The 288,358-nt window shown below is 48.8% G+C and overlaps 2 protein-coding genes, 1 long non-coding RNA gene and 1 pseudogene across 4 annotated transcripts; 3 read left to right on the top strand and 1 right to left on the bottom strand.

Moving 5' to 3' along the window:
• Positions 1–14,851: 14,851 nt before the first annotated feature.
• On the top strand, positions 14,852–46,299 carry LOC110557350 (sperm motility kinase X-like). The gene is made up of 5 exons (XM_060383386.1): positions 14,852–15,243; positions 15,496–15,661; positions 15,947–16,141; positions 45,212–46,213; positions 46,291–46,299. The coding sequence occupies exons 1-5, from the start codon at positions 14,852–14,854 to the stop codon at positions 46,297–46,299; spliced, it is 1,764 nt and encodes a 587-aa protein (XP_060239369.1).
• Positions 46,300–63,277: 16,978 nt separating this feature from the next.
• On the top strand, positions 63,278–64,181 carry LOC132653953 (sperm motility kinase-like; annotated as a pseudogene).
• Positions 64,182–80,119: 15,938 nt separating this feature from the next.
• On the top strand, positions 80,120–256,145 carry Antxr1 (ANTXR cell adhesion molecule 1). Of its 2 annotated transcripts, none has more exons than XM_060383696.1 (18): positions 80,120–80,646; positions 100,850–100,921; positions 105,564–105,635; positions 123,640–123,721; positions 124,290–124,323; positions 125,466–125,545; positions 128,213–128,281; positions 129,580–129,660; positions 140,391–140,451; positions 145,771–145,869; positions 160,107–160,176; positions 161,617–161,695; positions 185,493–185,588; positions 197,099–197,140; positions 202,326–202,421; positions 202,879–203,046; positions 211,492–211,572; positions 252,607–256,145. In XM_060383696.1, exons 1-18 carry the CDS (start codon positions 80,459–80,461, stop codon positions 252,865–252,867), a joined length of 1,731 nt encoding a protein of 576 aa, XP_060239679.1. In that variant the 5' UTR covers positions 80,120–80,458; the 3' UTR covers positions 252,868–256,145. The 2 variants fall into 2 exon arrangements, with proteins under 2 accessions (XP_060239679.1, XP_060239678.1); XM_060383695.1 differs by having other exon boundaries at positions 125,463–125,545.
• Positions 256,146–269,723: 13,578 nt separating this feature from the next.
• LOC132654218 (uncharacterized) lies at positions 269,724–281,179 on the bottom strand. Its single transcript, XR_009591869.1, has 4 exons — positions 280,432–281,179; positions 277,679–277,722; positions 277,156–277,337; positions 269,724–271,384 (listed from the first exon to the last, which is right to left on the bottom strand). It is a non-coding gene; the product is annotated as an uncharacterized LOC132654218 (long non-coding RNA).
• Positions 281,180–288,358: the final 7,179 nt, after the last annotated feature.

Below are 288,358 nucleotides of genomic sequence, written 5' to 3'. Positions count from 1 at the left end.
GACAATACCACACCTGGCCAGCCTCAGGATGCTGGCACAGGTCTCCCTCAGGAAGTGACCGAGGACAACACCATAACTAACCAGCCTCAGGACGCTGGCACAGGTCTCCCTCAGCAAGAGTCCGAGGACAACACAACACCTGGCCAGCCTCAGGATGCTGGCACAAGTCTCCCTCAAGAAGAGACCAAGGACAACACCACACCTGGCCAGCCTCAGGATGCTGGCACAGGTCTCCCTCAGCAAGAGACCGAGGACAACACCACACCTGGCCAGCCTCAGGATGCTGGCACAGGTCTCCCTCAGGAAGTGACCGAGGACGACACCACACCTGGCCAACCTCAGGATGCTGGCACAGGTATCCCTCAAGAAGAGACCGAGGATGACACCACACCTGGAGGGCCTCAGGAAGCTGGCACAGCTCTCCCTCAGCAAGAGACCTTGGACAACATCACATCTGGCCAGCCTCAGTAAGCTGGCACAGGTCTCCCTCAGCAAGAGACCGAGGACAACACCACACCTGGCCAGCCTAAGGATGCTGGCACAGGTCTCCCTCAGCAAGAGAAAGAGGACAACACCACACCTGTCCAGCCTCAGGATGCTGGCACAAGTCTCCCTCAGCAAGAGACCGCGGAGGACATCCCACCTGGCCAGCCTCAGGAAGCTGGTACAGGTCTCCCTCAGCAAGAGACCTTGGACGACATCACACCTGGCCAGCCTCAGGACGCTGGCACAGGTCTCCCTCAGCAAGAGACCGAGGACAACACCACACCTGGCCAGCCTCAGGATGCTGGCACAGGTCTCCCTCAGCAAGAGACCGAGGACAACACCAAACCTGGCCAGCCTCAGGATGCTGGCACAGGTCTCCATCAGCAAGAGAACGAGGACAACACCACACCTGGCCAGCCTCAGGAAGCTGGCACAGGTCTCCCTCAGCAAGAGAAAGAGGACAACACCACACCTGTCCTGCCTCAGGATGCTGGCAAAAGTCTCCCTCAGCAAGAGACCGCGGAGGACATCCCACCTGGCCAGCCTCAGGAAGCTGGTACAGGTCTCCCTCAGCAAGAGACCTTGGACGACATCACACCTGGCCAGCCTCAGGACGCTGGCACAGGTCTCCCTCAGCAAGAGACCTAGGACAACACCACACCTGGCCAGCCTCAGGATGCTGGCACAGGTCTCCCTCAGCAAGAGACCGAGGACAACACCAAACCTGGCCAGCCTCAGGATGCTGGCACAGGTCTCCATCAGCAAGAGCACGAGGACAACACCATAACTGGCCAGCCTCAGGACGCTGGCACAGGTCTCCCTCAGCAAGAGACCTTGGACGACATCACACCTGGCCAGCCTCAGGTTGCTTGCACAGGTCTCCCTCAGGAAGTGACCGAGGACAACACCATAACTGGCCAGCCTCAGGACGCTGGCACAGGTCTCCCTCAGCAAGAGACCGAGGACAATACCACACCTGGCCAGCCTCAGGATGCTGGCACATGTCTCCCTCAGCAAGAGACCGAGGACAACACCACACCTGCCCAGCCTCAGGATGCTGGCATAGGTCTCCCTCAGCAAGAGACCTAGGACGTCATCACACATGGCCAGCCTCAGGAAGCTGGCACAGCATGCCCTCAGCAAGACACCGAGGACAACACCATACCTGGCCAGCCTCAGGAAGCTGGCACATGTCTCCCTCAGCAAGAGACGGAGGACGACATCACACCTGGCCAGCTTCAGGAAGCTGGCACAGGTCTCCCTCAGCAAGAGACCGAGGACGACACCATACCTGGCCAGCCTCAGGAAGCTGGCACAGGTCTCCCTCAGCAAGAGACTAAGGACAACATCACACCTGGCCCGCCTCAGGATGCTGGCACAGGTCTCCCTCAGCAAGAGAACGAGGACAACACCACACCTGCCCAGCCTCAGGATGCTGGCACAGGTCTCCCTCAGCAAGAGACCGAGTACGACATCACACCTGGACAGCCTCAGGAAGCTGGCATAGCATGCCCTCAGAAAGAGACCGAGGACAACACCATACCTGGCCAGCCTCAGGAAGCTGGCACAGGTCTCCCTCAGCAAGAGACTAAGGACAACATCACACCTGGCCTGCCTCAGGATGCTGGCACAGGTCTCCCTCAGCAAGAGACCTTGGACAACATCACACCTGGCCAGCCTAAGGACGCTGGCACAGGTCTCCCTCAGGAAGAGACCGAGGACAACACCACACCTGGCCAGCATCAGGACGCTGGCACAGGTCTCCCTCAGGAAGAGACCGAGGACAACACCACACCTGGCCAGCCTCAGGATGCTGGCACAGGTCTCCCTCAGGAAGTGACAGAGGACAGCACCATAACTGGCCAGCCTCAGGACGCTGGCACAGGACTCCCTCAGCAAGAGACCAAGGACAACACCACACCTGGCCAGCCTCAGGATGCTGGCACAGGTCTCCCTCAGCAAGAGAACGAGGACAACACCACACCTGTCCAGCCTCAGGATGCTGGCAGAAGTCTCCCTCAGCAAGAGACCGCGGACGACATCCCACCTGGCCAGCCTCAGGAAGCTGGCACAGGTCTCCCTCAGCAAGAGACCTTGGACGACATCACACCTGGCCAGCCTCAGGACGCTGGCACAGGTCTCTGTCAGCAAGAAACCGAGGACAACACCACACCTGGCCAGCCTCAGGATGCTGGCACAGGTCTCCCTCAGCACGAGACCGAGGACAACACCAAACCTGGCCAGCCTCAGGATGCTGGCACAGGTCTCCCTCAGGAAGTGACCGAGGACAACACCATACCTGGCCAGCCTCAGGACGCTGGCACAGGTCTCCCTCAGCAAGAGACCGAGGACAATACCACACCTGGCCAGCCTCAGGATGCTGGCACAGGTCTCCCTCAGGAAGTGACCGAGGACAACACCATAACTAACCAGCCTCAGGACGCTGGCACAGGTCTCCCTCAGCAAGAGTCCGAGGACAACACAACACCTGACCAGCCTCAGGATGCTGGCACAAGTCTCCCTCAAGAAGAGACCAAGGACAACACCACACCTGGCCAGCCTCAGGATGCTGGCACAGGTCTCCCTCAGCAAGAGAAAGAGGACAACACCACACCTGTCCAGCCTCAGGATGCTGGCACAAGTCTCCCTCAGCAAGAGACCGCGGAGGACATCCCACCTGGCCAGCCTCAGGAAGCTGGTACAGGTCTCCCTCAGCAAGAGACCTTGGACGACATCACACCTGGCCAGCCTCAGGACGCTGGCCCAGGTCTCCCTCAGCAAGAGACCGAGGACAACACCACACCTGGCCAGCCTCAGGATGCTGGCACAGGTCTCCCTCAGCAAGAGTCCCAGGACAACACAAAACCTGGTCAGCCTCAGGATGCTGGCACAAATCTCCCTCAAGAAGAGAACAAGGACAACACCATACGTGGCCAGCCTCAGGAAGGTGGAACAGCTTTCCCTCAGCAAGAGACCGAGGAAGACATCACACCTGGCCAGCCTCAGGAAGCTGGCACAGGTCTCCCTCAGCAAGAGACCTAGGACAAAACCACACCTGGCCAGCCTCAAGATGCTGGCACACGTCTCCCTCAGCAAGAGACCGAGGACGACACCACACATGGCCAGCCTCAGGACGCTGACACAGCTTTCCCCGCAACCGGCTTCAATGCTGGAAGCAGGTGAAGAAGACAATCATGAACGGCCTCAGACATCTGTGCTGCTGCCGCCTGCCTCCTGCTAAGACAAAGGCTGCCTCATGTAAGAACATGACTCCAATGAAAAGGGACCTTGGAGCCACCCTCAGCACCAGGTGAGTGCATTACTTCACTTCACTTTATTCACTTTTCCTTCTGTCCTTTGTAACTAATCTCTCCCTAGTGCTATAGTTTCCAGTCTGCCTGTCCTACCTGCCCCAAGATGGGTTCCCAGGTTGAGATTTGCGGCCTACAAACAGCCTGATGGGAATTTTTTAGAAGGAGCCTCCTGCCATCCTTTTGCAAGAGCCCCGAACCCACACACATGCCAAACCCATCACAGGTTACATTGCTTGAGTCCTCAGACCCAACTCAGAACAAAGCCTGGAAAACTCAGTCTTGGAGTGACTGCAGTGGTAGCTGTGCCCTCTCTTGACACCAATTCTGCCCTAGTTACTCACCTCTTGCATATCTATCCTTGTTCCTTCAAGGCGACCATTCACATTGGATCCCACACTCACGACCACATGCCACACTGTGAGGGTGTGATCGGTGTCCTGACAAGTCTAACTGGAGACTCTTGGAGGAGCAACCCACTGTGTCCCTGTGTCATGGCAGCCTCAAGCCCCTACCTCGTGTATGTACCAGCTGGACAGATCTTAAGGCTGCTTCCATTTCTTCAAGTCTCTGCCCTTTGCATATTCTTACACAGTTAATCATCCCTGCACAGCCTTTGGGGAGAATTCTGGGAAGCCTTATCTTTCCATCCTAGTATCACAGTGGTAAGACTTCATCTCTTGTGTTCTTTCTCCCTAGACTGTGGCAACAAGTATCACATCGTGAGACACACAGATGTCTGTGTGATTGACCGTGTATGGTCCATCCATCCTGGCGCTTCCCTGAACTTGAATGTAGGACAAAGGTCCTTGAAGATAGCCTCGATCTTCAACAGCATGCCCCCATAATGTACTTCCACACCCGAAACACTCTTGAGCAACTCTAAGCCCATAGGATGGACGTATTGAATATGGCAGATGGATATGTTTCATTCTGCAGAAATTGGAAAACAAAGGTATGTACACCGTACCATAGGTGTATACCCAGGGTTTCAACGGGCAACTGCTTTAAGTGCTGAAAAGGCTGATTGTGTAATTACACAGTTATTGGAAATAGTGGAAATTTTGGGGATACCTTCACAAGTTAAGACTGATAATGAACCTACATATATATGTAGTAAGATGAAGCAATTCTTTGCCTATTATACTATAAATCTTTATGCTATAAATGATTTATAAAACTTTATACTACAAATGATTTATAAAATCTTTATACTATAGTATAAAATGATCTTTATGTAACATATACTATTGTAAAGATTTGTAAATCATTTACACTATAGTATAAAGATCATTTAAATGATCTCTATATCCTTCATACTATAAAGCTTTATAAATCATTTATACTATAGTATAAAATAAATGATAGTATAGTATAAATCATAATATAGTATAAGTGATTTATAAATCATTTATACTTTAGTATACTATAAAGGATATATAGCATAAATGGTAGGCTAGTATAAATGATGCTCTATATAGTATAAATGGTATAATTTATATTATACTATCATTTATACTATGCTATCATTTAAATGATAGTGTAGTACAAATGATAGTATCTAGTATAAATGATAGTATGGTATAAATGTTACTATATATAGTATACATGGTATAATTTATACTATACTATCCTTTATGTTATACTATCATTTAAATGACAGTATAGTACAAATGCTACTATATATAGTATAAATGATAGTATAGTATAAATGATGCTATATATAGTGTAAATGATATAATTTATACTATACTATCCTTTATAATATACTATAGTATAAATGATGTATAAATCACTTATACTATACTATGATTTATACTATACTATCATTTATTTTATACTATAGCATAAATGATTTATAAATCTTTATAGTATAAATGATACAGAGATCATTTAAATGATCTTTATACTATAGTGTAAATGATTTATAAATCTTTAGAATAGTATAAGTTATATAAAGATCATTTTATACTATAGTATAAAGATTTTATAAATCATTTATAGTATGAAGTTTTATAAATCATTTATAGGATAAAGATTTTATAAATCATTTATTGTATGAAGTTTTATAAATCATTTATAGTATAAAGATTTATAGTATAATAGGCAAAGAATTGCTTCATCTTACTACATATATATGTAGGTTCATTATCAGTCTTAACTTGTGAAGGTATCCCCAAAATTTCCACTATTTCCAATAACTGTGTAATTACACAATCAGCCTTTTCAGCACTTAAAGCAGTTGCCCGTTGAAACCCTGGGTATACACCTATGGTACGGTGTACATACCTTTGTTTTCCAATTTGTGCAGAATGAAACACATCCATCTGCCATATTTCACTCTTTTGGTATCCCTAGGCTTATTTCCAGCACGCAGTCGAGTGTGGTTATACAGAGGACAAGTGGGACATTTTTTATTATTTCTTTGCTTGTTGCCCAAGTTATAGAAAAAAAATTAACTTTTACTTTTAACATCGTGTCTTTCATGAAATGTTGAGGTGTTGTAATTGATCAGTTTCCTCATTTGCTTGTACCGATGGACCTGGAAGCCGGTATGAGACCGAATCCGCGTGATATATAATGGAGGGTTTCTACTTTTGTTAAGCCTTTTGCAGTTGCATAAATAATAAAGTTAATTCTAAACCATCAGGAATAAAGTCAGCAGTTTCTATATGCCAAACAACTCATTCTACATATGGAGAGCCAGCAATTACAATAAGATTCAGGGAAATCTACTAATACCATAAAGATTACATACAATTCTGATTTTTGAATCGATTTTTGAACTGAACTATATGGTCTTTTGATCACCTGGCTTTTGTGTGTGTGTGTGTGTGTGTGTGTGTCTGTGTGTGTCTGTGTGTGTGGTGTAAGTCTTTAATCTTTCACTTGGGAGACAGAGAAAGGTGGCTGTCTGAGTTTGAGATCAGCCTGGTTTACAGAGTAAACGACAGAACAGCCAGGGCTACACAGAGAAACCCTGTCTTGAAAAACAAAAAACAAAAAACGATGACCATCAAAAAGCCGCAGTTTTCCATCTGTAAAATGGGGACACAGTCATTGTAGGATTCTTGGCAAGAATGCAATCCTTAAGGCTCCAACAGCAACCATGGTGGCCAGCAACCTGGAGGGTTGCAAAGCCATTACAAAGGCTTTGGGATCCATTTTCACTCATCAGGAAAACCAAAGGAGTTCAATAGTCTTACCCTATTGCTCCACAGCCACCATCCTCTGCCTTCGGCTGAACCAGTTTAATCCTGGGATGTTTTCCCAACTAATCTTAGGGCTGTGTTCACAAATCCCACATCCAACAGTGTTCGGTTGGACTTAGCAGAGCATCCGGGTTTTCCTGCCCCTATCCTGAACCCCACAAACCCCAGGGCAAAATGACACTGGCACTAGCTAAGCATGCGTTTTCCTCCCTGATTCCGCTGACACTGTATTATTAGGATTTCACTGCTTATTCTAAAGAACAAGTTAATTTTCCATTTTCGCATCAAATATGGAAAGGAATTACCCACTAACTAAGCTTCACATATTCGCACATAAACTGGGGTCTTACAGGAGGAAGAGGGTCACTGGCACCAAGGGAAAACTGGACAGAACTGACTGGCCCAGTCACACTTCCGTACATGGACACGGGGAACTTTGAATACATTCCCCTGATGACACTGCCTACTGCCCACCCCTTCCAAGCCCCTCACTCTTTCCCTTTGCTGTTCAGCACCTTGCTTCCCAAGTACAAGTACGGGCCAAGTGCCGTGGACTCCTGTCCAGAGGACTGATGGACACACGGGATGGTCTCTGGGCTCTAGCACAGAGGCTCCTCCTAGCTGGTTATCTCAGGATCTACCTGGCAGGTCAAGAGGTATGAGTCCCACAAAGGGGCTAGAGACAAGCGTCAGCTCAGATCTTGTGATGGTGATTGTGGAACAGGGCAGCTGAAAAGGAATTCAGGGATAGAATAAGTATAAGTCTAAAAGGAGCTTGCTCTTTGAGGAAGGATGGGACTTTCCTTGGTGAGACTTGCCATGTCCTGTCCCTCCAGCCTACTTCTGTCCTCCTCTCTGCCTGCATCTGTACGTTCATGGGTTATCTTCTGCCTTAAGGAGGGCGATTATGGCACCAAGCAAGGGTGTTATCAGGCAGCGGAGGGGAGGGCAATAATGATTTTGAAGCAAAGGGTCGAGCCTGTGCTCTTGAGTTCTGCTGGTCCTACAGCTCAAAGAACATATTCAGGAACAAAAACCGCCTAGTGCTGGAATTATCTGCCAAGGACTGCACAGACCCCAAGCCCCAAAATCAGCACCTGTCTTTTTTGGATAAACGGGGGACTTTTCATGGTCAAGGGCAGTCTACCCAAATTTCCAAGTCTAGGCTTGGATAAGACTCCTTCCTCCAACCTTAATCTGTTCATGTTTGGGGAAAGGCAGTGGGTAACAGAACCTTCATGGTCCGACAACAAAGCCCTTCAGGTTCCTTTCTGTTTTGCCAAGGTGTTGGTGATGAGAGGAGGCTCTATGGTCTGTGACTTCCAAAAATCTGATATCTGATTACAGAACTGGCAAGTTGCGCTTTGGTGCCCGTTGCTGAACGGTGCCTGTGTCTCCCTTTCATTGTGTGATGGTTTAGTTAACTAGACTTGCTATCCAGTGCTCAAGTGAGTGATGCACGTTCTCTGAAGAGTGAACATCCTTGTGACCTCCTGTAAACTTCCACCCAGTTTCTCTGGCGTATGTCCCGCAGCTTGGGTGGGTGCTGTGAGGTCCACTTAATGTGAAAAACTGATGACTTTTGGTGGGAGGTGACAGCAGCCTAGCTTCAGGAGCATGGATATGGGTGATCAGCCCTCCACCCTCAAGCGTTGTTGTCACAAGCACTTGTGGCTGGGCCCCGAGTTTAACAGCAACCGTGAACTTTTGAAGCAGTTGGGAACCTAGGTCATACAGAAAACAAAAGCAGTCCTTCCTCATCTTCTCTTTGCTATTGCTTTTGTATTTGGTGAGGCAGGGTCTCCTGTAGCACAGGCTGGCCTCTGCATTCCTGTGTGGCCAAAGAGGACTTAAAATGATCCTCCTGCCTCCACTTTTCTAACTTTGCCAACTGCCAAGTCTTTATCCTTTATGAGACTTTCCTGAATTCACGGCAACCTCTTGTCTAAGGTCCATCAGCTGACCCTTGAAGGACTCTCAGTCAGGGCACAGCTAGTTGTACCATGTCTAAATGTAGAGTGTGTGTGTGTGTGTGTGTGTGTGTGTGTGTGTCCTCCTTAAGGTTTGGGTGTCAAGAGTCCCACAAAGAATCAAGTGTTTGAACAATGTTCTAACCAGGTGGCACCACGTGGAGCAAACTGTAGACCTTGGGCAGTGGGCCCAACAGGAAAAGGTGGGTCTCTGGACATCACTGTGGACAGACACTAGTGTGTAACCAGCTTCCTCAGGCCCCTACTGCCCCACTGCCCTAGACCAGCATTCCTGTCCCTGAGGACAGAATGTGAGGGAACCAAAGGGATGTGCCTAGTGATCACTGGTCCATTCCTTGCTCTGACACCACAAGGAGCCATTGTGACACCTATCCACTTAAGGCTCTGGCTGAGCCTGCTTCCTGTCTTACAGAGCAGAAGCTCTTGGTTGGAGAGCAACTGGACTTCTGTGCCCGTGACAGACTAAACTATACTCGCATTTTAGAAGCTGTTTTGACCACCATATGGTAAGTGCCTTCTGTTCTCTAACCTACAACATTTTATTATGTTTGTTTAATAAACATAAAGTCTCCTTCTAGTCCCTCCCTCACACACTCACACCATTCTCCACTCCTCTTGTCTTACAGAGCAGAAGTTCTTGTTAGAGTGTAACTGGACTTTTGCACCCGTGACAAGACATTCCTAGATTTTTGAAGATTTCAGACCACGGTAGAGTAAGTTTCATAAACATAAACTGTCCTCCTATTCCCTCCCTCACACGCCCTCACACCGTTCCCCACTCACATTCCCCTCAGAGAAAGGGAGGTCCCCCATGGGCACCAGCTCACCCTGGCACATCAAGTTGCCAAAAGGACTGCATGCATCCTCTCCCACTGACACCCAGACAAGGCAGAGCAGCTAGGGCAAAGGGATCCAAAGGCAAACTACAGAGGAAGAGACAGCCCTTATTAGGGCACCCGTTGTTAGGGCACCAATATGAAGGACAATCTGCACCTCTGCTACATATGTGTAGGGGGCCAAGGTCCAGCCCAGGCATGCCCTTTAGGTTGGTGATTCAGTCTCTGTGAGCCGCCATGGACCCGGGTTAGTTGACTCTGTGGGTCTTCTCGTGGTATCCTTGACCCCTCCAGCTCCCTCACTCCTTCCTCCCACTCTTCCACAAGATTCCCCAAACTCCATCTAGTGTTTGGCTGTGGGTCTCTGCATTTGTTTCCATTCACTGCTGGATGAAGCCTCTCAGAAGACAGTTATGCTAGGCTCCCATCTGCAAGCAGAGTACAGTATTATTAGTAGAGTCAAAGGTTGCCTCTCTCTCCCCTAGGGTCGGTCTCAAGTTGGGTTGGTCATTGGTTGCCAGTTCCCTCCATCTGGGCTCCCTGTTTAATCCTGCATTTCCTGTAGGCGGGGCACACTTTGGGTGGAAGGCTTTGTGGGTGGGTGAGTTCCCTCCACTGGCCCCCTTGACTGGAAGTCATGCATGGCTGCAGGAGGGGGCCACATCAGGCTCCATATCCCCTGCTGCTAGGAGTCTCAGGTAGGGTCACCCCATAGACTCCTGAGAGCCACCCTCTCAGTTAATTACTGGTGTACTCATTTTGACAACAGTGATTAGCCACCACAGCATCCTAACCTCAGCCCGAGGCCACTCTCCATTTCTCGTTCACCTGAGTCCAATGAGAAAGGGAATGATGTCCTTGATGAGTGTGTATGTACTAAGCTTTGTATGCAGAGAGCCTCTAGAGTGCCAGGGAGCAGAGGAAAAGGGAAGCATGCTACCTGTGCCCTAAAGAATGGGCATCAGTGTCCACAGCGCACTGGAAGACAAAACTCTGGAGCCTGCTGCTTGAGATGGCAAATGTACCACAAAGAGTCACATGTTTGAACACTGGGCCCCGGCATGTGGCATTGTGTGGGGAAGTGGGGTCTTACAGGAGGAAGAGGGTCACTGGCACCAAGGGAAAACTGGACAGAACTGGCTGGCTGGCTCAGGTCCCTACTCCTTCGGCTACCTGCCTTTCCTGCTACCATGCCTTCCCTGTCCTTGCGGGCAGAAACTGGGGGAATCGGTGTGGTTGGTGCCCAGGCATGGCTAGGTCCTTCCTTGCTCTGACATCACAAAGAGTCCTTGTGAGGAATGGTGGAACCTGGCCACATACAGAACTCACTGGGACTGGGTTTGAGCCCATCAAGTGTGGCAGCCATTGGTTGCTAGATTGAATGGTTTGAGAGTTGGTGAATCACAGCATTGGCCAGCTCCCCTAGGACAACCAGACCAGTTGACCCTCGGCTGATTGAGTTTCCCTCTAACACTGTTGGTTTTGTGGCAATCGCCTCTATTTATTCATTCATTGGTTTCAGGCATGATTATGCTTACCGTTATATTCTTCATCTATCTCACGCTCACTTTGATTGTATCTCGCTATCACAGTATTTATATCAACTACACAACACGAGTGATCGATCGCCCAGTGACACTTCCGTACACGGACATGGGGAACTTTGAATACATTCCCCTGATGACACTGCCTACTGCCCACCCCTTCCAAGCCCCTCACTCTTTCCCTTTGCTGTTCAGCAACTTGCTTCCCAAGTACAAGTACGGGCCAAGTGCCGTGGACTCCTGTCCAGAGGACTGATGGACACACGGGATGTTCTCTGGGTTCTAGCACAAAGGCTCCTCCTAGCTGGTTATCTCAGGATCTACCTGGCAGGTCAAGAGGCATTAGTCCAACAAAGGGGCTAGAGACAAGCGTCAGCTCAGATCTTGTGATGGTGATTGTGGAAGAGGGCAGTTGAAAAGGAATTCAGGGATAGAATAAGTGTAAGTCTAAAAGGAGCTTGTTTTTGAGGAAGGATGGGACTTTCCTAGGTGAGACTTGCCATGCCCTGCCCTCCAGCCTACTTCTGTCCTTCTCTCTGCCTGCAGCTGTACGTTCGTGGGTTATCTTCTATATTGAGGAGGGTGATTATGCCACCAAGCTAGGGTGTTATCAGGCACCGGAGGGATGGCCAATAATGATTTTGAAGCAAAGGGTCGAGTTTGTGCTCTTGAGTTCTGCTGGTCGTACACCTCAAAGAACATATTCAGGAACAAAAACCGCCTAGTGCTGGAATTATCTGCCCAGGACTGCACAGACCCCAATCCCCAAAATAAGCACCTGTCTTTTTGGAGAAACAGGGGATTTTTTATGGTCAAGGGCAGTCTACCCAAATTTCCAAGTCTAGGCTTGGATAAAACTCCTTCCTACAACCTTAATCTGTTCATGTTTGGGGAAAGGCAGTGGGTAACAGAACCTTCATGGTCCAGAAACAAAGCCCTTCAGGTTCCTTTCTGTTTTGCCAAGGTGTTGGTGATGAGCGGAATGTCTATGGTCTGTGACTTCCAAAAATCTGATATCTGATTACAGAACTGGCAAGTTGCGCTTTGGTGCCCGTTGCTGAACGGTACCTGTGTCTCCCGTTCATTGTGTGATGGTTTAGTTAACTAGACTTGCTATCCAGTGCTCAAGTGAGTGTTGCACGTTCTATGAAGAGTGAACATCCTTGTTGACCTCCTGTAAACTTCCACCCAGTTTCTCTGGCGTATGTCCCGCAGCTTGGGTGGGTGCTGTGAGGTCCACTTAATGTGAAAAACTGATGACTTTTGGTGGGAGGTGATAGGAGCCTAGCTTCAGGTGCATGGAAATGGCTGATCAGCCCTCCATCCTCAAGCGTTGTTGTCACAAGCATTTGTGGCTAGGCCCCGAGTGTAACAGCAACCTTGAACTTTTGAAGCAGTTGGGAACCTAGGTCATGCAGAAAACAAAAGCAGTCCTTCCTCATCTTCTCTTTGCTATTGCTTTTGTATTTGGTGAGGCAGGGTCTCCTACAGGGTCTCCTGTAGCACAGGCTGGCCTCAGCATCTCTGTGTGGCCAAAGAGGACTTGAACTGATCCTCCTGCTTCCACTTTTCTAGCTTTGCCAAGTGCCAAGTATTTATCCTTTATGAGACTTTCCTGACTTTCACCGCAACCTCTTGTCTAAGGTCCATCAGCTGACCCATGAAGGACTCTCAGTCAGGATACAGCTAGTTGTACCATGTCTATATGTAGTGTGTGTGTGTGTGTGTGTGTGTGTGTGTGTGTCCTCCTTAAGGTTTGGGTGTCAAGAGTCCCACAAAGAATCAAGTGTTTGAACAATGTTCTAACCAGGTGGCACCACGTGGGGCAAACTGTGGACCTTGGGCAGTGGACCTAGCAGGAAGAGGTGGGTCTCTGGGCATCACTGTGGACAGACAGTGGAGTGTAACCAGCTTCCTCAGGCCCCTACTGCCCCACTGCCCTAGACCAGCTTTTCTGTCCCTGAGGACAGAATGTGAGGGAACCAGGAAGATGTGCCTAGTGATCACTGGTCCATTCCTTGCTCTGACACCACAAGGAGCCATTGTGACACCTATCCACTTAAGGCTCTGGCTGAGCCTGCTTCCTGTCTTACAGAGCAGAAGCTCTTGGTTGGAGAGCAACTGGACTTCTGTACCCGTGACAGACTAAACAAGACTCACATTTTAGTAGCTGTTTTGACCACCCTATAGTAAGTGCCTTCTGTTCTCTAACCTACAATATTTTATTATGTTTGTTTAATAAACATAAAGTCTCCTTCTAGTCCCTCCCTCACACACTCACACCATTCTCCTCTCCTCTTGTCTTACAGAGCAGAAGTTCTTGTTAGAGAGTAATTTGACTTCTGCACCTGTGACAGGACATTCCTGGATTTGTGAAGATTTTGAACCATCATAGTAAGTTCATTCTGTTTTCTATCTGAGAACATTTTATTATGTTTATTTTGTACACAGAAAGTCTCCTCCAATTCATGTAAGGGACCCTCTTTGTTTTAAAGTAAAGATTTTTGGGGATGGGGTAATCTGGAGAGCTGGCCCATCATTTCAAGAGCATGTACTCTTAGAACTAGGTTTGATGTGCTGCTCTTCTGTGGGAGATCATAACTTCCTGTAGCATTATCTAGATAGACATTATCACCATGTAATTGATGTGTAGTAGCAGAGAGTGCACTTGCGTGTGGGCATGTGAACATGTGTATGGATGCCCTCAGAGGCCCGTGGTGTAGGATCTCCTAGAGCTGGGTTTGGAGTAATTGTGAGCCACCTGACCTGGATCCTAAGAACCAAATTTCGGTAGGTCCTTTGCAGAGCTAGTTGTACCTGGACTCAGGGCCTGGCTGCCCAGCACGGACACCGCCGGGCTTGGCAGGTGTCTGTTGTTCTATATACTTCTCTCGCATCTAATTTTATTCGTGCCTGCTCTCTCCCAGTACAGGTGAGCTCAGGGTTAGGGGATGACCGTCCTTTCTTATCAGTGGCTCTTAGTTTCTAGAACCCTTTGGTTGGTTCTTCCAGTTTGCAGTTGATTCCTGTCAAACCAATCTGTCATAGTTTGCTCTACACTGCTTTGGAACATACTTCATTCTTGTCTATCTAAGCATTTAAGTACCCAGTTAGGTGGTCTGAAATGTGTCTGACCTCTTCCTTCCTTCCTTTCCTAGTCTTTTGGATGTAGGAATTCATAGCTCTAAATACTCTCCTAGGCCTGATTTTAAGTCTGTCAACTTTCTCATTGAACTTTTTGTCTCTAGCCATATGAAGGAGGAGGGCCTGACTCTGAAGCAGGACATGGAGGCCTGCTCCTCTGTGGAGGACCCCTTCAACACCGACTATAGAATGATGAGGACTCTGGGACATGGACATTTTTCTGAAGTGAAACTCGCCTTCCATGTTCCCACTGTGACCTGTGTGGCTGTAAAACTCCTTAGAAATAAGAAGAAGTACAACTCGATTTTTAACAGTGAAATAAGCGTTATGAAATCCATGAACCACCCCATTATCATCAAACTTTTTCACGTGATCGAGACGGAAGAGATCACCTACCTGGTGATGGAGCATGCCTCAGAGGGAGAGCTGCTGCGGCGGATCCTGGAACGGGGGTCTCTACCGGAGTGCGAGGCTGAAAGGATATTTACTCAGGTGGTGCATGCAGTGAATTACTGTCATAACAATCAAGTTGTCCATAGAGATATAAAAGCCACCAACATCCTTATGGACTGCAGGGGGAATGCCAAGCTGATTGATTTTAGCCTCGCTGTGAAAGTAACTCCTGGGCAGAAGCTGCGGGGTTTCTGTGGCACTCTGCCCTATTGTGCCCCAGAACTCTTTGCACGGGGGGAATACGATGCGTACCCCATCGACATGTGGTGTTTAGGGATTCTCCTCTTTCTCATGGTGGCTGGGCACTTCCCTTTCCAAGCCAAATCTGTGGCAGGCATGAGGAACGAGGTCACCTCAGGCAACTTCACCATTCCTAAGCATGTTTCTATCGACATTTTCAATGTCATCTTGGAATTACTGATAATCAATCCCGGCAGAAGGCCCACCATCAAGGACATCATGAGGCGCCCCGTGATCAGGGCCAGTGAGGCACGTTCACCACCTACCTCCACCCCTAGCCTCCCAGGCACCCCGAGCCCTAGCATTGTCGGGACCATGAGAGTCATGGGCTATAAGCCTGAAGTAATCATTGAATCCCTGAGAGACCAAAAATACGACGAGGTGATGGCAACTTACCTTATATTGCAGCACCAGTCACCTGCGGGGGACTGTGGCCACAACCAGGTGAATCCTGAGAAACCCAGGCAGCCAGGCACTGTCCTCTCCCTGAAAGAGCCTTACACTTATCCTGGATCCCTAAGGAGAGCTGAACCTGTTCCCTATACCTTTACCTTGCCATCTAAGGGCCAGGAAAAAGAGGAGGAGCATTATTCCAGGAAACTTGCCAGATGCCATAGCATGCCTGCCACCCTATGCTGCCATCCAGACACACACCCTCTCCACCTGGGCTGTCCTATTGCTAAGTCCATCAAGGGCAGCATCCTGGAAATGAATGTTTATTTTTCACAGGTTGGATCACGTGACAGCCACACTGATAGTGACCATCCATCTCTGGGTCTGGAGGAAGAGGACAGCTCAAGCTCCTCCTCTGAGGATTTATCAGAGATGACGACAGTCATAGAGATAGAGTCGAATATAGTCGCAGAGGAAAAGACCCTAACACAGGAAGACATCGATGCTCAAGAAGCAATCATTGCCCTGAGAGTAAACATCATCAAGGAGGACACCATGCCTGAAGTGAGGGAGGAGGAAGAGACCGAGGAGAGAGAGACCCAGGAGGACAACATCACAGCTGGCCAGCCTCAGGACGCTGGTACAGCTCTCCCTCAGCAAGAGACCGAGAACAACATCACACCTGGCCAGCCTCACGAAGCTGGCACAGGTCTCCCTCAGCAAGAGACCGAGGACGATATCACTCCTGCCCAGCCTCAGGATGCTGGCACAGGTCTCCCTCAGCAAGAGACCGAGGACAACACCACACCTGGCCAGCATCAGGAAGCTGGCACAGGTCTCCCTCAGCAAGAGACCGAGGACAACACCACACCTGGCCAGCCTCAGGATGCTGGCACATGTCTCCCTCAGGAAGAGACCGAGGACAACACCATACATGGCCAGCCTCAGGACGCTGGCACAGGTCTCCCTCAGCAAGAGACCGAAGACAACACCATACCCCTCCAGCCTCAGGATGCTGGCATAGCTTCCCCACAGGAAGAGACCAAGGACGACAACATCACACCTGGCCAGCCTCAGGACGCTGGCACAGCACGCCCTCAGGAAGAGAACGAGGACGACACCATACCTGGCCAGCCTCAGGATGCTGGCACAGGTCTCCCTCAGCAAGAGAACGAGGACCACATCACACCTGGCCAACCTCAGGATACTGGCACAGGTCTCCCTCAGCATGAGACCGAGGACACCACCATACCTGGCCAGCCTCAGGATGCTGGCACAGGTCTCCCTCAGGAAGAGACCGAGGACAACACCACACCTGGCCAGCATCAGGACGCTGGCACAGGTCTCCCTCAGGAAGAGACCGAGGACAACACCACACCTAGCCATCCTCAGGATGCTGGCACAGGTCTCCCTCAGGAAGAGTCCGAGGACAACATCACATCTGGCCAGCCTCAGGACGCTGGCACAGGTCTCCCTCAGCAAGAGACCGAGGACAACATCACACCTGGCCATCCTCAGGATGCTGGCACAGCTCTCCCTCAGCAAGATACCGAAGACAACATCACACCTGGCCAGCCTCAGGACGCTGGCACAGCTTCCCCCCGCAACCGGGGTCAACACTGGAAGCGGGTGAAGAAGACAATCATGAATGGCCTCAGACATCTGTGCTGCTGCTGCCTGCCTCCTGCTAAGACAAAGGCCGCCTCATGTAAGAACATGACTCCAATGAAAAGGGACCTTGGAGCCACCCTCAGCACCAGGTGAGTGCATTACTTCACTTCATTTTATTCACTTTTCCTTCTGTCCATTGTAACTAATGATAATTTGCCCACTTGGCACACCTGTGAACTTAACAACCTCTGTCACTTCAGAAAGACCAATACCATAGAAATCACGGTAATGTGACCTCAGGCTTGTTGAGCAAGAAGTAGATTGTATACATGTGCTGATAAAGCAGGAAGAGGAGCAGGTGGGGCATGGCAAAGTCAGCAGAGATTGCTGAGAGACCAGTAGGGCACTTTGGTGCTGCAGGGCAAGCACAGAAAGTTCTGTGTGCTTCAAAGTCAGTAAGAGTCACTTACCTGTGTCTTTTTGCTTTGAAGTCCTAAAGACGACAGGCCCCATCTCCATGGCTTGTGGGCCAAGGGTTGGGGATCAGCCTGGATGAGATGTGGAAAGCCTCTCAGGGAAGCCAGGCCAGATGTCCAGAAGCCCGTGTGGTCACAGGAGCATTCTGCACAGGACCTATCCCAGTGCAGATCTGTCCAGGTAAAATCCCAGGCAGGAGGGGCTGCCTTTCCACTGGGTCTTCCACAGAGGGGATTGGCTGAGGTGCAGAGGTGCCCTAAAGCTTTATGTGGCACACTGATCCCTTGCTCTCTCCTCCAGCCTGCATAAACATCACAGACTGTCCTCTGGGTAGTGATTGTCCTTTATTCCCCGTTTCTTGGCAGGAAATATGATCTTTTCCACATAGTAAAACTTCTCCCCATAGTGATATAGTTTCCAATCTCCCTGTCCCACCTGCCCCAATAAACCATCCTACCACACACCATCACACTAAAATTGACCAGGGAGGACACCATCACACCAGACACCATCGTACCAAACACCATCATACCAGACACCATATGAGAAACCATCACGACAAAGAGATCAAGGAGGACACCATGACTGAAGAGACCAAGGAGGAAGAGAACAAGGGAAACAACATCATACCAGACACCATCATACGAGATACCATCACAACAAAAGAGATCAAGGAGGATACCATCATAACTGAAGAGACCAAGGAGGAAGAGAACGAGGGCGACAACATCAGGCCTGGCCAGCCTCAGGATGCTGGCACAGCTCTCCCTCAGCAAGAGACCGAGGAAGACACCACACCTGGCCAGCCTCAGGACGCTGGCACAGGTCTCCCTCAGCAAGAGACCGAGGACAACACCACACCTGGCCAGCCGCAGGATGCTGGCACAGGACTCCCTCAGCAAGAGAACGAGGACAACACCACACCTGCCCAGCCTCAGGATGCTGGCACAGGTCTCCCTCAGCAAGAGACCTTGGACGACATCACACCTGGCCAGCCTCAGGACGCTGGCACAGGTTTCCCTCAGCAAGAGACTGAGGACAACACCACACCTGGCCAGCCACAGGATGCTGGCAGAGGTCTCCCTCAGCAAGAGAACGAGGACAACACCACACCTGCCCAGCCTCAGGATGCTGGCACAGGTCTCCCTCAGCAAGAGACCTTGGACGACATCACACCTGGCCAGCCTCAGGACGCTGGAACAGGTCTCCCTCAGCAAGAGACCGAGGACAACACCACACCTGGCCAGCCTCAGGATGCTGGCACAGCTCTCCCTCAGCAAGAGACCGAGGACAACATCACATCTGGCCAGCCTCAGGATGCTGGCACAGGTCTCCCTCAGCAAGAGACCGAGGACAACACCACAGCTGGCCAGCCTCAGGATGCTGGCACAGGTCTCCCTCAGCAAGAGACCTTGGACGACATCACACCTGGCCAGCCTCAGGAAGCTGGCACATCATGCCCTCGGCAAGACACCGAGGACAACACCATACCAGGCCAGCCTCAGGAAGCTGGCACAGGTCTCACTCAGCAAGAGACCGAGGACGACATCACACCTGGCCTGCCTCAGGAAGCTCTCACAGGTCTCCCTCCGCAAGAGACCTTGGACGACATCACACCTGGCCAGCCTCAGGACGCTGGGACAGGTCTCCCTCAGCAAGAGACCGAGGACAACACCACACCTGGCCTGCCTCAGGAAGCTGGCACAGGTCTCCCTCCGCAAGAGACCTTGGACGACATCACACCTGGCCAGCCTCAGGACGCTGGCACAGGTCTCCCTCAGCAAGAGACCAAGGACAACACCACACCCGGCCAGCCTGAGGATGCTGGCACAGGTCTCCCTCAGCAAGAGACCGAGGACAACACCACACCTGGCCAGCCTCAGGATGCTGGCACAGGTCTCCCTCAGGAAGTGACCGAGGACAACACCACACCTGGCCATCCTCAGGATGCTGGCACAGGTCTCCCTCAGCAAGAGACCGAGGACAACACCACACCTGGCCAGCCTCAGGATGCTGGCACAGGTCTCCCTCAGCAAGAGACCGAGGACAATACCACACCTGGCCATCCTCAGGATGCTGGCACAGGACTCCCTCACGAAGTGACCGAGGACAACACCATAACTAGCCAGCCTCAAGACGCTGGCACAGGTCTCCCTCAGCAAGAGACCGAGGACAACACCACACCTGGCCAGCCTCAGGAAGCTGGCACAGGTCTCCCTCAGCAAAAGACCGAGGACGACACCACACATGGCCAGCCTCAGGATAATGGACCACGTCTCCCTCAGCAAGAGCCCGAGGACAACACCAAACCTCGCCAGCCTCAGGATGCTGGCACAGGTCTCCCTCAGGAAGTGACCGAGGACAACACCACACCTGGCCATCCTCAGGATGCTGGCACAGGTCTCCCTCAGCAAGAGACCGAGGACAACACCACACCTGGCCAGCCTCAGGATGCTGGCACAGGTCTCCCTCAGCAAGAGACCGAGGACAACACCACACCTGGCCATCCTCAGGATGCTGGCACAGGTCTCCCTCACGAAATGACCGAGGACAACACCATAACTAGCCAGCCTCAAGACGCTGGCACAGGTCTCCCTCAGCAAGAGACCGAGGACAACACCACACCTGGCCAGCCTCAGGAAGCTGGCACAGGTCTCCCTCAGCAAGAGACCGAGGACAACACCACACATGGCCAGCCTCAGAATGCTGGACCACGTCTCCCTCAGCAAGAGCCCGAGGACAACACCAAACCTCGCCAGCCTCAGGATGCTGGCACAGGTCTCCCTCAGGAAGTGACCGAGGACAACACCATAACTGGCCAGCCTCAGGACGCTGGCACAGGTCTCCCTCAGCAAGAGACCGAGGACAATACCACACCTGGCCAGCCTCAGGATGCTGGCACAGGTCTCCCTCAGGAAGTGACCGAGGACAACACCATAACTAGCCAACCTCAGGGCGCTGGCACAGGTCTCCCTCAGCAAGAGTCCGAGGACAACACAAAACCTGGCCAGCCTCAGGATGCTGGCACAAGTCTCCCTCAAGAAGAGACCAAGGACAACACCATACCTGGCCAGCCTCAGGAAGGTGGAACAGCTCTCCCTCAGCAAGAGACCGAGGAAGACATCACACCTGGCCAGCCTCAGGAAGCTGGCACAGGTCTCCCTCAGCAAGAGACCTAGGACAAAACCACACCTGGCCAGCCTCAACATGCTGGCACACGTCTCCCTCAGCAAGAGACCTTGGACGACATCACATCTGGCCAGGCTCAGGATGCTGGCACAGCTCTCCCTCAGCAAGAGACCGAGGACAACACCACACCTGGCCAGCCTCAGGATGCTGGCACAGGTCTCCCTCAGCAAGAGACCGAGGACAATACCACACCTGGCCATCCTCAGGATGCTGGCACAGGACTCCCTCACGAAGTGACCGAGGACAACACCATAACTAGCCAGCCTCAAGACGCTGGCACAGGTCTCCCTCAGCAAGAGACCGAGGACAACACCACACCTGGCCAGCCTCAGGAAGCTGGCACAGGTCTCCCTCAGCAAGAGACCGAGGACGACACCACACATGGCCAGCCTCAGGATGCTGGACCACGTCTCCCTCAGCAAGAGCCCGAGGACAACACCAAACCTCGCCAGCCTCAGGATGCTGGCACAGGTCTCCCTCAGGAAGTGACCGAGGACAACACCACACCTGGCCATCCTCAGGATGCTGGCACAGGTCTCCCTCAGCAAGAGACCGAGGACAACACCACACCTGGCCAGCCTCAGGATGCTGGCACAGGTCTCCCTCAGCAAGAGACCGAGGACAACACCACACCTGGCCATCCTCAGGATGCTGGCACAGGTCTCCCTCACGAAGTGACCGAGGACAACACCATAACTAGCCAGCCTCAAGACGCTGGCACAGGTCTCCCTCAGCAAGAGACCGAGGACAACACCACACCTGGCCAGCCTCAGGAAGCTGGCACAGGTCTCCCTCAGCAAGAGACCGAGGACGACACCACACATGGCCAGCCTCAGGATGCTGGACCACGTCTCCCTCAGCAAGAGCCCGAGGACAACACCAAACCTCGCCAGCCTCAGGATGCTGGCACAGGTCTCCCTCAGGAAGTGACCGAGGACAACACCATAACTGGCCAGCCTCAGGACGCTGGCACAGGTCTCCCTCAGCAAGAGACCGAGGACAATACCACACCTGGCCAGCCTCAGGATGCTGGCACAGGTCTCCCTCAGGAAGTGACCGAGGACAACACCATAACTAGCCAACCTCAGGCCGCTGGCACAGGTCTCCCTCAGCAAGAGTCCGAGGACAACACAAAACCTGGCCAGCCTCAGGATGCTGGCACAAGTCTCCCTCAAGAAGAGACCAAGGACAACACCATACCTGGCCAGCCTCAGGAAGGTGGAACAGCTCTCCCTCAGCAAGAGACCGAGGAAGACATCACACCTGGCCAGCCTCAGGAAGCTGGCACAGGTCTCCCTCAGCAAGAGACCTAGGACAAAACCACACCTGGCCAGCCTCAAGATGCTGGCACACGTCTCACTCAGCAAGAGACCTTGGACGACATCACATCTGGCCAGCCTCAGGATGCTGGCACAGCTCTCCCTCAGCAAGAGACCGAGGACAACACCACACCTGGCCAGCCTCAGGATGCTGGCACAGGTCTCCCTCAGCAAGAGACCGAGGACAACACCACAGCTGGCCAGCCTCAGGATGCTGGCACAGGTCTCCCTCAGCAAGAGACCTTGGACGACATCACACCTGGCCAGCCTCAGGAAGCTGGCACATCATGTCCTCAGCAAGACACCGAGGACAACACCATACCAGGCCAGCCTCAGGAAGCTGGCACAGGTCTCCCTCAGCAAGAGACCGAGGACGACATCACACCTGGCCTGCCTCAGGAAGCTCTCACAGGTCTCCCTCCGCAAGAGACCTTGGACGACATCACACCTGGCCAGCCTCAGGACGCTGGGACAGGTCTCCCTCAGCAAGAGATCAAGGACAACACCACACCTGGCCAGCCTCAGGATGCTGGCACAAGTCTCCCTCAAGAAGAGACCAAGGACAACACCATACCTGGCCAGCCTCAGGAAGCTGGAACAGCTCTCCCTCAGCAAGAGACCGAGGAAGACATCACACCTGGCCAGCCTCAGGATGCTGGCACAGGTCTCCCTCAGCAAGAGAACGAGGACAACACCACACCTGGCCAGCCTCAGGAAGCTGGCACAGGTCTCCCTCAGCAAGAGACTAAGGACAACATCACACCTGGCCCGCCTCAGGATGCTGGCACAGGTCTCCCTCAGCAAGAGAACTTGGACGACATCACACCTGGCCAGCCTCAGGACGCTGGCACAGGTCTCCCTCAGCAAGAGACCGAGGACAACACCACACCTGGCCAACCTCAGGATGCTGGCACAGGTCTCCCTCAAGAAGAGACCGAGGATGACACCACACCTGGAGGGCCTCAGGAAGCTGGCACAGTTCTCCCTCAGCAAGAGACCGAGGACAACATCACACCTGGCAAGCCTCAGTAAGCTGGCACAGGTCTCCCTCAGCAAGAGACCGCGGAGGACATCCCACCTGGCCAGCCTCAGGAAGCTGGTACAGGTCTCCCTCAGCAAGAGTCCTTGGATGACATCCCACCTGGCCAGCCTCAGGAAGCTGGTACAGGTCTCCCTCAGCAAGAGACCTTGGATGACATCCCACCTGGCCAGCCTCAGGACGCTGGCACAGGTCTCCCTCAGGAAGAGACCGAGGACAACACCATACCTGGCCAGCCTCAGGATACTGGCACAGGTCTCCCTCAGCAAGAGACCGAGGACAACACCAAACCTGGCCAGCCTCAGGATGCTGGCACAGGTCTCCATCAGCAAGAGACCGAAGACAACACCACAGCTGGCCAGCCTCAGGATGCTGGCACAGGTCTCCCTCAGGAAGTGAACGAGGACAACACCATAACTGGCCAGCCTCAGGACGCTGGCACAGGTCTCCCTCAGCAAGAGACCGAGGACAACACCACACCTGGCCAGCCTCAGGATGCTGGCACAGGTCTCCCTCAAGAAGAGACCGAGGACAACACCACACCTGGCCAGCCGCAGGATGCTGGCACAGTTCTTTCTCAGCAAGAGAACGAGGACAACACCACACCTGGCCAGCCTCAGGAAGCTGGCACAATTCTTCCTCAGGAAGTGACCGAGGACAACACCATAACTAGCCAGCCTCAAGACGCTGGCACAGGTCTCCCTCAGCAAGAGACCGAGGACAACACAACACCTGGCCAGCCTGAGGATGCAGGCACAAGTCTCCCTCAAGAAGAGACCAAGGACAACATGACACCTGGCCAGCCTCAGGATGCTGGCACAAGTCTCCCTCAAGAAGAGACCAAGGAAAACACAACACCTGGCCAGCCTCAGGATGCTGGCACAGGTCTCCCTCCGCAAGAGACCGAGGACAACACCACACCTGGCCAGCCTCAAGATGCTGGCACAGGTCTCCCTCAGCAAGAGACCTTGGACAACATCACACCTGGCCAGCCTCAGGAAGCTGGCACAGGTCTCCCTCAGCAAGAGACGGAGGAAAACACCACACCTGGCCAGCCTCAGGATGCTGGCACAGTTCTTCCTCAGCAAGGGACCGAGGACAACACCACACCTGGCCAGTCTCAGGATGCTGGCACAGGTCTCCCTCAGCAAGAGACCGAGGACAACACCACACCTGGCCATCCTCAGGATGCTGGCACAGGTCTCCCTCACGAAGTGACCGAGGACAACACCATAACTTGCCAGCCTCAAGACGCTGGCACAGGTCTCCCTCAGCAAGAGCCCGAGGACAATACCACACCTGGCCAGCCTCAGGATGCTGGCACAGGTCTCCCTCAGGAAGTGACCGAGGACAATACCATAACTGGCCAGCCTCAGGACGCTGGCACAGGTCTCCCTCAGCAAGAGACCGAGGACAATACCACACCTGGCCAGCCTCAGGATGCTGGCACAGGTCTCCCTCAGGAAGTGACCGAGGACAACACCATAACTAGCCAGCCTCAGGGCGCTGGCACAAGTCTCCCTCAGCAAGAGTCCGAGGACAACACAAAACCTGGCCAGCCTCAGGATGCTGGCACAAGTCTCCCTCAAGAAGAGACCAAGGACAACACCATACCTGGCCAGCCTCAGGAAGGTGGAACAGCTCTCCCTCAGCAAGAGACCGAGGAAGACATCACACCTGGCCAGCCTCAGGAAGCTGGCACAGGTCTCCCTCAGCAAGAGACCTAGGACAAAACCACACCTGGCCAGCCTCAAGATGCTGGCACACGTCTCCCTCAGCAAGAGACCGAGGACGACATCACATCTGGCCAGCCTCAGGATGCTGGCACAGCTCTCCCTCAGCAAGAGACCGAGGACAACACCACACCTGGCCAGCCTCAGGATGCTGGCACAGGTCTCCCTCAGCAAGAGACCGAGGACAACACCACAGCTGGCCAGCCTCAGGATGCTGGCACAGGTCTCCCTCAGCAAGAGACCTTGGACGACATCACACCTGGCCAGCCTCAGGAAGCTGGCACATCATGCACTCAGCAAGACACCGAGGACAACACCATACCAGGCCAGCCTCAGGAAGCTGGCACAGGTCTCCCTCAGCAAGAGACCGACGACGACATCACACCTGGCCTGCCTCAGGAAGCTCTCACAGGTCTCCCTCCGCAAGAGACCTTGGACGACATCACACCTGGCCAGCCTCAGGACGCTGGGACAGGTCTCCCTCAGCAAGAGATCAAGGACAACACCACACCTGGCCAGCCTCAGGATGCTGGCACAAGTCTCCCTCAAGAAGAGACCAAGGACAACACCATACCTGGCCAACCTCAGGAAGCTGGAACAGCTCTCCCTCAGCAAGAGACCGAGGAAGACATCACACCTGGCCAGCCTCAGGATGCTGGCACAGGTCTCCCTCAGCAAGAGAACGAGGACAACACCACACCTGGCCAGCCTCAGGAAGCTGGCACAGGTGTCCCTCAGCAAGAGACGGAGGAAAACACCACACCTGGCCAGCCTCAGGATGCTGGCACAGTTCTTCCTCAGCAAGGGACCGAGGACAACACCACACCTGGCCAGTCTCAGGATGCTGGCACAGGTCTCCTCCATCAGCAAGGGATCAAGGACAACACCACACCTGGCCAGCCTCAGGATGCTGGCACAAGTCTCCCTCAAGAAGAGACCAAGGACAACACCACACCTGGCCAGCCTCAGGATGCTGGCACAGGTCTCCCTCAGGAAGTGACAGAGGACAACACCATAACTGGCCAGCCCCAGGACGCTGGCACAGGTCTCCCTCAGCTAGAGACCGAGGACGACACCACACCTGGCCAGCCTCAGGAAGCTGGCACAGGTCTCCCTCAGCAAGAGACCGAGGACGACACCACACATGGCCAGCCTCAGGACGCTGACACAGCTTTCCCCACAACCGGCGTCAATGCTGGAAGCAGGTGAAGAAAACAATCATGAACGGCCTCAGACATCTGTGCTGCTGCTGCCTGCCTCCTGCTAAGACAAAGGCTGCCTCATGTAAGAACATGACTCCAATGAAAAGGGACCTTGGAGCCACCCTCAGCACCAGGTGAGTGCATTACTTCACTTCACTTTATTCACTTTTCCTTCTGTCCTTTGTAACTAATCTCTCCCTAGTGCTATAGTTTCCAGTCTGCCTGTCCTACCTGCCCCAAGATGGGTTCCCAGGTTGAGATTTGCGGCCTACAAACAGCCTGATGGGAATTTTTTAGAAGGAGCCTCCTGCCATCCTTTTGCAAGAGCCCCGAACCCACACACATGCCAAACCCATCACAGGTTACATTGCTTGAGTCCTCAGACCCAACTCAGAACAAAGCCTGGAAAACTCAGTCTTGGAGTGACTGCAGTGGTAGCTGTGCCCTCTCTTGACACCAATTCTGCCCTAGTTACTCACCTCTTGCATATCTATCCTTGTTCCTTCAAGGCGACCATTCACATTGGATCCCACACTCACCACCACATGCCACACTGTGAGGGTGTGATAGGTGTCCTGACAAGTCTAACTAGAGACTCTTGGAGGAGCAACCCACTGTGTCCCTGTGTCATGGCAGCCTCAAGCCCCTACCTCGTGTATGTACCAGCTGGACAGATCTTAAGGCTGCTTCCATTTCTTCAAGTCTCTGCCCTTTGCATATTCTTACACAGTTAATCATCCCTGCACAGCCTTTGGGAAGAGTTCTGGGAAGCCTTATCTTTCCATCCTAGTATCACAGTGGTAAGACTTCATCTCTTGTGTTCTTTCTCCCTAGACTGTGGCAACAAGTATCACATCGTGAGACACACAGATGTCTGTGTGATTGACCGTGTATGGTCCATCCATCCTAACGCTTCCCTGAACTTGAATGTAGGACAAAGGTCCTTGAAGATAGCCTCGATCTTCAACAGCATGCCCCCATAATGTACTTCCACACCCGAAACACTCTTGAGCAACTCTAAGCCCATAGGATGGACATTTAATATGGCAGATGGATATGTTTCATTCTGCAGAAATTGGAAAACAAAGGTATGTACACCGTACCATAGGTGTATACCCAGGGTTTCAACGGGCAACTGCTTTAAGTGCTGAAAAGGCTGATTGTGTAATTACACAGTTATTGGAAATAGTGGAAATTTTGGGGATACCTTCACAAATTAAGACTGATAATGAACCTACATATATATGTAGTAAGATGAAGCAATTCTTTGCCTATTATACTATAAATCTTTATGCTATAAATGATTTATAAAACTTTATACTACAAATGATTTAGAAAATCTTTATACTATAGTATAAAATGATCTTTATGTAACATATACTATTGTAAAGATTTGTAAATCATTTACACTATAGTATAAAGATCATTTAAATGATCTCTATATCCTTCATACTATAAAGATTTATAAATCATTTATACTATAGTATAAAATAAATGATAGTATAGTATAAATCATAATATAGTATAAGTGATTTATAAATCATTTATACTTTAGTATACTATAAAGGATATATAGCATAAATGGTAGGCTAGTATAAATGATGCTCTATATAGTATAAATAGTATAATTTATATTATACTATCATTTATACTATGCTATCATTTAAATGATAGTGTAGTACAAATGACAGTATCTAGTATAAATGATAGTATGGTATAAATGTTACTATATATAGTATACAGGGTATAATTTATACTATACTATCCTTTATGTTATACTATCATTTAAATGACAGTATAGTACAAATGCTACTATATATATAGTATAAATGATAGTATAGTATAAATGATGCTATATATAGTATAAATGATATAATTTATACTATACTATCCTTTATAATATACTATAGTATAAATGAAGTATAAATCACTTATACTATACTATGATTTATACTATACTATCATTTATTTTATACTATAGTATAAATGATTTATAAATCTTTATAGTATAAATGATATAGAGATCATTTAAATGATCTTTATACTATAGTGTAAATGATTTATAAATCTTTACAATAGTATAAGTTATATAAAGATCATTTTATACTATAGTATAAAGATTTTATAAATCATTTATAGTATGAAGTTTTATAAATCATTTATAGGATAAAGATTTTATAAATCATTTATTGTATGAAGTTTTATAAATCATTTATAGTATAAAGATTTATAGTATAATAGGCAAAGAATTGCTTCATCTTACTACATATATATGTAGGTTCATTATCAGTCTTAACTTGTGAAGGTATCCCCAAAATTTCCACTATTTCCAATAACTGTGTAATTACACAATCAGCCTTTTCAGCACTTAAAGCAGTTGCCCGTTGAAACCCTGGGTATACACCTATGGTACGGTGTACATACCTTTGTTTTCCAATTTGTGCAGAATGAAACACATCCATCTGCCATATTTCACTCTTTTGGTATCCCTAGGCTTATTTCCAGCACGCAGTCGAGTGTGGTTATACAGAGGACAAGTGGGACATTTTTTATTATTTCTTTGCTTGTTGCCCAAGTTATAGAAAAAAAATTAACTTTTACTTTTAACATCGTGTCTTTCATGAAATGTTGAGGTGTTGTAATTGATCAGTTTCCTCATTTGCTTGTACCGATGGACCTGGAAGCCGGTATGAGACCGAATCCGCGTGATATATAATGGAGGGTTTCTACTTTTGTTAAGCCTTTTGCAGTTGCATAAATAATAAAGTTAATTCTAAACCATCAGGAATAAAGTCAGCAGTTTCTATATGCCAAACAACTCATTCTACATATGGAGAGCCAGCAATTACAATAAGATTCAGGGAAATCTACTAATACCATAAAGATTACATACAATTCTGATTTTTGAATCGATTTTTGAACTGAACTATATGGTCTTTTGATCACCTGGCTTTTGTGTGTGTGTGTGTGTGTGTGTGTGTGTCTGTGTGTGTGGTGTAAGTCTTTAATCTTTCACTTGGGAGACAGAGAAAGGTGGCTGTCTGAGTTTGAGATCAGCCTGGTTTACAGAGTAAACGACAGAACAGCCAGGGCTACACAGAGAAAACTGTCTTGAAAAACAAACAACGATAAACGATGACCATCAAAAAGCCGCAGTTTTCCATCTGTAAAATGGGGACACAGTCATTGTAGGATTCTTAGCAAGAATGCAATCCTTAAGGCTCCAACAGCAACCATGGTGGCCAGCAACCTGGAGGGTTGCAAAGCCATTACAAAGGCTTTGGGATCCATTTTCACTCATCAGGAAAACCAAAGGAGTTCAATAGTCTTACCCTATTGCTCCACAGCCACCATCCTCTGCCTTCAGCTGAACCAGTTTAATCCTGGGATGTTTTCCCAACTAATCTTAGGGCTGTGTTCACAAATCCCACATCCAACAGTGTTCGGTTGGACTTAGCAGAGCATCCGGGTTTTCCTGCCCCTATCCTGAACCCCACAAACCCCAGGGCAAAATGACACTGGCAGTAGCTAAACATGCGTTTTCCTCCCTGATTCCGCTGACACTGTATTATTAGGATTTCACTGCTTATTCTAAAGAACAAGTTAATTTTCCATTTTCGCATCAAATATGGAAAGGAATTACCCACTAACTAAGCTTCACATATTCGCACATAAACTGGGGTCTTACAGGAGGAAGAGGGTCACTGGCACCAAGGGAAAACTGGACAGAACTGACTGGCCCAGTCACACTTCCGTACATGGACACGGGGAACTTTGAATACATTCCCCTGATGACACTGCCTACTGCCCACCCCTTCCAAGCCCCTCACTCTTTCCCTTTGCTGTTCAGCACCTTGCTTCCCAAGTACAAGTACGGGCCAAGTGCCGTGGACTCCTGTCCAGAGGACTGATGGACACACGGGATGGTCTCTGGGCTGTAGCACAGAGGCTCCTCCTAGCTGGTTATCTCAGGATCTACCTGGCAGGTCAAGAGGTATGAGTCCAACAAAGGGGCTAGAGACAAGCGTCAGCTCAGATCTTGTGATGGTGATTGTGGAACAGGGCAGCTGAAAAGGAATTCAGGGATAGAATAAGTATAAGTCTAAAAGGAGCTTGCTCTTTGAGGAAGGATGGGACTTTCCTTGGTGAGACTTGCCATGCCCTGTCCCTCCAGCCTACTTCTGTCCTCCTGTCTGCCTGCATCTGTACGTTCATGGGTTATCTTCTGCCTTAAGGAGGGCGATTATGGCACCAAGCTATGGTGTTATCAGGCAGCGGAAGGGAGGGCAATAATGATTTTGAAGCAAAGGGTCGATCCTGTGCTCTTGAGTTCTGCTGGTCCTACAGCTCAAAGAACATATTCAGGAACAAAAACCGCCTAGTGCTGGAATTATCTGCCAAGGACTGCACAGACCCCAAGCCCCAAAATAAGCACCTGTCTTTTTTGGATAAACGGGGGACTTTTCATGGTCAAGGGCAGTCTACCCAAATTTCCAAGTCTAGGCTTGGATAAGACTCCTTCCTCCAACCTTAATCTGTTCATGTTTGGGGAAAGGCAGTGGGTAACAGAACCTTCATGGTCCGACAACAAAGCCCTTCAGGTTCCTTTCTGTTTTGCCAAGGTGTTGGTGATGAGAGGAGGCTCTATGGTCTGTGACTTCCAAAAATCTGATATCTGATTACAGAACTGGCAAGTTGCGCTTTGGTGCCTGTTGCTGAACGGTGCCTGTGTCTCCCTTTCATTGTGTGATGCTTTAGTTAACTAGACTTGCTATCCAGTGCTCAAGTGAGTGATGCACGTTCTCTGAAGAGTGAACATCCTTGTGACCTCCTGTAAACTTCCACCCAGTTTCTCTGGCGTATGTCCCGCAGCTTGGGTGGGTGCTGTGAGGTCCACTTAATGTGAAAAACTGATGACTTTTGGTGGGAGGTGACAGCAGCCTAGCTTCAGGAGCATGGAAATGGCTGATCAGCCCTCCACCCTCAAGCGTTGTTGTCACAAGCACTTGTGGCTGGGCCCTGAGTTTAACAGCAACCTTGAACTTTTGAAGCAGTTGGGAACCTAGGTCATTCAGAAAACAAAAACAGTCCTTCCTCATCTTCTCTTTGCTATTGCTTTTGTATTTGGTGAGGCAGGGTCTCCTGTAGCACAGGCTGGCCTCAGCATCTTTGTGTGGCCAAAGAGGACATGAACTGATCCTCCTGCTTCCACTTTTCTAGCTTTGCCAACTGCCAAGTATTTATCCTTTATGAGACTTTCCTGACTTTCACGGCAACCTCTTGTCTAAGGTCCATCAGCTGACCCTTGAAGGACTCTCAGTCAGGGCACAGCTAGTTGTACCATGTCTAGATGTAGAGTGTGTGTGTGTGTGTGTGTGTGTGTGTGTGTGTGTCCTCCTTAAGGTTTGGGTGTCAAGAGTCCAACAAAGAATCAAGTGTTTGAACAATGTTCTAACCAGGTGGCACCACGTGGAGCAAACTGTAGACCTTGGGCAGTGGGCCCAACAGGAAGAGGTGGGTCTCTGGGCATCACTGTGGACAGACACTAGTGTGTAACCAGCTTACTCAGGCCCCTACTGCCCCACTGCCCTAGACCAGCATTCCTGTCCCTGAGGACAGAATGTGAGGGAACCAATGGGATGTGCCTAGTGATCACTGGTCCATTCCTTGCTCTGACACCACAAGGAGCCATTGTGACACCTATCCACTTAAGGCTCTGGCTGAGCCTGCTTCCTGTCTTACAGAGCAGAAGCTCTTGGTTGGAGAGCAACTGGACTTCTGTGCCCGTGACAGACTAAACTATACTCGCATTTTCGAAGCTGTTTTGACCACCATATAGTAAGTGCCTTCTGTTCTCTAACCTACAACATTTTATTATGTTTGTTTAATAAACATAAAGTCTCCTTCTAGTCCCTCCCTCACACACTCACACCATTCTCCACTCCTCTTGTCTTACAGAGCAGAAGTTCTTGTTAGAGTGTAACTGGACTTCTGCACCCGTGACAAGACATTCCTAGATTTTTGAAGATTTCAGACCACGGTAGAGTAAGTTTCATAAACATAAACTGTCCTCCTATTCCCTCCCTCACATGCTCTCACACCGTTCCCCACTCCCATTCCCCTCAGAGAGAGGGAGGTCCCCCATGGGCACCAGCTCACCCTGGCACATCAAGTTGCCAAAAGGACTGCATGCATCCTCTCCCACTGACACCCAGACAAGGCAGAGCAGCTAGGGCAAAGGGATCCAAAGGCAAGCTACAGAGGAAGAGACAGCCCTTATTAGGGCACCCGTTGTTAGGGCACCAATATGAAGGACAATCTGCACCTCTGCTACATATGGGTAGGGGGCCAAGGTCCAGCCCAGGCTTGCCCTTTAGGTTGGTGATTCAGTCTCTGTGAGCCACCATGGACCCGGGTTAGTTGACTCTGTGGGTCTTCTCGTGGTATCCTTGACCCCTCCAGCTCCCTCACTCCTTCCTCCCACTCTTCCACAAGATTCCCCAAACTCCATCTAGTGTTTGGCTGTGGGTCTCTGCATTTGTTTCCATTCACTGCTGGATGAAGCCTCTCAGAAGACAGTTATGCTAGGCTCCCATCTGCAAGCAGAGTACAGTATTATTAGTAGAGTCAAAGGTTGCCTCTCTCTCCCCTAGGGTCGGTCTCAAGTTGGGTTGGTCATTGGTTGCCAGTTCCCTCCATCTGGGCTCCCTGTTGAATCCTGCATTTCCTGTAGGCGGGGCACACTTTGGGTGGAAGGCTTTGTGGGTGGGTGAGTTCCCTCCACTGGCCCCCTTGACTGGAAGTCATGCATGGCTGCAGGAGGGGGCCACATCAGGCTCCATATCCCCTGCTGCTAGGAGTCTCAGGTAGGGTCACCCCATAGACTCCTGAGAGCCACCCTCTCAGTTAATTCCTGGTGTACTCATTTTGACAACAGTGATTAGCCAACACAGCATCCTAACCTCAGCCCGAGGCCACTCTCCATTTCTCGTTCACCTGAGTCCAATGAGAAAGGAACAGAGGTCCTTGATGAGTGTGTATGTGCTGAGCTTTGTATGCAGAGAGCCGCTAGAGTGCCAGGGAGCAGGGGGAAAGGGAAGCATGCTACCTGTGCTCTAAAGGATGGGCATCAGTGTCCACAGCGCACCGGAAGACAACCCTCTGGAGCCTGCTCCTTGAGACGGCAAATGTACCACAAAGAGTCACGTGTTTGAACACTGGGCTCCGGCATGTGGCATTGTGTGGGGAAGTGGGGTCTTACAGGAGGAAGAGGGTCACTGGCACCAAGGGAAAACTGGACAGAACTGGCTGGCTGGCTCAGGTCCCTACTCCTTCGGCTACCTGCCTTTCCTGCTACCATGCCTTCCCTGTCCTTGCGGGCAGAAACTGGGGGAATCGGTGTGGTTGGTGCCCAGGCATGGCTAGGTCCTTCCTTGCTCTGACATCACAAAGAGTCCTTGTGAGGAATGGTGGAACCTGGCCACATACAGAACTCAATGGGACAGGGTTTTGGCCCATCAAGTGTGGCAGCCATTGTTTGCTAGATTGAATGGTTTGAGAGTTGGTGAATCACAGCATTGGCCAGCTCCCCTAGGACAACCAGACCAGTTGACCCTCTGCTGATTGAGTTTCCCTCTAACACTGTCGGTTTTGTGGCAATCGCCTCTATTTATTCATTCATTGGTTTCAGGCATGAATATGCTTATTATATTCTTCATCTATCTCACGCTCACTTTGATTGTATCTCGCTATCACAGTATTTATATCAACTACACAACACGAGTGATCGATCGCCCAGTGACAGTTCCGTACATATATATGGGGAAATTTGAATACATTCCCCAATGACACTGCCTACTGCCCACCCCTTCCAAGCCCCTCACTCTTTCCCTTTGCTGTTCAGCACCTTGCTTCCCAAGTACAAGTACGGGCCAAGTGCCGTGAACTCCTGTACGGAGGACTGATGGACACACGGGATGGTCTCTCAAGGAAGGACACCAATGGGTCTCTGGGCTCTAGCTCAGAGGCTCCTCCAGGCTGGTTATCTCAGGATTTTCCTGGCAGGTCAAGAGGCATGAGTCCAACAAAGGGGCTAGAGACAAGCGTCAGCTCAGATCTTGTGATGGTGATTGTGGAAGAGGGCAGCTGAAAAGGAATTCAGGGATAGAATAAGTGTAAGTCTAAAAGGAGCTTGTTCTTTGAGGAAGGATGGGACTTTCCTTGGTGAGACTTGCCATGCCCTGTCCCTCCAGCCTACTTCTGTCCTTCTCTCTGCCTGCAGCTGTACGTTCGTGGGTTATCTTCTATCTTGAGGAGGGCGATTATGGCACCAAGCTAGGGTGTTATCAGGCACCGGAGGGGAGGGCAATAATGATTTTGAAGCAAAAGGTCGAGCCTGTGCTCTTGAGTTCTGCTGGTCCTACAGCTCAAAGAACATATTCAGGAACAAAAACCGCCTAGAGCTGGAATTATCTGCCCAGGACTGCACAGACCCCAAGCCCCAAAATAAGCACCTGTCTTTTTGGAGAAACAGGGGACTTTTTATGGTCAAGGGCAGCCTACCCAAATTTCCAAGTCTAGGCTTTGATAAGACTCCTTCCTCCAACCTTAATCTGTTCATGTTTGGGGAAAGGCAGTGGGTAACAGAACCTTCATGGTCCAGCAACAAAGCCCTTCAGGTTCCTTTCTGTTTTGCCAAGGTGTTGGTGATGAGAGGAATATCTATGGTCTGTGACTTCCAAAAATCTGATATCTGATTACAGAACTGGCAAGTTGCGCTTTGGTGCCCGTTGCTGAACGCTGCCAGTGCTCAAGTGAGTGATGCACGTTCTCTGAAGAGTGAACATCCTTGTGACCTCCTGTAAACTTCCACCCAGTTTCTCTGGCGTATGTCCCGCAGCTTGGGCGGGTGCTGTGAGGTCCACATAATGTGAAAAACTGATGACTTTTGGTGGGAGGTGACAGCAGCCTAGCTTCAGGAGCATGGAAATGGCTAATCAGCTCTCCACCCTCAAGCGTTGTTGTCACAAGCACTTGTGGCTAGGCCCCGCGTGTAACAGCAACCTTGAACTTTTGAAGCAGTTGGGAACCTAGGTCATGCAGAAAACAAAAGCAGTCCTTCCTCATCTTCTCTTTGCTATTGCTTTTGTATTTGGTGAGGCAGGGTCTCCTGTAGCACAGGCTGGCCTCAGCATCCCTGTGTGGCCAAAGAGGACTTAAAATGATCCTCCTGCCTCCACTTTTCTAACTTTGCCAACTGCCAAGTCTTTATCCTTTATGAGACTTTCCTGACTTTCACGGCAACCTCTTGTCTAAGGTCCATCAGCTGATCCTTGAAGGACTCTCAGTCAGGGCACAGCTAGTTGTACCATGTCTAGATGTAGAGTGTGTGTGTGTGTGTGTGTGTGTGTGTGTGTGTGTGTGTGTGTGTCCTCCTTAAGGTTTGGGTGTCAAGAGTCCAACAAAGAATCAAGTGTTTGAACAATGTTCTAACCAGGTGGCACCACGTGGAGCAAACTGTAGACCTTGGGCAGTGGGCCTGACAGGAAGAGGTGGGTCTCTGGGCATCACTGTGGACAGACACTAGTGTGTAACCAGCTTCCTCAGGCCACTACTGCCCCACTGCCCTAGACCAACATTCCTGTCCCTGAGGACAGAATGTGAGGGAACCAATGGGATGTGCCTAGTGATCACTGGTCCATTCCTTGCTCTGACACCACAAGGAGCCATTGTGACACCTATCCACTTAAGGCTCTGGCTGAGCCTGCTTCCTGTCTTACAGAGCAGAAGCTCTTGGTTGGAGAGCAACTGGACTTCTGTGCCCGTGACAGACTAAACTATACTCGCATTTTAGAAGCTGTTTTGACCACCATATAGTAAGTGCCTTCTGTTCTCCAACCAACAACATTTTATTATGTTTGTTTAATAAACATAAAGTCTCCTTCTAGTCCCTCCCTCACACACTCACACCATTCTCCTCTCCTCTTGTCTTACAGAGCAGAAGTTCTTGTTAGAGTGTAACTGGACTTCTGCACCCGTGACAAGACATTCCTAGATTTTTGAAGATTTCAGACCACGGTAGAGTAAGTTTCATAAACATAAACTGTCCTCCTATTCCCTCCCTCACACGCCCTCACACCGTTCCCCACTCCCATTCCCCTCAGAGAAAGGGAGGTCCCCTATGGGCACCAGCTCACCCTGGCACATCAAGTTGCCAAAAGGACTGCATGCATCCTCTCCCACTGACAACAGACAAGGCAGAGCAGCTAGGGCAAAGGGATCCAAAGGCAGGCAACAGAGGAAGAGACAGCCCTTGTTAGGGCACCCGTTGTTAGGGCACCAATATGAAGGACAATCTGCACCTCTGCTACATATGTGTAGGGGGCCAAGGTCCAGCCCAGGCATGCCCCTTTGGTTGGTGATTCAGTCTCTGTGAGCCCCCATGGACCTGGTTTAGTTGATTCTGTGGGTCTTCTCGTGGTATCTTTGACCCCTCCAGCTCCCTCACTCCTTCCTCCCACTCTTCCACATGATTTCCCAAACTACATCTAGTGTTTGGCTGTGGGTCTCTGCATTTGTTTCCATTCACTGCTGGATGAAGCCTCTCAGAAGACAGTTATGCTAGGCTCCCATCTGCAAGCAGAGTACAGTATTATTAGTAGAGTCAAAGGTTGCCTCTCTCTCCCCTAGGGTCGGTCTCAAGTTGGGTTGGTCATTGGTTGCCAGTTCCCTCCATCTGGGCTCCCTGTTGAATCCTGCATTTCCTGTAGGCGGGGCACACTTTGGGTGGAAGGCTTTGTGGGTGGGTGAGTTCCCTCCACTGGCCCCCTTGACTGGAAGTCATGCATGGCTGCAGGAGGGGGCCACATCAGGCTCCATATCCCCTGCTGCTAGGAGTCTCAGGTAGGGTCACCCCATAGACTCCTGAGAGCCACCCTCTCAGTTAATTCCTGGTGTACTCATTTTGACAACAGTGATTAGCCAACACAGCATCCTAACCTCAGCCCGAGGCCACTCTCCATTTCTCGTTCACCTGAGTTGAATGAGAAAGGAACTGAGGTCCTTGATGAATGTGTATGTGCTGAGCTTTGTATGCAGAGAGCCGCTAGAGTGCCAGGGAGCAGGGGGAAAGGGAAGCATGCTACCTGTGCCCTAAAGGATGGGCATCAGTGTCCACAGCGCACCGGAAGACAACCCTCTGGAGCCTGCTCCTTGAGACGGCAAATGTACCACAAAGAGTCACGTGTTTGAACACTGGGCTCCGGCATGTGGCATTGTGTGGGGAAGTGGGGTCTTACAGGAGGAAGAGGGTCACTGGCACCAAGGGAAAACTGGACAGAACTGGCTGGCTGGCTCAGGTCCCTACTCCTTCGGCTACCTGCCTTTCCTGCTACCATGCCTTCCCTGTCCTTGCGGGCAGAAACTGGGGGAATCGGTGTGGTTGGTGCCCAGGCATGGCTAGGTCCTTCCTTGCTCTGACATCACAAAGAGTCCTTGTGAGGAATGGTGGAACCTGGCCACATACAGAACTCAATGGGACAGGGTTTTGGCCCATCAAGTGTGGCAGCCATTGTTTGCTAGATTGAATGGTTTGAGAGTTGGTGAATCACAGCATTGGCCAGCTCCCCTAGGACAACCAGACCAGTTGACCCTCTGCTGATTGAGTTTCCCTCTAACACTGTCGGTTTTGTGGCAATCGCCTCTATTTATTCATTCATTGGTTTCAGGCATGAATATGCTTATTATATTCTTCATCTATCTCACGCTCACTTTGATTGTATCTCGCTATCACAGTATTTATATCAACTACACAACACGAGTGATCGATCGCCCAGTGACAGTTCCGTACATATATATGGGGAAATTTGAATACATTCCCCAATGACACTGCCTACTGCCCACCCCTTCCAAGCCCCTCACTCTTTCCCTTTGCTGTTCAGCACCTTGCTTCCCAAGTACAAGTACGGGCCAAGTGCCGTGAACTCCTGTACGGAGGACTGATGGACACACGGGATGGTCTCTCAAGGAAGGACACCAATGGGTCTCTGGGCTCTAGCTCAGAGGCTCCTCCAGGCTGGTTATCTCAGGATTTTCCTGGCAGGTCAAGAGGCATGAGTCCAACAAAGGGGCTAGAGACAAGCGTCAGCTCAGATCTTGTGATGGTGATTGTGGAAGAGGGCAGCTGAAAAGGAATTCAGGGATAGAATAAGTGTAAGTCTAAAAGGAGCTTGTTCTTTGAGGAAGGATGGGACTTTCCTTGGTGAGACTTGCCATGCCCTGTCCCTCCAGCCTACTTCTGTCCTTCTCTCTGCCTGCAGCTGTACGTTCGTGGGTTATCTTCTATCTTGAGGAGGGCGATTATGGCACCAAGCTAGGGTGTTATCAGGCACCGGAGGGGAGGGCAATAATGATTTTGAAGCAAAAGGTCGAGCCTGTGCTCTTGAGTTCTGCTGGTCCTACAGCTCAAAGAACATATTCAGGAACAAAAACCGCCTAGAGCTGGAATTATCTGCCCAGGACTGCACAGACCCCAAGCCCCAAAATAAGCACCTGTCTTTTTGGAGAAACAGGGGACTTTTTATGGTCAAGGGCAGCCTACCCAAATTTCCAAGTCTAGGCTTTGATAAGACTCCTTCCTCCAACCTTAATCTGTTCATGTTTGGGGAAAGGCAGTGGGTAACAGAACCTTCATGGTCCAGCAACAAAGCCCTTCAGGTTCCTTTCTGTTTTGCCAAGGTGTTGGTGATGAGAGGAATATCTATGGTCTGTGACTTCCAAAAATCTGATATCTGATTACAGAACTGGCAAGTTGCGCTTTGGTGCCCGTTGCTGAACGCTGCCAGTGCTCAAGTGAGTGATGCACGTTCTCTGAAGAGTGAACATCCTTGTGACCTCCTGTAAACTTCCACCCAGTTTCTCTGGCGTATGTCCCGCAGCTTGGGCGGGTGCTGTGAGGTCCACATAATGTGAAAAACTGATGACTTTTGGTGGGAGGTGACAGCAGCCTAGCTTCAGGAGCATGGAAATGGCTAATCAGCTCTCCACCCTCAAGCGTTGTTGTCACAAGCACTTGTGGCTAGGCCCCGCGTGTAACAGCAACCTTGAACTTTTGAAGCAGTTGGGAACCTAGGTCATGCAGAAAACAAAAGCAGTCCTTCCTCATCTTCTCTTTGCTATTGCTTTTGTATTTGGTGAGGCAGGGTCTCCTGTAGCACAGGCTGGCCTCAGCATCCCTGTGTGGCCAAAGAGGACTTAAAATGATCCTCCTGCCTCCACTTTTCTAACTTTGCCAACTGCCAAGTCTTTATCCTTTATGAGACTTTCCTGACTTTCACGGCAACCTCTTGTCTAAGGTCCATCAGCTGATCCTTGAAGGACTCTCAGTCAGGGCACAGCTAGTTGTACCATGTCTAGATGTAGAGTGTGTGTGTGTGTGTGTGTGTGTGTGTGTGTGTGTGTGTCCTCCTTAAGGTTTGGGTGTCAAGAGTCCAACAAAGAATCAAGTGTTTGAACAATGTTCTAACCAGGTGGCACCACGTGGAGCAAACTGTAGACCTTGGGCAGTGGGCCTGACAGGAAGAGGTGGGTCTCTGGGCATCACTGTGGACAGACACTAGTGTGTAACCAGCTTCCTCAGGCCACTACTGCCCCACTGCCCTAGACCAACATTCCTGTCCCTGAGGACAGAATGTGAGGGAACCAATGGGATGTGCCTAGTGATCACTGGTCCATTCCTTGCTCTGACACCACAAGGAGCCATTGTGACACCTATCCACTTAAGGCTCTGGCTGAGCCTGCTTCCTGTCTTACAGAGCAGAAGCTCTTGGTTGGAGAGCAACTGGACTTCTGTGCCCGTGACAGACTAAACTATACTCGCATTTTAGAAGCTGTTTTGACCACCATATAGTAAGTGCCTTCTGTTCTCCAACCAACAACATTTTATTATGTTTGTTTAATAAACATAAAGTCTCCTTCTAGTCCCTCCCTCACACACTCACACCATTCTCCTCTCCTCTTGTCTTACAGAGCAGAAGTTCTTGTTAGAGTGTAACTGGACTTCTGCACCCGTGACAAGACATTCCTAGATTTTTGAAGATTTCAGACCACGGTAGAGTAAGTTTCATAAACATAAACTGTCCTCCTATTCCCTCCCTCACACGCCCTCACACCGTTCCCCACTCCCATTCCCCTCAGAGAAAGGGAGGTCCCCTATGGGCACCAGCTCACCCTGGCACATCAAGTTGCCAAAAGGACTGCATGCATCCTCTCCCACTGACAACAGACAAGGCAGAGCAGCTAGGGCAAAGGGATCCAAAGGCAGGCAACAGAGGAAGAGACAGCCCTTGTTAGGGCACCCGTTGTTAGGGCACCAATATGAAGGACAATCTGCACCTCTGCTACATATGTGTAGGGGGCCAAGGTCCAGCCCAGGCATGCCCCTTTGGTTGGTGATTCAGTCTCTGTGAGCCCCCATGGACCTGGTTTAGTTGATTCTGTGGGTCTTCTCGTGGTATCTTTGACCCCTCCAGCTCCCTCACTCCTTCCTCCCACTCTTCCACATGATTTCCCAAACTACATCTAGTGTTTGGCTGTGGGTCTCTGCATTTGTTTCCATTCACTGCTGGATGAAGCCTCTCAGAAGACAGTTATGCTAGGCTCCCATCTGCAAGCAGAGTACAGTATTATTAGTAGAGTCAAAGGTTGCCTCTCTCTCCCCTAGGGTCGGTCTCAAGTTGGGTTGGTCATTGGTTGCCAGTTCCCTCCATCTGGGCTCCCTGTTGAATCCTGCATTTCCTGTAGGCGGGGCACACTTTGGGTGGAAGGCTTTGTGGGTGGGTGAGTTCCCTCCACTGGCCCCCTTGACTGGAAGTCATGCATGGCTGCAGGAGGGGGCCACATCAGGCTCCATATCCCCTGCTGCTAGGAGTCTCAGGTAGGGTCACCCCATAGACTCCTGAGAGCCACCCTCTCAGTTAATTCCTGGTGTACTCATTTTGACAACAGTGATTAGCCAACACAGCATCCTAACCTCAGCCCGAGGCCACTCTCCATTTCTCGTTCACCTGAGTTGAATGAGAAAGGAACTGAGGTCCTTGATGAATGTGTATGTGCTGAGCTTTGTATGCAGAGAGCCGCTAGAGTGCCAGGGAGCAGGGGGAAAGGGAAGCATGCTACCTGTGCCCTAAAGGATGGGCATCAGTGTCCACAGCGCACCGGAAGACAACCCTCTGGAGCCTGCTCCTTGAGACGGCAAATGTACCACAAAGAGTCACGTGTTTGAACACTGGGCCCCGGCATGTGGCATTGTGTGGGGAAGTGGGGTCTTACAGGAGGAAGAGGGTCACTGGCACCAAGGGAAAACTGGACAGAACTGGCTGGCTGGCTCAGGTCCCTACTCCTTCGGCTACCTGCCTTTCCTGCTACCATGCCTTCCCTGTCCTTGCAGGCAGAAACTGGGGGAATCGATGTGGTTGGTGCCCAGGAATGGCTAGGTCCTTCCTTGCTCTGACTTCACAAAGAGTCCTTGTGAGGAATGGTGGAACCTTGCCACATACAGAACTCAATGGGACTGGGTTTGGGCCCATCAAGTGTGGCAGCCATTGGTTGCTAGATTGAATGGTTTGAGAGTTGGTGAATCACAGCATTGGCCAGCTCCCCTAGGACAACCAGACCAGTTGACCCTCTGCTGATTGAGTTTCCCTCTAACACTGTCGGTTTTGTGGCAATTGCCTCTGTTTATTCATTCATTGGTTTCAGGCATGAATATGCTTATTATATTCTTCATCTATCTCACGCTCACTTTAATTGTATCTCGCTATCACAGTATTTATATCAACTACACAACACGAGTGATCGATCGCCCAGTGACAGTTCCATACATGTATATGGGGAAATTTGAATACATTCCCCAATGACACTGCCTACTGCCCACCCCTTCCAAGCCCCTCACTCTTTCCCTTTGCTGTTCAGCACCTTGCTTCCCAAGTACAAGTACGGGCCAAGTGCCGTGGACTCCTGTCCAGAGGACTGATGGACACACGGGATGTTCTCTGGGCTCTAGCACAAAGGCTCCTCCTAGCTGGTTATCTCAGGATCTACCTGGCAGGTCAAGAGGCATTAGTCCAACAAAGGGGCTAGAGACAAGCGTCATCTCAGATCTTGTGATGGTGAGTGTGGAACAGGGCAGTTGAAAAGGAATTCAGGGATAGAATAAGTGTAAGTCTAAAAGGAGCTTGTTCTTTGAGGAAGGATGGGACTTTCCTTGGTGAGACTTGCCATGCCCTGTCCCTCCAGCCTACTTCTGTCCTTCTCTCTGCCTGCAGCTGTACGTTCGTGGGTTATCTTCTATCTTGAGGTGGGGGATTATGCCACCAAGCTAGGGTGTTATCAGGCACCGGAGGGATGGCCAATAATGATTTTGAAGCAAAGGGTCGAGCCTGTGCTCTTGAGTTCTGCTGGTCGTACAGCTCAAAGAACATATTCAGGAACAAAAACCGCCTAGTGCTGGAATTATCTGCCCAGGACTGCACAGACCCCAAGCCCCAAAATAAGCACCTGTCTTTTTGGAGAAACAGGGGACTTTTTATGGTCTAGGACAGTCTACCCAAATTTCTAAGTCTAGGCTTGGATAAAACTCCTTCCTCCAACCTTAATCTGTTCATGTTTGGGGAAAGGCAGTGGGTAACAGAACCTTCATGGTCCAGCAACAAAGCCCTTCAGGTTCCTTTCTGTTTTGCCAAGGTGTTGGTGATGAGCGGAATGTCTATGGTCTGTGACTTCCAAAAATCTGATATCTGATTACAAAACTGGCAAGTTGCGCTTTGGTGCCCGTTGCTGAACGGTACCTGTGTCTCCCGTTCATTGTGTGATGGTTTAGTTAACTAGACTTGCTATCCAGTGCTCAAGTGAGTGATGCACGTTCTCTGAAGAGTGAACATCCTTGTTGACCTCCTGTAAACTTCCACCCAGTTACTATGGCGTATGTCCCGCAGCTTGGGTGGGTGTTGTGAGGTCCACTTAATGTGAAAAACTGATGACTTTAGGTGGGAGGTGACAGCAGCCTAGCTTCAGGAGCATGGAAATGGCTGATCAGCCCTCCACCCTCCAGCGTTGTTGTCACAAGCACTTGTGGCTAGGCCCCGAGTGTAACAGCAACCTTGAACTTTTGAAGCAGTTGGGAACCTAGGTCATTCAGAAAACAAAAGCAGTCCTTCCTCATCTTCTCTTTGCTATTGCTTTTGTATTTGGTGAGGCAGGGTCTCCTGTAGCACAGGCTGGCCTCAGCATCTCTGTGTGGCCAAAGAGGACTTGAACTGATCCTCCTGCTTCCACTTTTCTAGCTTTGCCAACTGCCAAGTGTTTATCCTTTATGAGACTTTCCTGACTTTCACGGCAACCTCTTGTCTAAGGTCCATCAGCTGACCCTTGAAGGACTCTCAGTCAGGACACAGCTAGTTGTTTCATGTCTAGATGTAGAGTGTCTGTGTGTGTGTGTGTCCTCCTTAAGGTTTGGGTGTCAAGAGTCCCACAAAGAATCAAGTGTTTGAACAATGTTCCAACCAGGTGGCACCACGTGGGGCAAACTGTGGACCTTGGGCAGTTGACCTAGCAGGAAGAGGTGGGTCTCGGGGCATCACTGTGGACAGACACTGGAGTGGAAACAGCTTCCTCAGGCCCCTACTGCCCCACTGCCCTAGATCAGCTTTTCTGTCCCTGAGGACAGAATGTGAGGGAACCAGGGGGATGTGCCTAGGGATCACTGGTCCATTCCTTGCTCTGACACCACAAGGAGCCATTGTGACACCTATCCACTTAAGGCTCTGGCTGAGCCTGCTTCCTGTCTTACAGAGCAGAAGCTCTTGGTTGGAGAGCAACTGGACTTCTGTACCCGTGACAGACTAAACAAGACTCACATTTTAGTAGCTGTTTTGACCACCCTATAGTAAGTGCCTTCTGTTCTCTAACCTACAATATTTTATTATGTTTGTTTAATAAACATAAACTCTCCTTCTAGTCCCTCCCTCACACACTCACACCATTCTCCTCTCCTCTTGTCTTACAGAGCAGAAGTTCTTGTTAGAGAGTAATTTGACTTCTGCACCCGTGACAGGACATTCCTGGATTTGTGAAGATTTTGAACCATCATAGTAAGTTCATTCTGTTTTCTATCTGAGAACATTTTATTATGTTTATTTTGTACACAGAAAGTCTCCTCCAATTCATGTAAGGGACCCTCTTTGTTTTAAAGTAAAGATTTTTGGGGATGGGGTAATCTGGAGAGCTGGCCCATCATTTCAAGAGCATGTACTCTTGGAACTAGGTTTGATGTGCAGCTCTTCTGTGGGAGATCACAACTCCCTGTAGCATTATCTAGATAGACATTATCACCATGTAATTGATGTGTCGTAGCAGAGAGTGCACTTGCGTGTGGGCATGTGAACATGTGTATGGATGCCCTCAGAGGCCCGTGGTGTAGGATCTCCTAGAGCTGGGTTTGGAGTAATTGTGAGCCACCTGACCTGGATCCTAAGAACCAAATTTCGGTAGGTCCTTTGCAGAGCTAGTTGTACCTGGACTCAGGGCCTGGCTGCCCAGCACGGACACCGCCGGGCTTGGCAGGTGTCTGTTGTTCTATATACTTCTCTCGCATCTAATTTTATTCGTGCCTGCTCTCTCCCAGTACAGGTGAGCTCAGGGTTAGGGGATGACCGTCCTTTCTTATCAGTGGCTCTTAGTTTCTAGAATCCTTTGGTTGGTTCTTCCAGTTTGCAGTTGATTCCTGTCCAAACAATCTGTCGTAGTTTGCTCTACACTGCTTTGGAACATACTTCATTCTTGTCTATCTAAGCATTTAAGTACCCAGTTAGGTGGTCTGAAATGTGTCTGACCTCTTCCTTCCTTCCTTTCCTAGTCTTTTGGATGTAGGAATTCATAGCTCTAAATACTCTCCTAGGCCTGATTTTAAGTCTGTCAACTTTCTCATTGAACTTTTTTTCTCTAGCCATATGAAGGAGGAGGGCCTGACTCTGAAGCAGGACATGGAGGCCTGCTCCTCTGTGGAGGACCCCTTCAACACCGACTATAGAATGATGAGGACTCTGGGACATGGACATTTTTCTGAAGTGAAACTCGCCTTCCATGTTCCCACTGTGACCTGTGTGGCTGTAAAACTCCTTAGAAATAAGAAGAAGTACAACTCGATTTTTAACAGTGAAATAAGCGTTATGAAATCCATGAACCACCCCAATATCATCAAACTTTTTCACGTGATCGAGACGGAAGAGATCACCTACCTGGTGATGGAGCATGCCTCAGAGGGAGAGCTGCTGCGGCGGATCCTGGAACGGGGGTCTCTACCGGAGTGCGAGGCTGAAAGGATATTTACTCAGGTGGTGCATGCAGTGAATTACTGTCATAACAATCAAGTTGTCCATAGAGATATAAAAGCCACCAACATCCTTATGGACTGCAGGGGGAATGCCAAGCTGATTGATTTTAGCCTCGCTGTGAAAGTAACTCCTGGGCAGAAGCTGCGGGGTTTCTGTGGCACTCTGCCCTATTGTGCCCCAGAACTCTTTGCACGGGGGGAATACGATGCGTACCCCATCGACATGTGGTGTTTAGGGATTCTCCTCTTTCTCATGGTGGCTGGGCACTTCCCTTTCCAAGCCAAATCTGTGGCAGGCATGAGGAACGAGGTCACCTCAGGCAACTTCACCATTCCTAAGCATGTTTCTATCGACATTTTCAATGTCATCTTGGAATTACTGATAATCAATCCCGGCAGAAGGCCCACCATCAAGGACATCATGAGGCGCCCCGTGATCAGGGCCAGTGAGGCACGTTCACCACCTACCTCCACCCCTAGCCTACCAGGCACCCCGAGCCCTAGCATTGTCGGGACCATGAGAGTCATGGGCTATAAGCCTGAAGTAATCATTGAATCCCTGAGAGACCAAAAATACGACGAGGTGATGGCAACTTACCTTATATTGCAGCACCAGTCACCTGCGGGGGACTGTGGCCACAACCAGGTGAATCTTGAGAAACCCAGGCAGCCAGGCACTGTCCTCTGCCTGACAGAGCCTTACACTTATCCTGGATCCCTAAGGAGAGCTGAACCTGTTCCCTATACCTTTACCTTGCCATCTAAGGGCCAGGAAAAAGAGGAGGAGCATTATTCCAGGAAACTTGCCAGATGCCATAGCATGCCTGCCACCCTATGCTGCCATCCAGACACACACCCTCTCCACCTGGGCTGTCCTATTGCTAAGTCCATCAAGGGCAGCATCCTGGAAATGAATGTTTATTTTTCACAGGTTGGATCACGTGACAGCCACACTGATAGTGACCATCCATCTCTGGGTCTGGAGGAAGAGGACAGCTCAAGCTCCTCCTCTGAGGATTTATCAGAGATGACGACAGTCATAGAGATAGAGTCGACTATAGTCGCAGAGGAAAAGACCCTAACACAGGAAGACATCGATGCTCAAGAAGCAATCATTGCCCTGAGAGTAAACATCATCAAGGAGGACACCATGCCTGAAGTGAGGGAGGAGGAAGAGACCGAGGAGAGAGAGACCCAGGAGGACAACATCACAGCTGGCCAGCCTCAGGACGCTGGTACAGCTCTCCCTCAGCAAGAGACCGAGAACAACATCACACCTGGCCAGCCTCACGAAGCTGGCACAGGTCTCCCTCAGCAAGAGACCGAGGACGATATCACTCCTGCCCAGCCTCAGGATGCTGGCACAGGTCTCCCTCAGCAAGAGACCGAGGACAACACCACACCTGGCCAGCATCAGGAAGCTGGCACAGGTCTCCCTCAGCAAGAGACCGAGGACAACACCACACCTGGCCAGCCTCAGGATGCTGGCACAGGTCTCCCTCAGGAGGAGACCGAGGACAAGACCATACATGGCCAGCCTCAGGACGCTGGCACAGGTCTCCCTCAGCAAGAGACCGAAGACAACACCATACCTGGCCAGCCTCAGGACGCTGGCATAGCTTCCCCACAGGAAGAGACCAAGGACGACAACATCACACCTGGCCAGCCTCAGGACGCTGGCACAGCACGCCCTCAGGAAGAGAACGAGGACGACACCATACCTGGCCAGCCTCAGGATGCTGGCACAGGTCTCCCTCAGCAAGAGACCGAGGACCACATCACACCTGGCCAACCTCAGGATGCTGGCACAGGTCTCCCTCAGCAAGAGACCGAGGACAACACCAAACCTGGCCAGCCTCAGGATGCTGGCACAGGTCTCCCTCAGCAAGAGACCGAGGACAACAGCAAAATTGGCCAGCATCAGGATGCTGGCACAGGTCTCCCTCAGCAAGAGACCGAGGACACGACCCTACCTGGCCAGCCTCAGGATGCTGGCACAGGTCTCCCTCAGGAAGAGACCGAGGACAACACCACACCTGGCCAGCATCAGGACGCTGGCACAGGTCTCCCTCAGGAAGAGACCGAGGACAACACCACACCTAGCCATCCTCAGGATGCTGGCACAGGTCTCCCTCAGGAAGAGTTCGAGGACAACATCACATCTGGCCAGCCTCAGGACGCTGGCACAGGTCTCCCTCAGCAAGAGACCGAGGACAACATCACACCTGGCCAGCCTCAGGATGCTGGCACAGCTCTCCCTCAGCAAGATACCGAAGACAACATCACACCTGGCCAGCCTCAGGACGCTGGCACAGCTTCCCCCCGCAACCGGCGTCAACGCTGGAAGCGGGTGAAGAAGACAATCATGAACGGCCTCAGACATCTGTGCTGCTGCTGCCTGCCTCCTGCTAAGACAAAGGCTGCCTCATGTAAGAACATGACTCCAATGAAAAGGGACTTTGGAGCCACCCTCAGCACCAGGTGAGTGCATTACTTCACTTCATTTTATTCACTTTTCCTTCTGTCCATTGTAACTAATGATAATTTGCCCACTTGGCACACCTGTGATCTTAACAACCTCTGTCACTTCAGAAAGACCAATACCATAGAAATCCCGGTAATGTGAACTCAGGCTTGTTGAGCAAGAAGTAGATTGTATACATGTGCTGATAAAGCAGGAAGAGGAGCAGGTGGGGCATGGCAAAGTCAGCAGAGATTGCTGAGAGACCAGTAGGGCACTTTGGTGCTGCAGGGCAAGCACAGAAAGTTCTGTGTGCTTCAAAGTCAGTAAGAGTCACTTACCTGTGTCTTTTTGCTTTGAAGTCCTAAAGACGACAGGCCCCATCTCCATGACTTGTGGGCCAAAGGTTGGGGATCAGCCTGGATGAGATGTGGAAAGCCTCTCAGGGAAGCCAGGCCAGATGTCCAGAAGCCCGTGTGGTCACAGGAGCATTCTGCACAGGACCTATCCCAGTGCATATCTGTCCAGGTAAAATCCCAGGCAGGAGGGGCTGCCTTTCCACTGGGTCTTCCACAGAGGAGATTGGCTGAGGTGCAGAGGTGCCCTAAAGCTTTATGTGGCACACTGATCCCTTGCTCTCTCCTCCAGCCTGCATAAACATCACAGACTGTCCTCTGGGTAGTGATTGTCCTTTATTCCCCGTTTCTTGGCAGGAAATATGATCTTTTCCACATAGTAAAACTTCTCCCCATAGTGATATAGTTTCCAATCTCCCTGTCCCACCTGCCCCAATAAACCATCCTACCACACACCATCACACTAAAATTGACCAAGGAGGACACCATCACACCAGACACCATCGTACCAAACACCATCATACCAGACACCATATGAGAAACCATCACGACAAAGAGATCAAGGAGGACACCATGACTGAAGAGACCAAGGAGGAAGAGAACAAGGGAAACACCATCATACCAGACACCATCATAAGAGATACCATCACAACAAAAGAGATCAAGGAGGATACCATCATAACTGAAGAGACCAAGGAGGAAGAGAACGAGGGCGACAACATCAGGCCTGGCCAGCCTCAGGATGCTGGCACAGCTCTCCCTCAGCAAGAGACTGAGGACGACACCACACCTGGCCAGCCTCAGGACGCTGGCACAGGTCTCCCTCAGCAAGAGACCGAGGACAACACCACACCTGGCCAGCCTCAGGATGCTGGCACAGGTCTCCCTCAGCAAGAGAACGAGGACAACACCACACCTGGCCAGCCTCAGGATGCTGGCACAGGTCTCCCTCAGCAAGAGACCGAGGACGACATCACACCGGGCCAGCCTCAGGAAGCTGGCACAGCATGCTCTCAGCAAGAGACCGAGGACAACACCATACCTGGCCAGCCTCAGGAAGCTGGCACAGGTCTCCCTCAGCAAGAGACTGAGGACAACATCACACCTGGCCAGACTCAGGATGCTGGCACAGGTCTCCCTCAGCAAGAGACCGAGGACAACACCACACCTGGCCAACCTCAGGATGCTGGCACAGGTCTCCCTCAAGAAGAGACCGAGGATGACACCACACCTGGAGGTCCTCAGGAAGCTGGCACAGCTCTCCCTCAGCAAGAGACCGAGGACAACAACACACCTGGCCAGCCTCAGTAAGCTGGCACAAGTCTCCCTCAGCAAGAGACCGCGGAGGACATCCCACCTGGCCAGCCTCAGGAAGCTGGTACAGGTCTTCCTCAGCAAGAGACCTTGGACGACATCACACCTGGCCAGCTTCAGGACGCTGGCACAGGTCTCCCTCAGCAAGAGACCGAGGACAACACCACACCTGGCCAACCTCAGGATGCTGGCACAGGTCTCCCTCAGCAAGAGACCGAGGACAACACCAAACCTGGCCAGCCTCACGATGCTGGCACAGGTCTCCATCAGCAAGAGACCGAGGACAACACCACAGCTGGCCAGCCTCAGGATGCTCCACAGGTCTCCCTCAGGAAGTGAACGAGGACAACACCATAACTGGCCAGCCTCAGGACGCTGGCAGAGGTCTCCCTCAGCAAGAGACCGAGGACAACACCACACCTGGCCAGCCTCAGCATGCGGGCACAGGTCTCCCTCAAGAAGAGACCGAGGACAACACCACACCTGGCCAGCCGCAGGATGCTGGCACAGTTCTTTCTCAGCAGGAGAACGAGGACAACACCACACCTGGCCAGCCTCAGGAAGCTGGCACAGGTCTCCCTCAGCAAGAGACCGAGGACAACACCATACCTGGCCAGCCGCAGGATGCTGGCACAGGTCTCCCTCAGCAAGAGAACGAGGACAACACCACACCTGCCCAGCCTCAGGATGCTGGCACAGGTCTCCCTCAGCAAGAGACCTAGGATGACATCACACATGGCCAGCCTCAGGAAGCTGGCACAGCATGCCCTCAGCAAGACACCGAGGACAACACCATACCTGGCCAGCCTCAGGAAGCTGGCACAGGTCTCCCTCAGCAAGAGACCGAGGACGACATCACACCTGGCCAGCCTCAGGAAGCTGGCACAGGTCTCCCTCAGCAAGAGACCTTGGACGACATCACACCTGGCCAGCCTCAGGTTGCTGGCACAGGTCTCCCTCAGGAAGTGACCGAGGACAACACCATAACTGGCCAGCCTCAGGACGCTGGCACAGGTCTCCCTCAGCAAGAGACCGAGGACAATACCACACCTGGCCAGCCTCAGGATGCTGGCACAGGTCTCCCAAAGGAAGTGACCGAGGACAACACCATATCTAGCCAGCCTCAGGACGCTGGCACAGGTCTCCCTCAGCAAGAGTCTGAGGACAACACAACACCTGGCCAGCCTCAGGATGTTGGCACAAGTCTCCCTCAAGAAGAGACCAAGGACAACACCATACCTGGCCAGCCTCAGGAAGCTGGAACAACTCTCCCTCAGCAAGAGACCGAGGAAGACATCACACCTGGCCAGCCTCAGGAAGCTGGCAAAGGTCTACCTCAGCAAGAGACCTAGGACAACACCACACCTGACCAGCCTCAGGATGCTGGCACACGTCTCCCTCAGCAAGAGACCGAGGACGACATCACATCTAGCCAGCCTCAGGATGCTGGCACAGCTCTCCCTCAGCAAGAGACCGAGGACGTCACCACACCTGGCCAGCCTCAGGATACTGGCACAGGTCTCCCTCAGCAAGAAACCGAGGACAACACCACACCTGGCCAGCCTCAAGATGCTGGCACAGGTCTCCCTCAGCAAGAGACCGAGGACGACATCACACCTGGCCAGCCTCAGGAAGCTGGCACAGGTCTCCCTCAGCAAGAGACCTTGAACGACATCACACCTGGCCAGCCTCAGGACGCTGGCACAGGTTTCCCTCAGCAAGATACCAAGGACAACACCACACCTGGCCAGCCTCAGGATGCTGGCACAAGTCTCCCTCAGCAAGAGACCGAGGACAACACCACACCTGGCCAGCCTCAGGATGCTGGCACAGGTCTCCCTCAGGAAGTGACCGAAGACAACACCATAACTGGCCAGCCTCAGGATGCTGGCACAGGTCTCCCTCAGCAGAGACCGAGGACAACACAACACCTGGCCAGCCTGAGGATGCTGGCACAAGTCTCCCTCAAGAAGAGACCAAGGACAACACAACACCTGGCCAGCCTCAGGATGCTGGCACAAGTCTCCCTCAGCAAGAGACCAAGGAAAACACAACACCTGGCCAGCCTCAGGATGCTGGCACAGGTCTCCCTCAGCAAGAGACCGAGGACAACACCACACCTGGCCAGCCTCAAGATGCTGGCACAGGTCTCCCTCAGCAAGAGACCTTGGACAACATCACACCTGGCCAGCCTCAGGATGCTGGCACAGGTCTCCCTCAGCAAGAGACGGAGGAAAACACCACACCTGGCCAGCCTCAGGATGCTGGCACAGTTCTCCCTCAACAAGGGACCGAGGACAACACCACACCTGGCCAGTCTCAGGATGCTGGCACAGGTCTCCATCAGCAAGAGACCGAGGAAAACACCACACTTGGCCAGCCTCAGGATGCTGGCACAGGTCTCCCTCAGGAAGTGACCGAGGACAACACCATAACTGGCCAGCCTCAGGACGCTGGCACAGGTCTCCCTCAGCAAGAGACCGAGGACGACACCACACATGGCCAGCCTCAGGAAGCTGGCACAGGTCTCCCTCAGCAAGAGACCGAGGACGACACCACACATGGCCAGCCTCAGGACGCTGACACAGCTTTCCACGCAACCGGCGTCAATGCTGGAAGCAGGTGAAGAAGACAATCATGAACGGCCTCAGACATCTGTGCTGCTGCTGCCTGCCTCCTGCTAAAACAAAGGCTGCCTCATGTAAGAACATGACTCCAATGAAAAGGGACCTTGGAGCCACCCTCAGCACTAGGTGAGTGCATTACTTCACTTCACTTTATTCACTTTTCCTTCTGTCCTTTGTAACTAATCTCTCCCTAGTGCTATAGTTTCCAGTCTGCCTGTCCTACCTGCCCCAAGATGGGTTCCCAGGTTGAGATTTGCGGCCTACAAACAGCCTGATGGGAATTTTTTAGAAGGAGCCTCCGGCCATCCTTTTGCAAGAGCCCCGAACCTACACACATGCCAAACCCATCACAGGTTACATTGCTTGAGTCCTCAGACCCAACTCAGAACAAAGCCTGGAAAACTCAGTCTTGGAGTGACTGCAGTGGTAGCTGTGCCCTCTCTTGACACCAATTCTGCCCTAGTTACTCACCTCTTGCATATCTATCCTTGTTCCTTCAAGGCGACCATTCACATTGGATCCCACACTCACCACCACCTGCCACACTGTGAGGGTGTGATAGGTGTCCTGACAAGTCTAACTAGAGACTCTTGGAGGAGCAACCCACTGTGTCCCTGTGTCATGGCAGCCTCAAGCCCCTACCTCGTGTATGTACCAGCTGGACAGATCTTAAGGCTGCTTCCATTTCTTCAAGTCTCTGCCCTTTGCATATTCTTACACAGTTAATCATCCCTGCACAGCCTTTGGGGAGAGTTCTGGGAAGCCTTATCTTTCCATCCTAGTATCACAGTGGTAAGACTTCATCTCTTGTGTTCTTTCTCCCTAGACTGTGGCAACAAGTATCACATCGTGAGACACACAGATGTCTGTGTGATTGACTGTGTATGGTCCATCCATCCTGGCGCTTCCCTGAACTTGAATGTAGGACAAAGGTCCTTGAAGATAGCCTCGATCTTCAACAGCATGCCCCTATAATGTACTTCCACACCCGAAACACTCTTGAGCAACTCTAAGCCCATAGGATGGACATTGAATATGGCAGATGGATGTGTTTCATTCTGCACAAATTGGAAAACAAAGGTATGTACACCGTACCATAGGTGTATACCCAGGGTTTCAACGGGCAACTGCTTTAAGTGCTGAAAAGGCTGATTGTGTAATTACACAGTTATTGGAAATAGTGGAAATTTTGGGGATACCTTCACAAATTAAGACTGATAATGAACCTACATATATATGTAGTAAGATGAAGCAATTCTTTGCCTATTATACTATAAATCTTTATGCTATAAATGATTTATAAAACTTTATACTACAAATGATTTATAAAAACTTTATACTATAGTATAAAATGATCTTTATGTAACATATACTATTGTAAAGATTTGTAAATCATTTACACTATAGTATAAACATCATTTAAATGATCTCTATATCCTTCATATTATAAAGATTTATAAATCATTTATACTATAGTATAAAATAAATGATAGTATAGTATAAATCATAATATAGTATAAGTGATTTATAAATCATTTATACTTTAGTATACTATAAAGGATAGTATAGCATAAATGGTAGCCTAGTATAAATGATGCTCTATATAGTATAAATGGTATAATTTATATTATACTATCATTTATACTATGCTATCATTTAAATGATAGTGTAGTACAAATGATAGTATCTAGTATAAATGATAGTATGGTATAAATGTTACTATATATAGTATACATGGTATAATTTATACTATACTATCCTTTATGTTATACTATCATTTAAATGACAGTATAGTACAAATGCTACTATATATAGTATAAATGATAGTATAGTATAAATGATGCTATATATAGTATAAATGATATACTTTATACTATACTATCCTTTATAATATACTATAGTATAAATGATGTATAAATCACTTATACTATACTATGATTTATACTATACTATCATTTATTTTATACTATAGTATAAATGATTTATAAATCTTTATAGTATAAATGATATAGAGATCATTTAAATGATCTTTATACTATAGTGTAAATGATTTATAAATCTTTACAATAGTATAAGTTATATAAAGATCATTTTATACTATAGTATAAAGATTTTATAAATCATTTATAGTATGAAGTTTTATAAATCATTTATAGGATAAAGATTTTATAAATCATTTATTGTATGAAGTTTTATAAATCATTTATAGTATAAAGATTTATAGTATAATAGGCAAAGAATTGCTTCATCTTACTACATATATATGTAGGTTCATTATCAGTCTTAACTTGTGAAGGTATCCCCAAAATTTCCACTATTTCCAATAACTGTGTAATTACACAATCAGCCTTTTCAGCACTTAAAGCAGTTGCCCGTTGAAACCCTGGGTATACACCTATGGTACGGTGTACATACCTTTGTTTTCCAATTTGTGCAGAATGAAACACATCCATCTGCCATATTTCACTCTTTTGGTATCCCTAGGCTTATTTCCAGCACGCAGTCGAGTGTGGTTATACAGAGGACAAGTGGGACATTTTTTATTATTTCTTTGCTTGTTGCCCAAGTTATAGAAAAAAAATTAACTTTTACTTTTAACATCGTGTCTTTCATGAAATGTTGAGGTGTTGTAATTGATCAGTTTCCTCATTTGCTTGTACCAATGGACCTGGAAGCCGGTATGAGACCGAATCCGCGTGATATATAATGGAGGGTTTCTACTTTTGTTAAGCCTTTTGCAGTTGCATAAATAATAAAGTTAATTCTAAACCATCAGGAATAAAGTCAGCAGTTTCTATATGCCAAACAACTCATTCTACATATGGAGAGCCAGCAATTACAATAAGATTCAGGGAAATCTACTAATACCATAAAGATTACATACAATTCTGATTTTTGAATCGATTTTTGAACTGAACTATATGGTCTTTTGATCACCTGGCTTTTGTGTGTGTGTGTGTGTCTGTGTGTCTGTGTGTGTGGTGTAAGTCTTTAATCTTTCACTTGGGAGACAGAGAAAGGTGGCTGTCTGAGTTTGAGATCAGCCTGGTTTACAGAGTAAACGACAGAACAGCCAGGGCTACACAGAGAAACCCTGTCTTGAAAAACAAAAAACAAAAAACGATGACCATCAAAAAGCCGCAGTTTTCCATCTGTAAAATGGGGACACAGTCATTGTAGGATTCTTAGCAAGAATGCAATCCTTAAGGCTCCAACAGCAACCATGGTGGCCAGCAACCTGGAGGGTTGCAAAGCCATTACAAAGGCTTTGGGATCCATTTTCACTCATCAGGAAAACCAAAGGAGTTCAATAGTCTTAGCCTATTGCTCCACAGCCACCATCCTCTGCCTTCGGCTGAACCAGTTTAATCCTGGGATGTTTTCCCAACTAATCGTAGGGCTGTGTTCACAAATCCCACATCCAACAGTGTTCGGTTGGACTTAGCAGAGCATCCCGGTTTTCCTGCCCCTATCCTGAACCCCACAAACCCCAGGGCAAAATGACACTGGCAGTAGCTAAGCATGCGTTTTCCTCCCTGATTCCGCTGACACTGTGTTATAAGGATTTTACTGCTTATTCTAAAGAACAAGTTAATTTTCCATTTTCGCATCAAATATGGAAAGGAATTACCCACTCACTAAGCTTCACATATTCGCACATAAACTGGGGTCTTACAGGAGGAAGAGGGTTACTGGCACCAAGGGAAAACTGGACAGAACTGACTGGCCCAGTGACACTTCCGTACATGGACACGGGGAACTTTGAATACATTCCCCTGATGACACTGCCTACTGCCCACCCCTTCCAAGCCCCTCACTCTTTCCCTTTGCTGTTCAGCACCTTGCTTCCCAAGTACAAGTACGGGCCAAGTGCCGTGGACTCCTGTCCAGAGGACTGATGGACACACGGGATGGTCTCTGTGCTCTAGCACAGAGGTTCCTCCTAGCTGGTTATCTCAGGATCTACCTGGCAGGTCAAGAGGTATGAGTCCAACAAAGGGGCTAGAGACAAGCGTCAGCTCAGATCTTGTGATGGTGATTGTGGAACAGGGCAGCTGAAAAGGAATTCAGGGATAGAATAAGTATAAGTCTAAAAGGAGCTTGCTCTTTGAGGAAGGATGGGACTTTCCTTGGTGAGACTTGCCATGCCCTGTCCCTCCAGCCTACTTCTGTCCTCCTGTCTGCCTGCATCTGTACGTTCATGGGTTATCTTCTGCCTTAAGGAGGGCGATTATGGCACCAAGCTATGGTGTTATCAGGCAGCGGAGGGGAGGGCAATAATGATTTTGAAGCAAAGGGTCGAGCCTGTGCTCTTGAGTTCTGCTGGTCCTACAGCTCAAAGAACATATTCAGGAACAAAAACTGCCTAGTGCTGGAATTATCTGCCAAGGACTGCACAGACCCCAAGCCCCAAAATAAGCACCTGTCTTTTTTGGATAAACGGGGGACTTTTCATGGACAAGGGCAGTCTACCCAAATTTCCAAATCTAGGCTTGGATAAGACTCCTTCCTCCAACCTTAATCTGATCATGTTTGGGGAAAGGCAGTGGGTAACAGAACCTTCATGGTCCAACAACAAAGCCCTTCAGGTTCCTTTCTGTTTTGCCAAGGTGTTGGTGATGAGAGGAGGGTCTATGGTCTGTGACTTCCAAAAATCTGATATCTGATTACAGAACTGGCACGTTGCGCTTTGGTGCCCGTTGCTGAACGGTGCCTGTGTCTCCCTTTCATTGTGTGATGGTTTAGTTAACTAGACTTGCTATCCAGTGCTCAAGTGAGTGATGCACGTTCTCTGAAGAGTGAACATCCTTGTGACCTCCTGTAAACTTCCACCCAGTTTCTCTGGCGTATGTCCCGCAGCTTGGGTGGGTGCTGTGAGGTCCACTTAATGTGAAAAACTGATGACTTTTCGTGGGAGGTGACAGCAGCCTAGCTTCAGGAGCATGGAAATGGCTGATCAGCCCTCCACCCTCAAGCGTTGTTGTCACAAGCACTTGTGGCTGGGCCCCTAGTTTAACAGCAACCTTGAACTTTTGAAGCAGTTGGGAACCTAGGTCATGCAGAAAACAAAAGCAGTCCTTCCTCAACTTCTCTTTGCTATTGCTTTTGTATTTGGTGAGGTAGGGTCTCCTGTAGCACAGGCTGGCCTCTGCATCCCTGTGTGGCCAAAGAGGACTTAAAATGATCCTCCTGCCTCCACTTTTCTAACTTTGCCAACTGCCAAGTGTTTATCCTTTATGAGACTTTCCTGACTTTCACCGCAACCTCTTGTCTAAGGTTCATCAGCTGACCCTTGAAGGACTCTCAGTCAGGGCACAGCTAGTTGTACCATGTCTAGATGTAGTGTGTGTGTGTGTGTGTGTGTGTGTGTGTGTGTGTGTGTGTGTCCTCCTTAAGGTTTGGGTGTCAAGAGTCCAAAAAAGAATCAAGTGTTTGAACAATGTTCTAACCAGGTGGCACCAGGTGGAGCAAACTGTAGACCTTGGGCAGTGGGCCTAACAGGAAGAGGTGGGTCTCTGGGCATCACTCTGGACAGACACTAGTGTGTAACCAGCTTCCTCAGGCCCCTACTGCCCCACTGCCCTAGACCAGCATTCCTGTCCCTGAGGACAGAATGTGAGGGAACCAATGGGATGTGCCTAGTGATCATTGGTCCATTCCTTGCTCTGACACCACAAGGAGCCATTGTGACACCTATCCACTTAAGGCTCTGGCTGAGCCTGCTTCCTGTCTTACAGAGCAGAAGCTCTTGGTTGGAGAGCAACTGGACTTCTGTGCCCGTGACAGACTAAACTATACTCGCATTTTAGAAGCTGTTTTGACCACCATATAGTAAGTGCCTTCTGTTCTCTAACCTACAACATTTTATTATGTTTGTTTAATAAACATAAACTCTCCTTCTAGTCCCTCCCTCACACACTCACACCATTCTCCACTCCTCTTGTCTTACAGAGCAGAAGTTCTTGTTAGAGTGTAACTGGACTTCTGCACCCGTGACAAGACATTCCTAGATTTTTGAAGATTTCAGACCACGGTAGAGTAAGTTTCATAAACATAAACTGTCCTCCTATTCCCTCCCTCACACGCCCTCACACCGTTCCCCACTCCCATTCCCCTCAGAGAAAGGGAGGTCCCCCATGGGCACCAGCTCACCCTGGCACATCAAGTTGCCAAAAGGACTGCATGCATCCTCTCCCACTGACACCCAGACAAGGCAGAGCAGCTAGGGCAAAGGGATCCAAAGGCAAGCTACAGAGGAAGAGACAGCCCTTATTAGGGCACCCGTTGTTAGGGCACCAACATGAAGGACAATCTGCACCTCTGCTACATATGGGTAGGGGGCCAAGGTCCAGCCCAGGCATGCCCTTTAGGTTGGTGATTCAGTCTCTGTGAGCCCCCATGGACCCGGGTTAGTTGACTCTGTGGGTCTTCTCGTGGTATCCTTGACCCCTCCAGCTCCCTCACTCCTTCCTCCCACTCTTCCACAAGATTCCCCAAACTCCATCTAGTGTTTGGCTGTGGGTCTGTGCATTTGTTTCCATTCACTGCTGGATGAAGCCTCTCAGAAGACACTTATGCTAGGCTCCCATCTGCAAGCAGAGTACAGTATTATTAGTAGAGTCAAAGGTTGCCTCTCTCTCCCCTAGGGTCGGTCTCAAGTTGAGTTGGTCATTGGTTGCCAGTTCCCTCCATCTGGGCTCCCTGTTTAATCCTGCATTTCCTGTAGCCGGGGCAAACTTTGGGTGGAAGGCTTTGTGGGTGGGTGAGTTCCCTCCACTGGCCGCTTGACTGGAAGTCCTGCATGGCTGCAGGAGGGGGCCACATCAGGCTCCATATCCCCTGCTGCTAGGAGTCTCAGGTAGGGTCACCCCATAGACTCCTGAGAGCCACCCTCTCAGTTAATTCCTGGTGTACTCATTTTGACAACAGTGATTAGCCACCACAGCATCCTAACCTCAGCCCGAGGCCACTCTCCATTTCTCGTTCACCTGAGTCGAATGAGAAAGGAACTGAGGTCCTTGATGAGTGTGTATGTGCTGAGCTTTGTATGCAGAGAGCCGCTAGAGTGCCAGGGAGCAGAGGAAAAGGGAAGCATGCTACCTGTGCCCTAAAGGATGGGCATCAGTGTCCACAGCGCACCGGACTACAACCCTCTGGAGCCTGCTTCTTGAGATGGCAAATGTACCACAAAGAGTCACGTGTTTGAACACTGGGCCCCGGCATGTGGCATTGTGTGGGGAAGTGGGGTCTTACAGGAGGAAGAGGGTCACTGGCACCAAGGGAAAACTGGACAGAACTGGCTGGCTGGCTCAGGTCCCTACTCCTTCAGCTACCTGCCTTTCCTGCTACCATTCCTTCCCTGTCCTTGCGGGCAGAAACTGGGGGAATCGGTGTGGTTGGTGCCCAGGCATGGCTAGGTCCTTCCTTGCTCTGACATCACAAAGAGTCCTTGTGAGGAATGGTGGAACCTGGCCACATACAGAACTCACTGGGACGGGGTTTGGGCCCATCAAGTGTGGCAGCCATTGGTTGCTAGATTGAATGGTTTGAGAGTTGGTGAATCACAGCATTGGCCAGCTCCCCTAGGACAACCAGACCAGTTGACCCTCTGCTGATTGAGTTTCCCTCTAACACTGTCGGTTTTGTGGCAATTGCCTCTATTTATTCATTCATTGGTTTCAGGCATGATTATGCTTACCCTTATATTCTTCATCTATCTCATGCTCACTTTGATTGTATCTCACTATCACAGTATTTATATCAACTACACAACACGAGTGATCGATCGCCCAGTGATACTTCCGTACACGGACATGGGGAACTTTGAATACATTCCCCTGATGACACTGCCTACTGCCCACCCCTTCCAAGCCCCTCACTCTTTCCCTTGCTGTTCAGCACCTTGCTTCCCAAGTACAAGTACGGGCCAAGTGCCGTGGACTCCTCTCCAGAGGACTGATGGACACACGGATGTTCTCTGGGCTCTAGCACAAAGGCTCCTCCTAGCTGGTTATCTCGAGATCTTCCTGGCAGGTCAAGAGGCATGAGTCCAACAAAGGGGCTAGAGACAAGCGTCAGCTCAGATCTTGTGATGGTGATTGTGGAACAGGGCAGCTGAAAAGGAATTCAGGGATAGAATAAGTGTAAGTCTAAAAGGAGCTTGTTCTTTGAGGAAGGATGGGACTTTCCTTGGTGAGACTTGCCATGCCCTGTCCCTCCAGCCTACTTCTGTCCTCCTCTCTGCCTGCAGCTTTACGTTCATGGGTTATCTTCTGCCTTAAGGAGGGCGATTATGGCACCAAGCTAGGGTGTTATCAGGCAGCGGAGGGGAGGGCAATAATGATTTTGAAGCAAAGGGTCGAGCCTGTGCTCTTGAGTTCTGCTGGTCCTACAGCTCAAAGAACATATTCAGGAACAAAAACTGCCTAGTGCTGGAATTATCTGCCCAGGACTGCACAGACCCCAAGCCCCAAAATAAGCACCTGTCTTTTTGGAGAAACAGGGGACTTTTTATGGTCAAGGGCAGTCTACCCAAATTTCCAAGTCTAGGCTTGGATAAAACTCCTTCCTCCAACGTTAATCTGTTCATGTTTGGGAAAAGGCAGTGGGTAACAGAACCTTCATGGTCCAGCAACAAAGCCCTTCAGGTTCCTTGCTGTTTTGCCAAGGTGTTGGTGATGAGAGGAGGGTCTATGGTCTGTGACTTCCAAAAATCTGATATCTGATTACAGAACTGGCACGTTGCGCTTTGATGCCCGTTGCTGAACGGTGCCTGTGTCTCCCTTTCATTGTGTGATGGTTTAGTTAACTAGACTTGCTATCCAGTGCTCAAGTGAGTGATGCACGTTCTCTGAAGAGTGAACATCCTTGTGACCTCCTGTAAACTTCCACCCAGTTTCTCTGGCGTATGTCCCGCAGCTTGGGTGGGTGCTGTGAGGTCCACTTAATGTGAAAAAACTGATGACTTTTCGTGGGAGGTGACAGCAGCCTAGCTTCAGGAGCATGGAAAAGGCTGATCAGCCTTCCACCCTCAAGCGTTGTTGTCACAAGCACTTGTGGCTGAGCCCCGAGTTTAACAGCAACCTTGAACTTTTGAAGCAGTTGGGAACCTAGGTCATGCAGAAAACAAAAGCAGTCCTTCCTCATCTTCTCTTTGCTATTGCTTTTTTTTTGGTGAGGCAGGGTCTCGTGTAGCACAGGCTGGCCTCAGCATCCCTATGTGGCCAAAGAGGACTTAAAATGATGCTCCTGCCTCCACTTTTCTAACTTTGCCAACTGCCAAGTCTTTATCCTTTATGAGACTTTCCTGACTTTCACGGCAACCTCTTGTCTAAGGTCCATCAGCTTACCCCTGAAGGACTCTCAGTCAGGGCACAGCTAGTTGTACCATGTCTAGATGTAGAGTGTATGTGTGTGTGTGTGTGTGTGTGTGTGTGTGTGTGTCCTCCTTAAGGTTTGGGTGTCAAGAGTCCCACAAAGAATCAAGTGTTTCAACAATGTTCCAACCAGGTGGCACCACGTGGGGCAAACTGTGGACCTTGGGCAGTGGACCTAGCAGGAAGAGGTGGGTCTCTGGGCATCACTGTGGACAGACAGTGGAGTGTAACCAGCTTCCTCAGGCCCCTACTGCCCCACTGCCCTAGACCAGCTTTTCTGTCCCTGAGGACAGCATGTGAGGGAACCAGGAAGATGTGCCTAGTGATCACTGGTCCATTCCTTGCTCTGACACCACAAGGAGCCATTGTGACACCTATCCACTTAAGGCTCTGGCTGAGCCTGCTTCCTGTCTTACAGAGCAGAAGCTCTTTTTTGGAGAGCAACTGGACTTCTGTGCCCGTGACAGACTAAACTATACTCGCATTTTAGAAGCTGTTTTGACCACCATATAGTAAGTGCCTTCTGTTCTCTAACCTACAACATTTTATTATGTTTGTTTAATAAACATAAACTCTCCTTCTAGTCCCTCCCTCACACACTCACACCATTCTCCTCTCCTCTTGTCTTACAGAGCAGAAGTTCTTGTTAGAGAGTAGTTTGACTTCTGCACCCGTGACAGGACATTCCTGGATTTGTGAAGATTTTGAACCATCATAGTAAGTTCATTCTCTTTTCTATCTGAAAACATTTTATTATGTTTATTTTGTACACAGAAAATCTCCTCCAATTCATGTAAGGGACCCTCTTTGTTTTAAAGTAAAGATTTTTGTGGATGGGGTAATCTGGAGAGCTGGCCCATCATTTCAAGAGCATGTACTCTTGGAACTAGGTTTGATGTGCAGCTCTTCTGTGGGAGATCACAACTACCTGTAGCATTATCTAGATAGACATTATCACCATGTAATTGATGTGTAGTAGCAGAGAGTGCACTTGCGTGTGGGCATGGGAACATGTGTATGGATGCCATCAGAGGCCCGTGGTGTAGGATCTCCTAGAGCTGGGTTTGGAGTAATTGTGAGCCACCTGACCTGGATCCTAAGAACCAAATTTCGGTAGGTCCTTTGCAGAGCTTGTTGTACCTGGACTCAGGGCCTGGCTGCCCAGCACGGACACCGCCGGGCTTGGCAGGTGTCTGTTGTTCTATATACTTCTCTCGCATCTAATTTTATTCGTGCCTGCTCTCTCCCAGTACAGGTGAGCTCATGGTTAGGGGATGACCGTCCTTTCTTATCAGTGGCTCTTAGTTTCTAGAACCCTTTGGTTGGTTCTTCCAGTTTGCAGTTGATTCCTGTCAAACCAATCTGTCATAGTTTGCTCTACACTGCTTTGGAACATACTTCATTCTTGTCTATCTAAGCATTTAAGTACCCAGTTAGGTGGTCTGAAATGTGTCTGACCTCTTCCTTCCTTCCTTTCCTAGTCTTTTGGATGTAGGAATTCATAGCTCTAAATACTCTCCTAGGCCTGATTTTAAGTCTGTCAACTTTCTCATTGAACTTTTTTTCTCTAGCCATATGAAGGAGGAGGGCCTGACTCTGAAGCAGGACATGGAGGCCTGCTCCTCTGTGGAGGACCCCTTCAACACCGACTATAGAATGATGAGGACTCTGGGACACGGACATTTTTCTGAAGTGAAACTCGCCTTCCATGTTCCCACTGTGACCTGTGTGGCTGTAAAACTCCTTAGAAATAAGAAGAAGTACAACTCGATTTTTAACAGTGAAATAAGCGTTATGAAATCCATGAACCACCCCAATATCATCAAACTTTTTCACGTGATCGAGACGGAAGAGATCACCTACCTGGTGATGGAGCATGCCTCAGAGGGAGAGCTGCTGCGGCGGATCCTGGAACGGGGGTCTCTACCGGAGTGCGAGGCTGAAAGGATATTTACTCAGGTGGTGCATGCAGTGAATTACTGTCATAACAATCAAGTTGTCCATAGAGATATAAAAGCCACCAACATCCTTATGGACTGCAGGGGGAATGCCAAGCTGATTGATTTTAGCCTCGCTGTGAAAGTAACTCCTGGGCAGAAGCTGCGGGGTTTCTGTGGCACTCTGCCCTATTGTGCCCCAGAACTCTTTGCACGGGGGGAATACGATGCGTACCCCATCGACATGTGGTGTTTAGGGATTCTCCTCTTTCTCATGGTGGCTGGGCACTTCCCTTTCCAAGCCAAATCTGTGGCAGGCATGAGGAACGAGGTCACCTCAGGCAACTTCACCATTCCTAAGCATGTTTCTATCGACATTTTCAATGTCATCTTGGAATTACTGATAATCAATCCCGGCAGAAGGCCCACCATCAAGGACATCATGAGGCGCCCCGTGATCAGGGCCAGTGAGGCACGTTCACCACCTACCTCCACCCCTAGCCTCCCAGGCACCCCGAGCCCTAGCATTGTCGGGACCATGAGAGTCATGGGCTATAAGCCTGAAGTAATCATTGAATCCCTGAGAGACCAAAAATACGACGAGGTGATGGCAACTTACCTTATATTGCAGCACCAGTCACCTGCGGGGGACTGTGGCCACAACCAGGTGAATCCTGAGAAACCCAGGCAGCCAGGCACTGTCCTCTCCCTGAAAGAGCCTTACACTTATCCTGGATCCCTAAGGAGAGCTGAACCTGTTCCCTATACCTTTACCTTGCCATCTAAGGGCCAGGAAAAAGAGGAGGAGCATTATTCCAGGAAACTTGCCAGATGCCATAGCATGCCTGCCACCCTATGCTGCCATCCAGACACACACCCTCTCCACCTGGGCTGTCCTATTGCTAAGTCCATCAAGGGCAGCATCCTGGAAATGAATGTTTATTTTTCACAGGTTGGATCACGTGACAGCCACACTGACAGTGACCATCCATCTCTGGGTCTGGAGGAAGAGGACAGCTCAAGCTCCTCCTCTGAGGATTTATCAGAGATGACGACAGTCATAGAGATAGAGTCGACTATAGTCGCAGAGGAAAAGACCCTAACACAGGAAGACATCGATGCTCAAGAAGCAATCATTGCCCTGAGAGTAAACATCATCAAGGAGGACACCATGCCTGAAGTGAGGGAGGAGGAAGAGACCGAGGAGAGAGAGACCCAGGAGGACAACATCACAGCTGGCCAGCCTCAGGACGCTGGCACAGCACGCCCTCAGGAAGAGACCGAGGACGACATCACACCTGGCCAGCCTCAAGAAGCTGGCACAGGTCTCTCTCAGCAAGAGACCGAGGACGATATCACTCCTGCCCAGCCTCAGGATGCTGGCACAGGTCTCCCTCAGCAAGAGACCGAGGACAACACCACACCTGGCCAGCTTCAGGAAGCTGGCACAGGTCTCCCTCAGCAAGAGACCGAGGACAACACCACACCTGGCCAGCCTCTGGATGCTGGCACAGGTGTCCCTCAGGAAGAGACCGAGGACAACACCATACCTGGCCAGCCTCAGGATGCTGGCACAGTTCTCCCTCAGCAAGATACCGAAGACAACACCATACCTGGCCAGCCTCAGGACGCTGGCATAGCTTCCCCACAGGAAGAGACCAAGGACGACAACATCACACCTGGCCAACCTCAGGACGCTGGCACAGCACGCCCTCAGGAAGAGTCCGAGGACGACACCATACCTGGCCAGCCTCAGGATGCTGGCACAGGTCTCCCTCAACAAGAGACCGAGGACAACACCATAACTGGCCAGCCTCAGGATGCTGGCACAGGTCTCGCTCAGCAAGAGACCGAGGACAACACCACACCTGGCCAGCATCAGGACGCTGGCACAGGTCTCCCTCAGGAAGAGACCGAGGACAACACCACACCTAGCCATCCTCAGGATGCTGGCACAGGTCTCCCTCAGGAAGAGTCCGAGGCAAACATCACACCTGGCCAGCCTCAGGACGCTGGCACAGGTCTCCCTCAGCAAGAGACCGAGGACAACATCACACCTGGCCAGCCTCAGGACGCTGGCACAGCTTCCCCCCGCAACCGGCGTCAACGCTGGAAGCGGGTGAAGAAGACAATCATGAACGGCCTCAGACATCTGTGCTGCTGCTGCCTGCCTCCTGCTAAGACAAAGGCCGCCTCATGTAAGAACATGACTCCAATGAAAAGGGACCTTGGAGCCACCCTCAGCACCAGGTGAGTGCATTACTTCACTTCATTTTTTTCACTTTTCCTTCTGTCCATTGTAACTAATGATAATTTTCCACTTGGCACACCTGTGAACTTAACAACCTCTGTCACTTCAGAAAGACCCATACCATAGAAATCCCGGTAATGTGACCTCAGGCTTGTTGAGCAAGAAGTAGATTGTATACATGTGCTGATAAAGCTGGAAGAGGAGCAGGTGGGGCATGGCAAAGTCAGCAGAGATTGCTGAGAGACCAGTAGGGCACTTTGGTGCTGCAGGGCAAGCACAGAAAGTTCTGTGTGCTTCAAAGTCAGTAAGAGTCACTTACCTGTGTCTTTTTGCTTTGAAGTCCTAAAGACGACAGGCCCCATCTCCATGGCTTGTGGGCCAAGGGTTGGGGATCAGCCTGGATGAGATGTGGAAAGCCTCTCAGGGAAGCCAGGCCAGATGTCCAGAAGCCCGTGTGGTCACAGGAGCATTCTGCACAGGACCTATCCCAGTGCAGATCTGTCCAGGTAAAATCCCAGGCAGGAGGGGCTGCCTTTCCACTGGGTCTTCCACAGAGGGGATTGGCTGAGGTGCAGAGGTGCCCTAAAGCTTTATGTGGCACACTGATCGCTTGCTCTCTCCTCCAGCCTGCATAAACATCACAGACTGTCCTCTGGGTAGTGATTGTCCTTTATTCCCCGTTTCTTGGCAGGAAATATGATCTTTTCCACATAGTAAAACTTCTCCCCATAGTGATATAGTTTCCAATCTCCCTGTCCCACCTGCCCCAATAAACCATCCTACCACACACCATCACACTAAAATTGACCAAGGAGGACACCATCACACCAGACACCATCGTACCAAACACCATCATACCAGACACCATATGAGACACCATCACGACAAAGAGATCAAGGAGGACACCATGACTGAAGAGACCAAGGAGGAAGAGAACAAGGGAAACACCATCATACCAGACACCATCATACGAGATACCATCACAACAAAAGAGATCAAGGAGGATACCATCATAACTGAAGAGACCAAGGAGGAAGAGAACGAGGGCGACAACATCAGGCCTGGCCAGCCTCAGGATGCTGGCACAGCTCTCCCTCAGCAAGAGACCGAGGACGACACCACACCTGGCCAGCCTCAGGACGCTGGCACAGGTCTCCCTCAGCAAGAGACCGAGGACAACACCACACCTGGCCAGCCTCAGGATGCTGGCACAGGACTCCCTCAGCAAGAGAACGAGGACAACACCACACCTGCCCAGCCTCAGGATGCTGGCACAGGTCTCCCTCAGCAAGAGACCGAGGACGACATCACACCTGGCCAGCCTCAGGATGCTGGCACAGGTCTCCCTCAGCAAGAGACCTTGGACGACATCACACCTGGCCAGCCTCAGGACGCTGGCACAGGTCTCCCTCAGGAAGTGACCGAGGACAACACCATAACTGGCCAGCCTCAGGACGCTGGCACAGGTTTCCCTCAGCAAGACAGCGAGGACAACACCACACCTGGCCAGCCTCAGGATGCTGGCACAGGTCTCCCTCAAGAAGAGACCGAGGACAACACCACAACTGGCCAGCCTCAGGAAGCTGGCACAGCTCTCCCTCAGCAAGAGACCGAGGACAACACCACACCTGGCCAGCCTCAGGAAGCTGGCACAGGTCTCCCTCAGCAAGAGACCGAGGACATCACCACACCTGGCCAGCCTCAGGATGCTGGCACAGGTCTCCCTCAGCAAGAGAACGAGGACAACACCACACCTGCCCAGCCTCAGGATGCTGGCACAGGTCTCCCTCAGGAAGAGACCGAGGACAACACCACACCTGGCCAGCCTCAGGATGCTGGCACAGGTCTCCCTCAGGAAGTGACCGAGGACCATAACTGGCCAGCCTCAGGACGCTGGCACAGGTCTCCCTCAGCAAGAGACCGAGGACAACACCACACCTGGCCAGCCTCAGGATGCTGGCACAGGTCTCCCTCAAGAAGAGACCGAGGACAACACCACACCTGGCCAGCCTCAGGAAGCTGGCACAGGTCTCTCTCAGTAAGAGACCTTGGACGACATCACACCTGACCAGCCTCAGGAACCTGGCACAGGTCTCCCTCAGCAAGAGACCGAGGACAACACCACACCTGGCCAGCCTCATGAAGCTTGCACAGGTCTCCCTCAGCAAGAGACCGAGGACGACACCACACCTGGCCAGCCTCAGGACGCTGGCACTGGTCTCCCTCAGCAAGAGACCGAGGACGACACCACACCTGGCCAGCCTCAGGACGCTGGCACTGGTCTCCCTCAGCAAGAGACCGAGGACGACATCACACCTGGCCAGCCTCAGGAAGCTGGCACAGCATGCCCTCAGCAAGAGACCGAGGACAACACCATACCTGGCCAGCCTCAGGAAGCTGGCACAGGTCTCCCTCAGCAAGAGACTGAGGACAACATCACACCTGGCCATCCTCAGGATGCTGGCACAGGTCTCCCTCAGCAAGAGACCTTGGACGACATCACACCTGGCCAGCCTCAGGACGCTGGCACAGGTCTCCCTCAGGAAGTGACCTTGGACAACACCAGACCTGGCCAGCCTCAGGATGCTGGCACAGGTCTCCCTCAGCAAGAGACCGAGGACAACACCACACCTGGCCAGCCTAAGGAAGCTGGCACAGGTCTCCCTCAGTAAGAGACCGAGGACAACACCACACCTGGCCTGCCTCAGGATGCTGGCACAGGTCTCCCTCAGCAAGAGACCGAGGACAACACCACACCTGGCCAGCCTCAGGATGCTGGCACAGGTCTCCCTCAGGAAGTGACCGAGGACAACACCATAACTGGTCAGCCTCAGGACGCTTGCACAGGTCTCCCTCAGCAAGAGAACGAGGACAACACCACACCTGGCCAGCCTCAGGATGCTGGCACAGGTCTCCCTCAAGAAGAGACCGAGGACAACACCACACCTGGCCAGCCTCAGGAAGCTGGCACAGGTCTCCCTCAGCAAGAGACCGAGGACAACACCACACCTGGCCAGCCTCAGGATGCTGGCACAGGTCTCCCTCAGCAAGAGACCGAGGGAAACACCACACCTGGCCAGCCTCAGGATGCTGGCACAGGTCTCCCTCAGCAAGAGACCGAGGACGACATCACACCTGGCCAGCCTCAGGAAGCTGGCACAGGTCTCCCTCAGCAAGAGACCAAGGGAAACACCACACCTGGCCAGCCTCAGGATGCTGGCACAGGTCTCCCTCAGCAAGAGACCGAGGACAACACCACACCTGGCCAGCCTCAGGAAGCTGGCACAGGTCTCCCTCAGCAAGAGACCTTGGACAACACCAGACCTGGCCAGCCTCAGGATGCTGGCACAGGTCTCCCTCAGCAAGAGACTGAGGACAACACCACACCTGGCCAGCCTCAGGATGCTGGCACAGGTCTCCCTCAGGAAGTGACCGAGGACAACACCATAACTGGCCAGCCTCAGGACGCTGGCACAGGTCTCACTCAGCAAGAGACCGAGGACAACACCACACCTGGCCAGCCTCAGGATGCTGGCACAGGTCTTCCTCAAGAAGAGACCGAGGACAACACCACACCTGGCCAGCCTCAGGATTCTGGCACAGGTCTCTCTCAGTAAGAGACCTTGGACGACATCACACCTGACCAGCCTCAGGAACCTGGCACAGGTCTCCCTCAGCAAGAGACCGAGGACGACACCACATCTGGCCAGCCTCAGGACGCTGGCACAGGTCTCCCTCAGCAAGAGACCGAGGACAACACCACACCTGGCCAGCCTCAGGAAGCTGGCACAGGTCTCCCTCAGCAAGAGACCGAGGACAACACCACACCTGGCCAGCCTCAGGAAGCTGGCACAGGTCTCCCTCAGCAAGAGACCGAGGACAACACCACACCTGGCCAGCCTCAGGATGCTGGCACAGGTCTCCCTCAGCAAGAGACCGAGGGAAACACCACACCTGGCCAGCCTCAGGATGCTGGCACAGGTCTCCCTCAGGAAGTGACCGAGGACAACACCATAACTGGTCAGCCTCAGGACGCTTGCACAGGTCTCCCTCAGCAAGAGACCGAGGACAACACCACACCTGGCCAGCCTCAGGAAGCTGGCACAGGTCTCCCTCAGCAAGAGACCGAGGACAACACCACACCTGGCCAGCCTCAGGATGCTGGCACAGGTCTCCCTCAGGAAGTGACCGAGGACAACACCATAACTGGCCAGCCTCAGGACGCTGGCACAGGTCTCCCTCAGCAAGAGACCGAGGACAACACCACACCTGGCCAGCCTCAGGATGCTGGCACAGGTCTTCCTCAAAAACAGACCGAGGACAACACCACACCTGGCCAGCCTCAGGAAGCTGGCACAGGTCTCTCTCAGTAAGAGACCTTGGACGACATCACACCTGACCAGCCTCAGGAACCTGGCACAGGTCTCCCTCAGCAAGAGACCGAGGACGACACCACATCTGGCCAGCCTCAGGACGCTGGCACAGGTCTCCCTCAGCAAGAGACCGAGGACAACACCACACCTGGCCAGCCTCAGGAAGCTGGCACAGGTCTCCCTCAGCAAGAGACCGAGGACAACACCACACCTGGCCAGCCTCAGGAAGCTGGCACAGGTCTCCCTCAGCAAGAGATCGAGGACAACACCACACCTGGCCAGCCTCAGGATGCTGGCACAGGTCTCCCTCAGCAAGAGACCGAGGACAACACCACACCTGGCCAGCCTCAGGATGCTGGCACAGGTCTCCCTCAGCAAGAGACCGAGGGAAACACCACACCTGGCCAGCCTCAGGATGCTGGCACAGGTCTCCCTCAGGAAGTGACCGAGGACAACACCATAACTGGCCAGCCTCAGGACGCTGGCACAGGTCTCCCTCAACAAGAGACCGAGGACAACACCACACCTGGCCAGCCTCAGAATGCTGGCACAGGTCTCCCTCAAGAAGAGACCGAGGACAACACCACACCTGGCCAGCCTCAGGAAGCTGGCACAGGTCTCCCTCAGCAAGAGACCGAGGACAACACCACACCTGGCCAGCCTCAGGATGCTGGCACAGGTCTCCCTCAGCAAGAGACCGAGGACAACACCACACCTGGCCAGCCTCAGGAAGCTGGCACAGGTCTCCCTCAGCAAGAGACCGAGGACAACACCATACCTGGCCAGCCTCAGGACGCTGGCACAGCTTCCCCTGCAACCGGCGTCAACGCTGGAAGCAGGTGAAGAAGCCAATCATGAACGCCCTCAGACATCTGTGCTGCTGCTGCCTGCCTCCTGCTAAGACAAAGGCCGCCTCATGTAAGAACATGACTCCAATGAAAAGGGACCTTGGAGCCACCCTCAGCACCAGGTGAGTGCATTACTTCACTTCACTTTATTCACTTTTCCTTCTGTCCTTTGTAACTAATCTCTCCCTAGTGCTATAGTTTCCAGTCTGCCTGTCCTACCTGCCCCAAGATGGGTTCCCAGGTTGAGAATTGCGGCCTACAAACAGCCTGATGGGAATTCTTTACAAGGAGCCTCCTGCCATCCTTTTGCAAGAGCCCCGAACCCACACACATGCCAAACCCATCACAGGTTACATTGCTTGAGTCCTCAGACCCAACTCAGAACAAAGCCTGGAAAACTCAGTCTTGGAGTGACTGCAGTGGTAGCTGTGCCCTCTCTTGACACCAATTCTGCCCTAGTTACTCACCTCTTGCATATCTATCCTTGTTCCTTCAAGGCGACCATTCACATTGGATCCCACACTCACCACCACATGCCACACTGTGAGGGTGTGATAGGTGTCCTGAGAAGTCTAACTAGAGACTCTTGGAGGAGCAACCCACTGTGTCCCTGTGTCATGGCAGCCTCAAGCCCCTACCTCGTGTATGTACCAGCTGGACAGATCTTAAGGCTGCTTCCATTTCTTCAAGTCTCTGCCCTTTGCATATTCTTACACAGTTAATCATCCCTGCACAGCCTTTGGGGAGAGTTCTGGGAAGCCTTATCTTTCCATCCTAGTATCACAGTGGTAAGACTTCATCTCTTGTGTTCTTTCTCCCTAGACTGTGGCAACAAGTATCACATCGTGAGACACACAGATGTCTGTGTGATTGACCGTGTATGGTCCATCCATCCTGGCGCTTCCCTGAACTTGAATGTAGGACAAAGGTCCTTGAAGATAGCCTCGATCTTCAACAGCATGCCCCCATAATGTACTTCCACACCCGAAACACTCTTGAGCAACTCTAAGCCCATAGGATGGACATTGAATATGGCAGATGGATGTGTTTCATTCTGCACAAATTGGAAAACAAAGGTATGTACACCGTACCATAGGTGTATACCCAGGGTTTCAACGGGCAACTGCTTTAAGTGCTGAAAAGGCTGATTGTGTAATTACACAGTTATTGGAAATAGTGGAAATTTTGGGGATACCTTCACAAATTAAGACTGATAATGAACCTACATATATATGTAGTAAGATGAAGCAATTCTTTGCCTATTATACTAGAAATCTTTATACTATAAATGATTTTATAAAACTTTATACTATAAATGATTTATAAAATCTTTATGCTATAAATGATTTATAAAACTTTATACTAAAAATGATTTATAAAATCTTTATACTATAGTATAAAATGATCTTTATATAACTTATACTATTATAAAGATTTGTAAATCATTTACACTATAGTATAAAGATCATTTTAATGATCTCTATATAATTTATACTATAAAGATTTATAAATCATTTATACTATAGTATAAAATAAATGATAGTATAGTATAAATCATAATATAAGTGATTTATAAATCATTTATACTTTATTATTCTATAAAGGATAGTATAGCATAAATGGTAGCCTAGTATAAATGATGCTCTATATAGTTTAAATGGTATAATTTATACTATACTATCATTTATACTATGCTATCCTTTAAATGATAGTGTAGTACAAATGATACTATCTAGTATAAATGATAGTATGGTATAAATATTACTATATATAGTATACATGGTATAATTTATACTATACTATCCTTTATGTTATACTATCATTTAAATGACTGTATAGTACAAATGATACTATATATAGTATAAATGATAGTATAGTATAAATGATGCTATATATAGTATAAATTATATAATTTATGCTATACTATCCTTTATAATATACTATAGTATAAATGATGTATAAATCACTTATACTATACTATGATTTATACTATACTATCATTTATTTTATACTATAGTATAAATGATTTATAAATCTTTATAGTATAAATGATATAGAGATCATTTAAATGATCTTTATACTATAGTGTAAATGATTTATAAATCCTTATAATAGTATAAGTTATATAAAAATCATTTTATACTATAGTATAAAGATTTTATAAATCATTTGTAGTATAAAGTTTTATAAATCATTTATAGGATAAAGATTTTTTAAATCATTTATTGTATGAAGTTTTATAAATCATTTATAGTATAAAGATTTATAGTATAATAGGCAAAGAATTGCTTCATCTTACTACATATATATGTAGGTTCATTATCAGTCTTAACTTGTGAAGGTATCCCCAAAATTTCCACTATTTCCAATAACTGTGTAATTACACAATCAGCCTTTTCAGCACTTAAAGCAGTTGCCCGTTGAAACCCTGGGTATACACCTATGGTACGGTGTACATACCTTTGTTTTCCAATTTGTGCAGAATGAAACACATCCATCTGCCATATTTCACTTTTTTCGTATCCCTAGGCTTACTTCCAGCACGCAGTCGAGTGTGGTTATACAGAGGACATGTGGGACATTTTTTATTGTTTCCTTGCTTGTTGCCCAAATTATAGAACAAAAAATTAACTTTTACTTTTAACATCGTGTCTTTCATGAAATGTTGAGGTGTTGGATCAGTTTCCTCATTTGCTTGTACCATTGGACCTGGAAAGCCTATATGAGACCGAATCCACATGATATACAATGGAGGGTTTCTACTTTTGTTAAGCCTTTTGCAGTTGCATAAATAATAAAGTTAATTCTAAACCATCAGGAATAAAGTCAGCAGTTTCTATATGCCAAACAACTCATTCTACATATTGAGAGCCAGCAATTATATTAAGATTCAGGGAAATCTACTAATACCATAAAGATTACATACAATTCTGATTTTTGAATCAATTTTTGAACTGAACTATATGGTCTTTTGATCGCCTTGCTTTTGTGTGTGTGTGTATGTGTGTGTGTGTGTGTGTGTGTGTGTGTGTGTGTGTGGTGTAAGTCTTTAATCTCTCACTTTGGAGACAGAGAAAGGTGGCTGTCTGAGTTTGAGATCAGCCTGGTGTACAGAGTAAACGACAGAACAGCCAGGGCTACACAGAGAAACCCTGTCTTGAAAAACAAAAAACAAAAAACGGTGACCATCAAAAAGCCGCAGTTTTCCATCTGTAAAATGGGGACACAGTCATTGTAGGATTCTTAGCAAGAATGCAATCCTTAAGGCTCCAACAGCAACCATGGTGGTCAGCACCCTGGAGGGTTGCAAAGCCATTACAAAGCCTTGGGATCCATTTTCTCTCATCAGGAAAACCAAAGGAGTTCAATAGTCTTAGCCTATTGCTCCACAGCCACCATCCTCTGCCTTCGGCTGAACCAGTTTAATCCTGGGATGTTTTCCCAACTAATCTTAGGGCTGTGTTCACAAATCCCACATCCAACAGTGTTCGGTTGGACTTAGCAGAGCATCCGGGTTTTCCTGCCCCTACCCTGAACCCCACAAACCCCAGGGCAAATGTCACTGGCAGTAGCTGAGCATGTGTTTTCCTCCCTGATTCTGCTGAGACTGTGTTATTAGGATTTCACTGCTTATTCTAAAGAACAAGTTAATTTTCCCTTTTTGCATCAAATATGGAAAGGAATTACCCACTCACTGCGCTTCACATATTTCACACATAAATGTCTCCTTACCCCCTCTACCACCAACTCCGTAGCCGTGAACTTGATTACTTCCATCCTTCTCCATCTATCACCTACACCATCTCCATCCCTCCACCAATTCCATCATCCCTGCCACTTCTGATACTGCCATTGACCTCTCTGTTTTCAGCTCCCACATCTTCATGGCCTCCATCACCTTGACTACCTCCACCATCTGCATCAAGCCCATCACCCATACGGTCTCCATCACCTCAATAAAACCCACCAATTCTACCATATATACCCTCTCCATCATCCTAGCCAACTTTACCACCCACCATTTTGTCATCCCCACCATCTCTGTCCCTGACTACCATGTGGTCAGTCCCTACCACTGGTATCAAAACTTGACCAAATACCTCCATCTCCATCTGGAAAAATACAGCCATCTTTATCCTGTATATATCTCCATCATTACCACTTTCTGTCACCTTGACCATTTCGTGCCTCAATTCTGCCACCTCCACCACCTTTATTGCCTGCTCTACCTCTACTGCTTCACCACCACAGGCTCCTTCATCTCTTTTTTTATATGTTGCCTTCCCCTCCTCACTTATTCTGCCACCCACACTGAGGACAAGTCACCCATCCTCACCACGACTTCCACAACTATTCCTACCACCTGTGGCACTGCCACCACCGCCATGGTCTCTTCTTCTGTCTCACTGCTATGTCTTCATTCCCTTCTGGTATCATTTCTACCACCTCCATCTCCTCCACCATCGCCTCCATCACCAGCTGACCACTAAGGCATGGCTCCGTCAAGCCTACCCAGAACTCTTAGTAACAAAATCCAGCCAGACATTTTCTTTGTTTTCTTTTTTCAAATCAATCATGTGTTGATTGTTAGTGTGTGTGGGAGGGAAGGCATACAAACGAGCTATGGTGCACTTGTGGAGGCTGGAAGACAAACTTGTGGAATCTGCCCTATCCTCCTGCCTCTAGGTGGATTTCAGGGATGGAACTCAGATTACCAGGCCTACACAGAAAGCTCTTTCCTCGTGTGGCTGTCCCCAGCCATAAAAAAAATTCTATTCCAGACTCACAAGTATTTCTCCACAAAGGGCTGGAGGTTTAGGAGTTTGATGGTGGCTCCGAGATGGAAAGGTTGTTTGAAAGATTCAAATTCAGTTCTTAACTGTGCAGGAGGGAAACCCCAGGCCCACTCTAGGACAAGCCTATACTCTCACTGGTCCTCCAACAAGTCAGGCCTATTCATGCCTCCAAGCCTACTCAGATTATCTCCTTCACCTCTTGGTTGGTTGACCCCTCTCCCTGGCGGCAGGACTGTGTGTGTAGGTAGACAGAGCTCCCTGAGGGAAAAGGCATCTGTGTGGCCATCAGCAGGCAGTACTGGGGAAATACTGGGCCCAGAACAGTGTGAGTCAAGCCTCCTCAGCGACCAGATGTCCCTTTCCAGCCACCTCCAAGAGGTGACGGCTGATTAGACAGCCATCCGTACTCTGCGTCGGTGGTTCTGGCTTTAGCTTTCCCAGAAGTGTTGGCAGTTGCTCGGGTTCTGAGTCTGATGAGGGCCTGGAAATGCGCATTTCTCACACTCTCCTTGAGTTCTGGTGGTGGAGAGCCTCAGTTGGTCTTCCTCATAGCCAGGGTGCTTTGCTATGGTGTCTGTTTAATTTGTCTTCTGTCCGCAACGACCTCCTCATCTGAGCTCCGTGAGGACAAGAATTTGTAGCCATCTAGATATCCCGTGGTCAGCACAGAGCCTAGCCCAGACTGAATGAACATCCAAATCTGAAAATAAAGGGATAGATGGTCTCTGTCCCTAAGCCTTGTACAGCTCCTTAGGTCTCTTTGATCATAGTCCTGGCCCTTTAAGTGTGCGCAGGGATGCTAGGACCCTTGATCTCTGACAGCACACACACACACACACACACACACACACACACACACACACAAGCCTTCTCAGGAGCAGGAGGAAACATCTAGGAGGGGCAGACGCAAGGCCGGAGCCTGGAGCCCCGAGCTTGAGCAGATCCACCTGACTTATTCTATCTGACTTATAGCCTGTTGTCCCATTTTGTTTGCATCAGTATAGAATGCCACACTTTCTTGCTCTGGGCTCCCATAGTTATATCCCTTAGAGTCCTAGAGCACGCCCCTCTGAGCAACAGGCTGTTACTAGCTGGTAAAGACCATGTCATCTCATCTCAAGCCTCACCACCGTCATTAGCAGGCATATGTTGCACAAAGGTTGATGGGGCCTGTGTAGCCCCAGGCAGTTCCTGTAGTGGTGCACTTGGCTCCAGAGCCCTTTTGGCCTGTATGGCTTCCTGTTCCTCCCCTCTGTCACAGGCAGGTGCTCTGAACACCCTGCCCAGAGAGCAGGGAAGGGGGCAAGATCAGGGAAACCCCCATGTTTAGTTTCCAGACCTGAACACTTTCTTTCTCCCCTTGTCAGCGGCACTATTTGCTTTCCCACACACTTAACCTCTACCCATAAACACTGTTGTACAGTCAACTCTGCAATCTTTCCAAAACAGAATTGAGTGGCATTTCTAGTTTTACTATTTTAACTGCTTTTTTTTCAACCCCCTTCATATCCACTCGTAACTTTTCTACACTTTGTGTAATTGTTCAGTCTTTCTTCCAATCTTTTTTTTTTTTTAAGCAGACTATAGAAAGACAAAGCAAAAACAGAAAATCCCCTCTGGGAACAATGTGGAAGAACCTGTCAGCAGCAGCTGAAGTAAACCTTTTGCTCATATCCTGAGACCCTGCTGTCTCCTCTAAGCCTCTGTGTTGAAAGTTTTTCTCCATCCGCTACACTGTCTCTGTTCACTTCAAACTGCTACATGCCAACACTGAATGCCACACTTTCTCCCTCTGGGCTCCCATATTTATATCCCTCAGAGTCCTAGACCACGCCCCTCTCCATGCCCAAGGCTGTTACCAGCTGGTAAAGGCCACACCCAGAATGAGACAGTTATCAACTGTGGACAAACTATAGCCCAAACTAAAATCCCACACTTGGGATTAAAACAAAAACATATTTACATAACATAACTGAGTTTTCAATGAAACCAAAACTTTCATTCCAAGGAGAAGGAGGCAGGAGAAGAGAAGGAGGGAAGAGGAGGAGGAGGCAGTGTTGGCAGTAGCAGCAGCAAGCTGGAGATGATCCGGGCTGGTCAGTTTGTATCAACAGGCCTCTTTGCAAAATCCTGGAAGAGAGGCAGGGCAGCTGGTACTCTCTAATACCTGAACGACTCCAGCTGCTTCTCTGCCCTCTCTAGGGTCATGTTTGTCCTGGGGAGAGGCACACTCTTCTACCCTCCCCACTTCTCTGTAAACACATTTTGAATGGAATCTCCTCCTCCTCTGAGATCTAAGCCTCCATCATGGTACTTTTGGCTTGACAGAGCTCTGTTGGTGACCCCTGTTCTTTCCCAGGCTGGCCTTCTAGATCACTCTCCCCACAATATTTCAAGGCATTCCTGTGCCACCCAAACTCTTAAATAGTTCAGAGGACCCTGAGGACCTTCAGATGAAATGATCTTAATCCCTGGTTCCTCCTGTCCCTTGCTTCCATACAGAGACATTCTAGTCCTTTTCCCCACCAGTCTCACAAACTCTTACACTGTCAAGTTCCTTCTTACCCTGGACCAGTGTCCCCTGGTTTTCCAGCCTTCATTGGTCCAGCTGGTTTCTGTAGATTTCTCATCCTCCTTATCACAGAGCTTGGTGAGGCCAAGATGGGTTTTCCTCTTTTGAGGCAGGAGAAAGTAAAGAAAAAGCCCACTTAGACCAGTTAGACCAGTTCCCCTAATTCTTTTTCTTTTTCTGAATACAGTCATTCCCAAAATGTGGGTGCCAGAAGGTGTTACCTGAAAATAGCTTCATAGACAAGCAAATCTGGGAAATTGTTGAATCATTTCCATCCTACAGAAATTCTCCAGTGTTTAAAATGATAAGGCATTTGTTAGTTACCATCTATTGTATAACAAACCACCCCTGAAGCCAGCAGCTTAAAACACAGGTAAAAAACTGTCTCCTGCTTTCCATGGGTCGGGATTCAGGGGGGAGCCAGGTAAGGTATCGTATCTCAGACACTGCAGTCACATGAAGACTTGGCAAGGCACTGGAGAATCAGCACCCAAGTTACCAGGGTGTGATGCCTGGGTTTCCCATGGTTGCCACTGGGTGTCCTCAGAGTAAGTGATCCAAGAAGAGGGGGAGCCACAATATCTCATACCCATGTCTCAAAAACCAGACAGCATCAAATCCGCACAGTGAAGTGAAGTCACGTATGCGATACCTAGGTGGGAGATGTGTGAACTGAGTCTGGGCAACTCTGGAGGTCACCTCACAGGGGAGCTAGTGCAATTCGCTGGCAATGTGCTCGTTCAAAAGCACAATCGATGAATAAAACATTCCAAGATACTGGAATTTCATGGTGTATGCTTTGGAAAACTACCAGGATGGTCGGGTGGAGAGTGAAGGTCTCAGAGGCTCGTGAGCGGAGGCAACAGGTGTGCCTATCTAGAAGAGCCTAGAACTGGAGACAGACTTGCAGTGACTTCCAGAGTGAGTGAAGAAGCTAGACCTATGTCCTGTGGGAATTGAGACTCAAACCCTTCCTTCTAGGAAGGCAAGCACATGAGCTGTGGGACTGTACCTGATTTCTTGATCCTTGTTTACTTCCTCAGTGCTTCATCAGAGACAGGGAGGGAAAGGCAAAGTTTACAGGCAGAAACAAAGAGCTGATATCCCAGCCTCCCTAAAACTTGGAGATGAGAAAATCTAGATGCCTGGGCCGGTCCAAGCCCTCAAGAACTCTGTCGAGCGGCATCTTGTGTGAAAATTTCAACCTTTGTGAGTAGCAATAAAACTAAGATCACTTGATGGCTCAGCTCACGAAGGCCTTGCTTTTTTTTTTTTTCCCCTGCTTCATTTGCACAAGGGCTCATGTTTGAAAGGCCTGGCCTGGAGCTGGAGCCAGGTTGCTTGAAGGAAATGAGTTTTCATCTAATGTTTACAGGGACTGTATCCGCAGATGCAGAAGAGGAAAAGAGAACGAAAGCACGGGAAGGCTAGAGGGAATGGAGAGGTGGTCGTGGGAAAGGCAAGAAGCGAGACAAGAAGGGTTAATTAAAGATGAGCAGCTCACCTGAAAACTCAAGGATTTATCCTGTCACCAAAATGTCCCCACCCAGTCCTGCCCCAGCCAAAGTCTAACAGACCCAACACTTTCGCCGCCCTTGGCCACAAGGTGGCACTCTTTAGACTTTCTTCCCCCAAAAAAACTAAGGAGGGGAGAAGGGAGGGAGCAAAGACACCGCACTGCCCCAACCAAGAACAATTTGAAAACCCACCCCATCATGCTTAAAATCTAGGACAAAGAGCCGTCGGACGGAACCGCTTTGACTGCAAATCTTCAAGCACAGCCTGGGAGCGGCCTAGCGGCCCGAGCCCAGGAGCACCACAGAGCACAGCGCCCTGGGGTCCCTGAAACCCGAAACCCCGGCGCAGAACCAGCGGAAACCAGAGTGAAATCCTTGAACTTCTTTGGACAATTGCTTCCGGGCGTTTTCAGGGAGCCTGGGGACCTGAACAGAGCCCAGGCCGCCTATGGCGCGTCCCTGATGTCCCACGGACACAAGAGAGGCCAGCGGTTGGACTGCAGCATGGACCGCGCCGGGTGCCTGGGCGCGGGCCTGCGGGGACTCTGCGTGGCTGCGCTCGTGCTGGTGTGCGCCGGACACGGGGCCCGCCGCGAGGACGGGGGACCAGCTTGCTACGGGGGCTTCGATCTTTATTTCATCCTGGACAAGTAAGTGCCTAGAGGATGCTGCTTTGGGGCGGGCGGTCCCCCAGGGCAAAACACAGCTGGGCTCTGGTCCCCAGCTGAAGGGCATCTAGGCTGCTTAGTCTGTTTTTCTTGATGTCCCTGGTCCCAAGCTTGCGAGTCCCGTCCCCGGAGGATGCAGTTGGCTCTAGCTGTCTGATTACTTCCCACCTTGAGGAGAAGGGATTACAACAAGAGGTAGAACTTTCAGACACTTCCAAAGTTAGAGGCGAGGGCACTCTTAAAAGCCAGCCATCTCCTTTTACAAATGTCCGGCCACAAAATGCAGTCTTTGTTCTCATGGCATGATGCCTGATGACCCTGGGCACTCAGTGGAAGTCCAAGCCACGGAGTCTCTACCTCTGGGGCTCCAGCTGGTCCTTTGTGTGGACTTCGCCGCCCCCCCCCCAACCCCTGTAGGGTGCTGAGCACCGGTCCTGCTCCCTTCCCTATATACCCTATAGACAGATGCCAAATTCACTGCCACTCTTCTGCCTAAGTGTTAGCAACCAAAAATGATTTCAGATACTGGCAAATGCCCCCAGAGCCCTTTGCCTTCAGAACTGAGCTGTAGGTAAGTTTGCGCTGTTGGCTTTTGACTGATGGGCTGCCAGGGAAGCCAGCGTGATTGGCCTCCTTACTAAAATGGACTTAAGGCCAGTTCCATACTTTCCAGATCCCCACAGGGTTGCCAAGTCGCAGTCACTTAAGTACGCTTCACGCGCTCTGCTGAGAAGCAGCTACAACAATAAAAAGTCCCTCAAGATCCAGGCTCCTTAGCTCCGTGCCAGTGCCAAGGAGAGGCAGGCGCTTGCAGTTACAGTGGTGGGGAGATGAATTTCACAGACTGGAAAGTATTTGGGAGTTGGAACAAGAGTCCTGAAAAATAAGCTGGCTGCTGGACACCAAATGTGCTTCGCAGTTGCTGCTGGGGTTGGGTTTTTCCGCAGAAAAACTGTGCTGAGCTCCAGGTTCTTCTGGATAAAAAGTGAGCTCTCTCTCTCTTGCAGATTTACAAGGAGTTGGATACTAGAAGTCAGGCCTGGGCTAAGAAATGGGAACTCGTTTGTTACTTTAGCAGGTGGGACCTGGCACTTCTGAGTCAGGGAGACTCTGGTATCAAAGGGGGTCCCCACTGTACCCTTGGGAGGGGACTCTGTGGCCGGTGCTGCCCCTCAGTTAGCAGGATGCTTGCCTAGAGTGCCTAACCCCGGGGTTTGTTCCCCTGCACCTTAGACCTACTGTGGAGGTGGTGCATGCCTGGAAGCCCTGCAGTTGGGAGGTGGAGGGAAAGGAGCAGGAGTTCAAGGGAATCCTGGGCTCCCGGGCTCCTGGGCTCCTGGGCTACATAGTGAGTTTGAAGCTAATCTGGATTACCAATTAAGACTGCCTCAAAAGACAAACAAACAATAACAACAAAAGCCACAGCCCAACCAGTTCCAAGAGGCCCATGGGGAAACGTGAACAAGCAAAATCACCATGTCCCCATAGGACGGCCCCGGTGCTATGAACATAACCAGGTATCCCACATCTATACCAAATCTATAATTTGAACTGAACTTCTGGTCCAATTTATAAATGAAATTTCTTCAGGTGATGGAAGGGATTCAAAAGAATCATCTCAGTATTATTTCTGAGAGGAGAACAACTAGGTCAAAAGGCATACTTTTTTTTTTCTTTTTGGAAAAGAATAGTGAAGACATAATTTCTCTGCAAATACTGAAATGCACTAGAAGGCAAACTATTGAAAACAGTTTGGTAAGTTCAAAGAGTATGTGGACAAAGTAGAAAAATACATAAGTACCTGTGAGCACTTAAATAAGTGGGTAATGAGGTCATTATTATTATTATTATTTTAATGTTCTTTGGCAAATGGTGAGGGATATCTGTGTAGCCTCAGGCTTGCGTCTTACAGAGAATGACAGGAACACAAAAGCCAGGAAGACTAGAGGGAGCTTTGCCTAGCTGAGCACTGTGCTCTTCAGGGGATGAACACTAGCAAAGGGGAAATGCAGTAAGCTGCAAAAGGTTCTGCAACCTAATTTACTCTCGGAAGACTGATCTTGGTATGGAAAAGCTAGTCAGAATATAGCCTAATATCTTAATTTCCAAAGAAAAAATATATGTGAAAGCTAATACATGAACAATAGCATTCCGAATCGCTAATAATTAAAAAAATGAAAAGGCTCAAACAGGATAGTGTGCATTAGGCTGGCAGAGTTTTTTAAGGCATTAGACTGTCCAGCGCTGGCCACCTGTGTCCTGTCTTGCTAGGGACAGTGTGGACTGGTGGTCTTGTGGACTTGAACTGCATGGTAGAATTCTTTAGAAAGACGGAAGAGCTGAGTTCCTGCTGCCCAGGACAGTAGCTACTTGCCATATGTGTTCCCCATGCAAATGAGGGCGTGAACTTTTAATTTTGTTTAAATTAGATAGTCTCATATGGCCACCATATGAGTAGTGAGGACAAGAAGATGATCAGCAGAAAGCTTCGTGTGCTTTTGCTATAGCTAAAGGTCTTCTTTTCCATCCAATGACTTTTTATCTTAAAAAAAAAAAAAAAAAAAAGCATTCGAAAGGAGCCCCTTCCTGCCTGTGGTAGTGCTGCTGAGAATTACCTGAATGTCCAACAATGGGACTTAAGTAAGACATGAAGCATGCAGAGCGCTGGACACCCATTACACATTGGGCATGTTTGCAAGATATTTTAGGAGAAATATCTAATACTTATACTCTTATGTTTCCAAACATTGTGTGCATTCCACCTTGGTAAGCAGCAAGGCCAGGCTTGATGCCAACACTTGGGAGACCAAGGCCAATCTGAGCGAAGTAACTAGATCCAGTCTCAGAACAGAGCAAAACAAAACTAATAGCTGTGTGTGAGTGTGTGTGTGTGTGTGTGTGTGTGTGTGTGTGTGTATGTTTACACTGTTAGGATAGCATTCTTCTCCAGAAGCTGAGTTTTAACATCCGATTTTCCAAATTTCTCTACAATAAACATACCAGTTTTACATTCAACAAAATGTGACTTTGAATTCTTAAGGATTGTGCAGAGAGGGCCTGTGGTCCATGAACTGCATTCTACCCCTTTCTCATTTAATTCCAAGGCTCTGACTTCCTGTCATTGTCTCTCTACAGTATTTTTGTGCCAAATGAAAAGTGTGCTAGAATTTCTACGTTGTGTGCACACCTCCAGCTTAGTCCCTACCACAGGCAAATCGATGCGACTTCTGAGTCCAGAGCTGGAGGATGGGCCACCAGGCAGGCATGGCAAACAGGCCACAGGGTAGTCCCACAGAGTCCTCTGTCCTGGAAAGGAACTGCCCAGACACTGCTGTGCATCACTGACCGCAGCAAAGTGGGAAGGAAAGAATGCTGACTAGGTTTGTGCTTGGGCCTCTGAACCCTTGGCTGCTGGGGTGCTGGCTACAGGCAGAACAGTGGATCACAGGGAACGAGTCTGTGGCTGCTCTCCCCACTCCTGAAGTGCCCTTCCCTCCTGCAGTCAGTTCGCTTTTCTGTGGCATTAAAGCTCGGCTCATTTTGGCTCCGAGCAGGATGCACCTCTGGGCTGGAGGGAGCCCAGATTATATAGTTAATGGAATGTCGTGTTTTCTCAACCAGGAGCAAAGACTGTATAATGATAACCCTGAACACCACGGTAACACAATAGGACGTTATTAGGGGCTTTGGCAACTGGGCCGCACAGCGCTTTACACTGACGGAATTTCGTGTTTATATAAACATGCTTTTCTGGTTAGAGTTGGGAAGAGTAGTTTGCTGGGAATTCAATCAGGGATTTGAAAAGTCAGACTCAGAAGGCCCCAATCCAGAAAAGAACAGCAGGGAGTCTCTCTCGGGTCTCCCAGGGGTCTTCAGCTCCCACCATAGACATGGGTGTACTTTTCCTTCCTGGCAGGGTCCTTTGACCCTGAACTGTGCATTTACAGGCCATATACTAATCTTCTTATGCAGAGAAAGAAGGCAGGTTTTCCATCTCCAGTCTCAGGGAAGCGCTGACCATGACAAGCAGGCCATAAAGATTTCAAAAACAGAACACTGAGAAGAGAGTAGGTAAAGATGTACTTTTTGTTCAACCAGTATCTCTAGCTCTTCCCTGCCCCAAACCAAGGAAGCCCAGTTTGTCACTTCCTCACATTTCCACTGGGCATTCCAAGGTGGTGCTGGTCTGCAGGGCTGTGAGGGAGTGTGGTACCCCAGTGCCAAGGACACATGTGGAATGGATACAGACAGATGTTTGTCACCCTAGACTGGGACCTAGGTAGGGTGTTGTTTCTCTGGGAAAAGACCTAGGTTCTCAATGACTAACTACTAAAGGAATATTTGAGAGTCCAAACTTAGGTGAGGTGCCCAGACCTCCGTTCTCTTTCACAAGGACCCAAGGCGCCTTGTCTGGGAGGCAGGCAGGATGATTCTTATTTTGTAGATGGGAAGAATTTTTGTTCAGCACCTCCCTCCTGGTTAGAACTGCCCAAAATCAGGACTAGCTCTGTCTGCTCCCGTTTCCAAGCCTGGCCTTTCCTGCTCATCTCTTTCCTGTGCCATCGGTCTGTAATGAGAAGCACATGGCAGTGCAGCCAGCGAGATCCAGTGGGTTCCAGGAATTGAAAATCACTGCACCAGAGCTTCAGTAAATCATGGAACCCACGCAGTTAAGACTGCTCAATTACGGAGTAGCTACTGGACCACTGTTCATCAGCTACTGCTGGTAGGAGATTCTGCATGCTCCTGCCTCCACCCTTCCCACTTCCCAGAGACCTGGGGCTGCTGACTCACACTCCGAGTGTGATCAGTGCCTCTGTTGTGTTCTGCACTTAAAGGGCCAACGAATTAGTGGTTTGTTGAGATTGAACTTGATGGAAAGGGGAAATTCAAGTTTGTACATGTGTCAAGGCACACAGATGTAGCTTGTTTCCTGAAATGCCCCGGAAGGCCGTTTAGAGGAACGAGAATGCAGAGCTAGCACCGAGCGAGGGAAGCAGAGTGCAGCAGAGGATGCTTTGAACAGACGCAATAACAACCTTGAAAGACACCAGGACAAATTTCTCCCAGGCCAGGATTTTATTTTGTTCAAACATTCCAGCAGCTTGGTTCCAGTTTGAAGAGGGCCTATGAGATCAGGTGATACATTGGTGGCAGGACTGCCTGCGACAGTGTGTAGACAGAACCTAAGGATGATGAAAGCGGTTGTTCTGTGTTTCTGGGTGAGTAATTCACCTCTCCTTTTACCGAGTAAATTACCTCTACCTTTCTTAACTCTGGAGACCTGGGAAAATGCAGAGTTATGCTGAGAATAGAGTCTAGGGGGCTGAAAGAAGGCATCTGACCTATAATTATAATCTGTAATTATCTCCCAGCACTCTAGGGACAAGCCCCGGTATTCCCTGAACAGATAGCGTTGACACACAAATGCAGAATAAATTCATTTTATGTTAATATAAGTGGGTGTCCATTTGGCGTGTCAGAACAAAAGAGCAGATTTAGCTGCTTGTACTAATTTAATTATTCTATAACACACCACAAAGGGGATATTTGGACATTTTGACATGTTTTTCAGACATGCCAGGCTCTCATTGAAAAAGTCATTCGATTTCTTCCATTACGCTTGGCTTATTCTTCTCATGTACTTGGCAGAGATGTGTTCTCAATAGTGATCAAAGTGATTGAAGCCCTTGGCCCAGCAGTGAAAACCCAGATAGCACAGTGCCTACAGCAAGCCATGTCCTGTTCAGGGCGGTGCAGAGAAGTCTGAAGCCGGAAGCAGTCTGGACTGGTGGCCTTTTAGACAGAGGACGTTAGACGGACTCTTGGAATCCAAAGCCAAAGACTCCAGTGAGGATTTGGGGCAGGGCAGGCAAAGTCAAGTTTAGATCGGCAGGAAGAATAACAAGTGGCAGTCACAGCCCTGGCTCTCTGCCAGGCACTATGGCATAAACAGTGCCAGTACAGGCCTGTTTAGTCTTTGCAGTCCCCGACACATCTGTACCATCACTATCAACACTTCACTGGTGGGGAAACTTCCAGAGACCTCTTTTAGGGGTAAAGCCAACCTCAAACTCATGTTTTACTTGAAAGGTGCCAAGACTGAGAAGTCAAAAGAACATTAAATCACCAGGGCAAGCTGGGATATGCTGTGCTGAAGAGCAGCCTTCAGGCCTCAGTGACAGGCTACACTCATGACGCTCCTGGGAGATAGGGCTGTTGGCAAGTCCTTTCTCCATCACAGCTGCCGAGGAAATAAATGCCGGAAGAGGGAAGTGACTCTCATCCTTCCACTCACAGCCCACTGGCCCAAACTGGTCATGTCCCCTCACCTTGTGGAAAGGGACTAAAAAAATGTATGCCAGAGGAAAGAAACACCAGAGAATCTGTGGGCATTTGCAGCCTCTACTGCAAACATAATTATATGTTCTGCCAGCCTGAGCGAGCAGGAATAGCAGCTAAGGTAGGAAAAGGAGCCAACAGGTCTGGAAGGGGTCAGTTTGGAGCTAGATTGAGGGCATAGTAATCAATCAGAAGTTACTATCAGCACTTCAGATCTTCCCGGAAGGCAGCGATGCCTCTTCTTTCTTCCCTTCTCCATTTCCTCCACGCTTGAGAGAAAACCTTTAATGCCATGGGTATTAAGAACACAACACCAATCAGAACAAGCTGGGATATGCTGGATGATGAGCAGCCTTTGAGTCTCAGGGACAGGTTACACATGACTGCATGGAAAGGGGAAAGAGATGTCAGAGATGGTTCTCTGCTACCTAAGTATTACATGAACATATTTGAAAGACAAGAATTTCCCCTTGGGGAGTTGGTGGAATCTAAGGGAACTTAACAGGCTAGACAGTGAGTATAGCCCTGGTACACTGAGGCAGCTGAATTAAGAGAATTTTCACACAGACATCAATTCAAAGCTTGACTTCGGGGTGTCTGGCTCCCATCGCTGCTTCTTGATGGAGATACAGTTGTCATATTCAGTGAGACAGCTTTCCATTATAGGGGAGTAAAGGGTACTTAACATTCCTAATCCTTGCTCTCTAAATAGCATGATTCTTCCTGATCATTGTGATAACCAAAAATTAATAGCTGCCTCTACATGTATTTCCAAGAGCCACCTAGGGATGCAGCCACTACGCTGAGAACCCCAGATGAAGGTTGTAGAGCAGAGCAACACATGCGAAGCCTGTTGCTTCCGGGGCTGGAGAGATGGCCCACGGTTAAGAACACTGGCTGCTCTTCCAGCAGATCTGAGTTGTCTTCCAGCCTCCACAGCATGGCTCACAGCCAGTCTCAGGGATGCTCTCTTCTGGCCTCTAAAGGCACTAGGCATGGGGCACAGACATTCATGCAGCAACCCTGCCCCCAACAAAACAAAACAAAACAAAACAAAGAGCTTGTTGATTTCTACTACAAAAGGACACATCCGACCAGGAGGAGCTGTCATCACGGGGAAGAAGTGGTAAGATGACCAGTGAGAAGTGCTGACTGTGCAAGTGAATCTGCTAAAGCAGAGGACCTGTGCCCAGCTTGGTCCAGACTTCACTGGGACAAGCACTTGTGTCTTACAAAAGCTCCCAGGTGACTGAAGTGTGGGTCCCTCACTCTCACAGTAAGCCGTGAGGCTGAGCAGAAAGCCAAGAACAGCTGCTGTGCTCAGCGATGATGGCCTTCCTCCTCACCACAGAACAAACAGTAGCTGAGGCAGTGTGTCCCTCCAAACAGAGCTCTGGGGAGAGTTCTTGGTTGGATGGTGATGAGAGAAGCCAACATGATATGGGGGAGGGAGGCCATATTTTACGTATCAGTGTTGACAAATCTTAATTTGTATACACATACAAGCCATTATACTCAGTTACTAGGACAGACCTTGGCTCCTTTTCCTTCAAGACTCCAGAATGAACTGTTCTTCAGTGCTGCATAGGGATAAACCAAGCCTCAGTCATTATGAATGCCAACTTTGGGATTAGACAACTCCAGTTTCAAGCCTTACCTCAGTCTTTGACCAAGCACTTTGAACTTGGGAAGAGAATTTAAATCAGTGAACTCTCTGAAGCTTAGTCCTTCTTATTAATAAAATAGGCATTAAATTTTATACTCACAGAAATGTTCTAAAGATCAAAATCTTTAACCAGCATTTGGCATTGCTCACCAGATGATGAGTGGTGATAAAGATGGTGATACTGACAGTGATAAGGATGATGGTGGTGAGAGGAATGGTGGCTATGGAGATGGAGATGGGGTGATGGCAGTAACAATAATGGCCAGGATGGTAATGGTGGTAACTGTGACAAGGAGTATGGTGATAAGGACGGCAGTGATGGTGACAGGGATAACAATAATGACAAGAATGATGGTAACAGCTGTAGTGATAGGGTTCATGACAGAGGTGATGGTTATAGAGGTGATGATGATGACAAGGATGATAGTCATGGTGATGATGGTGACAGGAATGATCGTAAGAGTGGTGATGATGAAAGAGATGATGATGATCATGATGCTGACAGTGATGGGGTGCTGATAATAGTGATGATGGTAACAAAGATGGTGGTCATGATAGACATAGCGGTGATGATGATGTCAGTGGTCATGGTGCTGGTGGTGATAACTAACCCTAGGGAAATGTTGTGGTCTAACAAATAATGCCTCTGTATCTTCCAAACAATGAAGACTATCTGGCCAGGGTAAGAAACATATATCTGTTTATTCCTCCTCCTTCTCTTCCTCTTCCCCTCACCCATTCTTTCTCTCTCTTTCTGTATGTGTGTATGTGCATGTGTGTGGTGTGTGTTTTATGACAGGCTCTCACATAACCCAAGCTGGCCCTTCAACTCCTCCTGGCAATCCTACTTCTGTCACTCAGGTGATGGATTACAGGCCTGTGCCATCACACCTGGCTCAGGGATATATCAGATCAATTCAGTATTTAGGAAACAATGCCTTAGGAATGATAGATGCCAGGACATGTCCAGTTCTCAAGGAGCTCGAGGTCAGTGGAAGAGGCAAAACAAGAGAAATGCTAGTGAGGTAATCTGGATTAATAGGAGAGGGATGTTGGCAGGCTTCAAAGAGGAGGTAACTTTGGACCAGGAGCTTGGAAACTGAGTGAGATTATGTCAGACGATAAAGAAGCAATGTAAAGGAAAGCCAAGTGACACATACTCTTGCCATGTGACTGTGATAGGAAAAGACCCTAGGAAGAATTTGGCTTTTATCCCTCCAGCAATAACGTTGAAGATAAGTAATTTCATTTTTTTTAACATTAGGAATTTCTGAGAACAGTGGTGTCCAGTGGATGTCTCTATTGGATATATACCCATGACCTATTTTTGTGGTGGGGATGGAGATTAAAAAAAAAAAAAAAAAAGGTAAAACCAGAAACTTTGTTTTGAAAAGCAAGACTTGAGCAGTTGGCTGAGTGTATGGGAGGGGATGCTGCCCCGGAAGAAGCTGCTTGCAGAGCAGACATGGAGCATCTGAGCATGTAGGCCATTTGAGTAAGCACTCTACCAGAGCCTTAGGGCTGAAAAGAAAGCCTTGAATATTGTTAGCCCAAGGGCAGCAGCTGAAAATGTAGGCAGGGGTAATGATTAATATAAAGATAATAGTATAAGAGTTTTAAACTTTCAGAAAGAGGTGGAGTTTGAAGAGGAAGACGGCCAAGGTCTAGTCCAGAGGACTTGCCAATAGCTGTCCAGGCAAAAGAAGAAACTTCACTCAGCAGGGCAGGGCAGAGCGGTGGAGAGAGGGCCAGTGCGGGACAGTAGCGGTTCATGGGTGGAAGTGGGGGGAGAAGGGAGCCAGGAGAAAGATGCCCCTAAAGCCATCTCCTCCCATGGGTCTGTTCTCAGAGGATGACGCTTCCAGTAAGCCAGGCCTTTCAGCTGAAGACCTGGGAGTAATCCTTCCTTGCTCTGTAACATACTCACCCCTGCCCTGGGTCTGCCCCAGTCTCCACATGGCCATCACTGTGCTCAGGTTTCTACCATTTTTACCAGTTCAGCAAAATTGTGCCCAAATTGATCTCTTTTGGTACCTCATCCATCTTATCTTCTGGAACTCAAGTACCAATCAATCTTTAAAAAAAAAAAAATCTAACCTTGACACCAACTTGTCTCGCCTCTTATATATACTCTGAACACGGTTGGAAGCTCTTTCAGGACCAAGTGCGAATGCTTTGGCAAGACACTAGGGACCTTTATTGCTGTGTTCACCAGGCAGTTCCCAAGCTTCCTCTCTTGCCACATCCCACACCTTTTCAACTTAAAATCACTCTTCTGTGTGGGTTCTAAAACTAAGCCACACCCTTAGCTGCAGTCAGATGTCCCCACTCCATCTCCATCTAAGTGATGCCCTTATCTTTAAGACACGAGCTGTAGGCTACTTATGGCCCCCAAATAATTAAGCACAACCACCTCTTTGCCTTGCATCTTGACTTAAAATCTCTTCTTCAGAATCTCCCAACCTCAAACAACTCTGTCCTCTTACAGCAGTGGGTTGGTCCGGTATTGAGATGGAAAGGAAAAAATGCTCTGTGTTTGTCATGAAACATCGCATCTAGACCTTGCCTTTTCCATTATCCAAGGATGCTCATTCATGTACAGCCCCCATTAGTGTGCAAAGGACCTCTGAGGGTGGCAAAGTTTATAAGGACACCCTAGTCAGTCTGCTATCATCCCTCCTCTTCTGCAAAGCTGTAAAATAAGATGAGAGTGTGATGTCCCAGTTATAGCCATAGCACTCCAGCAGTCCAAAGTGAGATACATGTGGGATGCTATGGATCCTTGTTACCAAGGTGACCAAACATCCTGGCTTGCCCAAGAGAGGCCTAGTATGTTTTTGTTGTCCTGGCGTAGATAATAGCTTCCTCTTTGTCCCTCAAAACTGGCTCCATTTGGATTTTCAATTATAAGGAAGTTGTGGTGATTAGTCGCCATCCATGAGAGAGCAGACTGAAGACAAACCTGCCCTTAGCCTTCTACCCTTTGTTCTGCTACAGTGATCAACAGTCAGCGATTTCAATGCCTCCGTTTTAAGCCTCCCCTGGAAGCCCCGTTTCCACATTCACACATCAATTTATGGAATCCTCTCTCCTCTCAAGTGCCTCACCATGAACTGTAATTGCTTCTTTCCTAACCCCACCATAGGGAGGCAGCATTGCACAGCGGTCCTGAGCTCAGGGTTCAATGCTGAAGTCTTGGGGTTGGCAGCAGAATTGTGGATTGCAAAGCTAGACCAACTGGATCAAATTCCAAATCTACCACTTAATGTCCTCGCACCCCTGGACAGGTTCCTTAGCTCTCTGTGAACCCAGACAGCTCACCTGTGATCAGGGACTTGTACGGACCATGGAGCAGCAGTAGGGGAGACAGCAGAGCTGGCCACACCCAGAGAGCTAACTGCTAGCTAAATGGCAATCAATGCCAAGTTCTCAGCATAGTACCTACTGCGCAGTAAGTGTTCAGTACACAGGAGGTCTTAGTTATTAACCTCTGCCAATTGTGAAGAACGGACTAGGCACGCGTGGCTGGCTGAATGAATGAATGATACTCTATAAGGAGGCTCAAGACGATGAAGACAGAGAAGGTGTTGTAGCATCGTGCCAGGGGAGGATTCAGCGGTGCTCATTGTCTGGCCCGACAACCTGGCAGTCTGAGTTTACTTCTTGGGACTCATGGTGGGATGAAACCAGCTCTTGCAAGCTGTCCACTGACCTCCACTATGGCATGTGTGTCCTCCCTCAAAGAAGTAAATGCAATAGATCTTTAAAATAGAAATGAAGGCATTAATGGCTCTTAGAAGTATTTTTGGGGGCATCGTAAGTGCAAAAACTAAAACTCAATGATCCGAGGAGCTCAGTGAAAGTTGAGAAAGAGAAGACAGTTTATGACTTCAGGAAAGGAAGCTAAACATAGACAGCTTCCTCTCCCCCTCTCACCATCATTTAGATGCACCCCGATCTCTTGACAGAGGTCTTGGGAGGTGACTAAGGGAGCATACATCCCATTCGGGGGATGGTGACACATAGAGCTAGTAGGAAATGAGTGTGAGAATCAAAGCAGATGGGCCGAGTTTGAAAGAGGTCAGCCAAGGTCTACTTTTCAACGTTGTTGCCAAGTTTAAAGGAGAGAGAGAGAGAAATACTTTTAAGGAGTTTCTTGAACAGAACCAAACAAAGCTGGAAATAAATTTGAAGTAAGAAGTAGTAGAACTGGAGCCTGAGTGGGACAAGACTGTCCCTTGAAGCCCAGACACCACTGTGTGGTAGCACTGGACAGAGGAGCCGCACAGGAGAACGGAGGCATGGTCATGCCATGGAGGAAATGGCCTGGGTAACTGCAAGATGGTGACTCTGGCTGGCGTGGACTGCAGGGAAATGGGAGACTTCTGTCCTTGATTATGTGGCTGCGATAGGATCCAGAATGAGGCCAGGTATAGCACGAGAGAATCTCAGGTAGAGATCAAGGAAGCAAGGGTAAACGCAGAAGTGTTGTTAATATGTCCAGAACAAAGCAACCAACCTTGCAAGGATGATGTTCCCTGTGTCAAGGACCAAGGCCAAAGGTCAAGTCCATCCCTAATTCTCCCTAGCCCAACAAAGACTGTTTACGTTAGCCCATGGAGACCAACTGCATGCATTTCCTAGATTAAGTTCTTGGAGGAACTTAAAAGGGTAAGAGGGTGCATGCAAACAGCCAAACTAATGTACAGTCATTGGCTGTGTTTTGGAGTGGAGTTACATTTACATTCACAGATGAAGATGGAGACTAAAGATTCTAACACCTTAAAATAAGTGATTAAATAAAATTGCAGAGGCAAAAGTAAAAGAAAGTTGGCCATCACATGTGGCTTTAGTGAAGTAAATAAAACAAGAATTTGTGAAACAGGAGATAAAATATGAAGTGGAGAGCAAGGGACCCAGGACAATAAAGTATAAAACAATAAAGAGATAATTACAGGCACCCAGGAACTAACAGGGAGCAGAACCGGCCATGTAGAGAGTAAAACTGCAAAGGCGTGCTTGAGGAGTCATAACTCAAAGAGGAAATAGATGTAGTCAGATGAAAGCAATGGGGGGAAGATGATAGCAGACGGACAGCTGGAGCGCTAGGTGTTTCTCATTGCTGAAGGACAGTCTGGAAAAGTCATTTAAAGACTCAATAGAAGACAATGTTTCTACCTAAGAAAGGCCTGAGAATCAAAATTACTTATCTGAAGGGACTAATACCTAGGCATTTTTCTGGTTGGAAATTAGTTTTCAAGACAATGAAGAAAGAAAACACAGGCTACCTGTAAGCTCTCTGAAACATTAAGTGCAAAGAACTGTAATTGCTAAAACTCATCTTTTATAATGGAAAAAATTTATTTTGTTGGTGTCATTTGCAAGCAAAGAAAACAAAGTATTTTCAGATAGATATAGATCTAGAAAGGAACGTGGATGGGTTTTTTTGTTTTTTGTTTTTTTTTTTTAATGAAAATCATCCAAAAGCATGAGTCAAGATTTACAGAAACATTTAAACTGTGATGCTGAAAGTGGGGGTGGGGTCGCCTGTGACTGTAGCTCTCAGAAGGCCATGCCAGGAGGATTGAGAATTCAAGGCCTGTCTGGGCTGTACAACCAGACACAACTAATGAAATAAATAACTACTAGCCATGACCGCTGAAGCCTCCTAAGCAAGCAAGAGTCTTGCTGATGTTTGCAATGTTGAGTTGATAACTGCAGCATCGAACGAGAACAGTTTACCATGAGAAAGAAAAGATAAAGTTTTGGGGTGAAAAACTTACACCATATCTAAATATTAAAATCCCTGGAAATAATGGCCACCTCACTGGGGAGTGCCTAAAGGAGGGTCAGTTCATCTAAAGAGAGTTTGAGCAACTTTTTTAAGAACGGAAAGCATTCAGAGACTAAAATCGTAGGAGAGGAGCTTAGAGTACTGACGGTGAGTGAAGTCTGTCGTGACTGCATGTGTGAGCCTGTGTATCTGACATCGATTTTTAGGGAGAGAGAACATTCATGAAGGACACAACAAGTAAGTAAATAAATATGATAGGAGAAGAGTTCCCTGAGCTAGAGATTGGCATCTTCTGTCTAAATGATTTACCAAGCACTCTGCCGAGTTAATTTTCAAATGGTCCTCAAATTACTTGATCTTAGACAAATTCCTAAAACATGAGTAACTAGAAAAGTCTACAGTCTTCCAAAAAAAAGTATAAATAGATTTCCCTGCTCCCCCCAAAAAGTAAAACTTAAATTGGCGTTTATTTACCTTTTTTTTACTCTATAATATCAATTACTCTAAAAACCTCAGTTATTACAGATCTTGAACGAATGTGGCTTTTAAAGTCCTCAGCTAGCCTCAGACATGCAGATTTCAGACTAGGTGCCATCCCTGGACCCCTGCTGAAAAGAGACCGTAAGAGATTGATATCAAAATGAAAAATATATTTAAGAGGTAAAAAAGAAACAGACGCAGGTAATAGCCCTAACAATGTCACCAATGTGATTATGGAGCACAATTTAATACTTAGTTGATTTTCAAAGGAGAAAGCACATTTTTATGTAAAACAACCAAAATTTATCTTACTGCATTTACTTAAGCTAAAAAAGAAAAATGCTGTTAGCTTCTTGCTCCCATTCTCATCCTCCCATAGGCACCTGCTGGGTTACAGTTGAGCTAAAACACCCCACATGTTGATGATAATCACCCCATGTTATAGATTCCCCCTCTGCGATTCTTTCAGGTGAGAGGGTATACCTTTTGTACTTTGCATTTCCTCGAGGGAGACTTGGGAGGGTGGGGTCCTTTGGTTTGGGCCATACTGGCTCTGACAAAGTTTGTCCATGTCCTCGGGGACTAGGAGATTTCTGTACTAAACTCTCACAGAAGCAGGCAAACATGGAGGTCTCAGTTTGTTTAGGAAGCTATCATGTATCCACTGCAGATAGCAAGGTCATGGACAAAACTGCCTGCCAAATTTTAATAAACACCCTGAATCCTAAATAGAAAATATCAACAAAATAATAGTATAGTAAAATAAGAGGATCCTGAGCCCTGGCAAAAATCATGACTCACGGGACGTTGACTTTTATGTAATGTGCCAAGATGGCGCCCGTCTGCTGTGTGGCTATGGAGACCTTGGCATCAACTATTCTGACTCTGAAAGAGGTCTCTGTATACTTACACGTTCTGGAGACAGAGAGGATATGAATAATAATTAGTGAGGCTGACTTAATGATAAATTTTAAACCCTATACCCCACAGAGAAAAATCTTGCCTTTCAAATGCCCATGAAATATATATTATGTCACAGAGAATGCCCCACGCATCCCAAGGCACAGGGCCTTCCATCCATATTCTCAGTCACAAAGAACAGGAAATGAGCAGCGAAGTTCCCCAGAACCTCAGCTATAAAGAGGACATGTGTGCTTTTTATATCAGCATTACGTGGGGAAGATAGGACAATGCATAAACAAAAATTTAGAAAGAAAGTGGCTGGCTGTCTAGCACAGAAGTTGGCAAACTGTGGCTGGCCCCTGTTTTTCTAAATAAAATTTTGTTGTACCATAATCATGTTTATTAGTTAGGGCTCAATGTTGTTTTTATGCTTTAAAAAAAAAGTTGTTGACATGGAGACCATATGTTATGCCACCTCCCCAAAGGGAGCCCCCAAAATTTCTACTGTCTGGCTCGTCACAGAAAAAGTTGACTGAGCCATGAACTGAGAAAACATCTGAAAGCCATAGGAATGTGCTCAGAGCATCATTATCGAGGCTGGCCTTCTGGGCGTGTGCCTGTACCGTTGGGACCCGTGCCCTCGGTGAGAAGGGCTGGCGTTTGGCCACATGCTCTGCTATGGCCATCTTGAAATCCTTAATAACTTTTCAACAAGGACCTAGCATTCTCCTTCTGCACTAGTCCCAACTGCTAACAAAGGAAATCACAGGAACAATAAGTGTTTCTAAAGATCTGTGGCTTGTGACTAAATACATGAAAACTCTAATGAAATCTTTGGTCCTCGTATGTTCCCTGTCTACCTGACATGGTTCCTCCTTTATAGAATCGGTCCTGGTCCTCCTTTTTTCTGAGGTTCTCAAGGAGCAAAGGGGAGGAGCTCTGTCACACTGCCTCTCTGAGGCTCACATTTCTTGAGCGAGTGATGCAGAGGATCGCTTCCTGTGGCATTGCCAGAAAGAAATGCGCAGCAGAAATCGACAGTGTCTTCTCCACTATGTGTCAAAGAACACCGCACGAAAGTGCTCAACTTATTGGTGCTATAAAAATGAAAAGAAATGGAAACCAGCCAGTGTTCAAAAGGAAGACATCCTACTTCTGTCTGATGCTTCTGGAACATGGAGAAGATGCTGACCTTACAGACGATGTGGGCAATGTTATATGAAAGAAAATGAAAATGTGCTCACAGGTGAAGAAATGAGGGTCCCTGGTCTGAGGCTACATGCTTGAGGGAAAGTCTGGGTGAGGGTCCCTGCAGGGTGAGCAGTGCCTGTTTCTGATGGGGAGGGGATGCAGGGTGAGCAGAGCCCAAGTCTGACTGGGGGTGGGGAATTCGGGGTGAGCAGAGCCTATGTCTGACTGGGGGGGAGATGCAGGGTGAGCAGAGCCCATGTTTGACTTGGGTGTGGAGGGGAGGAGATTTGGGGCCAGCAGAGCCCGAGTCTGACCTGCAGAGGGAAAATGGGCCTCAAGGTCTGTCTCGTTGTCTTCTGTACTATGTTTCTTGGTGAACAGGTTGCTTTGATGATGCTCCATTTTAGAATCCTGTCCTGTGGACCTTCAGTCTATGTCACTTCCACACAAGTGACAATTTTTCATAGTGGCTGCCTTTGGGTGACATTAATTCACCCCTTCTCAGATCTCTGAGGGATGCATTGCAGCTCTCATGGAGTCATCTCTGAACCTGGGAGAACATGAAAAATGAATCCAGGGTCATGAAGTTCAGCCAAGGATGGCGCCTTCTAAGACAATTTAATATTTGCTGTCTTAACAACAAAGTCACCTTTTTTGTTGAATTTGTACCTAAAACTGCCAGTAGTTGATATGCAAAAATTGTGTGTAAGCTTTTCCTGGTTATGTGCATGTATGGGTGTGTTCATGTATGGGTGGGTACATTCCTGTGTGGGTACATGTATGTATGGTATGTGTATGTGTGTGGTATGTGTATGTCAGTGTGTGTGTGTGTGTGTGTGTGTGTGTGTGTGTGTGTGTGTAGGAAAGGCAGAGTGGAGAAAAACAGAATACCTGTCTAGTTAAAAATACCTTTTGACTCATGATTCACAGGAAAAAAAAATGGACTTTATATCTTAATGTGGATCCTGAACAGTACTTGCACAGCCAATCAGAGGTTCTCTAGAACACTGCTTTCTGTTACTTTCAGCAGCACATTCTGGTTTTTCAATCTTATTATGTTTCACTTCTTTGAAAAAAAAAAGAGTATTGGCAACAGCCCAGTAGCTGATTTCCCAACTTTCTAAGTGCATTCTGCAGTGTGAGCGTCATTGTTTTCAAAGCCATCAGTTGGCTTGACGGAGGGAAAGTCATGTGGCGGTAGGGGCTGAAAATCATGGCTGCGCATCGCCACATGGGGCAGGATGGGTGTCCCCAGACAAAGGGCAAAGAAAGGTGCTCAGTGACGTGGTTTGGATGTGAACTGCTGTCTGAAGTTGAAGCAGAAGTAGGAGTCAAAATCCAGGAGGGAAGCTTGGCTGTGGCCACAAGAAAACAGACGATAAAGGACAAAATGAGGCTCCAACTTCTTGGGATGTAGAAAGAGGGAGAGAAAAGAGGATAGGGGAAGAAGCTGGGAGAGTAGTGGCAAGAGAGCTTTTGGGTCCACACAACATCTGTGAAGTTACTGAACATATCTGTACCCACTCAGGAGACCCAAGATGGTCGCTGGCATCAGTGACTTAAGCCAGGTGCAGCCACGGATGAGTGGGGACTTACCATTTTGTAATCTCGGTGTTGGCTACTTTGCCCTTCCCGGGGAAGAGGTTGCCGGTAGGGGGTCCGGCCACACGCCTGCTTCTCCTGTTCATTACACTCTGGCTGCTTGTGTAGCAAATGGGTTTTCCAAGGCCTTTAACCACAGCGGGGGTTAGACACACTCAGAAACAGAAGTGAATGCCGTTTTGTTCAGAAAGCAAACGGATAAGGTCTGGGATTCTGCTTTGGGCCCTGCTCTTCGTGTATTAGGCCCTTGGAGCGAGACTGGACTGTCACCTGAGGGCAATGCCAGATTGTTCCACACAGAATCCCTCAGAGAGTGTGCTGTCAAATGTTTCTTGGCTTTTTTTTTCATACTTCAAATGCTGGAGACTAGAAAAACAAAAATAAGGCACCTTGGAACTGCTGTCAGCAGTGATCATTGGCAGGGACTCATAGTGGAGATGAATGGCTTCTCCCCCCCCCCCCGTGTGTGGTGAGCACTTTTGAAAACCCACCTCAGTAGATACTGGGAGAGGACAGTGACCGTGGCTCTGATTGGATCCCAGGGGTGTTGACTGACTCTTCAAACAGGGAATTCTGTGATTCCGTCCCCAGGCAGGATTCCTGGAAGGCTATTTTAATTCCAAATTATGATGAAATTTGTGCTTGCAGATTAGAGACACAAAATCCCAAGAAGCAGCTTCTTCACTAGCCCCGCGGTGGCTCAGACCCACCAAGTCCAATGGACTGAACATCTTTTGCTGTTGCTTCGATCTGGGTTTAGAAGGAAGTTTTTGTTTCTGTTTTGAAGCTTGGCTAGCAATGACTAGGTTAGTCCAACGCGGCCGGGCTGTAGGTACTCACACTGTTAAATTGATTTGTTCTATTCACTCTACATCCCAATGGTAGCCCCTCCCTCCCTCTTTCTCCTATTCCTTCTCTCCTACCCCTCAACCCACTCCAGCACATCAAGTCACATCAGTACTGAGTCCATTCTCCTCCCTGATGGCCTGGCAAGGCAGTCCTGCCAGGGGGAAGTGAACAAATAGCAGGCAATAGAGTCCTTGTTGGAGACAGCCCCTACTCCCCTTACTAGAGGACCCACATGGTGACCAAACTGCCTATCGGCTACATACATGTAGGGGGCCCAGGTCTAGTCCGTGCCTGATCCTTGGTAGATGCTTCATTCTCATAAACAGACAAATGCAACAGGAGGTATATCATATGAGATTAAAAACACTGCTGGGTGCAGAAAAGCTGAACTTGAATACATGCTGCCATTTTCCCAGCCCACACCTAGCTTCTCAGAATCTGATTCTGAGCTCAGAATGTCAGTTGGCCTCAGGTCTGAGCTACCAAGGGTCAGTTACACTGGGAGTGGCCTATAGGGAAGTTTTTAACTGGAGAATCAGTCCAAAGGCAAAGGGCTGGAGCATAGCAAGACAGTATGTCAGACAAAGGATCTACATCTTCAACTCCTGGAGAGGCAGGGGTCCACCCAGGGTCCCCGTGGGTGTTTTCCATAAGTAAAGAAGGGGAGGGACAGAGTTCTAAGCTGTGATTTGCTGGGTGCTTGGTGAGGTAGGGGATCTCACAGGCAGACCAGCTTCCTAAATGGAGTTTGGGTTTAGCCAGGGTTGTGTTAGGTATGAGGCCCCATTCTTACACAGTGCAGTAAAGAGCTCCTCCTCTCTCCCCTGACTGAGTCTCCTCTCACTGCGGCTAGGCTTCTCACAGTGGTTTGGTGTTAATGTGACACACTGGAAAGATTTCCTGGGGCTCATGGTTTAGTGGTCATCCCCCTTAGGCAGCACCAGAAGTGCCAGGCTACTCAAGCAAGGCCATACCTCCCTAATAGTGCCACTCCCTAGGAGCCTGTGGGACGATAGTCATTCAAACCACCACGGTTCATTTTGCTGATTTTACTCAATGGAATTGGAATAGAACCTCTTCTTAGAGGAGCACAGAAATAATCATGTCATCAAGACCTGGAACCAGCCCTGTTTAAGCCCTGGGTTTTTTCGTTTGCTTGCTTTACTTTTAAGAGTTTGGAGCAGGGGGATGTGTGGAAGATGGAGTTGGAGGAATTCTTCAAAAATCTTAAAACAGCCTTACGGATCGTTTCCAGATTTATACCATTGGTAGTTAATGAATGAAACTTGTTAATGGGCTGGTTCTGCATATGATAGTAGACTGAAAAGATGCTGACAGAGGGCCTCTTTGTCCCGCAGGTCCGGAAGCGTGCTGCATCACTGGAATGAAATCTACTACTTTGTGGAGCAGCTGGCCCACAGATTCATCAGGTGAGTGACTCCACAGTCTCTTCTTTCGTGTCTGACAGTGACTCCAGCCCACCTACGATCCTGATAACTCCCTGACACCGTGGGGAGTGCACGCTGACTGGGCCTGTGGGGAAGGGGTCTCAAAGTGCTAGGCCACTGTGGTGCTCAGGCCAGTTTGCTCACAGGCCTTCTGGTTTTAATTTGAGCACACCGTAGCCCTGAGCAAGTCATGGCTGGTCACATGACCTACAACTCCCCCTATCCCCCCCAACCAATCCTTCCTGTGGGCTCGACCACACCTACACAGGGAGGAAGGAGCATGGTCACTATGAACTGTGGAGGTGCTGCTTAAGGACACCCACTAGTAAAGGAGGTGACATCACCCTCTGTGGGATCACACAGCTTTCATGGATGCACCTGCAGCACAGTGTCAAGGACCTTGGTGCAGCGGGTGTGAGCATTGTGAGCTCTGTATAGCACCCCCACCCCACCCCGGTGGTAGATGGTCTCCATAGAGACCAACATGAGAGCACAGAACTCTTTAGTCCATTTCTATAACGCAGACAAGCCTCTGAGCCCAGGGCAACACCACCCAGTCTCCTCTCATGTTTAGTCATGGAGCAGCATACTCTTACCTCCCTGATGGGAAAGGAAGGTGGCAGGTGTCCTTGAACCTGCAGCAGGAATCACTGAAACCCACTTAGAAAAGCAGGTGCTGAGAGTTTTCCTCTCGGAGAACTAGTACAGACAAGCAGAGAAACTGTGTTGTTGCCCTGGATTTTTTTTTTTTTTTAACAAACCTACTTTATTTAGATTAGGTTTCTGAGGAGACGGGCTGAGACTTATATATGGAGAATTCTTGGGGGATTTCTCTCAGGAACAAACCTGTGGGGGAATGAAGACGGCGAGACTGGGCAGTGATGGAGGTTAAACCAATCGATCAATTGATATATGAAGGGATTTCTTGATGGGTGAAGCTCCTCAGGATTGTCCCGACCAACCAAGCTACTGGGTGCAGACTGCTTCTGCCTCTCTCTCAACCCCGCAATACGTGGTAGGAGGAAAAGAAGTCCCCCGTCCCCACGGGGGACTTTCCCGTTGGGTAGGGTATATCCTGCCAATGTCAGAAATCCAAGCAACCGGCAAATCAGCAAACAGCAAATGCAGCAGCAGGACGACCCAGCAGCGAGCAGGCCTCCTCCAGCAGCTGCGCCTCCTTCCTCTGGGCTGTCATGTTTATAACCCTCAAAGTCCTCAAGTCCAACCAATTCCACCTGGCAAAGACCACGGTCAGCACGAGACATTTAACAGGTGTGGACAAACTAAAATCCCCAACTTGGAATTTTAACAAAAACATGTTTACATATCATAAACCAGAATGTCCACAACAGTGTATGTGTGATGTTAAAAATACTCGGACAAATGGAACTTCAAATTAAAAGGAGCGACTTCCCATTCTAGTCTGAGAGCCATTCAGGAGCCTCAAGTTGAAAAGCTTTGGTGAGAAACCTCCCCGTTTTGGACAATTTCAGTTTAGAGTCTTTTTTGTTACGGAGCCAAATGTCTTCCCCTGCACTGTCACCCACAGACCCTTTCGAGTGACGTACAACACATCTACCTCCAAGTCCTTGACAGCTTCTGCTCTGTCTCTGCTTGCTGTTCTCCTTTCTCCCTCTGAAAAGAGGAGCCCAGCGGAGAAGGATCCAGATGGGCGACATGAATTTGCAGCCAGGCTCCCTGTGTAACGCTAGAGATCGGCTTAACCTTGGCCGAACCCCAGCTTCCGGAAGAGGCTCCGGAAGATGACGTGCGTGTGCGTCCCATCCCCCAGCATCTGCCTGAAAGTGGGTCTCCAGCACTGCCTCTCTGTCCATCAGCGGTTCCACACGCTTCACTATCTTAGCGTCAGAGACAGGGTGGAGCCACTGAGAGAACATTTAGCCCAGGCCCCTGCTTCACAAGTGAAGAAAGAAAAAACTAGGGACATCTCCAATGCCTTGCTCTAGACCTCAAGGTACTTTCCTCTGGCCCTCTCCCTCTAGATTCCTTAGCCATGGGCTGCTGTTAGTCATCCTTTTTCCTGTGACAGACCGCTTGGAAAGCAACCTAGAAGGAGGAAAGTTTATTTTGTCTCATGGTTGCAGAGGTTTCATGTCATCTAACTTCGCTGTTTGTGATGAGGTAGAGTATCCTAGCCCATGGGGTGTAGCAGCACTGCTTGCCTCACTGTGGGCAGGAAGCAGAGACAGCATCAGGCAGGGACTGGACACCTGGCAGGACTTCAAGGGAACACCCGCAGTTAGCCACTTCCTCCACCTAGGTTCCGCCTTGCACAGTTCCACTACCTCTCAGCAGACTTTTCAGGCGTCCATCAGTGGACTGAGCCATCAATAAAGTCCGGCCCTCATGATCCAATGGATTTGCCCAAATCCCCACCTCTAAACAATGCTTGTATCAGCCTCCAAAACATAAACCTTTCAGAGAGATACTTCATATCCAGACCATAATAGACCCTCAGTGTGTGGGGGCAAAACAGCCACTGAGTTTGTTTGTGCAACAGTCCAAAGGCTGTTAGCAGCGTCAAGTACTAGGGAACACTCTTGAATAGTATTGTCAACAAATGGTGCTGGGTAAGTACATGTTGAAGAAAGAAACTAGATCCATTTTTCTCACTCTGAACAAAAAAAAAAAAAAACTCCAAATGGATCAAGGACCTCAACCGAAAACTTGAAATTCTATGAATAGAATTTCATAAGGACTCTCTGCACAGGACTTTAGTTAGTCAAGGGTAAGGTGGATGATTAACAAATTAAAAAGTTTTCCAACAGCAAAGAAACTGTCAATCAAGTGAAGAAGCAACCAATAGAATCGGATAAAGCTTTTGCCAGTTACAGGTCTGAAAGAGGATTAACATCTAAATCATTTAAATAACTCAAAAATTAGCCATCAAGAAAACAACCCAAGGAAAAAAAAATGGGCCATGGAATTGAACAGAGAATTCTCAAGAGAAAAGATACAGAGATTTTAAGCTGTGCTCAACATCTCCAACCATCAGGGAAATGCAAATTAAAACTACTTTGAGACTCCACCTCATCCTAGTTGGAGTGGCCATTACCAAGAAAACAAATGCTGGTGAAGATGTGTGGAGTCCTTAGGTACTGTTATTGCAGTGAAAACTGATGCAGACAGCATGGAAAACAGTGTGGAAGTTTCTCAAAAAGCTGAGTGGATGACTGGATTTATTTTTTAAATGCCGTACTCTGGGGCAGAGGCAACCCATGCAATAATGGTGGCTGATACCAGCACAAATGTCACTGCTGACTGCACAGGGATCCTTCTGAGTTGAAATCCTTTTAGTTCCCTTTATTCTGACCACTCCCACCAGCTTCCCAAATGATTCTCAATCTTCACCCGTTCCTTGAACTCCCAACCCACACCTCACATCTATCGCTCTTGGAAAATAGTCCCATGTTTTAGTCATTGAGAGCCTAGAGGAAAGTAGACAAATGTTCCCTCAGCACACGGTCCTGCTCCTAAGAGTTGTGTGCATGTCCTTCCTCCATCCATCTGTCCCCCTTTAAGCCATTCTCCCTCTTTGGCCATCCCTTGCTGTTGTCTCTAGTCTCGTGGATGCTTTTGTTCCTCTTCTAGCTTCTACTTTCTTGCTGACTCCCTCACCCCTGTCTAATCTCCTTTGCGTCTCAACTCTGCTAAAACAGTGACAGCAAAACCCTGATCAAAGATATGTCAGGCACATGGAAATAATGGAAGGTTCATCCTAAGAGTAGCCAGAGCCACTAGAGCCCTTAAGGCAGTTAAGTGACAACATACCTGATTTCTGTTTCATGAGATATAATTTGGGGAGCAACATGAGAATGCAGCAGAGTCAGGAGTGATGCTAGGAGACAGCTGTGAGGGTCAGGTGACTGAGGAACAGGTCTGAAGCTAAGCCATGAAAAGAGGCCCGTGTGTGCAAGGATCAGAGCCAGATCAGCTCTGGGAGGTCAGTGTCTTGTGAAGACATAGGCTGGTGCTACATTGGTTGACCAGTTGGCCTCCCCATAAGGGCCCCACAGGACAGCAGCCAGTTGCCAATCCCTGTGCATATTTCCTGTGTTTCTTGCCAGATAAAAGTGCCCTGTTACCCAGAGAGTGAATTTTACACGGAACACTTTTGAGTACTGTGTGTAATGTTGATGCTGATTTATTCATTAAAAATGAGTCATGTCTACGCTGAGCAGGAGAGACCCCCTGTGGTCCAGCATCCCTCAGAGGCAGCAGGGAAGGGATTAAGCAAACGGTGACACTTTCTGAGATACCCTTTTTCTTTGAAGATGCTGTCAGAATTTTCTGCCAGGATTCCCTGTTTCATAGACTCCTTCCCCTTCCGGTCCCCTTCTGGTCCCCTTCCGGTCCTGGGTTGGGATGGAGCACATATTTCTTACTGTGATATATCCACTGTGTGACAGGCTCCTATTGGAAGGGAGACACAGACCTTCAAGTTGGCCATTGGCTAAATCCTTGCCACACCCTCTGGGAGCTCCCATTTAGTTCCTCAGCTCTGGGAACTGGGATACAAAGATAAAAACAGGAAGGAGGCAGGGAAGGGGCTGACATACCCCGGGTGTTCTGGCTGGCCTAATGGAGTTTCCTTCCTTTGCAGCCCACAGCTCAGGATGTCCTTCATCGTCTTCTCTACTCGAGGGACAACCTTAATGAAACTGACTGAGGACAGGTAAGGAGACTTCATATCTGCGTCTTTTCAAAGTCTGTCTCTTCCCAAGTAGCCCCAAAACGTGTGCCTTCTGGTGCCTCAGCAGTCAATCACTCTAATCTAACAGCACTCTTAATTTGAGCCTTGACCTTTGCATCTGGGCCCTTCTGCTGGCCCACTCTGCAATGACCTCTGGTGAAATGTTTTAAATGGCTGGACTATGTTGCGAAGAACCTTGCATTGGATGTTAGTTCCATCTGCTGAGTTGGAGCAAATGTTGGCAAACCAGGTTCTCGGGGATTGTGTTTTCTCCCATTTGAACTGGTCTTATTTTGTAAACTAGAGTTCAGAAGCACAGTAAAACTCCACTAGAGAGGTAAGAGCCTGAAACGTGTCCCGAGTGATTATCAAGGCTGGGAACAGTAAAGGGAAGTTGTGGCACCAACTAAATAGGAGGAAATTTTAATCAAGTGTGGGAAAATGTCAGTTAACGAACATTCTCTGGGGTTAACCATATTCCACTCCACAGAAGGAGACATGGTGACAAATATGTGCCATTCGTTCACAGTTATCATGGTACATGGGGGAGAAGGGAGGGTAACTTTCTTGAATTCCTGTCTCTGCATACTTTATAGAAAAATGTGGCATGGCCCACATGAGGGAAGCGTGGTGGGGACATGCCTGGCTGACTTAAAAAAGCCATGTTAGAAAAAAAAATGGAGGAAGGGAAGAACAAGTGTTAGTCCATTTTCTGTTGCTCTGACAAAATGCCGCAGACTTAGTACTTCATAAAGAGAAGAAGTTTATTTAGCTCACATTTCTGGAGAGTCAGGAGTATATGCCAGCATGTATACATCAGATGTGACATATGGCATCACAGTAGGAGAGACCCCAAAGAGAGATGGAGCCGGGAGAGTCAAGGGCTAGGCCCAGTCTTCATTCAGTCAGTTTGGGCAAGAGTCTGAGCCCTGCAAGAGCTCCTTTAATCTCAAGGTCCATCCCCCAGTGACACAGTTACTCCCCCAAGGCCCGACCTTCTAGTGCTGCCTCTCAGTGGCACCGCATTTGAGGACCAAGTGTCCAGTTCACAGCCCTCCAGCTAAACCCTAGCAGCAAGTGTGAGAAGGGCTGGAAGACTTCATTAATACCATCCTCTTATAGAAGTGAGAATAAAATTAACACTCTTTCCAGCTCAGACCAGCAAGTCCAAGCTAGTGCCCACGCCTCTCCACACCTGTTTCCCATCCATGACTCTCCTTTCAGATCCTCTTTCTTTCTCCATGTATGCATGTTGCCGAGATGCCCAGAAACCCCATTTTAAAAGTGGGTATCATTTCCTCTTTACTGAAGGAGTGAAGACCATGTCTCCTTCCCACGGACACCAAGTAGAACCCAGACTAGGCCCAGGCTCCGTTGTTTCCCCATCTCCTCACACAATCTCTCTAAAGAGAGAACCCTGAAGTTCAGGAAGCCTCCTTCAGGATTGACCAAGGACTTTGGGAAGCTTTGAGGAGGGACAAGGCCTGGTGTAAGAGTCATGGTCCTGCTTGGTCCTTATGAACCATCCTTCAGAAGGCCTAGCTTCTGACCAGGGATGGAGAACTAAACAAAAAGCCTGCTGATTCCACCACACCCTTCTCACCCCGCTAGGCCAGGTTTGTCTGAGTGCACACAGCTAGGACACTGAGCTGTGGATGGCTCATACAATCAACCATGGTTTCTTTGGTCACTGGCTCTTCTCCTACACGGGTAAGAAGAAACTCTAAAGCCAATCCATGCCTGTGGGTGCTAACCATCTGTGTGGGGGTGTCTGGATCTTCAGTCCCAAACCAGAACTAGTCTCCCCTGTCCTTCACATCTTGTTGTAACTGTGGTATCCTGGCACTGCTTCATGCCAATTACCCTATGGATGTGTCTGTGTGGCTGGAAGAGGAAGCACATACAGCTTCCTCTGTAGATGTTGTGAGCTACTCCACGGCCTCTGGGCAGCTGGCCAGGGTGGATGAGAGACGAATAAATCAGAATGCCACGCTGACAGCGCTCCTTTTAGTCAGCTTGGAGTCTAATTGTGTGTGCCTTAACTTCATTACCACTAGTTTCTTGTGCCAAAGAAGGTTAAAGCAGAGGTTAGCTGCAAACGGCTTTAATGCTGAAGGCTATGAGTCCCCTGTGGTGACTGCATGGCCCGGCCAAGCGTGGGTCCAACATGCACCCAACCTGACCAAAGAAAGAGGAGACTAGTGATTGCTCTCAGACGCCCTCTGGAGAGTGGCTTCGAGGGTCAGGCTTTTTGGTTGTCTCTGACTTGACTTTTCTTACAGTGAATTGTTGGGCATAGGAACCTCCTCCATCTTTTTCCTCTGAGAGCATTTGCTCTTTACCATATCCCTCCAAGACAGTAAAGGATGCACTGTTATACCCTGTGTGTATTTTAAAGGAAACTCGTTAAAATAAAAGGCCACCAGGCTGGGAAGATGTAAAATGCTTCCACGTTAACAAGTCAGACTGGCTGCCGGCTGCATGTGCCTCTTATCCCAGCCCTGGCTGGCTGGGAGCTGGGAACAGGCAGATATCTGCAAGTTCAGCCCCCAGCTAACAGGACTGCTCGGCAAAGTGATGGGCAGTGACACCCTGCCTCAGGAAGATACCTGAGGGACAATACTCAGGCTGTCCACTGACTTCACAGTGTGTTTCTGCACACACATACATCCACCTAACTCCCCCCCACACTGTTCACCTGCACAGCCACACCTACACCTGAACTCACACCCATGCATACACCTAACTCCCCCCCACACTGTTCACCTGCACAGCCACACCTACACCTGAACTCACACTCACACTTACACCTAACTCCCACACACTCCCACACTAAACAACAGGGCATCGGCCAGGAAAGAGTCTCCTTTTAACAGGAGAAAAAAATAACGTGTTAATCAGAAGACATAATGTCGAAGATGTGTCTGCAATGTCTTCCAACACGCTCTTGGGATCCAAAATGCGTGCAGGAAAGCTATGGGGAGACTGAAGAAATAAGATGGAAAGCACAGAGAGCAGAGGCACAGTACAGAGACCATAGGAGAGAGAGCACATTCCTGTCCACTTTCCAAGGGCAGCTGCGACATTTATGTTCATACTTTGTGGGCAGTTCTGGCCGCGATTCCTTCTAACCACGTTTAAGGTTCCTTCATCCTGACTTCTCAGCAGTTTGGTTATGATGGGGGGGAGGGGCGGCTGTGCAGAGCTTACCGAATCTGTAAATTCTTGTCTTTCACTGAATCTGGCAAGTTAACAACTGCTTCTGTTCAGGGTTTTTTTTTTATTTTTATGAAATAAATGAGCTTTTTTATTATCACATTAAATATTTATGTTGTATCTCGAGGTTTTACAATGTGCACAACACTAGGCCCTTAAGATGTCTCTTTATATAGTACAAAATCTCATAAAGTGTTCGTCTGACGGAAGACTATCCACCTTCCCTTTGTGGCTGGGAGAGAAGTAAGTATGAAGCCATGTGAAATGCTAGCCCTTCTTTCCTCGGGCCCTGTTCCCTCAAATGGTTCACCTTAATGGCCTCCCTCACATATGTCGTCACTGTGCTTTCTTTGATGGATCATGATCTGTAAACACTCACTTTCTCCTCTTTCTGTTGACTCCCACGGTCCTGGTGACGGCTTCTCCACGTTACTCCAGATGGCCCTAAAGTTGGTTCACATCTTTTCCAGTTTTCTCTTCGGTCACCAGTGGGTGATTTCTGCTGCTCCTCGGTCGTCTTCCTTTGGCCATTGAGCACCTCTGCTTACTTCTTTATTACAGATATTTACTTTTTCACTTCTACATCTTCCATTTGGTTCCTCTTGAAACCTTCATGTTTCTGTCAAGTATTTATTTTTGTCTTCATCTTTATTCCAGGGGTTCTCAGTGACCTCACAGGGTGGTTATAATCACTGCTTTCAGGCCTGTCAGGGTTCCAACCTCTCAGGATTGGCATGGCAAGTCGCCTTTCCCCATGTGAGCTGATTACATGCTTTTAGGTGCATTTATTTGTCGAGTAACCTTAGAGTGTAGCTTTATTTTTACATTGCTTAAACCTTGGGGTTTGTTGGATTGTTTCCTTTCTTTGCTTCAGTTAGATGTAACCTGAGGTCAGGCCTCTCCTCTATCTCTAGAGGTTTTAGGGTCCTCTCGGTCAATAAACACGAAACCGGGCTGGTGTGGATCTGCCACTGGGCAGCAAAGAAGTGACCTGGAATCTCCAGCTTTGGACACAGAACTGGGGGCCTCCTTCTGCAGCCACTCCAGAACCACCCCAAGAATCTAGCCAAGAAGGTGGTGTCTGTTGGCATTTTGATCAGATAGACTGCTGAGGGAAAGCCCTCATCCGAGGCAAAGCCAGAGAGGGAGGGGCCCCTCTTTCCAGGATTCCCCAAATGGAGATCGTCTCAGCCTTTTACAAGCCCCTTCAGCCATCACCACAGCATGAATTGTGTCCTCAGGTTAAGACCACGAGAGAAAGAGGGAGTAAAAATCTGCAACTCACTTATGTAGCCACCATTAGGGTTTCAACTCCCTCCCTTATAGCTTTGTTTACTTTCTAGGCCTTCCTGTGGCTGCTGCTATGCTGTGGCAGTCCATGGCAGGCTGCGGGCTTTTCTTCCCTTTCATTAATGAGGACACTGAGGTTCCAGAAGTTCACTGAGGTCCAGTAACAAGCAAATGTAAGAACTGGTTTCTGATCTCTGGATTCTGGGCTTGGTTGAGTCAGAGTCTGTGTCTGATCATGTCCTCCTTCCATGGTTTCTCAGTTTCCTCGTTTAAACAACCCAAGATCTGTGGGCCACTTCATTAGCATTGTAGAGTATATGATGCTCATTGAAGTATTATTATAATACAGCAATTTAGTGGGAACTACTGCAGATGATTTTCTGAAAATTTCAAGTCCTCCTTGAGAAATTATCTGAAAGACTTAAAATGTTTTACTGTTTGGAAATGAGATAGTGTCCGAGGAGTTCAACTGGCTCTTTAATGGAAATCCGGAGAAGTGCCTGTGTGTGTGTGTGTGTGTGTGTGTGTATGTGTGTGTGTGTGTGTGTGTGTGTGTGTTAAGGTGGTCGTTTATATTTTGTTTTTGCATACCATGGAGTGGAATCCATTAAAAAGATCTTAAGACGCTGGCTGATTCTCATATTTCTGGTTATATTTGGTTATGGTATATTCTTTTCATGTGAAAGGGAATTCTGCTTTCTGTATATTATTCAGAAATTTAGCATTCTTATTCATAATTATCCTGTTATTACTACTCTTGCTTATGACAATAGGCATTTTAAAATTTAAGTTCTACTATAACTTATTACCATGTAAGATACTGGGCCAACATTTGACATTTCCCTTCCACTGGGAACCAGTTTTTCCAGTGCTGTTGTGGAGCAACCTTTTAACCGGCCATGTAAAAGGTGGCCTGCGTGGATTTGGGCACTGCTTGGTTTTCTCCTCTGTTCTGTTTCCATTTTGTTTTCCTGCAGTTCTACACTCGGACCACATTGTTTTAATTAGTTTCAACATCTGGAGGACTGGTCTTTCCTCATTTCTAATATTGAGCAAAAATCTCCTTGGTCTTTGGTGGATTTTTCCAACCATGTGCTTTTAGATTTTTATTTAGTGTTCCAAATACCATTGGGGTTTTCATCTGAGTAGTCGAGAGGCGTCGATGAGTCCTGGCACCGACGGCACTGGGTTCTTACTGTGCAGCGTTCCCTCCTGTTTAAGGCTGCTTAGCACTTCGGTTTTGTGCCCACCGGGAAGGGTTTGTTTTTTCCTAAGTTGCATTCAGTGTTGGTTAACTGTGTTCCCACCGTGAGTGGAACATCGCCCGCTACCTCACCTGGGCTGCCATGTCACAGGCATGGTGGGCTTGGTGCCTGGAGCCCGCCAGCTTCTATTCAGAAGCATGAAATGCTCGTAGGAGCGCCCGAGGGTCATCTACATGGATAATCAGTAGTTCAGCCCGCAACTCCAGAAGTAGCTTAAGAAATAATGTTTTAGGGGGAAATTATTGGGTTTACAAAATGTTTTCTTCTATCTCCCCCCTCCTCCTTCTCTTGGGAATTAGGGGTGGAACCCAGGGCTTGGACTTGCTAGCTAAGTGCTCTGCCACTGAGCCACTGAGCCCCAGCCCTGAGAGTTGACCCCCTGCCATCATTTTAATGAAGTATTTTATTAGTTCTAACTTTCTCATTTACCTAACGGTTATGTCTTACACTGGTCAACACTTCCATTTTGTATGTTTTTAAATTTTATGATCCATTATTATACATTACCATTTTGGATTCTTGTTTCTCCTTGTGCCATTCAGTTTCACTATTTTCTGTCATCTTAACATGAAGGAAGGTTTTTGTTTGCTTGTTTGTGTCTTATCTTTTGTTAATAATAAACACTGCTGTTGCTATAAATTGAACTTTAAAACTGTCAGAGCTGACATTCATTCTCACTGAAATGTCTTGTTCTCAGTGCTAACTGCTGACTCATTTGTAGGTAAAACTTTACTCTTGATATATAATGATTTAGAAAGGTGTTTCCCACTTGTTTCTTGTTTACCCTTCCCTCAGTTTTCAGAACCAACTGCTCTTTTCAGATAATGCGATTTGGGTAATTTGGCTTTTGAGTGTTGGTTTCTGGCTTTATTAGTTTTGCTGGTGGACTGCCATGTGAACTGCATGCTGTGTGATCCAGCCCCACAGCCCTTGATTTTCTTTCCTGGAAGCTTTTGGGACTTCTTTCTTTATCTCAAATATTTTAAAATTTATTAATGTAACATTATATATTGCATTAATAATGTCAATTAATTAATAATATAATGTGTAACATGTTAATATATAGCAATAATATATATGTGCTGTCTCATTGACTCTGTAAGTGACTTTGTATAGTATCTAATAGTATCTACCCTATCTGATAGTTAAACTTCTTCAACTTAACACCTTTTGCTTCTTTGGCTTTCTTGTTCCTATTCTGACTTGCTCAAGCTGTCTTTTATGGTCTAAGTACATGTCTGATTTGTCTCATTTTCCACCGTGTGTGTGTGTGTGTGTGTGTGTGTGTGTGTGTGTGTGTGTGTTTATGTGTATGCACTTGAATGTAGAGGTCAGGGAGGGGCACTGGGTGTCTTCCTCCATTGCACTCCAACACTTTTTGGTTTTGCTCTTTGAGATTCTTTATAATTTTTTCGGGGGGAGTGTTGAGGCAGCCACTTTCATTGGATCTGGAGCTGATTGACTCAGCTAGTCTGACTAGCCAAAGAGCCCCAGGCAGCCCCGCCTCTGCCTTCACAGCAGAGGCTACAGGTGCATCGCAGCAGGCCTGGCCTTTTAGTGTGTGTGCTGGGGTTTGAACCCTGGGTCCTCATGTTTACATGGCAGGCACTTTACTCTGGTCCCAGTCTATCGTTTTTATTGAGGTTCTCTGAACACATTTAAGACTGGTTCTATAATCGCCAGCTCATCATTTGCTTACTTACCGTCAGGCAATGAAAACTGTTTGCTCTATCCTGATGGCTTTGCCACGTCTGCGATGGTTTGGAAAAGGCAGTAAGAGTTGGATGTGCACTCTCACAGGACTGCTCTTGACTGGAAATTCCGCCTTTCTTCCAAAGGTTCCAAGATTCAAACACAAGGCCTAACAAAACAGCCGAGGGTCAAAGGATTATCATATCTTCTTCGACCCACTGGCCTCGTCTAATAAGGAAAAGGATTGCCAGAAGGACCTGGTTGTTTGTGCTGCGCTGCACAAGTGCTCAGCGCCAGGTCTTAGTCACAAATTTGGGATTTTTAACTCAGTTATTCTCCCCTACTGCATACAGCCTCTCGCTCTCCCCTCCTCTGTGTGTGCTTCCCTCTGGTCATCTCTGAGGCAGCTCACACGAAGCCACATATGTGGATACATGTGAACAGATGGGGGATGCCTACATAAGGGCTTGCTGTGTACCAGTGAATGGACTATCTTTAGCTATTACAAGAGATACTAATGCTTACCTGCGGGGCTCTCATTAGAATCGCATCCTTCATTCTATCATGTTATAGATGGGGATACCCAGGCAGAGAAGACTGGTGGCCACCCTGCTGTATACCTGAGGGAACCTGGATTGGGGGCCATGAAGCACAGTGCTTGTGTCCTTGTGCTTGGTGACTACACTCAGGAATTTCCCACAATTTCACTCGTATGTACAGTTTTAAATTTAAGAAAACAGGGCCACACGGTTCAGCGCCCAGCTCCCGGGCTGCTTTAGGGAAATAGCTCCCTGAAAGCCCGTGCTTGAGCATTTCCTCATGGCCCTAGGGGCTCAGTGGACCTCAGTGCAGGAAGAGCCACTGAGACACATGGAGGAGCAAGGATAGGCTGAAGGTCTTGCTGTTGCTTCAGCGAGCAGAAAGGACTCCCAGAATGTCCAGCTTGCAGTGTGGATGGAAATCTAGGCTCTGCCTGTGCCCCTTTCAGTGACCTGAGCTGTCTGCAGCACCAAACTTTACCATGCTCTGGAAACAACAGCTCTTGGTTTTGGAACAGAATGATTACAGGTTGCTATTGCTCCTAATTCCTTTCTAATTTTTAAAATAAAAGGGAAGAGGAGTCTCAGACGCTTATAATGCCTTTCTAATTTTTAAAATGAAAGGGGAGAGGAGCCTCACATATTTAGTGTTTGGAGGAATTTGAACACGCCTCCTTTTCTCTATCTAAACTGCTGGGAGGATTCATGATGCAGACATGTCTTTAGTGCTAAGTTAACTGTATTATTACTGGGGTTATTGCTAGGAATTTTGTTCAACAGCTAAGGCTCACTCTAAATCTTCCCTGGTAAACCCCACCTCACTTCATCACAGTGTGATCAACAGTGAATTTATAGTGAGTCCCAGTACTCCCTGGCTTATCCTTTTCTTAAGTGTTGAACATTGGCCGGCCTATCCCTACATAGACGTATATAGGCAGAGAATATTTCTTCGGAATAAGGGAAGATAAAGCCATTGCTTCTTTGCCTAATGGTGTATTCCTGAGAAGAATGCACAGGCTATGTCTCCACAGCACATTTGTCTACAGTCTCTCAGCCCGGATCTCAGTAATACTGAGTGGACTGAGTCTACCTTGGACCCGTGAGTCAGATCCACAGACTTGCTTTGGCAAGCACCGTGGGCCAGTGTCTTCCACTCTCCCTCTGGTGTTTTTCTGTGAATAGGAGAAAGTAAAATCGACCCTCGCAAACCCCAAGTTGTTGATGCAGCAAGACATTTCTCTCAAGAGATTTTCCACCTAAAAATGTAGTATGACAATGCTTGTATTCATATAAACGTTAGAGTGGGTGGTTTCTCAAACATTCGAAAACCACGCTTGTGGGGGGAGGGGAAGGTGGTATGCCCCTGTGCCTTCGGCTGCAATGCTCTGGTATGCACCCAATTTGGGTACTGCAAATTAAATCAGGAGAACGACTGTGCCCAGAGCCTCATCTCTAGGCTCTTAGTGTGGACTTTCCAGAATCTGCTTTTTCCTGTGCCTGCCACAGGAAAAATGCCACAGGAAAAAAAGCTGTGACGATACTGTGAATTAATGTATGGAAAATGCCTATCAGAGATTCTGATAAATTACAGGTACTCAGAAAATGCCATTTGTCCCTCATGTAGTAAATACACTAAGAACGAAAGTGGACAGGAACACTTCTGATGTCTGGCTGGACGCAGGAAGACCTGGTCAGCATGGTCAGAGCAACCTGAGAATGGCTGTCTCCCAACTCTCCCTTAGTCACATGTGTTCTCCATTATGCCACTGGCCCCTGCTGTGGCTGTATTCTCATACCCAGGACAGAAGCTGAGTCACAGAGTTTTGCTGTTCCTACCACCCCGTTTCTACCACCCCACTCCTCCAAAACAATCCTGGTGACATCAGGCAGTGACACTCTGCATGTCATCTGAGGCGCCACTCTTGCTACAGTGAGGGGACCTGCTGAAGCTTGCATTCAGGCTGCCTTCGGCAGGTCCTGAACATGAACCCCAGGTTCTTCTTCTGATGCTCATTCCAGCAACCGTTCAAACTGCTGCATAGAGAAAAGAATCATGATCATGGATTTTGCACCACCAGGCTTGAGAAATGGAATGTCACAAGCAAAGCTTCCTGGGAGACACAATCTCTGTCTCCTTCCATAGAACGAAGTGTCACCTTGAATTTGGAGTTTATCTTCTCCCTGGATGTGTGCATTTTTAGGTCCCTGGAAACAATGCTTTCATATGAACTCCTTAGTTAAGAGCAAATATTGTGTGTGTTTATGGGTAGGTATATGCTGTGTGTGTGTGTGTGTGTGTGTGTGTTGTGTCTTTGTGGGGGTGGCGAGCTGGATGCCCATGTGTATGTATGTAGGTGTGCATACATGTATGTGCACATGTGTGTGGAGGCCAGACATCAGGCTTGCGGAACCTCTCACTGCTATCTGGAACTATAGCTAATGAGCCCCAGGGACCCGTCTCTCCACTTTCCCAACATTTGGGTTACAAGCACTCGCTGCCACACCCTGCTCTTTGCTTGTGTCCTGGGGATCAAATTCAGGTTCCTTTTACCTGCTGTAGCCAGCATTTAATCAACTGAGCCATCTCCACAGCCTCCAAGTTAAACATTATAAAGTATGAGCAGAGTGTATGTATTTTGAGACTTTTCCTGCAGAGACCCAGGTGTCCTGTTTGCTTAGAGTTAATTTTGATGCTTCTGATTCACCATGTCCTGGTGTAAGGTGGGCCACCAAAGCACCCATCTGCCATCTTCTTTGCCCACAGTCCTTTCCTTTCTTTTCCTGTTGTAAGCAGAGCTGCAGTGGGCATCCTTGTGCCTTCCTCCTTGTGAGGGCTGCGCTGGGCAGAAGCAGGGACATTTTTATGCTCTGTGATGGCAGAGGGCGTGAATGGGTAGGTTGCTCAGTCAAGGTGTGTGAATGGCATTACTATTAGATCTCAAAGGCAGTGTGTGGGTTTAACTCCCACTGCGAAGTGAGTTCTCGGTGCCCCACATCCCTTCAACATCTTGGTACTGTCCTTTAACTCTGTCCTTGCAAATCCTTCCTGCCCACATATGCCTTCTGCATTGGATTACCCAGTATAGATCTAGCATACCTCTACCCACTCCCTCAGGCCCAGCATTGCCACAGAATGTGCAATGTGCCCAGAGCCTCATCTCTAGGCTCTTAGTGTGGACTTTCCAGAATCTGCTTTTTCCTGTGCCTGCCACAGGGTGCAGCTATGACGATACTGTGAATTAATGTATGGAAAATGCCTATCAGAGATTCTGATAAATTACAGGTACTCAGAAAATGCCATTTGTCCCTCATGTGTGTGCCTTTCCTTCGCTGCTTTCATCAGCAGTCATCATCAAAATGCCACAACATGCTTACCATTACCCTCAGGCCCCCAGGACGCTGTGACCATCCCGTCACCCTAACAAATCACCACTCTGCTGCTGTGTGGATTCCTGCTAGAGAACAAAGTAGGTCTGGCAGGGAACCATAGCCTTCACTGTTGAATAGAAAATTCTAGAAGTAATTGGCAGGTTTTAAACTTGTTCATTTCTCAGTACTTTGATGAAGTGTGAGATCACCCCTCCGTCATGCCAAGGGCCACTGTTTCCCCATATTTCCCCGCTGTGTGTGCATCACCCACCTAGCTAGTACCTGCCCCAGCCATGAGACGGCTGTAGTGGGAACACCTTGTTTTTGTTAAAATAGTTCCTGTTTTATTTACTGTGCCCCCAATAGACACTGGCTATCTGAATACTCCAAAGAGATCTAAGACAAGAACCAATTCATCAATGAATTATGAGGACAAGAAAAAAAAATGATGCTGGTCTTCTTGTCACACCTTGGACTGTGAAAGCTATGATCTTACAGTGCACTAGCACAGAGAGGATGATGAATTTAAGGGCAGCCAATAGAACTGAAAAGGTGTTTCAAACTTTGCCAGAAAGCTCCAAAGCCAGAGAGCCCCTGGGGCCAGTGCCATCACACCTCACTAAGAGGAAGGGATGGAGTCAGAGAGTCGTGCATAAGACTGGACTGAAACTGTAAACATCACTGCATGGGCTGGGCATGCACGCATAGGAAGTGGCAGTGCCCAGAGGGCTGGGAGCTGTCTGAGCTGTCAGGCATTTCCTGGAGGTTAGGATGCATCTCAGCAGAAGTAAGGAGTCCGATATGTTTCGGAGTTTCATAAATATTAAAATGTACATATGCCACATATTTCATAAATAAATAGTTTCATAAGTATATATGTTATAATAGTAACAAAAGGTTAGATAATGATGAAAAGTATTTTGTTATATGGATAAACGCATAAAATTAATAAAATAAAAACATATCGAAATACAACAGTAAGTTGCAAAAACAAAACAAACAAACAAAAGAGAGATGATGAAGGAAGGAACAACCGATTTTGAAAGGTGAATGGTGTTTGGTGAGAAAGCAGGAGGTACTAGAATAAACAAAAGGATGTAGAAGAAGAGCAGCAACAGAACTGACCATTGCAGATGAATAACAAGACAGCGGACTTCATCCCAACTACGTCAGGGGCTACATTCATCAGAAAGCAAACTGTGCGCTCCAACCACAAGATCGGAATGCCACACCAGAGAAAGAAGCAGGAGCCAGCGAAGCATTACACATGCTGCGTTTCCTGGACCATTAATGCAGCTGCAGTCTAGAAGATGACCTGAGGAATGGCCTCAGTTCAAAAGGTAAATGCATCTCTGTCTCTGTTCCATTGCTGTGATAAAACACTATGACCAAAAGCACCTTGGGGAGGAAACGGTTTATTTCATCAGGTATTTGTATCGCTGTGAGAAGTCACAGCAGGAACGCAAAGAAGAAAGCTGGAGGCAGAAACTGAAGCAAAGACAATGGAAGAAAGCTTCTGACAGCTCACTCCATGGCTCGCTCCACCTGCTCTCAGGACCGTGTGCCCAGAGGTGGCACCGCTCCTAGTGGGCTGGACCTTCCAACAGCAATCATTAATGAAGAAAATGCACTACAAACTTGCCTCCAGGCAGTCTGGAAGAAAGCGTTTTTCTCAACTGAGGCATTGAGGCTACTCTTTCCAAATAACTCTGGGTAGAAACAGGATCTGGGACAGTCTCGGAAGGCTGGGATCACATGCTGTCCTCTAAAGTTGCAACATTTCAAGATGGCAAACCCAAGTCGCAGAGCCCTGGGTAATGGTGTCTGCTGATGTCTTCCAGGATAAAGTGAATCACAGAGCCAAGTGCAAAGCAGTGTGGAAAGGGACACAAAAGCAGGAGTACCAGGAGGTTGGAGGCGTTGTTAGAGCAGCCTTCTACACACAATTTCGTGATTCACAGGAGACGCGCAGCATAAATAAAAGCAATAGGCTAAGGGAAAGAATAGAAAACATGCATTTTACAAGCATTAATTAATCATAAGAATTGAGATGGATATATTAATATTACACAAAATAGAGTCCTAAACTCAGCTTTGCCCAAACTTTGGCAAAGTCCAAAGACCATTATGTCAAAGGCGAGCTACTGATAAAAACAAACAAACAAACAAACAAACAAAAGAGCAAAAGGAAGTTAGCCAGTGTTGCCAAGGGAACCCAATAGATGAAAACCCAGTAGATGGTGTTGCCAGCTGAACCACAGTGAAAAACTCAAGTATCAGCAGTTGTGGGTCAGTGAGTGGGAGGAGAGAGGAAACAGCAAAGGCATCCCCTAGGAAGAGAAGTGCGAAGGACTTAACAGCAGTAACTAGCCTTTCCAGTTCATGAAGCTAAAAAGAAAGCACTCAACGTCAGTAGGAAAAACAAAACAAACAAACAAAAACGAGTAAAAATTCTGAATTGAGAATTTTAGAAGAATGAACTGATACATTTTTGGAAAGATTGGTTTTCAAAAGTGAAGAGAAAATATAACTCACAAGTATTATCAGGAATGAAAAAAAAAGGATCTTGCTGCAGAGATAAGAGAAGACAAAGGACTATTGTCCTTTCTAGAAATAAACTCAGTAATAGACCAGAAAAGCTTTTCTCAAGCAAGCGCCTCATCACTCATTATCTCTGCCAACCCCAGAGAGAAGCCTGAGGAAGCCATGATCTTGTGGGTTATAAGCAAACTGTTACCGTTCATTTTAGAACTTGATGGTACAAGAGTGGACAGCAGACCTGTCTGTTTGTCTTGCTGCAGCCACCGGCCTCCCGGAAATGCTGGGATCTTGGCTGGGTAATGAACAGTCTTGTGTGTTTCCTGTGTAAGCGGAGGCCCCAGAGCCAACAGCTACAAGGCATTTGAGAAAAGTCCGTTTCCACAGACGCTCCTTCACGGGGCCTGCGACACTGACAGTGCAGACCTCATGCTGGGTTATCTGTGGGCGGTGGGGCTCATTTTTCATATAACAACAATAACAAAAAAAAAATGGATGGTATGTAACTCCAAGGAGGATTTCCCGGTGAAGACGTGGGAAGAGCGTCCTGACATCCACGTGTGTGCCTTTCCTTCGCTGCTTTCATCAGCAGTCATCATCAAAATGCCACAACATGCTTACCATTACCCTCAGGCCCCCAGGGCGCTGTGACCATCCCGTCACCCTAACAAATCACCACTCTGCTGCTGCGTGGATTCCTGCTAGAGAACAAAGTAGCAGGGTGTGAATGAATGATGCACGGAAGCTGGACTCATTCAGCTCCTACCGCCCGCACTACACCCGCTAAGTAAGTGTTATGTGTTGCAAAAGGAACACAAGATGTGTGGCCCCAAAATCCCCAGCTTCTGAGTAAGAACACTGGCAGACGGAGAAACCACCAAGGAAAACAGGACATTTTAGTAACAGCCTCTTGTGCAGGATTCCCAGCCGCTCATTTCCCAGGAAGTTGTGCTGTGCTGATAACTGAATTTCCAGAGAAGCCATAACCTTATGAAAGGTGAGGCTCCCTAGTCCTCGGGTTTCTAAGGTGACATAAGGGGGCGGCCCTTAGTACAAGGTGTCCCCAGTGTCAGAACAGACCCACGAGTTCCCGGGCCACCGTCTCTCTTCAGATGTCTGGATGTTTCGGGCACTAAGAGAAGGGGCAGGGACTGGTGAGACAAATGACAAGGCTGGTGTAGCTGGGGAGTTTCTCAAGGGAGGGAGAGAGAGATACTGAGAGCACTCGCTCAAGAAAAGCTTCGTAAAGGAAAAGAAACAGGCCTAGAAGAAAAATACCCCCATTCCCTTATTTTATTTAGCAGAAATAATTTATTTTACCTGCCAAGGACTCTTTTCCACAGAAAAGCTTTTTCAAGCTTTCTTTTTTTTTTTAACCTCGGTGTTAACATAATATTCTGGTTTTAGTGCTACCAAGAATATTCCAGACTTCACTAGTTCATAACCAAATAAAAAGATCATGCTTCCTTTCCTTTCCTTTCCTTTCCTTTCCTTTCCTTTCCTTTCCTTTCCTTTCCTTTCCTTTCCTTTCCTTTCCTTTCCTTCCCTTCCCTTCCCTTCCCTTCCCTTCCCTTCCCTTCCCTTCCCTTCCCTTCCCTTCCCTTCCCTTCCCTTCCCTTCCCTTCCCTTCCCTTCTCCTAGTATTCATTAAGTTTAAAATAATGAGTTTCATCATGACGTTTTCTTACTTGCACGTCACACACCTTAGTCATACATCCGCTCTGTTGTGCTTTCTGAGTCATCCTATTCCCCCTCTACCCTCTTCCACAGCCCTGACAGCCCCCTTAAACGCTAATGTTCAAGTTTTTCTCCTCTGGCTTCCACCTGGGAGTGAACGCGTGAGATCTTCATCTTTTTGAACCTAGCTTATGTCACTTACGTCTACCAATGATCGTGATATCGGTTCTGGGTGTGTTTGCACATATGTACGTCATCTCTTGGTGGACATCTGAACTGGTTCTCTCTGCTGGATGTCATGGATGGTGCAGCCATGACCACGGCTGTGCACATATCCCTGAGGCCCACTGCTGACTGGACTCCGTCAGGTGTTAGCAGTGGCGGAATAGCTTTGTCACTGCAGGTTTTGTTTTCAGTTGTTTGAGGAACTTTGTACTGATTCCCACAGTGGCTTTGTCAGTCCCACTGCAGTGGAGAAGGGCGCCCCTTTCTCCACATCCTCAGTGGCATCCATCATTTTCTTGGTGATAGCCATTCTATCTATAGTGAGGAGAGAGTGCGATGTAATTTCATGGTAGCTGAGGGTGTAGGGCATTTTTTTTTCCACATATGTCTTGGCCTTCTGTATTTCTTCATTTGTGAAGTTCATTTGCCTGTTTGCTGATTAGATTGTTTCTTTGGTGGGTCTTGAGGGGGCTGATTGTTTTTAGCTCTTCCCAGATTCTAGACATTAATCTCCTGTCAGATGACTGGCCAAGATATTCTATTCTTAGGCTATCTCTTTGCTCAGCTGTTTCCTTTGCTGTGAAGAGTTTTAGTTTGCGATAATCCCATTAGCCAGTTCTTATTATTTCCTGAGATGCTGAAGCCCATTTCTAAAGGTCCCTGTCTTATATATGGAAGTGTTTTGAAGGTGAACCAGCACAGTTTGCTGATGAGTCAGGCTACGAGTGGGCTACCAGTTTTCGTGGCTGAGCTCTGATGAGACAACCAGATAACAGTCCGCGCCTTTCCTAAAGTTTGGGTGACATGATACTGAGTAGTCCCCATGAGAGCAGCAACCACAGGGACCTGTGCCAGGCCCTTTCGCTGTGCCATTACAGTGTTCCAACAGCCTGGTGATCCACCCCCTTCAGCCCCATCCAGGCCTCCTCTCACGTCAGTCTTCCTCCAGGATTAATGGTTTTCATTAGAACTTCTACCCACACAATTGCCGAGGTGAATAGGTTTTCATGCACTGGATCATCCATTCAGAAGTAAAAGCTTATCAGCGCAGCTCACAGGAGGAGCTTAGGGTGGAATCTCACCCCTGCCACGGCTAACTGTGAGGCCTTCCACAGGGTCCTTCGGCTTTTTCTGATTCAGTGTCCTTAGCTGTGGCACTGAAGAGCCATCATAAGGCGGGAGTTCTTAGGAGCGTTGTACTGCCTGTACTCAGCAGAGCCTGGATGTGAGAGTTCCCAGCCAGTGTGTGCAGTGGCGACCCAGTCAGCACCTTTGACTTCTGGTCTCTGAGAGCAGAGATTTGCCCTCTTTGAGTTGTTTTATCTCTTTGATGCTGGGAGAAGAGAACCCGCGCTGAGAGGTCATAGAGAGGTGAAGGCGGCTTCGTTGAGCAGGGCTTTCTGTATCACGTTCCCAGGAGTGACAGAGGCTCTTCTGACGGAAGGCTCTTTCTTCCTTGTTTAAGTGTGCATTTCCATCTCCACCATGAAACCGAAGCAGGAGGAAGGCCATCCTGCCCCCTCCCAAAGGCTTGTGGTTTACGTGTGAGGTTGGGGTCTCAGTAAGCCTGCTGCAGAAGCAGAAGCATGAGTGTGGGCATCCGCATCCTACCCTCCAGAGAGCGAAGTCTGCGAGACTCCACGTGGCCCCAGAAGCCACTCCAGCCCTCCCCCGTGTTCGTATGGGAGGTGTGGATTCCATGTGCTTTTCTTTTTTTCTTTCAAAGCTGACTGTGTGGTTCCCTTTGGCGTCATTTGCACGGGTGCCCCCCAGCCACATCTTTGAGGTGGCTTTCCCTGGCTCTCCTGGTTTCTTGGTGCTCATCACTCTCTGGCTCATATAAGCATCTTCACCAGTGTGGTTGTATGTCCCATTAGGAGCAGGGACATTTCAAGGCTCACTTCCAGGGGGGAAAGAAAGCTTTATCCACGTTACCAAAGAGGACAATCAGAAAAGCAAATGGAGGTTTCCCATGGAAGGTTCCTTACATTGTCGAAATCCAACTCATTCTACTCTAGCTGCGGCTGAAGCCAGTGCATGAGGCTTTTCCTCTGCTGCTTCTGGGAGCTATCAGAATAATACAGCATATTCCTGGAAATCAAACTGATGTGTGTAGCTGTTAATAGCAAGGTGAAAATCCTCTCGTGAGACTAACAAGATACTTTTGGGTTTCAGAGAACAGATCCGACAAGGCCTAGAAGAACTCCAGAAAGTTCTGCCAGGAGGAGACACTTACATGCACGAAGGATTTGAAAGGGTAATCTCAAGATGGCTTTAAACTCTCAAGTATAAAGCATCACGTTGGAATACCCATGTGGCTTTAAACTCAAGTATAAAGCATCACGTTGGAATACCCATGTGGAGTGAGGAGACTAATTAGGCCCAGGAATGTGAGAGCACAATTTCCCCACCCATAATCTCACGACAGCTACATTCAAAAGAACTAGGGGAATGGTTTCTCCTCCTCAGCCAGTGCTTAGGTGTCACTCATGAACTCCGCCACACAAGTCCCCTCAGTTCCCAAGGTGACCTCCATGGCTGGCAGCCTCAAAGGCTGAGATGGAGTTTCAGAATCTTTGGCTTTAAAGGAAATCTTTCCAAGACTCCGAGAAGAGCTCCATCCTTGTCAGCAGTTAGTTGACGTAAATGTGAGAGTCCCTTTACCTGGACATCAGCACTGGCGTTTTTAGAGAGACCTGGAGCAGTCACTTTAAGAATCAAGACAGCATATGCACACCAGCTCCCTGGGCGTGCATGCATGCTCCTGGACTGGCAGGCAGCATTGTGTAGCTAATGGTCTAATGGCGTCTTCCTGTGTTTTTCAGGCCAGTGAGCAGATTTACTATGAAAGCAGTCAAGGTAAGAGTGTAGCATAAAGCAGCATGGTGCATTGTCTCATCTGTATCTCTCAGCGTTTGCTTCTGGAAGAGAATTCCTTTACATTTCAAAGTACATGTGTGTCATGGTCCATAAAACCTCCACATTCATTTATCACAAAGAAGGAATAGGAAGGAATCCCTAGAAAGATGGCTCATATCAAGCCAAATTCTACCATCCATGCCAGGAAACGTTTTATAAAAACAATTAAGATTCCATTATGGCTACGGTCTGCAATTCCCATGAATAGCTTTGCATGGCGAATTCATTAAATTAATAAATGTTTGGCCGGGTTAGTAAGCTCGTGGGTTTTTGTGTCAGATGTAATTATCTTGTCTCTCTCTGGGCTCCTGCAGTTGGATCTGATATTTAGATCAATTTGGCTTAAACGTCTCCTTTCACTTAAATATGAACACATAAAGTATGCTTAATGATGTCCTTAGAAAGAGAGACACAATGATCATCATTATTCTGGTTATTATTCGTCTCCCTCATGGAGAGCATTCCAGTATGTCACCCTAGTCTCTCCGATGAGATTCCATATAACTGTGGGGACTTTCCCCCTAATAGCCACTTCCTGTTTGATTGTAACAACTGCAACAAGTAGGCCAAGCCCCAAACTCATTGAGCAAAATCAATTTTGAGTACTGTTACTGGAAGTCTAAATAATATTGGAAGAATTCCAGTAGATTTTTTCCAACAGCTGTAACACTTCTGGTCAACTTGCAAATTCTGATAAATATTATGTTTTTAGCAAGCTGTCTTCCAAGTGTGGCATGTGTGGTCAGCTATGGCATTCAAGAAGGACCAATACAGTCCAAGTGAGGAATTCGCCACAGGCCCGGTGACCGTTGGTCACTGGAGCTGTTTGCAGTGATTGACCAGCTCAGTGATTGTGTGGTCAGGCCAGCCTAGACGCTGAGATGTGGCTGAGAACCCGGAAGTCTGACCCTACAAAGGCATTCTCCACGCTGGAGATGCTTCCACACACAAAAACAAGATTGGTAGTTCTCCCATCTTCATTGTCAGGCACTGAGCTTACGAAGAGATAAAAATCTCAGGGGGGAGTGGGGTGGACCCTGGTGGCTCAGGATGAGTGAGAGGGTCTTTGCTGTTTTAAGCAGGATACAGGACAGCGAGCGTCATCATCGCACTGACGGACGGGGAGCTGCATGAAGACCTCTTCTTCTACTCGGAGAGAGAGGTGAGTAACCACCACCGCATCTCAGTGTGGAGACGGGACCTGGCATGCAGCCCAGAGCTGGGAGTGCCTGGTGTGTGCCTGGCATGTGTGAGGAGACGGGGCCTTTCTCTGGCATGACCCCGCTCTGTATTCAGGCAAAATGATAGTCGTTCTCGGTAAAACATGGAAGTGTTTTGTGTGTAAAAATAATCACAATAATTCATTTTTAAGTCAATGTTCATGTCTCACACATAGCAAACTGTTTCCTACTTTCAAAAAAAATCCACTATGCCTTTGTTGAAGGCACTTTATTACTTTAGCAGCTTAAAAATGCCAGATTCATTTTAAGAAAAAAGTGTTGGTAGCAGTCTTCTTCCTTCCCCCCATATTTTTCCACTAAAGCAATCAAGTAGAAAGAGTTTCTTGCGGTGCATAAGAACTAGTCTGCCAGAGTAACGTTCAGCTCCTCAGCCCAGGAGAGCAAGCTGACCAGAAACTCAGGCAGCATTCTTTGTAGCTCTCCGTATTTCTCCTTCCCTTCCCTTTTCTAAGGTTTTTTTTTTTCTTCCACTGTATTTTAAAAAGATTTTACAAAACTTTATGTTCTGTGTATGAGTATTTTGCCCGCATATATGTGTGTGCACATATTGTCTGTAGAAGTGCAAAGAGGGCGCCAGATGCCCTGGAGCTGGGGTTCTCTGTGGTTGTGAGCCTCCATGTGAGCGAGGGGGCCCTCAGAGGCCAAAGGCATTGAATGCCCTTGGCACTTGAGTCACAGACTGGTGGGGAGTCATCTGATGTGGGTGCTGGGAATCAGCCCCAGGTCCCCTGAAAGAGCACTGCACACTCCAAACTTCTGAGCCATCTCTCCAGCCCTCCTTTCCTTTTCTTTATGCTCTCAAACATTACTGCCCAGGATCCCCAAGGCCTCACCCCCTAGCTCAGAAGCTATTGGCAGCTGATGGCTGGAGAGAGAGAGAGAGAGAGAGAGAGAGAGAGAGAGAGAGAGAGAGTCGTTTTTCTCCAGAGGTGTAGTCACTGGTAGATGACCTGTATCCCAGTGCATGAGCCCACAGATACATTGAAGTCTCATTACAGACACAGGCTCTCTCAGAACCAGGCAGACATTTACACAGAAGGAAAAAGATACGGAGTGGCGGTGGGGCAGATACTGGGAGACATTGATGGCAGCATCACAATTGCCTGGGGCTTTTGACCACTGGTTTAAACTGAGCTCCATCCACAAGTGTGAAGTGGTGTGTTTGTTCATTCTGAGCTTGTACTGGCTCCCCTGTAGAGACACACGAGAGAGCAATGAGCAGTTGCGGGGCACAAAATGCTTCCTTACTTCTCTCTCCCATGAGCACATGCCTGGCATGGGAAACACAAACTAACATGACAGATGCCCTGACCATCTGGGGAGCAGTACGTTTCTGTATTCTAAACTTAAAACTATGTGGTGGAATGCGAAGTGGCTTATTCAGGCACCAAGGAACCGTCAAATTCAGTAAAATTTCCCTAATAAGGAAATAAAGCACATGATGAGTGAGAGCGGTTTAAAGTCAACGTTAGCCGGGAGCAATTTTAGGTATGGCACATGCAGACTTGGAAGGCACTTGGCATGTCGATGCCAACAGAAGGAAGTGTTCCCAGAGAAGACATAAAGAGCACAGATCCTCCCTTTCTCCACGACACCCCCACAAAGCCCAGCTAGAGGACAGGAGTCCCAGAGTGGATGTGGATGAGGCCAGGGCTACACTGGGTCTTAAAAGTTCTTTTCATTCTGAATACAGCAGGAAAGATTCCCAACATCAAGGAGGAAAGACAAGTTCTGTCCCGTCTAGAAGTCACTGCGGGAAAGAAGTGGGTTTGACTTCTAATTGGAAAGAGATAATAGGATCCAAACCAGCATGCACATATTGGCACTTGGTGCTTAGTGTTTATTATTTTGGGGGTGCCTGTTCCGTGTGTTCCTGTTCTCTATCCTGAACACAGGGAACCTGGAAAGGAAGTACCAAAGCAAATCAAACACCTTTAATAAGTCAAATGTCACTCAGCCAAAACCTGGGCATTTTTCAGCATGTTGCCTTCTCAATGATTACTGTAGGGAAACTCCTGGCTACTTATTCAAACATGAACCGAACATTAGACCGCTTTGCTCCGTGGCTGTGAGGAAGGCCTGGTTCATAAATGATGCTGACTATTAAAGCCTCACACTGTCAGTGAGCTCTGCGCAGATGACACAGTTAATTCCCTGGACACTACAGAATGAAGCCAAGCCACTGCTCAGGCACATCTGGAGCCAACAGCCATATCCCTTTCTAAGACTATGTGGCCATCCCAAGCAGAAAAAAATTTTCAATAAAGCCTACTTCAGGAATAGCAATGGTGGGCATTTTTCCTACGTGTGTGCTATGGTTCATCTGCATCCGTCATTCCTCTTCCTCCCTTGTCCTTCCAGAGCTGTCGCTCAAGCCTGCTTCGGCAGGGGTCCCCCTAAACTCACCACTACCTTCTGGTCCACATGCTTTACATAAGCCTCTGATGGAGCACAGGCCCCTTGGAATCTAGATTGCTCCTTTACTGCGTCATCTGCCACACAGTAGGTGCTCAGGGAACACTGCATTGTTGGTGGCAGGCTTGAAATCAGGAAGACTCCCTTTAACACCCTCTGTCTCCTCAACACAGGCCAACAGATCTCGAGACCTTGGTGCAATCGTTTACTGCGTTGGCGTGAAGGATTTCAATGAAACTCAGGTATGAGCCCGGCCCTCCTCCTGCTTGGAACATGCTGAGCTCAGGAGTGATGTGCAGTGAGTGCATTCAGCATCTCGGAGGCATCTGCAGAACACCTACCCCTTAAGTGGGAAGTTTCTCTAGGACAAGAAACAAACTTCTGGCCGTGTGAATAATTCAGCCTCTTCTGCTGAGGTTTTGGGGGACGTAATACAGACCACCAGGGCACATTTCTCTTGTTTAACTTTTGTGGTAATATTAAATCACCAAGGTGTCGACACAGGTTTCTATTAACTTAGAACACTCTCTGAAGATTTTAATTTGACAAGTACAGCTTTCTTTTTCAAGTGATTCCCTTTTGTTTGTTAAAAAATGTAATGCGTTTTCAAAGCAAAAATGTAAGAATAGTTGGAGAAGTGTGCCCGGAAGTAGAAACCTGCTACCATGCTAAATAAGAGCTCTCCGGTGCAGCTCATTGCTGTTTTTGTTCTAGTGGCGCAGTATTCTCTCTAAGTTATTAAGTGAATGACATAGGGTTACAAGGCAGTGGGAACAGTCCTGCCCACCTTTAGGGGAAAACGCACACATATTCGCAGTGAAAAAGTATGACAGTCTATACATACCCAACTGTCAATAAGGATCACCTACAAATACACGGCAGAGGTCCATTATGAAGAGGCCTTGGTTTTAGCTCTCAGTTTTCCTAAATTTTCTTTGTGTGTTACTTTTGCAATCAGTAAAAACAATGAAAAACTATGTTAAAACTGCCACGGCCTCTGCAGCCCCAGAACCATGACTGTTGGGGGTCCCTGGTCAGCTGCTCCTCGTCCCATGTCTCCTGCTTCTTGAAGTGGAAGACACAATAGACCTGTCCCTCATGGGACCTTTCATCAGCTTGGTGCAACGACAAGGCCTGGGTTTAGTTCTCAAGTTGCTCTGAGAGAAGCCCAGTGTGTCTGATTTGGATAAATGTACCAGCAGATATCTGGAGGAGAAACAAGCCAGTGGTCCCCAAATCTACTGCTTCCCCCCAAGTCCTGTGTTCATGCAGCTGGCCAGTCTTACCCCTGCTCCCAAGAAGGAAAAGGTTCAAACAAATGCAGAGCTGGTGTCGCCCCTCACCTGCTCCAGGGGTTCCCTGGTTAGTGCAAGGCCTCTGAGGGCCCGTCAGCGAGGCCCTCAGCCTGGTGAAGGCTCCAGGCTCCTCAGGGTTCAGAACATTGGTCTGGTGTCTCTGCCCCAGATGGCACATAGTAACTCTCCGTAGTCTTCCATGTCTTCCATGCCTGACACGTGTTTGTGTGTCTGTCTGTTCTCAGCTGGCTCGGATCGCAGACAGTAAGGACCACGTGTTTCCTGTGAATGATGGCTTCCAGGCTCTTCAAGGCATCATCCACTCGGTGAGTGCTGGCTTCCTCTGGATGGCTGATCTACGGTTAAGATCTCTCTCTCCCTCCCAGCCCCCTCCTCCGCCCTGCACACTCTGTTGGTTTTCTGCTTGAGAGAGCATTCCTTCACATATCTTTGTGTCTGCCGCGCTCTAGGTCTGCCTTCAGCCTTTCAGCCCTGCTTCTTTTCTTTCTCCTGTGCCAACTCTATTCTACAAGATGAAGAGGCCTCTGCCCTGGCAGCAAGCCAAAACCCCAGTCAGCCTGCGTTCTCAGAGTCTGGGCCTGACTGGCTCCCAGCCCACCCAGCCGTGACTAAACAAGGCTGCCCACGAGCCAAGGCAACACCTGTTTTGTAAAAAGCATCTAACAAGTTACAAAGTAAATCATTATAAAACAAAAAGTCAGGCAGGAGCTACACTTGCAAGGCAAGTCAGCTCTGAGATCATTCCCAAGACACCTCACTGCAGCCAGCCAAGGTGGATCCCGAAACCCACACACCAGGAATGCTTTAGACCACGGATATCTGTAAGCAGATGTTTTCAGAATTATGAAAAACAGTCTTACTTCAGGCTGGAAATTTCTGTCTTAAATGTGTACAGACTGAAAAATGGAAAGAACTGGGAAAATAGAGGGCTATCCCACCCAGTTGTTAGACCACAGGAGAAGAATTTCCTACATTAAAGGATGTTTGGATGGGCGGGCAGGATGGCTCAGTAGGTAGAGGTGGTTGCTGCCAAACATGACTCGCTGAGTTCAATCCCCAGAGAACCCCATGGTGGAAGCAGAACCAGTTCCCTCAAAGCTCCCTCGAAGCTCTGCATACGTGTGTACACCTTTCTGGGGTCACCGTGGCATACTTGGTAATGTGAGAACCAGAACTTAGGCCCCTTGTGAAACAGCAACCTCATACTACAAAATATTAACAGAAGGACTCTGTACTGCTCACGGAGCCTGTAGAAGCTGTGCAGGAGGGTGGGCGCTCTGTGAGAAGGTGGGCTGACCAGATGGCTGAAAGACCCTGAGGGGGGTGGGTGACCCACGGGAGAGGAAGCCTGGTTCCAGCCCCCGCCCCAGGGGCTGGAGAAGAGCAGGGTTTATCCAGGGGAGGGTAGTGGCAGCGCTGACTGTGGGTGGCTTCGGGGTGGTGGAGAATAAGCCAGCACATTGGCCTGGAAGAAATTCGCGAAAGCATTGGAGAGTTTTCGCTGCACCTGCAGGCAGAGGGTGGTGTCGATGAGACGCTTGTTTTAGCTTTAAGTGAACACGCAATAACTGTACATTTGGGGGTCAAATGTAATACGGCCAGCTTTACTTTCTGAGTTCTAACTAAGCACAACCCTTCCAGGATCATAGGAGATCAGATACAGTCAGCATGGTCTAGCTGTAGGCGTGTGATGTTAGGACAGATACACAAGGTCAGGCATGTGATGTCCCAGTACCTATGCATAACGGTAGAGAGTGTGATGTCTCCATAGAAACACACAACAGTAGACAGTGTGATATCACAATACATTTACACACTGATCAAGCCAGGGTAATTAGCACCCTCAGCGCTCTATCAGTTTTCTGTGTTTGGGGAATTTTAGCTCTTCTCTGTGTGTGTACGTAGGAGTGTAGAGGCACCAGAGAGAGCAGCTCAGTCAGAGACCCGCACCAGGGCAGCTTCTGAATGGGGCCACATTCTTTGCCCTGCTGAAGTTCTTGTGAGCCAGATGACCAGGGTCTTTCAAGAGTCAGTTCCTACACAAAAAATCAGCATTTCTATCTGTGAGAATCTGGGTTGTCCTTGACTGTTTCAACATTAATGACCCTCCCAAGCTCAGTGTGAGCCAGGCTGTCTGTAAAACTGCTCCCACCCCCAAAGTGAAATAACTCAAGGATGGGTTACAGGTTCTAGCAGGACAGTCCCCAAAAAGGAAAAAAATAGTAACGATTGCAGACTTTAGTCTCCAGACTTGAGCTGAATGGCGGCATTCTTGGGAGCTTTTATCTGGGAATTATATCGGTTTTGATCCTCCCAGGATTGGAACCCCATGTTTATGGCAGTTGTTAACTGGTTTGCTTGGACAGAGAGAGACAAGTATGGCAGGGCTCATCCTTCGCAAGTCAGACAGTGATAATTATGGCCTAAGAGCTGGCTGGCTGCTTTTAAGAGGTGGGTTCTGTTTCCTTTCCAGTATCAGGAATGAAAGCCATCATTTCCCCCAACACCCGAGGCATGCACTCCTGCTCATTCCCATCACGGTCCTGTGGCTGGATATCTTCTGGTAATAAAATAGGACTGGACTTAATTAGCTAAAATAAGGTTGCAGAGCAGCTTCTGATGACTCAGACAGGTCACAGAGGTCTCTGCATTTCCGAGCCCCCAATAAAGGGCTCGTGCTGATTCACCCATCAGAAGATCACTGGGAGCCTGGGAAGGCGGCTCACAGTCGCTTGCCTGGCATTTGTGAGGCCCTGGGTTCTGTCCCCAGCATTACCCCCACCAAAATAAAGAAAAGAAAATGCTGATTGCAAGCCTCTTGCTATAGATACTCGCCATTCAGTTATGAGTGAAGCAGGAAGTGACCCCGTCCTAGTCAGGCCAAAAGCCTATGGGAGAGACCCATAAAAAGCAAATAATATGAAGTTAAATTGTAACAAACGGCTTAAGGAAGTAACATAGGCCTCAGGTGAATACTAAGGGGACGGTGGTGACCCAGGCTCCTCTTAGAAGAGAACTGGGAAGAAGAAAGGCAGCTGCGGGCTTGGAACTGCAGGGGGTGTGGTCCTGGGATGGGGCCTGGTAGAATGACCAGGCCATGTGTAAGGTAGAGCTTGGCAGGCGAGATGAAGGCTGTGATTTTAGCTCCCGCACAGCCATGTGCGGAGTCTGGGAATAAGCAGCCATCCCCCGAGGCTTAGGGAAAGAAGTCATGGTGGCGTCTTACCCACAATCCCCTGGAAGATGAATAGCTACTCAGAACCAGTAAGGACAAGGTCTGTGCCTGTGAGAGGAAGAGGAAATGTCACTGGGGATGACAGCAGGGAAGACGGGGTTGGGGAGGGCGGGAAACGGGTGACAGCTGCTCTCTGAGGAAGCATCTATTACTCCGCTAGGCCAGGATGGTGGGCCAGGAAACTTGTGCCCAGTGGCATCTCCAGAAGCCCCACCTTTTCTAGCTGGGAAAATAGGGAGTAGATGCTGGATGCCCAGGACTTCTTTTCCAGGGGACAGTCATTCCAGGGTCTTCATCAGCCTCTCTCAGATGCCTGTTTTGACCATTTCAACATCCCTCGAGCCTCCCTATCCTTACAGGAAGTACTTATCTGCCAGAGTTAAAAAAAATCTGTTGTGTTCATCTGTGGGAGATAGAGGCCAGAAGGAAGTGAGCAGTTGGGGTAAACTGACTTTTAACAAATGCCCCTTAACCCTGTTCAATATCATCCCATTTAAAAACCCCATCACTGCCATGCAGTGACTATTTTGTTGCCATTTGCTGGCAAGGAAGGTGGTGCCCAGGTAATATTCCCTGGGTACAGAGCTCCAGGGGGAAGCCCACAGTTCCTCCTCTCCCTGTGTCTTTAAGAAAGAGAAAGAAAGAGAGAAAGAAAGAAAGAAAGAAAGAAAGAAAGAAAGAAAGAAAGAAAGAAAGAAAGAAAAGCAAGCCACTCTGTGCAGCCATTGGGATGAGCAAGCCACTGAAACCACTCAATGATTGGTTGGGTGGTTGGAAAGGTTTGGTAAATTAACCAGGACCATACATTGCAGCAAGCGAGCGGTGATTCAGGAGACATTACCTGCATCCACTCAGGAGAGTGATGCCCAGCTCTGCCGAGTGTCAGCCAGAAACAGCTCCGTTTCAGGGAGGGAGCCTCCGAGGACCAAATAACAGGCGACATCTCAACACAATTCACACCGTCACACAAAGGCACCAAAGTCCAGCCTCCTAGTCTTGGAGCACACCGGCTGGGTGGGGAGTTCTCTGCCTTTACCATTGGGTTAGAAGCACTTCTACAAACACAGCTGGTACTCAGTGGCTCATGGGAAGGGGACAGTTTGTGAATTAGACTCAGACTGCATGGTCCTTTGGGTGGGCATTCCTTCTTCTCTATCATTTCTTCCATCTGAGTTTTAGCCAGCCACAGCTCTGCGTAGCTTCTGAGATCAGGCACATTTGGATGGGATGGCTGAAGATGTAAGCTAGTATGTCTATTCTGTGTGTGTTTAAAATCCCTAAGGGAATAAGACTCCCATAGCCCGAAGACTGCAGACTGCAGAGGGGACCATTCAGGTGAAAAGGAAAGCCTCACACGTGGGCAGGACTTGTTTGCCCCCTCAGGGCCCCGCAGGACTCCTTCTTCAGAATATGGGGATACATTTTAAAGAGCCTGCTCATTTGTCTTCTCTCATTGCGGTTGACTGGGGAGTTTCCACTGACCACCACTTGAATTTACCACCAGCTCTGCAGGGAAACCCGGACTCAGTGATTCAGCCATGTTCCTGGGCCTTTGTTCGCCCTTTCAAAAGGGCTGTGGGCAGTGACGCCAGAAGACGCACGAAAGCTGGATCCAGATAACAGTGAAATGGGTTAGCAGCTCTGATTCTTGACACTTGGCCCAATGACCGTGACGCTTTGTCCCCAGCTGTCCCCACTTACTGCAGCACTGTCTGGGACCAGAAGTTATGGGAAAGGGAGCCCGGCCATTGGCTCCTCGCATCTGCACCTCAGAGGCTTCCCCTCCGATGGATGCTTAAGAGCATGCCTGGATTCCTATTAATTGGAGAGTGAGTCAGCGCATGCAGCCTCTCTGTGTCTGATCAACAGTAAATGAGTGTTAAGCAAATGTTGGCCCAACCTCCTCTTAGGAAATCTGTAGGATCAGCAAACTGGGGACACATCTGCCCCATAAGTATATTTAAATTTGTTTTTATTTTCTTGTGCTGATTTCTCCCTTCTTCTCATAGGAAGGTAGAAGAGATACAACCCCACCCCACCCCAGACTGGCCTGGACCTTAGCAAACTATGACAAAAGGCAGAGTCTGTCTTCTGGGCTGGACTCCTACCCACTCTTGCAACCCCTCACAGGGAACTGCTGGGTTTCTCCCGGTCATGGCCCATGGCGCAGCCCTGCAGTCCCTGCTCCACAGAGCTAAAACCTCTCTCCAGAGCCAGCATTTCAGAAGCGGTAGCCCTTCCCTTAAGCCAGCTCATTTCTCATCTTCAGAACGGCTTCCCTTCTGGGGCCCCATCCAGCTCCTGTCTCTAGACTCCCCAAGGCACTGTTGAGCCTCTTTTGTGGTAGTCCTTCCCCTACCCTCTTCCAATACTGCAGCTCTAAGAGACAAGAGACGGCATTCTCACCTCTGTTCATAGTGGCTGCAACACAAAATAAAAATAGAATCAAACTGCAGTCACTGGAGTAGAGCAGAGAGTCTTTTTATTTTCTTTCTTTCTTTCTTTCTTTCTTTCTTTCTTTCTTAGGAAAACACTTGCCTCAGCAGTCATTAATTACAGCTGAGGCTGTGCAGACTTTGGGGACAGGCATTTCTCCTGCTATTGTCTTATTCTGCTTAGTAAAACTCCCCGAGTCCCACAGCTTCCCACAGCTGCAGAGGCTGCAGGAGCCATCCCAGCAAGTGGCAGCTCCCTCGCTGGCCTCTGCAGCTCCCCCCTCCTCTCTCCAGGAGACAGCAGCCGCGTTTTCAGAGAAAAATGGTTTCTCAGAAGCAAGCTTGCCGTGCTAGCCAGATGCTGCAGTCGGGTTTGGGGGATGGGGGAAAGTGCGGGACAGGTTCTGCCTGCTGAGAAAACTGGGATCGAGTGATGGCACAGCTATCGGGGCTTTGCTACTGAAAACATGGTGGGACCATAGTTGGGTGGGAAAGCAAACAGTGTCCTCAGTTTCCCAAGTTTGTCCTGTCTGTCTTCAGACCAGACCCCCGTTGGACATGCAAATTACAAAGAAATGACATACTTACACAGTCTGGAGAGATGGCCCCAAACACCCATGTGTTTTAAGCGTATGCTTTCTTTATTTGGTATACTGTCTCAAGCACATAAAATCACTGAGTCCCAGGAAGCCACATGTAAAATATTCAGCACTTATTTTAAAGACTGACATGGACCTTGGCCCTTTCCTGCTGCTAACAGATGTGTGGCCATGGGTTTAAAGTGTGCAGTGGAACTTAATTAGGAATGGTGACTGACTTTGTTAATTAGCTAATAAATTACAGATTAAGACATCTGAGCTCATAAGATGCTTTAATGAACATTAATGAAACATTAATGAACCAGTTGCATGGCCCAGGCTGTCTGGCTGTTTCTGGCAAAGGGCTCCAGGCTTATCCAACATGCCTTCAGCCATCAGCTGTGACCCCGTATGGCCCTTCTGGAATCCTATCCTCTCAACCCAGAGCTCTGTGGGTTTCCTAAGCCAAGATGGCGAGGTCTTTTAAAAGCAAGCTACCCAAGATCGAACATCTACGACATCACAGATTATCCATTAATAAGATGGAGATGGCAAAGCAGTCCTCCCAGGAAGGCAGTCCCAGGCTGGGGTGCTCAGGAAGGAAGGGTGCAGACGGTAGCCTTGTATTCGGAAGGCCCAGGAATTGTGCAGACAGTAAAAAGAGAGTGCGTTCATGGGTTGCTGTATTTAGGCCACACAGAAAGTGTTCCTTAAATTCAGTGCTGCCAGGGCCACACCTGCAACCAAGTTAACCCCAGCAGTCTCTAGAGTCCACACTATTAATCACCAGTTTAAACTGCTTTCCACAATTGGGATTCAAAAAGTTCAAAGGATCATCAAGGACCATGGGCCAAGGCCCAACTCTTCATTTAAGATTGTCTAAAGCACATGGTGATCTGGCCTTCGTATCCACTCTGGAGCAATGGATTCCTAACCTCACCTCTGACATCACTCCAGGCCTGTGTGACTCTCTTCCTTTCCATTCAGAATGTTTCCTGTAGTGATTTCTCAAGGTACTACATGAGCAACAGCAGCAATGAAACCGCCAAACTAGACCTCTCCATGGGTGGAAAGAAAGGTTTATTGTAAACACGATAGCTGCATGGCTGTCTCTTAGGTGGTAGAGAGGGCATGGCCAGAGACATCTAGAGGACAGCCTATAGCTGCCATGGCTACCTCTTGGGGACAGAGAGGAGCAGACTGGCGAGGGCTGTGCCCAGTGCTGGGGCTATCTCTTAGAAGCAGAGAAAAACAGGGAAAAGCCACCCCTCGGGGAGGGGGGGCTATAAAAAAAACTGGCTGGAAAGTCTGGAAACTGGAACCACCTTGGAGCTGGCACAGTGGAGGAGTAGGGGAGGTAAGAAGAGCCAGGAAGCTACCTCAGGAGGCCTGTGGTAGGCAGAACAGGTGCACGTTTACAGGGTTCAGAGACCCACCCCACAGGTCCAGATATGAAGAGGCAAGGGTAGGGGTTCCTCTTGTCTCTTCCCTTCTCTTGACTGGTTTCCAAGGAATGCTGCACGTGCACTTTTATCTACCCACCAGCCATCAACCCCGCGTACAGCCTGAGCTGAGCCCAAGGTGGCAGAGAGGCACTGCCATTTTAGGGAATGGCGCCTCTACAGCTACTACTGCCTTGCCGTGTGTGTGTGCACGTGTGCGTGTGTGCGTGTGTGTCCTCACTTTCAGAGTCTCCGATCTCTAAGTTGATCTGCTGTTGGCTGCACTTCAGGCAGGCCTATGATGATGTAGTCTGGGCTGCTGATAACCAAGAGGTTGCCCCCGCCCCCAAGACCCACCTGTACTATTAAGACTTCCATACCTGTTGAGACCAGACATTTCAATCTGGCAGGAGTTACAGTCCCAGACAAATCCTGCCTATCTCCTCACTGATGAATTTTACTCTACTGGAAGCGATGGTCTCCTCCAGATGTTTTAAAATAAGGCTGGGAAAACTTTTTTTTTTTTTTTGCTTGATTGAATCACATCACTTGGCTGACTTTTTTCTGGCCTTTTAACTCCTTAGAGTTATCAGCTAATTGCAGACACTTCAAGCCTGTGGTTATTGTGACAGACCCTGTTAGTGAGCCTGTAGTCAAAGGATCACTGAAATAAATTTCTTTTACCAAATCCTGGTTACACATTAGGATTGGTTCAGAAATGTCGATGGAAACTCGGGAACTCATATGAGTGGACATGTCCTGTACTTGTTTGGGGAAATGGAAAAAAGACAGACCCAATAGCTCAGCTTACTTCTTGTTCTGTTTTGAAATCTCCAGTTGTGGTTGATTAAATGATTGATGAGACTTTCTAGAGGGAATCTGAGAAATTTTTGCAGAACATCAAACCCAGCTCTGTGTTTTCTGATGCCGCTGCTTTCTGAGGCTCCCACTCCCTTTGACTTGAATTAGTTCCATGTCTTTAAATGTGGTTTGTCTGGGGATCTGTCCTGAGAACTCATAAAGTGAGGCATGAGAGCCAACAGGAAGGACATGGTGGGGGAGGGTAGTCATCCTCCCCCTGTAAGTAGGTACCTCGGGAGGACAGTAACTTCTAGGGTAGTACTAAAGGCCCAAGATAAATGGACCGTAGCATGGGGAAGCCTGGAGAAGACAAATGCTGGTTCCCCAGATGTGTCTTTGGGGTTCCCTGATGTCAAGTCAGACTGATGACGAAGGGGAATTAAGGGCATTGAAACAAAGCAGTGCCCAGAGTCAGGTATGTGGGGACTTCTTGCTCCAACAGAGGGAGAGAGAAAGAGAGGGAGAGAGAGAGTTGGGACAGGGTTAGGAGGAGTGAGAGACTGAGGCCACCCCTGTGTGGAGTGGGCAAAGTCTTGGATTAAACTCAGGCTGAGAGGACCACCACCCAAGCGCAGAATCGAGGGGAAGCTAAAAACAGATAGGGTCATGGGAAGACAAGTTACAAACATTCCATAGGGCTGTCCTACAAGAAGGCCCAAAAATGTGCATTTTAAAACTGAGGGGCTGGAAGATGGCTCATTTGGTAAAGTGCTTGCCTTGCAAGTCTGAGAACACAGGGAGGCAGAGACAAGCTGACCCCTGGGGCTGACTGAGTAGGCAGCCTAGATGAGAGACAGAATCTGAGGAACAACAGCCAATGCCCTCTGGCCTCCACAACTCCACAACTCATATGTAATCACATGAGCAGAGAGAGAATGATGAAAGTAATATTGACAAAGAAAGAAATATTGCCTTTCCTAACCCTCAGGTACAGCGTTTCCTAAAAGCCGTGCTTGTAGCTGCTAACACGCCTAAGCAACTTTTGCTGTCTCAGCATCTGCTCTCCAGATAAAGATTTTTTTCTCAAAGCTTGTTTGCTCATTTCCTTTTCACTGCTGCTCTCTGAGGACGCCCAGATTTCTCCGTGGAATGGGTAAATATTGTCTCTTCTGAGAAACTCAGTCACTCAGAAACTGAGAAACTATTAAGATGTTCTTCATGTCCTGCCCTTACTGCTGGAAGGCTTGGAGCCGACTCCACTGCACATCCTTCCTGAACTCACGCCTCGTGCCGCCATCTTTCTTCCATTTACCCTTGAATCCATTCCCTGAGTTGTAACATATTGCCTTTTCCATTTGATCCCACATTGTGGTGGGCGGGTTGTGTGAGTGCAAGCTGGAGCAACAAGTTTCTCTACCTAAGCATCCATGCAGATAAAACAGGCATTTCCCAGGTCTAAGAGACACGTCCCTCTTTTACAAACAGAAGTTTATTAATTACCTCATCCGTTGCTGTAACAAATACCCTTTCATGAGTTCAGAAATGATACCTTTCAGCTCCCTGAGCCATTTCACATTTCAAAGTAAGTAAGCCCCAACCATATTTGTTTCACAGATTAACTCGGCGCCCTCTGTTTTGGCGCCCCCTGTTTGTTTAAACTACTTGGTTGAAATATTAGAGTCAGTACTCAACAAGCTGGTGGAGTGGCTTAAGGTCCCAGACAGACCTTCACAGTCCTGCGGGACTCAGCTAGAGGACGCACTCCCATCTGAACAAGGGCGGGGGTCCACCTGAAGTGCGAGACAAGCATGTAGCCTGCTGAGCATGCCAGGTCAACTTTCCAGACCTTTTCTATCAAAGGAACTCTGAGCTGCGAAACCGCCCTGCCTGGGGAAGGGGGCATTCCACTGTCTCTCCTGCCATATCTGCGCTCGCTCCTCCTCTCTGCTGTCCCCACTGCTCTCCGTTAAAGTCCCATTCGCAGCTGCCTTTTCTAGGGAACGCTCAGCGTAGTATCCCCACAACTGTCTTCCCATAAGCCCTCCAGTTTATCCCCTGCCATCTGTCCCTTTGGCTTTGCTCCCACCTAGGATTGGTCATTGTTTAGCATGTCACATAGAAGTCACATTTTGTTGTAAGTCGCTGTCCTCCAAGCCAAACTGCAGCCACATCACAGCATCAGCTATGGGTCCTTTGAGACCTTCATCATTAGAGGGACCTATGAATTATTGACGTGTTCACATGTCTCCCCAGGGAAAGAATTTTAGAGATAACACTCATAATGCCGTATTGAATCGCTTGGTTCAAAACAAGACTCCTGTATAATAGGCTCAATAAAAACCTCTAATAAATACTAGAGGATCAGGCCAATGAATGTTTCTCATGGCTGTTTGGACAGTCGGCACATCTGCCACAGCCTGGCTCATTGACGTGTGGCACTCTGATACCCTTGAACTTCTCTTTCTTGTACCTGAGAGCACTCCTTAAGTCTCTTCTTCAGTTAAACAAGCTGGTAATTGACTGTTTTATTTCCTCTCCACCTAGATTTTAAAGAAATCCTGCATTGAAATTCTAGCAGCGGAACCGTCCACCATATGCGCAGGAGGTAAATTGAAATTAAGTGCTAATCTCTTTCATTCAGTTGATGGTATTTTGGGTTCAAATCTATATTTTGCTTCGAGGGTAAGGGAGTAAAACCGGAACAAGACACAGGTGTGTTTAAAATAAAATCAGAATTTGTTAATTAAATCTGCTGTGGAGAAGGGAAAAGAAAGGAGAAAATGTCAGTTGCTGGAAAGCCTGAAATTGACTGTCAAAATCCCCTTCTCTCGTGGGACGTGAGGATAGCAGTATAGAAACAGAAATACAGAAAGTATGGAAATATTGGATTCTCACATCAGTGCAAGGCTGATCCCCATGTCACCATGACTGTGAATAGAGTTGTTCTTCCTTATGATGGCCCTACACCCCACACCAGAGGGTCACAGTAAGCCCTGGACCTCCATGAAATGTTGTTAAGTACTCTGTGTATTTGATATATTTGTCTTAATTGTTCAATCTACCAGGCCTTACAAATGTGTGGCATAGAACTCCAGGCATCACTGTGAGGTCATCATAACTTATCATCAATGGAGGAAATCTCTAGAGAGCAGCCTTTTCTTTGAGTCACAAAATCATCTCCGAGTGGTGAAAACTGGGGTTTTGCCTTGCTTTGTACTCTAATGGGCTGCCTACAGCTCCAAGCATGCTCCTGTTATACGTAGGCTTCTGTTAGTCTTGTTTCATTCATTTACTAGTCGTTTTAACCTGCTGCGGGACAGGCACATTGCCAGGTGATGGAGATACAAAGATGGAGTCTGTGGTCCCTGTCCCCGTGGACCTTTTGTCATTCACTATTGTAAGTCCCTGTTGATGCTCCTTTTCTGTATCTATGAACACCAAATGCTGGTCATTAATTGTGAACAGAAAATATGTCCCCCAACCCTGATAAGACGGTAGACGCTGCAGGAAGAGCTTGCTTATTTGACCGGTGTGATCGAGGGGCCTGCTTGCAGGTTTCCTTCTCAATTACTGGTTGCATTTTAGAACAATTGAAAATGGCCAAGGAGGTAGGCCCTAAATCTATGTCAACATCACATTAAATACATACATAAATATATGTTATCAAGACTCAATGCCTAACTCCATACTTATGTGAATGCATATGTGCACACATGAATACACACACACTGGAATACATACACATGTGTGTAAAGGTGTTGGCAAAATACATGGTGACTATTCAGAATACATGTTAATTTCCCAAAGAAAAGCAATTTAAAAAATAAATCTCCTTTATATGTTCAAATAAACTGTTGTTTGGCAACACAGGTGGCAGGGAAATGTGTTCACCACAGGGCCACTCCAGGAGAATGTCTCCAAGGAAAGCCTGGTGTGGTGGCGTGCACATACAAACCCATCACTCAGGAGGCTGAGGCAGGAGGATGGAGAGTTCAAGGCCAACCTGAGCTACATAGTGCGCCTTGTAAGAATGAAGTGGGTGGGCTGGAGAGACAGCTCCGGTGTTAGGAGCATTCACCGCTCTTGCAAAGGACCCAGGTTCCCAGCACCTACATGACGGTTCACAACCATCTGTAACTCCAGTTCCAGGGGATCTGATTCCCTCTTCAGATAAAACTCTAAGAACATCAAGCTTGCATATGGTACACACACATACACACAAACAAAACACACACACACATAAACTGAATAAATCAAAAAACACAAGAGAGGGAAATTTGACAGAAAATATGACCACACGAACTCATGCCAGGGCTTTGTGTAGGGCCTGTGCAGGGCGGAGCCTAAACCGGATTAGACTTGATCGACTTCTAGGTTCAGTCACCCCTGAATTCTGTGAGCTTTTCGTAAGGACTGGGTTATTCATGTGTTGTGTGTGGAAACAATATGTTTTTTATAAAAGTGATTAGAAGGCGAGGAAGGCCCTTGACTGCGCAGTTATCTCATGCGTGAAGAAAAACCAAGCTTTGGCTTTGCAAGCTTGGGTATGTAGCAACCTTGTGAGACATCAAGAAGCCTGCAGGGCCTGAGCAGCTTCTAATTCTCAGAATTCATTAGCTCCTTTGCCTAAGCACCTTCTTCCTCTCCATGCCCCACTGCCTAGCAGAATACCTGGCACTAAATAGGCCTGTCTCTTTCAGAACAGATGTTGAACTGGCTGGGAAAGAGCATTGCAGTTTTTATTTGCATTTCTGTAGTAACTAATGATGGTGAACATATTTTTATTTGTTGGCCAGAAAAAGTGCACGGATTAGACCTGACTGGGATCTAAACACGTGAGCACCTTGATTTTTTTTCTCTTCTGTTCTTACATTCATCTAATGAGCTTACCTGGAGATAAACCCACCTCAGGTTAGACACAGGAAAGCATCCGGAAGAAAGAGAAATGCTAGCTTTTGCTATCAAGAACCTTAAATTATCGTTAGGGATAAAAATCTCAAAAAGGATACTAATGAACTTACATGTCTTGAGGATACATACCTTAAAGGAAAAATGTCACAAAAGATTTTTCAAAGACCACTGGACATAGACAATTGTTCCCTGAAGGCCCACAGTCCATCCCGACACTTCCTGAAGGAGCTGGTGTCCTGGAGACGGTCAGTGTGCACATTTCCTGTAAGCGCTGAGGCGTGTAGGCTGTGAAGGGCAGGTGCAGGGCTCTGAGGATAGGGGCATTAGAGCGGGGTGTCCCAGGTGAGGTTGTCCTGTTCCTCCTTGCTGCAGATTCATTGCACAAAGTTGGATTACATAACTTCTTTGCACAAGGATCTGGCATTCCAGTGAGGCTGCTGGGTAGGATGTTTGAGTTGTTCTGGAAACCAAATGTGCGTGCTGACATGGAAATTGTGCCAGGGAGGGTAGGAGCCCGCCTCTTGCCCCAGCATCTTCTCCCCAGGCCTAAGCGGTTGCATGGTTTGGTTTCTATCATGGGTCCCTGCTGTCTTCCTTCCTCAACTCCCTGAGACTGGGCCAAGCAGACATGTGGGGAGCTTCTTTTATAGAGGGTTCAATAGCTGAACTGGCAGTGCTGGACATGGTGTTAGAGACGAGAGCCTGGCGTGCAGCCTGTTTCCAGCATCTTCTCCCCTTTTGCTGATCCGTGAGGAAACAAGAGGGAGGCCAAAGGCGAGGCAGCAAACATGCAGCCTCAGCAGAAGTGTCAACCAGATGTCTATATGTCTGGCATTCAAACTAGAAACAAGATAGGTTTTCCCAGCTCGTTGAGGAAACAGGATGCAGTAAAAATCTCCCCAACATTGAACCAGCCGATGCACAGAGATGCGCCGGGGTGGAGAGCATCTAAAGTTTTAAATCCACTGTTCGACACTTAGCAATTATGTGCAAGTATCAGCTCGAGACTTCAGTCTTGACAAATCATATTAATTAATCGAGTTCCCCACCAAGGCTCTGACCTGAGGGTGCGAGTTCAGCTTTGCTGGTCTTGGAAAAAGCATCAAAAGGTCAGAATTTTAACTCCCCTGCTCTCCTGGTCCCCATTCCTCTGATTTGTAGTACCAACCCACAGTGCCTCAGCTTCCCCGCAGTTTCTTGTTCCATATGTAGGTCAGCTCCACAAGGCTGACAAATGAGCGCACCTGTCCAAAATTAGGATAAGATGGGCTTTAAAGAAAGCCTAGCCCGACCCCTTAACTACTCCACAGTCAGAGCAGAGCGAGCGCCCGTCTCAGCCAGGCGGTCTTAAGAGGGTAGTGGGTGAGGATTGAGGGGCCCTTGGGGCCTGGCTGCCCTGGACTCCAGATTGGGTTTGAGGGCTTTTATCTGTGTGATCTTGAGAGATTACATAACGTCTCTGAGATCACTCTCTCAGCCACACTCCTTCGGGGAGGTGGAAATTACATCAGATCCATACAGCGCTCGTCACTGCGCTGGCACGGTGAGGGGCCATTAACTAGCCGTTATTGCTTTGGCAAACAAGAGCTCTGAGTTCCATGGGAATGAATGTGACACAAACTCATGGCATTTATTTAACTTTTAAAAGAGCCCCATAGGCTAGCTCTTTAATCCCATTCTTCCTCCAACAAAGTCTCTATTTGAGCAGCTGTTTACCTCAGATCCACTTTCGCAAACGCTGCTGTTTTCTTCCATCTTTTCGTTGTCTCTGTATATTGCCAAAGCACCGTTCCAAACCCCAGTTTTCATTTTATACACGGATGGCCAAGATAAAGGAGAGCGGGAGCGGGGCAGGTGGCTCTGCTGGGAAAGCGTGTGGCCCCAAGTTCAGTCCCCCACATGGGACTCTGAAACTCAGAACTCTTAAGCCATGAGGTGGGCACATACTTGTACTTTCAGCACTGTCGAGGCAAAGGCAGCTGGGCCTTATTGGCATCCAGCCTAGCCCACTTGGTGAGCACGTCAGGGAGAGACCCTGCTGCAAACACCAAGGCAGACGGCTCCTCAGGAGCAACATGCAGGCGCCCAGAAATAAATAAGTAAATAAACAAACAAGGTCAATCGTTTGATATCATCAAATGCGAACAGGTATTCATAAGCATCTTACTAACTGCCTCCCCCCCTTGGTAGGATAATATTATAAAGAGATTTTTAAAAAACACATAACAATGACAGTCACACACACTGATAATTGGACACGCATTCTACCAGTGTGAAATTGATATACAAGCCCATGCGGTCTCTTTCAGTCATAGAGAAATGGCCCTTCACTGAAGGCCCAGTGTCAGTTCAAGTAGGTCGTGCTTGACCTCTGACCCTCCCCCCCCCCCCCCACACACACACACAGAGCTCTGCAGCTGAGTCCAGTGACACCTGCACAAGGCCACATGGAACAGCCGTGCAACCGTGGAGAGAGGAAAGGTGCAGAGCTGACCTAAAGGAAGGCTTTTCTGGGTGGGAGAGAAAGAGACCAAAGGGCACAAGCAGACATTACCCTGAGTGCCCAGCAGTGGTGTAGCGCAGGCTCCGAGTGCCGTGGACTGTAGTTATGAGACATCTGAGCTCTGAAGAAATTCTTTCCGGACATTCCAAAATGTAAATCAGACTCAAGGAGGGATGTTAGAGAGGAAGTGAAGGACCCTTCCCTGGGTCCCCTGTGGCTGTTTTAGAACTGTCTAGACTTAAAAAGTGGCTAAGACTCAAATAGAGGGAGGAAGGCATTGCAGGCAGGAACAAAATTAGGGAGTGGAGCCAGAAGCACTGCGCCTCCCTTGAGAGCATGAGGAGAAAGGCTCAGTGAACGGAATGCAGCCTTCCTGTTGCTCTTGTCCTACCTGACCTGACTCCTGGGATTCTGAAGCTGATTGAAATGGCAGCTAGAGGCTCTGTAGTGGACAGGAAGCAAGTTTACAGGCGCTGGTCAAGTAATGTGTGCTGTTGTTCCTCGTTTCAGAGTCCTTTCAAGTGGTCGTGAGAGGAAATGGCTTCCGACATGCCCGAAATGTGGACAGGGTCCTCTGCAGCTTCAAGATCAATGACTCAGTCACACTCAGTAAGTCCTGGTGACACTGGTCGGGGTCGGGGGCAGGGAGGGCTTGCCAGCACGGCACTTACACAATGCTGATGAGACCTCCAGGGAGGAACAGCTGGTGCCTTGATGCCCTTGGTTCTGACCTGATCTGGACCCCTCTGGGTAGGTGCAGTCTAAGGGTGCCAGGCTGGGGAATCAGGACAAGGCTTGACACTCGGTCAGTGTCCCCGTAACCCCAACACTGAGCCAGCCCTAAGGAGTCAGTGAGTGCCTGCTTCCTACCTGTGCTCACTCCCTGGAGAGCTTGAGGCTTCTCGGCAAAGCACTGGAGACGCTAGAGTAAGAATGAAAACAAGATGGTCTAGATTGATTAATCCCGAATAAAGCAAAAAACCAGAACACTGGGCTCGCATGTGTGGTTTCTGGAACTTTTTTCAATCTGGAAGACTCCTGATTGCAGGGACCAAGAAACTCTCATCATGGTGAGTTCCTTACATGAAATCAGGGATATGGAAGTAAAACTAAGTGCATTTCATGAGGAAAAGGGAACTGTCATAACATTGGAGCCTCTGGGAGACATTTGCAGCAGGCAAGGTCTGAATTTAAAGACGTGTGTGTGACTCAGTGGCTGTCCAGGAGAGAGGGGAGGTCTGGTTGGAGGAAGGCAGATGCTGGGATCCTGGTTATTATTTATATCTGGCGTCCATCACATGCACAATTACTGGCTCCCTGGCTGCAGTGATAAACAGCAGCCCCACTGTGCTGTGTTTTCCATCAGGCTGTGCACGCCCCCACTTCATTTTTTCTGCCCAGCCCAGAGGTTTAGGGGGGAAGGAAGGCAGACCTCACCCACAGGCGGCTCATACCGCCCCCCAACTCTGTGTTTTCTCCTTGTAGCCCCAGAAGACAGGAGGTCTGAACCTGTTTTTAAATTAGGAAAATTGGACACACCTTTTTTTTCTCTCCTCGACACCTTGAAACCCTCTTGATAGTTTAAACATAAGCTGCGGCTTCCTCATAGACATCTGGAATTTCTGGCTTGGGATAATATCAAACATTGAAAGCATTTAGCTGGTTTTATTAAAAATTGGGAATGCTCTCGTATGTCCAAAATGTGTGTGCTGTTTGAAACATTTCTCAATGTTCCTGAGCAGGGACAGTGCGGAAGCTGCTTCTCAGGACTCTGTAAATGAATCCCCACTTACCCACCAGAGACCAATCCCAAGAAAAGGCAGAAGCTAAGGATCTGATGTTCCTCTCAGAACAGGGAGCTTTTAAACTAGCCTTCTGTGAGAGCATGATGAGGGGTGGGGGTGGGAGAAAGACACGCACAGGACAGACCCACCCTCTAGCTGGCACTTGCCAGTTAGTCTGTCAACCCTGGGATCTTGTCCCTTGGTTCCCCTTCCTGTCCTGGTATGCACTCTGCGGCCAGCCCTGCCCTCACTCACAGAGAAACACAGGGCACTGGAGTAGGAAAGCAGTGGCAATGGCACATTCATCCCACTCCCAGCACAGCCTGGAGGCTGCAGAAGACAGAGACCATGGCTCAATCCCAGAGGGAACTTGCTTGTCACAGAGCAAAACTGGTGACACCAAAGGTGTTGAGCTCGCTGTTAACCCAAATTTTAAAAATGACTTAGAAAGTGAAGAGTCAGATAAGACTTCTTTAGCACAGTGACACACACCTCCTTGTGCAGACTTAAAGCTGCACCATTCTAACACAAAATCCCCATGAAAGGTATTCAGTTCAGAGGTGGAAAGGAAAGAGCGAGGTGGCCCATCTGGCTCCCCTGTAATGGCGACCTGATGGTTCTGGCACCACCGCCTTGCAAATGGTGGGAATGTTCTAGAAAGCTGGCCATTGTGACCCCACGTGCCGCCAGTGGCTACTGGTACTTGAAACCCGGCTGCGTGATTGAGAACTTCAATTTTAACTTCGCTGGGTTCTATTTAAGTGTTCGTACTGCCGCATCAGGCAGTGCCGTGACATCATTAACGACAGAGAGCAAACTGATGACAGCATCAGCACCTTCAAATACTTTGGAATGACCTTGCATTCCTAGGAAACTAGAGTTACTAGTTTATTGCTAGATAATAAGGGGGCTAGTGAACTGGATGTTTAAGAACTGGCACCTCACTTACCTTTTTCTAAGTTTCAAATAAATTTTTTAGTTCACATAACTAAAAAAAATTATTTTATTATAATGTTTTTATATGTATTAGTCATTGTCCTCTTCTTGTCTTCACCCCTACCACTATCCCCAGCTATAAACACCTCAACATTTACCAATACCTTTGGTAAATGGTATTAGAAAATATCCCAGGGAGCTGGAGTGATAACTCAGCAGTTAAGGGCACTGCCTGCTTTTCCAGAGGACCTGAGTCTTAGTTCACAAGTCTTAAAAATGTCATGTAATCATCAGATCTAAATATGAGGTAAATAGAGATTTATTCGGGGGAAGGAGAAGAGTCAGAGAAGGAGCAGTGGGAGAGCATAGAAGAGTAAGGGGAGAGGAACCTAAGCAGAGAGAGAGCAAGAGAAGAGAGAGAGAAGTAAGAGGCAGGGGTCCTTTTATCCCAGGCCCCTGGCAGCGACTGATGATGACATCACAGGTGACCTGGGAGTAGTCTAAGCACCAACACTGAGTTCAGTTCCCAGCACCCACATCAGGAGGCTCACAACCATCTGTGACTCCAGCTCCAGGCAATCAAACTCATATCAGAGACACACACATACACATACAACAACAAAAAAAGACAAGTAAATAAAATATTTTTAAATAAAAATATTCCGGGAAAAATGTAACAACAAGCAAAATCTATTGAGAACAATTTGTAAAGACATACAAGAAGACGTATGAGTGACACATAAGACCAAAAAACTCTATTTTTTTGTTCTTATAAATATAGAGAAAGTGAGAAGAACTGTGAGGTCTGGACTCCAGGGATAGGGCAGTGTCTGGAGACAGACAGCAAGAGACAGTCCTGGCTCCCTCACCTCCAGCTGCTACTGTGCCCAGTGTGCAACATTCTGTGCCTTGGTTTCTCTCTGTGAAGCGCTTGTGACAACAGCTTCTAGATCAGGTTGTTAGGAGGCTCAGCGGGACTCACAGGCATGGCCGAGAACAGCTGCCAGTCTTTCTGGTGTTACTTCATTATTAGCAGTGACAGTGTCACTGTCACCAAACACAGAAGCAGCACGACACTGCAAAGAAATTACTTGTTTTAAATTTAACATTTACTTTTAGTACAATCCCAGTAAAAAAAATCTCCGTGAGTTACCAAAATAATTTTAAAAATTATATGGAAGAATAAACTATAAGAGTAGCCAAGCAAAATGCAGAAACCTGCCTGAGTTGACTTCAGAATTAGCAAGATTAAAAAAAAAATCATCCCAACGGTGTGTAACTGGTGTGATTGGCAAACAGCAATGAAACAGAGCCCCAAACAGAACCAAACTCTGCTATGAACTTAGTGTTTTCAGTGACCATTCACATCAGCGGTGCTGGGGCAACTGGCTAACTGCTCAGAGAAACGATTAAGTTTGATTTTTATCTTGCACTTTACAGTTAAACAAATTCCAGACGAACTGAAAACTCTTTAATGTGAACATGAAAATATAAAATTTCTAGAAAAGTAAATGTTTGCACAATTACCCAGTGAATAAAGACGTCAAGCTAAAAGGGACTAAGCTCGAAGAAAAAAAAAATGATGGCGTAAGCATATGTCTTTAAGTTCTCTTCTTACCAGCTCCAACAACAACAAAAAAAATCAAAAGGAAAAAGAAATAAGGAGAAAAATATTTATGATATCTATAATACAGAGTCAAAAGGCTTAGTATAAAGATATCTAGTGAAAGCAGGCATGTTGAAAAAAAGAAAAGAAAAGAAAGAAAGACAAATTCAGAAAAATGGGGCTGATGTGATGGCTCAGCAGATAAAATTGCCAGCTTGGTAAGCCGAGTTCAACCCCTGGATCCCACGGTGGAGACAGAGAGCTGACAACTCAGTTTCCCTCTGACTTCCACACATGAGCATACAAATAATAAGAATTGTTTACAAAAGTAAAAGGAACAGGTGAAATTCCTGAGAAGGAAACTAACAGGAAAAGCAGCACTCAGTGATCATTTGGAGAGTGTCCCGTGCGGCCATGGACGGGCAAGAGGAAACCATCAGCCGGCTTTGATTTTCCTTTGGGTGTGTTCTTGACATAGGTTCCCATGTAGCTCAAGCTGGCCTCCAACACACCATGTAGCTGAGGCTTGAATCTCTCCTCTTTCTGCCTCCCGGCTACAGTGATCAGCAGCACCTGCCACCACATCTGGCACCAATCGCTGATTTTGCTGCAGCAAACCTGAGAAGAGTAACAAAGACTCAGTGCCCAGAACTGGCAAAGGTGCAAATGACATGTTTGTGCATGGTCAGTGAGACACCATCAGACATCTTAGAAGGCAGTTCTTAAAATGAGTCGACTGCTTTTTACATGTTTTTTTAATGAAGCAGAGCTGGGATTTAATAAAGATACTTTCACATAGACACCAGGGGTTAAGAGAAAGAGGGATGCTAGGAAGAAAGAAAGAGGCACCTGTAAGCTTGGGTGTGGGCTTCTCAAAGAAGACTTTCAGAAAGTGAGGCTAAGATCACCAGGACAGATATGTTTACATTAGGACTCATAACAGCGAAATTTCAGGGATGAAGCGGCAACGAAAGTGATCCCGTGGCTGGGGCTCAGTTTAAGACAGCATGAGGAAGTGTATTAAAAGGTCGTGGCTTTAGGAAGGTTGAGAGCCGCTGGTGTCCAGAGACAGGGTGGCATGGCCGCCACTCACACCACTGCTCGTGACAGCAAAGGAAGAAGAGGCGGCAGGGAGCGTTTAAACGACATCACAGTGGACGAGCCACGTGTAAATTACAAGTCAGCCTTTGTAACTAGCTGATATGGTAGGAGAATGATTGCTGCTGTGGGAATGTCGCCTCCTGTGTGGAAACAAAGTTACAAGCCGTCCTAAAAGCTGCGTTTGGGTCTGTTTTGCTTCCCACACGTCCACGTGCAAATTTGAAAGACACACCTCGAAACTAAACGTTCAGCAGCAGCCACCCCTGAATAAGATGACAGTAAATTTATATTTTCTTCTCCCTGTATGTTCGCTAAGATTTGTACAACCACACTCGCCCTGCTATTAGAAAAGGAGCTCATTCAAGTTATTTTTGAGCTCAATTTGAATGTTTTGATAATTACTTAGGCCTAGCATACATATTAAACTTAGCATTTGGTTGGCTTTCCAGTCACCAGGCTGAGGTCCTGAACATACCTTGGAAATACCACAGATGCTATCTGTGTCCTGGCTGCACATTGTGCTGGGCCAGAAGGTCTGCTTCCAATTGGCCTAGAGATGAGAGTGCTCACACAGGGACACTGGCGTACCAGCTGAGAAACGACCCATTTTGCCCACAGCAAATAAGAAATGGACAGTTCACTAGGGCAATGATAAACCCATGCTAGACTGGGCTTGCGCTGACACCTAGAAACAAAGAGCCCGGCTGACTCGTTTCACTTTACAAGGCTTGCTGTATGCTTTCACTGCCATGTTTGGCTTTTTATATACAGTGTTACTTCCTGGCTTGCTTTCTTTTTAACAGGCCTGGCCTGTTTTGCACACTCCCAAAGGATGGGGCTCCATCCTCTTTGAAGACACTTTCCCAAACAGGCAATTTTGAAAGCTCCCCAAAGAGGCCCAGCTTCCCCAAAGAAAGAGAAAGACCTTCATTTGAATGTGGATGGTCCAGGATGTTTGGTTTGTTGTTTTTGTTTTGAAACTTTGTCTTATTATCCAGAAACTATACTTCATCTTAGAAAACATCTGGGAGCCAGGGCTGCTGCGGGCACGCAGAGGTGGTTATCAAAGCATCCATGACAGCAGATGGAGGGGGGAGGCAGAGGAAGAGGAAAACCTTAACCTTCCCAACAAAAGTCTTTGCTGTGAGTTAGAGTATTGCATGTGCTGGTCACAGGCACTGCATGTAATTTGCCTGAGGTCCTGAGGGAGCTGATGTGTAACTCACGAGAATGTCACTGTGTAACTCAGAATAAAGAGATACGGGAGCCCTGAGGTCTTGATTCTTCCCCAGGAAGCTTTGGCTAAGAGGCAGCCACAGCTGACTGCTGAGCACCTAGCTTGTTCCTCTGCTGTCCAGCTGTCCAGCTGTCCTTCTGCACCTGCATCTCTTCCCCATACATTCTCATCTTCATCACTCTGTGTGGGAAGAGTTCTCTGTGCTCTCATGTTTGCTGATGAGGAAACAAACTCAGATTAAATGAAGAGTGCAAGGCCACTAGATGGCTAGGCAACAACTTAAACTTGGGTGCTCTCCCTCCAAGGCTTTGGACCACTCCTCTCCTTTGCCATGAAACATGAATTCCTCAAGATCCCAAAGCCCCAGTGGGACCACAGCAGGCACCTCTCCTTCCTAAGCGAGCCCTGGGATGGATGGAGGCGACAGAGATGTCTGTGCATCTCCAGCGCCCCTGCTTTCAGATGGAGCGAAGGTTTTGCCCTAGTTCTAAGGTAGTTCTTGGAGAGAGTATGTTACTGCATTTTCACGCCCTTCAAAACCAGACAAATAGCAGATAGGTTGAGGTCCACCATGGGAATGTGGGTTTTGAGGTTTGCCACCACGGAGACTTTCACAGAGGCAGGTTGACAGAATTATCAGCAAATGCCTGTGTGCAGCAGGCTTGGTGTGGGGCTACCAAGTGTTGGATGGCCCCAAGAGAAAATGGTAAGCCTTGTGTGGACCCGGGCACAAAACATTCTTCTCTGTACGCAGTGTGGAGACAAATTTGTTTGAGTTCCCCGAAACCTGCCTCCACCCTGCTCTACTTCTGCTCTGCATGGGAAGTTAACACCCTCCTCTGCTTCTGCACCAGCTGGCTGAACCTTCATGGACAGTGCCCAGATGTGTGTAGTGATGGAGAGAGTCTTGGTGAAGCCCTGGTCCTTCGTTGTTTCCATCGGATGATTCAAGAGAAGAAGCTGAGTACAGAAACAGCTAGACTCTGGGAGCCCCAGGCAGGCTGTAATTCTGTTTTGTTTACTTAGTCAACATTCATTTGGAAAGGTTAGGTAGGGTCTGCTGAGGGAAAGGAGTAAAGGGTGCTGGTGGCTCATGCCCTATGCATTTCAATTTCGGCCCCAACCTGCATCCCATGGCAGCACGTGCCGTCCACTGTGGCTGGGGTGTGGACTGGGGACCTCCTCACCTCTGCATTCCTGTGAGGATTTCATCCTCCTCCAGCTTGTTGTGACCTGTGGTCATGGCTTTGGGCTTCTGGGGTAGGTTTGCCTCTTAGTCTCAACTCCAAAAGTAAACCTTGTCCAAATCTAATTGTGCCCAGCCAAGAGAGCTTGTGTGTCACAAGGCACATGGCTTGTGCATGAATCCTGATTTTGTTTTTATGGGGGGAAAAACAAAGTTTTTAAAAGTATATTTATTCTTAGCAAATTACAGCTGTTTGGAGTACAGCAATGATTCTGACCTCGGGATTACAACATTTTAAAAGGCTGGTGCTTTACTTAGAGGACAATTTGTATGTTTTACAAATGTCAAGAATTTTTTTGGTGCAGATTTATAGAGAGGAGAAAATGATTTGCAAGAACATTAGGCCCCGTTACCTTTATTTGGTTTTCTTGCAATACCCAAAGCTGCTCTAATAACTTCAGAAAAACCTGAATGCCAGATCCCACAAAGTTATGTGTAGTATGACCCTAATTCTATAAAAATAATACACAGAGAATGAAATATTATACCCAAAGGCCTCTGTGATGTTTATCAGCTGTGCATGTTAGTGCACCCTTAATAAACTAGCACTCAGGAGGCCTATATGGGAAGGCAAGCCTGGGCTACACCATGACTTTATGGCTAGCCTAAGATATACCGGAAGAGCTTGTCTCGTGTACACACACACACAAAAAGGTTTGTCACTGGAATTAGGATTACCAAATATTTTAAGAGTTTTATCACCTCAGAATTTTTACACTGCACATTACTTTTGTAATACATAGAAATAAAATTTCATGCTGAGAATCAGGAGAGGTGTCCTGACAGTCAGTTTTGAACAGTGACGTGTCCGTAGCTATGGAAATCAGAACTTATGTGTAAGGACAACAGGGACCGTCAGAGGCCAGCAGGGCATCTGGCTCTTCCTGGGGCCCCTGGCTTCTTCTTTCCTGGGGTGGTGGTGTAATCGTGACACACACCCTCTCCTGCTGTAACTGCCCTCAGCCCTGAGCACTGTGTGGTGGGGGTGTATATCAGGTGCCAGGCTCTACAGCTCTCCCACCCTGATCAGGTCACGACTCTGACAGCAGTACAATGCCCACAAGAGCCACGTTTATATGAGGAAGCGGCACCAAGAAGGATAGCACAGATGCTATGCCGTTGGCTGCTAGGAAGGCCTGGGCCCCAGCTTGCCTACGTGAGACACTGAAACACTCTTCCCCTTCTAGCCAGACGTGGTCCCTCTCCCTCTTCTATGCATCATCTCTAACAACTCGGAGCTTTCTGGACATTGCGCTAACAATGCCAGGGCTCCAGACTCTGAAGTGATGCCTGTAGCCTTGCTGCCATGGACTTGCCATGGAACGGTCTTGAGCCACATCAGACGTCTCCAGGCATCAATAGTGCTAATGTTTGGAGCTGGCAATTCTTGTGGGGATGTCCATGCCATTCCTCATCTTGTCTCAGATGCTCCAGTGTCCCCTTAGGGGACAAATACCCAATTCGAGGACCACTGCCTCATGTAGACGTGTTCCAAAACCCTGTTTGGATAAGTGGGTCTCACATATGCAAACATACATGTACACACACAGCCTAGTCCTGACATAACTTGGTGGAAAAGCACCTCAGCTTAGAAGCGCTCTCACCTCCTGTTTCCCAGGTGGTGAACCCTAGCAGCACTCCACCTGATCACCGCAGTAACACGTTCAGTGTTTATCAAATGCTAAGCTTCTAATAACAGTTCCCATTCAGGCTTATAACGCAAAATCTGAGCATCATTGCCGTCTTCTGGACTGAGAAGAACTCTAAGCTGTGAACAGGGCAAAAGGCTCTGCCAGGGCTGGATCCCCGTGAGTGGCAGAGGTGTGATGGATCTCTGCAGCTTCATGTGCTTGTAACTCTATTCTGCTGGCCCTACAGACAGGATGGGGGAGAAGAGGCATACCCTGGAGAGCCATGAGCGAGCTGCAACTACTGAGTTAGTCACGCATTGATCCAGGACACTTACCTCCAACCTGTGACCGAACCCATCGTCTGGCCTCATAGCCACTTGTCTGTTGACGGCTTTCATGAGACCCTTCGGCCCCAGGCCAGGAGGGCGAGGTAGCTCTGTGTCATGTCAAGCAGCAGATTGGCAGCTGGCTCCTGCCCCCTGCCTCCCTGGCTCCTGTTGAGCACAGGGCGATACAGTGAGACACACATCCCAGGTTCTAAAGTCTTGGCCCACGTGCAGTCACTGTCCTCTCTCCACATTAGGTTTTGGCTCCCCTTCCTGCGTCCCGTGACATCACCATTGCTGTTCAGCCTTTTCTAGTAGAAGCCATGGCTTTCACAGTGTCCGCTCTGTGCCATATGGCAGGACTGATGTCTTCTGTTAGAATCCTGAGCTGTTACCCTGTCCCCATCTAGGAAAATCTTCCAACATAGGGTGGCACACTCAACATACCCTGTGTGTGCCTTCCTCTCTCTCCTCAATAGTGGGTCCCACTGAGGACCCATGGAGCTCATAAATAACTCCTCAGGTAGCAGACACTTGGCCACCTCCTTTCAGCCTGTGGCCCTATAAACCAAATGCTTTGAACTGAGCCAGCTCTAGCTTCCCTTATCCTTAATTTGGACCTATGTCGCTAAACCAGGTGATAATTTGGCACTGACCCTTTATGCGTGGCTCTGGGAAGCTATGAAGATGTTCCCTAGGTTCCGGGGCCTCTGAGAGCAGCAGCTGCGCAGCCCAGCTGAGCTTCTCAGTCCTCCTACCTTGTGCAAATGGCACAGCAGGAATGAAAATGCCTTTCATGGCAGGGGTGGGGGGTGAGGGAGTTGGAAGGGGCAGCTTACATCAATTCTTAGAGGGTCAGATGAGACCAGGAGCTATTCCTCTGTTTATTTTTGCCAGAAATACATATTTATATCAAGAAAAGGTTGCCAAGACTTGGGAAATATTTGAATTATTTAATCAGCCTGAAAAAGAACCCACTGGTTGGTGTTTGGATTGGCTAATGAATTTTAATCTTGGTCTTATCCCAGATCCATAGTTAGCAAACTATAGGGAAGAATTCTGGGAACTTCTTGCCCGGCCTGAAGAATGTTCTATTCTTGTGGGACTGGGCTCATTTCAGTGTGGTTCCAGGTTAAAGCAAGGCCTCCAGGGACATCCCAGAAGCCTGCTATGGGGCGGGGCCTCCTGACCCTCTGCCCTGGATGTTGAATTCTAGGTCTGGCCTTTCCAGTAGTGTAGCACTAACTTGATTTACTAGAAGTTGGGATAATGAGCATTTGTGAGCACCAACTGTCGTGCTCACATCTCCCTTCTCTGTGGCTGTGGAAGCATCTTGTAAGACTATGGCTATTCAACATTGAGCAAAATCAGCAAAAATGTGTCTGTGTGTATACAAGGGATGAATGAACCCTTATGTATATTTATCTACACACACGCACACACATGACTTCTCCAAAACTCCTGGTGTCTAAATGATGTTAGATTGGCCGAACGATGTGAATAAGGAATCCGGTACTTTGAAAGTTGTGGCCTTCACATTTGCAGTGTATTTTAAAGGCTTGGGTGCCGTGTAATAAGGTGGAGGGAAGCTTCTTGAGAACCACACTTTGTGCGTTCATTCCTTCCTTCCTATTACCTGGCACACAGAAGCACAACGATGTCATAGTCACCGTTCGCAGATGAACCTGACCCCAGTTACACACTAGTCCGAGCAAAACCTGGGATTTGAACCTGAACCTATCAGGCCAGTGTCTCCTCTGTCCTCTTCACACCTGTACCCAGCTGCCAGGATACCCGCCTCCCAGACTGAGTTCAGTGTAATTACACTCACTGGGTCTCAAATCTTGACTGAAGTCAAACTTTTGTCTGGTTATCAGATTATAGACAAAGGATTTAGGCTAATATGTCCTAGGAGCGTATAGAATTCTGAAATGCATGTATTTGACATTTATCAACAAAAACTTCTGGCCTCCAGCTCCCACCCCTCTCTAATTTTCTCCCTGGTTGCAAACGAGACCGAACAGACGACTCCAAGCTCCTGGTCTCCATTAGCCTTTTCCACTCAGTGCCAGTGAGCAGTGAAGTGAAATGGCCACCCAGTGAGCAGAGAGGCAGGGTCCTCCTTGTCCTCAGAGTGGATTATGGCCCCATAAACAGCACAACACACTGGCATTGGCAGAGGCCGCAGCGGGGCTGGCACAGGCCCCCAAACCAGGCACGGACCCCTCTGTGGCAGAAGAGGAAGTCTCTGTGCCCTGCTTCCCAAGTGGCCATTCCAGGAAGGACTCAGACGATCTGACTTATGGAAACCAAATGGCCCTCTTTTGTTTAGAAGGGGAGGGGAGAAGCCACTCATTTTTGTGGTCAAGTGAAAACAGGCGAAAAACCAAACAGTCCCTCTCAGAGCAGAAAATGCCAGCTCTACAAGTAAGCCCACAGCCTCCCAGCCCAGGTTCAGCCTCGGGGACATCAGAGCTGTGTTCCTTCCTCCTACCATCTCTGCTCTGTCCCCAGAAATATTTGGTCTCCCATACAGGAAAGGAAGATGAAAAGAGGAGGAAAACTGGCAATGCCCTGCTGCCAAGGCCAGGGTCTGCCCCCCACCCCTTGTTAGCTAGGACAGAGAGAGGTGACAGGAGCTCACGTGACTAGTGCATGCGGCCCTGGCAGAGCCCTAACTGCTTCACCGCTGTGGCCACCTCAGCAGCCCCCCCAGCTCTAACCACAGCGTGCAGCCTGGAGTCACCAGGCCTTCTGGGGCCGGCGGGTGGCTGCCCGTGGCGCTGCGGGTGGGGCTGCACCGCAGGTACTGTGTGTGAGAGTCGAGGATAAACCACAGCCACGAGGAAATAAATACAAGTTCTAGTCAGCCATGGCAGGCAGAGTTTGGCTCAGTCCCTCCGGCGGGCGTCCCAGGAGCAGGAAGTCTACAGGGCGCTGTAGAGTCTGGCTCTGAGCCTGGCTTTGCTTCTATCACTATGCAGCTATGGTGGCACCTTGGCTTTCTGAACCTACATTTTTCCATCTGAAAAATGATCCTGGGATGGGAACGTGGCCCCGTTGGTAAAGTGCTCCACAAAAGCACGAGGACCTAAGTTTGAAAGCCTAGCACCCACATGTGAAAAACAAGCAGATAGCTGAGCACAGCAACACGTGCCTGTAATCAGTCCCAGTACTGGAGAGGTAGGGCCGGGAGGAAAGCTATAGCTGGCCACAGAGCCTTACCGAATCAGGAGGACCCAGTTCAGTGAGAAAACCTGCTCAAAAACTAAGATGGAGATACCCAACAGAGGAAGACACCCAATGTTGACCTCTGGTTGCCACACAGAAACTTTCTCTCTCTCTTCCTCCCTCCGTCCCTTCCTCCCTCTCTTTCTACCTTTCTCTCTCTGTCCTTCCCTTTTGCTCTCTCACATACACATACACTTCTCTCACACACACTACTCTCTCTCTCACACACACACTCCCCCCTCACACACATACTCCTCTCTCTTCACACACACACCTCTCACACACACTCCTCTCTCACACACAGTTCTGTCTCTCTTTCACACACACTCCTCCCTCACACACAAACATTCCAACCTCTCACATAGTCAGTCCTCTCTCTTGCTGTCTCTCTTTCACACACACACACACCTCTCTCACACATATACTTCTCTTTCTCACACACACAGTCCTTTCTCTTGCTGTCTAGCACACACACATACCCACTCCTCTCTCTCACACACATACCTCACATACACACACTCCTTTCTCACACACTCAGTGCTCTCTCATACACACACATACAAAAACACACTCACACAGAGAGAGATATCTCTTCTTGCTGTAGTGGCCAACGCTGTCACGAGCAGACTGCTGTCAAAGTGGTAAGGACCTGATTGACTGGGCTTCCAGATTCTGCAGCCATCTGCCTGCATGCTACCCAAGAAGGAAGCCTCACTTCAGCTAGCCCAGCGAGACAGTGGACTCCAGCCACCTGCTGTCTCTGCTTCTTCAGTGCTGGGATTTCAAGGGCCAGCCACCCTGCCTGGCTTTTATACGGATGCTCAGGATCCGACCTTGGGTCCTCATGCTTGCACTAAAGTACTTTATTTATCAACTTGATGTCTCTGCAAAGGCCCTGCTCTGTACTGATGATGAACACAGTGAATAACTGTCTCCTGCAACCTCCATACAATTCGCGCTGACCTACCCTACGGCACACTTGTATCTGCCGAGTCCTTCATGCCAGATCGCACCAGAGCTGCCTCTTCCCAGGTCTCCAATAAAGCACAACTCCTGCCTGGCTTTCCTGAGACCTGACCATATGGTTACGGAAAGGAAGCCACCTGTCTTCTGATACCCAGGGCTACCTGCTGCACCTGCTTGTGTTTGCAGAGCATCTTCTCCATAAAGTCAGCCTTTCTCAAGCCGGGTATAGACTTGATTCTCCTCAGAACCTCTCAAATATGTTGTTGAATAATGTCAGCTAGATGGACATGGAGCCAGGAGGCCAGCATCAGGAAGGAGGCACTGAGTTCCTTCCTAGTGCATGCTACTGCATCTGTTGGGGTGCTGCCATGTGTGAGTGTGGGGAGGGGGCTACCATATATGTCAGCCTTCTGCTGCTCTGACAAATACCAAGGTAAACAAAGAGGGGAGTCAGTCCATCAAGCTGGAAGGGTGTGAAGGAGGAAAGTTCCTCGCCTCATGGCAGCCAGGGAGAGAGAGAGAGAGAACACTACCAAAAGAACAGCAATCTCTAGCCCCCCAGTGACTACTCCAGCCCAGCTAGGCCCCACCTCCCCCAGCATGGCAACTTGGTTTCAACAGTAAACCCTCAGGGGGCATTTTAGATTCCAACCATAACTCAGTGCAAGAGGAGCTTTCATTTCACACGGTTCTCTGTTTTCTTCCTGTCCCTCTGGACTTGGTTGACAACCTCCAAGGATACTGAACTGGAGACCATAACTTGTGACTTTCTTTTTTTCCAGATGAGAAGCCCTTTGCTGTGGAAGATACTTACTTGCTGTGCCCAGCGCCAATCTTAAAAGAAGTTGGCATGTAAGTTTTCCTTAGCCACAGAGTCCTGCAGCCAGGGAGGAGGAGGCAGAGGTGTCAGAGGAACACTGATATCTCTCTTTATTATCATTTCGAGATCTTTCTCTGGAGTCTACCAGTGACAATGGTGCCGAAGCTATGGAGAAGCAGGCGCCAGGCGGGTGACTGAGTATCTCTCATCCTCCGTAGTTCACAGTGACTAAGACACACTTCCATTCAGGCTAAAAGGATTTTAATGACTTGCTCAGGGACACGCAGCAGCCAGTGGAAGAGCTTGAGCCCAAGCCTAGGTCTGCTGACTCAACCACATTTCTAGAAAGTTCTCACATGTATGACGTCACCCTGTCGTCATCCGTGTCCTGGAAAGCGACTGTTACCTGTTCCTTCAAGATGAGGTCACTCAGAAAGAACCCTCCCTCAGCCCTCCACAGAGCCTCAGGTGTTCACCTGTAACCCCTGAACTCACGTGCAGGGACATCTCATGGCACGCATTGAAATAAGTGCTGACAAGATGTCAGTGAAGGCAAGTCAACAGCCTGAGCTAGAACAGGGCTTTGTGGGGCCCAGAGAGCCCAGGTTATTACGGAGGACAGAAAAGAGCCTCCCCAGAACCATGGCTAGCATTCTGGAGATGGCTTCCATGGAAAACATTAAAGTTGTTCATCCAAAGTGTCCTTTCACCATTCAGTCCCACTAAGACCTCTGACTGAGTGTCTGCAATCAGCCTGTGACCCTGGGGTGTGTTACCTGCCCCCCCAGCCCACAATTACATAGCGAGACATGAGTTATTATCTTGGTGAGACCTTCCAGTCTGTCCAAAGCTGAATCTCCATGAGTCTAACGCAGAGTCACAAAACTGCCCCATCAAACCACTGAGTCTACACTAGCAAGAGCTGAGCATGCAGTTTAGAGTTTGTCCAGTTTATCCCTATAACTTGGGTGGCTCGTAAGAATGCTTTCTCTACCAAGGTGTGGTGGTGCACTCCTTTAGTCCCAGCTGAGGCAGAGGCAGGTGGATCTAAGAGGCTAGCCTGCTCTCCCAAGCTGAGTTTCAGGGCCACGAGGGACTACACAGAGAAACCTTGTCTCAAAAAAAAAAAAAAAAAAAAAAAAAAAAAAATATATATATATATATATATATATATATAGGAAGGAAGGAACAAACAAAGAAAGAAAGCTTTATCTTATCATGAAGCATAACAAACGGGTTAAACAACAAGGCTTTGCTTGTCCATCACAATGCAAAGTTAATGCCTTGACATATCAGCTAGGCGCATTCCAGCATCTCTTGGATGTCACAGATCTGTGGTCCTGAAAGGGTGTCCTCTCCATCTGCAAGGAAGAGTCTCAGGCCCCACAGAACACGGCCAGGCTCTCTCTGACTCTCGAGCTGTTGTTCATAGCACACTGTGTTAAGCCCATCTGGTTCTTTGGTCATTGCAGGAAAGCCGCACTGCAAGTCAGCATGAATGACGGCCTGTCCTTCATCTCCAGTTCCGTCATCATCACCACCACACACTGTGTAAGTCGGAACCTTCCGCCCCTTTGCCATTATCTTTTCCAACTGCTCTTCCTAAACCTCAGCCTTCTCCACCATCAGCCATGGACTGTCTTGATTCTTTGTCCTTCCTGTCCGCTGAGCCCTGATGCCAGCCGGGTCAGGGTGTGCTTTTCTGTGAAGGGTATCAGTGATGCTGTGCCAGGTCGTCGGGTTCTCCATTTCTGGTGTTGAGGGAGAGCCCTGGTTGTTCTGTCTTGCCCAGATGATTCAACTGACTACAGTGAGGATGGGACCTGGGCTTAGACACTCTGAGAGGGTAGTCAGGAAGGAACGGGCCAACACAGAAAACATGTTTTTAAAGAGTTTGGGGTCTTGTTTGTTTGTTCTGTTTTTTTAGGAAGCAGGAAATCTGTGCCAGGTAAGGAAGACATAGAGAGCCTGTATGTTATAGAGAAGCTATCACTTAAGAATGGGAAAATGGAAAGTCATGTATGTGGTTGTGGGAATATTCTACGGCAGCAGTTCTCACCCTGTGGGTCACTACCTCTCTGGGGGTCAAACAGCCCTTTCACGGGGGTCACCCAAGACCATCGGAAAACCCAGATATTTACATTGGATTCATAACAGTACCAAAATTTCAGTTATGAAGTAGCAACGAAAATATTGTTATGGTAGTGGGTCACCACAACATGGAGAGCTACATTAAAGAGTCTCAATATTAGGAAGGTCGAGAACCACCCATCTGCAGGAAAACGAAACAAAAAACAAAACTAATGAAGCCAGAGAAAGAGGTTAAAGGGACCTTGCATTAGGGCCACAAAGTAGTCTCTGCCGGCTCTTACAACATGGTTCCCTCCTGTTGGACAATTTTCATTTCTGGCTACCCCTAAAGTTGCCTGAGGAGCTGTTTCTTTCCTTTTCTTTTAATGTGATGCCCAATAAATAAAAAAACACATGTTTAAAAGGGAGGGACTGTGTGTGACAACTGCACCTCAGGCTACCCTGACTGAGTGTGAGCACTGGTGTTGGTGCTCCCAGGGCATTCTGAGGAAATGAGGCAGGGAAGGGAGACGTGACTGGGAACGCACAGGCTTGTGAAGTCCCTTCTGACCTTCACCGTCTCAAAGCTCAGCCTACCTGGGCCTCAGTTCACTCAAGTAAAGAACACATCCCCTAAAAAAAGTGTTTCTGGATGTTTTCTTTCTTTAACCAAGTGTGAATTCTCCATTAGATCTTTCTAGCAATGAAGGGAGTCAGTGAATGTATTCACAAAGGGCTCTCCTGGTTAGCCATTGGAAAAGATGTTACTAGAACTCTTTAGTAATTGGTGTCAAGTCCTTAGCATTGTCACAGGTAGATGATCGATAGCAGTTGTGCCCTGAAGTCAAATGAGGCAAAAATAATTTACCTTGCAAATGACTGTCCTTCTTAACATCTCCTTATAAGAAGACTCCATCCTGTGTGGATAATAAGCCAGTGTCACAGGAACAGATGATGGAAAAGGTTCACTTGACCAAAACTACTAATATTGTCACAGAGATGTATCACTATTTAGAAATGGTCCTGGCTCAGACATTGGGTCCACTCTGGATAGCTGAGCATTACACTACCAAATTTGATGGCTCAGACATTGGGTCCACTCTGGATAGCTGAGCATTACACTACCAAATTTGATGCCTGAGCAGGAGCAGCAAAGTGCCTTCAGGTGTCCCCTACTCTAGTCTTTTAGGAGCTGACTCTTTCAGAACCAGTCAACCTACAGGAAATGATTAATATACACCAACTCTAAGAGCTTGCGCCCAGAGTCCTGCAGCCTCACAGTGCTCCAGCAGCGTGGACCTGTATTTCTTATTTTATCTGACCACACCACAGACAAATAGTTACTGCTCTTGAGTCAGCAAGGGCAAGGGAAGTTGGAAAGTGAACAAAATCTTAGGAGTGACCAAGCTTACGAAAATACAAGACTGCAAATTTAAATTTGAGTCTCTGAAGAAGAAAGGGTAGCCTTAACAATGTGCTGCAAAGCTTAAATGATTCCCAGGAAAGGCCCACTGTATCTCACTCCAACCCCCACTTACACCTCAGATTACCTTTATCTGACTACGTCACCAAGTTTCCTGTTTAACGGATTCTTGATTAAAATCACCCTCCGATATATTCTGAGTAGTTTCCTTTTCACTTGAGATTGTTCTGCTGGTCTATAGGAAAATCATTGTTAGCCTAAGATTTGAGATGCAAGACCATTCGTTCACCTGCTCAACAGAGCCATTGATCACAAGATGTTCCTTCCTGGGCACTTAGAATACATCAGTAGACAGAGGGTAGAGGCCACATGGTGACCGGTAAAACATAATATATGCAATAAGGAAAAAAGACTAAATAAGAGGGTTTGGTACTGCTCCGGCGAGTGGGCTCCAGTGCAGACACAAAAGGGGATGTACTGAGAAGGTGGCGTCCGAGCAGAGCCCTGGATGGTGAGGAAGTTAGCTGTGAGAACACAGGAAGACTGAGGAGGATAGAAGATTCCAAAGCAAGACCCCTAACGTTAGGACCCTGAGGCCAGAGACCCCTGCATGCAAGGCAAAGTAAGAAGGCCAGCAGTGGGTCTCTGCAGGGGATCAGATGAAGACAGTGACAGTCAGGGGGGTGACTGGGGACGAAGCATGTGGGACTTGGTGAGCGTTTGGGCTTTGGAGGAGTGGAACTGCAAGATCCTTGAATTTGAAAGCTCGCCCCGTGGAGATAGGCGGTGGGCAGACTGGCACGTGGCAGCAGCAGCGTGGCTGGTGAAGGGCTCTGCATAGGAAGGGAGCGGAGAGGCTTCCACCTCTCCTGAAGCACTGTATGTGAAACCTGAGAAGAAAAGGACCAGATGTCCCCAAGGGCCAGACATTGAAAGGATGGGGTGGCCACTGGCTGGTGGTTGGCTGGAGGAAAGCTGAGGGGACACAGGGACATCGCTGTGCCGGTTACCCGTTAGGTCGCCATGTCTGGGTTGCTCACCCCTCCCGTACTTCGGTTTCCTAACTCAGGAATGAAAGATGGTAAAGCTTGCACAGCTGACGCTATGCGAGTGTTATAAACAGTCTCTGCACTGTGCAGAGGGCCTGGCAGGCAGTCAGCGTTTTGTGATGGAAGCCTAAACAGAACTTTTGACGTTGCTGGGTGTGGTGGTGCACGCCTGTAAGCCCGGCCCTCTGGAGGTTTAGGCAGGAGGATCTTAACTTGAGAGCCAGCCTAAGTTGCACATCCAGTTTGAACTGAGTCTCTCTAGAGAAATGGGTCCCCTATCCTGGGTCCCATGGTAACAGACCGACTCTTTAGAGACAAGACATGTCTGTGGTGTACACGCTTGTCACTCAACCACACTTAAGTGGTTAGAAGGAAACAAACACGATGACAAAAAAAATTAAAAATAAAAATAAAAACTCCCAGTACAAACATAGAGCTCCATTCCCCTCCAGGACCTGAGCAGAAAGAAACTCAAAACACTCAAATTGCCTGGGCAAAGCAGAGCTTCTGTGGAAGGTGGAAGGCGTGGTCATCCAGAAGTGACGGGAAGTCTCAGGCTCGTGTGTGTCCAGAGGATGTGTTTTTCAGATCAAAAATGATCCCTGGGGCCTAAGCAAAGGGTTAGTCATGCCTGTGCCAATCACAGCCTGCCCAGTCCTGCCCTTGCCAATATAGCCTGCCCAGTCCCGTCACCTGGAAGCAAAACTCATTTTAAAATATGAAGCTAAGACTTTTCTCGTTTTATTTGGTGCCCATTTGGACAAGTGTGTCCCAAGATTCCAAGAGCCATGGTGAATAACTTCTGCCCTGGCCCAAAGTAGAAATTCCACTCAGATTTATAGGATGGAGATTTTTTTTTCCATTTATGCACTAAAGGATTCCTATACTCAGAGTAAAGTTTGCAGAGGTGCCTGGCTATAGGTGTCAACATTCAGCCCCCTTCTCCAACAGTTCCAACACACACCAGCCGAGCTGTTAGCCTGGCACTCTTCCCTCCCCAGACTGTAGCCTGAAGATAAGGAAATCACTGATTTGGCACAGGACCAAGCAGGTCGATTTTAGGACCAGGAGGAGCTTTCCTTGAAGTAAACATTTTCCTTTAAATAAACATTTTACAAGTCTATCACGTTTTTACCAAAAGAAAGCAGAATTCAGGAAAGTGTTCAACCAGCATTTCGTTAGCAGCTACTGTGTATCCAGTATCCCACCAACAATCTGCAGTGGCTGTTGGCAGAAGGAGCCCACCAGGCGTGTGAATGAATAATGGGGAACAGGGGGGCTGGAAGATAGCTCAGCCAGTCAGTGTCTGGGTTTGATCCCCAGGGCTCACCTGGGCTGGTGTGGGAACCCCAGCCCTAGGGAGGCTGGAGCAGCAGGCCTTTCAGGCTCACTCACCGGCCAGCCTGGCCTTCTTAGAGAGTTACAGGTCAACTAGAGGCACTTTCAAAAAGACCAAGGTGGACCTGAGAAACGACACCAGAGGGTGTCTCTGGGCTCTGTACATACCCACATGGAGAGAGCGGGGCTACATGAGTCCAGTGTAAATGCCGTAGGATTTCTGTGTGGAGGGGCCAAAAGGAGGCATGAATGTCAGTGGGGGAGGTAACGCCACAGTGGTGATTTTAAGAACGATGATTGCAGGAGAATGAATGGGCAGAGACTCTGCCTGGGGAAGACAGCCTTTGCAAGTGCTCAGGACCCTGTGGCTTGCGGGTTTCTTCCCCCTTCACTTCTGTTCCCATGCCTGCTGCCTTTTAATTGGGGCCATTTCTGAACTTTGTAGGATCTTGTCATCCAGTAAGTGACAAGGCCAGACTCTCACTGCTGATTAAATGTGAGCTCACTAAGAGGGTTTGTTTTTGCATCTCTTGCCAGTGCTGTAAAAATCACAGTCTTCAAAGAAAGGAAGGAAACAAAGTTATATCTGAGGCTTCAAGGCTAATTAACCACTAGATAAATGAGAATATGCTTCCATGTTCTTCCTCACCTATGTGGGAGAGATCCTAGCTAAAAACAATAACTAATAACTAAAGAAAACCCATGTGGTATTTCTAGTCAGATAATTTTTTTTGAATGAAGATAAAAATTCAATGATCTCCAGCTTGAGGCATCAAAGCAAGAAACCCTGCATGTTGCAGGTATGGCAAGATGTACTGTGATTATCGTGATTATCGTGATTATCGAGTCCTAAGCCCCAGCTCCAAGGTCAGGCATGGTGATGCCTACCTGTCATTCCAGCCCCGGTGAGACTGAGGCAGGAGGACCAGGAGTTCAACACCATTTTCAGCCACATAATGAGTTCAAGGCCATTCTCCACTATATGAGAACGCATTTAAAACAAAACAAACAAACAAAAACAGCCCCACCACTGTGGAGGCTGATTTAGGCAGGTAATTTGCATGGCTGCAATCAGGATAATGGTAACTTGTTTAAGGAGCTGGAGGCCACAGTCCTCTATCATCAAAGAACGATGGCCTTGTTAGTTTATTGTAACATCTCTCTGCCCCTTACAGAATCTGCTGAACAAGCCCTGTGGCGGCTTTTTCTCCCCCTGATACATTCCCTCTTAGGGTATGATAAGCCTGGCTGTTAAGGTTGCTTACAAAATAACTGAGGACAGGAAACCAATAAATCCGATTTACTGATAAGTCAAACAAGGCCGGCTTCCTTCTCTCGTTGCTACTTTGTTGTAAATTTTTCCATTGCTACTTTGTTATAAAAACAAATGTTTCTTTGGTGCAGGAATAAAGTAAGCAATAGCCTTAGGGCAGTAGCCAAGCTGCTGGAGAGGTGCTTCTGCTACGTCTGAAGTCCCTGCCGTGCCTGTGGCATGTGCTTACCCTAGGCCACACAGCACCTGTAGGGTATCATTCCCTTCGTGTGAATATACCTCGGTTTCTAGATTGTTCTCCAAGAATTCTTACTACTAATTTTTCTTTCTTTTTCTTTTTAAAGTTCTTTTTTACAGTCACATTAATGCAGGGAGGAGGGGCACTTGTAGGCTAGAGGCTGATGACTTTTGAGGGATGTTCTCTCCTTCCACTGTGTTGGTGCCAAGATCAGGTTCAGGAGGCCAGGCTTGGCGGCAATTCCTTAACCTGCAGAGGCATCTTGCTGGCACTCCCCAAAAATTCTAATCATTTTATCCTGGATCTAGACTGTTCTTCACAACTGATGGAAATTTTCTATAAATATATGTTTGAGTAAGTGTGTTGTACGTGTATGAATGTGAGTGTGTGTGAGAATTTGTGTGTCAGCATGTGTGTGACTGGGTATGTGACTGTGTGAGAGAGAGAGAGACAGGAGAGAGAGAGAATAACAAAGACTGAGAAAAAGATCTTCAGTGCCTCCTCCCCTATAAAGAACTCTCTGGCACGAAGCGTCCATAGTACAGCAGTTGGAAACTGTTCTAAGAATCAGAATTAGCCCAGGAATCTACATTTTTTAACAAACCAGCCCCATGAATCTCAGCCAGAAAAAACTCTTACCTTCATATCACCTAACTCTTAGTTTGTCATCCAGACTCTTTAAAAACACTAACTAAAATCCATTCAAGAAATAGTTCTTTCTCTTGACTCACTAGCACATTCATGTAAGAGTCTTGCTGCCTTCCAGTCAAAGCCTCTTCTGCTCATTCCTTTTGAACCCTCTTTCTGATATAAACATAGAACTTTGCCTGAGGGAGACAATCTGCCATGCTGAGGCTGATCAGAAAGGGGTGTGCCAGACAGAGGTCACAGTGGCTACACATAGCAGCTGCAGAAAAGGCAGGGACCACCACCCAGCACTGCCTAAAGGGTTCTGTCCAGATCAACCACCCAGACCCACTCCCTATGCCAGTTCAGATCTCTTACCAATAGCTTTAAAGGAACTTGGAGACACACAAAACACAGCTTGGTTTTATGGTCAGACAGCTCTCTAGGTAAACAGATGCCTGGCATGGCCACCATTGCCAAAACTTCTTCAGTTTCACCAGCAGGGTAGGGAGCGAGTCCAGTATCCTGGGCTGAGAGGGAAGCTCGCCTTCCAACGTAATAAAAAAAAAAAAATGCTTGTGCGCCCTTCAGAGTGCAAATCAGGGAGACATTTTTCCCTTCTGTTTTCCAAGGGCCAGTAAGCAGTCCATCCGTCAAAACGTTTATCAAAATCTGCCTTTGTGATGGACGGTCCATCCTGTGGCTAGCGGCACAGGGGCTCCGGGCTCTGCGGCTAGTGGTCCAGGGAAGAGGCCACCATGGCACATGAAACCAGAGATATCACATTAGGACCAGTGTGTGTAAAACCAGTTCTGTGGAGAGGGGGTCAGAGACTCTGGGAACAGGAGCCGGCCCTTGCCCTCCAGAAACTGTGAGACAAAAGCTCTGGTGAACAAGACACTCCAAAGGTAAATACAGTTTGGAGCGCAGTAGGACACGGGGCCTGCGAAATTTCTCCATTAGTCATGAAGGCCAGAAACTTCCACTTCCGTGCATCTTCAGATGAATAAGCACAAACACAGCCCATCTGGGGATCACTTTCCAGCCACTCGGGGCCTTCCTGCAAAGCCACAGCAGACATCTCCTCCCAGAAACCCTGGGAAAACATGTCAGTAGACAGCTCATCTGTGACTGCCTCCCTAAGCCCAGACGAGGCTCCTCACACTCCTGAAGGAGGGAGGCCCTTCTAAGTGCCAAAGAAGGCAAAACCGGCTACAAGCTCCGATCTCCCTATAGTTTCTACACCTCACAACCTCTCACCTCCTGCCCAGTGCCCAGCTCTCTCCCATGCCCACGCTTCTCCTTGAACTTCATGTCATCTGGAAGAGCAGGGGAAGCCTGCACTGGGTGGGTGGAAAGAGGCCTGGAGAGGGACTTTGTGACAGAGTTTGGGCAAGGGGAAGCCATAAAAGCAAGCATAAGGCGTCGTGGCTGAAGCTTACCCTTCCTCTGCATGCTGCCCACGAGTGGACTGCAGCCAGGCGGCCTGCATGTGAAGGCCGCAGCTCTGTGCACCTTGGTCATTCAAGGACAGAGTAAGCCTTCATTCTCTTTTCCATTATTTAGCTGAAATAGCTCAGTGCCAAGAGCGACCAGCCCACAGCCCTGAGGCAAATGGACAGATCCTGGAGCTTTATCCTCAGCCTTGACAAAAGGATGGCCAGTTACATGGTTTTGATTGCCATAATTATAGATGGTGTGTCCTCTAAAGTGTGTGGGCTGAGAAAACAGGGGGAAGGCTTGTTGGAGAGGACAATAAAATTAAGTCAGGCCCTGGATCAGATGAATCTGCTGCCATCCGGTGCTGGCTTTGAGACGTTAGACCTAGATAATATGGGTTCTTGAGCTTGGGCGGTGAGCTCTGTGCATCTGGCCTGGTGATGTGGTTTCTGAAGACACTGTGTCTTTTGGACACAGTAACAAAGTGTGGTTCCTAAAACTAAGGAGGGGATGGGCCCTTGTAACCTCACAAAGGCAAACTCTGCATTTGAGTGAGGTGTTCAGTGTGGAGTGTTCTTTAGAGCGAGCCCAGAGACGCCGGATGTGAGAGAAACATTACAGAGTCAGTTGTGTTGTGTAGAATATGGATCTCAGTCTGGAGACTCGTCAGGCACAGGGCGACAGGTCATTCTAAAGCAGGTGTAGAGACACAAAGACCAGAACAGGATAAGAGGCAGCTGCTGGCTGGCTTATTAAAAGCCTCCGTCATTGCCTGTCTTGGGTGGGAGTGAGTTCTAATTGCCAGTCTCAGGTGGGCGTGAGCTCTCCATCGCAGTTCTGGTCAAGCACAGGTAGCTGGCAGCCTGGCAGAGTTCTGTGAAGGCCGTTTGACATCTGTGACGGGGCTGGCAAAGCCTAGAGACTCCTTCCACAGCTGAGGGCCTGTGATTGTGGACCTCAGCGCACGTGAGCTAAGAAGGGTAAATTCGGCCCTGGGGAGTGCAATGGATGAGCTTGGCTTTTCCGTTTAGGAAATAAACTTGAGAAACCTGTGTTGTTGATGTTGGAGGCCGTTCCCCTGTGAGATGCGGGTCAGCCAACCTAGTAAAAGAGAGGTCATATTTAAGCCAGAGTGTTCTCAGGACACCTCGGTTTCCAGGTATGGCAGGTATAGGCAAGGCAGGGCTTCTGTTTACTCAGCGGCCGCCTCCCCACCCCCACCAGAGCCACACAAAATGGAAAGCTTGGTTTTGTTAAGCAATGTCATGTTTTTTCAAGTTACTTTAACAGTATACCTGTGGTTGGGTACACTGTCAGCAGAGAGGGCAGAGAACCACAGGAACACGAGAGTGCAGAGCTGGGGTCGCAAATACTGCTTACAAACTGAAATAGAAGGAGTGTGCCAGCACCTCTATTTTGATAACCCTCAGATGCATAAAAATATATTTCAAGATGTTTTGGAGGACTCATGCTGGTTTATTTTTCTTGGATATTTGAGTGATTGACTCGTCAGTATTTTATCTCTAAGTATTTTAAAGAATGTTTGCCCTGAGTTTGAAATTTCCTTGTTTTGAGAGTTGATGAAAGACAGAGAGAAAAAAAAGCGGTTTTCTGGAACTATGCTTTGGAAAGAGCTAAGATGCCCACATAGCAAATGGTAGAAATACAAGTTGAATCCAATATCCATAAACAGAGTGGATGGGGTGGACAAACTCAGCCGCTAGGAAACGCAGAATGATGGCGTGCACGGTCAAACCACCCAGCTATCTGCTGTTAACAGACACACAGATAAAACACAAAGATAAACAAAGGCTGAAGTGGAAATGTGAGAAGAGTCGTATTAAGAAAAAAGAAAAAAAAAACTAGTGTAGCTGTTTAATGAAGGGTAGATTAAACTTTATAGTGGAAAGGAAGAAGGAGGAGGCCATGCTGACACGTCTGTCATGAGGACCACGGTGTAGGGAGGAGCGGCTAACCCTGACGTCACCGTGATTCTGATCTACACGTAATGACGCACTCACAGTTCCTAAAAAGCAAACCTGAGGGAATGTCAAAGCGAAGTTTATAAACCCACTATCTTCTGTTCAGAAGAGATTTATATGCATCTCTCCCAGCAATTAGTCGGTCAACCATCAAAATAATTGATAAAACAGAAGTGATTTGAATAATTCAGTAAAATAGATAAACAGCTGCTGACAGATTATGGGCGGAGAACAAAGTCCTTCGGCCTGCATGAGAGGTTCAATATTAGAACTGCATTGGTTTAGTGAGAAACACACACACGGTTTTCCTCATATTTTAACATCTCTGAAATTAAGACATGATTTCGTTGATAAAGCATCATAGCCAGGGGTGCACACCCGTAATCCCGGCACGCAAGGAGGCAGAGCAGGCGGATCTCTGTGAGTTCGAGGCCAGCCTCGTCCACAGGGTGAGCCCAGGATAGCCAGGGATACACAGAGAAACCCTGTTTTGAAAAAAAAAAAAAGCAACATAATTTAATGGACAAGTGTTTTCTTAGTAGCCCATAAAATATGAGACATCCTAGAGTGGGTGAGTGAGGGCTGGTAGCAGATTCTGTATTCATCTGTATTGTAAAAGCAAAAGTTAAAAAAAACAAAATGTGCTTTAAAAAAATTCCTCTCAGTCACTTCCTGTCCACCACCCACCTAAGGATTGACTTCATACAGAACACATTCATATTCTGGAATGAAAAAAAAATTAAATATCAATGTCTAATGAAGTTACCAACCAACTTTTTACATTTTGCATGTTTCAAAATTCAAAGTACACATCGAGGGCAATTCGTGAGCCAATGTGAGTTTAAGAAACACTTGATCATTTCCAGAGACAACCACATGCCAAAATGTAGAGTGCAGCCAAGGTGGCTCTCAGAGGGAAATTCCTAGTCTCAAGTGTCTGCAGAAGACAGTCATCTCAGCATAGAGCTGGAGAGAGCAAACAATAAAAACCTAAAATAATATTTGTTGAGGGTCAGGGCTGGGAAGCTGGCCCAACCCAGAGAGTGCGGAGGACAGAGTTCAGCTCCCTTCACCCCGTCAGGCAGCTCGCAGCTACCTGTAACTCCAGCTCCTGGACATCTGGTGCTCTCTTCTGTCCTGCTTGGGCACCCGGAATCACGAGCACATGCAAACACATGTATGTACACATAAATAAATAACAAAATACGCCTTTAAAAACAAGACAAAAATCCTGAGGCAGGAAGGTGTAGAGAACAGGATGACTAGTAGTTGGGCGTCAGGAGACACAAAAAAAAGGGGGAAACAGACAGTCCTCGGAGCTGTGCTCTTGCTGGAGAGGCCAGAGGGGAGATTAGCAAACCTGGGGGCTGCGGTGAGGACTCCGGACAGAGGAGCAAAGCACACTGGGAACATCCTCCCCTCCCCAGTTTCCTCCTTTCCCACAGGGAATGTTACGAAGTATTGCAGTTACATTTTGCTCTCCCGTTTCCATCCCCAGCTAAAATTTGCCCAATTGCTCCGGCCCCCTGGAGTGGTGAGGCTGTGTAGCCCTGAGGCAGTTCTGACCACCGAGTTTCCTTAGGATCCGCTTGCCTCAGAGTCGGTCAGACGCGGGGGGGGGGGGCCTCCTGGGAGCCCCAGAGCTATGTTGGCTTTACTTCCCCTGGTCGTCTGCTTTCTGGTCACAGCTTTTAGGTGTCCTAGTATCAGATAACCAAGCTGTGTCAACCCAGCCTCTGAATAGCACGTGAGGGGAAGTACGCGGGTCTTAGTGAGGGAAAGGGCACAGGCCTTAATGAATGACCACTGTGTCCATCCACAGCTGCTCCTGGGTGGCCCAGGCTAAGCCAGAGGGTTAAGTCTGAGCTGTGCATTCTGGATTAGTGACCAGCTAAGAAAGACAGTTGATTACGTGGAATGTGCAGTTTACAGAGGCTCCAGGAGCTGAGTCAGTGGAAGAAACATCAAAAGAAGGGAAGGGAGAAGGGGAAAGGGAGAGAGTAACAGTGGGAGGTAAGACAGCAGAGGAGAAAGCCCGAGAGCACCTTCCTCCTGGGTCTCCTAAGCTGACACAAAATCAGCAGGCCAGGCCCTGACAGAATGGGACCGTCCTGGCCTCTCGGGTGAGTTTCTCCTAAGAATCTTAGGAGAGGCTGGCAAAGTGGCTCAGCAGGTGAAGGTGCTTGTCACCACGCCTGACAGTGGAGTCCTTTCCAGAGCCATCACTGTGGAAGGAGAGAACCATCTCCTCCAGGTCGCCCTCAGCCTACACACACACCACACACATACATAACATACACATACACATACACAGACCACACTTATATACACCATACATACACATACCATACATACCACACATACTACACACACACCACACACATACACATACTACATACCACACACACACACACACACACACACCACCACATACACACCACACACACCACATACACACTCACAAATCATATCATTCTAGTCCCCCAAAGCAAGCAAACTCCCCCCTCTCTTGCCCATAGGCTAGCGAGCAGCGTTCACAGGTAAATAAACACCTTCCCGACCAAGGAACACTTGTGTCACCATAGTCACTGGAGCACTAAGGAAACTCGGAAGGTTATTTCTCCCCAGCCCAGAGCCACAGGAGCGGGACACCAACCCACATTCCTTCACCCTCAAGCTGCTAAAGCAGATGTCCATTTACTCAGCGCCCAGGGCACGGAGCTTAATGTTTTCAACATGAAAAAGCACTAGATGACAACCAAAATATTCGAAGGATTCTTTTAAACACAGCCCGACGTCAGAAAAGCAGCTCCTCTCTCAAGCTCAGGAAGCACAAGAGCGCCCTCATTTTACCTCCATCGTCCAAATTCATGGACTTAGAAAAGGAACCCACAACACGTTCTTAAGATCATCACTGAAAGTCCAAACCCAACCTGGCGATATGTCAAATGTGTCTTCAAATAGAAGACCTGGTGGCTCTTAAACCTTTAGAGTGAGTCAGATTTCTCACAGACACTGTGTGTGGGGAGAAAGCTGCCTTCCAGGCTCCCCCATCCTACCCTCACCTTTGATCTTCCTCCTGGAATGCCCTCCCCTCTTTCCACCCACCCAGTTTCACTGTGCCACCAAGGCCAGCCACGGATTGTGTCCTGGCCTTGGCGAAGTGTCTTACTCTCACTGTGCTGTGAGCTCAGGCCCTGTGTGCTCTCTCATCTTCTAGAACTGAGCTGCCTGTAAGCTGTGTTTCTTCCTGAGTCAGACCTGGTCCTCTGCCCTGCCTCCCTAGTGGGGGTAGGATTCATTTCAGGACTGCAGCCTGACTTGACTCATCTTTAAGGGTCTCACAGTGCTAACACGCAGTAGAAACTCAATAGGAAATGGCCTCAGCTTTCTGGTACCCTATCGTGCAAAATTGAAACAATGAAGACATTGTTTTAATGAGTGGTTATCAAAGTCTTAATGAGTCACCACCTCAAACCACCACTCCACATTCAAGAGCTAAAGCAACGGCCCACCGTATAGAGAAAGTGATGTTTGTTTGCCAGTAGTAAGCAATGGCGCCATGACCGACATCTGAGGGACGGTCACTGACACCAGTTGAACATGCCATTAAATGAATGGCTGAATCAAAGGCACTTGGATGACCACAGTGAGTGGAGCAAAATGTGAAAACGAGAAATTGGCCTTAGTGTTCTGGTGTCATCTTTGAAGTGACGAAGCTAGCTTCCCATCACCACCCATCTCATAAGAACTAAGTCTAAGGCTGTCAAAGAACATTGACATTACTGTTTTTGATCACCGTCACCACACTAAGTGGCATGAGGTCTCGTTATGGGGAACCCTGAAGTCAGAGTGTCTGTCCACGAGGAAGAGGTCAGGCCTCAGGAGTATAGGAATGTAGTGGCTGCCTTCGAGTTAGTCACGTGCAAATGATGGCTCCCTAAGCCCTTCTGCCGTCAGAAAGTATCAAAAAGGAAATCCACAACAGCTCGCCATGATGGCCCACATGTAATCCCAATGTCCAGGAAGTTGAGGCAGGAGGATAAGGGCATTCAGGGCCAGCCTCAGCTACAGGACAAGTTTGAGGCCCAGGGCCAGCCTGTACTACATGAGCCCTTGTCTTAAAAAAAAAAAAAAAAAAAAAAAAGATTCACAACAAACCAGAATTGACACATCTGCATGACTTCTGGGTCCTTAGAAAGCCATGGACTTCTAAAATACTGTCACTAAATACTGTCCCTGTACCAACGGTTTCCTATGCTTCTCTTAGAAACTGCTAGAATTTAAAGACATGGTATTTGAGTATCCTCAGTAAGGACAACCGAGATGTCATCGTCATTTCATTTTAAAAACTCCCTGAGTTAGGTTGGTGGAGGGGGCCGGCTTTCAGCCTGAGAACACCTGGGGGAAAGTGTGTGAGGAGAGACAGTGGGTTTCAGAGACTGCAGTAGCCACCTCCTAGAGGGAGTCCCGGCTTCCAAAGCAACCAGCTTGCAGGGCATCGGACTGACTTGCCCAGATGTGGGAGCCACATGCTCCCCACGCGAGCAGCCTGCAGCTCCCAGACCCGTTTGTGAAGGAATGCCACAGGCTGGGATAACTCACACCCAGGCATTTCCTGTGCCGCCCAGCTTCCAGGCTGCGGGATGTAATGTTTTCAGGGCTACCAATCTCATCGTCTCCATGGCCTGTCGGTGGCAAGAACGAGTCTTCATGTTCAGTTGTCACCCTCATTGGTGTTCGGCCAGCCTTGGTGAGGGCTCTTAGGTTTACCAACAGAAAATCCCTAGGGTTGTGTTTTCGTGGGCTAGTGCTTGTTCACATGAATTATATTCATCCTCCTGAGCCACGCCCGGGCACGGCACTGGAAACCCACTAGGGTACAGAATTGAGGGGAGAACAGGAAAGCAAGTCATGGGACTGAAGGACAGCCATGGTGGCACATGAAACTGGGAAAGAGGGGAGGGCATTCCAGGACGAAGATCAAAGGTGAGGGTAGGATGGGGGAGCCTGGAAGACAGGTTGCTCCCCACACACAGTGTCTGTGGGAAATCAGACTCACTCTCAAAGATTAAGGGCCACCAGGTCTTCTATTTGAAGACACATTTGACATATCGCCAGGTTGGGTTTGGACTTTCAGTGATGATCTTAAGAACTTCACGTTTTGTGGATTCCTTTTCTTAAGTCCATGAATTTGGGCGATGGAGGTAAAATGATAGCGCTCTTGTGCTTCCTGAGCTTGAGAGAGGAGCTGCTTTTCTGATGTCGGGCTGTGTTTAAAAGAATCCTTCGAATATTTTGGTTGTCATCTACTCAAGTGCTTTTTCATGTTGAAAACATTAAGCTCAGTGCCCTGGGCGCTGAGTAAATGGACATCTGCTTTAGCAGCTTGGAGGTGAAGGAATGTGGGTTGGTGTCCCGCTGGACTTATCTCGAGTAACCAAGCAGGCCTGGGAAGCAGTGTTTTACGTTTGCAGAGAAAGGAATGTAGAAGGGGCTGGAGGGCAGGCCAAATGCCCCATTTTCATTCCAGGGGAGTGGTATGATGTCATCACGTTCTGAGTTGCAATGTAGCGAGGCTGGAGTAGCTGCTTCCAGCAAGGGTTGTGACAGGGCTGCAGGTGGCTTCAGGAGATGCTGAGGGGCACCAGCCTGCTAAATTCTCATTTCTTCCCACGTGGCCAATAGTTAAGGGACCATTCTGAGCCATTCCTTTGGACAAGCGGTTCCATTTGAAACACTGTGCTATGCCTAAAAGGTAGACATGAGACTAAATCGGGCCTATGCCCTGAGATCATAAAACCAGTGAACGAGGGAAGACAGTGGTAAGAGAATTCCTGTGAGACAATATTTCTCAGCCTGTGGCTGAGACCCCTTTGGGGGTCCCATATCAGATATTTACATTATGATTCACAACAATAGCAAAATTGGAGTTATGAAGTAGCAACAAAATGATTTCATGGTGGGGGGGGGATCACCACAACATGAAGAACTGTATTAAAGGGTCGCAGCTTTAGGAAGGTTTAGAACCTCTGCTGCAAGATACAATTAATACTAAGACAGAATTAAGGTGAGCACAAACACACAGAGTTCAGCAGTGACTACGCCCATCTTCCATGCCATGCACATAGTAGGTGCTCCATAAGTGTTGAGTGTGAAATACACAAGTCTTAGGTAGCCCCGAAAATCATTGCCCAAGCAATGAAGGTTAAAGGGGGTATTTCAGGAAGAAACTGGAGAAAAGCGAAGTGGATACAGCACTGCTTGCTTTGACAAAGCTCAGTCCCACTTGGTTCTGTGTCCACTTCGCTTATGTTTCATACTCTTACAAAACACCTACTATGTAGTTTCCAAAGTCACAAACCATGTATCTGGGTGGGGAAGACAGGGTAGAAGTAACCAGAGCCGTGTGTCTAGAATGTTCTAAGGATTTGATGGATGCCCTGAACTTTTAAGTTAGAAACTTGTGAGCTTGTATGTACATGTAACAGCCCTTTTCTGAAGAAAGGGGTGTGTCCTAATCACTGCATTCTCGAGCATTAGGAATAGGTGTAGGCACTGACAAGTGGCTGATGAGGAACAGGTTAGGTGTTCCCTGCTGAGTAGAGAGCAGAGCACTGAAAACCTGGGGTGGATCCTACACCATTAAGAAAGGGCATTGTCTAAACCTCACCTGGCAGTGGGAGGGAGAAAAAGATAGACAAGGAAAATTCAGTTCACTTCAGGTTTCCAGCCAGGGGTGATGGAGGAAGAGAACAAGCAGGTCTGAGGGGGAAATGCAAGGTCACCCTGGACCACCGTGCTTGAACTGTGAGCGGGAAGCGAAACGGGGGGGGGGGCAATCTAGGTTCGAGACAAAGACCTGCATCCTCCTGTGTCTCAGTGAGAGTTGGAACCAGGAAAGAAAGTGAGTCACTTCTGGAGAGGGCTAGAAAGAAAGCAAAAGACCAAGGATGGGCCTGAGAGCCATACAATGCTACAGCCAGACTTCATACTAACCTAATACCACTTGGGAATTCCTAATACCACTAAGAGAATTCCTGTGAGACAATATTTCTCAGCCTGTCTTCCATGCCATCTTCCATGCCATGCACATAGTAGGTGCTCCATAAGTGTTGAGTGTGAAATACACAAGTCTTAGGTAGCCCCGAAAATCATTGCCCAAGCAATGAAGGTTAAAGGGGGTATTTCAGGAAGAAACTGGAGAAAAGCGAAGACTTGGGGATGGTTAAGCTGATGGTTAGGGAGAGCAAAGATTTCTTAATGGCAGGGAGAGTGGAGAGGGGTGGTTCCACGGGGCATGCTGACATTTCCAAAGCCACATGCCAGCAGAAGCCTGGGAAGGAATGATCAAAGATGGGCGAAGGGGCAGGCCAACAGACACAGGTGCAGGGCGACGGAATTTCAGTGAAGTGAGGGGACAAGCAGGGCAGACGAGCCAGAAATAACACGAGAAGACTCAAGCCCCAGCAGAAAGGATTTGGGTCTCCAGCCTTGCCCATCAGACCTTCTCAGCAGCAATAAAACGACTAAAATTTCATCTTTCAAAATAAAACCTGCCCATGCTCCCCTGGTTCTGCCTGGGCAGGAATCAGGGCTCTGAGCGGCCAGCTAGAAAGGCTCTACATTCCTGTTCAGAGCCCTGGAATGTGACTCTTCCAGGGCACAGCCCAGGTGAGAGGGAGCAGGAGCAGGGTGCAGCCCTCTGCAACCCCTCTACCCAGAGGCCCTCTGCTGGCTCTGCTGGTGACACAGTGATGTGGGTCATGCTCCTCCAGCCAGCCCAGCCCCAGTCAGAACCAGCAGAGTGCTGGGATGCCACTGCTGCATGGCCAGAGCTGCCCTCAGCTGGAGGGTCTCTCCCTTCAGTGAATGTTTCAGAAACAATTGACTTAGCAATAGAGAAGGGGGAGATGATGGGGGAAGAGAAGAGAGGGGCATGTCCTCAGCCTGTCCCTGGGTGCCCTGTGGAGAACCTGGAGCTCAGCTCAGTATCTCTTAACCTGTCAAACACTTTGGGGTCACCAGCAGAGATGGATAAGAATCTTACCTGTTTCAAATGTTGACTGTCTGCCAGACAGCACAGCCCTCTGAAAACATGAGCAGCTGCCATAATTCTGAGCGCTGGCTCTGCCCAACTCAGCAGAGAACTGACCAAGCACGGAACACCTGCAAACCATCACCCCCACACACAGGCTCTTGTTGCCCTGTCTCCTAAAGCACACGCTTCTTAGAACACTACAGCTGCAATCACCAGGACTGATGGTTAAAGACCCTGGGGACCACACAGTAGGGGCAGTCAAGTGTGTCTTCCTCCTGCCTAAACTGTGAGTGAAGCCACATAGGAGAATCTCAGTATTATCCATAGGACTATGGGGAAAGCCTGGCTGAGTGTGGCCAAACATGGCTGGACCTGTGTTGAGCCCACGCTGGGCACGGGCCTGGCCAGAAAAGACGGTAATCAAGGGGGCAGTTACCCACAGCTGTGTAGAATTTGGGGCGTCTTGCTTTCCAAAGCCCTAGGAAGCTTTTTTTTTCCCTCTTATTCTAGAAAGTCACTCTTCAAATCATGGAGGCAAGGGGCCCCACAAACCCTGCTGGAGAAGGGCGGTCAGGGCAATCCACCCTGAGGCCACACACACCCAAGAGACAGGCAGAGCAGATCCAAGCCTGCCCCATGCCCTGACCCTATCTGCTGTGCCAGTAGAGGGGAAGCCCAGACCTGGAGTGGTGTGCATGCGCACACACTACCCAACACGGGAGGAAACCTCAAGAGTAGGGAAGGAACGGCCCCGCCTTAACTGGCACAGTTTTCCAGGCCCTGCAGGAAGACGCTTGCTTGGCTGCACCCCAAACCAAGGGCATCGGGCAGCGTCACAGCGCAAGGCCCAGCTTGAAGACTTGGGTTTCACATTTCTTTGCGTTGAACAACCCCAGACTCCTGCTAATTTCTCCTCCCTTTACTATGGCGACCCCCAAAACAAAACAGAAAAGGGCAGAGGTGTTGGGTTTTGTATCACCCAGAGGCCTCTGCCTCCTACAGAAAACAAGCCCAGACATGAGCCCACACCCCTCATCCCATGCCATGCTGTGTGTGAGAAACCCAAATTCCCTAGGTTCCACCCACCAAGTAAGAGAAGGCTTCATTTGCTATGTTTGCAGATCTTTGCCTTTGGCTGTAATGCCCTCCTGGTCTTAAAGAGAGAGGATGCCCTCATTCTGTGAGCCTGGAGAAGCCTGTTGAATCTGACCGCAAACGCCACCCTACCCACTGTGCTCCTCCAAGGGTTGAGCACCTGTTGCCGTCAGATCTAATGCACCCGCCTGCACGTTCAGTAGCAGCTCCGTATGAGCGTGGGCTGGGGGAAGGCTTCAAACTGCCCACTGAGAAACTCAGTGCTCCCCAGCGGGAAGATACACCCCCACGGACCAGTGGCAGGAGGGGCCTGCTGCTGGCGTCAGCGTGTGATAGCAACAGTGCTGCAGCTGCTAGGGAAGGGCGAAGCCAGCTTCCAGAGCTGGAAATGGAGGTTTAGATCCAGGACCGAGGGGTGAACGAGCCGAGGGGCGGGCAGTGCGTAGACAGTGTCAGTGGGAGGGCACCCAGCTGAAGAGCCAAGCGCAGACGGTCCATCTGTGGTGCGCACAGCAGGCATTGGGTCGTATGTCAGTGTGCGTCACACCATCCAAGTGCTGTGCACCCATCATTTGATGGGGTCCAGACGGAGGAGTCACACCCTCCCCTTGGTCTGACGAGTCTAATAACTTCTTGGGCCTGGTTTCCATGAAACGATTTTAATACATCCATGTGCCCCTACAGCATAATTCATTCCCAATGAGCTTATAGGGTGTCTCCATCCCTGCCCCGGAAGACGTCATGCATCATTCTGTGCTGGGTGGGCCTGCCTGAGAGACGGTGCAGTGTCTGGTCCACACCGGGGCTGCATTCACCCTTCTCCCTCATGATGGAGTCAGAAGATATGTGTAAAATGGAGATTTTTAGGGCAATGAGCAGCCTTTTTAAAAGCACAGTTCTCTGCAATATGTAACAATGTACAGTATGACATAGCCCAACCTAACACAACCAGCCAAGACAGGACAAGGCAGACACAGTTACCTGAGGGCAGTTACTGGTCCAGGTGGCCTCACTGGGCCACAGACTGTGTCCACATAGGCCTGGTGGACAGGCAGGGCAAAGTCCCAGCACACACTAGGCCAGAGTCAGGTTGTGTCCAGCGGCAGCTCCTGAGCCTTCTGGATGCTCACCCAGGGAGACGCCTTCTAGTACAGGTGTCATTTAAAACAAAATAAGCCAGAAACACTGAGGGCTATCGGAGGTCAGATATGAAGGAGGCAAGGCGGTCTGCCCCAGAGCAAGGCCAGGGCACAAGACACTGCACCTTCTAGAGTGCCGGGCCGCAGTGGGCTGTGTACTCTGAAACATTCCAGATAGCTCTTGGCCATAGACAGAGCTGCCCCTTGGCTTGTGGGGAAGAGTGGAGATGTGAGGATCGCCCTCTAAGATGGAGGATGACTGGTTTAGAGTAACTGTGCCTGAAGCCCCCGCCCCATGCCTGCTGAGAATCTAGGAAGCACAGGAACTGGCGGGCCGTGGTCAGTGAGACGAGCGCTAAGTGCTTTCATGAAAAAACAGTGCCTTGGGAGCGGCCTTGAGCAGCATCGCCCATGAAGAGCCTGACAGATTGGGAGCCATAGCCTGCCCTCCGTCTCTGATCCCTAAAATTCCTCCTACACGGCTGAAATTCCAGAAAACTAACCTGACTGCAAGGTCACAGGAGCCCCAAGTTAGAGCTCCCCAGAGTTCCTCTTCCGTGTGGATAGAAGCCGTAGTCCTCCACTTGCCCTGAGTCCCCCATGTGGATCCCCACTCACACCTTCACGAGCGCTGTGCTCGTCTCTGAGCAGGAACGCCAGTCTCTCCTTGCCCCTGCAGATTAGGGTTTCTATTGCTGCGATGAAACAGGACCAAATGGCCAGTCGGGGAGGAAAGGCTTTATTCAGCTTATACTTCCACAGCACTGTTCATCACTGAAGGAAGCCAGGACAGGAACTCAAACCTGAGGGCAAGAGCTGATGCAGAGGCCATGGAGGAGAGCTGCTTACTGGCTTCCTCCCCATGGCTTGCTCAGAACCCAGGACCACCAGCCCAGGAATAGCACCTCCTCTCCCACTGTTCACTAGTTGAGAAAATGCCTTACAGCTGGCTGTCATGGAGACATTTCCTCACCTTCCTCTCTGATGACTCTAGCTTGTGGCAAGTTGACACACAAAACCAGCCAGCACCCTACCCACCCAGGAGTCACCTCCCGTGTGAAGTGCTGGTTCCCAGGCACTGTTCTTTGGCCCAAGGTAGCTTGCTATGAGGGCAAGAGCCTGCCCGTTACACCTGAGAGCCAGATTGCCCTTCTGACTTCTCTAGCTGTCATGAGGCTGAGGCGTGAAAAGTGGAAGTTTAGGTCAGCCTGGGCTACCGAGAGCCTCCGAGACTCCAAGCAAAAAAAAAAAAAAAAAATGCAAACAAAACCCTGGCCTTCTCTATAAGCGTTGCAAGTTTCTCTGGTTCTTCTTGCCTGGCTATATTTAACTATAAGGTGGGGAAATAAAAATAATAATAATAATAAAGTTTAGAGTTCATCACATTATTGATAAGAATGAAATGGGCCAGGCTAGGACACAGAAAGAATAAAGATCATCCCTGCATGTAGGTGCCTGCTAACCATCAGCTAGATTAGTAATAATTCTTGTCACTGTTATTATCACCGTTCTGTCAGAGTGCGAGCGCTTTAAGAAGAGAGCTGTTTTGTTCACAGCTGGTGATGCAGCCAGTGAGTAACCAGTGTCCTCCTGCCCTGGGTTAGCTGCTCAGATCCCCTCCACAGACTGTGAGCACTTGGGGCCTGTCCGGTCGGTCCTGTGTCCTTGACCTCTACCCACCAAGCACAGTAAGAGACAATGAACATTTGCTGTGTGTCCATTCCTCGTGAGCTATTAGTTCCCTACAATTCTAGAAAACAAAGTTCGTACTTTTTTATTTGGTTAGTGACGTTTACGATATGGCATCCGTGGTTAGTGCTTGAGACCCAGGCAGTGGTTTTTCCCAAGGCACAAGAAAATGTTTAAACACTGCACCCTGCACCTTGGCATGTGGGGAGGCTCCTCGCTAAACCTCCTCTCCACTCCACCTAGGTGGAGTTATGACCCCAGGCAGCTATCACTGTCCGCTCTGGATGTCTTCCCCTGCCATGAGCCCGTCCTTCACCCTCGCTGCCCACGGAAACTGCCCGCCTGCCCAGGAATGCAGGGCATGCTGCAGTGTCTCAGCCTGCTCTTCAGTCCCTGCGGCATGAACAATGAGGAGGAGGGTGCCGTCTATAATGTGAACAGCTGGACTCTGCAGTCTTAACGGAAGGCTGCAGTTTTATAGGCCTCTTGGTGACCAAAACACTTATCATTCCAAGTGCAGACAGGTTTACGATCTGAAACATTCACTGTGCTGGTTGCTATGGGGAAAGAGAGGAAAGTTCCAGCCTGGAGTTTGGAGTGATCGCCTGTATGGGGAGGGGGGAAGTTGGCCCTCTCCACTCTGCTCCCGTCCCATGCTTTTCCTGTCATCAGTTGATACAGAGGCAGCAACTTTCTTTCGTCTCTCTCTGTCACTTAGAACACATACTCAGGCTATGAGACTGGCCCTTAATGCACAATTTCTTGCCGACACCACTAAATACATGCTCCGTTCCAGCCTTCTGTATGCATGCCTTGGTCCCCTCCTTCCAGGGCCCTGTCTGCTGTTGGACCCTCACTTTCTCCAGCCCACACCCTGGCTGCCCAGCCCTGCACCTGAGCCTGAGGCCTGGCTCCCTTGAGGGCAATCCCACATTCCCAAGCCTTGGCTTCTTGGCTGGAGCCAAGGGTGTTTAGTTCCCTGGCTTTTTGGTCAAAGACATTCCAGAGAGTTCTAGGGAATGAGAGTCGCCTTTAAAGCTCTTCCAGAGCCCTCCCGAGCTCTCAGAGTGGGAGTGACTCATATCCTGGCTCTGCCATTAGTTTGTGGGGTCACCCTGGACCGGCCACCCAGCCTCCCTCCGGTGTGGCTGTGGGAGGGGGACAGCTCTGAAAGGCTGATGCACTGGGAATGGGCTTCCTTAAAGACCATGGTGGCAGTTCAGCTGGGCTGCAAGGCTCTGTTCTCCTGAGCCCACAGGTTACCTACTGCATAAGCCTCCCTGTGCTCACGCTCTGATGTCCAAAAAGAGGCCCCCGCATGAATATTCTAAAAGAGCCCCTTGCAATACTTCTCATTATGAAAAAAAGTTTAAAGGAGCGAGAAAATACAGATTTTAAAAAGAAGTAAATTGGCCTACCAATGAAGGTACTTTAATATTTCAATACATACCAATAAACTGTTAGTTAAAATGTCCAGGGTGGTGCAGACACCTGTAATTTTGGCACTCTGGAACTTGGGAGGTGGAGATGAAAGGATCAGGAGTTCAAGACCAGCCTTGGCCAAATAGTGAATTAAGCCCACTCTGAGCTACCTGAGGTCCTGTCTCTAAAATAAACTATTGGTGAAAATGTTCCCATTGTGGGGACAGCGCTCAGGGACAAAGGGGGAAGTCCTTGGCCACCTCCGTACCTGCAAGATGGATCATTCAGAATGATCCCAAAATAAAGATCAGGGACTCCCTGAAACATCAAATCCATTTCCCTTGGAAGTCGGCTGAAGAGAGTGTGTCGTGAGGCCTTGACTATGAAGGATCAGAGTCTGACTCACGTGCACAACACGCTGTGCTCTTTACCTCAGCCCCATATCTGCCGTCGTCGGGTGGGGGGTGAAAGGGACGACCCCAGGTGTTCCACCTCACTGACCACCCTCCCTTCACCCCACAGTCAGACGGCTCCATCCTGGCGATCGCCCTTCTGATCCTCTTCCTGCTGCTGGCCCTGGCGCTGCTCTGGTGGTTCTGGCCCCTGTGCTGCACAGTGGTAAGTGGGCCAACCTCAGGCCGCAGGAGGCAAAGGTGACGTGGGGGGGGGGGGGGCTGGGAGACATCCGGAACCGTGACAGTGGGAGATACATCCTGCATTTTTATACAAAGTATTCAAAATCTGCACAAGCCAGGCTTGGTCACTTGGACCTATGAGCTGTGAGCTATGGGCTGGGCCAAGCCTTTGGTACAGGCGTGTAGATGCAGAGGCCAAGATTAAAGTACATGTATTTGGTGTTTGGAAAGAACGCAGACAGTGCTGCGTGTTGCCATTATCCAAAGCACCTTGCTGGCATCGGGAGCCACTGGTGCATTGCACGATGCTGGGTTTATATCTGCGGGAATTGTTTCCCAAAATAAACTTTTCATGACAGGAAGCGGCATCACCCAAGGCAGGGTTGTTTTTGCAATTTTCAAAATAATTTTAAATGAATTTGTCTGGTTTAAGTCCCTGTTGCCTGGGAGGGCAGCTAGCGTGTCTTGATGTGGTCTCGTTTTGTAAATCCGAGGCTTCATGTGCGAGAGCAGATCCTGGAAACAATGTCTCCCGTTTGGGATGCTGTTAGCTGGCCCGCCCCTTGTTCCTGAATGCTGGCCTGCACCCCAGTGTTTCAAGTGCCCTGCAAACTCTGTGCTGACCACTCACTGCAGAGATCCTGACTGGGGCTGGGTGAAGTCGTGTGTTTCCGGAAGGGGAGTATAGCTGTACAGGAAAGAGAAGCCTCTCCACAGAGACCCATTCAGAGGATTCTGGAAAGTTCCTCCACCCCGAGAGACTGCACCCCACAGTCCTGAAACTAACAAAAAGTGTCTTTGTGAACCATGGTCCCCAAACCTCCCTCTGTCACTCTCTCTGACCCTTCTCCAAGTATGGGAACTGTCCCTTGACCCAGTAGCTGAGCTGCATGCCCAAGTTAAGAAAACAGCTAGAGCCATGAAGGACTTACAAGTGTGGGTGCATGAGGTCTCTCTCTCCACTGCAGCACTTTTTCTGGAGCCATATTCACACTGACCGATAACCTTCAAGGTCCCCACCCCAGACAGGCCAACCTTAACCCTTCAATAGCTGCCTACCCAGGGTATGGCCTAAAGTATGACCAGACATCAGGCCCTTAAATTCTCTTTCTGATGACACAAATAACACACCCATCCATAGCTGACCTCCATCCCTGCTGTGTCCCTGGTGGGCAGTGTCTGGTGAATTTTCTATGTCTGCTCCCTGCTCATGGCCTCCCCCTGTACCTCGCTGAATAGGTGCTGTGTTCCCCTGATTTCTGCTGACTCCCCTCCAAAGACTCTGCTCACTTTCTCGTGCCCTGCGCCTCTAGTCTCCAGGCTACTTCCAGCCCTCCTCTCCACACCTTATGCCCAGACAATGTTGCTAAATTCAGTGATTCTCACTGTTTCATGTGATCACCCGTCCCTGGCATGGCTGCAGAGGACCAGGACAGGCCCCTTTACAGGGAACCATTGGGCATCACATTTGCAAGTCCCGCCCTCAGAATGTCCAAACTAAACTCATCACATTATCCCTGGACCCGTTTGTCCCCAGTGACTGTGCCACTGACCTCCAATTGCCCAAACCAAAGCCTGAAGTGGCCTCCTGTGTCCCCCACAGGCTCATGTGCCTGAACATTTGCTCTCCAGCTGGTGGCTCTGGTTTTGAAGGGTTAAGAGGTGGGCCTCGATGGAGGAAGTGGGTCTCGGAATGGGCTTTGAACTTTGGGAACCCCTGACCACACTCTGACCATTGGCTGCAGTGTAAGGAGCAGCCCCACACGCCTGCTGCCATACCTTCCTCACTCTAACAGGCTGTACTCCTTCTTAGAACGTGCACCCAAATAAACACAGGCAGCCAGGTTACTTCCTGGCAGGTATTTGTTCACAGTAATAAGAAAAGCTAAGACTAAAACTAGTAACTAATGCAGCCTATCTCCCTAAAGCACCCAGATCACCGTGGTATCCATCGACACCAAGTTCCTATGGCTCTTCAGTCTCTTCCCCAGGGGGGCATGCATAGGGCCTATCCCACCTAGCCCAGGCTCCTCCAACCTCAACTCTTCACCTTCACCTCCTGGGTTGGTGTTCTGTACCGCAGCTTCCTCATGGAGCCAATAATGCAGGGTTTTTTTGTAGTTGTATTTTTTTATTTGTCTTTGCCTGTTGGAAGCTAAGCGTAGGTACATGCTACCCAGCTAGACCTCAGAGTTCCTGAGCGTCCAAGTGGATGAGGGTCATCTGCGGGCACACCCTAGCCTGAGAACATTTGAATGCGTTGTCTACCCACTGAGTCTGCATGCGTGCCCATGCACACGCAAATGCAGGTACACTCGCATGTGTGTCTATGTGTATGGAGGGTCATCTGCGGGCACACCCTAGCCTGAGAACATTTGAATGCGTTGTCTACCCACTGAGTCTGCCTGTGTGCCCATGCACACGCAAATGCAGGTGCACTCGCATGTTTGTCTATGTGTATGTGGAGGCCAGAGTCAGCCTGTGGCATCATCCTCACTAACTCGCCTCCATTTTGAACTCAAACTCTCGCTAGGTTAGGCTGGCCGGCCAGTGAGCTCCTCCTGCCTTCCCAGCACTGGAAGCACACACCTCACTTTCTTTTTTTTTTTTTTTTTTTTTTTCTAACATGGGTTCCGGGGATTGAACTCAAGTCCTTGTGCTCTCAAGGCAGGCACTGTACAGACTGAGCCATCATCCAGCCTGTGTTCCTCCTCACCACAACCGTCCCGTCTCCTCTTTGCTGGGATTTCCTCTTCTTCGTTTTAGATTTGCTTTCTCTGCTGTCATGGGCTTCTCTGTTTTGAAATCGTAGGTCACTGATGTCCGCTCCATCACAAGCACCGGTGCCTGCTCCCCTCACTGTCTGCAGCACCATCCGCCCCACTCTTCTGTCATCTCAGGGCTGCACTGTCCACCCCACCCGTGTCTCCTCACATGTCTATTTCTCCCACTGACTCCAACCGGGGCAAAGACAAAACCAGCCTCGGAGAGTAACTCCAAACTGGAGAGCACCGCCCAGTACATAATTTGTATATTTTCCCAACTGCGCTATGAAAAGCTGACTCATCTTGTGGGGAGATTAGATACAGAAGGAGCCCACCCACAACACAGAGGAACTGTGGTGGAGGGTGGCTTCCTGAGTGCTCGCATCATCATCGTTCATGACTTAGTATAGTACAGGCAATTTTTATATATACCATATATGATACAACAAAAGATGCATCACTTTCTTTTTTTTTAATTATAGCATGGAGTGTTTTTTAATAATTTTTATTTTTTTATATTAGTCACAGGTTATTTACTTTGTATCCCAGCTGTAGCCCCCTTCCTCATTCCCTCCCAATACCACTCTCCCTCCCTCATCTCCTCCCTGCCCCTTTCCAAATCCACTGATAGGGGAGGTCCTCCCTCCTCCCCTTCCATCTGACCCTAGCTTATCAGGTATCTTCAGGACTGGCTACACAGTCCTCCTCTGTGGCCTAGCAGGGATGCTCCTCCCTCAGGTGAGGAGGGGAGGTCAAAGAGCCAGCCATTGAGTTCATGTCAGAAATAGTCCTTGTTCCCCTTACTAAGGTACCCACTTGGATACTGAGCTACCATGGGCTACATCCAAGCAGGGGTTCTAGGTTATATCCATACATGGTCCTTGGTTGGAGAAACAGTCTCATAGAAGACCCCTGTGCCCAGATATATTTGGTCCTTGTGGAGCTCCTGTCCTCTCCAGGTCATTCTAACTCCCCCTTCTTTCATATGATTCCCTGCACTCTGCCCAAGGTTTGGTTATGAGTCTCAGGATCTGCTTTGATACATTGTTAGGTAGAGTCGTTCAGAGGCCCTCTGTGGTAGGCTCCTGTCCTGCGTAAGTTTCTTTAAACCTAGACCCGATGTTTAATTTATGGGGAGTGTGTTAGCAACTTTCCTGATGCTGTAACAAAATACCTGGCAAGAGGTGGCTTATGGATGAAAAGGTCTGTCAGTTTAACTTGCCTCATAGTTTGAGATTCAGTCCATCATGGCCCATGGCAGCCTGACATGAGGTGGCTGAGAGGGTGCTAGTGCTCAGCTCAACTCCTCCCTTTTCCCAATTTCTTCAGTCTGAGGCCCCGGCCCAGGGGATGGTCCTGCCCACATTCATGCAGATCTCCCCTCCACAGTTAAACTTCTTTGGAAACACGCCCAGAAGCATGTCTCCAGTGTGACCCTAAATCTCCTCAAATGGACAGTGAATAGTAACCACCATGGTGGGTCAATGGTGTGCCAGGAATCTAAGAAAAGAGATCTTGCTATGTTTTGCAAGATAAACTCTGGGTGAGATGGCTCATTTGGTAAAGGTACTTACCACCACCCCTGACTCCCGGGGTTCCATCCCCAAAACCCATGTGGTAGAAGAAGAGTACTTACCCCCACAAGTTGTCCTCTGACCTACACACACACACCCACACACTTTAATTTTTTTAATGAGTTGTACAATGGTGTGAATAAAACATTACTGAACTGTGCTCATAAAAATAGTGCAACAGAGACTCTATGTCTTGTGGTACTTACCATGATTAAAGAGACAAGCAATCCTGCTGTACCATCGCAATCTCTTCTACAGCCCCCTTGATTACACCAGCACACCCTTTAGTCAAAGCAAATCATAATGTTTGAGTCCAGGTAAGAGCAAAGACTGTTGGCTTGTTGGGGCAGGGTTGGCATGTTCATTCATCATGTGCTCTACACAAGATCTGTCTCCTTGGTTTTCAGTCACCTTGTGAGCCGTTTTCAAGTCGTTTTGTAAAAGGTCACATTTGATTCATTGTATTGAATCTCAGGGACAGTCTAGAAAAGAAACTGTTGGACATCTCTAGTGACCAGGTAGAACCTGATGGCCTTAAAGTGACATAAAAACGAGGTCTTCAGATAGTGCTGCCCACACCTCTCACAACACCCACACCAAGCATCGCCAAGAAACTTGCTAGTGGTTTGTGTGGCTAAAGCGTGGTACAAACAGAGAGCAACTCACTCAGCATCCTGGGGTTGGGCAGGTGTGCCTCCTGATTGAACACCAGCCTTCATATCCCCTCTGGACCTTCTCAGCCTGCCACTTAGGAAATGAGTTTTCACTGTGGGGCAGTCTGCTCTCCCCTCTGCATCCCTGTTCTTTTCTGCATTCCTGCCCTCCCCTCTGCGCCCCTGCTCCCCTCTGCGCCCCTGCTCCCCTCTGCGCCCCTGCTCCCCTCTGCATCCCTCCTCCCCTCTGCATCCCTCCTCCTCTCTGCATCCCTCCCCTCCCCTCTGTATCCCTTTCCTCCCCTCAATATCCTTCCCCTCTGCATCTCCCCCTTCTCCTGCCAGCTTCCCTCTACCTGGGCTCACCTCATTGCTTACCTTCCACCCACCCTCCCTGCCCCTCGGTCTGCAGGTACCGTGGAAAGAGGTTGGCTGTCACTGGAGGTGACACACTGTCAAAGCGCCCCCATTCCCCGTCGGCTAAAGGAACGGAAATCCCTTAACTTCAGATCCTGATGTAAAGAACCAGGAACCGGAAACTGTGCTGCCCCTCGCTGTCCTTCTTTCGTTCTTGCCTCCTTTGAGTCCGTCTAGAGACTACCTGGTTTGTGGCTCTCAAATTTGGCTGCATTATTGAGACTAGCTGAGTATTAGGTGATCAGGGACAGCTCTTCCATACTGCATCCACCGGACAGTAATGCTTCTCTCAGGGAAAACAGCACACCTCAAAACGGGAGGTGTTTAGGCAGTAGTTTGAAAGATGTCATTAAACTGTCACTGTGCCAGGCTCCCTCCAGCCCCTTATTAGAATGACCTGTGTGCTGAATGCCAACCGTGGAACTCTTCCTTCTCCCCTTTTGTCACCCTCCCCTCCATGCCTTTGGCCTGCTCACACCAAGGACACTGGCATTCTACCAGTGTATGTATTCTACAGTGTATGTTTCAAAGACATACAGTCGTAGAGAAGGCTGAAGCAACACGCTGTGGCTAGGAGCATGAAGGAGAGACGTCACGGAACATCACTGTTCCATCAGCACTGCCTGAGATGGAAACTCTGCCATCTGTGCGGTTCGAATGAGGCTCAGCATCATGCGAGAGCCATCCTGCTCTCAGCATTGTTCCCCGTTCCACACATGCCTGTGACCCAGATAGAGCAAAGAGGGCTCCGGAGCCCCACTGTCTGTCTTCTCTCTGGAACCCCACTGTCCTCTCGCTGGCTTTCAATGAGGTCTCCATGAAGTCCCATTGGGCTTCTTTGCATCTGAGGCTCTCCCAGCGTCCCGTCTTTCACCTCTGTCCAAGCTTGTTTCCCACATTCTGAAGGTTTCCTTCCTTCATGTAACCAGGACACACCCTATCTCGTGGCTGATGTATACAGTTTCCCCAGAAAGAAAAGAGCGCACACTCAGGACCACAGTCCCTGTTTGACTGCACATGTAAACGGAAGCAGATGAGGATGCGTGCATGTGTGGGACTTGCATTTCCTGTCCATCTCACTACCAGCCGCTCAGCCTTTCCCCCTCAGTGACACTAAGTAGAATGTCACATCTGTCTCTACATCTGTGGTGAACATTCAATGAATTCTGCTACCACTACCACACACAAAACTAAAATAATTGTTATTTTCTCTTTGACCTTTGAAAATCATCTCTTTCACACTACTACAATTTCTCAGTCTTGTGATTTTTTTAACAACTATTATGCCTACCACACGTGAACAAACACACAGGGGATGGACTGTGTTGTAACCACACAGATGGTGTACGCAATGTTTGAGTTGTCCGATCACCGTCCAGGACACCAGTTTGGGACCTGGTCCTGAGAAGCAAAATGCTAACCCACAGTGCTGTGAATGGGCTCAGAAGCTGGAGCTTAGCAGCAGAACGGGCCTGAGCGGTGTCTAGAAAAGTAGCAGTTAGCCCTCGGTCCGGTCCATCCCTGGTACTGTGAGATTTCCCACCATGCATCAGTGAACCAGGCTGCTCTGGTATGAGAGACTTTGAATATCTTAATTACCCCTCCCCCCACCAAAAAAAAATAAGCAGGAGGATTGAGCAGCCAGAAGTGAGTCTTACATCACTAAGTGTTAAGTGTGCACTTGAGAACGGGACAGTTGTGAAGAATAAGAAATGATTCCTGTACCTTCTCCTTCAGAGGAGCACATTTCTTCCTTCCTTTCTTCCTTCCTTCCTTCCTTCCTTCCTTCCTTCCTTCCTTTCTTTCTTTCTTTCTTTCTTTCTTAAGATAGTAATTGAGCAACATGCTCTGAGCTATGAGTCAGAGACAAAAACTAGTCACATGTGCTTGTATCTTCCAGAAGCTCAGAGACCACGAAGGCAAAAAAAGAGCTGTGAATGCAGCCTAGAGTTCACTGCCAATAGTGTGGACTACAAATAATAAATCTGTGCTTGAGTCCCAGGAAGCCTCATAGCTGGGCTTGTCCCAGGCTGCGACAGCTCACTATGCAGATGAGACCAAGAGGAGGCAAAGGCATGCCTTGAAACAGAGCCAAAGGTCTGTGTCCTTATCCCATGATGGTAGAGGCACTCCAGAGACCAGATAGCTGAACAAAGACACTGTCAATTTTAACATCAAGTATTCCAAGGCAGCTGGGTTTGGGTTTAGGTTTATTTATTGTTTGGTTCCTGCCCTGTTAGCTTTAATAGTCAACTTGACACAATCTAGAGTCACCTGAGAGAAAAGCCTCTACTGAGGAATTGTCCAGATCAGAGTGGCCTGACTGTGAGAGACTGTCTTGATTGTTGATTGATGTGGAAGGGCCCAGCCCACTATGGGCGCCACCATTCCCTAGACAGGCGATCCTGGGCTGTGTAAGAATGCTAACTAAACATGGGAGCACAGCCAGCAAACATAGATCCTACAAGTTCTGGCTTGAGTTCCTGCCTCGACTTCCCTCAGCGATGGACCTGAAAGTATAAGCCAAATCAATGCTTTCCTCTAAGTTGCTTTTGGTCAGAGTGTTTTATTACAGCATCAGAAAGGAAACAATAACAGTTGTTTTTTGAGATGGGGTGTTGATGTGTAACACATGCTGGCCCCAAACCTGAGATCCCCTCCTCGTGTCTCACAAGCACTGAAATTACAAACCTGAACCACACAGGACTTAGAGATGCTGTTTCTGTTCAGCCAGAGAAATCCGCAGCACAGCACTGTGGGAATGTCTGGCCTGTCACACAGCACTCCTCTGCCCAGAGCTGATTGGTGCAGACAGACTGGTTAGAAAGAAGCTAATTCATGGTCCCAGAATGTGGTCCACACATTCTCGGGGCTGGCATTGTTTGGGAATCTTCTAGAAATGCAAGTGCCTGGCCCCAGTCTGCTGAGAAGAAAGTGCAACTTTCTGAGCAATTTGGCAACTGCTGAGCTCATTAAAATCAGAGGACGAGTACATAGTTCTGTTTGCAGATTCATCAGCCTCAGCTGTTCCCTCAGGCCTGTGTAGACCACAGAGAGAGGCCCGTGTGTTGGCAAAGCATGAGAGACCAGGTGGGAGACGCAGAGGAGGCTGTGGGCATGCCAGGAGTGTGTAGCTCATATGCAAACAACACGGAGATGTAAATACAGACTGCAGAGAGTGGGGCCAGAAAATTCCTTCTGTTCAGCGCCATGTCTTGTACCAGGAGATAAGCGTCTGCCTCCCGGGAGCCTTTTAGCTAATGTCCAGCTCCTATAATGGAGAGAAGAGGCAGCAGGGAGTGGGGTGTAAGGTCATGAGCCTGGGGAGGTGGCTTGGTGGTTAAGAGCGCTAGCTGCTCTTGCAAAGGGCAGGGGTTCAGTTCCCAGCACCCACGCAAAGGTTCCCAATAAGCCCAGCTCCAGGGGACCAGATACCCTCTCCAGGAACAATAGGTACGTCCGTGGTGCATTTACATACACAAAGACAAAACATTCATACACATCAAAAATAAAAATAAGTGTATAAAGTCATGTGGGGACTGTAGTGGAGACTGTCCCGTGGCTGATAGCCAGGCTGCGGCCTCCTGCCTTCCTGTGCGTGGAGGCCTGACTTCCACCCCGAGCGCCCTGTCCAGTGAGGAAGGACAGCTGATAGGTGGTGCCGTAGACCTGTGGCCAGAGCCCACTCGGTTCCAAAGCGCGGGGTCACAGCAGCTGAGGCAGCACGACCAAGCTCGGCTCCGGGAAATGAGACTTCGCCGGAGCGTTTCTGAGGGAGGGAAAACACCATGCAAAGTAAAGCCGAGGGCGCATCCCCTCACCTCACAGTTGTGAAGTCGCTCTCTGGGGGACCTAACCATTGAACTTAACTATCTGCAGGAGTCAGAGCAGCCCAGGCTTGACACATGTCACATCTGCTCTGCCCTCGCTGTGCCTCCAGCAGGCACCTTGGGTGCTCACAGGGCCTGAACGTGGCTTGAGTGTGAGCCAGGGGCCGAGCACTTACCTGCATGTGTGGTGCCCTGGCTTTGAAGCCCAGCATTCAAGGGCATGCACACATATGCCTATGTGCTTGTGGAGACCAGTTAGATGTCTGCGTCTTCCTCTCTGGCTCTCCACTTTATTTCTGAGACAAACCTGGAGCCCTTGGATTAGTCTAGGTTGGCTGGCCAGCAAGCCCAGGATCACCCTATCTCTGCCTCCCCAGTCCTTGGATCACAGGCACAGAACGCCACGCCTGGCTGTTCCATGGGTGGTTGGGACTGACCTTGCTCCTGGGTTCTGCTGCTCCCACAGCAAGCACTTTGCCAACAGAGCCGTCTCCTCAGCCCTGTCATGTGCTGACTTGCATGAGGCTGCTGACATCCCTGAATCCCATGGGCACTGTCCAGACACCGGGCTCCTGTCTCCCTGTGTTATGGAGCCAGCCATATGGTCACCTGGCTTACGCAGGAGGTTATTAAAGTTCCAGGTGCCTTCCTCTCTGAGCTACCTTCACAGCGCTGGCCCTGCACACGCAATTGCTCAGGCTGACTCAACTCCTACAAGGTTTATGGGCTCACTCTTATTGAACCGATGAGGCTGCAGGAGACCCAGAAGCTTCTGAGATCCTCACCGTTGGGAGAAGGCAGGTCTGGGGTTGACATGTGACAGCTGTGCTAGGCTTCCCTGCCCTGAAGCAGCAGCCTTGAGACTCTTCAGAGATGGGGACATTGTCTTGCCCACTGCATCTGCCTTTTTGCAAACATCCTGCCACCGCCCACCCCCTTCTCCTCCCATTCAAGTCATTGCCCCCACCTCCTCACCCCTTCCTCCAGCTTCCAGCTATTTCCTGTTTTAAAATAATTTGCTGTCTCTGGAATGATGGCAGGCCAGCATCGGGCAGTAACGGTCTTCCCCAGAGATTCCCCTGAGGGAGTCTCAGAAGGGAGCTGAGTGGGTGAGCGGAGTCACGGCTTCCCACAGCAACAGGAAGTGGAAGCAGATCAAACAGTAGTTCTAAACCCCAAGAGGTCTTCATCCCGGCCTCTTCAATTAATGGATACCGTCCTCAGATGCTTGGAGTCCCTCAGTCCCCTGGTTGCTTTTGGTAGGCTGTCTAATCAGTGGAGACAACATTAGAGGGTATGATAGGACACAGACACAGGTGGGACCAGGTCCCCAGTGAGCACTCCATGTTACTAAACTGCAGGGGAATGTGCTTAGCAGGAAGGTGAGGAGACGCCTAAGGGGGTGCCTGGGCAAGAGGCTGAAAGATGCCTGAACACCCACCTGCAAAATGGGTAGCCCTGGCACCGAGACAGTAAAGGTTACAGGGCAAGCTCTGTGTGGGCCAGACGTCACCTAAAGAAAGTGTTCCGTGTGGGGTCCCAAAATTCTAACAGTAAGCATGGGTGATGGTGGCTAATCCCTGAGGAATGCCCAGGATCATGGACAGGACCTGGAGTCCGGTTAACTGCCTGACTTTCCTTTTAAGAGCGGAGTTATCGGGCCAGCCATCGTGTTTCGGGGAAGGACTCCCAGTGACTTACCGGAACTGTCTGTGTGTCTTTCTCCACACAGTGGACAGGGCAGTTGAGCAACACCCTTATGAATATGAAATATGAACTCTCTTTGGCTCTGAATTGCTGTACCTGGAGGAGAGCCCTGGGCAGCCCTCCTCGGCTGCCTTCTCTCACAGGTTGTCCAGCCCGAATCACATCCTCTCTCTACATGGACCCACTGAGGCCAGTGAGGGAGGAGGATCTCCAGCCATCTAAGCCTGGTCCTTACCTAGCCAGTCTCTGTATCACCATCCTTCGTTAATATGTAGATGGTCGGGTGGAGCGGGGAGTGTCATCGCGTGTGAGTGACCCAGAAAATAGCTTTCCCCAGGAGACAAAAGAGCTGTGGCACGTGCTTCTTAGACAGGACTGCAGCACTAAGCAGCACCCAGGTCCTGCTCTCATGGGGCTCCCCTGTCCAGCCAGGTCACAGCCTAGACTAAGGCACCGGCTTCGGGCAGTTCCCACCGGGATTACGCAGACATGTCAGGAGGCAGGAGGCCTGAGACCCCCCCTGACCTGTTCTCCCTTTCATTTACAGATCATTAAGGAGGTTCCCCCACCGCCTGTGGAGGAGAGTGAGGTAAGTGCCCAGAGTGGGGTGCATCTGGGTGGGAAGGTGGCAGAGGAGGGCGGCATTGGCTGAGCATCTGGGTCCCACTGCATGTGAAAGGGAGCCTTTGGGCCTTTCCTAACCAGGGTGAACAAGACCTGAGCACACTGGAGGCCAGAGGCTGCCTGATCTCTTCCCACGAAGGCCCATTTTGTCTGCTGTTTCTGTTTGTTTTCTTCTTAAGGATGTTTGGGAGGTTTTCTGGCAGCTTTGGAGGGGATGGGTTTGGGTTGCTGGCTGTTGGCTGTGCTGGCACCCAGAATTTCACACATGCCACACGGCTCCCCACCTGAGCACTGAGCACACACCCTCCCCCTTTTGGAGACTGGGTCTCATGTGGCACAGGCTGCCCTTAGCTCATGTTGCTCCTACGTCAGCCTGTCCAGTGCTGGGATCTCGGACGTGTCTCCTGCACTCACACTGATTTGGGGCTGTGAGGGTCTGATTTCTCCTCTGACACGTTGTAGGATTCTTGTGCAGCTGCAGATGAGCACTCCACGTGTGTAGGTTATGGCAAATTTGTCATGCTCTGCAGACAATCGCCGCCTCTAAGGCTGATGCCAAGTACCCCATTTTTCTTTAATTTAAAACAGTGCTGTGGAGAATCTGCCAGGTGGTCATGAATCCACACTGGAGCAGAATATGCTAATATCCGGGCCTCGCTCTCAAATCCTCACTGCTACAGACAAACCCTCAGACTCTTCCATGGGCCAGCAAGCCGCTGTGGCGCAGGGCAACTCTACTAAGCTAGCTGAGGCGTTAGCAGCTGGTTCCTGGGGGGGAGGAGTTCCCCACAAACGGCTTTCCTATCCTGAGGTAGCTGGGATCTTGAGACGTAACACCTGCCATGTAGGTGTCCTCCCTCTGAAAACTTAGGGGACCTGACGGGCATGTTGGTGACGTTTCCAGTTCTCAACTGGGTTCCTGAAGTCTCTGTGTGCATCCCAGACACCACTGCTCAGTCCTGTGCCAGCTCAGCCTCCCTGTGCCAGCTCAGCCTCCCTACACAGAAAGAAAGATTAAGTTTAAAACTCGATGAGTCTCTTGTGTGCTGAATGCTGCGTGAGTGCCAAGAGACTTAATAGCAGCGATCAATTAAAGCACATCTTGCAGGAATGTTAACTCTCTGCCCAGAAATCAAGGGAGGAAATTACATTGCTGTGCAGAGAGGAGGGAGGAGAGAGCCCTCTCTCTGTGTCAAGTCTGTCCTTGACATGGAGAGCAGGAATGACGGCTATCCCAAGGTTCCCTCTGACTTTCCCTGTGTTATACGCAGCCATCTCTTAGAACCCCCAAACAAATGGAGAGGGAAGCTCCCTGCCGGGGCTGCTGTCAGCTCTGGGGTAAAAATGTTCCCTCCCTGGACTTTGTTCAGAGTAGCTCCTCCTGGCGCTTGCTCTGCACTAGCCTTTAGAAGGTGATGGCTGGAGATTTTGGTACTGGGGTGCTGTGGGGTCTGATGTGCTCTGCATGTTGCATCTGGCACAAGGGCCCACACACTGTGGATGCACAGACATGGATTGGGTGCAAGGCAGGAGCCCAAACAGAAAAGAACAGACAAAAGCAAGGGAAAGGAAGGAATTGATTTTTTTTTCAGCTCCATTTAATATTTTTATAGAGACTGTACTTTGAAAAAAGCAAACAGAGTTCCTGAAACAGAATGATGATCGTGGACACTTGGGACCTGAAGGCTTGTGGGAGGCTTAAGGCAGCTTCCTACTGCCTCGAAGATTACTTCAGCATGCAGCCCATGGCTCCTTGGGGCTCTAGTCTTCTTCCCAATGTGCCCTGGCAGGAAGAAAAGAGAGAGGAACCCCACAGAAAGGAATAAGGGAACTTAAAACAGATGAAGTATTTTATAGAACCCTCTGAAGCTCACAGTCGGCATCTAGACAGCCTTCCCCAGGCCAGCCATGTATGCAGATCCCACCAAGGCCTGGAGCACAGCTCGTGAGCACGTGAGCACTGACATCACAGAGTGCCTGGGAAGTCCTTCTGTCAGCTGGATGCCTCCTTTCCCCTTCTTGGTCTCTGGCTATTGCCTTAAATCCCCCCTCCACGTCACAGCTTAGGGCTGTTAGACACTCAAGGGTTAGGAACTATCTAGTCAACCTTAGCATAAGCTGGGAGTGATAGTGCATGCTGGTAATCCCAGCCCTGGGGAGGCTGAAGCAGGAAGGCCTCAAGCTTGAGGTCAGCCTGGCTCTGTAGAAAGACCATGGCAACATGGGGTAGGGAACGAGAGAAGGAGAGAAGACAAGCCTGGTGTGTGTGTGTGTGTGTGTGTGTGTGTGTGTGTGTGTGTGTGTACATGAACAAGCTAAGTGTTAACTGACCCTCATCAGCTCTATAACCTGAATCACATCCTGAGGGAGGCTGTCTTAGTTAGGGTCACTGCCACTGTAATGAAACACCATGGCCAAAAGCAGCTTGTGGAGGAAAGTGTTTATTTTGCTCACTGTCCCATGTAGCAGCTCATCATCAAAAGCAGTGAGGGCAGGAACCTGGGGGCAGGAACTGATGCAGAGTGCTGCTTCCTGACTCACTCAGCCTGCTTTCTGGAGATATCCCACAGGTGGCCCCACCCACAAGGGCCTGGGCCCTCCCACATCAGTCACTCATTAAGAAAATGCCCTACAGGCTTGCCACAGCCCAATCTTAGGCAGGCATTTTCTCTCCTGAGCCTCCCTCCCCTCTGATGACTCCAACTTGTGTCAACTCATGCTTATTACCCTGATCACACAAACATGTATGTGTGTGCATGTGTGTGTGTGAGAGAGAGAGAAGAGGAAGAGAAGGAAGAGGAGAGAGAGAAGAGAGAGAGTTCAGTGCTCTGCATTTCAGTATGTTTAAAAAAGAAGAAAGAAAAGAACTCCGAGAAAATATTGTTGATTATGGAAGAACATTTATGATTACTAAAGAACAGAGGGGAGTCACAGTGTTGACTTTCCTCGATGTGTATAGGCAGGTGATCCTGCCATGACATGCTAAGTGCAGTTCAGAGGGGAAATTTGAATCCCTCAGCTCTGGTTTGTATTTACAAGAAGTCTTGCTGAACCGTCGAGGCCTGTGAAACAGATGAGAGGGTCCCCGCAGCTCATCCCGAAGGCCAGACCCTGTGTGGGTTCTGCTTACTTGGTCCTCCAGCCTGGGCACTTCTGCTGCCTCGGTCTTCCTTCATGCCATCCGACTCACAGATCGGGCCCCACCCCCGTAAATGTGAGCAGCTGCCTTCCTCCATCTGCCTCTTACCCTATGCTGCCATGCAGGCTCCACTGCAGAGGCTGGAGAGAGTGAAGGAAGGACACGGCTCTTGCTTGGGGTCACACAGGGTTTATCATATGGTTTCAAGATGTGCTGAGGGTTTGACCGAAGTCAGGGACCGGAGGGCAGTGCTGTGCGGCTATGGATACAGCTGGCTCTCCTCTCCTACTCTGTCACCCCATCCTCTCCTTGCCATCGCCTGCGGGTACCCTCACACATTATGGTGGCTCAACCCACTCTTTTCTGCCCACCCCTGCTGATTTACCACAAGGTCCTGGCTCCGGATGCTTGATGCTATGAAACAGTTTGGCTCAGCCAATCCTTACCTCCAGGAACTATGGACGCCACCAAAGTTTCTTTAAAAAAAAAAAATCTGTGCTTCTGGCCCTCCCTCCTGGATACATCTCTGAAGGTGATTGGAGACACCTTCCAGAAGCCCGTGTTCTTTAACTAGATGTAGGACTCCTCCCTCAGATAGTGTTGGCTGTCACAGGGCATGTGCTGAGCCCTATGAGTTTACTCCATTCACTTTTGGCCAAGGGCAAACACACATCAAAGGTTCTCCTCCCTCCCTGGGATTACGCAACTCTCCAGGCTCTGGGGCGTAACCAGAGTTGTGCTTACTGCAGAGTTGTGCTTGCTCAGACCTAGTGTTGACTTTGGTGGCCATTGTTGGAGTTTGGAGGAGAAGCTCCGGTCAGAGACTAAAGGGAGGCTTGGTGGCCTGCGCATATGTCTAAGCATTTCCTGCTGTGAATCTAAACAGGGGTCAAGGGATGTATCTATCTCTGATGGCCTGTCCTCCTTTGCCAGGGCCCCACACACATGAGAGTGGAGAAGTAGAGAGAGGGGTGCCTGGAGTATGCTAGGAAGCCAAGAAAAGGATAGAGATGGGCCCAGCACCATGGCACACTCCTCCCAGCTCTCAGGGAGGCAGAGGCAGGATCTCTGTGAGTTCAAAACCAGCCTGGTCTATAAAGCAAGTCCAGGACAGCCAAGGCTACACAGAGAAATCCTGTCTCGAAAAAAAAAAAATGGAGATGGATTTTTGTGTGTTATATACAAAAGCATTCAGAGTGTTTCCAAATTTGGAAAAAGGAAAAATAAAAAGATGTGAATCAAGTGCTTATATGAAGGGTTGGGGCCATTCACTAGACAGGATAGCAAGACACCAAATCAGAACTTTACCTCCCCTGCTCTGGACCTGACAGTTATTTATGTATCACAGACAGCTGTGTAGATGGTGTCCAATGTCTGCACTCCTGTAATTAACAAACAAAGACACTCTTAAAGCCATCTCCTCCTAATGCTGACCATCTATAACACAACAGCCCAGGGTGGATGGTTTATAAAGAAAAATAATTTCTTTCAGTTCTGGAGATGTCATTCCGGGAAGTCCAAGGGCAAGGGGTCTGCATTCAATGGGGCCCTCTCATGCATGTATCATCCGTGGCTGAAGAGGAAGAGCAAGAAAGTTTAGCAGAAGAGAGCAACCAAGTCCGGCTCCACTGCCACTGCTCACTCATGACAGGGCCAGTCCTCAACAACTCACTTTGTGAGGACACGGCCCTCAAAGCAGGTCACCTCCCGTCAAGCATGGTTGCATTAAGAAGGATGCTGTTCCCAGGGCACAAAGTTCAGGGGCACATCCAAACAGCACCCTGCTGTGAAGGAAAGACCCTGCTCCCCAGGGCTGTCCGCAGACTGTCTAACCACCACTTCACGGATCAGGATAGTGATGTGTGGAGGCTCCGTGAGCTCCAAAGGCAAGAGCGTGGGGACTCAACTGTGTGGCCTGAGACTGTGTAGTTTACTGTTCCAGCTTGCCCACCGTAGTGGACACACACAGCTTCAGGGGTCTTGATCTTTATGTGTCATAATCTCTCGGCAGGAAGAAGACGATGACGGTCTGCCGAAGAAGAAATGGCCAACGGTAGACGCCTCTTACTATGGTGGCCGTGGTGTTGGAGGCATCAAAAGGATGGAGGTAAGAGCACAGCCATTGTCTTTGTGCCAGCCACCTGGAGCTAGAACCCCAGAGCAAATGCTGGTAGTCCAGGCTTGAGGTGTGGGGAGACGGTGCCCGTGAGATACAAAGGTGGGGAGGTGGAATGGTATGGCCTTTAACTGCAACCTGAGTCTTGCCATCACAGGTCAGGAGAGGCCACTCATCTGCCAACCTCCCCATCCCCGCCAGGGGTTCCTTTCTTCACTAAACTAAAACCCAACTTTCATACCCACCCAAGAGTTCTCCCTCTAATTCTTCCAGCCCATGGCTCCCCGCTTCTTTCACCCCTCCTGCTCTCCAATTTCCCCTTTTCCACACACCTTACTTCTCTGGCTCACGATCCTGAGGGAACAGAGGACCTGATAGCATGCACCTGTCTGTCCTGTCAAGAGGCACACTGCAATAACTCTGTCCTATGGAATTTCACTTACATTAGGTCCGCTGGGGAGAAAAGGGCTCCACAGAAGAAGGGGCTAAGCTGGAAAAGGCAAAGAATGCGAGAGTCAAGATGCCAGAGCAGGAGTATGAGTTCCCCGAACCCCGAAATCTCAATAACAACATGCGTCGGCCTTCTTCACCCCGGAAGTGGTACTCACCCATCAAGGTATGTCTCTACCCAGAATCCCTCCAGTATTCCCTCTCTCCAGCTGTGATCACCCCACTGCTGCCCTTGGCTCCAGGCTCTCATCCACCCTGGGAAGTTAAAGCCATGGGAGGTGATTCCTGCTCCTAAGGGCCACTTGTCACTGTGGGTGCACTTGGCCTTGAACTCCTGTGAGGGGTCAGCACACTTCTCCATGTCCTTGTCCCTCCGCAGTAGGACAGCCATCAGAACCCCACAATCTTATAGCAGAGGACTCTAGACATAATCCACCCCAATTTCCAAAATCTTTTCTCCAAGGTTTGCAACCCAAGGTCCCAACTGGACCCATTCTTGAGCCTCTAGGAAAAGTGTGAGAACCAATCAGTTCCCTTTCCTGCCCACACACATTCATTACCCCTCTTCCGGGAGCTGCATAGGCACTGTTTGTCCTTCTCTGAGCATTTCTTAGCTCTAGAACAACCCTCATACAAATCAAAAGAAATGCCAGGTCCGGGGAGATGGCTGAGTCTCTAAAGCGATTGCTGATGAGTAAACAAAGATCCCTGTGTGCTCTGGGTTCAGAGGGAGACCACATCTCTAAAAGTAAAGCAGAGACCACCTAAGAAGGACACCAATCAACCTCTGAACTCTCCACGTGCATGTGCACGCTTGTAGGTAGAATTAAACTGGAGTGATGGCTGCTGTTTCTCAGCCGAATGAGCTCGGGCTCGGAGAAACTTTGGAGCAGTTTCCCTTCGGGCTTGCTGTGTTTAAAGCTGAGGTTCTTTTTTTAGGATAAGCCTCCCTGAGGCAAAGGGTTGAGGCCTGGGCTGTGGGTAAAGCCCAGCTGGCGGCAGGAATGGCTGCTGCTGCTAATTCTTCTCCAGTGAGGAACGTGCAGTGCCGTGCAGACATGTGCAGACAGGAAGGAGCCAAGAGGATCCTCAGAGATGAGAGAGAGAAAAAAAAAGTGTGTGTGTGTGTGTGTGTGTGTGTGTGTGTGTGTGTGTGTGTAGGGGTTCTATCCTGCTGTTTTCAGGAATCCACCTTGTGACTAATGCCACATCCTTGGTTGTAGCTGAATTTTCATTTCTGGGATCTTCAAGGTTGGAAGGGCATGTTGTTCCTTTCTCAACTGGTGGCTTCGGACTGGGTTTTGCGAGATGAATCAGAATGTGGACAAATACATTTAGGAATCTAAAAACCGGTCCTGGTTTCTGCATCTGCTCAGTCAGTCTCATTCCTACTGTGCCGGGTACAGACACTGAAAGGTGCTACTTCTCGGAGAGGAAGTCAGAATGAGGATCCCAGGCTTGGAAGCCCAACCTCACAAAAGACCCCCAAGATGCCTTCAAGTCTTGCCCATTTCCTCTGCCGGCTCAAAACTCTACTCCACCTGCCAGGCCTTAAGAATGCACACCGGAACTTCCCCTCTGATACCTTTCTGCTGTCCCAGGGACTTCTGGCTGCTGCTGCTCCCTGACCCTTCCCCTTTGAGAAAGAATGTCGATAAGTCTCACAGGATGTCCTGGGACTCATGATTCTTCTGCCTTGACTTCCACGGTGCTAGGATTACAGGCCTGTGCCACCAACTCTAGGATCCTGGCTCTGGAGCCTCCTTGGTCATGGTAATAAACCACACATTCTTGCAGTGTGGTCCCCAAACTAGCAGCACTGGCTTTAGCAGTGATCTTGTTAGAAACATATTGAGGGGTCCCAGCCAAGACTGGCCGTATCAGAACCTCCAGCGTGGGGCCCAGCATCTGGGTTTTAAGAAGCCCAGGAGGCCACAGATAGTATTGCCTGAGGGCAGGGCTGGATCTCAAAGGATAGGAACTGGACACCTGGGTTACTGCAATGAGCAAAGAGCTCAGCTGTGCTGTGTCAGGAGCCTCGGAAGAAAACTCAGCAAAAAACATGGGGCCATTTTACCACCCAGTGCACTGATGTTAAGTGACTTGGAATCCAAGTCTTGGAGATAACTCACAGGACAGATGGAGGAAGCCTGTGAAACTAGTGGCTCTCGCCTGGCCGAGAATCTGGCTGAGGTCATGAGCAAGCCTGTGGGCTCCTTCTGCCTGGTGGAGCAGCTAATGCCAACACACACATGCCCTTAGGTAAGAGATGGGTGGATTGCAATTAAGGAGATTATCTTGGGTTTATGAGACTCCTTGCTGGATTTCACCCCTTGCAGGCACCAATTGTCCTCTGAAGCTCTAGTAAACAGCATGGCGCCTGGCATAGAGCAGGGATTCCACCAGTTCCCACTGAGTTGATGAGGTACGAGGCATGGTCCAGCAGCCACTTCCAAGCCCCAAACCCGTTAGACCACACAGCTCCACTGGCGCGCTCTGACAAAGAAGAGGTCACTTGATGACATGGCGGTTCATGAAGGAGGGCAGAACTGCAGAAGGGACCGACCAGAGAGATCCAGGGGAAGAGCAGATTTCCCACCAGTGGTCCAGCCCTCGTTTGTGTAACAGGCACACTTCATGCTGAGCCTTTTCTAGTTAGGATGCCTGTGGGCTTTAAAGAGACCTTATAAAGGACTAAGTCCCACGTGGTATCCTCTCTTGGTGTTCATCACGGTCCTGTGCTGTCACAGAAGGCACACTGCAATCGTAGGGCTCACAGAAGGTGAGCTGGGCTCAGGGGCCCCCCGGTGAGACCACCAGGAACTAGCAATAAGAGGAATTGCTCACCCCAGGCCTGTGGGGCCCAGTGAGAGGCAGGGTGCAGCCTGCTGTGCCTAAGGGACAGAGATCAGCATCCTTAACCCACCTCACCACCTGTTTCCTCGTGGCCCTTGAGCAGAAGATGGCATTTGCATTTGTTTTATTTTTTGTAATGTTATAAGAGATATTTTGATCATAATTCTTTCCCTTCCCTCTACCCAACTTCATTCTTTCTCTCTCTCTCTTCTCTTTCTCTTAAAAATAAAAAAAAAAACCTATCAGACAAAAAAAAAAAAACCTATAAAAATCAAAACAAAAAGCACACCAAAAACCATGCAGTATGGTTTGTGTTGGCCAGCTACTCCTAGACCTCGGGCCTGCCTTGGAGTGTGGCTGACAGACCCAGAGACACTCCATTGGCCATATTTGATGATTTTGCCTTTCCTAGCTTTTATTAATTACAGATAGCTTCTTGGTTAGGGACAGGACTTTGTGCCCGCCTCTCCTTCTCCATGCTGGGTTTTCTCTGCTTTGAACCTGTGACTCCTGTATGTGCAGTCACAGATGCTGTGAGTTCATGTGTGTCAGTCCTGTCGTGTCTGGCACATACCTGAGCCCACCGAGACTGTGGCTTTGACCTTTCTAACTGGTTATATAAGCTCTTACACACCATCCACAGTTTTGCCTCTTATTGAAGAAACCTCCATTCTTGGCTCTTTGGGTCCTTCTAGGAAGTGTGTATGACCCCACCCTTTAGGAATACAGTCCCCGCAGGGAGACAGGGAAGTGGGAAGGGGACAGAAGAAACAAACACCCCCACTCCCCCTCATCTCTCTCATGTCCTTCCCCCATGAGCCAAGCTACTCTATCTGGTGCAGAGGCAGCATGCACAGTAGGTGAGGACAGGAGGCCCCAGAAAGATGGCCTCTCCATGGTGTGTCCACCCTCCATTCCCACTGTGAACACGGAGAACCCCGCACCTCGCACAGATCCTGGGATTGCATCTTGCTCTCCAGCAAACGTGACTGGACATGGATGACCTTCTTCCTCCACTCCTGAGGGCTGAGAAGCAGGTGGGCATGCTCCATAAGCAGCCCAGCAGGAGCTGAAGCGTAAGGGTGACAATGGGCTCAGCCTCCTGTACTATCTTAAGACACCGACCACATCCTCGTTCCAGGCTCCTGATGAGGGAATTTCCCCTGCTGTTTCACTGCATTTTCCTTTGCTTGGTTTTCTCTTCCTTGATTTACAGCACCCCGTGCTTCTCATTAAACAGAACTGGTCAGTGAGGACAAGTTAAGTCATGCCCGGCTCCACGGCCACCAGCTGGGTTAAAGCGGGGGCCCACTGCAGAGAAGCTACCCATCTGTTTTTCCAGTAGCTTCTCTACACGTCGGGAAGTGAGAGGAATGACAGCTAAACAGCCAAGCCAGAGCTTGCCTTGACAGACAAACAGACAGACGGGCCGCCCCCTGCAAGTGGCAGGTGGTGAGCGACAGGGTTGTGGATTAAACTGCCGTGTGTTTCAAGGTAGAGAAGCTCAGAGTTCTGTTCAGAACAGTGCTGTACAGTGAGCTGTCTTCAAGTTTCCATCTCAGAGCTGAGTCTGCTAGCCGGGACGGACAGCCCCAAAAGAACAAAATGAAAGAAGATGAAAGAAGACATGCAGGGAGTCTCCAGGGGGCTTTGAATGGTGACCCGCCCTGTCTCACCATTGTGCGGGCGAAGCTGCGCAGAACTTCGGTGCCCTCCGTGCGTTTAAGCTATCTCCCGAGGGGGAGAGAGGTATGGAGTGCCAGCCTGGCCCTGGGGAATTTCCCATTTTATAGTCAAGCCGTGTCAACTTCATATGGAAGCAGCTATTTTTAAATGTCAGCAGACACACCCCGGCTGGGGCTCTGGGGTTTGTGGTGGAGTCTTCGTCACAGCTTCACAGAAGCAGCTGGCCTTTAGCCTGGGGAAGGCAGAGCAGAGTCTAAAGTACATGTTGTTACAGGCTGTGACTGATGGACACCCGAGTATGACAGAGACAGTGGCCTCCCCCCGCCCAGGCCTTAGGGAAGGGTCCTCGTGTACGAGCAGACACTGTGGCTTTAACTGGCAGGTTTCTGCCGCGTCCACAAAATCTGGCTGTGAGCTCTGGGCTCTGTCAGGAGCTTAGCTGACTGCAAAGGGTTTTGTTGTTGTTGTTTCATCCTGACTTAATTTTTAAATGTATTATTGAGCATGATGGGGAGAGTGGCTCATGCCACAGCTTACGTGTGGAGGTCGGGACAACTTTGCGACATCAGTCAGCCTCTCTTGCCCAGTTTCTGGGGATCAGACTCCAGTCACCAGCCTGCATGGTGAGCACCATCAGCCGGTGAGACTGCTCCTGAGAGCTGACTTTTGTTCTTAGCCAGCTCTATGACCACCCTCTTCCCGAAGGCTTCCTTCAGGTCTTGCCTTGGAAGCCCCCGGCACAGGTGCTGTGAAGTTATCCCCATTCTTTCTAGCGCCACAAACAAGGGGCTACGGGTTCACACGTGGGACAAGTCATAATTCAGAAGGCTGAAGAGACAGTGGACTCGGATGGCCCCACCTTGCCCAGAGAAGCGAGAGAAAGCAGCTCACCTGGGTGAATGGAGCACGTGACACATGCCAGTCTGGCTTCCAGGCACCACCGAGTGATCCATAACAGGAATAAAAGTAACCGTTGGCCAAGCAGGAAAATTTTACATCAAACCACGCAGAGAAACAGGACGGGGGCCTGATGGGTACGCGTGGGTAAAAGAGAGCATTCGATTCCCCGTGTTTGCTTTTGGCTCCTGTTACACAGCTACATCACTGTTGAAATCTGGAAGGCCATGCCCTGCTCTGGACCTAAATAGGTCATGCCATGAATAGATCCGGACCTCAGGAGAGGCCCTCCATGAAGACAGCAGGCACAAAGCCTAATATCACACGGGAGAGTCAGGCCATGAGGCCAGTGGGGACACGGCACACAGGTCAAGCTAGGCAGAAGGAGGGAGCAAAGAAGCTGAAGAGCAAAGCAGGGAGGCAAGAGGAAGCAGGCCAACCTCACAGAGGCAAGGCCAAGGGAGAGACCCCTGGAAGGAGAGCCCAGGGGAGCTCCAGAATAGGAGGTGTTTGGCCATCAAGATGTTCTGGGTGGCCAAATGAAGAGCCATTCTGAGGGGATCCCTGGGCCAGTGCACAGCTGGAGTGTGGTGAAGAGGGACGTGACCTCAGCCTGGGAAGAACAGAAGTGGAAAGTGTGTGCGTGCCAGTGGATGTCCACGGATCGGATTCACACTGCCTCACTCTCTTCCATCTTCCCACCGCTTCCCAGATTGGTTTTACTTTGATTGCAGATATCGTGTGATGAATAATTTTCCTGAGATGAGATAGCTTCAGTGCTTAATTTTTAATTTAGCGTACAGAGGAGATAGTATTATTAGCACCCCGCTTTAGGCAGAGCAAGCCTCCGGGAGCTGAACAGCTCTGTGCTGGGGCTGTAGGAAAGGCGACTCAGCTACAGCTTCCCGGGTCTCCTTGCGTGATCCGGGTGGTCGCCTGCTCCACCTCCTTCCGGGACTGCATATCTAAGCAGCTCTTGGCTGTGCGTGCAGCTTTCCGTTTCTACTGAGCTAGTTAATTCCTTTCTTCAGTAGGCAAATTTTCTTCCTTAAGCCTCATGCCATTGTTCTCCATTTGTCCAGGAGTGGAGCGACCAGCAGATAAGGCAATATGGTGGGCTGATTTCTGAGCCAGTTATTAAGAGCCCCTCCTAGAAATAAACAGAAGGCATTCACCCACCTCCTATCATGAGCAGTAGGGCCTGTCCCCTAAGAACCTTCAAGGAAACTGAGCTAACACTGAGCATTGCCTCCTGCAGAAAACAGTGCCAAACACAACACCAGTCCCGTCCAGCTAAACCCGCTTCAGAATATTGTCGCAGACTTCTGTAGATTCTTTGTGATAGGAGATGAGAGGCTCAGCGCTCGGCAAGATCACACTTAACCCACAGGAGCTTCAGCAACGGCTGGCCAGGGTTCAAGAGCTTAGTTGTTCAGGTGTGTGCCTAGCCCACCAGAGAGTGACTTCAGAGCGCGGGGCCCTTGGGGGTGATCAGCGCTTCATGCTGAGGCTGGGCTCTGCAAACGTCCCCTGCCTTTCCGTCGCCGTCCTCTAGGACACCGCACACACTCACACAGTCCGGCGTACCCAGCACCATCTGAGCACCCTTCACACGGAGGCCCAAGACGTCTACGCCCACAACCAAAGTACAACCTTTGCAAAATAGTGCTACCCTCAGCGCATGCTCTTCCCCCTACCGTCTGCTATTATAGCCCTCAAAACTTCTAGTCCTAACACACAGAATCAATCCTGTGAGAACCTAAAAGGTTGCGACCCCGCCACCGGTGCTCCGAGGTAATCGCTTCAGCCAGACCTTCGTGAGTAGGCTCTGCAGCTGGGGTGATGGGGCACAAGCTTTGGAGCCAGGCACACGGGCTCTAACCGTGGCTCCAGGTGATAGGGTCTCTGTGTATAGGAAGGTCATTTGGTCACTCTGACTCTCCATTTTCTCCACACTGCTCTGGAGACTGCTGAGAGAATTAAGTGAGGGGATATGATGTGAAAACACCTAGCAGCCGTGGCCACTCAACACCCAGCACCTAACACCAATGGGCACCCAGCACCCAGCACCCAGCACCATGCACTGAGGGACAGGCACACAGAAGTGGACAGAGCATCATCGCACACCATTGCTCTGGTAAAGTTGGTGTTCCAGTGGGCAGAGATACACAGCAAGCTGATGGCCATGGACTATGGCCGTGGGTGATATCACTGTTATCATAAACTGTAGAAACCAAGAGGTTAAACAGCACAGGTTTCTTACAGTTCTGAAGGTCAGAAGGCCACGGCAGGTCTCCCTGGCTAAGATCCTAAGACTCTCTTTGCTTGTCCGGACCCTGGAGGCTGCCTGCACTTCAGAGGCGTGCGCTCCATCCCTCCCGTGGCCAGTGTTCCAGGGTTGAGTCTCTCAGTGAGTCACCGCAGGCACATCTCTGATCCTGGCCTTCGTGTCTCTCAGGAAGGACCCATGTGGCCTCCTCAGGCCTGAGTGGACCAGGGTTTCTCATCTCCATAATTTAGTTTTGTCGACAAAGCCCCCTGTGTCCTATAAAGTAACATAGTCCTGGGTTCTAGAGAGTCCTTTCAGAGGTGCACTTTGTCATAAACTGAACCCCTCTAGCACCTCCATATACGGGCCTTTTACCGCCACCCCCACCCCGGAGAGGACAAGGAATTGTCCTACAGTTGTCATCATTGTGATCTTGTATCTGGGCGCCAAGTGGTCAGAGCACATACCTGCTGGAGGATGGTGAGAGCAAAATTCAAGAGGCTGAACGAGCTTCGCTGTGGCAGGTTTAGAGCTACAGTGACCTTTCCCTCCCCTCAGTGTGTGTGTGCGTGTGTGTGAGTGTGTGCAGAGGTTGACACTGAGGCAGGGTCTCTCACTGAACCCAGATCACTGGCCAGCCAGGCCAGCTGGCCCTCCCGTGCCCTGGGATGGCCCGCCTGCAGGTGGCATCTGCACTCACACCCTCAGGCTTGCCCGGCTGCCAACACCGTGCCCCCTGAGCCAGCTTGCCCGCCTGTTCTCCGCTCACGGAGTGTACCCGTGCCTCAGAGTCCCCGTGTCTGAGTTTCTACCGCCATGGGCGAGACCACAAACTTCCTCACATCCACAGTGGCTGCCCACCAGGCTTCAATATGTAAGCTTCTTGCATTTGTTTTATTTCAGGGAAAACTCGACGCCTTGTGGGTCCTGCTAAGGAAAGGGTATGACCGAGTGTCCGTGATGAGGCCACAGCCGGGAGACACGGTAAGATGCGCCGATGGACACTTCTTCTTTGTCCCCTGTTTTAGTCGTGCCGGAATAACTGCTCGAATACAATCCAGCTATTATTTCCTGTGGTGACAAATCAGATATTGAATTTTTAAAATCCTTGTTGTCATATCTTGTGTTTCGATTTGCTTTTCTGAAAGGAGCTTTGACAAAAATATAATGGGTTTAGCTTCCTAGAACTTGAGATTTTCAGTCTGGAGTGCTGTGAGTGGCAGGTCTAGCTGGGTTCTGCTGCAGGCAGCCTTCTTTTGCGGGGGAAGGTCTGTGGTCCTCATCCACACAGGCCACAGGAGAGACATGGAGAGCACCACAGCAGAGGCCTGATGGCTAAAGGGAGCTGTCCACAGGCGCAGGCCAGCTGGCCGGGACTCTCAGTAAAAGGGGGGGGAGCGTCTATGCTATTGGGTGTTTGACCAAGAATTATCAGGGGCCAGCCTGAGGTATCTCCCAATAGGGGGCATCTAGAAACGGGTATTGCATCTAGAAACTAGGAAGGCACTTTGAAAATGGGGGCAGGAGAAGGTGAATGATGCCCCCGCTTAGGAGAAGGGGTTTCTCATCCATAGATGGGAGAGCCAGGCTCAGAAAGAAATTCTCCCTCAGCTTCCGGCAACCTGCATCTTCCTTGGGAACCCGGCCAAACACAAACACAAAATAAACACAAAGTAAAGGTTTCTCATTTAGGACTCCTTTGAGTCAGGCCAACTTGAACTTGAAGTCACTTTCTTTCTGGCTGGAAAGGCTTCAGGCAACCCCTCCCCCCGGACCTCTGTGTTTCACCTTTGTACATTGGATAACAGTCAGCATGCAGGGGAAGAGCTGGCAGGTGATGGTAACACCTTGTCTTAGAGCTTTTCCCATTGCTGTGATAAAATACCCAAGAAGAGCAACTTAGTGTGGGGACTGGAGAGATGGCGCAGCAGTCACAGCCCGGGCTGCTCTTGCAGGGAATCGGCATGGCTGCTCACAGAACCTTGAACACGGATACCCTCCTCCAGCCTCTATGGGCCCCAGGCACATGTGTGGGGCACATACATACAAGTAGGCCAAACACCCACACGTATTGAAGAGGAGAGGAAGAATGATTCTAACTCACAGTTTGCGGTTAAAGCCCATCAGGGCGGGGGCAGGCACAGCAGCAGGGACGAGACAGAGCACACAGCCAGTGTCTGAGACTAAGACCCTCCACAGGTGTGGAGGCTGAGACACCCCCCGCCCCCCGCACAGGTGTACCCAAGGCTAAGAATCTCCCCCAGGTGTACCTGAGGCCCCCCTACAGGAGTGCCTGGGAGAGCTCTAGGACAGACAGGACCACTGTGGCATGGCCGTGGCCTCCCCTGTTTTGCATAACCTCGGGCACTCAGTACAGACCTGCGGTGATGACTACAGGATTTATGGGGCTGACCACATTTTCCACCAGCTCCAAGTCACTCCAACCAGCCATGTGCCTGTGAACAAGAGTCACAGGTTCTGAATTTCCCTCTAAAGCAAAACAAAAACAAAAGGCACCTAATTACAGTCTCAGCCACACTCTGAGCTGCTATAGAGTGTTGAGCTCATGAAGCCTGGCGGCTCCCCCACCCTCAGCCCCAGCCCCAGGCCCCTGCCTAGTCCTCCTCCTCTGGTCAACACACCTTGAAGGACAGATAGATTTAGGCCTAGTCCACAGTGAAATAGCTATGGAAACTTGAACCCGTCCCTCAGAGCTGACCCCACCCCACTGGACAAACATGGAGGCTGCCCCTCCTGACACCCTCTTTCAACCCTGGGGAGGCTGACAGTTCATGGTTCCTTGACTCCCGTGTTTCCATATGGGAACACCAAGTTCACTAGGCAGGTGTCCCTTCCTTGCCCCAACCCCTGCTTCCGGTAAAAAGCCAGTGGGGAGCCCTTCCTGAAACACAACTTTGAGTGTGTTCTTCTTGACTTCTGTCTTGCAAGAAGTGGGGGGGAGGGGGAACCTATTATCCTGGATTGCCTGAGAAAAGCCTCCCTTTTTATTCCATCAGCTAGTCAGCCCCTTTTTCTGGCAGAGGAGTGCCAGATCTCCTGCAGCTGGAGTCACAGAAACCTGTGAGCCACCCAACACGGTGCTGAGACCTGACCCCAGGTCCCCTGCAAGCGCAAGTATTCTCTGTGAGCCATCTCTTCAGCGCTAGTGATCCACTTTTCTATTGTGTATTTTAGAGTTGACTTTTCCAAAGACACTCTCTTAAGTAAGGATAACTAAGGTTACCATATCAGAACAAAACAAGGTACACGAGCAGAGCCGGGCTTTCCCAGAGCAATCTATGGTTCCCAAACCACTTGGGCTGCACTTTGTGTCACTATGAAAGTTTAACAGGCTGCCGGGCCCCGCCTCAGAGATTCCTGCTCAGTCCCTATGGGCAAGAAGGGGATTAGCATTTCCAAAGTGATTCCAGGTGACACTAACATTAACGCTGTAGAGCTGGGGTCCACATTTAGAGCCAGTGAGAAAACTGAGCTCAGTGCCACCAGAGTCCCCCCCAAACCCTGAGAGCTTCAATTTTAAATATATATGCATATATATGAATACACATATACATATATACATGCATATGTATGTATACATATATATCTGACTGTAAAGTCATTGACTGTGAAGTCATTGCCTCTTGTATTTCCCTGTAACCTATTGGCCCACTTGGAGAATATCTTATCTAGCTAAACAATAATAAGCTCTGATCCACTGCCAACAAGTCTCCCTAGTTGGAGACAGTCCTGTGACTAGACACTAATTTCAAACACATTGTTAGGTGGGAAAGGTTGGGCATGTGTAGATCAGAGGCTCTGGTTCCAGTGATCTCCAGCCTGGCTCCAGGCCGCCAAGACATGGGCCCCGCCCCAGTGATTGTGTTGACTTGCTCTGGCTGAGGTCTGGGCTGCCTGGGTGGTTCTAACCGGCAGCCAGGGCTGAGAACACGGGAACTGGTTCCACACAGGTGTCATCTCTTTTCTTTCTGAGCAATTCTGAACTTTAAGAGCGTCCCGGGTATTCAGGGAGGCATCGGTCCCAGCACCTTTCTTCCCAGGAAGGGGTGGAGCCTAGATTCTAGCTGCTGTTCCTGTTTAGGCAAGGAGGATACCCCCATCTATGTCTCCGTGGATGGATGGCAGCGAATCTTTCCACAGCCTCAGCCCTACCCGCCTCTCTGCCCCAGCGTGAACCCCAGTCCCTCACGTGCTCCTGTGCTCCCGGATGACCCGTGGAGCTAGACCTTTGTTTTGTTTTTAGCTCCTTGGTTGCTCTCAGAGCTGGCACGGGAAACTATGGGGGGGGGGGCTGGTACATTCCATTACTCCCTGCACACAACACACTCTGAGCTTGTTTTGAAGACTAGGAACTCCTTGCAGCCAGGAGAGGAAACGCACATGTAAACGCACGTAAACAGTGCATGCTGCTCATCCAGCCCTGGAGGTTGAGCAATCGGAGCCCATGCCTCAGGGCTGTCTCTGCGGAGCTGTTTGCAACAAGGGAGCAGGGTTGGCCACGTGGGCAGTGTGTGATGTCACAGAGAACAGAGGGACTGGGTAGGTGTCCCCTGGAGGAGTGTCCTCAGCCTGCCTCCTCTAAAGCAGATGCTCTGCCTGTCGTGTGTACTGACATGGGGAAGCCTGCCTACTTCTGTCTCTTGTCTCTTCTCCTTATGGCCTCCATTCCCCGTTTTCCACCTTCCCGCTTTCCTTTTTTTTTTTTTTAATTGTTTCCTTCACTTCCAATTTCTGTTGCTTTTCGTGGCTCTTTTCTCTCAACCAACAGCTGCTGTACTCCCACTAAGAACCCATTTCCCGGATGGGAACGGATAATGCCCTATAGAACAGAACTTCCTTCTGGCGTCTGGAGTTCAGTGTATGTGCAGTGCCCTAACTGCGAATGGTTACAGGAGCACAAAGCCAGTCCTGGTGATGTGGAGACCTGTGACATCCATTCTCAGAGCAGAAGCTAAGGCTCAGCAGGGCTCACCTCTCTGCAGGCTGGAAAGAAGAGGACCTGGAGGGTGAATTTAGGGTGTCTAGGTTTGACCATCCACTCAGGGGCCCTGAGCTCCTGCCTGGCTCAGCAGTTAAGCCCCTTCTGTGAGCTGAGCCCTGGGGTGCTGGGTATTGTATGACACACACTGAGTAGGGAGCAGGGACAAACAGGCAGGTCCCCGAGCACAGCCTGCTGTGAAAGGCTCTGGGAGGTGGCTGGAACTCCCAGGAATGCACTTTGTCCGCAGCGGAGTCAAAAGTGGCTGCTAAAAGTGACATCGGAGGGGCATGAGAGAGATACTCAGGCAAAGAGCTTCGAGTCAGACTTGAAGGAGATGCCAGGTAGAGTGGAAGAGAGTGAGCCATCTAAGTTAACGGTCACAGGCCCCTACCCAGGGACAGCGTCGATTCCCTGCTCACATGAGTTAGGCTCACGATTGTACTGCAGGAAGGGCACACTGCTGTGGTATGAACAAGGTGGCAGAGACGGATGGCAGTAAGGAGGGTTGATCCTGAGTGCAGGAAGGACTGAGACAGTTCCTGGTTTGGGACTCTGTGTGGAAAACAGAGCACCCGTGCCAAGGACTGTAAGTGTTGTCTCAAGTGGCAAAGCTGCCTCTGCCTCCAGTAACAGAAAGAAGAGCGCTGGGAGGGCAGAGGTGGCTGCCGGGGTGGGGGTGGGGATGAAGGAGGGCTGAGACCAGGTGTGAAAAGTTTCTAGTTCAGGAGCTCTCAGAAGTTCAGGGCTGTGCAGGGAGTGACACAGGCATGCCTCACCCCTGCCCCAAGCCATGTGGGAAACGAAGCAGGTTTGAGGGGAAACAGGTTAAGCCTGGAATTCCCAGGGCCAGTGCAAGTCCTTTAAGTGGGGTGGAGAAAGGAACATTTGGAAGGCAGAGGCAGGTGGATCTCTGGGAGTTCAAGGCCAACCCGGTCTACATAGTGGGTCCCAGGACAGCCAGAGCTACAAAGGGAGACTCAGTCTCAAAAGACAGCAACGAAAGCAGAAAAGGATCTTGTTGTCTATGTGAGTTTTCCTTGCACAGCCGGCAGCATGTGTGCGTTGGCTGTGACTAACCAGGCATCCTGAGACTTCCGTGAGTGTCTGACACCAGCTAAGGTCCTGAAAGATCTGAAACAAAAATCCAATTTGCTGGAGGCTGGCTCTTGACTCTTGTGAGAAGTGGGTCACTTTCTTAAGGGAAGAAAAATGCAGATTATGGGAACTGTTCCTGGAGGGCGTGATTTACTCTGGCGTGGGACGTCCTCTGGCTGCTAAATTCCCAGGAGTATTGCTTGGGTTCTCACCCTTGGAAATCTTTCCTTCTGTCTCCCTGGAGGGGTAGACGAGTACTTGGAAGTCTTGGCTTACTTCCCTGAGTTTAGAAAGAACAAGATCAAAACATTCTCTCCCCACAGCAAAATCCAGACTACACACAAAACCTGCAAAGTTAACATTCTCTGGAGAAGTAGAGCCCAACGCTGACCGTAACGTGTTCCATCTCGGCATTCTCTGTGCCGAGGTCCTTCCTTCCACAGTAGCCGGTATCTCTGAATGTGACGGCTACTGCATGCCGAGGGCGCCCTGTTGCCCTGCCTCTTTCTCCTCTTCTAACCCTCTTATTAAGACTCCCCTTTCCCACACTTGTGGGAGCACCTGGATGCTCACACCCCACCTCTTCCTCTTTGTCCTCCTCCCAGCTCCTCTCAGGACTTCAAGCTCTGTACCACCTCATCTCCCCAGCAGCTCCAACAACAGACAGTTCATCTTTAGCTTTGGGTTAAAAACAACCAACAGGGGAGAAACCAGTGCCAGAGAACAAAGGAGATTGAGTCAGAGTTTTCTTCACCCTTCAAATTCTCTGACCTCATTTAGCTTAGTTTTGTTTTTTGGTTTTTGTTTTCCTTCCAGTTCAAACTGTGCTTGAGGGAAATGGGGCTTGACTCTAGGGTCAGAATTTCACCCAACTGCAGAGTTTGATACTCTGTCCAAACATACGTGTGTCTAGCAACTTCGTTCCCATGAACCTATCCTTCAGCTGATGTCATTGTGAAGTCCTGTCTGGGGCGTTGTTGTCCTCTGTGATGGGTCCCAGTGAAGAATCACTGACAGGAAGGGCTGCTCTGGCCTTAAGGTGCTGAGTTGGATCAGAGATGGCAACCTTGACTCAGGAGCTGGACTTCCAGAACACTCTGAGGAACAAGCCAGGCTGTTCCGCCCACACAGCCCATCTTGTCTGTGTCTCCATGACCACCTCACCTCAGCCTGTCCCTCAGTCTCAAGGAGTGGCTGGCTGTCAAACCTCGTAGCCCTTCACTTTGGAGTCAAGAAGTTGAAAGCTAGAAAGGTGGTGGGGGACCCCAGTTACCCAGGTACAGCATCTCACAGAGAAGCCATCACAGCCTTACTCCATCCTCCTGCATATGAGAAGGAGGGGGCTCAGGTAAGCCCCCACACTGAAGGATTAATAATACTTAATAGATTTATATTTTAGTAAAGCAGCGATTACTCCTTAACCAGCTATATACCCAAATAACCACACACAGGACTAGGGTTTATTTAACTAGCCTAGAGCACAAGGCTGTGCAATAATTACTCCATCCTAAACCTCCAAGCTAGCGTAGCTTCCTCCCATTCAGATTTCCCACATTATACTTGCTTTTTAATCATATCCTAAGTCCATTTCATTTCTTCTGATGTTTCCCAGTCCTCTCCTCATGAATCCATCCTGCACTTCCTCTCCATTCTCCTCCCCTCATGGGACCAGGATGTCCCACCTTATTTTCTGTATTGCTCAGTATTGGCTGGTTGGCTTTTATTGGCAATACAGAGAACAAATGGTGGCATGTTTACACACTTGAGACAGGAGATGCTTAGAATAAAACCACATTGCAATGTCAGAGTAAAACCAGATAGTGGGGTAGAGAAATGAGAATATGAATGAACAAGGGAAAACTGTACACAGTCCACAAGGACATTAACACCAACATTACTGGGACTGTTCAAATCACAGAGGGCATTAGTAAAAGTGTCAAAAAATAGAACCCAGCTGTCCTCCACTGCCCAGGAATTCTGGAATCTTCCCCTCAGACTGGGGAAGGAAAAGGGCTTGGAGATCAGTGTTCATATATTGAGAAGTAAAACAACACCTGACAAGTTTTAGAAGATGAAAAGAGTCCTTCTGCGCTCCTTCCTTCTTGCACCTTCTCATTTTTATACCCTGCCTAATGTGCCCATCCTGCTGATGCCCCAGACTTGGACCTGCTCTCATTTTCTGTGCTCCCAGTCTACTCACAGTCCTTTTCTCTACCTGGCCACTTCTCCCAGCCTCTCTTTTTACCACCAACACTGTTTAAAATAGAGCATGTCCATTCATTCAACAAACGACTCTCAGGCCCCTCCCTGTGGGCGGGCACCAGGCCAAGCAAATGGGACAGCTGGAGCCAGGGGAGCCCCTGCCCCGTGCTGTGTACAATAGAACAGTTGGGAAAGTTCACAGAATCACAGTTCCAAGTGGTAAATAGTGTAAGGAGAAGCCTGTGGTTCTCCAAGAGTATAGAATAAAGATGTTTAACCCAAGCCATGGGCACAAGAGTTTGAAAGAGACCAGCCATCTGGCTGAGACTTAAAGGATGAAGTTGAAGGGGATGAAGGGCAGGGATGGTCTTCTGCCCGAAGAGAACAGCATATGTGTGGGCCCAAGTGGGAGAGGGTCAGGAGGAGGTGACACTGAAGAGGAAGGGAGAGCAGCCACACTCTACTGCCCGTGATCCCTTCAGCTTTTTGGATTTCCCATCTCCTGGACACCATGCTGCTCTCTGCTCACGGAGGGCTCTTCCTGCCTCCAAGTACTGCAGGCTTAGGCCACAGTGAAGCCTGTTTAAACAGCACTGACTGTCCCTCCCTGAAAAAGCTAAAAGCTATTTAAAGGAAGAGATCACAACCCATTTTTCCTTTTCACTTAACCCAGACTCCATGTTTCCTGTTCTGAGGAAGGCCCCGTAACACCCCCTTTTCTAATCTCTCCTGTATTTGATAGCAAGCCAAGGGGAGACTCTCACAAGGTCCCCTGGAGCAGCTAGCTCCAAGTGTGAGGTTATTAAAACACCGAATGTTCCTTATAGGAGCTATTGCCTATTTTGTCAGTGCCAGTTATTAATATGACTTCTTTAAAAGTTTGTTCTCACTTTAAATCATGAGAATGAACTTGTAATATTTAGTGCTTTTCCTTTCTTGGCCCATCCTCTCAGAACAAAGTCACATTCAGAGCCCCCCAGTGATGAGAGCTAGCCTTGGGTGTGCTCACCCACTCCTCTAGACTTCAGCACCCACCCAGCTTCTGGGCTGAGCTGCCCCCTGGGTGGTGTGGCTCCTACATCTGTAACAGCCATTGTTTTCAGTACCTGCCTCCGAGCTCCAGCCCGAGCACAGGTTTATGAACGTGATCCTATGTGAGCTTTGTCATATGACCTCCCACAGGACACTCTCAATGTCAGTCTGGAAAGACAGCCTCACCGGACAGATGGAGTGATCCTCTGCAGGACAGACAGCAGTTCTTGATTCTCCTCCCATTTGGGGAGCCGCTCTGGCCAGCCTAGGCTGGGGTTCTCAGGTGCCGGGATGGGGAGAAAATGGGAAGAGCAGCTGCCTCGAGGCTTAGGGGGCCGGCAGTGCGGTACCTAGCATGCCAGCCCAAAGTACCTTCAGAACCGAGGCTGCTTTGTATGCTTTCAAACAGTAAGCACAGCCCCCAAAACCAGCACAAAGAACACAGGCACCCCTTTACCACCACCCCCAGGTGTGGGGGTGCTATGCCTAGGTGGCCTCACCTGATCTGTACTGACCCTCTGCTTGGGGCGGGGCCGTGTTGCAAATGAGTTTGCTAGTGGCTCAAAACAAGGCCCTAGCCAAAACAGGGCCTTACGCATGATTGGTATCACCAGAGCATTGCCTCATTATGTTACCTGTGACTGGCATCAGACCAGCAAGCCACTAGCAAGCAGCATTTGGAGGTTTCCAAAAGAGCCAGACCGCCTGCGTGGTTTCACCAGAAACATGGCTTTATCGTCTCAGATGTCCTAGATACCAATGACTAAGCAAATGCTTTGGCCATCAGCATGTTGCCACCACAGGCTGAGGGCCCGTCCTCGTAAAGCTCCCCGAGTCTGTGTCCAAGAGTAGGCTGCTAATAGATTTATGAGTCAAGGGAGGTCCAGTGTTTTTGGGTTTAATTCCCCAACAATTCCCTTGCTCTCTGCAGCCCATTCTTTTGACAGCATGTTCCGTTCTCATCCATTTCCAAGATCCTATTTCAATGGCTACAGTTTGAATATTGAACTTCTTAACCTTTGTAAACCATTGGCAAGAAGGTTAGAAATGGCTTCTAATAAATCTCTCCAGAAAGACTGAGGCTGCAGGAAGAAAACAGGGTTTGATTTTAAATAAGCTCCCTACCCATCATGTCCTGAAGATAGACACATAGGTAGGTGAGTGCATAGGTTCAGGTTTTAGACATTGCTTGTGTGGCTGGAGCAATGGCTCAGCAGTTAGGAGCGCTTACTGCTCTTGCAGAGGACCAGCGTTCAGTTCCCAGAATCCATGGTAGGATGCTCACAGACACCGGTACCTCCTGCTCTCGGAGACAGGATGCCTTCAGCAGGCACCTGCACACACGTGCACACACAAACATTCATACGTACATAGACACAAAATCAAAGGTTTTTAAATTAAGATTTAAAAAATTACTTGTGATTTCTCTTTCCAGTTCATGAATAGCACCCAGGCAGCACCTACCACTTAAACGTGGCTGTTGGGTTAGATGGAATGTGCTATAGCTGCAAATGTACCCTGGGTTATCAGAGATAACTATATCATGTGGGAGTGTTAGAGTTGGTGCAATATTATTTAAGTGAGCTTTGCCCATTCTCTCTGCTTTACTAATGTAACTGCTACCCACTGGAAGCTGACCCCAGGGCCACGTTCTATCACCATGGATGACATAGGTCCAGGCAGCCAAGGTGACATGACAGGCTTTGAGTCCTGTGTATCCTTTGTGGACACAGGGAGAATTCCAGAAGTTATGGTCTTCCCCTTCCAGACTTCTGCCGGGTCAGCTGTGACCCTGTCCTTAGTCCTGGCCAGACGCCCCCCTACACCATTGTTACAGAAAATGTGTTTGTAGCTTGTTAAAACTGCTCTATGCATTTGTACATTTACTAGAGCTCGTCTTCCCAGAAAGCAAGTATCCCCATCTTACCAAAAGGAAATTCATGTGACTTATCACAAGAGTGGTGTTCTGTCAGGTGCTTGAGCGGTAATTCTCCAACACCTCACTCTTTTCTCTGTGATGCAAGTGTTCTCACCTCCATCTTGCAGGTGAGGAAATGTGCTCTGTAGAGGGTTCCAGGATTTGCACATATGGCTGATCAGAAGAAGGGGTAGCGTTCACTCATTCAACCGCATTTATGATTGTGCTTGGCTTTGAGATCCTTCCGTGAAGACCAACCCCTAGGTTCACAGTGCCCGACTGCTAAGAGCTGCTCTAAGAATTAGAATAATGTAATGGGCAGGAAGAGAGTGGTCGGAGGAGCCCTCACTAAGGAGGGAACAGGAAAGAAGAGCTCCGGGGCTCAGCAGAGAACTGACCATGTCAAGATCAGGACAGCAGCGCAAAGCTTGCAAGGCTGCAAAGAGTGGCTTGTTGGGGCAGTGAATGCAAAGGCAGTGGAGCAAGGTGAGCAGCGGGCAGAGAGAGGAGGGCAGGAGTCAGGGTGGGCAGGGCTCCCACGCCAACGACAGTTATGTGGCTCTTTGTCTGTGGCACACGAGAGCCTCTAGAGTGGAGGGCTAGCAGAAAAGTGATTTAACTCTCGTTCTGCAAAGACATCCATGGATGTTGACAAAGGGGAAAAACAATTTCAAGGAGACTAGAGTAGGAGCCAGGAGTCAAGATACTGGGTAAGAGCTGGGTAAATGTACTCCCCAGCAAAACTGGGCAGGGGTAGAGGGATTCTGGGAGTCTGGGGAGGAGACTGATGGATGGCCAACCCCTCTTGACACCTGAAGGTCTCTTTAGCCCCCTTCTTTTTCTGTGTCTTCCCCCAGACATTCAGTCCTGGGCATCTAATCATCCCATGATAGGAATACCTGAAAAGCAGAAGGGCCCGGGGGCAGGCTGAAGGGGTTTTTTTGTGAGCTCCTTGTCTCGGAGCTGTTGACTTCTTCATCAACTTTGAGGAAGGTGTCTGTAATAAACTCTGATACTCTGGTACCCAAAGTCATCTCCAGAGGGATCAAAACAAGGGGCTCTGTTCTTCTGTCCTCGCTTTTGCAGGCTGGAAGATGGGCTGTTTATACATCTAGTTGCCCTCCTCCTCCTTCCCAGCTCCCATATGAAAACCAAAAATTTGGTGTCATTCAGGCTAGTTATGAGAGACACGGTGCCCCTGTGGCATTATTCCTGAGCAGAGGACACGAAGGGGAACTGCATTGAAGAACCAGGTGTTGTATCATAAAGTGGTTGCTTAGCACTGACAGTAAGATAGGGAGAGGGGGCTGGAGAGACGGCTCAGTGGTTAAGAGCACTCGATGCTCTTGTGTAAAACCCGCTCAGTTCTCAGCACCCACGTGGCGGCTCACAGCATCTGTAACTCCGTTTCTAGAGAATCTGATGCCCTCTTCTGGCCTCCACAGGTACCAGACATGGTGCAAACACTTATGCACATAAAATAAATATTTTTAGAAAGATGAGGGCAGAGCTATCCCACTGGTGGAGGGAGAGCTAAGCTCAGACCAAGGCCTTGCTGTAGGAATCACTGAACGCAGGTGTGGTTCAGGCTGGTCCTGGCAGACATGCGCTCAGGCTTTGGCTAAACAGAGGAAGTAGGGAAGGTCAGCTCAAAAGGCCACCAGGCAGCCAAGCCCGTGTGTGCTACAGAGGCACTTGTAGCCCCTCCCCTGGCCAACTCAAACAATTGCTTGGCATGTACACTGAGCTTCAGTAATACCCACAGGCTAGAGATGAGCTCGTTGTGAAGGAATGAGGACTCGCCCTTCTGCATGTAGCCAACTCAGCCAGTTTCTTCCTGGAACACAGAAGGGATGAGCCGTGGCTGCAGGTGTGAGGCACATCTGTGTCCACTCCACGCCCTCCTTTCTTGGACCCTAGGGAGCCTCTACGCCTCCAATCAGTGAGCTTCATCACTCCCTCTGAGTCTGTCTCTGGCTCCCACTGCCTGCCCACACAAGGTGTTTGAGAAAACACCTGATTTACAGTTGCTCATAGGTGTCAAATAAATTTGAGAAATACTGCACTTAATAGAGTAATCTCTCTCTCTCCTTCAAAATGTTTTATTAAGCTAATGTGTACTGAAATCTTCAAGGAAAATCAGTTATGCAGTGTTTCCTAAGCAGGCACATTTCTGTTCCCATGGAGCATCATTTGGGAGTGATGCTTCATAGCAAGCACTCTGGCAGTTGCTGGACTCCATAGTTGGTCCATCAGCTTGGCTCTGGGGGAGGCTGCCCCTGTGGCCATGCTTCAGCCTACACACCTGTGTACTCCTGGCTCTGCACTCCTGCTCCACTCCTGCTGAAACTCACTGGGGTCCCCTCTTCTCTCAAAAGCTTTGCTGGCCTGGTCCAGGAGCTGGAGATGTTTGTGCCTCAGAACTGGCCTCATGCTGCTTCAGGTCAGATTTGTTTAGGGGTGGCTAAGACTTCTATGCTTTCTGTCTCTGACACCTGGAATATAGCATCATCCAGGAGGATCTTTGTTAGGGCAGAGAAGGAGAAAGATGGGGAAGAAGGAAGGAGGAAGAGGAGAAGAAAATATGCCTGACAAGAGGAAAGGAAGTTGCCAGGGCCTTAGACAACAAACTTCTGCTGATGTTGCCAGGTAGCAGGGCCTGGGGAAACAGGCTCCACTGCTTTGTGAGAGAAAAGGCACGAGTGTCTTCCTCCTCATAGAACCAGCCAGCTCCACTGCTCAGAGCAGAGCTGGCCTCATGCCATGCTCTTCTAATAGGCAGGAGTCATTTGCAGCACACCAGCTCTAAAGGGTGGGTATGCTGAGACCATGATTCTCAACATAATGGGTGTTTTTTAATGAATACATAAATATTTGTACTATTATGAGAATATCCCAGGTATTGATTCTGTGTGGGTTTTGTAAGCAGTATAGTATATAGTCTACAGTGGTACTGAACGTTAAAAGTTAATTACCTGAGGAACACGAAGAAATCAACTGGGAGTTGCTGCTGCTGAAGACTGAAGCCTGGGTCTGCCTTCTCAGAGCTGAGGCCCAAAGCAGTTTGGGCCAGAGTGCGCCTACGTGGCTGCCTGGAGCTCTGCCTCTCAGGGCTGGCTGGGCAGTCTACAGCCTCCTCCTCAGCCAGATGGCCAGCCGCCGGAGATGGAGGCACAAGGAGTGTTCCCACACCAGCTTTATGCTTCCAAGGCACACAAATGGCCACCCCTTTGACAAGCCTGGTTTCCTACAGGGACCAGATTTTTATTCCTGTTCATTTATTTTTTTAAAATGCAAGTAAAATGCATGTTGTCAACAGGACTAAACAGACATTCCTGGAGGACCTCTTCTTTGCACAAGGTCGGCTGACTTCTGTTGCTGAGGTTATCTTCTGCCAGGGTTCCACCCTGGAAAAGATGGTCCTATGGAAGCACAAGCTGGGCGGGTCCCTGACTCCTTTCTCCAGCACTCCGCTAAGTGCCCAGATGTATTTCTCTTATGCATATGCATGAATTCCATTTCAGGGTGTCAGAACACCACCTAAGTCACTCTTCCAAATGTGGTTCATGGAAAGAGCGAGGGCTTGGGTGCCAGAGGGCCTGCCTTCTAATCCATACTCCCTGTAACTTTTACAAGCTGCAATCCAGCGGCCACAGCTCAGGTGCCAGCAGTGGGCGGCAGCACTGAAGGCTGGGGCAGGGCATGAAGAAAGCCCAACTCAATTTCACCTCTCCTTGCTCACCCCTAGAGTAGTCTGAAACCATGTGCACTTAGCCAGGGCCTGGGGAGAGAGCTCAGTGGGTAGAGGTGCTCGCTGTGGAAAGATGAGGGTCCTGAGTCCTCAGCACCCACATACAAAGCCACACCAGCGGTGCGTATCTGTAACCACAGCACTGGAGGAGTAGAGACAGGAGGTTCCACAGAGCCCACTAGCCAACTAGGGTAGCCAAATTGGTGAGCTCTGGCCTCAGTAGAAAAGTGTCTCCAAAAATAAGGTAGAAAGCATAGAGGATCCCTGGTCTTCGTAGGCATGCGTACACACGCGCATTTATACTCATATGCGCGCGCATGCATGAGCGTGCACACACGCACACACGCGCACACACACACACACACACACACACACACCATTAATTTGTGCTACAAACAAAAATATAACCTTAGTTTTGTCTGCACTTTATACACTTAACATGTTTTTCTCGCAGCTATAATCAGATCAGCCCAGGCATTACCTCACCTTGCAGGACCACTGTTGGAAACAGTCTGTATCTGCTTGTTAGGAAAACAAAACTTCCACCCTGACCCAGTGTGAAATCTTCGCTCCTCTGCACCTGAAGGAAGGCAGGTTGTGTCTCCTAGCCTGTCTGTGCTCTTCTGAGTCTAGCCACTGTCTGGTCTGTGAGCCCAGCTCCTGCCTCAGACCGGGCTGGTGTGTAGAAGGTCCTTACCAGCTAGCTGAACAGTAGGCCCCACAGCTAATGCTGCCTCTTCTGTGCTCTTTCAAGCTTTGAGACCCTTCTGCAGTTCCCTCGGTGCAGGCAGACTTCCCCCAGCGTTGCTTGTGACCACTTCCATAGCCTCCAGGTCCAGGAGTTACCACCTGCTCTGGCTCCTGAAGACTCATACCTAATGGCCTCTTGGACAGACCCACCGGGCCCCCTCCTGCATGGGCCCACAAGTGATACTCTAAGAATAAACAGGTCTGTCCCCACTGGCTACCTCACCTTCTCAGATAGAAGAACTCTGTGTCTACCCCTCAGAGGATTCATTTCCAAGTGCTCTGAGTTGCTGGCTAGGGATAGCTGCTCTAGCTCTCCCCGTACCTCTAAAGGATGAACCACATCCCAGCGTTGCTCTCTCTGCAGACACTCCCCCCACAGGCTTTTACAGCCTTACCTGTACACCTAGCGAGGGAGGCCATGAATCATGGGCCAGTTGCCAGTTGCTTGGTTCAGCATCCCATTGGTGCGATGTACGTCCATTTTAACATTCACGACACCCATCTCAGGTTTTAATTAGCCACATCTAAATGTAAGCCTAGTGGGGGCTTGGCTCCAAGCCATTCATTCATTCCACATTCCAGCATAGAGTAGGCATAATCACTAAAATCTTGAATTAACAGTAACTAGAGGAGCCCCCATGTCCTCAACCTACGAGCATTAGATTTAGGAACCAAAACGAGCCCTAACCCCACCTCCAGAGCTGAGAACCAAACCCAAGGCCTTGCATTTGCTAGGCAAGTGCTCTCCCACTGAGCTGAATCCACAACCTCCAAAATGATTTTTTATTTAACATTTGCTGCGCCACTGGAATCTGGTGGAGTGCTGGCCACATTAAGCACTTAAGAAAATGGTTCTGAATAAAATAACAAGCCCAGGCAAGGGGCTACAGTGTGTGTGGGGGGGGGTAATCTCAGGATGGCCTTCTGATCCTCGTCCTTCTGCCTCCAGTGGAAGGGTTAGAGGCAGGTGCCACTCCATCTGTCTTATGAGGTGCCGGAGCTTGAACCTCAGGCTTCGTGCATGCTAAGCAAGCACTCTACAGCTGAGCCACATCTCCAGCCCAGGTCTAGGCCAGATCCAGGACATACTCTCCTGCCCTTCCTCCAAACCTCCCCTGACCACGTTGTTTAAAATGCCAGTAACAGATCCTCTGTGCTACATGAGTCTTTCCTAACAATGTGGACCTCTCCACTGAGGCCGGGGCAGCCCTCAGCCACTGCCCTGGACACAAAAAGGGCTGGAAGGCTGGAATCAAGGGCCTGCACGGTCCAATCCAGGAGGCAGTGGGCACTGTGCGAGGCTGGCAAGGAGGTAAAGAGAAAGGCAAGGAAAGGCCAACGCATCTTAAGAGCTTCCTGCTGGCACCTCGCCCTCCCACGCAACTTTGAAGAACTTTTTGATTTCTAGAGCTAGAAGGAATTGTAAATATTATCAGATTCTGTGGTTTTCAGACAGATCTGAGCCAAAGAGGAAGATGCTTATTTAAATGAACCTTTCCCAGACAGCCAATAAGAAAATCAGAGAAATGCTGTTCATCTGGTTCTGAGTGGACAGTGAACACACACACAGATATGTATAATTACATACATGCAAATACACATATACAACATGCACACAAACACATACATATCACCTATGTAAATGCACACCTACACATATAGATACATGTGTATATACACCACACACATTCACATATGCACACACACAAACACACATACATATATGAAATACTCACACACACACACACACACACATATATATATCGAGAAATATAGACACACAGTTTTCCCACTGGGTCGGTGAGTGCTCATGAAATAGTGTGTCCAGACACCGTGAGTAGAAGGCTCTGAGCACCCTGCACCATCACCATGGTCAAGGGCTATCAGAGGTCAGGAGAAGACGAGCAGTAGAGCAACATCTCCCTTGATCACAGAGTGCTGTCCTCTCCTCAAAGGTCACCCATTCTAGTCTATTAGCATTTGTGGAGACAAAAGAGCCCTTTCATGGGGCCACTGAGTACTTCCCTGTAGCTTTAATGCCACGAACAACTATTTACGAAGCACTCACAGCACAAACGCGCACTGTCGTTTTAATCGGGCAGCGTAGTTCTTTAACCTTCTCAGAGCCATGTAAATGGTAGCTAATTGTGCAGCCCCATTACTGCCCTTCCTTTAAACGTGCTTTGCAGCAGCGCCGAGTGATTTGCTGAGGTGCAGATAAACTCCATCTGTCAGCTAGTCTGGGAGTCCAGTAAGGGTTGCAGAAAAAAATGAGGTCTGGCAGTTTGCTCTCAGCAAACCTTTGCTCAGAGGTGACCACTGCTTCCTGTCTTTGGGACTTAGAAGCCATCTGTTGAGTAACGTGTCTAGGCTCTTGCCAAGGACTCCAGTCAGCAATTCCCACCAAAGTTGCTTAAGGTTTCAGGACCTCCTACCCTTGCTTGCTGGGCAGCGTCCAGATCACAGACATGGCTTCTCCATCTCTGTCCCTCTAGGTTGTATCCCAGGGATGGGCCACTCTCCCACAGAGCGTTCAGTTCCGTGTAATTATTTCAGGCAGAGCTCAGGGCGGCTCAAGAACAGACTTCACAATCAAGCCACCTCCTCACTGCGAGCTGTTACATAATTACCTCTCTGATCCTGAGAGATGAGTTCAGGGGAGAGCTCCGAGGATCCGACACAGTTCAGTACAGGAGGCGCTCCCATGGTGTCTGCATGGCTGTTACTGTAAGAAAGTGGGAAATAGCAGAGCAGGCGTGGGTGGAGGCTCACGTGTGAGGGTGACATTTACGGGTACACAACTGGGTTACATTTCAAGGTCCTGGGTGCATGCAGAAAAGACCCTCTTCGTTCCGAAGCTTGGGTTCTCATAGAAAAGAAATCCTGAGAGGCCGTCTGTGTCCAGGACTGTGAGTCCACAGCCCCAGGTCAGATGCAAGCCTCAGAGGGCAGCCCCTGCTGGTTCCTGGAGGGGCACACCTTTCGTGGTACACATAGGGGGTTCCATGGGCAGAGGCTTCTGGACTGTTCCTAGCCCTGAGGGAACTCACCAGAGGACTTGGCTATTCCCTGAGGTCTCTTGCCTCAGAGGCAGGACCAGGTACAAGGCAAACCCACCACGAACACTGCAAACCCACCACGGAAAAGACAGCGCTTGTGTGAAAAGTCGCAGAAGTGTCGTGCCAGGCCCCTCAGCTGCACTGGGCTTTAGATGCTCTAGGCTAGTTTTTAGAGCCAACTTGTGTCTTGTTTTTTTAGGTTCTTTTAAAGTCTTGAGTGAGGGAATGCCTCGGAGTTCTTTTATTTTTTTCAGTTAAAGAAAAAAACAACAGAGGTTGCGAATCCTTCCGTATTCTCGTGTTATAGCCACGTCAGCAGGGGGATGCCATTGACTGCCCTCTGAAAGGGACCCCTCCAGCGCTGCCATGGCTTCAGCCCATCAGAGAACTACTGCGTTCTCAGCTCTCCTGGCTGAAGGCCAGGCAGTGACCTGGTGGGTGGAGCCAGCTTTCTTTTTCCTTAAGTACCTACTTCTGGCTGGACAGTCTGGGCCTGACCCAGAAAGGCCGCCACTGCCTTCGCTAACCCCGACCAACGTCCAGCAGGAGTCTGGAGTCACACTGAGAATGAAACCCCAACAGCCAGGAAGCCAAGCCCCAGAGGTAAAAGGCACATAAAGCATCTGGCCTCTGCAACTCATGGTGTTAATAAACACTGGCAGAACCCCACAGCCTGTTAGCTGTCCCGTCCCTCCTCCACGAAACTTCTAATTGGGGCGGGGTCCCTCAGGGCAGGGGCAGTGTGATAAATGGTGCCAGAGGGTGGGAGGCCCCAGTCCAGTGAAAACAAGCCAGGAGGCTCAATCGCCACTCTGTTTGCAACAACAAAAAGTGTATGTTTGTGTGTATGTATGTATGTATGTATGTATACATACTGTCAACAGCTCTGACAGCAAAAGACAGAGGAAAGCTGTTCTCGGGTCTGCTCATGCTGTGGTGCCGAGGCTGTGTTCATAAACACGAACACACACTGCGTGCTCTCAAAGCACAGCGAGACCCAATAGCACATCCTCCTCGCCGGCCACGGCAGGCACCGCCCCCACCAGCCTTTGATGGGAAGAAGCCTGATTCTTATCAGGTCCTGATGCTCCTGTCCCTGATTTTTGTTCATCCAGAACATGAATAAACAACGGTGGGCCATGAGCCCTTGTGACTAGATAGACTTCTTTGTGTGCATGTGACTTCCCAGGAGAGAAGCTAGGCCCCGGGACCTAGCTGGCATCCTATTGCCCACCAGAAAGAAAATGGCAAGGGGCTAGAGAGATGGCTCAGGAGTTAAGAGCCCTTGCTGTTCTTGCAGAGGACCCAAGTTCCGTTTCCAACACCTACACACAACTGCCTGTAACTCCAGTTCCGGGGTGCACTGCCCCCTTCTGACTGCTGGTGGTATTGCACACACATGATGCACATACATACATACATACATACATACACACAAACATACACTTTTTGTTGTTGTTGCTGTTTATTTTTCTTTTTGTTTTTCTGAGATGAGGTGTCTCAGTATAGCCTTGGCTGTCCTGGACTCACTTTATAGACCAGGCTGGCCTTGAACTCACAGAGACAGGCCTGCCTCTGCCTCCTTGAGTGCTGGGATTAAAGGTGTGTGCCACCACGCCCAGCTCATAGATACCCTTTTTAAAGACAATAACACACACATGCACACGAGCTCAGTGTGGTGATGGCCTCTTGTCCACAACATTCCTAATTCTAAGGATCAGACTCTCTTGCACACCCTGACCATGGTGCATGTTGGAGCTTTGACATCCGCCTTTAGCAAGCAGTTCAGAGGAGGTCTGTGCCCAGGTGCCTGCTCTGAAAGGCTCTGCAGTTTGTTTAAAGCTCTCTTGGCTGTGGTGCCACCTTGGGGAGGGGCACCGATTCACTGCAGGGGGTCCTGCAAGGGTGCTTGCTGGGTGGGTAGTCACCCCACACAGCTGCTCACAGCGCAGGCCAGAACGGAACGTGGCTTCTCACGCTAGCTTAGGGTACTTCTTCAGCTCACTCTGTGCCAGAGCTGGCCTCTGTTCCTAAACCACTGTTGTGTTAATGAAGCCTCTCAATGCACCCTCTTGCCCTGCTCCCATGTGGCAGGCACTCCAGAGCCAAGTGTCATCCGCATGGGAGTTCAAAGCTCGCCCTGCGGTCCAGCTGAGGCCAGAGCTGCCAAGAGAGGAGTAGCCTCAGCAGACTCCACCGCCAGATTTGTCCACTAGCTTGCGCCCTTCGCTAAGCACCCTGGCATATGCGTGTTTATTTGGGGGCAGGGTACACACGTGCCCCTAAGTGGAGGCCAGAGGGAGGCCTGTGGGAGTTGGTCCTCTCCTTCTACGCTGGGGGTCAAACTCAGGTCACAGCAAGGCACTCTGCAGCGAGTGCCATGACCCACTGAGCGTCTCACCAGCCCAGCCCTGTGTGTGTTTCCGAATCGGCTCTTAGCTGTTGACAGCAAAAGCACTAGAAGGACATTTTTTTGTTGTTGGAAACTAGGGACTGTTTGCGTTTTAGTAAGCCTTGAGGGGGAGCCTTGGTTCCTAGATGTGCCTACTAATGTGCGGTCTCTTTTTGAGACCGTGTATTCTCATTTTGCCTTTTGAACAGCGTCCATATGTAACAGACATTCATATAGGGACTCCCAGCCATGCCGCAGCCTCACAGGACACTCCAGGCTGTGCCTAAATGATCCTCATGGTGGCTCAGCTCAGACACAGAGGGGGGACTTGAGACAAGGCTGTGCCGGACCTCAAGTTTCCTGGGGGAAAACAAGCTGTTTCTCATCACCCGAATGCTACCATCTGCACCTGGAGGAGTGGAAAGTGAACAGGGTGTAGGCAGACGAGGCAGTCACGGGGTCTTCCCACGTGTGGTCGGTGCGATGAAAAGTACTGCTTTGAAATCTCTGGCAGGAGCTAAATGACAGATTACAAACAGAACATAAAAGGCCTCTTGTATTTGTGTGTGTGTGTGTGTGTGTGTGTGTGCACTAATACAGATGCAGTACAGAGCAGCCTGTGGGGTCGGAGGACAAGTTGCAGGAGTTAGCTGTTTCCTTCCACTGCAGAGGTTCTGGGATGGAGTTCTAGTCCTCTGGCTTGGTAACATGCGCCTTCACCCACTGAGACATCACAGAGGCCCAGAGTGGTTTGAATGCTCTATTCCTGACCTCTTTAAACAGATTTTTCAGAACGTGTATTCCATATCTTGGCTTGAGTTAAATGCACACCTTAGAAGGAATGTGCAACACGGGCACTCTCCTGGCGTGTGCTGATGCCAGCCCACTGTTCCATTCTCTTCTGAATGGGGATTGTCGGGAGCCTGGCCCCGCCATGAGACAAAGGAATGGAGCTGCTGACCCCTGATGGTCCGTGTGCCAATGATTCCTCTCCTACATCACACAGGGAGACCTCGGCTTCTAACAACAGTCTGTGGACCGAAGCTTATCAGGTCCCTCTGACCAGAGGACCAGAACTGAGTGAGCATGGTCACTTCCTGTTGAGACGGTTACACCTTTCAGAAGCAGCTGTGCAGCTGTGTGGGCCTGAAATGCAGTCAACCCCACACCTGTGTGACACCTGATTTATTTTTTTATATGTGTAGACCCTTTTTCTGCATGCATGTCTGTGTACCATGTACATGCCTGGCGCCCACAGAGGCTGAAAGAGGGCACCAGATGCCCTGGAACAGTCTAAATACAGTTGTGAGCTACCATTCAGGTGTTGGGAGTCAAACTTGGGTGAGCTGGCAGAGCAGTCAGCTATCTTAACGGGGCCATCCTTCCAGCCCTCACAATTCAACTTTTAATGTAGGAGCAAAAGAAGAATCTACAACCAAAATAAAAGTGAGTCCTTAGTTCTGATTGTGGATCAATTCACCAAAGACAGACAGACATAAGGAGTCAATAAAGTTTTTCCTGGGGGGTGGGGAAGGGAATCCTGATTCCCACTTTACTACCTGGAAATGAGGGGCCCAGAGAAATGTGGGGTAGATGTGGGGTTTCCAAGCATTATCCACGGCTAAGTAACGGACATCAGGCTTGCTTTTCTCTTCTTCCATAAATGTTTTGCTACCCTTAGTTGCTTCTCTTTGGTGAAAGAAGCGGTCATGGAAAGAGAGAAAAGGAGGGAGATAGGGCTTGGAGTTGCGGCTTTAGATCCAGATTGGCTGAGTTAGACCCTGGTGGGTGGGAGGATGTGCCAAGCGATGTGGTCACATGGGGGGGGGGTTGCACAGGCTTCTCTGCAGGGACCGTGCCTGCTTCCACCCTCCATTCTGCAGCTCCGTCTCACAGAGACAATCACACCTCCCCCTTCATTTAGCCCTTCTCTGAGCTCTCTCCAGTCTCCTTGCTGAGAGCCCTTCCAAGAGGGTGGGACTCAGAGGTTTGTGATGAAGCTCGGTCTTCATTTCATTTACAATCTTGCTCTTCACCCAGGGACAGAAATAACATCATGAGGTAATGCTTTTGGCAACGGGGCCATGATTCCATCTTCACTATTCTTCAGTGGTCTTGACTAGATGGTGACGTTTTCCCAGATGCTAACTTCTGTGTGACAGGCCATCACTGTCCCCATGTGTCCCTACTGTAAGGTTCTGGCTTCTTGTTCTCTGAAACAATGGTGACAACTCTCTAGTTACAACCCTCAGGCACATTCTTTCCCCAGAGACTATTTGGGAGGCTATGCTAGGACCAAGCAGAATTTTCAACAGCCAGAGGAGGTGACAATGACCGTGAGCTAACTACAGTGAGGAAATTGTTACAGAGAGTCAGGTCCCGGGTATCAGCCCGATATCAACGCTTCTGAACAGGGCACATGCCCTGCATAGACACAGGGGTCCTGGTCCAGGAGGACAGCGAGCTCTGGGACAGTGGGACTTTGACACTTGTTCATGGGCCAGAACCTTCCATGAGGCTGCATTTTGTTTAATTTAATAATTCATAGTCATTTTTTACACCTGGTTCTAAACTCATGCTCAGACATGAGAGTAAAGGGGGTCCACTTGTGTATTCCAAGGAAGCCTATGTGTCTGACTTTCAAAAAGAGCCCAGCTCTGTTAGCATCTCCATAGCCCAGAGACCCTGTAGAGAATCAAGGAAAGGACTGGCTCTCCAGGCCTGGGACATACTCAGTTGTTAAAGTGCCTGCCTAGTATTCTTGAGGGCCTGATTTCATCTCCAGCACTACATAAACCAAAGTTGCAGCACACACCTTGATCTCAGCACTCAAGAGGTAAAAGAAGGAAGTCTGAGATTCAAGGTCATCCTTGGCTACATAGTGAGTTCGAGGCCAGCTACAGAAGAGCATGTCTGGGAGGGAGAGGGGGATGTGGCCCAGGACATGAGTCACTTCAAGGGCGCAAGGATATCCAGGAAGAATGCTCACAGTCTTATGTGACCAGCAGTGTGGGCATCAACCGACCCAGAGGAAAGAGCAGGCCGTCCTCAGAACTAGCTCCCCTTGTGCAAGGGACATTAGGTTCCTCTGGGGAATGTGCCCCTCCCCTGCCTTCACCCTTCCACCCACCGGCACAACTTCTTTTGTTTGCGAAGTTTTCTTCCAGCAGTGCCGCCTTTTGCCACTTGGCCACTACACAGACAGAGGCCCAGAACGGTGCAGGGGAAAGACACCCCACACAACCCAAGACCGTGTCCCGTAAGGCTGATCCAGAGAGGCGGTCACGGACCAACCGCAGCAAGGGCCGCCGCCTCATGAAACACCACAATGAGCACACGACAAAGAAAAATAGCCTTAAAATTTAAGATTTTTCTAACGTGGAAAATGTTCAACATTTTCATCCCATGCTGCATTCTTAAAACCTGAATGACCAAACTGAAATGTTCAGTAAAAAAAAGAAAGAAAAAAGAAAAAGAAAGAAAGAAAACTCAACAATGTTGCCTAAGAGGAAGGAACTGACAGGGTGTGCCCAGATTCGAAGCTGTTAGCAATGAGCTGTATGCCTCCGTGACCTTAAACCCTGGCATGCGAACAGTGGGTGTCCTCACCTCCACCTTGTCATGTCCAGTCAGTATGGCCGCTGTCCGCTGGGACAGTTCGGCCAGGGTCTCTGTCTCTGCGAGACAATTAAGGAGATGAAGTCAGGCCTCTGTGTCAACAGTCTTCTGTGATGATCTGTGTCCGTAGAGACTCTAGGTTATCTCTGGCATTAACAAGCCAAAATAAGTACAACTAATTAGACTAAAATAAACTGGGATCCCCTCCGAAGGTGCCTTCAATGCCTGCAGTCTTTGGAGATTGTCCCTTTAACCCCATAAAAAATATTACCGTTGGGCTTAGTCACTAAAGTACTTGACATGCAAGGATAAACCCTGAGTCTGGTTTCCAGAACGTGTGTGTGTGTGTGTGTGTGTGTGTGTGTGTGTGTGTGTGTTTACCAAGCATGGCAGTGTACAGCTATAACCCCAGCACTGGGAAACAGGCAGATGCTTGAGGCTATCTGTCCAACCAGCCTTGCTGACTCCAGGTTCAGCGAGAAGCCTTGTCTCAAAAATCAAGGTGGAGAGCAAGTCACTTGAGACCAACCTCTGGCCTGTGCACATATGGATATTGCCCCTGTCAGGAGTCAGGTTGTATCTATTAGAGAGGAAGTACAGTTTATATGACTCTCCCTCCCTGGGAGCTGAACCCTGAAACTGCAAGCCCAGATTGTCCTGCATCCAAGTGTCCACAGCCCCATCATTAGCTGCACAAGTACTCGGGAATGAGGGATGTGCTGGTCAGCTTCAGGCAGATCTCAATGCGTTCCAGTCCCACACAGCTGTTTCTCCATGCCCCAAGCATATGCCTGGAGCTGATGGCACCTCTCAAAACACCACTTTTCCAGGCAGCAAGATGGCTCAGGCCCTGTGCTAAGCACCCAGCCAGCCTTCTGTGCTCTGCACACTACTTCAATCTCTTTGCCTGTCCCACCCCCCGTCTCTTTCTACAGACCTCCACCATCACTAGACTCGACCGTCTTCAAAACCCATGGCATGGCCTCGAAAGGATAGCTAATTACTCTGATAACCCCTCACAGGCCGAGGCCCATACCTGGGGACTTTCCCTTACTAACCTCCTGGCATCTTAAGAACATCCCAGTGAATCTCAAGGAACTAAAGGACCCCTCAGTTCTTAACAATCAAGCCTGGAGGTAGTCTGAACTCATCTGATGTGTAGGGCGGGAAGAGGGTGTCTTGAGACCAGAGACCTGAGGCTCCCCCACACTCACAATTTCATTGTCCTGACAAAATACCTGAGGAAAGTGCCTTAAATGGGGAAGAGCCTGTTCTGGCTTGTTGTTTCACAGGTTTCAGCCTTGATCTGGCTGGCTCCGTTGCCTGGGTAGGATACTGTAGCCTCCGGGGGATGTGACAGAGAAGGCTGTATACCTCATAAACAGCACAGTAGAGGCAGGATGGAAGTGAGAGCTGAGCCGAGTGAAGGTGCAAGAAGGTGACACAAACCCCCCGAGGTCCCTCTGCACTTGTACAGCAAAGGGCTTCAGCTCCCTCCCCTCTGCACTTGCACAGCAGAGGGCTTCAGCTCCCTCCCCTCTGCACTTGCACAGCAGAGGGCTTCAGCTCCCTCTGACAGACTGCTACCGGGACGTGCTTGGTGCTGTTCTAGAAGCTTCTTTAAGACCAGGTACTTACAACAAAGTGCCAAGCTTTAAATACACACACATACACACACTCAGACACACACAGGCACCAGGTAGAAATGGCCCACAAGAAGACAATGTGTCTGGCTTCAGAACCATCATGTCCTTCTCACACTGTCCCTCAGCTGCATTCCTCAGCCTCCTATCCGGCCACATCTGTCAGCCTCAGGAATCTCTTTCTTGATTAAATGGGAGGAGTCAATAACGGAAGCCTCAGAAGGGACAGTGGGCAAAACCACCCCATTCCCAGTGGGTCCCTCCAAGGCTGAGCAGCCTTGGTCTTCCTAAGCATGAGGTCATCTTTCTTCTCCCAGGAGCCTTAGGGTTATTTGGGTTCACTGGCTGGTTTCACTTCAGGCCTGGTCTCTGAGAAGGCCCTGTGCGGCCCAGCTCTATCTCTGTCCCTTGTGAGTCAGAGCCCGGAGAAAGGCCAGTCATTTGGAGAAGGCCATACAATCAGCCATAAAGGCAGGGAGGCCACTTATCCCAAAGTTCTCCTCAGTCCATTGGAAGAGAGGAGTCCAGGAGCCAAAACAGTGACCAGGAAACATGGGAAACGGGAGAATAAGCGGAGTAGCTACAATTTCTACCCTCCTGTAAGGCCCTGTGCAGCTGGGCCTGCAGTGAGCCTGTGTCGTAGCATGGACAAGCCTCATTGCTGTGCTGCAGGAGACACCAGCAGAGTCTGCTTCTGAGTCCAGTCCTTATGGACAAAGAAGGTTCCTTAGGGCTGGACACCTCACTGGACATTAGCAACAACGCTCTGGCCTAGCATGCCTGTGGCCCTAGGCTTCATAAACACCACCCATCCACTCATCCTCCACCACCCAAACTGTTTTTAATTAAGTAGTCATCAAGACTGCTTATTCTCAGGTTTAAAATAACTTATAGTCCGTTACACCCTGCCCCTTTTGTAAAGGGCTTAAGGTAGGTCTTCCTTTTAAAGCTTCTTCCTGTAAGCTGAGAAGGAGCATAATGAGTGATCTCTCCCTGGGTCACAGAGGACATCAGTACAGCCCGGCCTGGGCATCACAGATGCTGACCTGATGAGCTGTCTCTTTTGAACCGCAGCCATGAGGCTGGTTGGTACCAGGGTGCAAGCTCACTGCAAGCCAGGCTTTGCATGGTTTCATAATGAGGAAGGATATTGGAGCCTAGTGGAGGTCTGAAAACAATTTTGAGGTTGGATAATTTAAATTAATGCTCCTAATGAATCCCAGATTCTTGGTGCTATAAATTTTCCATCTCTCTGACCATGCAATTGCAGATGCCATCTGTGAGCCTACAGGGCTCCGGAGACCTGTCTGCCCTTGGTTTCAGTTTAGGCAGGCAGGGTCACAGGCCTCATCTGAGAACAGATGAACCCATGAAGTAGTCAGGGGCCACAGCTGGACAGCCAGTTACCTAGTCAAAACTAGGGGACACCCCTAAAGCTTTGCCTAACCAGGGATGTCAGTGCAAGAGCCTGCCGTAGTCCCAGATGCCTGGTGTACAGCCTCTCCTTTGCAGTAGAACATTTTCTTTAGGATTGTCTTTCTTTAATTACATAATTTTGGATAGAGAATCAGATGATCCAGCAAAAGCTCAAAAATAACAAAACCAAACAGGATGTTCAATACAGTGTCCCCACGTGGGTGCCCAGAGGCTTTTTCTGCCTTATCCCACCAATCCCTCAGGGTGGTCCTTTTCCCAAGAAAGGAAGGAGAGGCCATGCCTCTTACTTTTAAGACACAACCTAGCGCTGTGTGTATCATTTCTGCTCCATCCATATTGCTGCAAAGGAGGTCACACCCAGTCACCAGCATCTAGGTCAGTTCTGTTGGCTTTCTTTACTCCCTCTTGAACCACCTTGCACAAGGCAAGCTGGGGAACACGGTCGCATGCCCAGTGCAACTCAATCTCCGCAGAAGAAGAAGAAGAAGAAGAAGAAGAAGAAGAAGAAGAAGAAGAAGAAGAAGAAGAAGAAGAAGAGAAGCAGTAAACAGTTGTCCAGCTCTGTCCCCATAATCTTTTGTGTCCCTGGAAAGATCAAACCTATCAAGAGGCCACCAACATCAGGCTCGTGGACCAGTTCAGAGATTTGTCATGATGGAAGCACAGGGGATTATGAGGGTGGGGCATCGGGGACAGGAAGGTTTTGACTGAAGGTGCCCAGGGCTCTGATCCAGGAAAAGTAAGGGGGGCACTAAACTTCTCAAGAAAGAACAGTGGCATGACAATCTAGGAGAGAAGGAGGTCCGAGGACAAAAAGGAGGACTCAGGGTGGCTGTGATAGCCCTCCATTCCAATCACAGAGAAAGATGGTAGAATTCAGACAGATCTGGATTTGTTCCCTCAATGTGCTGCTCACTCAGAGGCCCTAGCACATTATTTAGGCATCCAGAGTCTTTTCTGTGCTTTGAATCAGGATAGTAGTCACTTACCAACAGTCAGAGGGACCATGAGAGATGGGTGCCAAGCAGCGAGGACCAAGCCTGGCCCAGTGTCAGGACTTGGTGAATGGAGGGTTCAATGAGATCATGATGTTGTACCTCATAGCAAGCCACTGGCTCCTTGTGAACTGGACAGAAGGCACATGTATGAAGGGCTGAGACCCTAGCCAGTACTTACCCACTGAAGATGCCCACTCATCTGCCCAGTCCACCGTAACAAAATGCTGTGAACTGGGGCCTAAACAGCACGCACTTATTTCTTCCCAGTTCTGGGGGGTGGCAGTCCAAAATTGGGATGCTGGCATGCCCGGGTTCTGGTGAGGGCTTCCCTTCAGGCTGTGATTGCCGTTGGCCTTTAGAGAAAGAATAGGCTATCCAGTGCATCTGCTTATCCAGGCACTGCTCATCCTGAGAGCCCGACCTTCGTGGCCTCATGAACTCTAGTTGACTCCTAGAAACTCCATCTCAAATGACATCCTATTATGGCTTTTGTCCTTCATGTGCAAACTTAAGAGGAACAGACACAGCGTCTATATGGAAGCCATTCACTGGCATCTGTGTGAAAATCACAAATGCAAAAGTGTTCCTTTTCCTTTTAAATCAATATTATCTATCCTTTAGGGAAACACATTTTAAATATCTGCAGACATAGAGAAAGAAGTCATCCCGAAGATGACATTCCTCACCCTGTGAGGAGGAAGGAGAGAGGGAAAGGAGAAGGGAGAAATGAAAAGGGAGAAGAGAAGGAGGAAGAGGAGGAAATCACCACCCTTCAGATGTGAGGCTGCACTTTACAGTGGGAGCAGAGCCAGGTACAATGGCACACCCCTGTAATCCCAGCACTTGGGGAGGCAGCGGCAGGCAGAGCGCAGTGAGTTTGAGGCCAGCCTGGTTTATAAAGTGAGTCTAGAACAGCCAAGGCTACACAGAGAAACCCTGTCTTCAAAAACCAAAAACCAAAACCAAAAAAAAAAAAAAGAGTGGGAGTAGATTTGAGCTGGATGAATCATAATTTGTAATTTTACATATCCGGGCTAAATAATGCCCTTGGCCAAGCAATCTCAGTCTATCTCTGGCACTAACTTTTTTAAGCAAATACCTCAACATAAATAAAATAATAAATAGAAATACTATACTAATGATGGGTTTAAGTGGTTAGAAACCCTTAACTAGACCATGGGGGAAGACAGGAGAAATATCCTAGGCAGGGAAGGACAGGAAACGCGAGAAGGGAGACTGAGCAAACCCGTTTGTCCTGGCTCAGATGTCCACCCAGCACACCGTACCACGATGTTTTCCTCAGTCGTAGAAAAGTGCATTAAAGCAATGGCATTGCTGAGACCTATCCAAAACGACCATTAAAGCCAGGCTCTTTGGCAAAGTAATCCCTATGCAGCTTGGCAGGCCCCGTGGAGTGCACATTGAACCTCACGTCTCCAGTGGAGGCGCGGTGGTCGGTGCCAACTGCTAGGTTTTACAAGAGCAGAGTTAAGCCGTGTTGAGGGGGCACCACGCTGGATCACCATTCCTTACGAGTTCCTTCTTCCAACAAATGTTGCCAACCGAGCCCTCCTCCAGAACTGCCCATGTGCATTGGCCTGAGCTCTTGTCTTTCCGCCCTCAAAGGTCGGAATTTTCAGACCCAGTCGCCTGTCTATTAGGTCTCGCTTCGGTCTCTTGATCATAATTCATCGTTATCTGATCACACTCAGACACACACTTGCCTGCACACTCACACTTTTTCAGAACTAAGAACTATAAACAGGGCTGGAGAGGTGCCTCAGTCAACAGAGTGTTTGCCTTGCAAGCATGAGCACTTGAGTTCAGTTTCCAGCATACACATTAAAAAGAAGAAGAAGAAGAAGAATCTGAGGGGCTAGAGAGATGGCTCATTGATTAAGAACACCGGTTAGTCATCCCAAAACTTATGTGCATGCCTCACATTTGTCTGTAACTCAGTTCCAGGGGAACCAGTTCCCTCTTCTGGCCTCTGCAGCCAACCCACAAGTGGTGCACAGACATACACATAAAATAAGTATTTTTTTCAAATCAGACATGCTAGTACACTCTTGAAGTCTCAGGGCGAGGGCCATAGAGAAGTAGATCACTCACTAGCCAGCCAGACTCCTACTTGAGCTCTGGGCCAGTTCTCACATAAATGAATACATAAAAAGGTGGATGGCTCCCAAGGATGACAGCCAGTGTTGTCCTTTGACTCCACAGCACAAACACATGTTCATGTGCATACACATGGCAGCATGCACAAGTGCGCACATGTGCATACACAGAGAGAAAGGGACAACAGGACATGCCACAGTTTCCTGTACGGATGAGATCTAGAGACGTTTTGAAACCATTGTAGGCTGCCTGATACATTTTCCCTTTCCTGTTTACAATGGTTCTCTGACTGTGTCAGAGTCTTTCTCAGCTTGGTCTTATGAATACGTTTATTTATATGAGAACTGATTCATCGTAACGTAGGCACAGGTCAGACATTGACGTTCAACAGCCTTTCACAGGCCCATGAGACAGCTCACTCGCCCTCTTTGGGGTGCAGATAACTCTGTCTTACCGTGCTTTCCTTTCGGCACAGTATTTACCAAACTGTCTTTAAAGACCTCTTCAGTCAAAGTGGCACTCAGAGCACATGAACATCACATGACTATAGATTTGAGGGAGTGTGATCCTGAGCTGTTGTACCGACGACACGGAAGAAACTGGTTGAGTGCCACAGGCCTAGCTTAGAAGAGTGAACGAACTTCTACTGGCAAACATCATAGCTGCTTTCCCAGCACCCTCTGGGGTCGGTGCTCCCTGTGCCCCAGCAGCCTACTTCAAAATGTTCCCTGCAAGGGTGGCACCAAGTGAACAGGAGGGACTGAACATGGCTACCCCCCAGGTTGGAACTCCCAGTTACGGTCAGGGCTGTACCTTCTGTCTTCTGGATAGTGCCAACGCTGTCAGGGTCACACCTGCGCTCTGTCAATGCTGCATCTTCTGCTTGCTGTCAGGTCTGCAAGCTCTGTTTACTGAGCACTGCGCTCTGTAGTTAGCACTGGGGTTGTATCTCCTGGTTGCCACCAGAGTTCTATTTCCTGGCTCCTGTTGGGATTGTATTTTCTGGTTACCGAAGGGATCATGTCTTCTGGATCCCATCAGGGTTGTATCTTTCTGTCATTTGACAATCTTACCTTCCTCTCGGGGCTCAGGAGTGTAAAGTCCTATCCAGGCAGGCAGCTGCACCTTGAGACATGTTAAGTTCAGGCTCCAGAGGAAAAGAGAAACCAATAATATGGCTGATACCCAGTCTCCCCAAGCAGTGACTACATCTGCCACGCAGAGACGAGTGACTGCCATCCAGATTTGTTCCGTGCTAAACGGTTCTAACAGGTACTACTTAACTGCAGCTTAGTATTTCTTCAAATTCTGTGGTTTGAGCAGGGCCCCATCATTACTAGCATCTGAGATTTCTTCCCACCCACCCCCTTGGGTTGTTTGTTTGTTTGTTTGTTTGTTTGTTTGTTTGTTTTTGAGACAGGGTTTCTCTGTGTAGCCTTGGCTATCCTGGAATCACTTTGTAAACCAGGCTGGCCTCAAACTCATATGGATCCGCCTGCCCCTGCCTCCCCAAGTGATGGGATCACAGGTGTGCACCACCACATCCGCTGTCACCTGAGATTTCTTGCGACACTATGGTCAGATGATGGTTGGGCCTGAAATCCCCAGAGCCACTCAGACTAGGAATCCTACAGGGTTTCTTCACTCACCTCTCTGTGCCCTGGTCTCTCTCACATGGCTCCCTGGAGTAGAATAGCCCTGAGTTTTAGCTCAGGGTGCTAAAACCAAGAAACAGAAACTTCGGGCCTTTAGAGTCAGCCTCAAGGCCAGCAACACCATTTCCATTGTATGCTGTTATTCAGGACTGCCCAAGCCAGCGGGATCTGAGGAACATAGACGCAGGCAGTGTTGGCCTTGAGGGAGTGGCTGGATATAAGAAGGAAAACTAAGAGTAGCATCTTCTCGGACAAGCCATCACCACAGACGGAGAGAAGAATTCTCTGCCCAGTTGGCTTTGAGAAGGGCCCCTCCCTGCTGCTCTCAGTGACCCAGTGACTAGAGAACCAAGTGAAGCTGGAGCAAGCATGAATTGTGTAAAATACTGGGGAGAAGGTCACTGTGCCCACACCACCCTTGGGCTTCAAAAGATCAAGCTGACAAAAGTGAGACGCTTTTACAGCCATTTGCCAGCACCCTTCAAGTAGAGAGTCCACATTATCTTTTAAAATTTATTAAAATTGGCTACAGTATGAGCCACACCAAGAGACTATCTCAGAGTGGGAGGGGATGACACCTGAGGACCAATGCCTAAGTCTGACCAGTAGACTACATACACACACACACACACATACACACACACACACACACGTACATGCACACACACACACACTAAATCAGTGATTAATGGCATGCTTCTACAACTTTTAGTTTACTTAAAAATATGTAGATGATTTTTATTAGAAAAATTATAAAATATATCATATTAGTAGATCAAAATATCAAAAAGGATGATTGCAAGTGAACTCAAAAATATTTTATTAAACTTTTATGTTACTTTTTTAAATCAATTGACTAGAAAATTATTTAATGTGGCTAAAAATACCTGTAAATAGGATTATCTTGTTCTATATGGAAACCTTTGTTTTTAAAGCTGGTCACAGCTCCGGGAAGGGAACATGCCCACACCCAGCCCAGCCTGGCACTACTGCTGTCGAGGGCCCCTAGAATCCTTTCCCTCAGCCCTGCCGGGTTGACGAGGCTCCCGCAGATGGCCCTACGCTCGTGCACGCATGGGCAGCCCTAACTGGACTCAGTTGGTTATTAAAAAGATTTTTTAAGAGAACATCCCAGTAGAGAAGTGAGCAGAGCTCACGAGCCCGCCAGTCGCTAAGGGTGTGGGCAGAAGCCTAACCTCACACGGACTGAAACAGCCATCGTGGAAATGATCCCCCCCCCCGCCTATTACCCCAGAAACTATAACTGAGATCACCGTAGGAGAGCATTGAGGCTACAAGTTGTTACCCATTTTTGCAGAAGAAAAGTTGACAATGTTATCAAAAGCTGTTCTAAGGGGCAGTAACTAACCCAGCGTGACTCTGCCCTGACGGGAAAGTGAAAACACTCCTAATCTTTTAACCACGTCATGGATTGTAGTAGAGGCGGTTGGGTTCCTACAGCCTCACAGTAAGGAGCTTAGTGGCTGCTCTCTGAAGTTGGAAACACCAGGGAGGCACAGAACCTGGGAAGTCAGTGAGAAATCCTAGCATGGAAAAAAAAAAAAAAAAAAGAAAAGAAAAAAAAGAAATCCTAGCATGGGGGTGGGGGCAGGAGGGAGGCAGGGCTCCAGAGCCACACCCACAGCTGAGGAGCTATTGGCATCCAGAAAGGGAGACTGGTCTCTTTTCAGAGGTGACCACTGGTACCCCGTGCACCATGCACCAGGGGGTGACCCACAGCCACGTGCATATGAGCAGCATGAACTGGACTCAGTGGATAAGGGAGGCACCTAGAGCCAGACAGGAGAGACATTGTGGAGAGGGACAGGGGGAGGTAGAGGAAGCGAGAAGGGGCAGATACTTCAAGGTTAGTGGTAGACATGTACAAAAGTTTCACATAATGAGGCAAGAAAATGGCAGGGAAGTAAAGGTCTGGACATGCACTTACCAGGCAGGTCCAAGGTCCCACGTGGAAGAGGCAGAATAAAGGGAGGGATAAAGGTGGCATGTTGGTTAACTTTTACACAGCCGGACTGCTATGAATGCATGCACTCCCTGAGTGTTTGGGCTTTCTAAATGGAAAAGGCACAGAGGTAATTTTGAATCCTGTTACCTACATTACTTCTCCCTTCCTCTTTTTCCTCTCTCCTTCATGTATCTTCCAAGTTTTCGACAAATATAGAACTTTGCAAGCAGATGAGGGGGAGATTTACATTAAATAAATCATATCTCAGTCGTAACTACTGACAAATCATTTGTGTCCTGCTAGAGATGTGCCATCTTATTTCTACTCTTTCCTTCATTTCTCTGGCTTCCTGAGTTTCCAGATATTTCCTCCACGCTTTCCTCTTACCCTTAGTTTTGGCATCGGAAGGCGCGATTACAGAGAGCACGTCAGCTTGTGTGTCAGCAGAATGAATCAAATAACCCAGAGCGTTGACCTTGGATCCTTTTCCCGGACGGCGCATGAAAAGCAGGCTAAGAGAGGAAATATGTGAAAGACAGGCCGAGCCTGGGGTAGAGGGAGGGGGCTGGATGCCTGCTTCGCCCTGACAGGCTACTTTCTCTTGCCCTGGGTTCACGCAATATCTGTTTGTCTCTGTCACGGAACTATGATGTGAGTGTTGTCACAAGAAAAGCCAGAGCGTGCGTGGTGTCTTCTTTGGAAAGGATGGACCGACATTAAGGGAGAGGGTTCAAAGACAGAAAAGAAGGTGAGGCTTCAGAGAAGCTAGCCAACCAGCTTGTGCTAAGAACTCGGATATCCTGTAGGTGGAAGACACTGAAAGGTTTAAGCAGAAAGAACACTGAAAGTGTGTGTACACTCACTGCATGTACATTTTATATTCTTCTACATACATGTATACATACACATGCTTACACACACATATGTATGGAGATTTTCTATGGAAACCAATATTTCAAGGGAAAGGCAGAGCCAACAGACCTGTCTGCTCCCTGACACCCATTTTGGAGGCGCAGTAGTGAGAATGGGGCAAGTCAGAAGGTTTTAATCATCTTTCTTTTCTGCTTCTCTCTGAAACACAGAAGGTGATGCCTCCCACAGCAGTTCTCACTTCCAGGGTTGGTTCTGATACCCAGAAGAGAGAATGTTACTAACCCAACCCACATTAGGTTCCTGTCTCTGGTCCAATCAATGATGGCACCATCCCAGATGGCTGCTTGGGTCCATTGTTTGTGAGTCATTGACTCTGTTTCCACCTCTAGGCTCTATCTTCTTGAGGGTAAGACCCTGAGGCTTGCTCAGTGCTCTCTGAAGGCCCCAGTGATTGATAGATGATGGATGCCGTGACTCAGTGAAGAGAGGCATGTATGGGAAGACGTTTGTTCGGATGTCACCTGTCCCGACGCATCACCAGAGCACCAACTTCCTCTTACGTCCATGGGCATCAGTGAGCCAATGAGTTTTGTGGTCTAGCCTGAGAACCAGACATTCTTTACTGATTTTTTTTCCCCAACCACCATCCCAAACAGCCAAATCCAAACAAACTTTAGAAGATTAAGCCTGTTGTAATTTAAGAAATGCCTACAGCCCTCCCAACAAGACAGTGCATGTGAAAACTAGGCCGGAGGAAAGGTATTTGCAGAGAAAACTTGGCGTGTGCGGTACGCTTTTTCCGTGATTGCTTTAGTATTCTCTCTGTGAAATCCAATTTCCTTGAATGACCTCTGTTCGTAGGAAACTATTTGGTTTAATTTGTGGGAGCCATGGCATATTTTTAACCATCTCTGAAGGCCAGTTCCATCTCTGCTGAGCGTGCCTGATACCCAGATGTTTCCTAACACTCAGCACTCATGAGCTCACCCCTGGCACATTCTTTGCACACAATCACCCCAAAGCTCTCCTCCCATCTCCCCAGCATTTCACAGGCTCAAACTCAGAACTTAGAGGCCAGCTTGAATCCTCAGCAGAGTAACCTAAGAACAGAAGGTGAAGCTTCCAATGCTGAAATTTCCAATTTACTAATATTTCAGAACCTAACGAGCAGCTGGAAGATACGCAATACAAAGCATCAGAGCTAGCCAAACTAAGCAACATAAAAAAGACATGCAAACTGGCTGCCCAAAAGAACCCAATTAAACTGCAGGCAAAGGGTTCCACCGCCACCCAGATCTGATGGCATCACAGAGCTCAGGGCTGAGGGTCTGATGAGCCAGTGCAGAAGATCCAGGAGGCGAGGGCCGCAGATGTGGTAACTCACCCCAGGATTCCCGGCAAGAGTGTGCGAGGGACAAAACCGAGCATGAACCCTGCAGACCACAGCCCCATACTGCCAGTTCCCTGTCCCCAAACTCTACAGTTTGAGGAAAAAGCTGAATGTAGTCAACAAGGCTTGCGCCCCACCCACACCATAATTAGGCAAAGGGATTTGTCAGGGGGACAATTTCCTTTAAAATATCAATTAAGCCTTGAGTTCCATCCCCTGCGTGACATAAAAATCAAGTATGGCTCTGCATGCTTGTAACCCCAGCACCTGGGAGTAGAAACAGAGCCAGCCTTAGCAACAGAGCAAGTTCAAGGCCAGCGTGAGCTACATGCAGCTCTTCTGATAGAGGTGGGGAGATAGGGTCCGGTCTCCCCAAGAGTTGGAAGCATCTGCAGAGCCCGTGGTGAGGTAACTTAATGACATCCCCGTAGCCTTGTTGTTACACCTGAACTTCTGAAAAGCTAACCCTGCGAGGACTGGGTGAGTTTATAGAGAGTCCCCTGCGCAGAGACCCACAGCTACGCAAGGATTATTTGAGATCTTAGTGGGAGCCCTGCCTCAAGGACAGACCCTGAGGCTGCCTGGGAGATATCTGAAAAGAGCACCAAGAACTGGGCTGCTCATCGAAGAACCCTGCAGTGGAGTCTGGACTGAGCAGACAGACTTACATTCTGGAACGATCTCTCACATCTGTGTGGGGCGTTCGTGGATTGTGGCCGAGAGTTACACTGTGTAAAGCTAGCTATTGGTCCTTCAGAATATTTTTGTGCTTATCATTCATCTCCAGGATAATGGTAAAAAATGCTTTCCTGAGCTGTGCAGAGCTAAGCTTTAGTCCCACCCGTGTGGTTTTGAACAAATTATTTAAATAGCTCTGAGCCCTCCCTTTCGTTTCTCTACAATGGAGGTAATGATACCTAGCTCATAGGGTTTTGAAGTGCTCATGGATGCTTCATAGATGAAGCAGTGTGTGTGTGTGTGTGTGTGTGTGTGTGTGTGTGTGTGTGTTTCTGATGACCCTCCCATTGTATTACAAGATATTGCTACAATTTGCCTCTTACACTCTTGTGTGTGCAGTACTGAGGCTTGAACCTAGGATCTCACGCATGCTAGGCAGGTGCTCTACCACTCAGCTATATCCCCAGGTCTTCTTAGAATTCCACCAAAGGGGGCAAAGAGGTGGCTCGGTGGTTAAGAGCACTGGCTGCTCTTGCAGAGGACCCAAGTTCAATTCCTACTCATACGGTAGCTCACAACCATCTGTAACTCCAGTTCTAGGGGATCTAATGACATCTTCTAACCTCCAGGCATACACATGCTGCACAGACGTGAGGAAAAACATCCACACACTCAAATAAAGTCAGAAAAGAAAAGAAAATTCTATCAGAGCGTGTGCTACTACTGTGGGGGGGAGGCATTCTTCTTTGGTTAATAAAGAAGGCAAGGTAAACTAAGGTCAAAACCAGCCTTGGATGTGACTCAAACCACCCAGAAACAGTGCTGCTACGGAGAATTAAACGGAGCTGCAAGGGCCCAGTATCATGAGAGAAAGCTCTGGTCGCCATAGCAACTTTTTTTTTAACCAAACACTGGAGATCTGCTGGCTCCAACACCAGCGGATCTGGCCTGTTATTCCCTCACAAGCAAAACAGCAACAGTGAGACGGAGGAGAAAATGCCCTGTGAACTAATCTTTAGGCCAGTTACACACCCGAGCGTCTCATGTTTGTGCTGGCGCCTCTGGCCCCAGGTTTTTAGAGCTCTTGGGAGCCACACCTCTTTTGAAAAGTGAATTTTACAGTAAATTGCCCCAGGGTGTGCTTGGGCTAAGTCTGAACCTTTTTTTTTTTTTTTCAGCAAGATAAGTGCAGATACATTCTCTGTCAGCTGTGTGTGTGTGTGTGTGTGTGTGTGTGTGTGTGTGTGTGTGTGTGCAAGCACTGTGGGAGGTCCTGTAAGAAATAAGTGACAGCGGCTGTGTTGCAACAGGAAGGCAGGAGGGGCCGCTGAGGCTGCTTCCGTCACCTCCTATGCTTCATTTATTTGGTTTACCGGTTTTATTAGAGAAGCCATGTGCAGCAAGCAACCCACCCAGCAGTAAAGCCAGAGTCAGACCTGATGCTACCTCCAGCTGCATTATCTTTCCCCGTCAGCAGAAGGCAGCACTAAATCCAGCCGTCTCCCAAGTGTGCTGCTCCAGACCCTTCTTCCCCAAGGTTGATTAAAGGGCTTTCACAGAGCCTGTGAGTGCCCGGTATTCTCAAGATCCCCAGTCCACATCACAGGTCTGGACTCCCCACATGTGCTCTGAGCAGACATTGGTGGAGAGCCCGGAGTCCCTGCCCAGCGCACAGGAGAGCCTGTGTGAAACAGAGCACACAGCGAGCGCCTGGCCTTCTGGACCAGCCGGCAGCTCTAAGATCTGAAGCAGTGGAACCTGACCTCAGTCCCGCCGCCAAGAGTCTCCCTTCATCTTTAAGGCACCAAGGCTCCTGAAGCTCCTGGTGAACATCAGGCGTTCAGGAAGGGAGGCAGAGTAGACAGTCCAGTAAATCCAGACTCTGAGTCGTCACTGTGGGAACCTATCACAAACGGCCATGACACGTTAAAGGGAAAGCGCTGTACAGTGTCATCAGAAAATTGAAGCAAGGAGTAGTGGGGCACGCCTTTGATCACAGCACGAGGAGAGGCAGAGGCAGGCGGATCTCTGTGAGTTCAAGGCTACCCTGGCCTACAAAGTGAGTCCAGGACAGCCAAGGCTACTCAGAGAAACTCTGTCTGGAAAAACAAGAAAGAGAAAGAAAGAAAGAAAGAAAGAAAGAAAGAAAGAAAGAAAGAAAGAAAGAAAGAAAGAAAGAAAGAAAGGAAGGAAGGAAGGAAGGAAGGAAGGAAGGAAGGAAGGAAGGAAGGAAGGAAGGAAGGGAAAGAAAGAAAGGAAGGAAGGAAGGAAGGAAGGAAGGAAGGAAGGAAGGAAGGAAGGAAGGGAAAGAAAGAGAGAGAGAGAGAGAGAGAGAGAAAGAAAGAAAGAAAGAAAGAAAGAAAGAAAGAAAGAAAGAAAGAAAGAAAAAAGAGAAGGAAGGAAGGAAGGAAGGAAGGAAGGGAAAGAAAGAAAGAAAAAAGGAAGGAAGGAAGGGAAAAAAGAAAGAAAGAAAAAAGGAAGGAAGGAAGGGAAAGAAAGAAAGAAAAAAGGGAAGGAAGGAAGGAAGGAAGGAAGGGAAAGAAAGAAAGAAAAAAAAGGAAGGAAGGAAGGGAAAGAAAGAAAGAAAGAAAGAAAGAAAGAAAGAAAGAAAGAAAGAAAGAAAGAAAGAAAGGAAGGAAGGAAGGAAGGAAGGAAGGAAGGGAAAAGAAAGTGAGAGAGTGAGGAAAACAAAGAAAGGAAAAGAAAAAAGAAAAGAAAAAATCTTTCTGCCTGGCCAGCAGAGCCTTTACCGCTACAGTGTTCACCCTTAAAGTTGGCCAGCGCTGGGAGCTCTGGGTGGGAAAGTAAGAAGGTGATTGCTGTAGTGGCGCCCCAATAGGGACCATGTAAAGCACACTATCTTGTGACATGTCCGCACAAAGGACTGGGTGCTAGCACCTGAGTGGGACATCATAATTCCTAGACAAGTGCAGTCTGGTAGGTCTGGCCGTTTCTGACCCAGACACTAGCTGCCATGATGTCTTGGGAAGGAATTTTCAGATCACTGTTAATAATCTCAAAGCCGATGCTTTTCCAAAAGGGGCTTCAAACAACTCCATTCTTACTGTGACTCTCCTGGTCTTCCATGCAAGGCATCTGGGGAGGTAGAAAAGCAAAATGTCTCCTCTGTCATGAGAGGCAAAGCATTTACAGATAAAAACAACTGCAATGGGCTGGCTGTGGTGTGTGCTAAAGACGGCAACTAAAGAAGGAGGCAAATAATGAGTGGAGGCCAGAGTTACCCAGGAAGGTGGGTGGGCACATGGGACTCTGGGTATGGCTTGAAGGCTGGGGCACACAGGAGAGGAAGGGTTCTCTCTGCCTCCTTATCTCCCACCTCCCACAAGCATGCAGCTTGTTAATTAATTACAGACTAAGTCTCACGGCTCTCTCTCTCTCTCTCTCTCTCTCTCTCTCTCTCACACACACACACACACACACACTCACCTTGTTCCTTGCCCTCTGCACCCCCTCTGGCCCTTCCCTGGGGTCTGGTGAGGGAGACTGAGGGCTCTCTAGACTTAGAATTACAGGCTGTTCATCAGTGTGTGGAGTCGGCCAGGCAGTGCTGTATCCCAGCAGCAGATAAATGAACAGGAGGAGAAAAAGAAAGGCATCTTCCTTCAGAGGTGACAATGCCCCACATGGCCTTCCTAGGAGGAAAGATGATTCTGTGACACAGGTAGAGACAGCCACACATGCTCCATGGTCCTGGGAAGCCAAGGGAGGCCAGGAGCGCACAGGCTGGCCTGGTTAGGGGCCAGGAAGGAGCTCAGCAGGAAACATGAAGAGAGGTTGCACAGTTGGTGACATTCAGAAGAGGCTGCCACCAGGCGAGTGTGGGCTGGGTACCTGGTAAAAGAACAAAGCGAGGGCACGGCAGGAGATGGGGCTACTTCATGCTGGCTTCGGGCTCTGTGCCCTCCAGAGTCTGTTTGGGGAGAGGGCACAGGGCTCTCTCAGCATCGTTCTGTTAAAGCTCTAAGAAGCCACATGGAAAAAGAGTCAAATTCATTTATACACCTGCTTAGCAATGAGGGATGGGTACAGAGCCACTCCTGGGACCAGACCAAAAGCAGTCTGGGTGTGCGGCCCAGGGAAAGAGACTTGTTTCTCAACCCCAACTTCTTCTCAGGGAAGGGAATGCTGGTCACACCCTACTGAGAGGCTGGTAAGTGTGAAACCCTTCCTGAGGTATGGCCCAGCTGGCATCAGCCCTCTTCCCTCTCTCCAAAAAGGTGAGAGGCTGTAAGGCAGATGTACCGTGACAGTTCTGAAGCCCAGCCAGCCCAGGAAGGGAAATGTGACATCAGGTCCCCAGGTCATCAGCAGCATGTCAGTGTGTCTCTCGTCCCTCACAGATTCTTTCAAGGGCCACCATGCTCAGCACCTGGTCTGTCTTAAGCCTTCAGCTCACTGTCCTTCTATTGTTCTCTTCCAGGGCCGCTGCATCAACTTCACCAGAGTGAAGAACAGTCAGCCAGCCAAATACCCCCTCAACAACACCTACCATCCCAGCTCAGCACCGCCGGCTCCTATCTACACTCCTCCACCCCCTGCTCCCCACTGCCCTCCCCCAGCCCCCAGCACCCCCACTCCTCCCATCCCTTCCCCACCATCCACTCTCCCCCCTCCTCCTCAGGCCCCGCCCCCTAACAGGGCACCACCCCCCTCCCGACCTCCTCCAAGGCCTTCTGTCTAGAACCCAAAGTCTGTGCCCTGGGCTGCCTGAGAAACTCCAGCAGAGCCTCCTCTGCTGACAGAAAGATCTGCCCAGCCCACGTGGTGAGCAGCGGCTGACATTTGCACGATTAAAAAGCAAGTCGTGATAGGCAGAAGAAAATGGGAATTTTGAACTGCCTGAAGACAAACAATGAGACAATGACAGTCACATTTCTAACCTGTGACCCCTCGCCTCCAGAGGAAGGTTCCAGAGACGGCCACATTGCCAATATGTTCTCAGACAGATTATCTCCCATGGAGGAGGCCAGGAAGAAAATGATTGCTGAGCATGGAATGCAGCATTGGATAGGAAATGCCCTGGCTGAGGTTCTGGATGCTGCCTCACCGACCTGACTCTTGACCCTTGGACTGGGAAGCAGGCCATCCTCACTCCTGGGCACTGCCCAGCAACTCTGACAACAGGAGGTGACCCTGGTGTGCATCAAGCAGGTATCCGCTGGGCTCTGCTGGCTGCCTTCTATAAGAACATCTGCTCTATTCTCTTTCCCAACCCTCCCGGCTTCCCGGTGAGGAGGGAGACAGGGTCTGCCGCGGGAAAGGTGTGTTGCCAGGCTGAGAGGTTAGCAAAGTCGGTCCTCAGCGCTGACGGAAAAGTGTGGATGGGAGCATCAGGTGTTACATCTGGAGGTGGCTGGCTTCAGCCAGGCACAGTCCCCAAACCGGAAAGCCTTGGCATTGTCAAAGGCAACCTGCCAACGATTCACCTTCAAACATATCGAGGTTTGGCTTTGGCATAGATCAGAGCTGCTCATGTGGTGCCTTCTGTGTGACACCCACAGGGTCCTTCATCTTCAGTACACGAGAGACTTCTAAATCCCGCTGAGTGGAAGTAGTCCCAGGTGGTTCCCTCAGAAACGGGCCATTGTATGGAAGGAGTATTTCTCCTTGGCTTTTCTACCTGCTCACAAATACTACCAGTTGTTAAATAAGGGAAAATACACCCAGTGTGTAACACAGAAAATCTCTGCCTGAAACCCCCACCCCACTTCTTCCTTGTCGTTCTGAAGCTGCTTGATCAGTGAGCCCTTTAACCTCATGTAAACCCTGGATGCTGTCACCCAAACTCTGAAAACAAAATGATGCTTCCATCCTGTTTCCACACATCCTAAAATTCTGGTCTCTGGCTCCTAGAACTCGAAACTCTTCTCTGGAACAAAAGATATAAAATAAATACAAGCTTTTATGCTTTGGGCTGTGAGCTACGAAAACCCTTGAAGGACTCAAGTTAGCCTGAGTCTCTCAGCTTGTACAGAACAGAGGCATCCAAGCATAGTGCGCTCTGTAGACATCAATTCTCGTTCCCAAGGCAGACATTACTAATCAATCTCAAAACTACTTCTCAAATTAACCCAATGGTATTTTCCCACAATGCTTGAAATCACTCTTCTAAGGACCCATCAATCATCAGTTAGAATTGAGAGAGATAAATGCTATTTGTAATCCCTACCTTAGAAAGAAAAGCAGAGGAATGGAGGAGCCACCAGCATAAAACGTATTGTCTATGGAAAATCGACCTGGAAGAGCACCTAAGTCCAAGACAGTGATGTTCCACCCTTGGTGCCAATACCAAAGTAACACCTTCCCAATGGTACAAAGCATCATTTTGTACCCCAGACCTTGCCCTTCTCCCTGTGGCTGCCATTCCCTGCTTCTCAGGAGTTAGGAAAGCGACCTCCTTCACCCTTACTGTGCCCTGCACTTTCCTCTTGTAGAACATGGCTTCTTTAGTGTAGTTTCTCATTATGCAGGGGCCAGAGTGTCTCAGCCACCTGAGGTGACATTGCTAGGCCCCAGAAAACCATTCCAAGGAGAATGAGCTCCCCGGGCTCAAAGCATGGAAACAATGAGCCCATGGCAACTGTTTTGACTGCTGGCAGTACAAAACAGGCCACCCACACCACTGCTGCACAATTTGTGCAGCCATAAGATAGTCCGAATCAAGATGCTGTTCCACAAGAGTGGGCTCCGGGGAAGGCAGCAAGTGCCCGAGAGCAGGCCTTGCTGGGCCCTGTGCAGTTTTAAAGGAGGCCGTGACGTGTCTGAAGAATAAGTGATGCTGATGTATGGTGGTTCTGAGAAGTATTGACAGGGTTTGGCCTTGGAATTGACCCACGTCTTCCCTGGTCATTCAGAATCATGGTTAGAAGTTTCTAGAAGCTGGCCAAGGTTATGACCTTTCACAGTAGGCTTCCACAGGCAGGAAAAGCCTTTACCTGGTTGAGGTTGACAAAGTCCATAGGTTCTGTGTGATTCCCTGTGAGCCACAAGAGATGGTGGTTGTAATTAGGAAACTGCATGCATTATCTGTTTGACCCCTTGTGATTGTCCTCATGAAGTTTTTTTTTATATAAAAGCCAAATTTTGTTGTATATATTCATGTTCCACGTGACGGAAGGAAGCACGTCCTGTCGGTGTGGATGAGAACAGTTGTAGTAAATTATTAAAGCCAACGATGTTTCATGGCCGGTCACTTTACCAAGCTGTGCTTGTTCAGTTCCTACGACCATCCTGCTTTTACAGTGTACAAATAGTTACTGAACCGACGACACCCTCGTTTACACAACAGCCACGACAGCCTTGCTGGGAACTGCTGTCCCTCTGCTGTGACGGCCAGCCGGCAAACAGGGTCCTGCCTGGAGCTCCACATACTCTCCTGTGAGACAGAAGAGCTGTCTTTCCCCAGCTTTACCCATAAACTAGTGGAAAGTCTTAGCTCTCCAGCCTGGGCCAGGAGTCTCCCTGGAACCCTGAGGAGGAGCAGAAATGATCTTCACAGAATGTGATGGTGGAAAAATCCACCAAAGAATAATTGTGAGATAATGACCATCAGTTCAGGAACAAAAGGAACGGATGCTGTGTAAAACGGGTGGAATTTGTTTGCAAGCTGTACAAAGCTGGCTGGTACTCACCAGGAGGGAGGAAAGGAGCGCTCTGGTCAGGTGGGGTTTGGGGTTTTTTTGTTGTTGTTTTTGTTTTTAGTTATCTGAGCTCAGCTGCGTCACCATGCTTGGAGAACCAGTTTAAAAGAATTAGAGTATGATTTCTGAATACACATACCGCTAAACTCTTCTCTTTTTCTATGATAACTTAGTTATGGTTTCAGCGTCTCTGAGTTATTGTTATAAAAGATCTGTCACCACCATATCACACTGCAGGAGACTGGGCTGAACCTGTACAATGGTATACCCTGGAAGTTGCTTTTTTAAAATAATAATAATAAATAAATACCTAAAACCACCTCTTTTCCTTGTCATTTGTGTGTGTGCTTGTCATAAAAACAAAGAACATGTTTTTCAAGTACTCACCAAGGGTCTTAAGGAAATAGCAGGCTGGTGAGGGGACTCGACCTGCTACCTAGCCTGCCTGCTGCCTGCTGCCGAGCCTGACAACCAGAGTTTGATCCCTGGGACCCACATGGTAGAGGGAGAGAATCCTCTCCTGAAAGCTCTCCTCTGGCCCTCGTGCGCACTGAAGGACCCAAGCACCCACACACATGCACACACAGACACGAAATAAACGGGGAAACCTTTTAACACCAGAAAATACTTTTTTTTTCAAATTATTTTCTTTCCATTAAATTCTGTACTGCCTTCTCTGGCTCTGAGAGTTAAATAATTTTCATTTCTAGTAATAATTTTGAAATTTAAAAATGAATTCTTGGTAAATGAAAAATAAAAAGTGAAGAGAAGGAAATGCAGACAAAAATATAGTGAGACAGAGTCAGGAGGATTATAATTATATAGTTAGCTCCTATCTCAAATAAAATTTAAAAAATACTGTGTTGATGTTATGACTTGAGCCTGGAATAACTCTGCACACAGAAATTTCTGTATTTGAACATTTTGTACTCCAAAATTTTGAGGTGCTCTCAGACCTGCAGGGGGTGGAGCCTGGATGCCAGAGGAGAGTAACTGGGCAGGATTGAGGGTTAAAGCTGTGGGTCCCCGTGTGAGAAGCAGTGGGCACCAAGGATTCACTCGGACACGCCCCCCTTGCCATGACTCTGCTCGCTCTGTGGCTGAGTCGCAGTGCGCCCACTCTCCCTGAAGCTGCTCCTGCCATGTACTTGACCTCACAGGGAAAGCGACCAGGGCAACCTGATTTGGTTGCTGAGATAGAAGAAAAATGGTTTCTTCTCACAGAGCAGCTAGCCAGGAAATGCCTCGGTGATCCCAGGGCTATGACAGAATACGTCACCATTTTTATGGGGTTCCTGCTGGTGGTCCCAGCTGCTGGTCCTCTCCCGGCCCTCCCAGGACAGCTGCTTACAGTAAGGGAAATGGTCACTTCAAAGCTTTGGGTACATATACATTTTTAAATGGCATCCTTAAAATGCAATCTAAGATAATTAACAGTAATTTGAAAGGGGAAAAAAAAGCTGGCACCCTGGTGCTGATGAAATGGCTCAGAGGTTAAGAACACAGGCTGCTCTTCCAGAGGTCCTGAGTTCAATTCCCAGCAATCACACGGTGGCTCATAACCATCTATAAAGGGATCTGATGCCCTCTTCCTGGCATGTAGGTGTACATGCAGACAGAGCACTCCTATATTTAAACATTTTTTAGAAAAGAAAAGCTAGAATTCTATCTTCCTCCTTACATCAGCATTGATTCCACTTGTCTTATACTGGGGAAATGGGGCTGGAGAGATGGTTAAGAGCAGTTAAGATCCTCTACTCTTCCAGAGGATCTGAGTTCAGTTCCCAGCATCCATGTCAGGCAACACACAAGCACCTGCAACTTCAGCTTTAGTGGGATCTGACAACCTCTCCTAGCCTTTGAGAGCACCGCGCTTACATGCTCATACATGCACAGAAATACACACACACACACACACACATAAAGGCAATAAAAATAAATCTTTCTTGAATGGAAAACTGTTTTCTGCATGGTATATAGGATTTAAAATTCTTACATTCTGCTTGCATGGCCTGTCAGCTTTCTCCTGAAGTCACCCCAGGTCCCCTGAGTAGAATCATGATGCACCGAGTTGAGAAAGCAAAAGAATCATCATGACAGGAGTGAGGCTATGGACCGTGAACAAGAGCTGGAGTCCCATTGGTTCTTCCTGCTAACTACCATCTTCCGTCTTCGGTTAAATCTGTCTTAGTTAAGGCTTCGTTCACTGTGATAAAACACCATGACCAAAAGCAAGTTGGGGAGGAAAAGGTTTATCTCCTTTTATACTTCCACATCTGAGGAAGAAGGAACTGAAGCAAAAGCCATGGGGCAGGGGTGGGGTGGGGATGGGGTGGGGGAGGGGGTTGTGCTGCTTACTGGCAGAAGCATGGGGCTGAGGGCGGGGAAGAAGGGGGCGGAGGCTGCCCATTGGTTTGCTGAACGTGCCCTGATCAGGTTTTCTTACGCTTCCCAAGACTGCCTGCCCAGGGTGGCACTGCACTCTGTGTCTGGGCCCTTCCACACCAACCCTTAATCAAGAAAAACTTAGCCAGCACACTGTCTTTCGAAGTATTCATACTCAGGTGTAAAACAATGAGAATACTATAATATACACACTATGATATAAATAATATAAAATAGGTATTACATTATCTATTGCTGTGATAGAACAGCCAGACCAAAAAAAAAGTAACATAGAGAGACGGGGTTGGTTTTGGCTTACAGTTCCAGAGGCCATGTAGTCTATCACGTGGGGAAGGCATGACAGCAGAGAGAGCACACTTCCTCTACACACAGGAAGTAAGCAGAGGGAACCTCAAGTGGGGCCAGGCTACAAAAACTCGAAGCTGGCCCCTAGTGGTGCACTTCCCGCAGCAAGACTCACGTCCCAAAGGTTCCAAAACTCCCCCAGACACCAGCAGCAGCCAGGGACCAAGCGTTCAAACACAAGAGCCCTCAGGGGCCTGTCTCACACCAACCACCACAGGCGATAAACAGGCGGGGCTGGCTACATCAATCACGTGGATTCTGTTTTGACCATTGCTCTGTAATCACGGGTACCACTACAGCTCATCTCAAAAGCATTGGTGCTAACCACGTCTAAGAGGCTGTGTGCTTCCGCCTCATGGGGTCTGACTCCCTCGCTCCCTCAACATTCATATGGCCACAGAATTGGAGGTGCTGTTTTCTCTGCCTGGTGGGACATGTCATTTTAATATTTGGAAGTGACAATTGCAACATTTTCTCATCATTTTTCAAGTGCTACTCCTTGGCGGTCTGGTTAAGCAGTGGCGACAGAACTTGGTCAGTCAGTAAGGAAGCTCTTTTGAAAGATGTCCGATTAACTGTGCAGCCAGGGCTGCCGACACCTGCTGCGTGGGGAATTACCTTTAAACACTGAATTGGGAGGAACTCCTGAAAGCTTCTTCCTTCCTGGGACCATTTGCATTTTTGCTAAAGATTTTTAAAACGTGGCAATTGTTAGCTGTGTGTGTGCCACAGGTGCAGAAAACATGCAAATGATGGCTTCCTGCTCTTCCAGAGGACCAGAGATTTGTTCCCAGCACCCTGTCAGGCAGCCCACAACTGCCTGAAAGTCCATTGCCAGGGGACCCTTCTGGACTCCTTGGGCGCATGCATGTATCACACACACACACACACACACACACACACACACACACACACACACACCTGCCGGCACATGCCAAACAAAGATGTATTAGAAACAAAATCTTTTTTAAAAGAAGGGATGAACCAGAATTAACGATGTCTAGTGTTCCCAGCCATGCTGTCCTGCAGATAGAGATCTCAGGCAAATCCTGAGTGTCCAGATACAGGACCGAGCTCCATTCCGGGAGCCAACCTCTTGGAGACTGGCTTTGGCTTCGACTCCACTGTGCTCCATTCCCCAGGGTCCCAGTGGCCGCAGAGACTGCGTACCTCATCATGCAGCGGGCAAATCGCCTTGCGGAGGATCAGGCTCCAGCCAGAGAGGTTTTCTTTCTCACATCAAACTGGCACCTGTTTGCTACAAACAACCCTTCCTGCACTGTCTTCTTCGCTCCAGACAAGCCTTGGTGCGGGGAGCTTTTCTCAGCCGTGGCTGCTGTCTGTTCCATCTGGTCAGTGCTGTGATTGCACGGGGACTAGTGATAGGGTGGAACCCCATGTCTGCTGTGTAGAAAACCCCAGATGTATTCACGCTGCTGCAAAAGAAGTCTTCTTCTGACTAAGCAATAGCGGTGTCCTTCCGCAAAGCATCCTGTCGGTGCGCAGTCTCATCATCTTTCCAGGCAGGCCGAGCAAGAAGAGGGTACAGGGGAGCTGCCTTGCTTGAGGCTGACGTGAGACTTTAGGGGAGGCTGGGTCTTGCTGTCGCCTGTCCCACGGTTGCAGAGCAGCCCAGTCACCAAACATTCCGCACACGCAGCGCCTGTCCCGCAGTTGCTGCGCAGGGCCAGTTGAGCAGATGAACATAAATGAGAAAGCTCACTTCCAAGCATTTGAGAAAACTAGCAATAGGTATGAAAGCCAAGCCATTCAGAAACTTAGGGCCGCCAGGTGTGGTGGCATTTGCCTTCGGTCTCAGCAGGGCCAGGGGAATCTCAGCAAGTTCCAGACCAGCCTGGACTACACGGTAAGTTCCAGGCTAGCCAGGGCAACATGTGAGATTCTGTCTCAGAACAAACAAACAGCCAGAAAGTACTTGTCTGTCGTGCAAGCACAGAGCCTGAGTTTGGATTCCCAGCACCCTAATGAAATCTGCGCATAGTGTGTGCCTGCAGTCCAGACGGCAGAGAAGTGGCAATGAAAGGCTCACTGGCCTGAGGTACCCACTCAGTGGGTAAACAGACTTGCCACCAACCCAGGAAGTCCCAGGATGATTCCTGGGAACCACAGAGTGAAGGAAAGGAAATGACCCCCCAAAGAAAGCTGTTTTCCAGCATTCACACTAGGCTCTGGCGTGCATGCCTATGTGCCTGTGAAGTGATCATGCAATTTAAAAGACAAGGTGGGGAGTGATCAAGGAAGACACCTATGCTGAACTCTGGCCTCTCCACACAGATTCACAACTGTGAGGGCACAGAAGTGAGGCAGGTGAGGGAAGAGGAGGAGAGGGGAGAGGGAGAGTGGGAGAGTGTACATGCAGGGGCAATGGATAATATCTCAGTTCCCACTTCCTCATTCCCTTCAAGAAAATATCCAGATATTCCCAAGTGTGGCTCTCCCCAGGTCATCCTGAATAGGTCCCACTCACAGTTCATTAACCCTCTCTGGGTCACTTTTCAATGTGTACATACATTCTATGTCAATTGAGGTCAACTTCCTTTCTGCTTTTGGCTTAGGGAAGAAAAATAAAAACAGATGCCAGAGACCCAGGATGGACAGCACCAGAGACGGCCAGCCCTGGCCTTCATTAGAAGAATCCGCTCTATTTTTGCCTCATTTGTTACCAAGCATCCTGTCACGGGACGGGAGCCCTGCTATCCCATAGCTGGTGGAGCAGGCTGCCTGACTGCAGCAGCCATGAGTCCAGCTGCGGTACTGATGAGCACGTTTGTGTGTTCACGTTCTGGTCACCCACACAACCTCACTCTTCTGCCGCCATGAGGTTCCGTCATGTGGCTGCTCACAGGCATTAGTGCTCACTTGTTCTCTGCTTCTCTTTTAACTGGCCAAACTTATTTTTGAGTATTTTCTGATGTACAGAAAATGAAAAAGAGAGAGAGAGAGAGAGAGAGAGAGAGAGAGAGTACTTGCCCCAATTGTCCCTGACATTAGCAGCCTCTGTGAGCCTGGTATGTTTCTCATCCTTTTCTTGGTGTTGATGCCTTGTTATAGATAATGTCCACAGTTCAGAGGTCTCCCTGCTTCCTACAGTTCTGTGGGACACCTGAGTGCTCTGTTATGTACACACATGCCCCAGGAGCCACACAGTGGCAGGTGGAAAAGATGCATCGTCCTCAGGAGCCCCCATAATCCACCTGTTCATCCTTCTTCCTCTCCGAGATCCTCATGCCCTTCTGTGTACTGGCATTCTCCAGAAGGACAGAATCCATATGCATGTGTATGTGAAGCCGTAAAAAGATAAGTCAGGGCTTTATTAAGGACTCGGTCATCGATGATGACTGAGACATCAGCCTGAAGACATTGTAGTAAGACACAGTGGAGGCCTCAGAACCAGGGAAGCCAAAGGTAGAGCTGTGTGTTCAGGGACAAAGAGCCAAGAACCTGGAGAGGCGGTGTCAGTCCTGCGGTCCAAAGACCGGAGAGCCTGTGGGTGCTGCTACCGAGTTCCGGGAGATAGTGGAGCAGGGTCAACACGGGGGACCTCCTGGGATCCACCCCAGCACCCAGAGCTCCAGGCTTCGAGCAAATGGAGGAGAAAGGCCACCCTGGCTTGAGGAACAGGGCGCAGACCCTGCCAGGATAAGGATGTGATCACCCCATCAGGCTGCCCTCTGGACAAGTCAGGGGTGCCGGCTGAGAGTGAGGAGCCAGCAGTCGGTGGGAGGAGCCTGAGCAGCACCAGACAGCACCAGGTATAATGTGTCCGTCCATTGCTCCTCACGTAGGCTCCCGGGAAGTGAGGCCACAGAGATAGAACACTCAGCTGTGAAGCCGTGACACCGGAAGGTGGCTGTGGCAGAGTGGAGGCTCAGGACCCGCTCTGCTCAGGACCCCTCTGCAAAGCCAACCCCATGTTCCCAAGCTGCCGGGAATGTCAGGACTGATGGCTCCTAGCTGGGTCCCTCCCTGCCACAGAGAATTCCTTAGTTACACTCCCTTCCAGCAAGACAGACAGAAACCACAGGCCAGCTGGTAGGCTGCCACAAAGTCCTCCCCCTTGCCTCAGTTTCGGAATGTTCTGAAAAAGTCCCAGCTCCGGAACTCCCCTGCATCAGCCGAGGCCACACCGCACATACACTTCCCTTGCTTGTTTATACCGACAACTTAACTTGAATTACACACCAGCCACATCTGAAACAATGAAAATATAATAAAAATGTTTATTTGAGTCAATATGCCCAAAGCTCTTTCATTTCAGTATATAATCGTTTTTTTTAAATAAATTTAAAAGAGACAGTTCAATTATTTTCTATTAAATCTTCAAAGCCCGCGGGTGTTTTACATTTACAGTGTTTCAGCGCTAGCTACAAGCATTTCCCAGACTCGAGAGCCACATGTGGCCAGCAGCTACCACATTACACAGCACCGCGGTTGGGGATATTCCAAAGAACAGAAGTGCTAGGTCATAAGATACACACTCTCCAACATCAATCAAATGTTGACTGTTTGTTTTTTGTTTTTTTTTTTTTTTTCAGATTTTGTACCAATTTACACTTTGACCAAAGTCTTTGAGAGCCCTGTTATTCCACATGCTGGACAAAACACGGCTTTACTCAGAATGTTTGAGCTGAGTAAGGGTGGAAGGAAAGCAAAGGAAGAAAGACATGGAGAAAATTACCACAGAAGCTAAATGACTGAAATGTGACTGAGAGAGTAAACAACACCAAGACAGTCTGCATTTCAAATGAACTGTAAAAACTTTTCTCATTATTTTGATTGTGTCAAATACTACCTCATGAGTTGTCCTACTTAAGGTTGCTATTTCTGTGCCGAAACACAATGACCAAAGCAACTTGGGGAGGAAAGGGTTTACTCAGCTTACACTTCCACAGCACTGTTCATCCTCGAAGGAAGGCACGACAGGAACTCAAGCAGGGCAGGAAGCTGGAGGCAGGAGCTGATGCACAGGCCATGGAGGGGTGCTGCTTACTGGCTTGCTCCTCGTGCCTTGCTCAGCATGCTTTCTTATAGAACCCAGGACCACCAGCCCAAGGACGCCACCACCCATGATGGTCTGGGCCCTGCAAGCTTGGCTGCAGCCCAGTCCCACGGAGGTGTTTTCTTAACTGAGGTTCCCTCCTCTCAGGTGACATTAACTTGTGTCAAGTTGACGTAAAACTAACCAGCATAAGAATTTATAAACTTATGAACACTGTCCTCGTGTTATATGTGTGTGTGTGTCTGTCATGCTGAGAAAAGCAGCCTGTGATTTCAAACACACAGTAAGGATCATAAGTTCTGTGGTGGGAAAGAGGGCTCTATGATGCTGCAAGGAATATAACTGAGCAACTGGCAAAGCTTAAATGAGGTCTATAGATTCAATAATGGTACTGTATTCATAGTAGTTTTGTGATTTTTACCACTATTGTGCAGTGAAGTGGGAGAATACACCTGTCTGACGGGTCCATGCATGTTCTTAGGGATACAGAGCTGGGTATGGATGCAGCTGTGGCTATAGAGATGCAAGAGGATGCAGATACCAGCAGGATGGGGAAGAGTGGAGCAGCCACTTGAGGTGCTCGCCCAGGGCAGCTGAGGTGAAGAATCGGAATTGAAAGAGCTGAAAGCTTGAGGTGTGGGCCAAGTGAGCAGAGGTGGGGGCCTGAGGCAACAATGAGAAACAGACAGCTGTGCCAACAACGCCTGGTACCCAACACCTACAAAATCACAGAGCCTCGCTGACTACAAGCAACAGACCAGCAGAAGACCCTGGAAGAACAGGCCCATGTAACAGTGCATGGACGGAGCAGGGATCCAGGCTGTACCGTTTACAGTACTCTGTGCTTGGAACAAAGCCATTCTGGCAGCAGACACAGGTATAAAGCCTTCAGCCGTGTGTGTGTGTGTGTGTGTGTGTGTGTGTGTGTGTGTAATTTAAATCTGTAAACTTTAAAATCAGTCCTCAGTCTCACTTGTAGCCAGCCACAGAAAAAGCAAGTGACTTTGCTTCCAGAATAGACAGGAGAAATTTCAATCGTTGATGAAAATTCCACAATTCTGGACATCATGTTTAAAAAGGACATTTAAGTATTGCAACAATTTTCAGGTGTAAATGATGTGTTCCTCAGATGGTCCTTGAAGGCTCAGCTTTATCCAGATAAATCCCAAAGAAATCAAGGTGGCCAAGACCTCCATGCAGCCTGAAGCCAGGTTCCTGGGTTCATGTGGAGCCCTGTTGGAGTTTACTGCAATATTTTAACAGCGATTCAAGCAAGGATGCTGACAGGGGAGATACGCTCAGGAAAAGAATCAGGCACACCAGAGATGAGTGCGAGCTTCTGGTGGAAGACTCACCCAGCTGCTGTGGGGTTTTTGAATGTTTAGTAGAACTGGCCAGTTGATTCGTCAGATCCTTGGGCTTTTATTGATGAAGGTTTTATTATCACTGTTGCCATTTCGTTAGTAGTAGTAGTGTTACTGATTTAATCTCTTCTTTCACAACCATTGGCCTGTTAAGATTTTCTCTTCACATTCCATTTTGATAAGCTACAAGTCAGAAAACTGCCCCTGTCTTTCAGATTGTCCAGTGCATTGGTGTAGAGTTCTCCTTAGTGCCCTTGTGATGTCTGTGGTGTCTGCTTTGATGTTTTGCTCCTGAATATCTATATTCTTGGTTGGTCCAACTAAAGGTTTGTTGACCCTGAAAAAAAAAAAAAAGAAAGAAAGAAAGAATTTAACTGGGTGGTGGTGGCCTTTAATCCCAGCACTTGGAACAGAGAGGCAGGAGGATCTCTGTGAGTTTGAAACCAGCCTGGTCTACATAGTGAGTTCCAGAGCAGCCAAGGCTGCATTGTGACACTATCTCAAAAAGAAGAAAGAGAGAGGGGGGAGGGAGGGAGAGGGAGAGAGAGAGAGAGGAGGGAAAGAGAAAGAGAAAGAAGAAAAAGAGAAACAACCCAAAGGAAGAGGAGGGTGACTGCGGAGAAAGAACAGACCTCACTGCTGTGCTAGAAGCTCAGTGCTGGTGAAGATGGCTGCAAGTTTTTATTTCATAGTCCTTGACTCATGGAAAGTATCAGGCAAAACATGAGAAACAGCCTTTCACAAAACCCAAACATTCCACTTCCTGTCGGGTTCAGTACCAGGAACGCTCTGTCGTTGAGAGGAAAGGAGAGCAGTAAGACGCTTGGGAGTGTTGCAAGCCTTGGCAGATGCCCCGTCTTCTGAAGCCCGTGGAACCTATGTCCAGCTGTGTGTCTTCTGCGGTCCTATGGAACCCAGCACAGCTCTGTGCCCTTCCCCTCCACCCACCCCACCTCTGCACTGTGGAAAACATTGCTCACAGTTGATCCGTTACACAGAATGGTTTGGCAGAAATCATTCCTGACCTAGACAACTTCCAATAATAAAGCCTGTAATATTATCCACGGAAGTAAGGAAATTGACCTAAACATCCACATTCAAAACTAAGAAGCTGGGGCGTTGATTTGTGCAGACAGAGAGAACCATGAGACACTGGGCTTTTCAGAGCCTGTGACCACCTCATGTCAGAGCTGACACAGGCTGATGGCTCAGCACACACTGTGAAAGAGTTAGACTAACTTTGTAACCTGTATGTCTTCTAAAGCCTATAGTTTTGAGTTTTAGGTTCAGGTTAAGCTAAAGCCTCTTAGTACCTTTACAGAGAATGGAAAAATGTGACCCTATCTACGAGGACAGATAGAAAAAAAGGCAAGCAAGCAATGACCTTCACTCAGCAAAAAGAAAAACTCCTGTCTTTGAGATAGCATTTCTTAGCAATGAACCCAGACTTCTTCTGAGTAGCTTTTGACCTGCAGCCAAAAGTCCGCAGCCCCTAATCTTCAAGGATGAGCTAACCACCCCCACCTTAAATTGCAGCTGCATCCACACTTGACAGGACTGGCCAAGCTTGAGCTCCTAAGACTAACCAATTATCTTACTTTATATCTTCCTCATCCAATCCTAAATTGCCAAGACTGCAACTTCAAATCTCCGGCAATTTTTCTTTTAAAAACCTAAAGACCTTTGTCTCCCGGTGCCACTCCTTGCTGACCAGCAGGGGTGACCCCATTGCGCAATGGTTAATAAACCTCTTGCTTTTGCAAGTCTTGGTCTGGGGGAGTTTCTGGGAAGGATGCGATCTTGAACTCCTGAGCTGTGAGACCTCACGTCTTACAAATGAAGATAACGCCACCCACATCATCGCGGTAGAGACCAGAAATAAACAGAGTTTGGTGCTAGTTATTCACTATTTAAAAACAAAAATTACCCTTGTCCTGGTTTTTGTATGTAGTCATATATTTAATAGAAATATACAGACTTGGAGCTGGAAAGATGGCTCAGGCATAAAGTGCTTGCTACCTAAGAATGAGGCCCCAGGTTCAGATGTCCAGTGCTGATGTGAACAGCAGGGTGTGCTGGCACAGGTCTGGAAGCCCAGCACTGCAGGGGTGGGTATGGGCAGGTCCCTAGAACTCACTGCTCCACCAGCCCAACTGAATCAGTAAGCTCGAGTGCAGGGAGAGACGCTCTGTAGCAGAGGCTCTCTCTCGGCTTCCTACTGCTGTGAGCCTTTAATACAGTTCCTCATGTTGTGGTGACCCCCAACCATAAAAGTATTTTCATTGCTACTTCCTACCTGTAATTTTCTACTGTTATGAACTGTAATTTAAATATCTGTGTTTCCCAATGGTCTTAGATGACCGCTCTGAAAGGATTGTTTAAACTCCCAAAGGGATTGCAACGCACAGGTTGAGAACCACAAAGGAACAATCAAGATAGACACCTGACATTGACCTCTGGCCTCCTTGCACATGGGCACACACACAAAAAAACATGTATACACACATACACAATACACATATAAAGAAATGTTGCCACCTACGTGGAAAAATAAATGCCAGCTTTAAATACTGGCAACTCTTCAAGAGAAAAAGACCTCAGGAAAGGCATTCAGAGCCTGTGCTGGATAATTTTATGTCAACTTGACACAAGATGAAGTCATCTGAGAGGAGGGAACCTCAGTTAAAATATGCCTTCAAGCTGGGAGCAGTGGAGCACACCTTTGATCCCAGCACTCAGGGAGGCAGAGGCAGGCTGATCTCTGTGAGTGTGAGGCTAGCCTGGTCTACAAAAAAGAGTCTGAGACAGCCAGGGCTCTGTCACAGAGAAATCCTGTCTCAAAAAACAAACAAAACAAAACAAAAAAATAAGACTATAATTGGGTTGGGTTATAGTCAAGTCTGTAAGGCATTTTCTTAACTGGTGGTTGATGGAGGAGGACCCCCCCATTGTGGGTGATGCCATCCCCAAGCAGGTGGTCCTGAGGTAGTATAAAAAAGCAGGCTGAGTAAGCCAGTAAGCAGCACTCCTCCATGGCCTCTACATCAGATCCTGCCTCCAGGTTCCCGCCCTGATTGGATTCCTTGTCCCGACTTCCTTTAATGATGAACTATGATGTGGAAATGTAGGTCAAACAAACCCATTCTTCCCCAACTTGCTTTTGGTCACAGTGTTCATCACAGTAATAGAAACCCTAACTAAAACAGAACCTCTGCTGTGCATGTTAATATTTCATTCTCCCTTAAGACAATCTGATGCAGAAATGATTGCACATTGGAGTGTTATAAAACTAGTGTGGAGAGTATCAGTTACCATAGTCATTGGATTCTAAGCCAAAACAAGTCAGAAGTGGTAAAGCTGGGTGCTACATCTCAATAAAGAGAACAATTCATCAAAAAAAATACAACAATCATAAGCATACATGCACTGAACCCTGGGGCTCCCTATTTCATAAAACAAATACGAATGAACAAAGATCATGACAGTGGAGCCTTCAATACTCTCATCATAGATAGTTCTTCCAAACTAAAAATCAACAAAGAAACATTAGACTTAGTGCTAAAGAGATGGCCAAGAGCACATGTGGTCAAGAGCACATATCGCTCCTGCAGGGGACCTGAGTGCAATATACAGTATCCATGTCATCAGGCTCACACTAGCCTGTAAGTCAGTGTGCGCCCTCTGCTGGCTTCTGAGGGCACCTGCACTTAGGTGCACATAACCACTCCCAGACACATGCAAATACACACACAATTTAAAATAATGAAAACAAAGCTTTAAGAAAGTAAACTTCAGAGTTAAACTGAACCACACCCCACACAGACTCAACAGACAGCTATAGAATATGACACTGACCAGCTGCAGAACACACATTTTCCAGAACTTTCTCTAAATGGATCATTTGGGACACAAAGCAAGTTTTAACAAATTCAAAAGAAACACATTTCATTCTTGTACCAGATTATAGTGGCATAAAACTAGGAACAAGAGAAACCGTGAAATCTACACAAGTACCAGAGATTACATCACTGTCAGCGATGAATCACGGCTGGAAGCACACTTTTCATAGCTTCTGGGAGACAGCAAAGGAGGTTCAAAGAAAAAAAATTATAGCTGTGAAGTGTTTACATTAAAAGATCAGAGATCTCAAACAAATAACTTAATGATGCATACCAAAGTCTTAAGAAAACAGTAACAATTCCGAAGCAGTCAGTGGAAAGCCATAATTAAAATCAGGGCAACAAATAATTAAAAAGATAATAAAAGGATGATCAGAGTCAAGGAACAAAGATATCAGCCTGGAGCCAAAATAAACAAAAAGAGAAAGACCCAAGTTAATAAAAAGTAGAGATTAGAAAGAGGCCATTACAAAAGAGACCAGTGAGATCCAGAAAGCTGTCAAAGAATAGTTCTAAAATTTCATTACGGAAAAATCCCAGAAAGTCTAAAGGAAAATGGAGTGCTTTCTAGATACCTGTAACTTAACAAAATTAAAGTGACCTAAATAGACCTGTAAAAAAGCAAGAATATTGAAACAGTGATAATCTACTGAAAACAAAAATCCCAAAGAAGTCACTGCTGAATTCTACCAGGTCTTTGAAAAAAGATCTAATGATTCCCACACTCCTCAGACTGCTCCTCAAAGTGGAAGGAGAAGGAACATGACTAATATTCTGTGAAATAAATATTACATGGATACCAAAACCAGATAAAAATATATAATAAAAAGTAATAAAACTGTGGGGCCAGGAGTACTCTTGTACACTTTTATTCTCAGCACAAGCTGGCAGAGTTCTCTGAGTTCCAGGCCAACCAGGGCTACAGTGAGTCCCCATGTAAGAAACAACAAAAGGATAAAGTGAAACAATGAGCCTAAAGACAGATACCAAAATCTGCAATAAATTCTTGCAGATTGAATTCAAGAATACACTAAGAAAAAATCACACACCGTGATCTCATTCCAGGGATGCAGACGGTTCCACACACAGACATTAATAAATGTAACAGCCAATAGGTGGACTCAGACAGAAATCACTGTCTTCTCAGGAATTGCGCAAAAGGCCTTCAACAAGGTTGTGCACCCATTTGATAAAAGTTCTAAAGAAACTAGGAATCCTCGGAATACGCCTAAACATAACAAAGGGCTCTGTACAACAAAACTGTGAATGGTGAGTGTTGTGGACGGGATCTGGTACCAGCCACAGAGCAGACACCCTCTGGGCACATCTGTAAGCCGTTATCTTGGTTGGGTTGACTGAGGTGGGAAGGCCCATCTCAAAGGAGGGCAGGGTGGGTCCCTGGACCCGGGTCCTGGGCTGCATGAAAATGAGAAAGGCGCCACCAGCAGCCATCGCCCCTTTCTTCCTGGCTGTGAGCACAGTGCCACGTGCTATGTCACGCTCCTGCCTCCTCGCTGTCGCTGTCCCTGCGGACACCTTCAAACTGTGAGCCCAAGTGAACGTTCCTTCCTTAAAATGCTTATCACAGCAACAGGAAAAATAACCAAGACGTTGACATCTCGCTAAGCGGCAGGAAAATGCTGGGAGCATGTCCTGTAAAGTTTGGAACAGGACAGGAGCCCCCATTCTCTCCGCTTTTATTCAAACTAGTGTGGGAAGCCTTACCTGCAGCCGTTCTTTAAAGAGCCAGAAGTGAAAGGGATTGTGTTGTATGGTAGCTAATGAAAACCAATAAAAATAAAGTAATAAATAAATCTCTAAAAACAGTTCCCCCAAGGAAGGAGAACTTAGGGTGAGAGATGATTGTATGCGGGTTCTGCTTATTCATTCCTTTTTGGACCACACACACACACACACACACACACACACACACACACACAGAGAGAGAGAGAGAGAGAGCTTCAGTTTTATAATTTCCTTTAGAAGTTATGATTTCTTGAAGAACAATCTCATGAGAAATGGAAGCTGGTGGTTTGGGCAGCTTTTGCAAGAGCACTTTGGAAGCCTAAAGTGCCCACAGATTTGAGGAATGGTAGGACTTCAGCCTTGGGCAGAGTTGGATGGGAAAGGACAGTTGAGAGTCAATGAGTGCAGAGTAACACCTTCAGGGGTGTAGATGCCAACAGGATTGTGGACCTCCATGAAGCCCTGTCGAGGTCCTTGGGGGGTGCTCCAGGACAGTACTCCAGGCTTTTGTAAGGATAAAAAAGTCCTGGGACCCATGTCCATGGCTGCTCTCATCCCAGGCGGGTGCCTCCTCGTGCCGGGATGGCGGGAGCACAAGCATGGCCCAGCAGCCCACTGGTGTTCTTCGAAATACTTCATCTTCCTACACTTCCTAGAAAAATGGACCCAAGTTAGACTTTCTGTTTCTTCTCTTCTTCATTCTTTTTTTGTGTGTTCCCAAGAATCTGCTTCCCCTTTGGCTCCCAGAAGCGGCTCTCACAATGCCAGCTCCAGGTCTCTGGGAAGAGAGAAATGGAAAATGTGAGATTTCAGCCCAAATCCTGACAAATCCTCACTCAGCATAACCCGTGAGAATTGAGCTCCTCAAGAAACCACACGGGGGATGGGGGTGAGGATAGAGTCAGGATCTCAATTCCCCCACACTTGATGGCATCCAGATTTACAGCAAGACCTGGCTTTATGAATCTCAAATATGATGTCCAGCCAGACAAGGCTTCTCCAACTGGACTGAAGAAGTGGGTGTCGGAGCGGGGGCTTTGTGAGGAATCTTGATGAAGACACAAGACCAGATGGCCCCGGAGCCTCAGGGTGGAAAGGCTGAACAAGCTCCAGCCTGCCCAGCCTGCCCAGCCTTCCTGCTCCCAGCTGTAAGAAGTTAAACTGCTTCGCCACCTGGGCCCAGCGGGGCAGCAGCAGGAAGCCATGCCAGCCCAGATCATACACCCAGCCAAGCTTAACTCGTTGCGTTTTGAACCAGGGCATTGGAGTGAGTGCTGTGCTGCGGGAATGAGACCAGGAAGCATCAGGACTGGGGCAATGGCTTGGTGGGTAAATGGACCTGAGTTCAGATCCCCAGCACTCAAGCAAAAATCCAGGATGATAGACATGCCTGGAACTCCAGCTCTGGAGACAGAAGGAGCCCTGGGGCCCAGCGGCCAGTGAGCTCTGGTTCAGTGAGAAAGCCTGTCTCAAAATACAAGGTTAAGGGCCAGGAATGGTAACACCTTCAACCCCAGCACTCAGGAGGCCGAGGGAGGCAGATCTCTTCAGTTCAAGGCTAGCCTGGTCTACATAGTGAATTCTAGACCATTGAGGGCTACACAGTGAGGAAGACATTTGATAGCGACCTCTGAACTCCACCTGCCTACACACACACCCAGAGAGCCAGCATGTTTGTATCATAAGCCAAGCAAACACGTTAAGACCTTACAAGAGAGGACACCCTGAGGAGAGGCAGGCTTCAGCACTGCGCAATACCAAGTAGAGGAAATACAAAGGGAAGCTGGAAAGACGGTTCACTGGGCAAAGTGCTCACCATGCAAGCCCGAAGGCCTGAGTTCCCATCCCAAGAACTCATGCAAAATTGGGCGCAGAGCACACACCAGTAATCCCTGTGTGCCCCTAAGGCAAAGTGGCAGGGTGCTATGGAAGCTGAAGAAACGGCTCAGTGTATGAGTGAGTGCTTGCTGGTGTTGAATGGGACCTAAATTCAGTGCCCAGCACCCACACAGGCCACCCGCTACCACGGATAACTGCAGCTCCAGAGGATCCAATGCCTTCTTCTGGCCTAGGAGGGCGCCTGAATGCAAATGCACATACACACGCAGATAGAGTGAATCTCCAAGTGACCTGTTAGAATCAGTACTTCTAGAAACAGAGAAAAGGAACCTCGCTCCTACAGTGAGTCCTCAGAGCCTCCCTCCTGTCCAGCATGCTCATCACTCTGCTACTGTGACTTTGTGTAAGTGCTTGGAAGAGGGTAGGGCTGATCTCCCACTGCCATAGCAGGAGGGTTTGGTTGCTGCTGTTTTCCTTGAATGTTATGTCCAGTTATGCCATAGTTGTCTTAAGAACTTTTGTTGAAATTGAATAAACTTGACTTGGGAAAAAAAAACTGTTACCTCCTATATTGTCTTTCTCTCCATGATATTTTGTCTCTAGCCAGTGAGAACTGGCTTCGTGCCTTTTAAGAAATTGGCTCTCATGTCCAGAGGCCTAGATCTGATCCCCAGAGCCACACAAGCCAGACATGGTGACAGCATCTGTAATCTCGGTGCATGGGAGGTAGAAGCAGGAGGCCAGAGTTTAAGATCATTCCCATCTATAAGGAGAATTCGGGGCTAGCCTGGGCTATACAGGGCCCTGTCTCTAAAATAAGTAAATCACCTTTCTTTTTCCATAAAAGTCTTACACTCAGGTTTTTTCTTTCTAGAAGTTCATGGCTTTATACTTTGCTGTTGTTATTGTAAACACATTTTAACTGCATTACTGGCCGTCACATCTCCAGCAACACTGAGGAATTCTAGGTCATTTCTGTGGTTTTGCCTGTAGATGTCACATGCCCGTTTTCTCATCACCTCACACAATGGTAACCTTTTCTTCTTTTTAACTGTTATCCTGATTGTTGGCTTGGTGGGATTTCATTTTTGTTTTGTTTTTGAGACTAGGTCTCACTACGTAGTCTTAGCTTACCTGAAATTCACTACGTAAACCAGGGTGGCATCTAACTCATGGAGATCCTCCTGCCTCTGCCTCCTGCCTACTGGAATCAAAGGTGTGCACCGCCCCGCCTGGCAACTTGATCCAATCTATTTTTGTTTTGCTTTTCCAGACGTTGTTATTTCTCTTAAGTAATCCCTGTGCTCTTTCGAGTTGCAGCTCGCTGCCATTTCTTCCAGACTGGTTTTCTGAGCGCATGTTTGTTGCTGTTCCTGCTCAGCCTGTCTACAAACTCCTGGGTTCTCCCGCTGGCTTTTCTGAAAACTCCTCTTCAGCTGAGCCTTTCTCTTCCTGCGGGAATCTCTTTTGACCAGTGATTTTCAGCCAGCATCTACACTTAGATCTTGCATGCTCTCTTTACGTGATGTTAAAGGGTGTCACCCACGGTACACGCTCAGGCTTTGCAATCTCTCAGAAAGGGACCAGAGATGCTCCGCTGGGAAGAGCCTACACCGCTCTTCCCGATGACCCGAGTTCAGTCCCCGGTGCCCATCATAGGTGGCTCAGAACTGCCTGTAACTCCAGCCCCAGGGATCCAATGCCACTGGCACTCGTGTGCATATGCAGACATAATTTAAAATAAAAATAAATTTTAAAAATATCTCTTGGTAGGTAAATTAGGGTTTTAATTTCGGAGAGGAGACCTTTTTTGAAGGCTGGAGAGATGGCTCCACCATTAAGACCACTTGTTGCTCTTGTTCAGGGCCTGGGTTCAGTCTCCAGAACCCACAGAGCAGCTCCCAGCCACCCGGAAGTGCAGCCCCAGGGAACCTATGCCCTCTTCTGGCCTCTGCAGGCACAAGGCATGCAAGCAGTGTGCTTATGTGACATGCAGGGGAAATGCTCATGCACATAAAAAGAAAGCAACCTTTATTGAAAAAAAGACTTTCCCCTTGCAAGGGGAAAGAAAACAAACAACAACAAAAAAATGTTCAAAAATGTTCTTGACATCTTATAAATTCAATTCAATGGGTGATTTGTTTGGTTTGGGTTTTATCCCTGCGTCTTTCACTGAGCACTCAGCCCCCAAACTGCCCAGTGTTTGCTTTCTTGCTCTGGTTCCTGTGTAGAACTGGCCCACGGCCTTAACTGTCATCTGCTTGGTCCCCACACCCACCCTATAACAGCAGGACAGGCACACCCTCATCCCATCGGCTGGGCGCCTTGCTCTCCTCCCAATCCTGCCTGCCTTTCCATCCCGAGGTTCCAGTAACTGATCTGATTTGGTTTCCTTTTTCCTGTATTTCTGCTTTCACATTAGTCTGCTTCTCTTGGGCCCCCCTTTCCTCCATTGAGGCCCTCAACGCTAACCAGATCTCAAAGCCTCTGATGGAAGCCAGGATCTATAGGTCTAGGCAAGCCCTGCCAGCAGAAGCCTCTCCAGCAGCTGGCCAGCATCTTCTGAAGGAGAGAAGACTGGCTCTGTCTGATTGCTGACTGGATAATTTCTGCTTAACAATCACCTTTCTGTGCTTGTGCTGAACTAGACTGGAATGCTTCTTGCTTGCCAAGTTCAAAGGATGAGCTCATCCTCACGGGCCACTGGGGAAGATGCTCAGGCAAGAATCTTTCACAAAAGAAGTACATATGGCCTGAAAGGCTCAAGAAACTCGAGCAGTAGACCCTTGGGAAATCATCCCAACGGAGTGCTTTCAACTGTGGCTATTGTTGAAGCTGCTGCTGTTAATGCTCGTGTCTCTGTCATGGCTGCAGCTGCTGCTAGTGCTGCTGCTGCTGCTGCTGCTGCTGCTGAGGCTGCTGCTGCTGCTGCAGCAGCTGCCATTTGGGAAAGAAAACATCTCAGTTTGTTTGTTTGTTTTGTTATTAATTTGTTTTGTTTTTAAAAAAGCAGCACACACATCCTATGGGTCAACAGGCTTAAGGGTCACACTGAACTCCAGAGTTTAAAGGTGTCTCTCAGTGTGTGATGTCAAGAAAAACAGTAATTCCATGAAGAGGAGGAGCTCAGACTCTGAACTCCCTTCCAAACGGCCTGCGTGTCGGAGTTCTTCTGTATAGACGTACAATGTGGAAAGATCAAGGCACCGGAAAAGCAATCGGCCCAAGGCTGAGTGTGTACCCCATCCCAGATAGATTTGCTGTTTTTGTCTTGTTTGCCTTTTGGAAACGCAAACAAGCTGGTGTGTCCCAGGTCACCTTGTACTCGCTGCCACAGTTAGCTTCAGCTGTCAACTTGACACAAACTTGGCTGCCTGAGAAGAAAGAACCTGGAAAGAACTGCCCAGAGAAGCCTGGCCCATGGCCATGTCTATGAGGATTAAAACAAAACAAAACACCATTAATTGGTGTAGGAAGGCCCAGACCGCTGTGGATGGCATCATCCCTAGGCCAGGGGATCTGGGCTATATGGGAAAGCTAGCTGAGGCCAAGTAAAAAACTCACCAGGCAGCCAAGGATGCCTTTGAACTTCTGAGCCTCTTGCTTTTACCTCCCAATGCTACATTAACAAGCACGTTCCACCAAGTCCTCACATCTTAACCCCTGTAGGCCACGTCATGCACCTTGCTAGTCTTGGACCACCATCCTTTGGGTAACAAGACTGAAAGCTGTGAAGGTGCGTCCCACACACTTGCTAGTGATGAGAGTAGACAGAGGGTGTTGTGTTCTGCATGGCTGACTTCTGTGTGAATTTGAGGGTATAGTTTGGGGGATTCTGGGAGCCCCACAGCCACCCAGAGCACTCGTCCAGATCTGCACTCTGCAGCGCCCAGGCTCCACCCCGCTGCTCTGCCCTTTAATGCAGGGACACAGCCATCCTTTCCAAATGGCAGGGGAGTCAGATGAACCAGTGAGATTCCTTCCCTTTCCCGGGCTGCGCACATCCCCCGGCAGCTGCCCAGGTGTTCCGGAAAGGGTGGAAAAAAGTTTCACGGAGATGCCTGGAAAGTGCTGACCTTGTTGTATCCCCATGTCTAAGGGTAAGGTAGCCAATAAGCAGAGAAGGCCAGTGGGAGAGTAGCTCCGCCCATACCGGGGGCTCTCAACTTTCCTAATGCTGTGGCCACCCACAGCCATAAAACTAGTTCATGTTTACTTCATAACTGTAGTTTTGCTACTGTTGTGAACCGTAAGATAAATGTCTGATATGCAGGGATATCCGATGAATGACCGCAAGGGGTCCCGACCCACAGATTGAGACCCTATGCCACAGCTGCCTGCAGGGACAGGGCTGGGCAGTGTCCGGCCCTCCTCTATAGTGTGGCCTGTCCCAGAAAGCAGCAAACTTACAGTTATTTGGGGACATCCTGCCACAGTCAGACATGATATAAATGGCTTGGAGAACACTGCCTGGTCCAAGAGTCGCTGTCTTGCGCTCACACACAGCCCTGGCAGCTTACAGGCACCGGAGGGCCAAAATCTCAGACCCACGTGGCTTCTGCCCTCCGGTGCCTGTAAGCTGCCAGGGCTGTGTGCGAGCACATCTAAAGTAAGACAGCAATTCTTGGGCCAGGAACAGGGGTCACTTGGTAGAGTGCTTACCAGCATGCACAAAAGCCTGGGCCACACGCTGAGCATGGCAGTGCTCACCTGTAATCCCAGCACACAGGCTCAGAAGCTCAGCCCAGCCTGGTCTACGCCTTGAGCTCAGGGCCACCCTGGGCTGTGTAGATTCTGTGTCAGAGGAAAGCAGCTCTCCCTGAGCAGCTGGAGCCTGCTGGAGGCACGGAGTTGGACCAGAGTGCTCAGGCAGACAGGACCTGGCTCCAAACCTCAGGAATAAAAGAGCAGAGTGGTCAGAAATTCAGGGGAGCTCGGAGAAGAGGAGACTGGGAAGATGGGCAGGCAGAGAGGAGGGGTCTATGGGGCAGGAGGTGGCAAAGAACCAGTGAGACCATGGCAGGATCCCCAAGGAATAGACTCTCCCCACAGATGACGCTGGTGACAGATGGTTCTTCTAAAAATGAGCCCAGGAGAGGTTTGACAACCTTTCCCAAAACAAACCATTGGAAGCAGGAGACCTGGGACAGTGCAGGGCAGGGGAGTCTGAGCTTAGGAAAGAGTATGAAGAGAAAGCCAAACCATCACCTTGTCCCTTAGAGGGTAAACTTACGGGAAAAATGAGTGAGGTTCCCCAATGGTGCATCCGGAGTGAACCTGCCATAGATTTGGATAGATTGTGTGAGGGAAGTTCAGAGAAATAAAAGGAAACCCAAACAGCTATGTCCCAAGCAGGAGTCTGACGAGGATAAGCTGCTGTCCACTGCCGTGAGCAACAGGTCTCCTTGGAAATGCAGGCACTCACGCTCTCTGGGCTCCCAGCTCTGTCCTTCACACCCCTCCCCACCACAGTCCCAGCACCCACCGTCACAGGAAGCCTGGGGAGACACCCTGAGTCCACAGCCTCAGTGACCTCATTGCCAACACCACCCAGAACGTGAGCAAAAAGACAATGCCAGGCATATAACAGTCTGTCCAAGAGAGCCTGGCGAGGGACTCTGGAATTGCAGGCTCACGGTAGGAATTCTGTGGCAACTGTCTCAGAGCTGTCTGTGACTGGGACACAGCAGAACCTGGGCCAGGACAGTTCAGCTAAGGAGGAGAAGAAGCAGGTAGTGCAGGCGCCAGGAAGCAGTGTTGCTGCCTCGGCTGCAAGAAGGCAGGTCGGCTGGAACAGCACTGCAGCCATGCACCGCCAGCAGATCACTCCCCCGGTCAGCAGAGGGTGGACAAGTGGCGCAGCCGACGGGAGGGGGTCGCTTTAGTTAGTCAGGGTTCCACTGCTGTGGCAAAACGCCACCACCAAAAAGCAACTTGGAGGGGAAAGGGTTTATCTCATCTTACAATTTCTAGTCCATCATCCAGTGACGTCAGGGAAGGTGGGCCCTGGAGGCAATGTGCAGCCATAGAGGAACTGCTTGCTTGCTCCTCCTGGCTTGCTCAGACTGCTTTCTTATGCCACCCAGGATACCTGCCCAGGGTTGGCACCACCCACTATGGGATGGACCCTTCCGCATCAACCATCAATCAAGAAAAATGCACTGCAGCCTTTTTCACAGGCCAATCTGGTGGGAAGTTTTCTCAATTGAGGCTCCCTCTTCCAAATGACTCTAGCCTGTGTCAAGCTGCCAGAGAAACTGGCCAGCACTGAGGTCCTAACAGACAATCCCAAGCCCTATTCCTGATTAAACACCATGATAAGGTACTGTGAAATATTCACCCCAGCTTTTGTCATAAAGAACAAATTGTCTTAACTGATAGTCATGAAGTCACTGGGCCATGAAGAGTTTGGTGTAAGATAACAAGCAAACTATATCTCCATCCTGGTGGCTGTGTCTCTTGAGTGTCAGCATGGCCCTGTGTAAAGTAAACATCCTGAAGACAGGTTGTTTTCCAGGTCATGTGACTCACAGCTGCCTGACAACCCAGATTCAGGGTATCTGAAACCATCTGGCTCCATGCTCATAGCATACACCTCTCTCTCTCTCTTTCTCTCTCTCTCTCTCTCTCTCTCTCTCTCTCTCTCTCTCTTTCTTACACACACACACACACACACACACACACACACACTCCCCACAGACAGGACAGATAGACAGGACAGACAGACAGACAGACAGACAGATAGATAGATAGATAGATAGGCAGATAGATAAAAAATACTTTAAAATCACCTTTTAAGAAGGTGGCAATTTCTTAGGGGAATCCCAGTTTTTTCCAAAAATTTTCAGAGTGAGGAAGTGGCAACTGTGACAGCTTCCATGTGAGTGCTCTACGGAACTGTGCAGTAACTACTCCCAAGTTTGGACAGTGAAAATCAGCATTTATCTTTGCCTAGCTCTGTTAGGCTAGCATTGGGGTAGCTAGCTGCGTTCCTGGGGTCTCCAGCGATGCCAGAGTCAGTTTGCAAGCTGGAGCAGTGTGAGAGGAGGGCTCATTTCCAAATTCATCCACATGAGTGAAGAGGATTCCATTATTTACAGGCTTTGAGAGTTTTTTCTGCTTTGCTTTTGGCATCACTGGGGACCCCAGGCCTTGGGACACCAGGCAAGTACCATTCCCAGCCCAGCTTTAAAGGCTTTGGAGCTTCTGCAGGGTACCTTACTGTAGAGCAAGCAACAGGTGACAAGCAAGACAGGGGCCGGAGACTTTCCAGAGGCTTCCTATACAGACATCCTCCAGATGTGGAGAGCCACTCTGGGGCATGAGCCTTCTCCAGTGTGACAGGGAAGGACAGGGCCCAGGAGCTACCACTCCTGTACGAATTGGAGGTGCGATACAGATGGTGTAATGGGAGGCGTTAGTAGAAGGCAAGGCTTGACAAGCCCAGGTGTGGAGAAAGGAAGACAGGTGTGATCAGGGCAGCTGGAGTAAAAGCTTGCTGTGGCGAGGACCTGAGCCCAGAGAGCTTTTGAAACTACATACACTGCATGTCACAGCTCCACGCATGTGTGTCCATAACATAAGCCTACCCCAGAGTCAGATCTGTAAGCCTACCCCAGAGTCAGATCTGTTTTTCCTGGGAAAACTATCTTGCACAGAACAAAGAAGCCACATGGACCCTGACTGTGGGTGCTGTGTGCAGACATGAGCTCTGTCTGATGCTGGAGAGAGGAAGAGGCACCCCTCCCCCATGAAGGTGGTACACTGTGGCCTCAACCTGCAGGGTCAGGGCACAGAGATATATCTGAGCCCATGGCTGCTGTCCCCAGTAATCCCACTGCCAAGAACCCCAGCAGAGGCAGATCTAAACACAGGAGGTGAGGGGGAGAGCCTGGCCCCTCTCTCCATCATCATCACTCACTGAGAAGCAGGCATGTGTCACCCTCATTCCCCACCCCAGAGCTTTAGGGCAGGCAGCCTGCTTACCTCAGAGTCACCAACATTCTTTGTGGGTCCCTAATGGGCTGTGGACTGGGAACTGTCCCAGCCTTCCTGACTTCAGTAGTCTCCTGGTGCCAAAAGGAGTAGAAGCCAACAAGAAAGCTGTATGAGAGCAAAGACTGAGAAAGATGCGTGTAAGAGGCGCACAGTCTTGCCTTCAGCCCCTGATCTCCAAAGCCTTGGGAAGATGCAAAGTTGACTTCAGATGCCCATAGCTGAAGGACACTGCAGCTGACATCCTGGGCTCTCCTTCCAAAGTCAGTCCAAGGAGGCTTCTGAGAAAGAGCAAGCGAGGGTCCACCACAAAGCAGGGAAGAGGGGGTCTGAGCTGGCTGCTGTAGAAGAGTTCCCAACACCTAGGACTTCTGGGGCCAGCTTCAAGCTGCTCCTCTTCTCGCAGGAGGCCAAACCCTCCCGGGGAATGATCGCTTCCTGCTCCAGTTAAGGAGGCAGAGAGAAACCCACAGAGCAGGAACAGAAGAGACTTGGTCCAGGTCCAGTTTCTGCCCGGAGCTGTGTAGAGGTGGCAGGACCTGCAAGCCACTGGGTCTCTGTGCCCAGAGAACTGGGAATTCACTGAGCCAGGGCCAGGGTCTTCAGAGGCCCACCTCGGGTTCCCTGTGGGACACTGTGGAGCCACATGGACCCTGGGTGCAGAACTTGTGGACAGACACAAATGAGTTCCCCCTGATGCTGGGAGGGCCCCCTCCAGGTGGGGTGCTGTGGCCACACGCGTTCCATTCTCTTCCTGTCCCCCATGTCCTACACAGTTATATACATTTAAATGTAGATTCCTCCCATGAAAGAAAGCACCAGACGTTTGTCCTTCTGCAGTCTGGCTTATTTTGCTTAACATGGTGGTCTCCAGGTGCACCTATCCTCCTGAGAGCTTATGTAATAATTTCATTTTTTTTTAAGTTTTTCAGTTTTTATTCTATAAATATTATTGTAAAAGGGGTTTTAAATAACAATTATGTTAGAGAAAACCTTCATACGACAGTACTGGCCATTATTATTAATAATCATTGTAGTCTTTTTATTGAAAAATATATTCTTTTCTCCTACAAGAATTTCATTTTATGTGGGGGCCACGGTGACCGGCAGGAGCGCTGAGGACTGGGACTCTCGGGTTCGGGCGCCCCCTTGCGGCCACACCCTCCTTGCGGCTCTCGTTCCCCGCCTACGTCAGGAACAGAAACGGTGCCAGGATGCCTAGGACCCTCTTAAAGGGCGACTGCAGGGTCCCCGTACAGGTAGAGCAGGCGACAGCAAAGTCGGAGCTGGGGCGGAGCTCGGGAGAGAGAGGCCGCGGGAGCAGGCTGTGTTCTTAGCCGGGTCTGCAGTTCCAGATGCTGGGCAGGGCTCCTTCTAGGCGGATCCGCCTGCCCGGGGTGGTCCAGAGGGCCCGCTTTTCCGGGCCAGGCGGCCCAGATGTTTCAAGGGGAGCTCTCCGCTGAGGTCAGGGGGTGCCGGCCCCCTCCCAGGTTTCCAGAACTGGTGGGGTGCTGCCCCCTGCTGGCCAACCTACCTAGAAAGACGCTCCAAACCATCTCTGTACCGTGCGTGCTGCTCTGGTGGTGGGTACAGGACGGCCCCAAGAACACCAAAAAAATAGCGTTTGTCTGGGCCCTCCCCACCTGGCGAACTGCCAACTGCGGTTACTGAGGCCTCCGGTACAGTCCGACCAGGGTTGCTGGAGCAGGCCCCCCTCTGCCCCTGCCCTCCTTTCCAGAACTCAGGTCTGAGCAACACTGCAGCAGCCTCCACCACCTCAACCGTCTGTCCTGCTTCCTGTAGGTGGCTTCTTCCCTAACGCTCCTCAGACCCTCGGGCACTAACCCACCTGCAAGATTCAGAAAAGTGATCTGTTTTGACTTTTTGTTGTTGTTGTTTTCAAGACAGGGCTCTCTGTGTAGCCTTGGCTGTCCCACACTCTGTAGACTAGGCTGGCCCGCAAACTCCTGACGGCCGCCTGCGTCTGCCTCCCGGTTGCTGGGATTAGAGGCCTGCACCATCGCATCCGGCTGTTTTGACATTTTAAAGCAATGTCCCTTTGGCTATTACTGATAACGTGTTGACTGAACATAAGCGACTAAGACTGAGCTGTGACGTGGTATCCCAGCCCTGGTCTTCCCCAGAAGTTTCCTCTGTGGAGAATTCCGTGCCTGAGCTTGGAAATGGGCCCTCGCGGCTCCCCACTGGCCTAGACCCTGGGAAGACCCTGGGAGAGCGGTGGCCGATTGAGAGATGAGGGCTTTCTAGGCGAAATGCAAGTGAAAGTTTCAACTCCAGCTGCTGACATTTCTGGCAGCTGTTAGGTCCCAGGTCAAGGATGCCCCAAAGCACTTCCCTCAGAACCTAAATTTCCAAAACTTGTGCTGAAGTGTGTAGCTTACCAGCAGGGCACCGACCTACCCAACATTAACGAGGCTTTGATCCCCAGAAATGGGACAAGAGAACTGTCCTTTAAGAGACCGCAGCTGGGGTGGTAACAGTTGGGTCGGCGAGAATCTGGGGCTCTGGATGCACGGCGCCTAAGGAGGATCTTCCTCTGCCCTCTCCAGCTACGCAATCCAGAAATAAACCCTTTTCAGTTACAAGAACCGATCTCAAAACTCCTCTTCCGTTCAGTGGTAAGTAGAGTACTAAGATAACGTACTGGCCACACTGGCACTTTAAGATTTCACAGACAACCGGACAGGGCTTAAGACTGGGAGGGGGTGAACCTCTAGACAGTGCCCCATGAAGGCTGCAGGAGCCTGGAGGGAGGGAGGTGAGCAGAATACAGGTTTTGAACAGAACATGAACAGAATCAAAGGCAAAATCTCTATTTCTGAACGCCGGCCAGCAGACTCCAGCTCTGTGAAAGACCTGCTTTGTGTTTTCATGCTGCGTGGCCATCACCCACGGCTCCTCCCACAAGCACCTCTCACTCGGCCCTTTGAAATATCAGTACTTAACACTCGAGTTCTGAGTGTTTGGGGTGTCGGAAAGCAGCTACAATAATAAAATTCTTCCCAAGTTAAAACGGCATGAAGAGGCCCCTGTGGACTGAGGTTTATTAAATATGAAGTATGCTTGTCAGGAAAAAAAAAACTGTTTTTATAAACAGTAGAAGTGTTGCCATGGCAACGATGCTTGGTTTGCTCTGCAACCCATAGAAGCCTCAGAGCCAAATTATGGCCGCCTTCCTCTCGCTTGCCTACATCTCTAGAAACATCGAAGCCAAAATTCCGTGATTTGCCTGCCTGCTTTCCAAGCCCAGAAAATATCATTTTAAAAGTCTTAGGGAGGCAGTAGAAACCACTGCCAAAATTTCTAAATGAAAGTCATTTCTCATACATACACAAACACACACAAAGACACATTCTGTCTGCCAAATTACAGTATGCCTCTCCTGTCTTAATTTTTATTTTATGTAGCCCAAGTTTCCTTGGGCCTTACAAGCTCTCAGAGCCAGTAGCATTAATATTTAACCCACAGTGGCTCCTTTCCCCTCTCTCTTAGTTTTTCTCCCTCCTGCTCACAAAGGGTATGAGCCTCCTACACATGCTCCTGAGAACTCCGGAGGGTGGGGAGGGGTTGATGTGGCACTAACGAAAATCCACTTCCAGGAGCAGTGAGCATCAAGGTCCAGTTTCTCCCAACAATGCTGAGGCCTTCCAAGAAGCCAAGGACTTGATGTGTGAAGCAGCTCTGAGTCACTCTGTGCCCTCTGTCACGCTGGCATCTTTCAGCGGTAGACTTGAACTGTGCTCAGATTACCCCAGCTATGCAGAGAGCCCAGCACCCACCAGGAACGATGGTTCCTCTTAGGACTATGTCCCCTATACACATCTGCCCATGAGAGATAGGAAATCTTCCAGGTAGCCACATTGGAAGCATGTGTACCCTTAGCCCCAGGCAGGGATTCCTTTGTCCATGTGACAAGAGACCACTAAAAAATGGCAAGAGTTGACAACCACACTGTGGCCATCTGATGGAGAAGAGAAGAGCTAGGACCTGGCAGCAAAGGAAAGGGTTGCTCTACTCCAAGAGAAAAGTAAATTGACAGCAGATTATTTTCCTACGGCGCGTCCCACTTCAGTATTTGCCACATTGCGCTCCACAGTCCAACTCTCTAAAGGACAGGAGCATTAGTAAAAGACAGTCAATGGGATGGAGAACTTTATTACTTTCAAGCACATAAAGTATGAGATTTATGGCTGAGCATGAAAGATGGTTCTGCCCTGAAACACCCTCAGGAATACCAGGGAGATGTCCGACATGGAAGCAGACCAGCACACTCTGACGCTGCAATAAATCAAGTTACAGTTGTTTATCAACTTTGGTCAGATTCCGGGTTGCTCTGTTTTTCTTATTTGGCTCGCTACAGTTTGCTTTCTTCTTCTTCTTCTTCTTCTTCTTCTTTTTTTTTTTTTAATGTTTTTAAGGTTCTTAATAAAGAAGCAGGCCTTCCCTCTCAAATATCTACTCCCCATTCACATTTTTAATGAGCTTTGCCTCCCATGTGTTACATACATTAAAGCACCGAAAGGCCTTTTTTAGACATTTAAAAGCTTTAAGACTCCAGTTTATTACCTGCTTTCAGTATCAGCTCAGGCTTCAAGTCACACATCTCTAACTCCATCGAGGGTAGCTGGGACTCGAGAGGGCAGACAAGAGTACATTCTGGAGGTTCGGTCCAGCAGAAAGGAAGGACAGCCCTGCCCTGCCCTGCCCTGCCCTGCCCTGCCCTGCCCTGCCCTGCCCTGCCCTGCTCTGCCACCACCCAAGGAGCAGGGAGAGAGAAGCCAGGCTTTTTGGAATCCAGTAGGATCTCTGCATCATTACTTTCCTCAGAGCATTGCGGACATTTGAGCACTAAGGGCAAAGAACTTCTGATCTTATCTGATGGCAATCAAGTTTGAGAGCAAAAGATGATGTTTCTCAAAGTGTGCCTCTGCCGTCTGTATCTGATAATCATTGGAGGCTGTTAAAAATGAAAATTCCTATAACCACCAGGGAGCCTCTTCTGTTGACCACGAGTCTGTTTTTTTAATAGTCTCTCAGATATAACAGCATTTAAAAGCTAGCTCTTTCTGTGAGGTTTCACCATGCTGGGAACCAGGGATGACCAGGACATCACCACAGACTTTGAGGAGCAGAGCTGTGCAGATCTGGGACATAAATTCATATCATCAAATTTTGCAGCCAAAAGCAATGAGTGTAAAAAGCAGTATTGGGCTCAGGAGTACCGGGCACATCATATAACCAAAGCAAATGCTCTCAAAGAATTCCCAGAAGAAATTTCCAAAGAACTAACAAAGCACGCAAGAGGCCAAACACTAGGAACCCAGTATCAGACAGCCCAAATACCAGAAATGCCCATTGCCAACCTAAATGCCACACCTATCATATTTAAAGAAGGAAAAATGAAGGGAAAGAAATGACTCAAGATGCACATAAACAAAATAAACCCAGCTGAAAGCAAAAAAGTAAGGTGTGAGAGGCTGTAGCAGGAGGACTGCAACTTTGAGGCTAACCTAGACCTATCTCAAAAAACCTGCACATAACCAGCATTAAATGTCAGTGGGTGGACTGCAGGGCGGCGGCGTGGGATCGTGCAGCTCGCAGCGCAGGAAGCACACATACTGCTTTTGCAGAGGACCTGAGTCAACCCCAGCCTCACATAAAGCAATTCAGAACCACCTGTAACTTCAGCTCCAGGGGATCCAACATCCCTGACCATTCTCAGGGCACTGTAACAATTTCAGGGCACCTGATCCAAGGACACCCAAAGGGTGCCATCCCATAAAGGAAACATAAGAGACCAGGCAAAATAAAGACAAATGTGAGGAAATCTAAATGAACATTGACAGCATACGGTGATTTTGTAATCTTAAGTAGAAATATAATTTATATGTTAACAATGACAGGAGAGTAAGAAAGACAAAGACAAAGGTCATCCTCTCTGGGAGGTGAAGAGCAAAGCAGTGAACTGAGATTTGGATGTGTTGGTTCTGTATACTGTAATTTCTACTAACCCCTAAGAGAACAGAAATGAGATGTTCTGAATGAGAGAACGAGATGATGAAAAGAAAAAGAACAGGGCAGGAACCAAAAAGAAAATTTCAAGCTCATTTCAGAATTCATATCTGGACTGGAGAGATGGCTCAGAGGCTGCTTCCAGAGGTCTTGAGTTCAATTCCCAGCAACCACATGGTGGCTCACAGCCATCTATATTAGGATCTGTTGCCCTCTTTGGGCACACAGGTATACATGCAGATAGAGCAATCATATACATTAAATAAAATAAATTAAAAAGAATTCATATCTAAGATAAAGATTCAAATATCTGGAGATAGAGATTAAAATATTAACTGAACCTGCTTGTGGTACATGCCTGTAATCCCAGTTCTTGGGAGGCAGAGGTGGAGGGATTACTGTACTCTCTAGGCCAGGCAGAGCTATATAGTGAGACCTATCTTAAAAAAAAACTAAGTAGCAAATTATAAAAATATGTATCTGTACGTACACAAACATGGACACAAATGTCAGCCATTTGGAAGGAGCAGGAAGAAGTTACTGGATTACATTCCTAGCCAACAAAGAACATTTTAAAGTGGAAATTATGACTAATAGTTTAAATTAATTAATATTTTTCAAAAGAAAAAATCTACAACTTTAAATACGCATTTACCAAGACACAGTACCAAAACGAAGCAACAACAACAACAACAACAAAAAAAGCACCTAACAGTAACACAAGAAGGAGCGAGACAAGCCCATGGGGAAGTGGCACCGCTCTCAGAAGCTGACAGAGCAACAACAACAAGAATTCAGGGAGGACAGCACGACTGAGAGCACAAAAATGGCAGGCGACCCAGGGAGCACCAGCAGGACTCCCACAGGAAACTCGGACACCAACGCTTGAAAACATTGCCATCCACCACACTGTGAGCTCCAAGAAGGGAAAGACGACAGCACCCCAGACCATGTGCCCTGGCCCTATGAGAGCTCAGAGACAAAGAGATAAACAAAACCACATGTCTGGAAATTAAGAAACACTTCAAGTAGCTATGAGTCAAAGAAAACCTCATAATGCCAATCTGAACATACCTTGAGTGGATTCATTCAAACATCATACATTACAACATAAAGCAAATCAGAAAGGGAAATTTGCAGTCCCAAAACAACCAAACTGATTAGCCCAGAAAACTTCCAGGTGAAAGCTAGGCTTGGTGGTAAACCTAAAATCCACCCCCTAGAACAAAACATTCCATCCCAAAGGAAACTCTTTCAACAGAAAGGTAAACTACTCAAAATAGTTTCAGGAAGTCCCTGAACCTGACCAGATTCCTGCCAGATTAAGTGAAGCTGAGCTATACAGAAGACTCCGAGACCAGACCAGCTTCCGGGAAGGAGCAGAAACCAACCATAGTGCCCGGAGGAGGTTTAGACCAGAGTCACTTGGAAAGGACAGTCTCCAAGCTGTTGACCTGCCTGCAGCCTGTGCACTGTGCTTCAGGTTTCCCAGCTTTAGTGAACTATGTCAACCATGCTGGAGTGGGCCTTGGTGACACATCTGTCTTTGCATTATTTCTGCTTTTTATTGCTGTGAAGAGACACCATGACACAGCAACACTTATAAAGAAAAACATTTCATTGGGGCTAGCTTATAGTTGAGAGGTTTAATCCATTATCATCCTGACAGGAAGCATGGTGGGATGCAGGCAGGCATGGCGCTGGACAAAGAGCTAGCTGAGAGTTCCTGATCCATAGGAAGCAGGAAAAGAACTGAGCTTCTGAGACCTCCAACAAAGCTACACCTATTCCAAGAAGGCCATCCCTCCTAATAGTGTCAACCCCTATGGACCTAGGGGGATTATGTTTCTTCAAACTACCACATCCTTCACCCACACTCCTGTAA

Source organism: Meriones unguiculatus, chromosome 5 (genome assembly GCF_030254825.1).
Source record: "Meriones unguiculatus strain TT.TT164.6M chromosome 5, Bangor_MerUng_6.1, whole genome shotgun sequence".
Lineage (NCBI taxonomy): Eukaryota > Metazoa > Chordata > Mammalia > Rodentia > Muridae > Meriones > Meriones unguiculatus.
Note: the sequence above shows the minus strand (reverse complement) of the source record. Positions and strands in the feature narration are given on the sequence as shown.

Coding starts and splice junctions, on each gene's coding strand:
- LOC110557350 (XM_060383386.1), top strand. CDS start 14,852: ATGAAATCCATGAACCACCCCATTATCATCAAACTTTTTCACGTGATC. Junction 15,244..15,495: donor GCGTACCCCATCGACATGTG/GTGTTTAGGGAT, acceptor CTCCACCCCTAG/CCTCCCAGGCACCCCGAGCC. Junction 16,142..45,211: donor AAGCAATCATTGCCCTGAGA/GTAAACATCATC, acceptor CTGACTCTGAAG/CAGGACATGGAGGCCTGCTC.
- Antxr1 (XM_060383695.1), top strand. CDS start 80,459: ATGTCCCACGGACACAAGAGAGGCCAGCGGTTGGACTGCAGCATGGAC. Junction 124,324..125,462: donor TTACTATGAAAGCAGTCAAG/GTAAGAGTGTAG, acceptor TGCTGTTTTAAG/CAGGATACAGGACAGCGAGC. Junction 128,282..129,579: donor AGGATTTCAATGAAACTCAG/GTATGAGCCCGG, acceptor GTCTGTTCTCAG/CTGGCTCGGATCGCAGACAG.